This window comes from Pristis pectinata, chromosome 16 (assembly GCF_009764475.1).
Source record: "Pristis pectinata isolate sPriPec2 chromosome 16, sPriPec2.1.pri, whole genome shotgun sequence".
In the NCBI taxonomy this organism is placed as follows: domain Eukaryota; kingdom Metazoa; phylum Chordata; class Chondrichthyes; order Rhinopristiformes; family Pristidae; genus Pristis; species Pristis pectinata.
In genome coordinates, this window is record NC_067420.1 from 40,725,272 (window position 1) to 40,969,064 (window position 243,793).

The 243,793-nt window shown below is 42.5% G+C and overlaps 3 protein-coding genes across 11 annotated transcripts; all 3 read left to right on the plus strand.

Annotated features, from left to right (window-relative positions):
• Positions 1-13,115: 13,115 nt before the first annotated feature.
• On the plus strand, positions 13,116-53,194 carry rbm39a (RNA binding motif protein 39a). 9 transcript variants are annotated; one of them, XM_052031043.1, is made up of 22 exons: positions 13,116-15,450; positions 18,797-18,863; positions 19,017-19,116; positions 20,166-20,319; positions 22,103-22,172; positions 24,861-24,910; positions 26,709-26,903; positions 28,766-28,783; positions 30,271-30,342; positions 31,892-31,945; positions 32,871-32,988; positions 35,467-35,619; positions 36,950-37,087; positions 37,396-37,461; positions 38,188-38,392; positions 40,121-40,207; positions 41,280-41,354; positions 43,813-43,845; positions 45,038-45,119; positions 47,279-47,384; positions 48,280-48,358; positions 50,994-53,194. In XM_052031043.1, exons 4-22 carry the CDS (start codon positions 20,303-20,305, stop codon positions 51,092-51,094), a joined length of 1,719 nt encoding a protein of 572 aa, XP_051887003.1. In that variant the 5' UTR covers positions 13,116-15,450; positions 18,797-18,863; positions 19,017-19,116; positions 20,166-20,302; the 3' UTR covers positions 51,095-53,194. The 9 variants fall into 9 exon arrangements, with proteins under 9 accessions (XP_051887003.1, XP_051887002.1, XP_051887006.1 ...); XM_052031049.1 differs by lacking the exons at positions 18,797-18,863; positions 19,017-19,116; positions 28,766-28,783 and adding exons at positions 22,441-22,514; positions 24,449-24,613 and having other exon boundaries at positions 13,120-15,450; XM_052031042.1 differs by lacking the exons at positions 18,797-18,863; positions 19,017-19,116.
• A 7,039-nt stretch (positions 53,195-60,233) lies between these two features.
• Positions 60,234-80,873, plus strand: nfs1 (NFS1 cysteine desulfurase). The gene is made up of 13 exons (XM_052031566.1): positions 60,234-60,409; positions 63,358-63,431; positions 65,979-66,095; positions 68,206-68,289; positions 68,620-68,772; positions 69,659-69,752; positions 70,097-70,231; positions 72,125-72,282; positions 73,097-73,202; positions 74,158-74,239; positions 76,093-76,176; positions 76,790-76,879; positions 77,866-80,873. Exons 1-13 carry the CDS (start codon positions 60,310-60,312, stop codon positions 77,927-77,929), a joined length of 1,341 nt encoding a protein of 446 aa, XP_051887526.1. The 5' UTR covers positions 60,234-60,309; the 3' UTR covers positions 77,930-80,873.
• Positions 80,874-87,769: 6,896 nt separating this feature from the next.
• LOC127578773 (serine/threonine-protein kinase 3/4) lies at positions 87,770-238,118 on the plus strand. Its single transcript, XM_052031215.1, has 11 exons — positions 87,770-87,845; positions 107,870-107,950; positions 114,769-114,897; positions 117,599-117,713; positions 120,776-120,940; positions 127,066-127,233; positions 129,759-129,896; positions 137,036-137,164; positions 142,121-142,310; positions 182,953-183,113; positions 231,647-238,118. The coding sequence occupies exons 1-11, from the start codon at positions 87,814-87,816 to the stop codon at positions 231,803-231,805; spliced, it is 1,467 nt and encodes a 488-aa protein (XP_051887175.1). The 5' UTR covers positions 87,770-87,813; the 3' UTR covers positions 231,806-238,118.
• Positions 238,119-243,793: the final 5,675 nt, after the last annotated feature.

Sequence of the window (243,793 nt, forward strand, 5' to 3'; positions counted from 1 at the left end):
CTGCTGGTTATTTGATTGACAGCCACCTGAGCAAATCGTCAGCCACTCTTGGTACCATTACACTGCAAAATAGCATAGAGTTGCACCTTCTTGCCAATCAGTTGCTGAAGGGTGGGTTCTCTCCATTTTACCCAACCTATTGAATCTGTCAGAGTGGGGAATAGCCAGCAATATAGTGTAACGTTGTGACAATACTGTACGTAGCTCTTCCACAGGTCAACCTCATTCCTGATGGAAGATTATCAACCTGAATCTATAGCTCTGTTTCTTTCTCCACAGATGCTGCTTGACCTGCTGAATATTTCCAACATTTTGTTTTTATTTCAGATTTCCACCATCTGTCGTGTTTTTGCTTTTCACTTTGTGTCATAGTTTATATTATAAAAGACTTCTATTGCATTTTGTTATATAATTAATGTAGAAGAAGGCCATTCTGCCCATTGAATTCACACTTGTAATCAGTGGAGCAATCCCATTGGTCATACTTCTATACCTTCATTATATTCTCTCCCTCATGCCCATCAGCTCCCTTTTGGTTCTTTTGTCATTTACCTACACTAGGAGTAATTGATAGGAACCTATTAACCTACCAGCACGTCTTTGGAATGTGGGAGGAAACTCATGCAGTCACAGAGAGAACATGCAAACTCCACATCGACAGCACCTGAGATCAGGATTGAACCCATCTCTGGAGCTGCAAGGTAGATGCACCAATTGCCGTGCTACCTTGTATTTGAAGTGTACAATCACTTATTAAACATGATAATTTTAAGGTTCCAATGTGATTATTTCATATTTTAGATCTGGCAACGCTGGACCTTAGGGATCAATTCAACATCTCAAAACTGGGATTGAGAGAGTTTTGTAAGAGTGTTAATAGATTTAGAACCAAAGTAACTGGAATTAAACTACAAGCCAGCCAAGAACTAACTGAATGGCAGAACAGACTAAAGGGGTGAATATCCTCTGCTCTGACCTGTTTTGCTTCTAGTTTTCTTCTTTTACTCTGCCTTGTGGAGTAAAATTGATAGGCATGGATACCCTTTATTGAATGAATATTGCAGAATCCACAAAGCTGCTGCAGATTTGGTTGCATGTATTACATAGAATGTAAACCTGGCCACAACTTTACCTGGTCCAAATGTACCATTTTCTAGGAATTACAGCAGATGATACACAGCAAGCACTTGAGGTTTAAAGGGTTCATTATCAACCCTTGACATTTTGCAGAACTTTTAGGTCAAACTCAGTGTTTCTCTGATGAACCCCTGCACCCCCCCCCCCCCAAACATACTGCCAAGAGCTCAGCACTCTTCCAATTCCGGAATCTTGAACATCCTTGTTTTTCATCACCATCGGCAGCCCTGCCATCAGTTGCCAAGGTTCCAAGCTTTGGAATCTCCTTCCCAAAACTCTCCACCTCTCTGCCTTCCATCTGGTCTGAATATATTCCTTTAAACCAACCTCTTGACCAAGCTCTTGGTCATCCAACAGTATACCTCCTTCTGCAGTTAAGTTTCAACGTTTTTATATGAAAGCACTCCAGTGTAGAATTTTGGGACATTTTTGCTGCATTAAATTAAATTTGCAAAAAAAAGTTGCAGATAACCAATAGGCAGTCAAGCTAATATTGGTGGTGGGCAAGTTACTGGAAAGAATTTAAAGGGACAGCATAAAATATCTTCTAGAAAGTCACGGATTAATCAGGCACAGATAAATCACTGTAGCTGGGTTAAAAACAGAAAATGCTGGAAACACACAGCAGGTCAGGCAGCATCCATGGAGAGAGAAACAGAGTAATGTTTCAGGTCAAAGACTCTCCATGAGAACTGTAGCTGGGGTTTGGATTGGAGTGTGAGGAAGGGAGTAGTTGCAAGGGCAGGTGTTGCACCGTGAGAAGAGAAGGGAATGTTGGGAGTGATGGAACAATGGACTTGAGAGTCACTGAGGGTGACGTCCCTTTAGAATGCTGATGGGGGAAAAATGTGTTCAGTGTTGGCATTGTGCTAGAAATGGGGGATAAAGACGATCTGTTAAATATTGTGGAGGAGAAAGGTGGTATTGGTGAAACAGATGTGACAAAGAGAAAAGATTGGAATCCTTACCGGATGTGAGGTAGCAGGACATGTAATTAAGCCAGTTAAGTGACTCAGTGAGTTTAAATTCAATATTAGCTGAGGGCATCCCAGAAAAGGAGAGAATTCATAAATAAACCAGATGAAGCCAAGGCAAGGATGGAAATCAGGAACAATGTTGATTGAGTAGAAAGCAACACCGATCATAAATAACTACCAAAGAACAGGCAAAGGCATGGTGGCCCAAATGGTCTTCTTCTGTCTTGTATCATGAACAGGGACAACACATTTGACCCTAATTGCTGTGTCTGCTGTTGTACATTTAGGGCTTAAAATATTTGCACTGGTAGGTTCAAGTCAAGTGAAGTCAAGTTGGAATTGGTTTATTATTGTCACATGTACCGAGGTACAGTGAGAAACTTTGTTTTGCATGCCATCCATATAGATCATTTCATTACAAACAGTGCATTGAGGTAGTACAAGGGAAAACAATAACAGAAAGCAGAATAATATGTTACAGTTACAGGGAAAGTGTAGTGCAGTAGACAATAAAGTGCAAAGCCATAGTAAGGTAGTCTGTGAGATTGAGAGTCTATCTTATCGTACTAGAGGACCATTCAATTGTCTTATAACAGCAGGATAGAAGCTGTCCTTGAGCCTGGTGGTACGTGCTTTCAGGCTTTTGTATCTTTTGCTCGATGGGAGGGGGGAGAAGAGAGAATGGCCGGGGTGGGAGGAGTCTTTGATTATGTTGGCTGCTTTCCCGAGGAAGCGGGAAGTGTAGACAGAGTCAATGGAGGGGAGGCTGGCTTTCATTATAGACTGGGTTAAGAAATTAGTTGATTACTTTATCTCAGTGTTCACTTAGGAAAAACATACTGCTGTAATCTCAGCAAAGGATGATGTAACTGAGATCCTGGATGGGCTAGAAATTGATGAAGGGGTGACATTATCAAGCCCAGCTGCACAAAGTGGATAAATCACCTGGTTCAGATGGGATGCACATGTCAGGTTACTGACAGGATGAAATTGGCAACATCTACAGATTCAGAGGTGGTGTCTCAACAATGGAAAATTGCAAATGTTATACCCATGTACAAAATATAATGTAGGGATAAACCTGGTAAGCTGCAGAGAGCAGAGGACTCTGCCCAATAGATCACGGGCACATCCCTCCCCACCATCGGTGGTATCTACAGGAGGTGCTGCCTCAAGAAGGCAACATCCATCATCAAAGATCCCCACCATCCGGGCCATGCCATCTTCTCACAGCTACCAGTGGGCAGGAGGTACAGAAGCCTGAAGTCCCACACCTCCAGGTTCAAGAACAGCTACTTCCCTTCAACTATTCGGTTATTGAACCAACTGGCAAAACCCTAATCACTGCCTCAGTATAGCAACACTATGACCACTTTGATCACTTTTCACTATAATGGACTTCTTTTTGTTCTAATTGTGTTCTTTCTTGTAAAAATTGTTTGTGTGAGTTATGTTTAATTTATGTTTTTCTTGTGAATGTTGTGTATCTGATGCTATGTGCCTGTGATGCTGCTGCAAGTAAGTTTTTCATTTCACCTGTGCTACACGTACTTGTGCATGTGACAACAAACTCAACTTGATTTTGACTTTAACTACAGACAAATAGTCTAACCTCAGTGGTGGGGAAAAGTTCTTCAAATAGTAATCAGGGACAGAATTAGCGGTTACATGGATAACTGTGGGAAAGTCAACATGGATTTGTCAAAGACAAGTTGTGTCTAACCAATTTGATGTTTTTTTGATAAGGTTACAGTTATCACAAAGGGAAAGGCAGTTGTTATGGCAAATATGAATCTGCAAAAGGCACTTAATATGTTCCTCTCAATAGGTCTGTCAGCAAAATTGAAGATTGAAGAGGCTGTACTAGCATGGAGTGAAGATTGGCTAAGTAATGGGAAACAGACTAGTAATGAAAACAGAAAATTTGGGAGTCACTCAGCATGTAAGGAAGCATATCTGTAAGAGAAAAGGAGTTAACGTTTCAGGTTGAAAACCCTTTGTCAGATGTTTTGCTGAGTGCTTTCGGTTTTTATTTCAGACTTACTGCTTCTGCAGGATTTTATTTTTTAAAACTTGTAATGAAATGTTGTTGATTAGACCAGAGGGACATGTAGAGGGTGTACCAGGCACAGCTTCCAAATTTATTGATGAGACAAGACTTGGAGATGTTGTGAACTGTAAGGAGGATAGTAATAGACTTCAAGGAGAAAGAGATAGGCTGGTGCAGTGGGCAAAGAGGTGGCAGATGAGATTTAATTATGTGAAATGTGAAGTGCTACATTTTGATAGGAAGAATGGGAAAAGGCAAAATAGACTACAGGGATAATTCTAAAAGGGGTACAAGTACAGAGAGATCTGGGGTATATGTGCATAATGTATTGAAAGTGGCAGGGCTGGTAGAGATGTTCATTAAAAAAGCACAGGATTCTGTACTTCACAAACAGAGGCACAGCATGCAAGAGCAAGGAAGCCATGGTGAACCCTTATAAGTGGTTAGTGTTGCACTATTACAGCACCAGCGATCCGGGTACAATTCCCGCCGCTCTCTGTAAGGAGTTTGTATGTTCTCCCCGTGTCTGCATGGGTTTCCTCCAGGTGCTCCGGTTTCCTCCCACATTCCAAAGACGTATGGGTTAGGAAGTTGTGGGCATGCTATGTTGGTGCCGGAAGCATGGTAACACTTGCAGGCTTCCCCCAGCACATTCTTAGTAATGGAAAAAGATCCATTTCACTGTGTGTTTCAATGTAAATGTGACTAATAAATAAATAACTATCTTATCTTATCTTATAAAACACTGGTTTGACTACAACTGGAGTTTTGTGTCCAGATCTGAGTGCCAAACTTTTGGAAAGATGTAAGTGCTTTGGAGAAGTGCAGAAGAGATTTACCAAAATTATTCCAGGGATGAAGGACTTTAGTTATGTGGATAAACTGGCAAAGCTGGGGTTATTGTCCTTGCAACAGAAGTAATTGCAAGGAGGTCCGATAGACGTTTCTGAATCATAACTGGCTTAGTCAGAGGAGATGGAGAGAAAGTTCCTGGTCAATTGCACCAAAACTTGGGAACTCTTTGGAAATGACTTTTGTCTTCATTAATTTATGGAAATTACTACAGCAGGGCTTTGGAATGAACCATGTAACCGCACTGCACATCTGAGTTGTTGTCAAGCACCCAGACTCAAAGCAGTGTGCATGCTGAAGTGGAGGTAATAGTCTTAAAGGTCCCAAGGTCAACTGCATGTTAAACTTCCCAGGTGCGGAGAGCTTCTTTAGCCTCACTGTTACTTTGATAGCCAGTTATTTGAAGCAACAGCTTTCATTTCTATAACATTTTGAAACAAAGAATAAATTCCCAAGGGGTGTTAGAGAGAAATATAAAATAAAAATATAATGCTGAGCCACGTAAAGATTTATATAGGGAGGTCCCTGAACATGGAACATAGAACAGTACAGCACAGGAACCAGCCCTTTCGCTCACGATATCTGTGCCGACCATGATGCCAATTTAAACTAATTTTAAATTTTAAACATGGTAGTGTAGAGGCAGGCACAGTAGTGTAGCAGTTAGCATAATGCTATTGCAGCACCAGTGACCCGGGTTCAATTCCCGCAGCTGTCTGTAAGGAGTTTGTACATTCTCCCCGTGTCTGCGTGGGTTTCCTCTGGGTGATCCGGTTTCCTCCCACATTCCAAAGACGTGCGGGTTAGGAAGTTGTGGGCATGCTATATTGGCGCCGGAAGCGTGGCGACACTTGCGGGCTGCCCCCAGAACACTCTAAGCAAAAAGATGCATTTCACTGTGTGTTTCGATGTACATGTGACTAATAAAGAGATCTTATCTCATCTCTCTCATAATTCCATCTGTCTGTACATGGTCCATATCCCTCCATTTCCTGCCCGTTCATGAGCCTGTCTAAATGCCTCGTAAATATTACTATTGTATCTGCCTCCACTACCCCCCCGGCAGCTCGCTGCAGGCACCCACCACTCTGTGAAAAACTTACCCTGCTCATCTCCTTTAGACTTCCCCCCTCTCACCTTAAACTTATGCCATCCAGTCTTTGACATTTCCAGGAAAAAGACTCTGATAATCCGCTCTATCTATGCCTCTCATAAGTTTATAAACTTCTATCAGGTCGCCTCTCAGTTTGGTCAGAGACATAGATTTTAAACTCATAGAGTGATAGAATTATTGGCATAAAAACAGCCCCTTGGACCCACCGTCTGCCAACCATCAAACACCCAATTCTACACTAATTCCGTTTTTGTCCTCCACACATTGCTATTCTTAAAATTTTCAAAATTTTATTTACAGCGTGGTAACAGGCCCTTCTGGCCTAATGAGTCCGCACCACCCATTTTAAACCCAATTAACCTACCCATACGTCTTTGCAATGTGGGAGGAAACCGGAGCACTTGGAGAAAACCCACGCAGACACGGGGAGAACGTACAAACTCCTTACAGACAGCGACGGGAATCGAACCCCAAACGCTGGCGCTGTAATAACGTCGGGCTAACTACTACGCTACCATGCCGTCTTATCTATTGTTTCAGGGCCATCTTTAAAGAATAGCAGGTGAGATTGAATATCAACGTTTAGCACTTGGCAGTTGAAGGGTATGAGCACCGACTGTTATGCAACTAAAATTAGGAACGAGCAAGGGACATGTGTAGGATGTGTAGAGGAGTGTAGGATCTTGCAGACATGGCAAGCTCTTGCCAATGCCACCATCTGTAATAATCTGCACACCATCCCAAGTATCGCTTCCTTCACAACACTGGGTTAAATTACTGAAACTTCTGATGCAATAACACTGAATAAATACCTTTGCGGTATAGACTGTGACGGTTCAAGAAGGCAGCTCGGGGAGATGTAGGAATGTGCAATTGTTTATATTCCTGTTAGCCTTGGCAACTAATGTAAACATGTTGCATATGAATAAAAAAAATCTCAGGTCAGAGGCTGGAATTACTACAGAGATAAGGAAGAATATGACCACAGAGAGATTTGAAAAGAAAAATGACAATTTCAGCACCTTTTACATCCTAAAAATATCCAATTTTATGTTCACTTGAAAGGACAAGGACCGAAATATTCATCTCTTTTCTTGTTTTTTTCAGATACTACCTGACCTAATGAGTGTTTCTCACCATAGTCTGGTTTCATTTCAGATTGTCAGTATCCATATCACTTTGCTGCTAAATGAAGTTGTTAATGAGGTTATCTGAAGGTTTGTGAGTTGTGCTGACAGCAGCTGGGGCTCAGTTAGTCGTACATTTGCCAGTAAGTAAAAGGTTGTGTGTTCACTTCAGATACTTGAGTGCAGAGATATGAGCTGATACCCCAGTGCAATACTTCTGCCTCGTTAGAGGTGCTGCTTCTTGGATGAGGCGTTAAAGCAAACAAGTTAGCAAGTCATTTTAAAGAACATTTTAATTGAATTATAGAGTCATTGAATCATACACCCTTCAATCTGTTTCTGTGCTGTATGATTCCATGCTATTAAGTACCTCTCTGTACTTAATGCTATAAGACCATAAGATATTGGAACTAAATTAGGTCATTCTTCCCATTCAATCATGGCTGATTTTTTTCTCTGTTCTACATTGACCTCACATTCATCAAAATCCCTCTCCCTAGTGAACACTGAAGCAAAGTATTCATTAAGGACCTCCCCACCTCCTCCGCCTCCAGGTACATTTCCCCCTTTTATCCCTGAGCGGTCTTACCGTCGCTCCAATCATCCTCCTGTTCTTTATGTATGTGTAGAACACCTTGAGGTTTTCCTTAATTCTTCTCATGTCCCCTTCTACCTCTCCTAAGTCCCTTCTTAAGCTCCTTCCTGGCTACACTATAAATCTCAAGAGCCCTGCCTGATTTTTGCTTCCTAAACCTTAAGTGTGCGTCCTTCTTCCTCTTGACTAAATGTTTCACCTCTGTTGGCAACCATGCTTCCTGTACCCTGCCATCCTTTCCCTGTCTCAGTGGGACAAACCTATCCAGCACCCCATGCAAGTGTTCCCTAAACAGCCTCCACATTTCTTCTGTGCGTTTCCCTGAGAACATCTGTTCCCAATTTACGCTCCCAAGGTCCTGCCTAATACCATCATAATTAGCCCTCCCCAAATTAAAAACTTTCCCATATTGTCTGCTCCTATCCCTGTCCATGGCTATGCTAAAGGTCAGGGAGTTGTAGTCACTATCTCCGAAATGCTTGCCCACCGACAGGGCTGTCACCTGACCAGGTTCATTGCCTAGTACTAGATCCAGTACGGCCTCTCCTCTAGTTAGCCTGTCTACATACTGTGTCAGGAATCCTTCCTGGACACACCTAACAAACTCTGCCCCATCTAAACCTTTTGCACTAGGGAGTTGCCAATCAATATTTGGGAAGTTGAAGTCTCCCATGACAACACCCCTGTTATTTTTGTACCTTTCCAAAACCTGCCTACATATCTGCTCTTCAGTGTCCCAGCGGCTATTGGGGTGCCTATAGAATACTCCCAATATAGTGATCGCTCCCTTCCTGTTTCTGACTTCCACCCACACTGACTCAGTAGAAGATCCCTCCAGGACATCCTCTCTTTCTGCAGCTGTGATACTATCCCTGATTAGCTAAGCCACTCTCTACCTTTAACCTCCCTCCCTATCCCTTTTGAAACGTCTGAACCCTGGAACATCAAGCAGCCTATGCTACCCTTACGAGAGCCAAACCTCTGTAATGGCCACAACATTGTAATTTCATGCACTGATCCATGCTCTAAGTTCGTCACCCTTATTCCCTTATTCTTAATACTCGTATTAAAGTAAACACATTTCAACCCATCCGACTGATTGCATTTATACCCTATCCACTGCCTAGTCCTCCACACTGTCTCTCTGCACAATGCATCTACCTTTACACCGACCAGTCCATCATCTGACCTAACAATCTGGTTCCCATCCCCCTGCCAAACTAGTTTAAACCCTCCCCAACAGCTTTAGCAAACCTGCCTGCAAGGACATTGGTCCCTCTTGAGTTCAGGTGTAACCTGTCCCTTTTGTATAGGTTGTACCTTCCCCTGAAGAGATCCCAGTGATTCATAACTCTAAAACCCTGCCCCCTGCACCAACTCTTCAGCCATGCATTCATCTGCCATATTTTCCTGTTCTTATCCTCACTGGTGCATGGCACAGGCAGCAATCCAGAGATTACCACCCTTGAGGTCCTACTTTTTAGCTTCCTTCCTAACTCCCTATATTCCCTCTTCAGGACCTCATCCCTTTTCCTATCTATGTCATTGGTACCAATATGTACCACGACTTCTGTCTGCTGTCCCTCCCCCTTAAGAATGCTGTGGACTCGATCTAAGATGTCTCTGACCCTGGTATCTGGGAGGCAATATACCATCCAGGAGTCTCGTTCTCATCCACAGAATCTCCTATCTGTTCCTCTAACCGGTGAACCCCCTATCACTACAGCAGTCCTCTTGTCCCCCTCTTCCCTTCTGTGCCACAGAGTCAGAGACCTCGCCACTGTGGCTTTGCCCTGGTAGGTTGTCCCCCCCCAGCAGTATCCAAAATGATATACGTTATTGAGGGGAATGGCCACAGGGGTACCCTGCACTGACTGCCTGTTCCCTTTCCCTCCCCTGATGGTCGCCCATCTACCTGCATCCTGCAACCTAGGTGTGATTGCCTCCCTGTAACTCCTGTCTATCATCTAGAAACTTAGAAACATAGAAAACCTACAGCACAATTCAGGCCCTTCGGCCCACAAAGCTGTGCCGAACATGTCCCTACCTTAGAAATTACCAGGCTTACCCATAGCCCTCTATTTTTCTCAGCTCCATGTACCTATCCAAAAGTCTCTTAAAACACCCTATCGTATCCGCCTCCACCACCATTGCCGGCAGCCCATTCCAAGCACTCACCACTCTCTGAGTAAAAAACTTACCCCTGACATCTCCTCTGTACCTACTCCCCAGCACCTTAAGCTATATCCTCTTGTGGCAACCACTTCAGCCCTGGGAAAAGCCTCTGACTATCTACCCGATCAATGCCTCTCTTCATCTTATATGCCTCTAGCAGGTACCCCCCTCATCCTCTGTCGCTCCGAGGAGAAAAGGCCAAGTTCCTTCAGCCTGCTTTCATAAGGCATGATCCGCAATCCAGGCAGCATCCTCAGTTTTCTGAATGATCTGGAGTTCATCCAGCTCCAGCTCCAGCTCCAGCTCCAGCTCCAGCTCCAGCTCCGGTTCCAGTCTGTAAGGAGCTGCAGCCAGATGCACTTCTCGCAGGTGTAGTCATCAGGGACACTGGAGGTCTCCCTGACTTCCCGCATCCTGCAAGAGGAGCAAACTACTGCCCTACCTGCCATTCCCACTGCTCTAACTGTGCAGTAACAAAGAAAGAAAGAGAACTTACCAGAACCTCACCTCAGCCTCAGCTCAATTCCTCCGCCTCTGTAGTCAAAACCTCAAGTCCTGCTCTTATACTGAGCCACTCCTACAATGGCTGCTCCACAATGGCCGCTCCACAAAATATTCTAGCCTTACTAATCTTCCCAAACTTCATCATCTCACATTTTTTTCCGGATTCACTGTCACTTCTCTCTCCATCTTACCAACTCATCAATATCATCCTGTAGCCAAAGACTACCCTCACTATCAACAACACCACTAATTTTCATGTCCACCTGTGAACTTACTAGTCATACCTCCTACATTCATACCCTGTTTGTATACAGCAAACATGTGGGTCCCAGGACAGAACTTTGCGGTACACCACTGGTCACAGATCATAAAACGAAACCTTTGATCGTCATCTTCTGCCTCCTAACACCAAGCCAATTTTGGATCCAATTTGCCAAATTGCTTTGGATCTCATGGGCCTTACCTTTTGGATCAGTCTCCCATAAGGGACATTGTTAAAGGCCTTAATGTGGTCCATGTAAATTACATCAACCACACTACCCTCAAACCCTCATTACACTTTTAGTTATCTCTTCAAAAAATTCATTAAAATTGATCAGACAGAATATCCTGTTCACAAACCTTGCATACAATAACCTTCCTCTTTAAAGAAGGTCCTTAAAACCTTTATCTTTGACCAGACATCAGGGCACCTACCTTATGTAGTTTAACTCTCCCAGATGGTTATAAGAGATCATGTCAAAGAACATTGGAGGAGAAATCACTGGAGTCCTGGACTGCATTTATCTCTCATTTAAGATAAGATAAGATATCTTGATTAGTCACATGAACATCAAAACACACAGTAAAATGCGTCATTTGCATAGAGTGTTCTGGGGGCAGCCCGCAAGTGTCACCACGCTTCCGGCGCCAACATAGCATGCCCACAACTTCCTAACCTGTACGTCTTTAGAATGTGGGAGGAAACCGGAGCACCTGGAGGACACCCATGCAGACACGGGGAGAATGTCCTTACAGACAGTGGCCAGAATTGAACCTGAGTCGCTGGAGATGTAATAGTGTTAGGCTAACCGTTACACTACCGTGCCACTGAAAACAGAAAATGCTAGAAATACTCAGCAGTCAGGCAGCATCATGGTGAGAAACACAGCGTTAATGTTTCATGTAAATGTCCTGCTTAATAATATTGGTATTGGTATTGGTATTGGTTTATTATTGTCACTTGTACTGAGGTACAGTGAAAAACTTGTCTTGCATACTGATCGTACAGATCAATTCAGTGCAGATACATTGAGTTAGTACAGAGTGCACTGAGGTAGTACAGGTAAAAAAAACAATAACAGAGTACAGAGTAGAGTGTCACAGCTACGGGGAAGTGCATTGCGGGTAGACAATAAGGTGCAAGGTCACAACAAGGTAGATTATAGGTCAAGTGTCCACCTCAACGTATAAGGGAACCATTCAATAGTCTTACCACAGCGGGATAGAAGCTGTCCTTGAGCCTGGTTTGTACGTGCCCTCAGACTCCTGTATCTTCTGCCTGATAGGAGAGGAGAGAGAATGACCCAGGTGGGTGGGGTCTTTGATTATGCTGGCTGCTTCACCAAGGCAGCGAGAGGTATAATAATTCCAGCATTTGTTTTGATTTCACTTTTGTAGTACCTACAGCATTGTTTTCCTGTTGCTAAAAACAGATGATCATTTCATTACCACTGCAGTGGTAAACATGCAATTAAAATCAGGGATTCCGAATTTTAAAACATTAACTGTTTCTGTCTCCACAGGTGGCACCTGAATGCTTTCAGCATTATTTTTCTATACCACATTGGTTTTGTGGTTTGTGTGCAGATTGACTGACCTGTAATTTACAACAATGACTACACTATATATTGTATATAATTCATGTTCATTTAAGTTTATGTTAACTTATGTTTGCCCTTGTCTTGTGCTGTACTGTGCAGCTGCTGCAAAAAACTAATTTTCATGGCATTTATACCCTGTGTATATATACCTATGACAACAATAAACTTGAACTTGAAAGGTACTTTAACAGCAAAAAGAATGTAGTTGGTAGAAATGTGAAAAAGCAGGAAATGCTCAGCAGGTCAGACAGCATTGTTGGAGAGAGAATCAGTTAATGTGTCAGGGCGATGACCTTTCATCATAATGGATTTCATCACCGCTGGAGCAGTGGATGCTGAGGGAAAACCTGATAGAAGGATATAAAATTATGAGGGTAGTGTAGCAGTTAGCGTAACGCTTTACAGCGCCAGCGACCCGGGTTCAATTCTGGCCACTGTCTGTAAGGAGTTGGTACGTTCTCCCCGTGTCCGCGTGGGTTTCCTCCGGGTGCTCCGGTTTCCACCCACATTCCAAAGATGTACGGGTTAGGAAGTTGTGGGCATGCTATGTTGGCGCCGGAAGCGTGGTGACACTTGCGGGCTGCCCCCAGAGCACTCTACGCAAAAGGATGCATTTCACTGTGTGTTTTGATGTACATGTGACTAATAAAGATATCTTATCTTAGATAGTGTTGTGACTGACTAAACCAAGCCACACGGAAGTTGTAACTGGGAAATATAAAAGTCTTTATTCAGTACAGCAGATCTTCTGGAGAGAATCTAGTTCTCCTCCTCTCACACAATATTTTATACATTTTAAACACAAAGACAACAATAAACGATTAACTACAGTTTCAATGGCTATAATCACCTAATTAACTTTAACATTTACAATATAGACAGGTTACTCTGCGGAATTATATATTTACGATGGTAGCACATCCCAACTAGCAGAATTCTTTGAGTATTCAAATACTGGTGGCTGGTCTGAATGCTTCTGAGCACAAACTCCAGACATCCAAAATATACCTCTTTTGTTACAGTATTGAGGGATGGCTCCCTGAATATACAACTTGCCAGAATATTAAGTGGCAAAACAGGCCTGTCCTGAACTGTGCATTAAGTGGCAGGGATACGCCTTTAATGAGGCGTTAATGCAGGAGATGACCACATGATGCCTTCTCTGGTGTTATCCTGAAGTTTTCAATGAGCACCAATTAACATGAACATTCATCTTTTGTCTTCCCCTGTGTAGCTTCAATGGTAAAGAATCAGAATGTCCACACCCAATGAGTGGTTTCCAATCGTTCCCAATATTGTCCTTAAAAGTATCAGTTGAAGTTAAATTGTGAACAGGTTTTATTTCCTGAGGACTGGTTCTTATTTTAATTAATCCATAATTATGCTATCCATAATTACATGACTCCAGAATAAAAGATAGAGTAGACCGCGGTATTTTTGTCCCAGTGTCGAAATGTCTTATACTAGAGGGCATGCATTTAAGGTGAGATGGGGAACATTCAAAGGAGATGTGTGGGGGCAGGCTGTTTACACAAAGAGTGGTGGGTGCCTGGGATGCATTGCCGGGGGTGGTGGTGGAGGGAGATATGATGGAGGCATTAAAGAGGCTCTTAGATAGGCACATGTGTATGCAGAAAATGGAGGGATATGGACATTGTGTAGGCAGAAGGGTTGGGTGTCATTTGCTTAATTAATTCAGCACAACATTGTGGGCCGAAGGGCCTGTTCCTGTGGGGTACTGTTCTCTGTTCTATAGAGCAAATTCAACAATGATTTCTATTTATAAAGCGGCTTTTAATAGGCAAAATGTCTCAAGGTGTTTCACAAGAGCATTATCACACAAAAATACTCAACAAACCCCATAATGAGATCTTAGATCAGAGAAAGGGGCTGCAGTTAGCAGTCTGAGAAAAGTGCTTCATTGATTCAAAGAGCATTCTGGGAGTTGTTATATAAATGAAAATCATTTTTTTAATGTATGATAGAAGCATTTATCTATAAAATTATGACAGGCTTACATAGGGTAGATATAGTCTGTTTCTGATGGTGGGAATGTCTAAATCAGAAATTATCACTTAGATGATGTGAAATTTGTTTTGTGGCAGCAATCCAGTGCAAAGACATAAAATTACTATAAATTACCCTAAATTAAATAATAAAAAACAGAGGGCATAGGTTTAAGGTGAGGGGGAGGAAGTTTAAAGAGATCTGAGGGGTATTTTTTTTAACACACGCACACAGAACAGTTGGTATCTGGAATGAGCTGCCAGAGGAGGTCGTGGAGGCAGGACCGGTAACAGCATTTAAGAGAAACCTGTGGACAGGTACTTGTCTTTGAACTGTGCTGCTGCCCGAAAACAACAAATTTCACGTCATCCAAGTCAGTGATAATAAACGTGATTCTGAATGAGGGCACAGAGATTAATAGAGGCAGGTGGGGTTAGTATACGACGCCGAAGGGCTTGTTTCTATAATTCTGCGGCTCTATGACCGAGATCGTTTCCAGATGCCAGTGAGGGAGCCAGGGGTAACCCCGGTGTATCCTTTGGGTTCTGCTCGGTGACGTCACCAACGTTGCCAACGCGATGCCGTTGCCATGGAGGCGGCGCCTCTGACGCGCGCCGGCCCTGACGCGGCGCCACGCCCCGCCCCGCCCCTGCATGGTGACGGTGGGAAACCCGTTTAGTGCCGCCGCCGCCGGACGGCACGAAACCGGCGCCATTTTGTCATCGCTCTTTGGTCGTCGAGGCCGCTTCATGTGTCCGTGACAGGGGGAAAAAAATCCACTTACACACGCACGCACAGCGCAGCAGCTATCTAATTTAAACGAGAAATATTTTCTGCGCCCTGTTAAACAGCTTCTTTGCCTCGCAGATCCGTTTTTTAAAACAAAATATACATTTTAAAAGTGGCGAGCGAGGCCTAAGGGCGGAAGACGATCCGGAGCAGCAAGGCCTGAAGTCGAGGGATCGCAGCTCGGCCGAGGAGAGAGAGAGCGAGAGAGGGACACCGCCAGCGTCCAGACCCGGCCGCGATCGTCAGTCCTTTCATTTAAAGGTAAATCTTACACCCTCTCCCCCTCCCCGCTCTTTATAATCGCTGACCTTCGCCTGAGGCCGCGTGTGGTGGTAACGGGCCGAGCCTCGAGGAAATGAGACGTTTGTTGTTCTTATCGGCGTAAAAAAATATATAAAAAGCGGGGTTAAAACCATCCCCCATTCTCCGCCAGATCCAAACCAGCGAGGATTTACTCTCCTTCGGTGAGCTCTTTCTTAGCGACCGTCGAAGTTATGCAACAGGCCCCGGGGTGGGAGTTCGCTACGTTTGGTATTAAACTGCTTATAAACCCGTCAGGCGTCAGTATCTGGGTTTTCCTCCGGCCTTGAAGTCTCATTGCGTGCTCATAGCAGTGCATTAATATATATTTTAAAATCATTGGCTAAATCCATTGTGGACATCACATAAGCACTTCAATTCTTGGGTTGGTAACCTTGTTAGACACGGAGGTGGAAGTGTGGCCACAGTATAATAAGGAAGTCGAAATTATTAAGAAGGGGAAGTAGACTCGATGCAGTGGTAAGTCTAAAGATCTTTTATTTGTGTGATGGGACACGATTTTAGGAGTTGAACACCAAATTTGAGTGGGAAATCTTCTGTGGGAAGGGTCCTGTGATATGAGTTGCAGGGGAGTTATTATTAAAAGACATGAAGGGAAAATGTCTAATTTTGATAAATGGCCGGATTAATTTACATTTAAACTGTTTCAATTCTTAATGCATGATAGTTGGCTGGAGAAGTTTTTGTCAAATTCTCACCAAATTTTAACAGGAAGTGCAGATTTTATAGTAATAGTTTCGGTCTACATAGGTATTTAACCAGTGAATGCTAACTGCTGTTTAGTATAAAGAGTTTCTGATCCTGAGGTTGCACGCACTTTCATCATTCTATGTGGAGGAGCGGGACAATTTCACACACCAATTCTCTGCATGTTCTCAAGTTACATGTTGGTTCCAAGGTGCCTTAAAATAGATACTTTTCTAAGTGTCTATTTTCATGTTGTCACAACGTTTAGATAATTGTAGGCTTACTCTGATTTTTAAGTTCTCAGCTTTACTACTGGTTCCCTTAAATTTTAGTTGGGCTAGTATGAGTGACTTCCTTTGACCATTGAAAGGATGTTATTAAATGCTTGAAGTGTGGTAGATTAGTCTTCAACAGCTGATCATGTTTAAAGGCAAGTTTTGTTTAACATGGACATTGATTAACCATTCAACCTGTTTGCTCAAAGAGTAAAAATACTTATTGAAATCATGTTTGTTAGGGCACAAATAGTTTGAAAACATTTTTTAGGTATCAAATTGGAATGGCTTGTGAAATTTCAAGCCGTCTTTGTGTGTAGGGTTAAAATAAGAGCAGATAGTTCTATTTTGCTGTACATCAGCTCATTTTATCTACTCTATTGGTATTGCTCATCTCCTTCCCTCTGATTCAGAGATCCGTAGATAGGTACATTCCCACTCAGACAAGGTTCCCTGGAAACCAGCTGTAGAAGCAAATGCTGAATGAGCCCAAATCTAACTTCCCTCTCCTTACTCGGGTTATTTCAGGAGGAGACAGATTTTCCTGCAAAAACAAACTGCAGCTTGTTCCAGTAGTTCTAATAAAACTCCTTGCGTGCACCTGATGTGTCAAGGATTCTTCCTGCATCAAGGAACAGTTCCTCAAGCCTGTTGTATCTTACTGTCAGATAATGGCTGAATTTAGCTCAGCTTTTGCCTCCTTTCTCTTGACGTGCTTACCCAATGAATGTTCAGTCTTGAAACTTTTTAATTTACTCACCATCCACATTCTGGGTAGTGGGGAAAAATTTCATTACCCTTAAATTTGCATCTGGACTTAATCCCATGGTGATCATGATATAATTAATTATGCCCCCTTGTTCCACATTCTTCCTTGGTGAAGATTGTTTTATCAGCTGTATCAAATGTTTTTTCTAGGAAAAATCATTACACAATCATTTAACAGTTAACTGCGTGCAATAAATGTTTATGCAACTATTTGTGATTTAACTATTTAGGCCATGTTACCATTCTGATCAACCTGCAGTTTAATTTCCTCCATCTTTACAGAGGTTTGGCGCTGATCAGGCTCCTCTGGGGCAGGGTCTCATCGAGGAGCCACACATTGATGTAATCAGTCCTCCTTTTGTATACCAACCCTTTTAGAGAAAAAAAGGAGCACTCCATTATTTTGAATTATCTTTCTGTGAAAATCTCTGCTTGTTTAAACCTTCATCACGATGACTCTTGCCATTATGAAAATGGATCCTTGTCTACTCCACATGTTACAGTTCGACTCATTCACTTGCAGTGTTTACGTTTCATTGCAATGTTGCTGTCATCTTCCCATTTCATATAAAACTCCATTTCTGAATTGTAATACATTGAAAAGTTAAGATCCCGGCTTCAGGTAACTGGGAATTTTGCACGTTGCATTCCCATTATCTTAGTCTTCTACATCCTACCTCTCAACCTGTTTTTAAAAAGAACTATTACAGGGTCACTCTCAATTCCACTCTTTTGTTTTGTCTGTCCTGAACTTCTATTAAATGCATTCTGAAGCTAATGCGGGCACCATCTCTAGAGGTAATATGCATATTTTGGAAATAATTCCACTTGATACTGAACTGAAGGGTCTAAAATTACTTGGATTCTCTTTAACTCCCTTCTTAAAAATGGATGACATTTCTGATTAGAATTTAGAAAGCTTTGGTATATTATGACTAAACTATTCACAATTTTGTCCCTTTTTTTGGTACTGCAGGGTGAAAGCCATCAGATCTTGACGTTTTACCTACCTTGTGTCCTTTCATTTTCTCTTGTACTGCGTTTGTACTTGCATTAAGTGTTTTTCTGCACATTAGATTGCTAAGTTTCTCCCCTCTTTCCCTCATTTGACTTATTTTTATAGAATGCTCTATTTTGTTGTCTTCATGCACCATGAAAACAGAAATAATGTCTACTATTTCCATACTCCTGATTAAAAACGTTCCTGCATCTGTCCTTAATGGTCCCATGTTCCTCTTTCCATTGTCTATACTCAGCTAACAGCTAAGGTTTTTCTTTGGCATCATTTGCAAGTTTAGTTTAAGATCCCTTTTTTTTTGCAACCCTTTGCCCTCAAAATCTTCCCTGTCTGCTGGATTTTTGCTTAAATTATTGGAAATGACTAACTGAATACAGTTTCTAATCTCACTAGTCAACCCATTACTACACAATTGGGGCCTTTACCTTTATGGAGGTGTGCTGGTTTTGAATCACACCAAGTACAATGAATACTAGCATTACCATTGTTTGCTCCTGCTAAATATGTGCTTATGCTAATAGGCTTTTCTTTTTGATAGATTTTGGGTAAATTAACAAACTTGTCAGATGGAAAACCTAACCAAATAGATCCATTAAATTGGTCAGGTAAAATTTACTTTTATTTCTGTTTGTTTGTAATTTTTGACTGGATTGAGGCTGACTAATTCTGGGCACCTAATATTGAGAAACAGACCCAAAAATCAATGTGTTTGAGGAAAATAATTTGTCAACTATAACTTTCCATTTTTCTGTCTTCAGAAATTAGTTGTCTCATCCGTGATGCGAACAATCTGATGTCTTTGAAGAATATTTAACAAGGCACCAGTGCTATATCAGCATATTTGGACAAATTCTAATAGTAGGATTGTCTCATTTCATATTGAAGTTTGTATGCCTGTAAGGTTTAGTTTATTTGTACAGTACCATGCCAATGTTGATGAAGTTCCCTGGTGTCACTTTTTGCCATGATGTCATAAATGAGTTGATTGTGCTAATTAGAACATTTTTTTGTGGGGGTGGTGAGGAGGGTTGTGTGATTGCTGCAATCAGTATTTTATGTAACTTCTCCAGAACATTTGAGTTGGAGCATCACTATTCTTTGGGTTTAGATATCCAGTCATAATGGCCCGTGAGAGTGAAATGTCAGGTTATTTTTCTCTGAAGGTCAGCACACACATTGAAAGAAACACAGTTGTATTTATTTGTATAATTTAAACTTTAAAAAGACTTACAAAGAAAATTACATCGGGCAGTACAAGCATGTAAAGTACAATTCACATAAGTTGAAAAGTTCAGTAGCTAGCTAGCATGCTGTATGTAGGGAATGCACATAGTAGATGATCGCTCCCAAAGTTGTGGAAGTAAATGGATGGTACCTGCCTTGTTCAAAAGAGCACTGTGCAGTTGTGGATTTTCGTGTTAATGGAGGGTTGTTTTTCAAGATTACTGCACCAGCACTTGCCAAAAAAGCTGCTGTTATTGAGTTCATATATTGGAAGAATAGAATCTATTACCACGAGTTACATTGGTTACTTGACTGGTTTAATTAGTTCATGAAAATTTCACTAAGCATCATTCATTATCCATGTAGGCCCATTGTATATCTCAGGATTTCATAATGAAACAGTTCCTTTTTGAAAAGAGCAATGCTGTAAATGTGCCAGCTCTAGAATTGGTGATTTTTCTGTTTTAGAAGGCAGTTGATAGTATTTTTGGTATTTAAAATTTACACAAGTGGACCATGTTTCCTTCCTATTGTACATTGATCTCCTAGTACATTTTTTTTGAGAAGTATCATATGGCAAAGAAGTAGAATAAAACACTTTAATGATTAAATGAAAGAATTAGTGGTTGAATAACCGTTTAAAGGATTTCATGTTAATAAGATGATGATTATTTTTATTTCAGGTTAAAGTCGGCCTGAGACAAATTACATGAAATGGGCAATTTCTCATTTAATTTAACTAAAAATAGCCACTAAAATATCAGTGCAGATACATCTTTTGCCACAGTCCTTTTAACAGTGCTTGTTACACCAGTGAAACATGAGTACACAACCAGGGTAAGTGGCCAAATTCAACATCACATAACAAATATAGCATCTAACTTCATAAACTGGAGAAATCTTGCCTATTAAATTTTCACTATGCTGAAACTAATTTATAGCTTAAATATTTTTTTTCACTTTGGTGGCTGGAATATAATACTATCGGTCCTGACTTCATAACAAAGGTCAATAGCCTTGCTGGAACCCAAAGGATTTTGTATCTAACTGGTCACATAGTGAAAGTCGAAACTTGCCTAAATGTATCATTATGATTGAGACAGAAGGAAACTTAACTAAAAAATTGTTTAATTTCTGCAGAAATTTTAGCTTCGTTTAGTGGAGTGTTAGAGGTTGCTCTTGGAAACTTTGGTTTAGCTGACTTAGAATGAAATGCTACTGTCCCTTAACTTTGAATTTAAAACAAAGCCAGCAGATGTAGAGCAGACCATGGCTTCAAAAAAAAGGGTATTTTTTCATTCTGGAGTAATCCACTGTTTTTAGTCAAAAGATCATTGTATCTATCTCATTGCATTAATACAGTTATATAAAAGGAGCTGGCATTTATGTAACGCTTTTCACATGCCAGTTGTAATGTAGGCATTGTGGCAGCTAATTTCCACATAGCAAGTTCCCACAAATAGCAAATGATTTTTAGATATAAGCAAGTACTGGAGTTATTAAGCAGCTCACAGCATCTGTTGAGAGGGAAAGATTTAACATTTTGGGTGAATGACACTTTGCTTTTCAATGGCTAAATGTTTTAGTGATCATTATAAATGTTGAGAGGACAGAGGGATAATTTTTGCAGTTCTTAAAATTGTACCATGGAATCTTAAATCCTACTTTGGGGAGATGATAGAAACTTGTTTTATAAAAGCTGGTATATTCAACACAGCAGCACTCCATCTGTGTTGCATTGGAGTGTCAGTTTAGATTTTTCCGTGCAAGTCTCTGAAGTGGCATTTGAGCCCACAACCCTCTGACTCAGGTGAGGATGGTACCCACTGGGCCACAGCTTAGTGTGAATCAAATTATATTAAACTTTTCCAGACACTGTTTAAAAAGTAATTTAACTTAAAATTATTGTTTGGTTTAGGCTGTTCTCATATCGCTGAACATGTCTACATTTTTGTGCCATGTATGATGCTTCTATTTGTGACTTTTACAGTTATTATCTGAAAGCTGCTTCTCCCGAGATCCTTAAGGACATCATTGGAATCATCTGTGTAGACTGGATATTTATTAAACCCTTCATCTAAAGTTTTAATTATAATCTGCATTGAATTTGCATTTTATGACAAATTTTGGTGTTCTTGGTGTTTTTTCCCTCCAAATTTAATTATCACATTTGTACCTTTTTTGGGGGTGGAAGTATGGGGAGGCATGTGGTGGAGATGGTATGCAGTATGTATTTGCATAATCTTCAGATCAGTAAGTCCTGCTGCTAAATTTGAAGTTCAACCAATTGCTCATTTAATTATTGGTCTCATTTTCTTGAGATTGCTTAACTGAAAGTACATTTGGCATATTCTGTGACAGATATGTCCTCATATTAATAGGATTGAATGGAAAAAGGGTTTTTACTTTGTACATCCCCTTTATCTCTTCCCAAATAGATTAATATTTTAGAAAAAAAGTATGTTGTGAGTGATTACAAAAATTGGTTAGAATTAGGAAAACGCACAAGCATTTTTTAGTCATTTTTACTGTAGCCTTCCAGTGACTGCTGTGAATTATTTTGATTCAAAATTGCATCCAAATTCTTAATTGTTTCTGCTCCTCTTTATATGTTTTTCAGGTGGCAGTCGGAAAACATGGCAGATGACTTGGATATTGAAGCAATGCTCGAGGCACCATACAGAAAGGAGGTGAGGAACATTGGCACCCACACAGGTCATAAGTACAGAGCAACATAGCACCATTTATGAAACTACTGCTGTGCTATACTCATTGAATATCACAGTTCCATAACCCTTTCATTTTAATATTTACTGCATATAGAATACAGATATTTCACTACATTTAAGTAAAGTTTTTCTTTACTGTTGAGCTGGTTCTGCAACTAGAAATGAGATCTTTTTTTGCAGTAGTTTCGATTAGAGTGATGAATAAATGCCCATCTATCTCTTTTTGTAGACTTGCCTAGTGATATCACATCTCTACTACCATGAATACAGCTTTGATTCCAGTCTGAACTATCAAACAATAAGGTAGTAATTGCGTGAAGTATCGCTGTTCTGTGGTACCCTGGGTAAAAACCCAAAGCCCAAGAAAAGATGGCCTATTCTTTGGTATAGCAACAAGGTGAAAGTATGGTTTTAAACAGTAAACGTATTGCATTGTAGTATCAAAGAGTAGATGAATTGTAAACAACAACGAAAAAAATCCATTATTTAGAGCTTTTAGAAGAGAAACTAATATTCTGCATGCAAAAAAAGTTTCACAGAACCTAAACGTAAACTATATTGATCTGTTAAATTTTACTTTCACTGTATGTAATGCATTTATACTATTGATAGAATAAAGTTCTACAAAGAAACAAGGCCCTGTTTACACAGAGAAATCAAGATTCATGATTGAAAGCTACAAAGTGACTGGTTTTGCAGTCTCATGCAGGCTGGGTTTAGGGTGCTCAAGTGTTGGGCCTCTGAATAACTGCTATGCAGTTATTTGTTACTTTGAAATAAATGATCCAGTATGCGAATTCAGTTAATTGTCTAGAAGACAGGTGCTGGTGCATTTGTTCCACCAAATTATTTTGGCATTCCCTAACATCTGATCACTCCTTTACTACATCGAAACTGTCTAGAGAGTAGCTGTTGAGTTTTGGGTAACCTGCAGAGACGTGGAGGGTTTATCCCTATTGTAAACAAAGCAGAATGTAGTTAAAATACCATTTTATTTTGTTACTTCTAATAGTTAAATTCTGAGCTAAACCAGTAAATTCATTGTTGAGGTATTGTTATGCAGTCTCTGCTCAGGTTATTAGGACAGGGAACATAATGAGAAAAAATATACATTGTGGTAGCCAGGCTTTTTGTTGCCTGTTCTTCATTTTATAGATTTTAAATTACAGCCTGTGAAAGTCTACAAAAATTAACTCTAACTTGAGGCTTGAAGGTAAATTTTAGGCATTCTGTGTGAGTAGGTAGTGTGCTTGTATCAACCGATTGGTATTTCGTTGAACGAAACAGGATAAGTGTAGATGCACATGAAAAGTGTATCTGGAACAGACTCTACAAACTACAGAACAATTCAAAACGTCTTTCATCTGTTCTAACACAACATTTTGTTTTGACTAGCTCAAGGCTTGACGGTCCTTCCTTCTGCAAATTGCATAACTTTGCTATGTAGTATACTATTTATGTCACACTACGCATACACAGTGGTGAGGGAGGAGCCTTTCTAAATCTAAAATTAAAAAGTTCTGCCCAATTATTTTGTTTTGCTTCAAGTTTCTAAATAAATTTTTTTTCAGTAGTCATAAAATATTTGCTTCAAGTGGAGCATGTACTCTAGTGAACTATTCAATTTTGTGATTGTTTTTCCTGGGGGTTGGCATTGGAAAGTATATTTTCCATATGATTACAGTATGCCAGATTTTAATGTCAGTTTAAAAGTGGCGGACAATTCTGTAAACATTCAATTTAAAATTAATGCAAAATTTAGTCTTTACCTGGAGCAACTGATGCCTGAGGAACATGTATTGGGGCTGGAGATAATTTAAAAAAAACACCTTTCTATTCGTATTTCTTGGGCAAATTTGCTTTGTGTTTACAATAAAATCTTTATTGTGCACATGACTTAAAAACATGGTTATTTATAAACCTCAAAGAATTAAGTATGTTTCTGTTAACAACAAATGCTTAGCTTATCAACTTTGTGCTTATGTAGGAGCTTTTAAGAAAGCACTAGTATTTGGAAAAAATAAATAATGTGATACGTCAAGCTTTGCCGCTGCAAAATAGTTGGATTGTGTTTGAATAGTATTTCTTTCACTTTACATGGTTTAATATGAATAATATTCCCTGTGTAAACAGGACCACATTTAGGGAATGATTAGGCTGAACTGGTGGATTATTGAAGACTTCAGATTTCTTGGGAATCGACATTACTAAGAGGTGTGATTCCCTGTTTGCTTCAGGGCGAGATGTGTGAGAGAGGTGACCTCAAGCTCTTACAGTCGCACCCTTCCAGCACAAATGGGCGAAGACGTGAGGAACAGGATTGGTCGCAGGAAATCAACTGTGGCTCTCAGCTAACACAGCCACACATGTCTTAGGCACACTTATAGCACTGGTACTGATCGGTGTGTCAGTAGCAGCAAGATTTTCTTGTCCTCCTATCTTCCTAAATTCCTAATTTATAAATTATGTAATTAATAAAACCTAATGTCTATAGAAGGGTCCATTTCAAAGAAACTTTAGAGTTTCTTGCAAGTAATAATTTTTTAAATGATTATGTTCTATATTTTCTTATTCCCTCTTCCCTTCCCCTCACGACTTGCAAAATGTTTCCCCTTCGTCATTCTGATGTTCTTCTGTCGACCTGCCTAGGATGAGAACAAATCGAGCAAAGCCAATGGACAAGAGGAACGTAGTAAAAAGTAAGTGAAGGAGTAGTTTCAAAATATTTTAAAATATCAGCTGTAAGAAATAGTGCGTTTTTTTTTAATGCTCCATTAAGATGGGTGCTGACTGATTAGTACCCTTCTGATCTCGTTCTTTAAAGAATTCAAGCTGTTTGCATTAGTTTTATCTGACCCTTATTAAAAACCTGGAACAAGAAGAACTTGGATTTTATTTCTCCTTTTGTAAAGCCTTTAGTGACCTTCTGATGTCCTCAAATGCATGTGAAGAACCTTCTGAAGTGTCCCAATTATAACATTGGAAACACAGCAGTTAATTTATGCTCAGCAAACTTCCACAGATAACAATGACAGCAATGTCCATTTTAGTAGCGTTAATTAAAGGATAAGTTGATGAGAACACAATATAAGAACCTGTGGAGTGAAAATTCTTGTTGCATTGATGGATGCAAAATGATCTTTATGTTCAATAGTGTCTGGTTTTAGGATAAGGGCATCAGCTTCTTTAAGCTTGTGTATTTTGTGAGCCAAGATAAACGTTTGCACTGTAATCCTATTCATTAAAAACAGAAGTAAATGTTAGCAGCATGTGCTGTACTGTTTGAGCTAAGGCAACTATGTAGAATCCAGTGACTCAGTATCAATAAAGATTAGTGGTGGATGATTTATAATGTGGCAAATCAGAAGATGATTTGCTCTTCCATGAGCTTTGTTGGAACAGTGTGGGAGACAAAAGGCAGAGGTCCAGATGGAATGGAAAAGTAAAGCATCAGTCAACAGACAGGTCAAGGTCAACTTTGCAGTTTGAACTTGGGGGTTCTGCAAAATAGTCCTTGCTTTCCCTTGGACATTCTTTTGGATCAAGGATTACCGCTTCCACTCCAGTGTGTAGGTGGCTAATGAGGCCAATGTGGGAACTGCTGACTTATCCACAGTGCATGGAGGTGGCTGGATGGGATGTGTGGGTTGTTTGTAACGTGGAAAACTCCATTGCTTATGCAGGGCTTCTTTGTGTTCCCAAAGCATGGGTTTGAGGTTTGTGGTACTACCCTGAATGCTGCTTCTGCACTTCCCAGGAGTCTGGTATGTTGCAGTTCTTCAAGGAAGCTTTAAGTATATCCTTGAATCTCTTTCTCTGCCTGCCTGATAATCTTCCATGACAGAACTGGCATTAGAATACCTGTTTCTGGACTCTGCTGTCAGGCTTGCAAATGATGTGGCTGGCCCATTGTAGAAAAATGAGAGCAATTAGGGTGTCAATGCTGGGTATTTGGGCCTGTGAGAGGACCCTGACTGTTGTTGGCTTATATTTCCATGAATTTAGAGGATTTTGTGGAGATGGGTCAGATCTCAGAAGCACGTTGGACAGAAATTGCTACTGCCTTGAGTTTTGTGTAGGTTATAGGTGTTGATCTCTAATACTCTTTTCCTCAGTTAACCAAATGCAGAACTAGTGCATTGAAGGCAGTTTCACTGCCTGCCTTCACTTCCTAATATAAAGAAGACATGTGAACACGGTGCAGTATCGTGTGGTGTACTGTAGTGCATTCACAATTTGATTTCTTGGGTGAAAATTGAACTCCACATGGCATCGCATTCTCTGTCTGAATTTGCTGTTATCCACACATCTAGTTGTATGAATATGGTGTGCGGTAGTAGAAATTTTTTTTTGCACATTGTTATGTTTGACTATGGAATCACTTGCTTCAACTGTTGCTGTCTACTTTCTTTTGTGGGGGGAGAAATCTATAAATAAAAATAGAGTATAATGGGTGCCAGTTTTGATGGCAATTTAATCTCTTTGTGATTTCTTCAGGAAAAAGAAGAGCCGAAGTCGCAGTCACAGTCGCGAAAGGAAGAGAAGTAGAAGCAAAGAGCGTAGGCGCAGCAAAGAACGAGAAAGGAGGAGAAGCAGGAGCAGAGAGAGAAAAAGCAGCAAGAGCAGAGAACATCGTCGCAGCCGAAGCAAGGACCGTCGGAGGGTAGAAAGAGGCCGTTACAGGAGTCCTTTGTATGTTTGCTTTTTATAATAGCCTTGTTACTCTATTTTAAGTAAATGATTTGAAATCTTAACATTACATTCCAATAACCCTTTTCAGTTACCAAACATAAAACACTTCAAGATCATTTCTAATTGGTTTAATATCCGTAGAATCATATGAATTTGTATTGATTTAAGCCCAGTACTTTAGAAAGTGGATTCTTAGCCAACAGTAGGATGGGTGGAATTTCATAGATAATAATTTAGCTTTTTGCAAAATACAGATTGGTGCTTTAAAATACGAAATTGAAAGTAAGTGATCACATCCATTCTACCTATACCCATATTCTTACGATAATACATTTAAAGTGTAATCTATCTGTCAGTCTTAATGTCCTAATGGTGACCTGTACATACCCTACTGTTAATTCACTAAATAATGTTTCCTATATTGTGGCATTATGTTTTGAGTAGATCAAATCTTCCTGCCATCTTTTAAGCCCTTCGTGGTCACTAACCAGGAAAGAAGCTATGTCGTTACCTTGGTTAAAGGGGTTGTTACAGTATTATAACTAGAAGGATCCATTACTGCTTTGCTGGGTAACTGACGCAAACTCTGCTTTCTCTGCTGTGCTGCAAAACTGGCTGGGTTGCAGCTGTTTGTAGTGCTACTGCAGCAATGAAATGTTAGTGATCTCGTTGCCACATGATTTGGAAGCAATGTGAATTCTGACTATGAAGACGGGGGTAAACCATGCAGCTCCTCGTTGCCAATGTGTGGGGCTCGGAGCTTAGCAGCAGTTGTTCCATGTGTTAACAGAAGGCTGGATGTAGTCTCTTTTATCATCACCTCCTTTTGGGTGTTGCCTTCTCTTTGTTTGGTTGCACAGTTCTTCCCAACCAGAGATTTCTTGGTAGCAAATTCCACTGCCAGCAACCATTGTTGTAGTTGTTACCATTGCTAGATCTGAGATTGAGAGCCGTGTAGACAAACAAATGAATAGGCCGCTTTCGTCACATCCAACTACCAGTCTATCAACAAATGGAGCAGCTGTTACACTCCATGTGCTGGCCAGGATGCCCCCTTGAACACCATATCTCAGCGCTGAGTGGCCGCACAGCCCACTCAACACCAGCTTTCGCAGGCTGACTTTACACATTGTATCGGTGGTTCACTTCACACTGCCCTGTGCGGCAATGAGACCACTGGGAGTGCTGGCGGAGGGCAGAGTTTCAGGCCAGGTTCCTGATACGGCATTGTATGTACTTGTGTTTGGAATCCAGTACCAAGTGTGCTATAATGCATCAGTGTTCTGAGGGGCTGCCAGATTTCTTGCAACAGCTTTTAATTTGAATGTTTTTGGAACTGATGGGCAATTTCTTTATGTAGTATTTCATCTCAAAAATTTCTAAACTAACCTACACAACGGCACAAAAAGGGATAGCTAATTGGGAACTTTTTTTTCTCTGTCACATTTCTTGTTGAATTTAGGGACCATAGTAGGACGAGTCAGGTGTGGGGTATTTTAATCTATTTCCCTGCCCTTCATGCAGCTATTCCTAATATGGTACCAGTATGGAATACATTTTCAATTTTGTATAATTTTCTTCAAACTTCAAAATTACTTGATTGTTTTTGGAACTGATTTCAGAGCTGCTTTCCTTATTGAATTTACAAACAACACTTCCATTTTGATTGATCTGCCTGCCTAGAGTTCTGCTCAAGAGTTGACAGCATGTTCCTGTGTTAGCCGCAAGATTGGTATTGAGGATAATGCTTGCACAAATAGTAATAGTTTAAAATGACCTCAGTCAAAACGGTGGAATTGCTGATGCTTTAGAAGTTGAGTGTGTACTTATGTAAATTCTTTCTACCATCTTTACCTGCTTAGTTTGGAGAAGCGACTTATGTAAGTATGTGTAGTGTTTTTTCCAAAACCTAAGATTATACTCTGTTTAGACTGTTGGCTCTTTTAATCTTCAGCTTTTGAGAATGGGAAATGTATGGGATAGCAGCAGCATATCAACTTAGTAGGAGTTAACACATCTCCATCTCTAACCATCGTTCATGCAATACTGTTCCATTAAAATCAATATGAAACTCCAAGAAAAATGTAACTATCAAACATTTAAAGTTCAAATATTAATACAGTTTTGTACCACATTGTCACATTTTGATAATAATTAAGGTTCTGTAATCCATATTTTGCTGTTGTCCAAATAAGTTGCAAAGTTTAGACCCTAAACTGTTGAGATACATTTAGATTTTTTCAAATTCTTCCCTTCCTAGGCCAAAAAATGGCATATTTGGAACCATCTTTGTTCTTAGGAATAATTCTCAGTTATTTAATCACAGATCTTGCAATGAAACTTCATTATTCTGACATTTTTGCTTGTATTTACTGCCAACAATTTAAAATAATGAAAGACAGTTTATTTGGACATATACTTTCAACACGGTCCATTGTAGATTTGAAGAATTTTGGTTTCAACAGGTGGAATTGAAATTATTTATATTGTCTGTGATTTAGGATTATATAGATTGGCGACTATTATCCCAAAATGTCTTTCCCTAGAAGGTGTTGCATTTTGATTACTGCAGTTGGCGATCTTCAAACTTTTAATTACTTTGCTGTGAATAATCTCTAGTATGCATAGTGGTGGTTGTGATGGGAACAAATAGTGAATTATCCTCAAGTTTTGCGTATTTTTCAACAAACCTATACTTATTCCATTATCATTTTCTTTTGAGAATGGGTATGTTGTGGGCATCTTTACTGTTGACGAAACATTTATTAGTATTGGCTTAAGTTTTTAAGTCCCACTTTCAGATCTTCTAAAATCTGATTTTTGTATTATATTTTTGACTCAAACTTTTTATATAAATGATTTTCCTTCACTTCATTGATTTTCATGCTTTCTTGCTCAAAACATTTGGATTGCATATCATACTTTGCACTTGCATTTCTGTTGGTGGCCTTTGCATGTGTGTATGTATCTTACCGAAACGTGACTGCTTTTTTTTGAATGATTTTCATTTGCATCTGAGTTTTTTGTGGAGTTAATCCCAAAAATTTATGTTGCTTCATTATTTAAATAAAACAATTAATTGCATTAGCATTGATAACTATGGTTCTTAAAACCTAGGACTGGGATAGAATTGGGTGATCAGTCCTTGGTGCAAACAGTAGAAGGAAATCAAGTCTTTCAACTGATAGCTAAAGTTAGAATTGCTGCATCCATTACAAGAAGGTATTTTCACTGTAATCAAACGAGCATTCAAGCTTGTTTTTGGTAAAACATGCAAGGCTTACTGATGCATCCCAGCCCTATTGAAAGCATTTTGGCTGATATATCTTGTAGCTATAATTGGCTTTGTCTCATTTTTTAATTCTAGTTCTGGTCCAAAATTCAGCAGTGGTAGCAGCAGCAGAGGGAAGATTGGCATGCAACCTGGTATCAAAATAAGGTGTGTTATTGAAGTAACTTGCATTTAACAGGAGCCCTACTTAAAATGACAAAATGGTCCATTATTGTCTGTAACATAACACACAAAGATGCCCACCAATTTTTCATTTTTTTAAAAAAACTCCCATTGATGTCTTTAATCATTAGGCTTTAATTTGTAGTCCAGTCACGTGTATTTTAAAGTCCAAATGAGTGTCAAAAGGTTTTTTTGCGATCTCACCACAATGTCCCAGAATTTGTAGCCAGCATTGAGCCACTCGTACTTAGCACTGATCCACAATAAGAAATCACAGTTTCCTGATAGAGGTCTGTTCAGATAGAAGATTAAAACCTGGATGGAACCTGACCTGACCACAGCCACGCTCCTGGCCTGAGCCCACGTACTTAAACATTTTTCCAGACCTAAACCAACACTTGCTGTAAACATAACTATCTTAAACATGTTATTTGCATGGCTGTAATATTTGGAAATTCAACTTGACCTGGATAAAGTACCGAGCAAGGCCAGTAAAGCATGATGTGACTTGAAACCAAAGGTTTCATCCTTGTATTTGCGCAAGCTAAACCCTGTGTTCTGGTCAGGAAGCCAGGTGGGGTGGGGAGCAAACAAAACAAGTTATGCCCATTTTTTTTTTAAGACAAAAATTAGTTAGGCATTCAAAAACTATTCAACTGTATTTTAAAGTAAAAGTTCAAGAGCATTTACAGTGTTTGAACCACTTTAAATATTAACAGTCTCGAAAAAATGAGAACATGCCTTGGCCCCTTGCAGCTGTTTTCTTTCATTGAAGTAAATGAAGAAGAACTGCTGGGTCCAACATGGTGCAAGTTGTTAAAGAGGGCTCCCAACATAAGTATGGGGAATCTCTGCAACTTTGTGCTCCCCTGGTGCCTCCATAAAGAATCCAGTTTCTGCATATCATCAGTAAAAATACTGCTGACAGCAAATTTGGGAACTCTGTTTTTTGCACAGGAATAGGCCATGCTGTGAGCCTGCTGTCACTTTAACATGTCTACAGTTAAATGGGTAACTACTGATTTTCGGGCTAAATGTGGACCAGTCATTCTGTGGTTTATTTATATTGTTAACATAATGAACAATGGAATGTATAGCAATGGGAAAGACCATTGCAACTCAGCTAGTCCCAATGTCTATAAACGTTGAATTGTCTTCCTTTTTCTTTTATCAATTAAATACTAATTTTATGTGTACAAATATTTAATATACAATTGGAATGCAGAAGCCTCTTGTATAAGTGTAACATCGACAATGAAATTATTTTGCACTGTGTAGCATGTAGCCCCAAGAAAATTTAATTTCAGCAATCTGGTGATTAAATTCTACATACACAAATTCATATATTAGCTGTACTGTCTGATATTGTAAAGTACAAATGTATCTGTGCTGAGCTTTTTTGTGTGTTTAGAATCTAGCAGTCATTACAACAGTTTTGTTTATCAAAGCAATTAAACCACAGTTCTTAATGGAGGAATTTGTTGCTTTCTCCAAAGATGCATACTAATTCCTGTGTTCTTTTCCAATTTCAAAGTCGAAGGCGCTCTCGAAGCAGAAGCCCACATAAGAAGGATAAAAGTCCAATAAGGTAATACTTCGTTAATAGAAATAAACATCCATTTATGATGTAAAAAAAATACTGAACTGACTTGCATACAAAACCACATTTTGTACAAAGCATTGCTTTAACTGCAATGTAAATGGGTGAAAAGGCTAGGTTGGCATTGAGATTTGTCAGTTGTATTATTTTGTTTTGCATTGAATTGGTTGATTGTGTTTAAGGTTGAACCATGGTCTTTTGTAACTTGTACAAACAAGGTAAGACCAGATAAAGCTTTTTTTTTCTTAAATTTCTTCACATATGTGACTGCTATAACATGATATGGTTTTTAAAATGATGTACCACTGACATGTACAGTAACTCCTTATGCAATTTTTTTGGTCCTACACAAGCTCTTTATTATGTACCACTCTACATTTAACCTATGTGCTTTTGATGCAGTTTAGTTTCACTGCCTTACAAAATGTGCTGTGCCAGGATAGCACAATGATTGAGTTATTGGGCTAATGAACAGGAAACCTGGATTTGGATCCAATTGTAGCATAAGAAGATAGAAGCAGGAATGGGCCATGCTCTGCATTCAGTGTTGTTGTGGCTGGTCCTGTGTCTCAAGTCTACTCTCTAGTCAACATATCTCTGATCCATCTAACATCCAATATAGAGACAGTTAATGTGCAGTTCCTCCATTCTGCTGTTTAATAAAAAAAACTATATGCAAGGCATCTAAGCTTTTGACAGACTTGTAGATGTTAGCTTTTTAAAACTTGCTGAATTGCCATTTGAGGTTTGTTAAGCTTATCTAATATGTTATCAACAGAAATGCCAGTGGATAATTATTTCAGTCCCAGTGAAAATTAAGGTGAAAGATATTGTACTGGAATAATTTTGTTTGTGTATCTCTTTTTTAGAATATAATTCTTCAGTTTCTAATATTGTTAACTGTTAATTACAGAGAGCCAATCGATAACATTTCACCTGAAGAAAGAGATGCCCGCACAGTCTTTTGTATGCAGCTAGCAGCACGGATTCGACCAAGAGACTTGGAGGAGTTCTTTTCTTCTGTAGGAAAGGTCAGATCGTGATCTGTATTTGATATTTTCTTCAGAGTTAATTAATAATAGTTACTTCATTGAAGCCACTGTTAGGCCTGTGTCGGATTTCAGTTTTCTTTGCAATTCTGGCTTCTTTTTACTTAAGGTTTACGGAAATTAGTTTGTTATCGGTGTGAAATGCATACACACACTGATTTACTGAAGAATGAGTTTTAAAAATGTGTAAATCAAAACTGGCATAGGGATGCAGAGACATAGAAAATAAGAGCAGGAGTAGGTGATTCAACCATTTCAGAATGCTCCACCATTCAATATGTTCCTTTCGTACCACATTTACACTCTCTGTCTCTACCACTTGTTACCTTTTAAGTCTTTTTAAAAAAAAATCTTCTCAAGTATATTCAGTAACTTGCTTTCCATTGCTTTGCGTTCTGGAGAGTTCCATAGGTGTACCAGTGCTGACTTGTTAATGTCATACCTTGTATCCTGAGACTGATTCCTTCATTCTAGGATCTTCCCCCCCCAAGAAGGTTGGGGAAACATCCAGTCTAGTCCATGTCAGAAAGTTTTATATATTTCAATTTCAATGAGATTCCCTCTAGAAAAGTAGCTAACTGGGATTTTTGTCCCCACGGTCTATAACCTTTTAGGCCTTTACTCAGCGGAAAATGAACAGCTGTTTTGGATGGGAGCATTGTAATTTGCTCTCAAATGTTGCTTTTCTGTCATGCTCGACGTGCTTATCAGTTCAGGCAACGTCAGTGGGGCAGAGAAAGAGAATCAGTGTTTTGTGTCCAGGATCACAAAAAAGTTAGCAGGCACTTTTGCTTTCTAACAAGTAGTTAAGGTGGGAAATAGTGTTTTGTCCTTTATTGTGAAAGGCTTGGAGTCCAGGCCAGGATGAATTGCAGAGACCTGATGGACTGCATCCAGGGGTTTTAAAGGAAGTGGATGCAGAAATGACCCATTGGTTAAAAATTTTCAAAATTTGGTTAAAAACTAGGAGGCTACCTGAGGATTAGGAAACAGCCAATGTGACTCCCTTGTTCGAAAAGGGAGGAAGACAGAAGGCAGGAAACCATGAGCCAGTTAATCTGTGGGCAAGATGGAGGAGTCAGTAATCAAAGAGGAAATAAATAATCATTTAGGAAAACTGAATATAACCAATCTAGTCGACATAGTTTTATGAAAATGACAAAGTTGCTGGAATTCTTTGAGGATGTAATGGGGAGAGTTGATAGAGGGGAACATGCAGATATAGTGTATTTAGATTTCCAAAAGGCATTTGACAAGGTGCCACAAGAAGGTGATTAAGTGCCTAGAATATTGTGTGATGTGTATTAGCATAGATTGAAAACTGGCTGTCACATAGAAAACAGTCGGAATAAATGGGCCCTTTTCAGGCTGGAGGGATGTAACTAGTGAAGTACCTCGGATTGGTTCTTGGCCTTCAGTTATTTACATTGATGATTTGGAGGAGGAAACAAAATGTAAGATTTCTAATTTTGGGAATTATAACATGGAGATTCCCAAACAAGTAGACATAGCTACAAAATAAGGGTCTGATCATTTAAAACTGTGTTGTGCAGAAATTTCTTCTCTCAATGGGTAGCGAATCTCTGGAACTATGAGGGTGGCGGAGGCCAGATCATTAGAAATGTTTAAGGTGGAAATGAATGAATCTTTGAAAGGTCGAGGAATTAAAGACTATGGGGAACTTGTGCAGAAAAGGAGTTGAGGTCAGTATAGATCAGCCATAATCCTATTGAATGGCTGAGCTGGCTTATGGGCCTGGTTGCCGACTCTATTTTCTTCTGTTCTTGTGATTGAGGGTCCTTGATCTGAAAACTGGGCTCTTCTGCCACTGCTACCTGACTTGTTGAGCACTTCCAGCATGTTTTTTAGGTTTTCCATCATTTGTGTTTTTATTGCTTCAATATTCCGCTATCCCTCCCTGGTTATTTTACTGCATCTGCAGCTGACAAGAAAAAAAACCTCTTAAGGAGGGTTTCCGTCAGAGATTGCACTACCTAATAGATTCATAGAGGCACAGCATAGTCCACTGGGTCTGTGCCAACTATCAAACCATCCACTTGCACTAATCCTACATTAGTCCCTTTTTTATTTTCCACACATTTTCATCAACTCCAGGTTTTACTTTTCCTGTATACAAAAATAGGGGCAATTTACACTGGCCAATTAACCTACATCTTTAGGATGTGGAAACAAACGGCAGCTCCTGAAGGAAACCTTTTGTACATTCACGGAGAATGTGCAAATTCTACATGGACAACACCCAAGGTCAGGATTGAAACTGGTTCACTGCGCCACTGTTCCACCCTGTAATCTTTGCATCATAATCGTTGGGTATGAAATAGGGTTGAGCTGAAGACCAACTACCTGTTGTGGATGAAGATGTTTCTAAAAATTGTATTTACTTATTTAACACAGGCCTTATTAGTTTGGCATCGGTAAATTGAATCTCTTTGTATGCAGGTTCGAGATGTAAGAATGATATCAGATAGGAATTCGAGACGCTCGAAAGGAATTGCTTATGTAGAATTCGTCGATGTGAGTTCTGTTCCACTTGCAATAGGTTTGACAGGGCAGAAGCTGCTTGGTGTGCCAATTATTGTGCAGGCTTCACAGGTAAGGGAACATTTTATATAAATGTTATCAAATGTTCTATCATCATAATTTTTCAATATTTTACAGCATATTGCGCGTTCCATTAAATTAATGGAATTGATGATGTCTGTTCACTAATAACCCACTTTTGATCCCCTGTCCATAACCAATATCCTCTCCTCCAAGCATGATGTGTTCATCTCTGTAACCTCCTGAAACTTTCTTAATTTAAAAAAAACTAGCACAACTTAATCAGTGCCATTCCAGTTTGTGATTTTTGAGTTTGAGCTGACAAATTTGAGGAGTTAAAATGTAAGATCAATTTTGTGCAAAAGTTCATCTGAGAGAAGTGGATGCTATAGAGGGGGAAAAGAAAGATGGGCCTGTGTTTTTATGTTGCATTTTGCAACCTCAAGTACATTCATATTTATTGGCCAGTGGTACTTTGAAGCTCCCAGACTTTCACTTTAGAACATGGAAGGACGGAAGGATACCAACCCAGTCTTTGCTCAATTTGTTTCACATCCTTGCCCTCCCCAAAGCCCTGCAATGTTTTTAATTGTCAGTCTTCTTTGTAATCAAGGGACCAAAGAAGTAGACGGCACAAAATGAGTCAATTCAGCCCACTTTGCCGTTGCCAGCCACCTCCCTGAATAGCTGAATTAGTGTGCTTTTCATCAGAACCTCAATTACCTAATAGATTTCATTATCCATTGTGCTCCCTTCTATTGTGGTAGATAACAAGGTTGCAATTCTCTTAGAACATTACACACAGTACAGGCCCTTCGGCCCAAAATGTGCCGACATTTATCCTGCTCTAATACCTATCTAACCCTTCCCTCCCACATAGCTCTCCACTTCTCTCATTCATGTGGCTATCTAAGAGTCTCTTAAATGTCCCTAAATGTAGCTGTCTGCATGACTTCTGCAGGCAGTGCGTTCCACGCACCCATCACTCTCTGTAAACAAAAATATTTTTGGTGTTTTTTTTAAGTAATAAAGATATCATTTTGTAGATTGCTTAAATTGATTTCTTTAAAAATGTTCCCATTTGTCTTGAGGACAATTTTTCATTTTTGACAAAATTTCTACACTTTTTTAATTTCATCATGCAAAATAACTTGGATAAATGCAACAAAAACAATGCAACATGTGGAAAGAGGAAACTGCCTGAACAAAGGCTCACAGACCAGAAATTTTGATTTTCTCTTTCCACAGATGCTGCCTGAAGTTCTGTTTTTGTGTCAGATTTCCAACATCTGTAAAGTTTTTGATTTTCATTTACTGTTGGATAGATACCAGTCCCTCATCTCAAATGAGAGAGTTAACTCAGGTCATTTATGTAAAACAGGCTGAGAAGAACCGAGCTGCTGCCCTTGCAAACAACCTCCAGAAAGGTACTGCAGGACCAATGAGGCTATATGTAGGATCTTTGCACTTCAATATCACTGAAGAAATGCTGAGAGGAATTTTTGAACCCTTTGGTAGAGTAAGTGTGATTTAAAATATTGAAGGACCTTCTTATTAAGATTTCAGTGAAATGTTTAAAAAAAATGAACATTAAATTACATTAGTTTTGGTGTTCTGATTTGTATTTATAATACTTTGATGTTTAGTCATGAATATTTGACCAATTAGGGAGGGGAGAAATTCAGAAAAATTTAATGCAAAGCATTGGATGGGATAAAGATTGGTGAATTTTCCTTAAGATCATCAGGCCTTTAGGAGGGTGTGTAGATATTTTGAGCTAATTTGATGCAGCTTTGGATTGTGATTTCCCACTGTTTGAATCTTTAGATTGAAAACATACAACTGATGATGGATAGTGAAACTGGCCGGTCAAAAGGCTATGGATTCATAACGGTAAGTTTAAATTCTAGGTTCAAGCTTCTATTATTTTACATTTGCTTGTCATTTGAACTTTTCTCTTTAAGATGTTGCCTGGATCGGAGGGCTTTAGTCACGGGGAGAGATTGGTTAGTTTTGTTTTTCCTGGAGTAAAGGAGGCTGAAGGATTATGTAATAGAGGTGTATAAAATTAAGAGGCATAGGTAGGATAGATGGTCTTTAATTGGGGTTAAGCTGTACAATCAAATGTTACCAAATGATTCTGAACCATTCTTTACATAAAACAAAGTACTGTACAACCAGTTACTTCATTATTTTGAGTTAATAGCAGTGGAATGAAACAACCCATTTGGCCTGTTTAATGTCAGAATTTTTTCCTATGATAGGGGTATCAAAAAGGGGGGCACACCTTTAAGGTGAGAGGAAGGAGCTTTAAAAGGGATTTGTGGGTGACATTTTCTTACACAAAGTTGTTAATATCTGCAGCATGCTGCCAGAAGAGGTGGTGGCATCAGATACAGTCACTGCATTTGAGACATTTTAAGTAGGCAAGGTATTGAAGGATATGGACCCAGTGCAGGCAAATGGAATTGGTGTATATGGGGGGAAAAAATGTTGGCATTTTTGCGTTGGGCCAATGGGTCCGTTTCTGTACTGTACAGCTTTATGACTGATGCAAAGTGCAGAAGTTTGGTGTAAGATTACTTGTGATGCTAACTAGTATAATTGTCTTCTGTGCAGTTTTCTGATGCTGAGTGTGCAAAGAAGGCTTTGGAACAATTGAATGGTTTCGAGCTTGCTGGTAGGCCAATGAAGGTTGGCCATGTTACAGAACGATCTGATTCTTCTAATGCCAGTTCATTTCTAGACAGTGATGAACTGGAAAGGACCGGTATTGATCTTGGAACGACGGGGCGTCTGCAGCTGATGGCTCGGTTGGCAGAAGGTATTTCAGTGGGAATGCATGGAAAGACTTGAAGCTTGTGTATATTTTTTTTTATATCTATTCTTTCTTTTCACTTAATCTAAATAGGGATGCAATACCACCACAGGTTCTGGAATTTGAAATCTTTTCTAGTTTCATTGCATGGGTTTTGTTCACTTTTTACTACTGATTGGATAGAAGTTCTTCAACCCAATGAGTCCAAGGAGCATCAGGCTGTGGTTGTAATGCCTTATCTTGTGGTCAAATAATATGCAGTGTTGAATGCATTTTACAATTTTGGCATGGTGTCGGCTTAGATTTTGCAGGCACGGTCCATTAATTATGATGCAATTAAATTTAGATAATCCGCTCAGGAGATGATGTTTCCTGCAATCTCCCGAGTCTCAGTCCCTGTGCTCCCGAGATTTAATGGATTCGCTGGAGATTTTATTCTTGTGTGTAGCAGCTTAAAAAAAAGCTAATAAAATCTGACAGTTTGGCAACACCAATGTCCCACATGTTACGTTATCAGAGTTTTACCGCATAGTTTTCTATGAACCTTGAAAGTTTGTGACTAATCTCTGAGAACATTGAAAATTTTTAATTTCTCACTGGTCATAATTTTCTGGGGCAAAGAATTCCGAAGTTCATAGACAGGAAAAGAAATTCCTCTTTGCTGCCGTCTTAAATAGCTTTATTCCTAGCTCTATAAAACTGTCAAGGGAAATATTTGCAGTACTTACCCTGTCAAGCCCCTCCAGAATTGTGGACTTCAATGCTCTTTCTAAATTATAGAGGATATAGGCTAATTCAGTGTAAAGAACAGCTCCTTCATTGCAGGAATCATTTTCATGAACCTTTGGAGGAACTGTCTCCAAGGCATGTATATCCTCAGATAAGGAGAGTACACTACATTTATTAGTCTAGGTGCAGTCTGGTTAGTAAGGTTGCCACAAGGCTTCCTTTCCCTTGCACTGTGACCCCCTGCAATAAAGACCAACGTTCCTTTGGTCATAGCAAGTACCTTGCTGTATCCTTGTGAGGAAATTTTTGTGTGACTACACACTGATCTCTCCGAATGTTATCATTTAAATAATACTCTGCATTTCTATTCTTCCTAACAAAGGGGATAGTTTTGCATTTCTTTTCATTATACACTCATCTGCCATTTTTTTGTCCATTTATTTAATTTGTTTCTACTCCTTTTGCAGGCTTTGCCATTCTCACAAGTTATAATCTTTATAATCACCTGTAGGCAAGTTCCAGCCAAAAGCTTGCAAATTAATAACTATTTCTGTAGTAATTTTTCGACTCTGGTCACTGGTTAGTGATCATATTCGTGTTCTGTTTTCCCAACTGTATAGAGACTGGGATCAAAGTTGTAGAGTAGCCAACTTTTAAGTAATACTTAATGCAACCATCTATCTTTTTAACCTATAATTTACCACCTTGAAACAGGCTATTTGACTCAACAGATCCATGGTAATGTTTAGACTGCATGCAAATATCCTCTCCCTCTTAGCAGATGTTAAATTTAAATGTTTCTATTAGGTGGCTTGTCAAAGCTGGAGAATGGTCCAGCTTTTATGTTTAATCAGACTGAGTAACTCTGACTCTTGTGTCATCTGTTTGGTAGCTAATATTTTACTCTTGTCGCTGAAGTTTCTAACATTTTATTTACTATTGAATTGTTTATAATATCTCTCATTCTGAGTGTCTAATATTTTATACATACATTGTTTGGTTTAGGAACAGGATTACAAATTCCACCAGCAGCACAGCAGGCTTTGCAGATGAGTGGCAACATTTCACTGGGCACCATGGCAGCAGTAACAGGTAATGCTGAACTTCAGTTTTTGTGTAACAAATGGGATTTGTATGACATTGTTTATTCAAAGTGTGGACATTGTTTGTACAGTTAATTACTTGAAGTCCTTCTTGAGGACTTCGTTTTGAGAGGATTCCTATGCTGCTTTTTGAATAGGGAAGTTCTAACATTGTGACTTTGTGATAATTGTGATATATTCCCAAGCCAAGATATATGCTTGGGGTGAATCCCATGCACCTTCTGTCCTTATTTTGCTAGGGACTAGAGATGACATATTTGGGGTTTATTTTTGAAGAATCCTTTGGAAGTTATTGCAGTGTATTATGCAGATGGTAAACCAGCTTCATTGTAGCAGTGATTGGAAGGAATGTTTATGGCAGATGGGGTGCTAATCAAGCGGGGTGCTAATCAAGCAGGCTGCTTTATCCTCTGATGCCTTCAATGTTCAGTGCTGCTGGAATGGCATTTATCCAGACAAGCGAAGAGTATTCTATCACGCTACTGTCTTGTGCTGCTTAGATGGGGGTGGCATTCGGTTGAGTCGCTCACCACTTCTGGCCTGCATTTTCGGACATGGTATTTCTGTGGCTGGTCCAATTTAGTTTTTCGTCAAAGGCAGGCCTCCACCCATTCTCTTTCCTTTCTCCTACACCCTGGAGGGGGAGGGGTGATTAGAAACTAATGTGCTGGCAGTGATCATTGCCTGGCTTTTGTGTGGCACAGATATTACATGCTGCTTATCAGCCCAACCCTGAATAATGTCCAAGTCTTCCTGCATGTGGAGATAAGTGACTTCATTTTCTGAGAAAGTGCAGATGGAACTGACATTGCAATTATCATCAAACATTTCTACTTCTGGCCTCATGATTGAGGGAAAGTTATTGATAAAGCTATTGGATATGATTGACTGTTGTACTGAGAAACATCTACAATGATATCCTGGGGCTGAGGTGATTGGCCTTCAGCAACTATGATCTTTTACGCGAGGTATGACTCAAACCAGTGGGGTGTTTTGTGCTAGGTTCCTGCTGACTTCAATTTTGCTAAATACCTTGATGCTATTTTGTTGTTTATGTTTAGATCAAGGCTGTAGTGATGTCTGGAGCCGAGTGGTCCTGGGGGAACCCAAACTGAACATCAATGAACAAGTTATTGGTAAGTAAGTGCTGCTCAATAGTACTGTCAGCAACACCTTTCACTTTGCTAAAGATTGAGAGTAGACTAATCACTAATTGGCCAGATTGGTTTTGTTCTGCTTTTAATGGACAGGAGGTACCATGCAGTTTTCCACATTTGAATTCATGTCATTATTAAAGCTACATTGAAACCAGGGTCATGGGTAGTTCAACAGAACAACTAAGTACTGCAGCCAAAATGATGTCAGGGTCAATGGCCTTCCCTTTATCTAGTGCACATGGCTTTTTATTGCTATCACATGGAGTGAATAGAATTGCAAAAGGTTGGTTTCAGTGACGATGGGGCCTCTGGAGAAGTGACACTCTCGGCTTTGTCTTTACTGCTTTTGGCACTGTTTCCATTAAGGATGGAGGTGTTCAGAGACTATTTCTTGCTATGAGTTTAAACATTCACTGCAGTTTTTGAGTGGGTGTGACAGGATTGCAGAGCTTTATTCCAGTCCATTATTTGTGGCTCTCTAAACGTGAGGTTATGGTTTTGGTGGATAGTGTATATACAGTTGTATTGGAGGTTACGTTAGTAGGGTGGGAAAGTGGACAAAAAGTTGAATCGGACATGATATTAAGGAATAGTGGAATAGGCTCGAGACTGAATGGCCTAGTGTTGTTCCTATTTCTTATGGTCTTACGGTAAAAGTGTTGGATGTCCACTTCATATTGGTCAGGCTAATGTCCTTCAGGGTAATCCCACTTTTGTCTATTGTGGTATAGCTGAGCCTGTCTTCGTAATGGATACTGAACTTGCCAACTGAGTACCTTTGTTAGTCTCATTACTGCTTCCAAATAACATTCCAGGTGGATGAGTATTGATTTATGTGCTGATGGTGGAAATCAGCAGGAGGCTTCCTTGCCCAAATTTAACCCAGTGCTGTGAATCCTTGGGAGGTTTAGAGTCATTGTGGGTACCTAGGTTCACTCCCTTGCATCTATGTACCATTATGCCACCATCTCTGGTCAATTTCTCCTACTGCTGGGACAGAACATACACAAGGATGCCATGTAAAAATCTCAGACAATGGATGTATGGTACAATTTTGGCAAGCACTAGTACACCTGGCACTTTACCTGTTCAGGGGATAGCTATTGCAGTTATCCTGCAGGTCTCCAGGTGTTTAGTGCTTTTGACTTTGTGATTATAGTGCTTTGCAGGACTGCCTGGGTTGGTTGTGCCTTTTCTACGTCTGGTGTTAGGAACAATGCCAGTTGTCCTGTTTTGTTTTTATAGCAGTTTAAGGTAATTGAGTGGCTTGTTGCATTATTACAGATGGCAGTTAAGAATTAATCTCTTTACTGCCTCTAGTTAAACAGTCCAAACTAGACTGCATCACTGTTTCTTCTCCAGTAGCTTGAGTGAACTAAATAGGTTCTTGTGGCAATATCAGCTTTACTGAAATTGACATAGCTAACTGAATTCAAATCCCCCAGCTGCACAGTTGGATTTGAGCCCTTGTCAATGGATTATTTGTCCGTGCTTCTGAACTTGTGCAATAAGATAAATGCTGTACCATTACACCTGTACTGAAATGGTGATTGTTTTAAAATTACTGATTCTTCTGAGTTGTAAAGTATAAAAGTATTTTCCTCTGGCAGAGTTCGATGCATTAAAAAGATCATCTGGTTCGTTTTTTTTGCAAATGCTCAATTTTACAGCATGCACTGTAAGCATGCAGCCAAGTTTTGCGAATTCTTTTAGCCTCATTGTCAACTTTCTCCTCACAACCTCAAAAGATTTTCAGTCAATAGACTGTTGACATTTTTATTAAATACCAGTCTCAAAGCTCCCAAGTAATTTCACATTGCTTTTGTGTTTCCTAAATTGCTATTTAATACTTGTACTACTGCTGCCTGGATGTTAGGATGTGGCTGTTTATTTCATTTGGACAGATGTGTTGGTGACATTGTTACTGAGCTGTTGTTCCTTTTGACAGTTGAGGTGGAGGTGTCCTGACACCATAGTTTTCGCTGTGCTGATGTCAAACCTTGGATGAACAGAATGGCCTCTTGCAGGGTTGCTAAAGAATAGAATTGCAAAGAATGCCAGAGAGTAGATGTTACTTGCCATTTTGGCTGTGGATTGTCACTTTCAATAAATGGAGAGGGGAAATATTTTTAATTATTCAGGCCAGATTTATTATCTTGCACATTTTATGCTGGGGAGAGGGGGGTGAGGAGGCGGTGGTAGTTTGGGAGATAATTAAGACTAATGATTTTCTGTTGTGAAGTGTTCAAATTCTATTCCACCTTCGTTGGCCAAATACTAGTGTTGTGCATCAAATCCTAGCAATAGTGAAAATGTCATAAATAATTAAGAATGATAAAGTTCTAAATTGGAAGGCTAATTGATCAAAGATTTGTTTGTAATATACACTAGTTATTTGAGAGAGGATTTAATATTTGTCCTTTCTGCTTTCTCTTAGATTTGCAGACCAGAATTATCCAGCAGACTGAAGGTGAGAGGAAGTTTTATTCTGGTGAATTTGATGTCATCATTTGCATTTATTTGTTAAACAGAAGGATTATAATTTGGGTGTACAGAGTAGTACTCAATTCCTCAGGATATCCCAAAGGACTGTGCAGATATTATGTTTATGGTGTAGACATAGTTATGTATATCTGCTTGAAAATTGATAGATAGGACACCAGAGAAAAGTATTTAAGCAAAAATGAAGATTTATTTTTGATTTTTTTTTCCCCAAGGAGCTGGGATCTCTGTTTAATGTCTCATTTAAAAGCCTGTATGTCAAAATAGTCAGCACTCATTCATATTTGTATGGGTACATAAAGCCCCAGATTTATGTGACACAATTTTTGAGGCCTTTGCGGTAGTGTACAGTCAACATCATAAGTGTCACTACATCTGGAGTGGTATGAGCACTTTCTCTTAAGGTTTTAGAATCTGTTTAGTTTCTGATATCCCTAAAAAAAATATTTGAATGCTGTTTGGGACTTCACAGTATGAAAACAGGTGCTGTACTAACTGCATTACAATAGTGACCACGCTTCAGAAATAGTTGGCTGAAAAGCAGATTGGAGCTTCCTGAGGTAGTAATGAACACTTACAAAGTTGATATTTTACACGTGTAATTTATTCTTCTGGAAGCTTTCCTTCAGTTTTTGGAGCATGAGGAATTTCAAAAGCATGGATCAACTCAAGCTGGTTGGTGCAAGATTTTACTGCATGTGGGAGAAATTGTAAACAGAGTGGTTAGTCTCGCCTACTGTTGTGTAACAATTTGTGATTACACACTAGAATTTAAAATGAAGGTTTTAAGGCACTCAGTGGCAAAACATGACAGGCTGTTTCTTGCACTTGTTACAGGTTTCAATTGTGATAGCTATAGGAACAATGTGAACTCATTGAGTTTTCAAGGAAGCTAAGGATTGAATAATTATATCAATAAGTTCAGTTTTTAGGTATGTCAAATCATGTTAGGAAATACGTAATATTTTTCTCATAAATCTTGTTTAGAAAATTAGGTATCTCGGTACAAAGGTTTGCATTTTTTGACAAGATTTAAAATTGCAATGTGAAGTGACACAAGTTAAGTGTTATGGAATGAATGTTCTTTGATGTATATTTGTGAGTGCAATTAGTCTTTTAGTTTGAGCAGTATTTTAAGATTTTTTATATTTTTATTTCAGCACTGAATCCTCCTGTGGCTGTGAATGCTCCACCAATAGCGACACAGTGTTTCCAACTGTCCAACATGTTTAACCCACAATCGTAAGTTGTTTCATTTTCTTTGCTGATTTGCATTCCTGAAATATTTCTCAAAAATATAAGGCCAGAATATGTACATTACAAGGGAATCTCTTCTGTACTTGCTGTTGGAATGAAGTGCCTTTGTACAACTAGTAGAAAAGATGTGATTCATTGTGTCGGTTTGTATTTGGGTATATGTAATTAGATAATTTGGCATAATTTGACTAAAGATGTGATTAAACACAAATTTACAATGGTTGATTAGGCTGAAATCTAGCTGTGAGGATCTTTGCAGAAACCAGTTTATGCTGTGATAATTATGAACTATTTAAACATCTCAGAACTTTAAAAACGAAAAGCATATCTTTGTTGAAATGACACCTCTCCTAAGCATTCAACATTAGAAATTGTCACCTCAACAGGATGCCGTTGCCTAGCCTTAATGCGAGTCAGTTTGCAATATTCCACAAGACTTGACTGAATATTTGACTTCACAGATAAAGATCTAACAGCCAAGGCAGAGTTTGATATTCAAGTGTTGATGTAATAAGGGATTTGGGGTTAGTGATGCAGAGGTAAAAGATCAGCCATGCTGTTATTGGAAGGTGGAAAAGGCCTGCTTCTATTTCTTGTTCATATTTGGATTTTCAGAAGAAGTGTCCTACAAGGTTATTATGTAAAATTGGATCTCCTGGGATTGGGAGATTAAATGAGAATTGTCTAATGGCCAGAAAATAAAGGAACAAATTGAGTTATTTTTAGCTTGAAGCCATAAGGACCAGCTTTGGTCTTGGCTATTTACACTCTCCATTTCTATCAAACTTAGCACTTTCTTCAGAGCTTACTTTTCCCACCTAGTTTTTGATTACTAGCAAATGAGTGAAGATGGCTTAAATGAGTATGCAAGATTATGGCATTCGGCATATAAAGTGGCAACAAATTGCATTATACATAAGAAATATAGAACATTAAGTACCATAGGTGGGGATGGATACATAGTCTTCAAGGACACTCAGGACAATCACAGGAATGACAAGTAATTCGGAAAGAACGAGCTATCCATAAGAAATAGGAGCAGAAGTAGGCCACTCAGCCTCGTGAGTGCTCCACTGTTTGATAAGGTCATAGCTGATCCAGTATAGTTTACTTTCCTGGTCTCTACTCGCACCTTGTTAAGTTCAAGTATCTCAAATGTCACCTTGAGTATTTTCAATGATTCTGCCTCCATAGCTCTTGGGAATTCTTGACCCCAAAGTGTTGCAACCCTCAGAAGAAATTCATCATCTGTAATCAGTTGGTGGGCTTTGATTTTGTACTAGTGATTTTGGAAACTAACTTCAAATTTTTATGATCTTGTCAGCTTCCAGTGTGATGTTCTTACTGCTCTGGCTAGATTTGCTTATGGAAGTGTATTGGTTATTTTTCATTCTGCTATGCAGGCTTGGTGAGGCTGAATTTGTATTATAGTGGGGATCTATGGACGCAACCAGCGTGATACCTTCCCCAAATGCTACCTTTTATTTCAATTTGGTGATAGATGCCATTGTAGTGATAGACAGCACTCTTCCTTTCATTCACCTGATGTTGGCATGCAAAGTTCTAGCTATTGTTCCTTGAGAATGATCAGCAATAGAACTCCTGTCCTTTTCTAATGCGGGGACAAAGGAGTACAATCCTCTACCAGGATTTATCTCTTCCCTGTTTCTGAATGCATAGTCTTTATTATCAGTACAGTTCTACAAACAGCAATTATTAAATTGTGTGGTGTGCATCAGAAAACTGTCCAATACTATTACACAGGTAGCAATTATGGAATGATGTATAACGATTGCTGTCATATTTTCCTTTCCTCTTCCCTAACTTGTGTGTTGATGTTGAGCTTAATTTTATTGCCAGTTACTTGATTAACCTCACTGTCAGAGACCCAAAGAAGCATTTATTAGTTTTCCTGAGAATTTCTTGAAGTAACTGATTTGTCAGTGGAGGTTAAATAAAAGAAATTGTTGAATTCCTATAGGTGCAATCCATACAGCTTGTATTTCTCCACCAATTGCAGTGTTGTGACATGATTATGGAAATGTGATATCAGAGACAACTGGGAATATATTCTATTAAATACAAAGATATTGCAGTGGTAAATTTGCAGGCTTTTTCTCATTAAGTATGATTTCTTTATAAAGGGAAGACGATCCAGCCTGGGACCAAGAAATCCGAGATGATGTAATTGAAGAATGCAACAAGCATGGAGGAGTAATTCACATATTTGTGGATAAAAATTCACCCCAGGTGAACAGTCTTTTCTCATTGGGTTTTCTGTTGCAAGAACTTTTGCATTTTGTTCTGTTGTAAAATTCCTTATGGCAGTACCAATGAAGTAAGCTGGTTTAAAGCAGCAGTGCTGAGGTGAAAGTTAGAAAAGAAAATTGATACTTTAACTGGCACTAATGTTGCAAGGAACCAAATGGGGAGATTAGAACTCCATTGTTGAAGGAACATACCATAGTAGTTCTGCCAGCATTCTTTTAGTAAGCACTAATTCTAAAGGATTTTTCATTCTTGATATACAAGTCCTCCCCAGGTTCAGACAGTGTTCCTGAGAACCTGAACAGTTTGCAAGTCAGAACCGCGGCCAATAAAAACATAGGCCAACCAGGGCATTCAACTCAACCATTGAGATATTGCAGTGAACCAAGTTCCCACTCGGCAGAAGGTGCCTGCAGCCCAACAGCAGCCAGCAAATCTGGTCTTCCAAACTCTCGTTTGAATGTACAGACTGTAAATAGGTCAGGCATTCATTAACCTTGGGAGGACCTGTACCGTGCCTAATTAATCAAACCTGACCACCAATTCTGTCTGTGTGCAGTCTGCACATTCCCTGTAACTATGGGTTCCCTTTGGGTGTTTCAGTTTCCTCCCACAACTTACCTGCTAGGTAAGTTAGCCATTGAAAATTGCTTTAAGTATGTAGGTGAATGGTAGAATCTGCAGTGAAATGAATAAAATAGGAATAATGTAGGATTAGCTTAATCAAGTGCTTGGTGGTTGGCATGGACTTGGTGGGCCAAAAGGTTTGTTTCTGTGCTGTATTACTGACCTAAAGCATATGCTGGTTAATGTTTTAAATATGAATATGCTTTGTCAAAGCTTTAAAAGAGATGTGCTTTTTTTCCCCTTTCTTTAGGGAAATGTGTACGTGAAATGTCCTACCATTGCTGCTGCAGCAGCAGCTGTTGGCGCCTTACATGGAAGGTGGTTTGCTGGTAGGTATTATGCTGAAATTACACATTTGGGCCTGTTTTGTCACTTTTGATCTTCACTAATCTTCAGGCATGTGTTCAAATTTCAGCAGAGAGGCAGGGAAATTTAAATTAATCTAAATCAAATGAAAAAGCTAGAATTAGTAATGATGGTGAAACTATTGGATTGTTGTCAAAATCCATATAGTTGACTATTGCCCTTTAACCAGTCTGACTTAGAACATTTACAGCACAGCACAGGGCCTTTGGCCCACAATGTTATGCCAACATTTTATCCTGCTCTAAGATCTATTGAATCCTTCCCTCCCACACAGCCCTCCATTTCTCTATCATTCATGTGGCTATCTAAGAGTCTCTTAAATGTTCCTAATGTATCTGTCCCCACAACCTCTGCTGGCAGTGCGTTCCACGCATCCACCACTCTCTGTGTAAAAACTTACCTCTGACATCCCCTTTATACCTTCCTCCAATCACCTTAAAATTATGCCCCCTCATGTTAGCCATTTTCGCCCTGGGGGACAAAGTCTCTGACTGTCCACTCGATCTATGCCTCTTATCATCTTGTACACCTCTATCAAATCACCCCTTTTCTCCTTGGAGAGATGGAGGATAAGTCCTAACTCACTCAACGTATCCTCATAAGACTTGCTCTCCAATCTGGGCAGCATCCTGGTAAATCTCCTCTGCACCCTCTCTAAAGCTTCCACATCCTTCCTATAATGAGGCGACCATAACTGAACACAGTGTGGTCTAACCAGAGTTCTATAGAGCTGCAACATTACCTCGTGGCTCTTGAACTCAAATACCTCGAATAATGAAGGCCAGCACACCATACGTCACCTTAACAGCCCTATTGACCTGCGTGGCAACCTTGTGGGATCTATGGATGTGCACCCCGAGATCCCTCTGTTCCTCCACACTGCTAAGAGTCCTGCCATTAACCTTGTATTCTGCCTTCAAATTCGATCTCCAAAAGTGTATCACTTCACACTTCTCAGGGTTGAACTCCATCTGCCACTTCTCAGTCCAGCAATCCTATCGATGTCCTGTTGTAATCTACAGCAACCTTCACTATTCACACCACCACCAACCCTTGTGTCATTAGCAAACTTACTAACCCACCCTTACACATCCTCGTCCAAGTCATTTATAAAAGTCACTAAGGGCAGGGGTCCCAGAACAGATACCAGCAGAACACCACTGGTCACCGACTTTCAGGCAGAATACGCTCCATCTACCACCACCCTCTGTCTTCTATGGGAGAGCCCATTCTGAATCCACACAGCCAAGTTTCCCTGGATCCCATGTCTCCTGACTTTCTCAATGAGCCTTCCATGAGGAACTTTATCAAACGCCTTACTAAAATCCATGTACACCACATCCATTGCTGTACCATCATTAACATCCTTAAAGAATTCAATCAGGCTCGTGAGGTATGACCTGCCCCTCACAAAGCCATGCTGACTGTCCTTAATCAGCCTATGCTTCTCTAAATGCCCATAAATCCTGTCTCTAAGAATCTTCTCCAGTAATTTGCCCACCACTGAAGTAAGACTCACTGGTCTGTAATTCCCAGGGTTATCCCTACTCCCTTTCTTAAACAAAGAAACAGCATTTGCCACCCTCCAATCATCTGGCACTGCTCCTATGGCCAGTGAGGACGCAAAGATCATCGCCAAAGGTGCAGCAATCTCTTCTCACTTCCTGTAATAACTTTGGATATATCCTGTCGGGCCCCGGTGACTTATCTGTCCTGTTTTTCAAAGGTTCCAGCACATCCTCTTTGCTCACGTCGACATGCCCTAGTGTATCAGCCCATGTATGCCATCCTCAAATGTCAAGGTCTCTCTCACTGGTGAATACTGAAGCAAAGTATTCATTGAGGACCTACGTTACCTCTTCTGACTCCAGGCACATGTCCTTTTTTTAAAATCCCTGATCGATCCTACCCTCGCTCTAGTCATCCTCCTATTCTTCACACGTGTAGAATGCTTTGGGGTTTTCCTTAATCCTACTCGCCAAGGCCTTCTCATGCCCCCTTCTAGCTTGAAACATGACTTCAGACCCACTGAAAGGTCATTGATGTTTGAAATGCCCTCACAGATAACTCTGTTCAAGCAGTAATTGAGAAGGGCAATAAAGGCTGGTCTTGTCAATAGTGCCTGCTGCTTGGGGGGAGGGGGTGGGATCAACCCTTCATTTGGCTAACAGTTACTTGGGGATTGAATTATTTTAAAAAGATGTGAAAATTGATGGTAATATGATGGGGCTGTTTGGCTGTGTTTGAGTATTGGAAATATTTGACTTCCAGTAGGCTGGCTGCTTGTATTTTTTTTCTCTCATATTGTGAGATGCTGACTTTTTCTAGGAATCTCTGGGAGCAATCCTTTTATGTCTTGGTTAAATTGAAATTTTTTTATGAGCTATAACATTGAGTTTTGATGGGTTGATAAGCATCTAGTACTAAAGCTGAGTGTTGAGGCCCTGAGTGGGACTCTAGTTGTTACCTAGCTGAGCTGAGATTAAATTTGTTCCATATTGGATTTAAAACTGCACCTTCCTGATTGGGTGCCTGTTAAGCACTTCTTTTGGTGGATGTATTTGTAAGTTTGTAATGTAACTGTGTTTTCTTTCATAGGAAAAATGATCACTGCTGCCTATGTGCCACTTCCAACCTACCACAATCTCTTCCCAGACTCGATGACAACTGCCCAGCTGCTGACTCCGGCAAGGCGATAGGAGCTGCAGGGGAACTGAAATTCCAAGAACTTGGAGGAATGTGGACAATTACATAGTGGTTGCCTGTACAAACGATGCAAGCGGAAAGTATCGGGGGAAAACTCTTACAACTCCCAATGGACTTCAGACAAATGTTTTTTTTCAATCTTGCCAAGCCCTAGTGGAAGGAAAATAAAATGGCAGAAGTAGATTTACACAAGCGCCCTAAGGCTGTTTTATTTTGATTTTGGTGCAGTGTACCACATTTTGACTACACAGTAATGTTGATAATCCAATCAGGAAAAAAAAACAAAGCCTGCAATATTGAAAGATGGTGTGCACCTTTCTTGGGGGTTTTGAACTTATTTTTGTGGTTCCTGTGATAAGACTAAGACTACTGCAGTCAGGTAGACTATAGAAATATCTCTGCACTCGTTACCCTTCTTAAGTTACATGTTTTGTTGATTTTTGGTGCTCTTCTGATGAAACTTCAGATGAGCTTTTTTTAAAATATCAGTTTATAAATTTTGTGAAAATACTTATTGCATTAAAGTGAGTTATTGGAAAAGGTAATCTTTGAATACGTAGGTTACAGCTCTTGTGAATTAAAGACCACACAGTAAATACTCAGACCACTGATCGTTCACTGCATTTATTCTGCTGACTGTGGAGTTCTAGTTGATTCAGTAATATAAGGGTGAGTGACCCAGAAGGCAAGTTATGTGGTGTGTTGTTGTGAGTTTACATACAGTTGAGGCTGGGGATCTGGAGAAAGAAAGAAGCCCAGTTAAGCTTAAGAATAACTGGAAAAGTGGCCATCTGTGGCTACACCAGATTTTTTTCCTTCAGTTATTGCTGGTGATCATATTACCAACCATCTTTTGACCGAGGAATTGATAGCTGAAGTTAAGGTGCAAAGAAGCTATGCTGATGTCCAGAAAATTGGATTTGTAGCAATTGTGGATTTGACTACTTCCCATTCCATGTTGAGAAAAGTTAAATGGAGTGGTGTTCTATATCAGTATCGGTCTAGGGCTGTCTAAAGATCACCATGCCTAGTTCTGGAAAGTGTTAATACTAGGTTTGGCTAGCATTCTTATGACCAAAGTTTGGGATTTTCATTAAATAAAAGGCAAACTGCAAAAGAAATGGAGTTCTAAATAATCTTTGTGTACAGTTGGTCTCTAGGTGACATTTTCAGATTAAAGCTTATTGTATATACAGTTTGCCTTTTTTGGTCTGTTCTCAATGCTAATTTTCACTTACACCCACCCCAGTCAAAATGAACTTTCCTTATGTAAATACAGTTATAAGTGATGTGCTATCCTTGTGCTTCCATAGGATCTAGGCCAGACAAACTTAATTTTACCAATAAAAAAAAATGTCAACATTTGGCTGAATAACAATGGGTGTAAGAGCAAAATATGAAGTCCACAATAGCGCTGAGTGAGAAATGAAATACTCCTACATCAATCAAGTAGGAAGGAAGCTGCTAACAGCTACAGACCTGAGTAATCCCTCTCTGACTTGATTGAGATATTAGTGCCCAATGTTTTTAATTGATGGAAGGAATTGGGAGGAGGTTGTCACTGCACAGTAGTTGACTCCGTAATCTGGCTTAAATTGGAGGTTTTTTTCAACTAATTGCATGTTCATTTTTTAAAAATTGTCAAATAAGATGAAAGCCAAATAATAATCACTTCAGCGCATCTTCTATTCGATATTAATTACAGGTAAGCAGAGTCTGTAATTTAATTTTATGCGTTTAGAACCCTAGGCCAGTTTAATAGTTGTTTCTCACTGCCTTTTGATGTAGAAAGTGTTATACAGGAAAAAAAACATTGGAAAGGTTCATTAATAACAATTTGTTTATAAATGCACACTAAGAAATTAAGATGAAAAGGGTAACAGTAATTTTGTCTGGCCGTGCGTGGTGTTTCTTGCTGTTTTTTTTAAGCTCTGTGAGCTCCAGAGTGTAAACATTACCTGATTTTTTTTTTCCCTCTGTAGTGTGATTCAAAAGCAGCCTGGTATTTCTATTCAAAAGTAAGGATTTTGTAATTGGTACAAATTTTGTATAAAAAAAAATGCAAAATCATTCAATAAATAAAAGAAAAAACACTTGGGGAAAATCTGGATTTTGTTTCTGATGATATTGGTGGGCATGTACAAGTTCTCTTGGGCACCTTAATCTTTTCATTTGCATGGACATTTCATACCTTTTTAAGGCCTTAGGCAATGTGATCCAGACTCTGGAGGCACAAGAGACTACAGATGCTGGAATCTAGAGCAAAAAACACAAGCTGCTGGACAAATTCAGTGGGTCAGGCAGCATCTGTGGAGGCAGAGGGATAGTTGATGTTTTGGGCTGAGACCCTGCACTCAGGAGTCCGAGTTCCTCCAGCAGTTTGTTTTTTACTTGTGATCCAGGCTCTTGTTCCTTAGGATTTTAAAAAAGCCCTTTTAGATCACCAAACTAAAATTTATACCTTTTAATTTGCTGTGTTAGGATTACATATAGCATTAAATTATTTTCCAGTTGTAATACTTGAGATTATAGGATGTTCTCATTTTATCTCAAAAGGACTAAGGTAACTAGGTTAATGCTTAAGCTAAAACTGCTTGATAAGGTCAGTTTTCAGATGCACAAAAACCAAAGGATGAGAGAGACTGAATGCACACTTGTTAAAATTATAATCGATCCAAAATCTAGGAATACTGGGACTAAAGACTTTATTCGCTGCCATATTGCAATGGTGATCCATGAGTTGAGTAAAAACAGTGTAGAGTTTTAGGATTCATAGGTCTATGATCAACCTTTTTCTTTCAAGTATGCTAATAATCCATATGTGTAATGTTTAACATTTTTACCACAATGTTACCTAACTACGCAAGCCAAAAATATTTTCAGATGATTTTCCCCTGAAGCACCTTTTAGGTTCTGCATTGCTGATTTCCACCTTGTGGTGTGTGCAACAGCATATCATCCTTTAACAGGAGTGTTGACTGGGTCCCACAAGGAAGTATTAAGGTGGATGACCAAAAAGCAAGGTTGTGTAGATAGATTTCTAAGCAGGGAGGGGCTATGGGGGCTCAGGAGAGGCAAACAGTGAACTTCAAAGTTCTGAGCCTAGTTAGGTGATGTCATAGCAGTTGATTCTACAACAATGGAAATCGAGAATGCTCAATGCATCGATTGGTGGAGTGCTATCATCTTGTAAGGTTATAGTTATATGTAAGGTTAAGGTTATATGGGATTATGGATGGGGAAGAGATGGCAAATGTATTTGGAACATAAGGATTTTAAAAGTGGGACATTTTTGGACAGAAAGCAAATTGAGGTTAATGAGCAATAAGGTGATGGATGAACTGGAGGACAAGGACATGGCAGTGGTGTTTTGAGGATACAAAATAAACCAACTTTAGTTAAAGACTAAATACAGGAAATGCTGGAAATATTCAGGTTGTCAGCATCTGGAGAGAAACAGCATTTCAAATCGATGGCCTTTTGTCAGAACCTGTCCCTGTCAGACTGCCCATAAGTATGGCTGCAGAGTGCATCAGGATGGCATCAAGAGAATGTTCTGAGCCATTAGCTTTCCACAACCATACCTGCTCGTCGTCGACTTAGATTTTGATGCATGACAGATACTAACATCGTGGCTGTAAATGGTTGTACAGTATATCAGTGATGTCAGTATACAAATTACAAATGGGTTGCATTCCTGGAAAATTTCACATCAAAATTATATCCAAATCAAAAGCTGCGTGTAAAGTATTATGGGTAGTTTGCTACAGTGTATTCCTATGGGTAGAGAGTTATGCTATTTATAGTGAAAATATTTATAAATTGTGGACATATACTAAAAAGTTGATGTTACATCAAGAATGTGAATAAAGCATTTGTGAATTGAGGAATATCTACCATTAAAGAAGGGTTATGAACATTGAAGGGGGAAGAACACCATTCCTTTTCCTGTACCTTCCCCCACCCCCTTACCAGTTATAGAACCAATAAAAGATTCCCCTTATCCTCTTCTGTCACCTGACATGTATAGTCTGCAATTTCCATCACTTCTACCAATGATTCCCCTGCTGTACCTCTGGGGTGCTCTGGGACCCTCCTGAAGAATCATAGGAGACGCAACACCTATATTCTCCACATTGTCCTAAACAATTCTCAGGAAGCAGGATTTAATTGTACTTGTGATTTATGCACTACTCAATTTATGGGACACCTCTGTACATTCCACAGGCCTGTCCCTGACCTTCCAGTTGCCTGTCTCTATAATTAATCTCACTGCTGTTCTGGCCTGTCCCCTTGCTCCTATATGATCTCAACAGTTGACTAGCATCCCATCTTCCAACTAGGCACAACAGCTGTCTAGATTCAATATTGAGTTCAACAGCATCAGAAAATCAACAATCCAACATTCTTATTCCAAATTCCTTTCACAATCCTTCGGTTATTTTGGACCATTCTGCATTTAGAATAGTGATTAGTGGTGTCCTGATAGTGTTAAGTTTTAAACAGTTAATGACTTTGAATGTGCAGGTGTTATTACCTTTTTATTCATTCAAGGGATGTGGACTTCCCAGGCTGAACCTGCATTAAATTTCCCACCCCTAATTGCCCTTGAATCACCAGTCCTTGAGGTGTGGGTATACCCATGGTGCTGTTAGGGAGGGAGTCCCAGGATTTTGATCAGTGATGGTGAAGTTTTGGCAATATATTTCCAAATCAGAATGGCATGTGTCTTGGAAGGGCAACCTTCAGATGATGCAGTCTCGAGACTTCATAGAGTCAGAATTGAACAGCATGCCTGGCTATACTCATCTCAGTTGCCTGCATTCATTCCATATCCCTCAATGCCTTATTCATTCCAATACCTGTCAAGATGCCTCTTAAATAATGTTACTGTTCCTCTGGCATCTCATTTCCAGATACCGACTACAGTGTGAAAAATTGATTTGCTTGGATTCCCTTTAAATTTCTCCCTCCCACCTTAAACTGATGCCCTCTAGTTTTAGACACCCCTACCATGGGAAAAAGACTCTGGCTATTTACCCTATCTATGCCTCTCATTAGTTCTCACCTCTCACCTATACCTCTCACCTTTCAAAGGGTAATAACACCTGCACATCATTTCATCTCTCAGCCTCTTTTGCTCCAGGGAAAAAAGCCCCAGCCTATCCAATATCTCCTTACAACTTAAGCCCTCCAATTCAGATAGCGTATTTTCTGCACCCTTTCTAGCTTAATCACATCTTTCCTGCAGTGTGGCAAACAGAACTGCACACAATACTCCAAGTGCAGCCTAACCAATGTCACGTAGATTCTAGGACGGCACCCACAATTTGGAAAGTAGTGAATGTCAACCCACTAATTAAGAAAGGAGAGAGAAAATGAGGAACTGATGAAAAGTTAGCCTTGCATCAGTAGTAGCTTCTTGAGAGTTGCAACCACACTGGCAAATCAAGAGTATTCCATCACTCCTTACTGCCCCTTGTAGATAGTGAAAAGCCCTTAGTGTATTAGGTGAGTGGCACATGCAAGATACCCAGTCTCTGGCCTTTTAGCTGCAGTATTGATGTGCCTGGTGCAGTCAAATTTCTGGTCAATTGTGACTGCCAGGTTATAGATGGTGGAAGTCTTAGCAATGGTGATCCCACTGAATGTCGAGGGTAGGTGATGGACTTTCCTCTTTCGGACATGGTCATTCCCTCGCACTTTAGTGGCACAAATGTTACTTACAACTTATCATCTTGCGTCTGGATGTTGTCTCGGTCTTGCTGCACTTGGGTAAGGGTGCTTTCCTTGTTAATGAGTAGAAAAATGGAACTGAACATTGCTGATGATTGCACAGAAGTCCCCACTTCTGACTTTATGATGGAAGGAAAGTCACTGAGGAGCAGCTGAACATCATAGGGCCCAGGACATGGCCCTGAGGAACACCTGCAGTGATCTCCTGGGGTCCATTCCCTGCACAACTCCTTTGTCCATTCTTCTATCCCCACCTACCACTTCTGTTCTTACAGCACTCTGCTATGTAAGCACAGGATTTGCAACACGTGAACTCCCGCTTCTTCCCTTCCTGCCACTTAGCAACCCATAGTCTTTCCAGGTGAAGCAGTGAATTATTTGCACTTCTACCAATCTAGTGTACTGCACTCTGTATTCACAATGTGGTCTTGTCACATAACTAAACGAGGTTCAGTAACTGCGTTTGATCCGCAGGGGTAACCCTGAGCTTCTTGTTGCCTGCCACAAGTTCTAAATCCCACTCTGATCCGTCTGTGGCTTCCTGCACTGTTATAACAAGGCCTAACACAACCTACAGTAACAACACAACAAACAACCTGCTGGAGGAACTCACCTGTGGTCGAGCAGCATCTGTGGGGGGGGAGAAATAGTTGGTATTTTGGGCCAAAACCCTGCATCAGGACCCACCTCCCTCTACAGGAATTCATCTTCCATTTGGACACACTGCAGCCTTCAAGTTCAAGTTTATTGTCATAGGCATACAGACCCAGGGTATAAATGCCATGAAAATCAACTTTTTGCAACAGCAGCACAAGTACATGACAACCACAAGTTAACATAAACTTTAAAATAAAAATTATACATGACAAAATAAACATAACAACATTAGTGCAGGTTGAGGGAGAGTAGGAAGAAATATAGTCCAAGATAGTGTTAGGGTTTTTCAGGTCGGTTCAAGAACCTGATGGTAGTGGGGAAGAAGCAGGAATCTATATCTAATTCTTCAACTCAGTTAACTCACTTTCTTCTCTGCATCAGAGCTGGCCACTTCTGCCAGTCATCCATCTGTTCAGATGAAGGGTCTGGACCCCCAAATGCCGACTGTCCATTTCCCCCAACAGATGATACCTGACCTGCTGAGTCATAGAGACTACAGCACAGAAACAGGCCCTGCGGCTCATCTAGTCCATGCCGGCCTGGTTTTCTGCCAAGTCCCATCTGCACCTGAACCATATCCCTCCACACCTCTCTCATCCATGCACCTATCCAAACTTCTCTTAGATTATTGCACCTATCCAAACTTCTCTTAAATTATTGCACCTTATTGCACTGCACTTTCTCTGTAGCTGTAACAGTTTACTGTTATTGTTTTTACCTGTACATCAATAGACTCTGTACTAACCCAATGTAACTGCACTGTGTAATGAATTGACCTGTACGATCGACATGCAAGACAAGTTTTTCACTGTACCTCGGTACAAGTGACAATAATAAACCAATACATGTTATAATTGAACCCTCATCTACCACTTCCACTGGCAGCTCATTCCACACTTGCACCACCCTCTGAGTGAAGTAGTTCCCCCTCAGATTCCCCTTAAACATTTCACCTTTCACCCTAAACCTACGACCTCTAGTTCTAGTCTCACCCAACCTGAGGGGAAAAAGCCTGCGTGCATTCACCCTATCTATACCCCTCATAATTTTGTATACTTCTATAACATTGGGCAGGCATGGTAGTGTAGCGGTTAGCGTAACGCTTTACAGCGCCAGAGACCCAGGTTCAATTCCGGCCGCTGTCTGTACGGAGTTTGTACGTTCTCCCCGTGTCTGTGTGGGTTTCCTCCAGGTGCTCCGGTTTCCTCCCACATTCCAAGGACTTATGGGTTAGGAAGTTGTGGGCATGCTATGTTGGCGCCGGAAGCGTGGCGACACTTGCGGCCTGCCCCCAGAACGCTCTATGCAAAAGATGCATTTCACTGTGTGTTTCGATGTACATGTGACTAATAAAGATCTTATCTCCCCTCATTCTCCTCTGTTCCAGGGAATAAAGTCCTAACCTATTCAACCTATCCCTGTAACTCAGGTCCTCAAGTCCCGGTAACATCCGAATAAATTTTCTCTGCATTCTTTCAAGCTTATTGATATCTTTCCTGTAGGTCGGTGACCAGAACTGCATATGGTTTGACCTCATCAACATCTTATACGACTTCAACATAACATCCCAACCTCTGTACTCAGTGCCCTGATTTATGAAGGCCAATATGCCAAAACCTCTCTTTATAACCCTATCTACCTGTGATGCCACTTTCAAGGAATTATAGATCTGTATTCCCAGGTCCCTTTGTTCTACCACACACGTCAATGCCCTAGCGGGCTGCCTACAGAACACACTACGCAAAAGATGTATTTCACTGCGTGTTTCCATGTACATGTGACTAATAAAGATCTTATCCTACCATTCACTGTGTAAGTTTTACCCTGGTTTATAGAACATAGGACAGTACAGCACAGAACAGGCCCTTTGGCCCACAATGTTGTGCTGACATAGCTATTTCCTCCTATCTACATAATGCCCATATCCCTCTATTTTCTTCTCATTCACGTGCCCATCCAAGTCCCTCTTAAAAGCCCCCAATGAATTTGCCTCCACCACCCTATCAGGCAACGCATTCCAGGCATCCACCACCCTCTCAGTAAAAAACGTAACCCTCACGTCTGTTCTGTACCTACCCCCTCTCACCTTAAATGCACGCCCTCCGGTACTGGATCGCTCAATAGTGGGAAAAAGATATTGCTTGCCCACCCGATCTATGCCCCTCATAACTCCACACACCTCCAACAGATCACCCCTCAGACTCCACCGCTCCAGAGAAAAGAGCCCAAGCTTGTCCAGCCTCTCCTGATAGCGCATGCTTTCGTCTTCCCAAAGTCTTTGTTTGCTGACGAACGGATCTGTATGAATGGTACACAAGTTTTGCACTGTCCCTCGGTATATGTGGTGATAAACCAATTTACTAAATTGTTGCTCCAGATTACAGCATCTACAGTCCCTTGTGTCTCCACCTGTGATATTGGCACCTTCTGGTGCAGTTTGGGCTGTTTGACAGCTCCCACAGCCCTACTGTTAGCCCCTCTAACCCAGCCACTGCATGACCCACGACTTATCCCCACAGCAACCCTGCCCTCACCCTGCCCCAACTATCCCCTTCATCCTATCCATTCCTTCTGCTGCTTCACTCTACCTCATTGTCCCAATTTTGACCAAGGGTTGAAACGTTAACTCTGCCCCCCCCCCCCCCAGCGCCTTGGAACGATTATTTAAGTGAATTTACATCGAGTTTGAGAGTTTTGCTGCTCTTCAACCCCCACCCCGCGTCTCACGTGATCAGCGCGGCTCCGTGTCGATGTCATTTCCGTTGTCAGGGTGAAGGGTCACGCGTGGGTTCCGGTCAGGGTTCTGCGGCCGGGGATGTTGTGCGGGAGGTCGGTCCGGGCGGCGTCCGCCCTCCGAGCGGCCTGGGCCCGGCGGCTCAGTGGGCCAGGGGGCCGCGGGTCGGCGGCCGAGCGAGGTGCGCGGGGGAGGGGATGCGGGGAGGGAATGCCGGGGGGGGAGGGAATAGGGGGTGTTGGGGGGATGGGGGGGGGTGGGGATACATGGGGGAGGGGATGTGGGGGGGATGTGGGGGGGGAATGGGAGGGTGGGGGATGTGGGGGGGAATGGGAGGGTGGGGGGATGTGGGGGGGGGAATGGGAGGGTGGGGGATGTGGGGGGGGGAATGGGAGGGTGGGGGATGTGGGGGGGGAATGGGAGGGTGGGGGATGTGGGGGGGGGAATGGGAGGGTGGGGGATGTGGGGGGGGGAATGGGAGGGTGGGGGATGTGGGGGGGGGGGAATGGGAGGGTGGGGGATGTGGGGGGGGGAATGGGAGGGTGGGGGATGTGGGGGGGGGAATGGGAGAGTGGGGGATGTGGGGGGGGAATGGGAGGGTGGGGGATGTGGGGGAGGGAATGGGAGGGTGGGGGATGTGGTGGGAGAGTGGGGGATGTGGGGGGGAATGGGAGGCTGGGGGATGTCAGGGGAATGGGGGGGTGGGGGGATGTCAGGGGGGAGGGAATGGGGTGTTGGGGGAATGGGAGGTTGGGGGATGTCGGGGGGTGGGAATGGGGGGTGGGGGATGTCGGGGGGGTGGGAATGGGGGTGGGGGATGTCGGGGGGGTGGGAATGGGGGGTGGGGGATGTCGGGGGGGTGGGAATGGGGGGTGGGGGATGTCGGGGGGGTGGGAATGGGGGGTGGGGGATGTCGGAGGGGAGGGAATGGGGGGTGGGGGATGTCGGAGGGGAGGGAATGGGGGGTGGGGGATGTCGGAGGGGAGGGAATGGGGGTGGGGGATGTCGGGGGGGAGGGAATGTGGGGTGGGGGAGGTCAGGGGGAGGGGAATGTTGGAGGGAGGGAATGGGGGTGATGGAGGGGGAGAGGATGGAGGGAGTAGGAAGGGCTATAGGATGTGTGAGGGCAGTAGGGCTTGGGAGGAAGGAACATGATAAGAGTGTGGGAGAGAAGGGGGGATGGGGAGAGGAGAAGGGGTCATATCAGGAGAAGAGGATGGGTGGGGAAGAGTAAAAGTGAAAGGTGGCTGGGGAACTGGAGGAGGGAGATTCCTAACACTCTGCTAGGAGGTGAGTGGTGGTGAAGGGTGCTGGGGATGGGAAGAGAGAGAAAGAGTCAGTGAAATGGGGTGCAGAAGAGAGAATATTCACAGTAAATTGGGGGAAGAATGGAGATGGAGCCTTGTGAGGAAATGAGCTGGTGGAACAGTGAGTGCTGTTGGGCACCAGTAACAAGTGAAAATAAGGGCAGCTTTAAGGTGATTAAATCCTGTGCAGGAGTGTTGAGGTCCAGAGGGAGAACAAATAAGAATAGGTAGAGGAATGAGCAGTAAACTATCAATACCATATCTGTGGGAGAGAGATGATTTAAAGATGGGTTCTAGTACAAGAGGGCACGACTTCAGGATTGAAGGGCGCCCATTCAGAATAGAGATGCGGAGAAATTTCTTTAGCCAGAGAGTGGTGAATCTGTGGAATTTGTTGCCACGGGTGGCTGTGGAGGCAAAGTCATTGGGTGTATTTAAGGCAGAGATTGATAGGTATCTGAGTAGCCAGGGCGTCAAAGGTTATGGTGAGAAGACGGGGGAGTTGGGCTGAATGGGAGAATGGATCAGCTCATGATAGAATGGCGGAGCAGACTCGACAGGCCGAATGGCTGACTTCTGCTCCTTTGTCTTATGGTCTAATATTTGGGTGGGAGAAGGAGGGAATAATGGCTAGAGGAGGAAGAGAACATGAATTTCTGTTGTTGCTCAAAGATTATATTCAAAAGCAAGATTAATAGTTTCCTTGGCTGGTGGGATGAGGATAAAGTGTCAGCTTTGATTGTTCTGAACAGGAAAATGGGCTTGAGGGCTGTTTTTTCTTCTTGTTTTAAACTGCCATAGTGTCACACAGCATGAAAAAAGGACCTTTGGCCCATGCGTGTCCATGCTGACCAAGGTGTACAGTATATAAGATAAGATTTCTTTATTAGCCACATGTACATCGAAACACAGAGTGAAGTACATCTTTTGCGTAGAGTGTTCTGGGGGCAGCCCGCAAGTGTCGCCACGCTTCCGTCGCCAACATAGCACGTCCACAACTTCCTAACCTGTACGTCTTTGGAATGTGGGAGGAACCCGGAGCACCCGGAGGAAACCCACGCAGACACAGGGAGAACGTTCAAACTCCTTACAGACAGCGGCGGGAATTGAACCCGGGTCGCTGGCGCTGTAATAGCGTTACGCTAACTGCGACACTACTGTGCCATTTCCCATTTCCCAGCACTTGGCCCATATCCTTCTAAACTCTTGTCATCCATATACCTGTCCACATACTACCTCAATGTAATGTATCTACCTCACCCACTTCCTCTGGCAGCTGGTTCCATATATCTACCACCTGCTGTGTAGTAAAAAAAAAGTTGCTCCTCAGGTTCTTATTAAACCTTTCACCTCTAACCTTAAAACTATGTCCTCTAGTTTTCGATTCCCCAACCCTGGAGGGAAAAAAGACTGCTCACTCTATCTCTACCTCTCATGATTTTATACACCTCTATGAGATCACCCCTCAGTCTCTTGTGTTCCAAGGAGGAACAGCCCAGCTTGTTTAACCTCTCCTTATAGTTCAACCTTTAGTGTCTTTGATGGCTCTGAACCAGGGCAACTCAGAAGTGTACAGACAAAGGCAATGCCTGATTTATTTTCCAAACTTTGTACTCTAGACAATAAAAAGGGTTCATCTGCAGGTGGGTGATTTGGTTTGGGATACGCATTTAATCAGCCTTTACTCTTTCTGGAACTGTGTTTGAGGCTATGCTGAATATGAAAATGTTTGGTCTTTGTAGGCCTAATAACCAGCTGAGCTTCAGTAGTGACCTTGCATCTTGAACTGTGTGTAATGTTCAAGTTCTTTCTGCTTCTCTAGATAGCAAGACTTCAAAAGTTCAAGAAAATGCACTCCGCCCTCTGTACTTGGATTTCCAGGCAACAACACCAATGGTACAGATTTTTCTTATTCATTTTCTGGGATCTGGGTGTCATTGACAACATCAGCATTTATTGCCTATCCTTGATGCCCCCTTGGGAAGGTACTGGTGAGCTGCTGCTTTGAACTGTTACATTCCTTCTAATGAAGGCATTCCCACAGTGCTGTTAGCATGGCGCTCCAGGGTTTAGGAAGTGAAATATTTTGAAGTCAGGATAGTGTGCCACTTGGAGGGGCAACCTGTACATGGTGACATTCCCAAGTGCCTGCTGCCTGTTTCCTTGGTAGCAGTGTTTTGGGAGGTACTGTTGGAGTAGCCTAGTTGTGTAACTGCAGTGTATTTTGTAGATAGCCCATGTATGGTGAAGGCAGTCTGCTTTGTTCTGGATGTTGTCAAACTTGACTTGTCAAAGCTGCAGTCATCCAGGCAAGTGGATAGTATTCCATCATATTCCGACTTGTGCCTTGTACACGGTGGAAAGTCTTTGCAGTATCAACAGGTGAATCACTGGCTGTAAGATATCTTGCCTCTTGCCTTGCTCTTGTAGCTATAGCATTTGTGTGGTTCTGCTTAGTGGTGACCCCGGATATGTTGGTGGGGGACTCAGCCAAGGGTTGTGGTTAAAATCTTGTTGGAGATGGTCACTGCCTATCTAGCATTCTTGTAATGCAAATCTTACTTGCCACTTATCAGCCCCAGCATGAAAGTTCTCTAGGTCTTGATCTTGCAAGAAAAGACTACTATATAGGGAAGTCGGAGGGGAGCTGACCAATCAAAGTTCTGACCTTATCATGAAAGGAAAGTCACTGATGAAACAGATGCTTGGACCTAGGATGATGCCCTGTGGAACTCCTGCAGTGCGTCCTGGTGGGGCTGGGATGTTTAACCTTCATAAAGCACAGCCACCTTTCTTTGTGTGAGGTATGACTCCACTCGTTGGGATATTTTTCCTTTGATCCTGAGGGGCGTTAGTTTTACTAGGGCTCCTTGATAGTAAATTTGGTCAAATGCTACCAAGCTGTTAAGGGCTGTCACTCTCGCCTCACTTCTGCAACTCAGCTCTTTGACTCATGTTTGGACAAAGGTTATGATAAGATCTGGAGTGGGTTAGTCCTGGCAGAACCTAAACTTGGCATTAGTGAGCAGGTTATTGGTAAGTGCTGCTTGACAGTATTGTTGATGGCAACTTCTATCACTTTTAATTGAGAGTACACTGAGTGGTAATTAACCAGACTGGATTTGTCCTGCTTTTCATTAACAGGCTATACCTGAGCAATTTTCTGCAATGTTGAGTAGACGCCAATGTTGTTACTGATCCAAGTAAATCCATCAGGATGCAGGTTAATGGAAAGTTTTACTGAGGGGTTTGAGAGACATTTGGCTGACCAATGGGTTCCAATGAAACTAAGCTTTCAACCACACCGTGGCTTCACTTTTATTTGAATCTGATCCTGAAACCCTGTAGAATATTTTAGTCAACTGAGGACCTATAAATTAATTTTCAAGTTTCCATGTAAAACTTAAGTGAGGACTGCATTAAATGTATAGCAAGGCTCTATGAAATTTAGTAAAAAAGTAAAATAATAATAAGATATCTTTATTAGTCACATATACATCGAAACACACAGTGAAATGCATCTTTTGCGTAGAGTGTTCTGGGGGCAGCCCGCAAGTGTCACCACGCTTCCAGCACCAACATAGCATGCCCACAACTTCCTAACCCGTACGTCTTTGGAACGTGGGAGGAAACTGGAGCACCAGGAGGAGAACCCACGCAGACACAGGGAGAACGTACAAGTTCCTTACAGACAGCAGCTGGAATTGAACCTGGGTCGCTGGTGGTGTAATAGCGTTACACTAACAGTTTCTGTTTAGTGCATCTTGGGAACATTTATAGAATTCTTCCCTATTGTTAAAAGGCTTTGGTGACATGTTTTCTGGGTAAATGTAAAAGTCTGTTTACATGTTGCAATGTTGCACAGATGTTAAAATAAATGGCCAGTTAATATGTTTTGGTGATATTGGTTATTTTACTTGCCCTGTGTTGGGAAAAATTGCTAGCAACCCTGTTACTTGACACACAAGCTATAGCTTATTGAGGGGGTGCCACTTTTGATATTGCACTGAAATCTTAGCCTAGTTTTACGGTTGTGTCCTTGAACCCAAAATTTATTCTCTCCCTCAAGTTTTTTAGTCATCTGCTTCTGGATCCTAAAAATTTCCCTGTCTTTTGGCTTACCACTGGCCCTTGCCACTTTGAATACCCTACTTTTTAATTTAACGTTATCCTTTACCTTTGTTAACCACAAATTGTGCCTCTCTCTCTCATGGAATCCTTGCTGAGCATCATAGACCAGCTGTTTTAAAGTCTGCCACAGATCCTCTCCTGTCTCTTAGCTTGTTTACCCAGTCCATCTTAGACAACTCCTCCCTCATACCATTATAATTACCCTTATTTAAGTTGAAGACGCTGGTTATGGACCTATGTTATGAAAGTATCCTTAAGTTATGTAAGTGCAAGGTATGCTCCATGTTATTAATATTTCCAATTAACCACTAGGATCCGCGAGTGTTGGATGCAATGCTCCCTTATCAGGTCAACTATTATGGTAACCCTCATTCAAGAACACATGCATATGGCTGGGAGAGTGAAGCAGCTATGGAGAAAGCGAGAAAGGTAAGCTTTGTTCCTCACAGCTCTACCACCTCCACTAATTACACTTAACAAGTTCTGATCGTGATCTTGTTAAATGTTTGGCTGAAAATCAATTAGAATCAGTGTTTGGGCTTTGTTTTTGGCTCGACGTGCATCTTTTCTCCTCCCTGGGCCTGGAGAAGGCTTTTCTTTTTAAAAAAAATACATAACTTGAAAGAACTGAGTCCACCCAATAGCTATTGCTTCTTGCTTTGCTTAAAGTATTTTTGATTTTCTGAATTCCTTTGACCTTTTATTATCTTTGCTGTTAAAACAAACTTCAAGCTCAGTTTCATTTACCTGGTGAACACCTGCCTTGCCTTTCATCAGACTGACCTATTTTAATCTTGTGTATCTCTGGAGGATTTGCTAGTGCTTCTCTGACACTGGCCTTTTTTTTAAACTGCACCCTCCCCAACACTATTTCCTGTTTTGCTGTGGTCATAGCCTCCTGTCATATTTTGTTAAGCTTCAAATAAACTTCCTTCTCTATATGTTATCACTGTTTAACTTGAGTCTTGTCCTAATAACCGGAATGTTTTTTTTCCTTCTGTTATCATCAGGTTTTAAAGGCACATATATTGATGCTGCCCAATTATTTCTTACCAATTTTCCTGCAAATCTTCCATCTTTGCATTGCTTTGCTTTGAACCTCAGTCCTCTGCCTGCATTCTCAAATTAAATCTAAGGCTAATTTAATAACTTTCAAAAGGAAATCATATATAGACAAAGGGGAAACATTTGCAGGGTGCTGGCTAAATACCAGGAGAGTAACATTACTTGGCAGGCTGCTCCGAGGGTTTCTTGGGTTGGACTTGTGGCATGATGGACTCGGTGACTCTTGTCTCTAAACACCCCTGTCGTCCTTCCCCACCTGACTCCGTCTGCCCATCATCCCCCACCTTACCTGGTTCCACCTATCACTTACCCAGCCCCTGGCTCACCCCTTCCCGCTCACCTCTTTATACTGGCTATCTTCCCTCTACACTCTGTGCTGTTGAGGGACCTCATCCACCCCTTAGTCCCCACAGAGTTCATCCAGCTGGGATTTATTTTGCTCCTTTCTCACTTATTGATTCTGTAGTTTCAAGCCCTGACTGACTCCTTTATTCAGTTGTGGTTGACTAACTTGAAACGGAGCAGAAACCATGTTAATGATTTACCAGTCAGTGTGATGCAGCCACAGTGCTCTTTTACTCGGGTCAGCTGGGGACTGTTGATTTTAACTATTAACCTGTGCTGTTATATAAACACAATATCCTCTTCCAGGCTCCATACTCTTACCCCCCCTCTTACCCCCCCTCTTACCCCCCCTCTTACCCCCCTCTTACCCCCCCCCTCACCCCCCCCCTCACCCCCCCCCTCAACCCCCCCCTCAACCCCCCCCTCACCCCCCCCCCCTCACCCCCCCCCCCCCCCACCCCCCCCCCTCACCCCCCCCCCTCACCCCCCCCCTCACCCCCCCCCTCACCCCCCCCCTCACCCCCCCCCCTCACCCCCCCCCCCTCACCCCCCCCCTCTTACCCCCTCCCTGCCTCCCCCCACCTCCTGGTTCCATCCACCCACTACCCACACATTTCACTCTCTGGCTCCTGCAATTTGCCTGGAGAAGTTGGGTGACATTAAATGTGAATCTTTTAAGCTGGTTTTCCTTTCTTAAAAAAAAATGAGGGAAGAGTGCGTGTTTTTTTTTCTTTTTACAATATTATTATTAATTCCACATAGAAAATACAAAGTACATGAATCAAAAAAAGATAAAATACTACAGGGTACATTGTGTTAAATCATACTTAAAATCACAATACCCTGTATTGATAAATGAAAATACTAGTTAATTAATAACAATTAAATTGAACTAATTTTATTACTTAAAAAAAAATCTAAACCCAACCAAGACCGAAGTTGTTTGGTTTTTTAAAAAAAAGACAAAAAAAACACCCTAAACAGATATTATTAATTAGCCAATATCTGTGCTTTAACCACCAAGTCAAAGGTTTTGAAAATAATTCAAAAAAGGTCCCCGCAATGTTTGAAAGTTTGAAATGCATATTTTAACCTACCTTTTTTTAAAATAAAACAATTGTTACTCCAGCAAACAGCTGCTGTGATAGGAGCAGACGAGAGAGAAATTATCTTCACCAGTGGTGCTACAGAGTCGAACAACATCGCCATCAAGGTAGGGTTCCAGCGACTTGGTATTGGGGCAAGTGCATGAGCCAGTGCATCATTTCTAGACGGTTAATTTGCCTCATTAGTGCTTGTTGTCTGTGAGAGTTAACTGGTGTCCTTGGGATGAATAAAAGACCAATCCTTGCAGTCCACTTTCATAATTTTAAACCTTTTTATCTATAGTATAATTATGTAAAAATGACAAATACATTTGACGTGTATTAAACTTTTCCGAGGGTGACGCTAACAGATTCTGGGGAGCAGAATTCACTTTTGATTTATTTTTGTAGGTTATAATCTTGTGCTCTAGATCTGTTTTGTTTTCTGTTATTTCCAGGGTGTTGCAAGGTTTTACAAAGCCAGAAAGAAGCACATCATCACAACTCAGACAGAGCACAAATGTGTACTCGATTCTTGCCGTATGCTTGAGACTGAGGGTTTTCAAGTTACCTATCTGCCAGTGAAGACAAATGGGCTGATTGATTTGGAGGCAAGTTTTCTCCCAAAGATTTTTCCTGGCTCTTTTTTTTTCTGCAGGCTTTAACTCTTTGTTTAGGGGACTTCTTCTATCAGAGCCAAGGCATGCTTTGCTGCTCGTGGGCGTTATCAGTCTTTCTGTGGGGGTGTGGGTAAGTAGCTCACCAGCGAGGGATGATTGACTGTACCTCGTTAGCACTAAAGCTTTCAAGTAATTGGGAGTAGTAGATTCAATTATCTTTGTTTGCATTCCTAATCCAGGAGTTGTGGCTGTACATGTTAGAGGGGTTAACCAAGGAAAAAGGTGACAGTATAATGCTGGTCTACAATGAGCATGTATTAATTGAGAAACTTTGATTGCATAGGTTGAAACTGGAAGTAAAACCAAAGGCTAAACTAAAACCTTTCCTGGCTTACAGTTCTCCCCAGGCATTTTATTGTGGATTTTGACTTTTTTTTGGAACTGATTGAAGAATTGTCCAGGACCTTGGAGTAACTCTGCATTTCTTCAAAATAAAACTGATATTTTTCTTAATGTACATCTGAGAACAGAAAGATGACGCCTCCTATAGTCCAACATTCCCTTGGTACTGCACTAGAATGTCAGCCTAGTTTCTGCCAGTCCTGATGAAGGGTCTCGACCGGAAACATCAACTGTCTATTCCCTCTCTAGATGCTGCCTGACCCACTGTTCCTCCAGCTCCTTTGTGTGTTGCCCCAGATTTCCAGCATTTGCATTCTCTTGTGTCTCTAGTGTCTGGACTGTGAACATTCTGGCTGAGGTAAAAATGGAGACCTTGGGGGATCACAGCCAACTGGACCACTGCGACAGTTTGTTAGATGGTTGGTTTTGAAACATAGGATGTTTTCTAACTAACTTTTCTATCTGTACTTGCTAGGAATTGGAGAAAGCAATTCGACCAGATACTAGTGTGGTGTCAATAATGACTGTGAACAATGAAATTGGGATAAAGCAACCAATTGAAGATATAGGTATGTTAACACTCACTCTTTCTGCTGGAATCTGTTTTGCTTGGGGCCCTGGTGGTGTCAGCATACTAACTGGTTTAGCTACTCTATAGCCAAGAGTAGTTTATGTAACTGGGCGTTCCTTGTAGAAGAGAGCATTAAATAGCAACGGAGAACAGAAAGCTGGTTTCCTCTTCATAATCTGGGTCACTGGGAAGGCTATTGTATTAACCAAACCTAGGTTGCGTTGGTTTGTGTGGCTCAAGGAGTCAAAGCCTTCAGCAAAGGGTGAGAGGTTATTGCTGAGGAAAGATCCAGTTTTAGGTCATGATATCCATCCACCAATTATATCTTTTTGGTATCTACAGGTCACATTTGCCAAGCCCACAAGGTGTTTTTCCATACGGATGCTGCACAAGCTGTTGGGAAAATTCCCATCGATGTGAACAAAATGAAGATTGATCTGTTGTCTATCAGTGGTCACAAAATCTATGGACCAAAAGGTACACCATTCGATCCCAGTGCCTAAGTTGCCTACAACTCATCAATAGAAACTGTCTACAAAATAACTTGAAATGAGTGTTGTTACTTTTTGAAAGAAAGTGTTTCTATACATTTGTTAATCAATTGTGCAGGCACAGCTTTAATTCTAGATTGTAGTTGCATCTTTATGGAAATGCAGGCAACTGGCTTATCACCTTTGGCAACTTGAATGCAGGCTTCTCGGTTCTTAAAACACGATGCCAAGGAGGGTCACCCAGTTTAAGGGGTCACTAGTGCTGCTTCCTCAGGTGGTTTTAGATTTGATGTATAGACCAAGGTGTATAAAAACTGCAGTAAATATACAGTATATTTATACTTTTGTATTTTCAGCTGCTGTTGCTTGGTCTCAAGCAGTCTCACTTCTAGAAAGGTGTTTTACGTAGTTGAGAGGAACTCAACAATTTCACTTGCTATTCTTGTGGCTATCCACTTTTATACCTTTGGAAGTCTTATTTATGGTAAATTGATTTGTTTAATCCATAATCATATTTCCTTATGACCTAGAAGGGCCTTTGGCCCAGCTCATGGCAATCCCATTCCCCTACTGATTTCCCTTATAACCTATACTCCCCACCAACTCCAGACTCTACAACCTCATTTACAGCAGCCAATCAACCTAGGGACCTGCATGCCTTTGGGATGTGGAAGGAGACCAGCACATGGTTTTGTCCAGGTGCTTTCACAAGGAGAGAGTGCAAACTCCACATGGACAGCACCGGAGGTCAGGATTGAACTCTGGGTGAGACAGCAAATAATACCAGTGTGCTATATAATACTTATGGGTCCTCTTTTGCTAGGGGGTTGTCCTTTGAGGCCAGAAAGTCTAACTACTGGTAAATTGATTCAGAATAGTGTGGCAATACCTAGAATTTGCAGTGGTCCATTATCGATTATCTTCCAGTTGAGTGACAGATTGAATCCCAGGCTTCCGCTATTATCAAATCCCTTGATTTTGCTTTCCTTTAACCATTATGATTGGATCCAGACACCACCGTGGAAAATTAACAGCTAAGAATGCAAATATTATGGTACAAAAATTACTGCAGATGCTTTTAAACAGAAATAGTCAGAATATCTTGGAGCTAAGTCAGAGGACGTCTGTGGAGAACAGCAAGAGTTGATGCTGTCAGTTGTAATTAGAGAAAGTTGAAAGGTAAGTTCTAAGCAGGGGAATGAACGTAAGAGATGTTATCTGCAATAGGGTGAAGGCAGGGATTAAATAACAAGTGACTTGTGGAGCAAATCAAAATAGGGTGGGAGGGCTTTGGTGGGGAGAACAGGTTGGCAACAGCAGAAACATCTGATGCTGTCAAACTCATGGATGTAGTATCTGTAAGTACAGATACTTTGGTTGCTGAAGAAATCCTTTATTTCAAATAGTACAAAAAAATGTAGTGATCCCAGGTGCAATACAAATCTGAAACTGAAGTGGACAGAAGTGTACAAAACTATCGTGATGGTACTTCTCTTTTTGGAGTGAAGTTGTGCATCAGATTCAGATAATGAAGCAAGATAAGTTGCACATACGTAAGGCAGTAAAGATTTGGTAGACTTGCGGTGTTGGAGTTGCTAAATGGAAATCTCAAATTATTAAAACTGGAATTTCCATAAAATAGGAAGCAACAAAACACCATGTGTTGGAGGTGAGCGGTCCTCACTGGAGAACATCACTGAATTGGTAAGGCTGTGGTTTGTTTCAGCTGAGGCCATTTCAAAGATGCTGTGATGTAGAAGGTGCAGTAAGAATGTAGTAATAAATGTATTTTAGCAGTGACTGTTATCAATTTTTAACATTGGTATATGATTCTTTTGTCTATCCCCCACACTCTCACCTTGTCCCAAAAACCCTTTAGGCGTAGGTGCGTTGTACGTCCGACGCCGCCCCCGGGTGCGACTGGAAGCCTTGCAGAGCGGTGGGGGGCAGGAACGGGGCCTGCGTTCGGGTACAGTTCCAACTCCTCTGGTGGTTGGGCTTGGGGCAGCGTGTGAAATAGGACTGCAGGAGATGGAGGTGAGTGAATTGTGGAGCTTCCTGCTTTGATACAAGGTGGGGGGGGGAAAAAATTCTCCCAGATCCCACGTTATCCAATAATAATGGGTGCTTGGATATTGTATAGAGCAACAGGATTTGACCACATCCTTATCCAAAAATATAAGGAAATGTTAGCTTTAAGCATATGCAAAATAAACCCTTAGAACTTGTATGTATTTTGAGATGCACCTTAATCACTCAAAATGGAATTGTATTTTATAGTTTGGCATTTGACCAAGGACAGAATGGAAAATACTTAAAAATCCCCATTGGATTTACCAGTGTTTCACGTTAATGCAAAATAAATTATAAATTACTATTACTTTTCCTTTTCCTTTCCTCTTCGTCTAACTCTCAATCCATTTTAACTTCTTACTCTGATACCAGAGCAGTTTCCTAATGGGCACCCCTTTACCTTGCCAAGAATGCTTAGTCTTTGTGTGAATGTTTAGAATTTTTATCTAACCATGGGTAGCTTCAGCAGGGCTTGCCATGCTTAGATGATCAGAAGTAGGGTAATAGTATAAGTTTGTGCTGTCACTTTGATTGCACGATGTCTGTACCTGAGTGTTGGTAGCCACTGGCTCTGCATTCAGTGCCAAACCTGGGAGGTTTTTCCTGCAGCACATTCACCTTTAAGCATCTGTTGCATTGTTCCTGGCTGCTGGCTGGCATCAGGTAAAGCAGAGGAACTGTTATCTCTACTAGTGTCTATAGCCCCTTTCCATAGTGTGAATGTTACATTTTTAAAGCAGTCTGCACTTTTTTAATGTGGCTGTGGCTGTTTCTGCAGCTCGATCACAAGCATGTGTCCAAGATGGCCAACCGCTTGGTGACGAAGATAATGAATGCGATCCCTGATGTCATTCTCAATGGAGACCCTGAGAAGAGGTACCCAGGTACAGTGACTGATTCCACCACATATTCCTAAAGGATTTACGGGAAGCCGATCTTTGGCCCCAGTCTCTGAGTTAGTTGCATCTCCTTAGCCCTTCAGCTGAAACAATCCATTTCATTCCATAATTAGATACATACATGAAAATGAGAGATGTAAAATTGGGGAGTGTTAGATATATAGCTTCCTCCTCTGTTCTTCAGTTCTATCTCCCTTTCCAAATAGTCATTAAACTATTAGTTATGACCACTTTTGTTCTCCCAAGAAGTTTAGAATAGGTGGGTAAATGTAAAGGATGCCAGACTAAATCAGACAACTCTTCACAGTGCCCCATTGCAATCTATAATATTACAAGATGCTTAAAAGAACCAAATGCTTGGCTAGTATCTGAAAATACAAAAGATGGATAAATATTTTGGACGGTGGACCCTGACTTGGTGGTTGTGGTCTTGCTTCTGATTCAGGAGTTTGAGGGTTCAAGTCCCATGCAGAGATCTAAGCACTATATGAAGCGAAACACTATGGTGCGGCAGTCAGAGTACTGGTTGTTGCAGTGGGGCGCTAAAGCAATGCATCTCTGAGGGTTTCTTTTGTCTTGGCCAATAATTCTCTCATTGTGATTTGTGCAACTTGAATGTTATATTTCCCCTCCCTACATCAGTGGCTAAATTTCAAAAGATTGTATATGCTTAGGGCATTGTATGGTTATGAAAGGTTTAATTATTAATGCAACTTCCAGGGTACTTTACTTCAGGGTTGTGTCTGATCCTACATCTGAAGGGCCAAAGGTGGGGGAAATTAACAATCCCCAATCCCCACCGTCTTGCCTTCAACTTCTGTTTTGCTTTGGACATTAATTATCTACAGCTGAGAGCAAATTGCAGGGCCAGTTGTGTGTTACCATCTGACCGATTTGTGTTGGAAGGGATGACAATGTGTGTTTTATCTGATTCCTGCAGGCTGTATTAACCTCTCTTTTGCATATGTGGAAGGAGAGAGTCTTCTGATGGCTTTGAAAGACATAGCTCTCTCATCTGGAAGGTAGTGTATTACTTATCGTGTTACTGAGTATTATCTATGCATGTCAACATCATGTGAGGGGCTATTGCACAAAACCAGTATCCTAAGCTACACACTATAAATTAGTAATTGGCTTGATAAAACTGCATATTTAAAATGGTCATCTTGTAAAAAAAAACAACTTGTTCCTCGTTTATCTGCCTTACCCTTGGAAGCCTCTACAGCATACAAATCAGGCACAGGAACTGGCCATTGCCCCTCAAGCCTGTTCTTTGTCATATAGCATAGTGGGACAAAGGGCCTGTTTCTATGTCCATGCTGACCTTTTGCCAGCTACAGTATCCCCATTTGCCCACGTTAGGACAGTATCCTTCCACGCCTTGCCTATTTAAGTGTCTGTCTAAATGCCTCTTAAACATGGTAACTGTGTCTGACATTCAGTCATTCTGTGTGTGTGTGTGATGTATGTGTGTATATATATATGTACAGTATGTGTGTGTTTTATGTGTGTGCATATATATATTTTAAAACTCAGATCCCCTTTAAAACTCCTTCCTCTCACTTTAAACCCACACCCTCTTGTTTTTGATTCCCCTACCAATACAGAGGGATATGTGGGAGGAAGGGGTTAGATAGTCTTAGGAGTGGTTTAAAGGTCGGCACAACATGGTGGGCTGAAGGGCCTGTATTGTGCTGTACTGTTCTATGGTACCATGGGAAAATAATTTTGACTACCTATCTTCGCCTCTCATAAACTTGTATAGGTCTTTCAGGTCGCCCCTCAGCCACCTCCACTTCAGGGAAAACGAGCCCAGTTTATCCAATCTCGTCCTATAACCAAAGTCTTCCAAGCCAGGCAACATCCCAGTGAATCTCCTGTGGGCTCTCCAGGGAAATAAGGCTGATCTAATTGCAATCTTAACTCTGTTCTCCTGTCTACCATTAACTACTCTCTAAGATAACAAGTTCCAATTCTGGCATGTCTGAATAAAGAAGCCTCTCCTGAATTTTATTGTATTTAATTATTCTGATTTTGTATTTGTGAGTTTAGATTTTGACTTTCCCGGAATAGAAATGCCTTTCTCACATGTAACTTGTAAAACATTATCTTATAAAATCAGCCCAGGGTTCCTATGTTACCTTCATTCTCAAAGGATTGAAGTTGTTCTCATCAGTGAGGGGAGCTGTAAGGAGTAGTTGAAATGGGACAGATAGAAAGAGACTTTAAGTTTTTTTTGTCAAACCATCAGAGATGGACCTTTTGACTGGCAGCCACAATGAGACAATGATACACAGATAATTAAATAAAAGCTTTAAGATACTGGGCTAGAGTTTTATTTTCAGATAAGGTTGAGTCCGTGGAATGCAATGCCAGAATTAGTGGTTCAAATAGAGAGCAGGCTAATGATTAAAAGTGTGTTAGGAGGCAACTGAATCAACATAAAGGCTGTCATGGAGGACTAACGTACGTGTGCATTGGTCACGTTGAAATGTTGCAGTTTCACTGGTGGGAGCTAACTCATTGTGACCTGGAGATTGAACCTCCTGACCTGCATGTGTCGTTGATGCCTTCCCTCCCGCATGCAGTTCCCTACCTAAACTGAATGTTGTTCAGCATCGGAGCAAGCAGTGGAAGACTTGCACCTCCCGATCTTTCCTCTAAGTTACACACAACCTTCCCACTAAATGTGTGAAAGTCGATGGGGATTGGCAAACCTCTGGGCAGCCCTTTTTCAAAGCTTTCCATGATTATTTTCACTGATAAGATTCTCAGTTGTTATTAACAAAGTATTTTTTAGAAGGGAAAATTACATTTTTGTTTTAACTCGGTTGAGATTCATTTTGATGCTGTGCATTGTGTTTTGTATTTTCAGTGCATGTACGTCGGCCTCTCTGGAGCCTTCCTATGTCCTGCGAGCTATTGGGGCTGATGAAGACTTGGCACACTCTTCAATCAGGTAGGAGGGTGGGCTCCCTCCTTTTGGGCTGTAGACTTGGTGTAGTCAAAGTAACAAAGACCCCAATGTGCAGAAACACCCCTTCCTCTGCCCCATTTTCTCAGCTCAACCTCCAGTCTTTCTCTTGATCACCTTCAGCACTTCTGCTAGATCACTCCATCAAACCTGTGGGGTTTTTTTTCAATCCTTTGCTTAGCCTTTATTTTTAAAACAAAAAAGCCATTTCCTTGTTAGCTTCTACGCTTTTCGCTCATTGCCCGAACGCAGTGACCGACACTGGGGGTATTTGATTACTTCACAAACCTGGCGAGAGTGGAAGCATGTGTGAGCGTTGGGTTAAGCTGTATTATTAAGCACCTTGGGAGGAGGGGAGAGGGTTTCCATTACAGCAAAGTCAGATCTGGTCCTGGTGTTCATTTTGGGATGTTTTAGAAGCATCGTGCGATGTTTTGTTGTGCCGAAGGTCATACAAAAAGACAGCTGTTTTATCCTTTCTCTGCCACCTCACTTCAGTACATTCAGAAGATGTACTTTGTCACTTGTTTTGTTTTTCTTGTTCTGGTGCTACCTGTTTTGGCTGCTGTCTAACACACTGTTCTCTTTGCTCCTGCAGGTTTGGTATTGGGCGTTTCACTACAGAGGAGGAGGTAGACCACACAGCAGAGAGGTGCATCCAGCAGGTGCAGAAGTTGAGGGAAATGAGGTGTGTATGGCATTGAGGGAACATAGCCACTCTTGCTAAATTTAAAATTAAATTTGTCAAAGATTAATCCCAGTTTGGCCACACGTTCTTCATCAGATCTTGGACTTTGGAATTGATGACTGAAGTCTTGGCCGACAGCACCAGCTCTGATTACACCTCTATTGGGAAGAGAGTCAACAATTTCCTACAATATACATTTCTTACACGCAATCCTGAAATACAAGACTAGAAACAGGGAATGGGACATCTGCATTTATTTCTCCAAAAATTAAATCCAATTTAGGATCAGACCAAACCAAAATGAGTTAACTTTCATGGAAAGGTTGGGTGAGAAATTTCAAGTCATACATAGAACCTGAACCTTCAAGTCATACATAGAACCTTCAGCCCACGATGACTGTGCCGAACTTGATGCCAAATTAAACTAATCCCTTCTGTTTAATGCCTGCACGTGATCCATATCCCTCCATTCCCTGCATAATCATGTGCCTGTCTAAAAGCCACTATTGTATCTGCTTCCACCACCACCCCTGGCAATGTGTTCCTGTGTGTGTGTATAAAAGAAAACTTGCCCTACATATCTCCTTTAAACTTTTTTCCCCTCACCTTAAAGCTGTGCCCCCCAGTATTTGATATTTCTACCCTGGGAAGAAGATTCTGTCTACCCTATCTATGCTTCTCATAATTTTATAAACCTCTATCAGGTCTCCCCTCAGCCTCCGATGTTCCAGAGTAAGCAATCCGAGCCTGATTAACCTCTGCCTATAGCTAGTGCCCTCTAATCCAGGCAGCATCCTGGTGAACCTCTCCAAAGCCTCCACAACTTTGTGCTTAATCTGAGACAAGAAGTGGGAGAGAGGGTGTCATCCCCAGTCTGACCCATGAACCTGGACTTGCTATTTTGCCTGGAAAGAAAATTGGCCTGTGGTTTGAATATCTCTCATTTTAGTTTTTCTCTTTCCCCCTTCCCTCTTTTTCTTTTGTAGCCCACTCTGGGAAATGGTGCAGGAGGGCATAGACCTGAAGAATATTCAATGGTCTCAGCATTAGAGCATTCCAGAGGAAAATGGCTGCTGGGAAGGACTTTTATCATGGTCAGCGACTGTAAAGTGACCACCAGTGGGACTCTGCATGCTGTCATCTGCAGAATGGGTAGATCAACCCAAGTGAATTGGTGTGTCTCGTGAGTTGGTGTTTTACAGTAAATGTGAATTCTATCCCCTTGGTGAACTCAAACCTTCAGCTATTGGCAAACTTTGTAAACTCTGGCTATTGAAAGAATATATAATTGGATATGATTGACCTTTTAACCAATCTTCATGGATATTAAATGAAAGGCTGCTGCTGAACACTGGTACCTGGTGGGTATCAACTAGCCTGTAGAGGGGTCTATGCAATTGCTCTATTTAATGCAATACCTAGTGTGATATCAATCAGGGTGATCCCAGATAAAAGAAAACAAAAGTCCTGTCATCTTGTAATCTTGATACCTTGCTGGGGGAGTAGTTTCATGTGGCAGATGGTTTCATCCCATCGGAAGAGCAAAGTTAGATGGCGCTCCTGTGCAGCACACTTATACAGTTTCTTGCCTTTCAATTAAAGATGATTGGTTGGCTACACTTGTAATCTGCTCAGATCTTTGTCTGGCTTTACTCCAGAGCTGGGTACCTGGGTGTGGTCCCAGAGCAATGCTGTCACACCTGAATACCTAAAGTTGGAATTTGAGGGTGAGAGAGAAGAGACAATAAGTGAATGTCCTGTAGTTTTGTGCGGGACGAACTAACCGAGTGCTCTGAATCTCCCTTCTTGGGAGCGATGGTGCACATTGCAACTGCAAATAATTTCAGATCGTGAGTAAAAACTGTTGTACATTATTGACTTGAATATAAAGTACTTGACTGTATTTGCATCACATTAGCCTCAATTTTTTTCCAGTCCCAAACTTGTTCAGAAGCTAGGTTTGTCCTAATCTATCACTGGGGGGGAGTGACATTCACCAAACTCAATCAGGAAACTTACAAGTGAGGAGTCACAATAGGGATTGTCGAGAGAAATAAGTCTGGGAAGGAGAAAGCTAGGTGACGTAGCATGAGAGGAGATGGTGAGCTGTATCAGCATCTGTGGAAAATACTTCGCTTCAGGCACTGTTCATTGTCCAGCAGAAACTTTTTGGGGAATCTGGGGGTTGTGAAGCTGCCATACTTCAGGGGCAGGTGAGGTCCAACCCTCTATCAAATCTGCCTGTTAATAGAGATACCCAGGTAAGGAACATCTGAGCGACGTTTATCTACACCAATAAATAGGAAAAGTCTGATCTGTGGCTTCACAATGGTTGACAAGGGAATGCCTCTCGCCCACTTGAAACTACAAAGGACAGACATATTGATGGCTGCGTTCTTTGTTACACTGGTGAAAACATTCCTTTATTTTCATTTTCAAATTGTTCCATTTTTCAGGTCTTGATTTGTACATCAAAGTTTGGAGATGACTCTGTCTAAATTGGCACACACCAAACTGTGTGTGTGAAAATAAGTGTGCACTTGTAGGCAGAGGAGCATCCCTCAGTGGCAAAATCCCTTTTTGCAGAAGTTCGGAAGCCGAAAGCTCTCGGCTCTGTACGGCGACAGTCGCCTGGGCTCTCTGCACTGAAGCCTGGTCGAAGGACTTGAACTTGGGAACCTTGCTCCTCGAGCTGGATTTGGGTCTGGATCTATTCCTGAAGGCATAGCCTCCCAATCTCCCTTCCCCTTTTTCTACTATTTTATCTTCAATATAAAGTGCCCCTAGAGAGAGACCGAAACCTGACTTTTAATGAATGTTGCTTCCAGCCAACTGAGCTGCAACTTTTGGAGATCTAGGAAGTGATCTTATCAAAGTCAGAGGACTGTAAAGAGCTGTGAGACTTTTCAAAAGGGATGAAGGGTACCATAGAAGTCTAAGTCCCTTCCCAGGATAATTGTGCCGAGAAAGAAACCCTAGCACTGCGTGCGCGATACCAATTGACCCAAACTGCTCGAGTTTCACTTGCCCATTTGTTAGAACTATTTCCATATTCGATATCTCCTTACAAATTGGACTCGGGTCGAAATATTCGTCAGTTGTACTTTCTATGCTAGTTCACACCACAATCCCATCTCACCACTAATTTTCCCTGTAATCTTTTCTTGCATTCCCATTGATTCCCCAGGATTCTGCACACTAGAGCAATGTAGTGACCAATTGTACCAGCCCACATGCTTCTGACTTGATCAGAATTCGATGTCGGAAATGTTTTTGTGAAGAGTGCCTGGTCTTCATGTTTTTGCACAGTAAATTCCTACTTGCTCTGGTTTTATTCACTTGCTACTGAAGTGGAACTGAAGGGTGTCCAAATTAAGTCATTCGCAACAGCAGTGAATGACCATTTGAAAAGAAAACAGCCAGACCCTGTGCTTTGCTCCAGCACAATCCATTGAACTGAGAATGTAGAATCTTCTTGCGTGCTGTCTCTTGATATCTGTTTAACTGCCAAAAGTGATCTTTCTGCAGCCTTCAGCTCTGGAGTTTCATCTGTGACAATCTGTTGAGGTCTGGGCCACACTCCAGACCTGCTGATGATCGGGAGGGAATGAGGATATAATAAATCAGGCCAAGGATTTTCCCATCTTTAGGTGGTGACCATGAGGGTAGTCAGGAAGTTGCACTGGAATGTTTACTTTCTATGTATTGCATCATTTGGACTAAATAATACGCACAATTTATACTTTCTTTTGTGTCTAAACCTATTTTGGGGTTCCCTGGGCCCATGGTAGGTATATATCTGCTGCTTTATGCAATGAGTTGTACTTTAAGCATTGGTAAGGTTTGGTAACATAATGTACAAGGCCTGTCATATTAAAGAGGTTGCATAGCCTTGTGCTATAGCTGTTGTTTAGAGCAGATGTCTCTAAATACTGTTACTCCAATGTGGAGGCTGTAAATGTGTTTAGTAAATAAAAGTCATTCCTTCTCTAAGTTCAATAGTGTGGTTCTGGTGTTACACAGAATAAAATCATTTTTTTGCATAACTCACAAGCCATTCAAAAATTTTCAGTTGTGTCTTCAACTCTTCTACCATTTAACTTTATCCCTCTAGTTACTGACTCCCTGTTTACTGTGTCCAGCCCTCATCATTTTGTGCAGCTTTCAGTCCCTTTTATCAGGAGAACTTCTATACCTTTCATCTTCTCTGGACAAATTTTTTTTAACTACATGATACAGAAAGTGCAAGACAACATTTTTAATGTTTTTTAACACTTTGCTGGTTGTCAGTTATTCATTTTCAATAAATATTTCAAGAGTATTTCACTGAATTCCCCACTATCAATATCCTGGGGGTGAGACCACACTTAGAGTATTGTGTGCAGTTCTGGTCCCTAGCTATAAGAAGGATGCCATTTAGCTGGAAAGGGTTTAGAAAATATTCACAAGGATGTTACCAGGACTGGACAGCTTGAGTTCGGAGAGACTGGATAGGCTGGGACATTTCTCCCTGGAATGAAGGGAGAACTTAGAGGTGTATAAAATCATGAACATAGATAAGGTGAGTGATCAGTCTTTTTCCCAGGGTAGGGGAGTCTAAAACTAGAGGGCGTAGGTTTAAGGTGAGAGGGGAAAGATTTAAAAGGAACCTGAGGGGCAACATTTTCCACAAAGAGGGTGGTGGGTGCATGGAACAAGCTGCCAGAGAAGGTGGTAGAGGTAGGTACAATTACAGTGTTTCAAATACATTTAGACAGATAAATAGGAAAGGTTAAGAGGGATAAGGAGCAAATGCAGGCACATGGGACTAGCTCAAGTTGGCACCTTGATTGGCACAGACAAGTTGGACTGAAGGGTCTTTTTCTGTGCTGTAGAACACTAGAGCCCTCAAGTAGCTGGACACTGTACAGGACATAGTAGCCTGCCTGACAGGCACCCCATCCACAACCACTCACTCACTCCACCACCGACACACAGTGGCAGCAGCTTATACCATCTACAGGACGCACTGCAGCAACTCACCCGGACTCCCTTGGCAGCACCTTCCAAACCCGCCACCTCTGCCAGCTAGAAGGACAGGGCAGCAAAAGCACGGGGAAGACCACCCCCTGGGAGTTGCCCCCCAAGCCACACACCGTCCCGACTTGGAAATATATCTCCGTTCCTTCACCATCGCTGGGTCACAATCCTGGAAAACCCTAACAGCACTGTGGGTCCACTCACGCCTCAAGGACTGCAGCGGTTGAAGAAGGCAGCTCACCGCCACCTTCTCAAGGGGAACTAACTAGGGAAGGGCAATTAAATGCTGGCTCAGCCTGCAAAGGCCACGTCCCTCGAATAAATGAAAACAAAAATGATCTGATCTGCTCTGGCTACTGATCTTCACTGCAGAAGAACACAAGATGTTGGAGGAAGACCAGTTGGATCAACATGTAATTTCCTTAACCTTGCTAATTGGTATGGCCTCATTATCCAGTTCAGCAATCCTGCAACCTTGTCCTCCCTCTTTAATTTTCTAAAATGCCCCTCCACAGAACCTTCCCTCCCACTCTTAGTTTAAAGCCTTTTCTACCCACTGTTATTCGACTCACAAGAACATTGGTCCCAGCCCATTTCAGGTGAAGCTGATCCTGATGGAACAGCTCCCTCTTTCCCAGTACTTGCTGCAAGTGCCCCATTTGTCCCACACTCATCCTTGAGCCGCGCATTCGACTCTCATCGAGACACAAGAGACTGCAGACGCCGGAATCTGGAGCAAAAAACAAACTGCTGGAGGAACTCAGTGGGTCAAGAAGCATCTGTAGAGGCAAAGGGATGGACAATGTTTTGGGTTGAGACCTTGCATCAGGACTGAGATTGTAGAGGGGAGATGGCCAGTATAAAGGGGTGAGAGGGAGGGTGAGACAGGGGCTGGTAGGTGATAGGTGGATCCAGATGAGGTGGGAAATGATGGGCAGGTGGAGGGAGGGGTGGGTGGGGAAAGTCCCCTCTGCCAATTTGTAGATCAAACATCAAAGAGTACAGCACAGGAACAGGCCCTTCGGCCCACCATGTCTGTGCCGACCATGATGCCAATCAAACTAATCCCATCTGCCTGCACGTGGTTCAGGTAGCAATCCAGAGATTGTTATCTTTGTGACTCTGCTGTTCAAATTGGACCCTAACTACTCTCATTCGTCAGTGGAACCTCCGCCTTTGTCCTATTCATGTCGTTGGCTCCCGTTTGGGCCACAGCAGCCAGACCTTTCCTCTCCCACTAAGTTCTCCTTCAGCCCTGAGAGTTCCTTGACCACAGCAACAGCTTCCAGGATTCGCACTCACATCTGCAGAGAACAATAAGCCCTTCGCTGAACCATCCCCTATCACAATGACATTCCCTTTCTCACTTACACTAATCCTGCATTAATCCCATTTTATTCTCCGCACATTCCCATCAGGTCGGTGGTGGAGAGAGTCAGCAGCTTCAAATCCCTGGGCGTTAACATCTCGGATGACCTGTCCTGGGCCCAGCACGTGGATGTAATCACAAGGAAACGTGCCAGACAAGATGGCACCGGAGCGTGGTGACTCGTTGCAAGCTGCTCTTTACAGATCTACTCATTACACTTACTATAACCGTTCTACCTCTACTATATTACCAGAGTGTCTAATTTCTTAAAAGCAAGGAGATTTGGTAAGTCTCCAAATACCCTACCAAATTTCTACAGTTGCACTGTCCTCTTCTGTACCATTTCCACAGTTTCCATGACCTTCCTATAATGGGGCAGCCAGAAATGCACACAGGCACGGTAGTGTAGCGGTTAGTGTAACGCTTTACAGCGCCAGCGACCCTGGTTCAATTCCGGCCGCTGTCTGTAAGCAGTTTGTACGTTCTCCCCGTGTCTGCGTGGGTTTCCTCCGGGTGCTCCGGTTTCCTCCCACATTCCAAAGACGTACGGGTTAGGAAGTTGTGGGCGTGCTACGTTGGTGCCAGAAGCGTGGTGACACTTGTGGGCTGCCCCCAGAACACACTACGCAAGAGATGCATTTCACTGTGTGTTTCAATGTACATGTGACTAAGAAAGAGATCTTATCTAAGTGGAGTTACATTGTTCTTGAAGCCCATGTAACTCCACTTCCTCATTATTGGAAGGATGTGGAAGCTTTAGAGAGGGTGCAGAGGGGATTTACCAGGATGCTGCCTGGATTGGAGAGCATGTCTTATGAGGATAAGTTGAGTGAGCTCGGGCTTTTCTCTTTGGAGAAAAGGAGGATGAGAGGTGATTTGATAGAGGTGTACAAGATGATAAGAAGCATAGATCGAGTGGACAGTCAGAGACTTTTTCCCAGGGCGACAATGGCTAACACGAGGGGGCATAATTTTAAGGTGATTGGAGGAAGATATAAGGGGGATGTCAGGGGTACTTTTTTTACACAGAGAGTGGTGGGTGTGTGGAACGCACTGCCGGCAGAGGTTGTGGGGGCAGATACATTAGGGACATTTAAGAGACTCTTAGATACACACATGAATGATAGAAAAATAGGGGGCTATGTGGGAGGGAAGGGTTAGATAGATCTTAGAGCAGGATAAAATGTCAGGACAACATCGTGGGCTGAAGGGCCCGTACTGTGCTGTAGTGTCCTATGTTCTTTCCTCTAGGTGGTGCTGGAGGCATTGGGAATCACTCTTTCAGTCCAGCAGTCAAGGCACATGAGTTTATACCACCCCCACCTAGTTTTATTCCGGCAAATTATGCCCAAAATAAACAGAAATAGCAGTAAAGATCGAGGAATTTCAAATGCAAATTATGCTGGGTGCAAATCGAGTTTCCGTGAAACAGAAAGTGCCCAGAAATTTGTCAGGTGGGACACTTGGGAAGTGAGTTGAGTTAATGCTTCAGGTGGATGGCATTTTATAAAACATAGAACATAGAACAGTACAGCAGAGGAACAAGCCCTACAGCACACGATGTCTGTGCTGACCAGGATGCCAATTTAAACTGCGCATGACCCATATCCCTGCCCGTTCACGTGCCTGCCTAAATGCCTCTTAAACATTGCTGTTGCATCTACTTTCACCACCTCCCCTGTGTGTTGTCCATCCTATCCTCAGAGATAATTTTTTTTTTGTATTAGGGATAGGATCTACTCACATCTGGAACTTCATCAGAACTTTAGCAGTTAGCGTAACACTATTACAGCGCCAGCGATCCGGGTTCAATTCCGGCCGCTGTCCGTGAGGAGTTCGTACGTTCTCCCCACGTCTGTGAGGGTTTCCTCCGGGTGCTCCGGTTTCCTCCCACATTCCAAAGTCGTACGGGTTAGGAAGTTGTGGGCGTGCTATGTTGGCTCCGGAAGCGTGGCGACACTTGTGGGCTGCCCCCAGAACACTCTTCGCAAAAGATGTATTTCACTGTGTGTTCCGATGTACATGTGACTAATAAAGATATCTTATCTTATTGGATGTTACATAATCTTCTGTTCAATCAGGTGCCCTGACTGCAAAGTGGGCCGCACTTCTTGAAGTAAATGAATTACTCCAGCAGGTCTTTGCTGACTCCGTCTGTTAGCCAAAGCTCGCTATAAAATGCACCAAAGTCCTTGCAGCAGTGTGTGATCTCAGCCTCCTCCAAGCTGGCTGGCACCTGTGCTGTCCTTGCCTGTGTCCAGTGGGAAGGGAAGTACAGGCAGGGCTGTGAGAAAAGAGAAGGGGGTTGGGTGTAAGAGTCAGATCAGGGGATAGCACAATAGACTGAATGGCCTCCTTCAGCGCCCCTGTTGGCATGGTCCTCAAGGCGGACACAGAGGCTGAAATCACTGGAACTGCTTGGGGGTGAGGTATTGGCAGAAGGCAGGGATCCAAACCATGTGCTGTCTGCAAGACTCAGGCAAGAGGACTGTAACAGTGACATGGGTAACCACCACAGAAACAGGCCATTCTGTCCATCCAGTCCAGCTCTGCTGTATATACGGTGCCAAAAGAAATTGAGAAGCAATAATGAATATATGAATTGGGAGCAGGAGTGGACTACTTGGCCCCTTGATCCAGATCACCATTCAAAGTCATTATAACTTAACTCACACACTTATCAACCCCTGACAACCTTTCACTGCCTTGCTTATCAAGAATCTATCCACATCTGTCTTAAAAATATCCAAAGACTCAGCTTTCAGTGCCCTTTGAGGAAGAGAGTTTCAAACATTCATGACTCTGTAAGAGGAAAAGCCTTGCCTTATCCCTGTCGTAAGCGGTGAATCCTTACTTTGAAATAGTGACACTTAGTCTTAGATTCTCCCACAAGGGGGTAAATTGCTTTATTGTTGTCACGTGTACTGAGGTGCAGAGAAAAACTCCCACCTGCATCTCTGCCATTTCCCGCACCTCTGTTCTTACCCCCACTCCTCCCAGACCCAACAGGGACAGGGTCCCCCTTGTCCTCACACTTCATCCCACCAGCCTACATATTCAACACATCATTTTCCACAACTTCTGCCATCTCTAATGGGACCCCACCACCAAGCATATCTTCCCCTCCCCACCTCTTTCTGCCACTCACAGGGACCGCTCTCTCCACGACTCCTGAGTTCACTCCTCCCCGCCACCTCCCCCACCCACCCATCCCGCTCCCACCCCAGGAACTTTCCACTGCCCCCACCATAGGTGCAACACCTGCCCCTACACCACCTCTATCACCTCCATCCAGGGACCCAAACAATCCTTTCAGGTGAGACAGAGATTCACCTGCACCTCCCCTAATATCATCTACTGCAATCGGTGCTCCAGGTGTGGTGTCCTCTACATTGGCGAGACCAAACGCAGACTAGGTGACCGTTTCGCGGCACACCTGCGCTCTGTCCGTAACCGCGACCTGCATCTCCCCGTTGCCAGTCGCTTCAACTCCCCCTCCCACACTATCGCTGATACGTCAGTCCTCGGCCTCCTCCACTGCCAGAAGTCCAAGTGCAAACTGGAGGAACAGCACCTCGTTTTCTGTCTTGGAACCTTGCAGCCTAAAGGCATTAACATCGAATTCTCCCACCTTAAGTAATCCCCTGAACCACCCCCCACCTCTTCTTTTCTTCCCTTTCCTATCCCTCTTTTTCCTCCCCTTTTTTCTCTCCCTACCTTTGCCCCATCCCCCGGTGGATCTGCGCTCACCTCCTCCCCCACACCTGCCCATCACTATCTCTTACCCGCATCTACCTATCACCACCCTGTGCCCACCCCGCCTCCCCTCTTCTGTCCACCGATCACCGCTCTGCTTTTCCCTCCTATACATTGGGCTTCCCCTTTTTCTACCTTCAGTCCTGACCCGAGACGTTGACCGCCTGCTTTTCTCCACGGATGCTGCCTGGCCTGCTGAGTTCCTCCAGCATTGCCGTGCGTTTCATCGGTGAGAAACTTTGTCTTGCATGCCATCCATACAGATCAATTCATCACAGCAGTGCATTGATGTAGTACCAGGTAAAACAACAACAGAATGCAGAATAGAGTGTCACAGTTACAGAGAAAGTGCAGGCAGATCAAATAAACCAATTACCAATTTGTGGGATCTTGCTGTGCACATTGCATGTCACATGTCCTACATTATCACCGTGACTACCTTTTAAAAGTACATCATTTGCCGTGTTTGCAGCCTTTGCCGTGTTGTGACGGACCGACCAGGCGCCACACAAATGCAACTACTTCTCATCCTCCCTCGATGCCCCTCACACAGCTTCACTTCCGCCCCGCTAGCCCGGCAGCTGCACTTCCGTCCACGTGACGACAACTTCCGCGCGGCCTTTGCCGCCGCCTCCACTTCCGCCCCCTTCCAGCTGGCGTCCTCACTTCCGCCCCGCCTATGACGTCACACGGCCACGGTCTCCCTCCCTCCCTCCCTCCCTCCCCCGAAGGGAGTTTCCGGCGGGAGGCGGAAGTGACCGAGAGGAGCCGGAGGTGGGGAGCGGGAGCCATGGAGGAGGTTCAGCGGCGGCACCCGCGCCGGTAGGGAGAGGGAGGGGGGGGAGAGGGGAGGGAGAGGGGGAGGGAGAGGAGGGGGAGGGAGGGAGGGAGAGGGAGGGGGGGGAGAGGGAGGGGGGAGGGAGGGAGAGGGAGGGAGGGGGGGAGAGGGAGGGAGGGGGGGGAGGGAGGGGAGGAGGGAGAGCGAGGGAGGGAGGGAGGGAGAGGGAGGGAGGGAGGGAGGGAGGGAGAGGAGGGAGGGAGGGAGAGGGAGGGAGGGAGGGAGGGAGAGGGAGGGGGGGAGGGAGAGGGAGGGAGGGAGGGAGAGGGAGGGGGGGAGGGAGAGGGAGGGAGGGAGAGGGAGGGAGAGGGAGAGGGAGGGGGAGAGGGAGGGGAGGGAGGGAGGGAGGAGAGGGAGGGGGTGGAGGGAGGGAGGGAGAGGGAGGAGGGAGAGAGAGGGAGGAGGGAGAGGGAGGGAGGGAGAGGAGGGAGGGAGAGGGAGGGAGGAGGGAGGGAGAGGAGAGGGAGGGAGGGAGGGAGGAGGGAGGGGGGAGGGAGAGGGAGGGGGGAGGGAGGGAGGGAGAGGGAGGGGAGGAGGGGAGGGAGAGGGAGGGGGAGAGGAGGGGGGGGAGGGAGGGGGAGAGGAGAGGGGGGAGGGAGGGGGAGAGGAGAGGGGGGAGGGAGGGGGAGAGGAGAGGGGGGGAGGGAGGGAGAGTGGGAGGGAGAGTGGGAGGGGAGGGGGGGAGGAGGAGGAGGAGGAGGGATCTACCCTCCCCCCCCCCCCCCCCCCCCCCCCCCCCCCCCCGGCCCCCCCCCCCCCCCCCAGACCCCCCCCCCCCCCCCCCCCCCCCAGGATCTACTCCCTCCCCCCCCCCCCCCCCCCCCAGGATCTACCCTCCCCCCCCCCCCCCAGGATCTACCCCTCCCCCCCCTCCCCCAGGATCTCCCCCCCCCCCCCAGGATCTCCCTCCCCCAGGATCTTCCCCCCTCCCTCCCTCCCTCCCCGGGAACTACTTCCTTCACCCCCCTGGATCTACACCCCTCCCTCAGGATCTACCCGTCCCCTCCCCTCCCCTCGAAATCACTTCCCTACCCAGATCAACCCCCACCCCGCCCCTCCTGAGGTCAGCCCCCACCTCTTCACCCCCCTTCCAAGATCACCCCTCCCCTTCTCTCCCGAGGCTACACCCCCTCCCCACCCTTCCCTCCAAAGATCACCCCCTCCCCACCCTTCCCTCCAAAGATCACCCCCTCCCCTCCCAAGATCAGCTCCCCTCCTCGAATGATCTCCTCCTGTGGTGTATCGTTCTATGATTTATGTCTATAATCCTTCTCAATATCAACCATGAAAGGTTTTCCCACATGCACCAGATTTTTTCGCTGTTATATGAGCCTCAATCCAACCTCAAAGGTCTACTCTTTTTCTATAGCATTGAAAGTCCCGAGCTTTCCCTGTGGTCATGACAACCACAAGTTTTAAAACTAGATGACAGCTGGGAAGACGAGGTTGGGAACTTCAATGGAACTAAATTTCAGAAGTGAAGTTCAATGTGCATTCATTATTATATTGCACATACAAAAGAAACATTTCTACGCTGTAACTTTTATTGAAACTTCCATGTTTAAATAGTCATGTTGCAAATGTTCTTAACTTCCTATTCTGTAAAAAGAGGAACTATGATAACTTTTGCTTCTGTGCCTTTGTTACTGGTATGACGATAGAAAGAGGCAGTTGTAAGTGCAGTGTCTGTATGAATGCTCATCAAAAGGTGGGGTGCAGTATCACACCAATTTATGGCGCAGCCATTTGACCCAGTGTATTTAATCTGAATCCCACTTTCCAGCTATTTCCAAGCACTTGAAGGTTTCTGCACTCAAAAATGCACTGGATATTCACTTTTAAAGAATTGAGCTGAGGGATTCTTTCCCCTCTCTTTCAGACAATGAATTCTAGAGTTCTGCCATCTTTTACTTAACAATTATTTTAAATATATGGTCCCTGGTTATTCACCTTTTTGCTCAGGGAAATAGGTCTTTGTCTTGATGTCTCTTAGTGTTATACACCTCAGTTAAGTCTGCATATGGCCTCAGTTGTTGCAAAGGAAATTGGTATTGGTTTATTATTGTCACTTGTATTGAGGTACAGTGAAAAACTTGTCTTACAAACTGACCGTACAGGTCAATTCATTACACAGTGCAGTTACATTGAGTTAGTACAGAGTGCATTGATGTAGTACAGGTAAAAACAATAACAGTACAGAGTAAGGTGTCACAGCTACAGAGAAAGTGCAGTGCAATAAGGTGTGAGGTCACAACAAGGTAGATGGTGAGGTCATAGTCCATCTCATTGTATATGGGAACCGTTCAATAGTCTTATCACAGTGGGATAGAAGCTGTCCTTAAGCCTGGTGGTACATGCCTTCAGGCTCCTGTATCTTCTACCCGATGGGAGAAGAGAGAATGTCCCGGGTGGGTGGGATCTTTGATTATGCTGGCTGCTTCACCAAGACAACAAGAGGTAAAGACAGAGTCCAAGGAGGGGAGGCTGGTGTCCATGATGACAACAGCCTGGTCAGACTTGCCTTATGGTCAAATTTTTCAGTCCTTGTAAAATTCAACAAGTCTGCCCTGTACCCCACCTAGTGCAATCACATCCATCCTGCAACCAGAACATATGCAATACTCTCACTGTGGACTAACTTATGGTTTATACAGTTTCAATATAACTTTTTTTGTGTTGTTGTGTTACTTGGCCTGTACTTGGAGCAAGGCTTTCAAGCTGACGAAACAAAGATGCATTATGTTGCCTTTCGTGACTGCACATTCCCAAAGTTGTCCATGACCACAAAGTTTTTGGAATTTTAGTTAACTCTGCGATGGGGAGAAAGGCAGCAGCCAATTTGTCAGCATCAAGGTATCTGGTACAGCACGGAGACACCAGAGACTGCAGATGCTGGAATCTGGAGCAACAAACAATCTGCTGGAGGAACTCAGTGGGTCGAGCAGCGTCTGTGGGGGGTGGTGGGCAAGGAATCGTCAACATTTCAGATCGAAATCCTGCATCAGGGTTGTGACCTGAAACGTCGACAATTCCTCTTCCTCCACAGATGCTGCTCGACCTGCTGAGTTCCTCCAGCAGGTTGTTTGTTGAATGAGATTTATCAGCCAGATATTCAGTTTTAGGCATTGATTGGGGGATATAAGTTGGCTAGGAAAAGGAAGAACTATCGCTGCGTGGATAATGGTGTAGGAACTATTCCATCTGGACAGGATTTATTTACATTTAGAAAGGCAAAGGTTGATTAGGGATAGTCAGCACTGCTTTATTCATGGGAAATCATGTCTCATTCAGTTGAGGGAATTTTTTGAAGAGGTGTCCAAGAGGATTGAGGGCAGGGCGGTAAATGTTGCCTACATGGACCTTAGCAAGGCGTTTCGCAAGGCTCTGCATGGTGGGCTGGACCAGAAGATTCGAACACATAGGATCCAGGGTGAGCTGGTGAATTGGATACAAAATTGGCTTGCTGGTAGGAGGGAGCGATAGTTGGAGTGCTACTGTGGATGTAAGTGGATGTAGAATGTGATGGTGGAGGTTTTTATTTCAGATTGGAGGCTTGTGACCAGTGGCGTACTGCAGGAATTGATGCTGGGTCCTCTGTTGTTTGCCATGTGTATTGGTGATTTGGATGCAAATATAGGTGGCATGATTAGTAAGTTTGCAGATGGCACCACAATTGATGACGTAGTGGACAGTGAAGAAGGGTGTCTAAGGTTACAACAGGATATAGAGCAACTGGGAAAGTGGGCAAATTAATGGCAGATGGAATTTAACTTGGACAAGTGCGAAATAATGCATTTTGGGAAGTTACACCAGGACAGGATGTACACAGTAAATGGCAGGGCCCTGGGGAGTGTTGTGGAGCTGAGACACATTGACATACAAGTACATAGTTCCCTGAAAGTGACAACACAGGTTGGTGAGAAAGGCAGTTGGTATGCTTGTTTTCATCAGCTGAGGCATTGAGTATAGGAGTTGGGACGTCATGTAACATTTGTACAAAATGTTGGTTACGCTGCAGTTGGAGTGTTGGGTGCAGTTCTGGCTGCCACTCTATAGGAAGGGTTAAGCTGGAGAGAATGCAGGAAAGATTAATGAGGATGTTGCCTGGATCGGAGGGCTTGTTATGAGGAGAGATTTGATAGGCTAGGGCTGTTTTCCCCGGAGTGAAAGAGGCCGAGGGGTGGCCTGATGGAGGTATTTAAAATTATGAGAGGCATAGATAGGGTAGAAAGCCAGTGTCTAATTCCCATGGTAGGTTTGAGGGGTAAGTTTTTCACACAGAGTAGTTGGTATCTGGAATGAGCTGTCAGAGGAGGTGGTGGAGGCAGGAACAGTAACAACATTTAAGAGGAATCTGGACAGGTGCTTGAATGTGCAGGACAGAGAAGAGTATGGAATTAGTGCAGGCAAGTGGGATTCATATAGATATGGTGGGCCGAAGGGCCTGTTTCTATGCTGTACAACTCTTTGAGAGGATGGATGAGGCCTCTGTTTAATGTCTTGACCAAAAAATATACCTCTAACAGTGCAACATGGTTTTGGTATTCATTGGGTGTTCCAGCCAAGGTTTTGTGCTCAAATCTCTGCAGTGGGACTTAGACCTACAACTTGTGATTGGGGCAAGACTGTAGGGGCACTGAGACTTTGCTCTGGAGGGCTTGTTGCTGTGTGCCTCCAGAGAGAAGTAAAATGGCCCATGTTACAGCTCCACACAGATTATCATTGCAAGTCTCTGTGGGTCTATGTGGTTGAGTGAGGAAATCCCTCTTGTGCAGTGGCTGGACTTGCAGCTTGTAATTTGTACTAATGCTGAGTAACCGCATCTGTGCAAATTTTCCATGCTATCAATTTTCCTAATTTAAAATCTATACCCTATGTAACGCCGTGGACTGGCGATAGTTATAAAAGGTGCATTGAAAGTTGCCCATGTTGTTGTCAGTTGACAATAATGGAATTTGTACACGTCAGGAGGGAGAAACTTTAGACACTCTCACAACAGAGCAGCTGACATGGGAAATTTGTCATGGCAATTTACAGTAGCGACTACTGATACAAAAAAAGTCCAGAAACTGTATCCAATGGCAGTGCAGGTTGTGAGTAGGAAGTGCACATTTGGTGCAAAGCTTTTCTACAGTGTTTTTAATATTAGATAATTATTGTGGAATGAATATATGCTGTAAATTGCCATAGCACTTACCCAAAGTAATGCAGTGTTTTGATGATGTACATGAGGGGAACCAGTTTCCAATGACAGAGGATCCCTAATCAGAGCACACAGATTTAATGTAATGGACTGAAGAACCCATGAGGAGAAAATCATATCCAGCAATGTATTGCAGTCTGGTGTTCCCTGTGTTAGAGGGCAGTGGAAGCAGATTCTATACTAACTTTAAAAACAAATTAAAGTAGGAGAACTTGCAGATCTATGGAGAAGGATAGTGACCTAGCTTTTTCCAAAGCCGTCACCATAATGGTGGTTTCAAACGCCCACCTGCTGTGATATATAATTTTTTGATTCAGTAACATCTGTATTCTTAAAAAAAACTATTTCGTATTCTGTGCATCTGGTTCTGATGCACCGGAGCGCTGGTTTTGGGGGGGCAGCTGTGCTTGTACAATATAGCATAGAATTCAGAGATAAATTATTCTGAAGTTTTTCATAAAGTTTTCTTAAAGAATTAGACTAATAAATCCCTGTGGTCTTACCCCCCAATTCTTCCCACCCCACTCCTTCCCTCAGTTTGATCGGAAGGCAGGATTTATATTCTTTATTCGTGCAGAAGACAAGGTCATCCCTAGCAAAAGGTGGCCTTGAGAGTAACATGGCAAACTGCCTGGAACTGCAGTGGTCAGTTTGTGCAGTTGCTGCCACAGCCCTGTTAGCTCGCAAGATCAAAAACTTTGATCTGGTGTTGATGAGAGAATTGCAGAGAATGTACAAGCCAGGATGGTATGTGACTTGGAGGGAAGTTTGAAATAGTTTGCATTCCTATACCCTGCTGCATTGTACTTCAAGGTGATCTAGTTAGTGGATATGAGAGATGCCATTGATCGTGGCATGACAAATTGCTGCTGTACACTATGTTTGATCAGCACTGTAGCTACAGTACTAATTGGTAATTTGTTTATTATTGTCACATGTACTGAGATACAGTGAAAAGCTTTTGTTTGCATGCCATCCAGACAGATCATTCCATACATAAGAGGGGGTGCAAAAGGGAAAAAAAAAGCAGAATGCAGAATATAGTGTTACAGTAACAGGGAACATGATGTGCAGGTAGACAAATAAAGTGCAAAGGCCATGACTGGGTTCAAGAACCTTATAACAGCAGGACAGAAGCTGTCCTTGAGCCTGTTGGTATGTGTACTAGCAGGTGAATGTTGAGGTAGTGGACTGGGTATCAGTCCAGTGCGAAGCTCTGCCTGTATGTTGTGTAACTTTGTGAGTCCTGTTGAACCTACATTCATCCAGGCAAGCGGATGTTGACTTGTGCCTTGTAGACACTAGAAAGACTTCAGAGGATCAAGAGGTTAGTCAGTTGTTGCTGGGTGCCCAGCCTCTGGCACACTATTGCAGTTATAGAGTGATAGAAGGGTTACAACAGAAAAGGAGGCCATCTGACCTATTGTGTCCATGCTGGCTGTCTACCAGAACCACTTGCAGGTTTCACCCCTCTGGTCCTTTCTCAGTATTCTTTCAAATTTTTCCTTACCATACATTCATCTAATTCACTTGGCTGCACTTGGAGTATGAGGGCTCACTCGGAGTACCGTGTACGGTTTTGGTCACCCTGTTATAGGAACAATGTGATTAAACTAGAAAGAGTGCAGAAAGGATTTAGCAGGATGTTGCCCAGACTTGGGGGCCTGAGTTACAAGGAGAGGTTGTGTAGACTAGGACTTTATTCTCTGGAACGTGGGAGATTGAGGGGTGACCTGATAGAGGGATATAAGATCATGAGAGGCATAGACAGGGTGAAAGCACATCGTCTTTTTCCCAGGGAGGGGATGCTATAAACAAGAGGGTATAGGTTTAAGATCAGAGGCGAGAAATTTAAAAGGGACATCGGGGCAGCTTCTTGACACACAGGGTGGTGCGTATTTAGAATGAACTGCCAGAAACAGTGGTCAAGGCGGGCACATTGGCAACATTTAAAAGCCATCTAGATAAGTCCATGGATAGGAGAGGTTTAGAGGGCTAAGGGCCAGATGCGGGCAGATGGGACCAGCTCGCTGGGCAACACAATCAGCATGGGCGAGTTGGGCCGAAGGGCCTGTTTCCATGCTGTATGACTGAGATGCTCTTGAGGGCCACAGTTGTACCTGTCCCCACCATGCCTACAGGCAGTGTGTTCCTGATTCCAACCACACATTTCATGAAATAAAAGTTTTTGCTCAAGCCGTTCTTAGTTCTTTTTCCCTTCACTTGATGTGACCTGCTGTCCTTGACCCTTCCACCAACGGGAACAGCCTCCGGCTCTCCACTCTGTCCGGATCCCTCATCATTTTATAATACTTCGATCAGACCTCCTCTCAGCCTTTTCTAAAGAAACAGTCCCAACCTCTCCAATCTACCCACGTAACTGCAATCCTTTATTCCAGAAGTCATGGTCATAAATCTTTCCAAGGCCCTCTCTAATGCCTTCACATCTTTCCTATAATGAGGCAACCAGAAATGAACACAATACTCTACTTGAGGCCAGACCAGTGTTTTACAAAGGTTCAGCATGACATCTCTGCTTTCATACTCACTGTCTCTTTCCAGAAAAAACCAATGACCTTAACACTGATTTCTGAAGAACATCATTATTCACCTTCAGCACCACATTCTGTTGCTTGTATCTCATTCATCTTGGATCCAGCATGAATTAGAGAGTATGAGCTATAAGGAGAGGTTGGACAAACTTGGATTGTTTTCTCTGGAGCGTCAGAGGCTGAAGGGAGAGCTGATCAAAGTTCATAAAATTATGCAAGATACAGATAGAGTCTCTTTCCCAAGGTAGAAATGTCAATTGCTAAAGGGCATAGCTTTAAGGTGAGTGGGCAAAAGTTTAAGGGGGATGTTCAGGGCAAGTTTTTTTACACAGAGAACAGTAGGTACCTGGAACGTGCTGCCAGAGGAGGAGGTAGAAACAGACACGACAGTGGCATTTAGACAGACACATGAACGTGAAGGGAATGGAAGGAAATGGATCATGTGCAGGCAGATGGGATTAGTTTCATTTGGCATCATGGTTGGCGCAGAGATTGTGGACTGAAGAACCTACTCCTGTGCTGTACTGTCCTATGTTCTAACTTTGCATCCATGCTTTCAATGTACCTTTTATACCACATGCTTTAATTTTTGCTGATAAACCTGTTACGTGGCTCCATATCAAAAGCCTTCTGAAATCCGTGTACACCACATTGACTAGAATATGCTCATTAAAAAAAATTCTGTCAAGTTGTTAAACACACAGTTTTCCCTTTATAATTTCACATTTGTTTTAATTAATCCATGTTCCCCTAGGTGACTATTAATCCTGTCCCAATTCAATATTTCTAAAAGTTTTCGCACCACCAGGGTTAAATTGACTGGCCTGCTGTTTTTAGCATTTCCTTATTCCTCTTTGTGGAACGAGGGACTAACATTTGCCAATCTCAGTCCTCTGGGACCACCTCCTTATCCAAAGAGCATCGAAAGATTTCCTCCCATGCTTCCCTCAGAATCCGAGGGTCCATCCCTCATTCGAGGATCCATCCATCCATTAAAGTAGGTAAATCCTCGTGACTTGTCTACTTTAAATTCATTCAACCCTTCTAATAAGTCCATGCTGTCATTTTTTAACACGTCCAGTGGCTGGGCTGTCTCCTCCTTCACTATTACTTTAAAAGCATCCTTTTCTCTGGTAAAGAGCAAGGCAAAGTACTTTTTTAGTCCCCTAACACAGCTGACAGATCCATGTCCAAGTTCCCATTTTTGTCATTAACAGGTCCCATTCCTCCATGTCCTATCCTTCTACTTTTCTTCTGATAGGACACATTTGGATTCCCATTTATGCTGTCAGTTGATCTTTTCTCAAATGCTCTCTTTGCCTCTTATTTTAGTTTTCACTTCCCCTCTGATTATTCTGTAATCAGCCTGCTTCTCACTGGTACTTACAAACCAATACTTGTCATTAGCACCCTTGTTTTGCTTTATCTTCCTCTGTATCTCTTGCATCAGCTTGGGAGCTCTAGGTTTGTTTGTTCTTTCTTTGCTCCTCATGGGGATGTGCCTTAATTGTACCTGAACCATCTCTTCCTTTAAGACAGCCCATTGTTCTTGCAGCCTTGCCTGTCAACTTTGTTCTTAATTTCTGGGTCAGATCCATTCTCATCCCATTGAAATTGGCCTTCCTCCAATTACCTTTGGAATGCTCCTCCTTTTCTATAGCTAACCTATCTGATGTTATAGATCACTTAAATGTTCCCTTACTGGAACTTGGTGCACTTGGCTCACCTCATTCCCCAGAGCCAAACCTAGCGATACCTTCTCTTCGTACGTGTATGACTGGCCCAGATAAGTTTCTGATCAGTTGTGATCTCTCAGATGTTCATTGTTGTGGATTTGCTGCTGGTACTACAGTTGAATATCTAAGAAGGTCATTCGGTCCATTAGGTTTTAGATGACTATTTCCTTGCAAATATATGCCATGAATGAATCTTGCCAGTTATCAAGTCAAACCTGAACGTTGTCCGGATCTTGCTCTGTGCAGGCACGTGGTTCTTCATTATCTGAGAAGGTGCATGTGGTAGAACAAATTGAGCATGACCTGCAGGAAAAGGTGACTTGAATAGGTGATTGCTCGTTCTGTATTTTATGTTTAGTCAAGCACACAATGAACTAAGGCAAAGTCAGACTAGATTGGGTGTTATGCAGCCTATATTTACATGGTATATTTTCTTGTTTTTCCAGTTTGCTGCTTTTTCCCCTTAATATTTTCTTCCTCCACTAAATTCATAAAACAAAGCTGGACCAGTTTACAACAGCAAACCTTGAACCACTAGTGTATTTATAGTGTGTGTTGATTCACTTGTAAGTGTCTTTTCTCCCTTCTGGAAACACACTTGTGCCATGGGTCTGGGGCTATAAAGGCCAATCCTTTCTGATCTTTGCCGAAGTAGTGATTTCACAAGTCTACTTCATAACAACGTGTTGAATTTATATAGCACCTTCAACATGGGAGAGTTTCCAGAGGTGCTTTGCAAAAGTATATGCCGCAAAATTTGATACTGAACTACTTCAGGCGGTATTAGGACAAATGACTCAAAAGATTAGTCTTAAGTTTTCAGAGCATTATACTGGAGGAGTGAGGGGTAAAGACGAGCATGTCAGTGGGCAATTCATTGAAGGGTGAGGGGAAACCATGCCTAACCTCATCCTCTGATATCCATAGCAGTGCCCAAAAAGGAATGGAACCATGGCTGTTTGAGTGTCGTAGTGGTGCTGTAGATGCACAATTCAGGAGTCAGTGCTCAAATGTCATCCTAACAAATTGTCAATTATGGTAGTTAGACCACTGTAAAGGTGAATGTCCCTGAGTCCTGCTGAATTGCGATTTTCAACCAAAACTTACATTGGTTCACAAAGATCACAGACTATCACAAAGTTCACAAACTATCTTTGTGATTGGATCACAGAGATAGTTTTTCAGCCTGGAGCAACTGATACCAGCAACTGTTATCCCTATACTAAGAGTGCTGAGGCTCATTGTAATCCCAATCATCTTCCTCATTGAATAAGTTTCACACTGCATATCCTTAAACCCATGTCTCTCATGATCTGTATTATCAATTTCAAGAAAATGATAATACAGACCTGGGGGATTAGGCAGGATCAGATATTTTACCTTCAAGATGCAGTTTATTGTTTGTGGTGGATGTGACATTAGGGACAGTCATTAAGCTCCCATCCAGCTTCTTGGAGCATTCATGTTGTTCTTATCGAAACTCTATTCTTCAGTTCAATCCTGAACTCCACTGCTGATTGTCTGGAGTTTGCATGCTCTCCATGTCACTCTGTGCGTTTTGTCCGTGTGTTCCTTTTTCCTACCACATCCCAAAGACATGCAGGTTGATAGATTAATTCGCTACTAAATTACATGGTGAATGCTAGAATTTTGGTGGAATATTGGGAGAATAAAATGGCATGTCTAAATGGGTGCTTGATGGTCGGTGTGGACTCATGGGCCAGGAGGCCTGTTTCCATGCTGTATGGCTCTGCCACTCTACAAATTGTGGCAATTTTGGGGCCCGTTTCTGACATTGCAATAATGCACATCGGTATTGGTTTATTATTGTCACTTGTACCGAGGTGCAGTGAAAAACTTGTCTTGCAAACCGATCGTACAGGTCAATTCATTACATAGTGCAGTTACGTTGGGTTAGTACAGAGTGCATTGATGTAGTACAGGTAAAAACAGTAACAGTACAGAGTAAAGTGTCACAGCTACAGAGAAAGGGCAGTGCAATAAGGTGCAAGGTCACAACAAGGTAGATGGTGAGGTCATAGTCCATCTCATTGTATAAGGGAACCGTTCAGTAGTCTTATCACAGTGGGGTAGAAGCTGTCCTTAAGTCTGGTGGTACGTGCCCTCAGGCTCCTGTATCTTCTACCAATGGAAGAGGAGAGAAGAGAGAATGTCCTGGGTGGGTGGGATCTTTGATTATGCTGGCTGCTTCACCAAGACCTTAAAAATCTGCTTTTTGGATTGTGAGTTACTTAGCACCTTGAATATGGTAAAGCATCCCAAATTAACATATGGATGTTGTCAGACAAAACTGACACTGTTAGAAAAAGAGAGTTGCCTAAAACTTTGGTTGACAGGGTAGGTTTTAAAGGGGATTTTGAAGTTGGAGTGAGAGGTGAAGAAGTTTTGTTGAGATGAAGGAATTTCCTGAACTTAGGGCTTCAACAGCTGATGGGGTGGCTAATGTTGTTGGGATGGAGGGAATGGGAAATCCATGAGATGGGAGGAATGTAGAATTCTTCGGCAGATTATGGAGTTGGAGGTGTGAGGCAAGTATGGAATTTGAACACGAATGGGAAAATAAAGTCAAGTGAGTTTTGCTTACTTTTTGGCTAGTGTCCTTTCTGTGTCAAAAAAACAAAAACTGCAGACGCTGGAAATTTGAAATTAAAACAGAAAATGGCAGCATTGCTCAACGGGTCAGGCAGCATCTATGGAGAAAACAGAATTACGTCTTGGATCAATGTCCTTTCATTAAAACTGGGAGAAACTTCCTATCTCTACTGATGCTGCCTATTACCTGCAGCATTTTCTGTTTTTATTTCATCTCGCATCTGTTTAATAAAGCTGTGGAAAAGCAGTGACACACACACAATGCTGGAGGAACTCAGCAGGTCAGGCAGCATCTGTGGAAGGAAATAACCAGTTGACTTTTCAGGTCGAGACCCTTCATCAATTCTCCATCTGAAACGCCGACTGTTTATTTCCCTCCACAGGTGCTGCCTGACCTGCTGAGTTCCTCCAGCATTTTGTGTGTGTTGCTCCAGATTCCAGCATTTCCAGAATCTCTTGTGTCTCCACTTAAAGCAGTGAAATAAGTTTTGTAATTTTTGGGTGCTATTGCTTCCTCCTCCTGCAGCTTAAGTTTAGCTGAAGTCCAAGGCCCAGATATGGTGGGCACTTTCTGTTCCTCTTTTCTTTTGACTGCCATTTCCTAAAAGTGCAGATTAACAAAATGAAAATGGATTTACAATTCTAACAAAAAAAAAGTTAATTTCTTTCTGTCTGTGTTTCGGTGTCCAAATCCTCTGTGGTCTGCCATCCCTTTAGTAAAAAATGTATACATTTCTCCTTTTAAACTTTCATGAGATATAGCAAGATGCAAATTAATTTTTTTACAAGTATGTACATACTTTCTGCTCTGAGAACATTTCCTTCCTTTTGAGTAATACTTCAGTGTCAGTATTATGCGAATTCCCTGCCCAGTCCTGCCACAGACCTCTGTACCCAATTAGTTCACTCCCTTCTCCCATACTGCAGTCTTTACTTTAAATTTTGGGATAAATACTTAAACATTTTGACTGATTTTGTTTTTAAATGAATTGTACCTTCAGTGTGCTCCCTCACCTTTGGTGTTTATCCAGAACTCTAGTCTTTACCTATCCTATTCTTCAAATATCTTGGATGGTGCTACATCCAGTTTGTTGAGGTTGATGTAATTGATCAGTAAGTTACTGGAATTGGTAGAGGTTTCTGCAATATGAAGTAATACACAGAGGGAGTCTCTCACAGATGTGTAGGTGGAGGTTATTTGACCCATCGAGTCTGCAGTGACTCTGAATTAGCTGTAGCAAACTTTGGAGTACTGTGTGCAGTTCCAGTCCTCACATTACAAGAAGGATATGGAGGCTTTGGAGAGGGTGCAAAAGAGGTTCACCAGAATGTTGCTTGGATTAGAGAGTGTTAGGTATATGGAGCGGTGGGACAAACTTGGATTGTTTTCTCTGGAGCGTTGGAGGCTGAGGAGAGACTTGTTAGAAATATATAAAATTATGAGAGACAGAGGTAGATAGTCTTTTTCCCAAGGCGGAAATATCAGATACCAGAGGGCATAGGCTTAAGGTGAGAGGAAAAAAGTTTCAAGGAGATTTGAGGCAATTTTTTTTTACATAGAGAGAGGTAGGTGCCTGGAACGTTCTGCCAGGGGAACAGGTGGAAGCAGATACAATAGCAACATTTAAGAGGCATTTATACAGACACATGAACAGGCAGGAAATGGAGGGATATGGATCATGTGCAGGCAGATGGAATTGGTTTAAATTGGCATCATGGTCAGCACAGGCTTTGTGGGCCAAAGGGCCTGTTCCAAAGCTGTTTGGTTCTGTGTTCTAGTCTTTCTCCAAAGCCATGCAAGTGTTCCTTTCCACATATTTATATAAATATAGATTTATTATGGCATTAGGTGGTGGTCATTCAGCCCACAGAGTCGTTGTGAGCTTGCAATAGGGGAATCTTCTCAGTCTCCTTCCCCCATTCCTTCTCAGTAACCCTGCAAGTTATTCTCTCTCAAGTGCCCTGATTTGATTCTGTTTCCACCACTCTTACCGGCAATGAATCCCAGATCACAGTTGCTTTACCTCACGTCTCCTTGTATCTTTTGCCCAAATTTTAAAATGGTATCCCCTGGTCCTAGGAAAAAAAAGTTTCACTCTATTTACCCTACTTAAAGCAGTCATGATATTGTGTACTTCAGTCAAACATCCTATCAGTCTGTGCTCCATGGTGGACGATTCCAGGTTTTCCAATTTGACATTCACTGGATGCATTTTTGTAAATCTTTTCTGCACCCTCTCTGGGGCCATCACATCTTTCCTAAAGTTAGATTAGAGTTAAATTAGATAAAGTTAAAGTTAGACAGAATTGGGAGCAGATTGAGCACAACTTCTCTGCTTTTGTGCCTTGTTGAAATCGAAGCTGCTGCCGCCATTGGAAATGATCAGAAATTGCTGGGTAAAAAATTCTCTCCATCTCTCTTTCCAGTTCCTTTGCTTGTTATCTTAAATCAGTACTTGAAAGCATTTCTTTCCCCTCTGTTCTCCCTCCCTCCCATTGGAACCCAATCTTCAGTGATTTAACTTTGGACGGCATCATAACTCAGATGCTTATGCACAGCAAGCTCCCAGAAATGGAATAAATAGAAGCAGGAGTAGACCATTTGCCATTCATGCATGCTTCACCTCTCAGCAGCCTCCTCACATCCCACTCTTCCATCCAGCTTGGTATCATCAACAAACTTGGATATTATGCGCTCGGTTCCCCCATTTAACTCCTTGAAATAACTTTGAACAGGGGACCTCACTATTCACAGCCTCCCAACCCCTAAACGACAAGTTGGTTCCTACTGTTTGTTTTCTGTCCATTAATCTATCCGCAGCCTCTACTAGTATGTTACCCCCCAATCCCTCGAGCTCTACTTTAATAGTCCCTTGTATAGCACCTTATTGAATGCCTTCTGAAAGTGCAAATATTCTACATCCCACATCTTCTCCCTTGTCTGTTCAGTTAGTTACAACCCTAAAAAATACATACAGATTTATAAAATATATGTTTCCCCTTGCATAAATCCACGTTGGTTCCACTCAGTCTTGTAATTATTTTCTAGGTATGTTGCTGCCGCTTTCTTAAAAATACCTAGATTCTTTTATCATTTTTCTGATTCATGTACTCTGTATTCTTTATGTGGAATCAATAAAAATATTGTAAAGAGAAAAATGCCTAGATTCTAGCATTTTCCGTATGGCTGATACCAAGCTAACAGGTCCATAGTTCTGTTTTTACTCTCGCCCTCTTTTCTTAATTAGTGGGGGCATGTTGGCTATCTTCCAATTTGTGGGAATCATTCTGGCATCCGTGAAAGTTTGGAAGATGACTGTTAGTACAATCACCCTGTTCATAACCACCTCTTACTGAATGTTTGCTGTGAAGATAGGCAAAAAATATATGATTAATTTATTTTCCATTTCCTTATCTCCCAATAATTTCTATTATCAATCTGTAAAGAATCCACATTAACTTTTGCTAACTGTTTCCTTTTGACATATCTATAGAAATCTTTACAATTTGGTTTTGTGTTTCTCCCGAGATTCTGCTTTCCCTTAACCTAGCAATTTCTTATATGTAGTAATCTGAAATGTTTCTAATTCTTAGGCTTATTGCATTTTTGCCTTTGGATCCACATCTCTGTGGGTAGAAAGGACAGTTTAGGTAAACAGCACCATTGTTTAAAATTTAATTATTAAATTTTCTTTAAAATGAATTTTATTTACACTCTGTTTACAATTGTGTTGTGTTCCAGTGAAGGAACAAGACTGATAAAGCATTCTGCTTAAAATAACCTGTAATTAAGTCTCATTTGATGTTCCTCGGGGATTGAGAGGTTTGAGGCAATGCATTTGTGATCTCATTGTGGCTTTGTCTCTGTGCCATCGCTAAGCAGGACTGAGAAGGCACAGGAAGCACTCAGTGATGTCCACCCACTTATACGCTGTGCAGAATGGCTCATTTGGGAGTGTGTAATGTTGATAGTGTTCTGGAAGTGCCAATTCCAGCTAAATTACAAGCAAGGATCCTAGTTCATTGTTGTTAGAGGCTGGTTAATTCTAGTTAGGTGGACTGATAAGCAGCTGATTACATTTCCTTAACGTCTTTCCTGTGTCTCCAGAGGAGGTTGTGGTCATTGGACTTGCCAGCTGCTTGCATCTTCGGGTGGTTGATAAGATAAGCAGCGTTAATGAGAAATTTACTCTCCCAAAGACCTGCTGTCACTAAACTCTGACATGTCACTGTGCCATTTCTAAGCAAGAATGTAATAGCGGTTTATACATGGTGATGCAAAGTCCTGAAACTAATCATTCACTGATTATTTCCCATGGGCGCTGCATCCCAACTGAGTGGCCCTGTCTTCATCCCATTCTGTTACAAATGCTAACATTGCATGAGGGACAGAGATGTCTGTAGAGCCCACGTAAATACTATATGTAAATACTGCGTTAATCATTTTTTTCTTGACATATTGCAGCTATTGTCACTACTAACTGCAGGATGCAAGAACATGAACTTAATTATACAATGCTTTTTGCATCCTTCTGATGTCCAGCATGTGTCAAAGTCCCAAAGTGATTTTTGAAGTGTGTTGCAGTCTTGATTCTCAGTGCTCCACTGTTTGGCAGCCAGTTATGTTCCGCTGCCAGTTCCTGGAATTCCTTCCCTAAATCTTATCGGCTGTACCTCATTCCTTTAAGATGCACCTTAAATCCTGCCTTTGACCATTACAATAGTGATTACACTTTAGAAGTACATCATTAGTTGTTAACAGCCTTTTCACATAATCATAAGACTGTATAAGTTTGGAGATGGCCATATCCTTTGAAAAGTGATTAATTTGGCCCTCTCCCCTGCTCGTTCTCCTTAACCTTGCTAGTATTTTGTCATTTTAATATCGAGTCTATTCCCCTTGAAAGCTTCTTTTGAATCAGTGTCTACCACCCTATCAGAGAAACAAAGGACTGCAGGTGCTGGAACCTAGAACCCCGCCTCCCCTCTTTTGTCCACCTATCACTGCTCTGCTTTTCTCTCCTATATATTGGGCTTCCCCTTTTCCTATCTTCAGCCCTGAATAAGGGTCCTGACCGGAAACGTTGACCGCCTGCTTTTCTCCACAGATGCTACCTGGCCTGCTGAGTTCCTCCAGCATCATTGTGTTCATCCCCCGGTGGGTCTGCTCTCCCCTCCTCCCCCACACCTGCCTATCACTATCTCTTAACTGCATCTACCTATCACCACCTTGTACCCACCCCACCTGCCCTCTTTTGTCCACCTATCACTGTTCTGCTTTTCCCTCCTATATATTGGGCTTCCCCTTTTCCTATCTTCAGTCCTGAAGAAGGGTCCTGACCCGAAATGTTGACCAGCCTGGCCTGCTGAGTTCCTCCTGCATCATAGTGTTTTTCATCTACCACGCTATCAGACAGAGGCTGTACCTAATTACAATATTACATGCAGTGTGAAAAAGGATTTCCTATTGTCACCTCTGGTGTCTTTGGCAATCATCTTAAATCTGTGCCCTCTGAGTATTGAGACCTCAAGCCATTGAAAATAGTTACCCTTTATTTATTTTATCTAAACCCTTAATAATTCTAAATACCTCTATCAAATCTCATCTTGATCTCTGCTCTGAAGAGAAAAACATCAACTTCAGTTTTTTTACCAAGACTGTACTCCCACCTCTCCCAAATTTCTGAAATCGGTACATCAGGTTTCCCCCAAGATTTCAACCTTTCCAAGATTTTTGGGATATCCTGAGGCCAATGATTAAATAAATGAAAATATTTAAAAACTGAAGAAAGCCTTGGTTGCCTTTATAAAGTACTTATAAGTTTCTGTGTTTCCCCTCCCCCCACCACCTTATTCTGGCTTCTGCCCTCTTCCTTGCCAGTCCTGCCCGAAACATCGACTGTTTATTTCCCTCCATGGATGCCGCCTGACCTGCTGAGTTCCTCCAGCACTTCGTGTGTATTGCTCCAGATTCCAGCATCTATAGAATTTTTTGTGTTTCTGTGTGAGAGGCACTTTCTAAATGAAAGATATTGTTGTTGCAGTCAAAAAAGGCAGCATAAGTATTCACAGCAAGATCCCACAAACACTGGTGAGATCGTTGATTTAATGCTGTTGGTGCGGGAGTGAATATTGTTCAGGATACTGAAGTCCCCTGCTGTTCTTTGAAAGTGCTGGAGGATCTTGTTTATCCAAAAGGGAGATCCCTAAAAAATTACTAGTTCTAGTGGATCACATAACTTCTATAAAGTACTATTAAAGGTAACATTGCTTCCAACTGTGTTGCCTCCTAAGGGGATCAACCCTTTTCTTATTGCCTATACTTTCGTGTAAAAGAAAAACATTAAACCAGTGAAAAGTGTTCAATTGTACTGTTGGAAACAATTTGTGCACAATAGACTCCCACAAACAACAGTCACAACTAATGACCATATCATTTGTGTTTGAGAGAGATTGACAGTGGATGGAGGGGGGGGCAGTGGGTGGGGGAGGAAGGGACAGAACAGTTGGTTAATATTGACCAGGAGTCAGGGCAGAAGGAGGGGGGTGTGGCGATGGAGGAGTGGAGTGAGTGGGGGCTGGTGAGATGAGTGTGAGTGGTGGTGGAGGACGATACATTGGTCAAGTTCAAGAGATTGTTAGATAAGCATATGGAGGAATTTAAGATAGAGGGATATGTGGGAGGAAGGGGTTAGATAGTCTTAGGAGTGGTTTGAAGGTCGGCACAACATGGTGGGCTGAAGGGTCTGTATTGTGCTGTATTGTTCTGTGGTGAGAAAGTGTTTGTGAAGATAAAATGGATAATCAGTTATCCACGAGAGTTGCCCATCATCTGGTGTGTGTATAGGGCCTCTATGCTCTGAGCTGTAAGAACTCCATTTTTGGTTGCAGAAACACGTCAGATGGCATCTCTATTCACAGTCTCAATTTCTCAAGAGATGCCAGATGGTCTAGAGTCTGTTCATTGTAAGTTAATTGGATGATCAAAATAGAAGCCAGCAGAAACCAGCCAGAAGCAGCCCAGGAGGCATATGCTCCATAACTTTGGAATGTCCCTGGTTCTTTTTGAGAAACCAGGGTGAAGGATAGGCCTATAAAAAAAAAATTACTGCAAGATGTGACTGGTATCAGAAGGACGTAAATTATAAAACTGTATAAACTGCTGCATTAAAACAGGGCTTCCAGAACAGGACATCTGCACCAGAATTTTTGCTCCACACAGATATCCTTTTGCTCTATCTGCATTATATCCTCGTTTTCCTTTGTCCCTAGTTTGTCGGAATTCCTCTAGAAAAGTATTCATGTTGTTCACCTTGTTTACTCGTGTGGTAGCTATTTTGATGTTCTAAACAGTCAGTGTTATTTTTCCAGCATTATTTATGGATAATGAAAGAATTGAATTTCTAAAGTATATTTCATTCAAAATGCCGTGAAACACTTTTGGAGTATAGCTATTCTTGTGCTGTCCAAAACCAGGCAGCCAAATTGTTCACAGTAAGCTTGTACCAACAATAAAGTTATAATTATGAGATAATCTGCTTCAGTGATGATGAGTGAGAGATAAGTAGTGGCCAGGACACTGAAGAAAACTTCACTGCTCTTCAAAATAATCCAACATGTCTACTTGAGAGATCAGATAGAACCTTGGTTAACCTCACATCTGACAAATGCACTTCTGACTGTGCAGCACTCTTTCGGTGCTGCATTGGAGTGTGGGTTCAGATTTTTGAGCTAAGCTTTTTTCACATATTGACTCGGAAACCTTAATCATAAATATTTTGATGCGGAGTAGAGTTCAAAGATGAAAGGGGCCTGAATACCAGTGGGAAAATTTACTTTTATATCCTTTTCAGTATTGTAACAGCTTTTTCAATGCAGTTTTTTTTTCCCTTCTCCACTAACAGATCTCTGAAGAAGCTAAGCGAAGACAGTTTGACCAAACAGCCAGAAGAAGTCTTTGATGTGTTGGAGAAACTTGGTGAAGGGTGAGTGCTGAATGTTTGCAGAGAAATCAGTCCAATAATATGTTGAGGGTTTGAGGTTTTACATTTGGAAGGACAAATGATATTATGATACCCACATGCCTTGACCGTTCCAGTCTCACTGATCTCCTTCAGTCCCACAACCCCCAGTTCTGGCGTCTTGGTCATCCCAAAATTAACTTCTTCACTGTTGGTAGCCACGTCTTGTATTACATACCAGCAACAAATGAAACACAACGAGCCATGTTTAAATGTTAGACTATTTATTAGTAACTACTTGTAACAATAAAGAAGAAAAAACATTAGATATCAGACATTAACCAAAATAAACCAAAGTGTGTGTGTGTGTGTGGCAAGTTCCCAAACCCCAAGTCTAGGAACAGTTCTCAAAGTTCAGTTCAGTTCCGAAGCAAGACGATGAGCAAAAGCTTCTGAAACCACATTAGAATGTAGAGAGAATACAGAGAGAAGGAGTTTACGAATTCCACAAGTTCCACGATGGAACCAATATGACGCCCCAATCGCCGAAGATCTCCGTTGCTTTTAGTCAGAAGTATGTGCCACTCCGAGGGCACTCGGTGGCCGCCCACAGATATACCTGATTCCTGGTCCAGGTTAACGACAAAGTGGACTCCACAGATTGCTCCAAAAATCCATGGATGGGTTGTGAAGTGACAGTCACAACGATTGTGCTTCACTCGTAGATACAGAGGCTGGCAGTCAGTGCTACCAACTCTCACGTCTCTCTCTCCCGCTCTCTTCTGTCAGTGTCTGCAGTTGCCAACACTTCAGTGAATCCGCTTTCAGACACTTGTACCATTCCAGTTATAGAAGCTTCTCGCTCCCACTCACAGCAGTCAGACAAAGCCACACACACTACCGTTCAGATGCCTTAAAAGGACACTTACCAAGTGGTAACCTTGCTCGTAACACTTGCAATTTCCCCACTTCCCCACCACCCTCCCCCCACCAAAGAATACTGTCACTGCCTCTCTTCCAACCTTCCCCACTTTAAGGCACTTCATAAAATCTTCATCTATCTTTTGATCACCTGAGTTCTTGTGGCTTAATGTAAATTTTTGTTTGATAGTGTTCTTGTGAGTTATGTTTTGCTTTGTCAAGGGCACTATAATGATGCATTGGGTAGCAAAGAGTTAATTCCATTCTGGCGACTGTGACCTTGCTTGCTGTACTGTTTCCACAGCTGTTTTCAAAATCTTTTAGTCAGTACATTCCTTGCTTTCTTATTTTTAGCATGTCTGAACTTCTGTGGCTTCTTCTCCACCATCCTCAGCACCCCCACCACCTTCCTACCCCATCTCTAATTAAAAACATCTGGTTGTCAAGACAGCAGTAACTGAGGCCAATGAAACTGAAGAAGCTGATGTCGGGATGGTTGGCTGTCAATGACATCATTTGCTTATAATTCACAGAAAGGGATGACATGGGCATCCAATATACTGGATGCTTGGCTAGCGCAAAAAGCAAGAAATCTGAAAGTTAACCAGAAAATGCTGGAAATACTCACAGGTCTGGACAGAGAAATTCTTAATGATTCAGGTCTGTGATTTGGGTCAGAAATTATGAAAGATCAGGAAGCCAAAATCTTAGCTGTTTCTTCCTCGAGAGGTCCCGTCCAATCTTTTGAGTGTTTCCAGCATTTCCTATTAATGTACCCAGCCAACGTGCTTTTGCATTTTCTTTTGGTTATTCGAGCTGGTCTAAAGCTTAGTGGTAGAGATCACAGCAGCCTCGGTCTCTGGATCTCTCTTCTCAATCCATTTCACCTTACTTTCATTCAATTTTGAAAAACATCTTTCAACCAACTGGGACTAGCTTAGGTGGGCACCATGGTCAGCATGGACCAGTTGGGCTGAAGGGTCTTTTTCCATGCTGTATTACTCTATGATTTTAACCTGTTTTTTGAACAATCTTTCAGTTGGTATTAAATTCTACAACTTCAGGTAACTTGATTCCTCTGTCTATATCAGTCATCCATCTGAGATATCAGCTCAGTTGGTTTTTATCTACCTTTTTATTTTTTTTCTGTGGTGGATGTCTGGTGAGTGGTGGGTGCCTGGAATGTGCTGCCAGGGGTGGTGGTGGAGGCAGATACGATAGAGGCCTTTAAGAGGCTCTTAGATAGGCACATGGATGTTCAGAGAGTGGAGGGATGTGGACCATGTGTGGGCAGAAGGGATTAGGTGTCATTAGCTTAATTAGTTCAGCACAACATTGTGGGCTGAAGGGTCTGTTCCTGTGCTGTACTGGTCTATGTTCTCTCAGAGTGGAGGACATGTTCATCCTAACCAGCAATCGTTTACCCCTATAACTGCGAGATATTTGGCCATGACCGTTTAATTGCTTCCCCCATTGTTGGCCTTGTTTTATCTCAGGAATTCTTTCCCCAATTCCCTCTGCCTCACTACTTCCTACTCTTCCTGTAAGTTTCCCCTCGAAACCTACCGCTTTTTATCTGTATATGGGATGTGGGCATCACTGGGAAGGCTGGCATTTGTTGCCTGTCCCTGATTGCTCTGAGATAGTTTTGGCCACCTGTCCTAGTGCATCCTTACACACTTCTGTGAAGCATAATAGCCCAATGTTGTAGTTACAGCATATATGTAAACTTCTGTAGGTTTATTTGTAGACTAATTAGGGGCAGATCTTGGACCATATTGTTTCTATTTTTGATATACTGGAAACCCGCAATAGATACAAACAGGAAACCAGATGAATGATTTTATGTACTGCTGAACCTTTATTGAGCTCACTGACCCAATAGTGTCTGCAGCAATCTGTGTGACTGGCCAGATTTTCCTTTAAACAGGCAGGCCTGCATAGTCACATTGAATTGTCTCACTGCATTGATCGGATAAATACCTTCCTGATATTGCTGTGGGATCTTTTGCAACCCATGAGGTTGTCAGACGGAGCATCAATTTAATGAATCATCTGAAAGGTGGTAGTTCAATGTGGCAGTGCATCGGAATTGTCAGCCTGCATTTTGCCCTCAAGTCTTTAGAGTTGTTTCTGAAGCCACAGCTTTGTGACTTGTGGCTGACCTGCTAAAGTTCTAAATAGAGGAGTCTTTCAGTCTTTGCTGAAGTGAAATGGGTTGGACAGACTTCCTCTTTCATGATTATCTTGCTTGGTCATTACTCCAGCAACTCATTAAGGCGGTCCCTAAAAAGGGTGGGTGCCTTTTTGGTGTTTCTGAGATAAAGAGAGGGTGATGGGTTCAAAAACTGACACCAACACCCACAATAATTCTGTGACTCCACCCCATTCTTGATATTAATATAATTCTCACTGAAATCTTAAAAAAAAGTTGTTCTAAAAGAAAGCAAGCTAATTGAAAACCCCCAGGACTTAATATTGAAGAACACTTATTGAAATAGACAATGTTTGGAGGCCTCTATTGAATTGATAGGCCTGGAGCACTTACCAAACCTTTTACAAAGGTCATTTGTGCAGTGGGGTATTGAGGTTGCATGAGACTTGGTTATGTTCTCGTTTCTCTTTTGATGTGCACTCAGAGGACGTGCAAGTGAACTGCTTCCAACAGCTAGTTTCTGTTTGTGGGTTTCCTGTTGCAGAGGAAAGATTAAAAGGTTGTGCAGAATGGCTGTGCATATGTACCCAGCACTGGACGACCACACTTGTCAGCGAGCATGTTTTCCAGCCATCTTCTGACCTTGGCTTTTACATTTGCATAGTTATTGCCACCCACAATTTCACAGTTTATTGTCAGAAGATGTGTTTCCTTAAGCTGCATTTGAGAGTTGAGTGGTATTGGAACCAAGCGCAAAGCATCAATATGGGACTTTTTAAAATGTATTTTGTAGCTGTTATGGTCCCAAATGCACTGCTTGAAAGGGTGATGGAAGCAAATAAAATTGTAATTTACAAAAGACGAGTGGATACATGTTTCAAAAAAAAGAAAAAAAAATACATGCCTAACGTACTGTATGACTGGAGGAATATAATTGTATGGTTTAGGAATAGGACTGTATTTGGCTGAACTCGCTGGTTAGAAGAAATTACTTCTATTTCTATAATGCTTTTCAGGACCTAGGGTGGTTGTAAATTATCATTTAAAGGTGGAAACACGAAGGCTAATTTGGAGACAGCAAACCTCAAAGTGACAGTGATCAGATAATTTATTTTACATAATATTGAAGAACATTTTGGCCAGGAAACTGGGGAGAACTCCTCTTTATCTCTTTGAATCTTTATGCTAACCTGTGCACTCACATAGGTCCTTGGCTTAATGTCCTATTCAAAAGGCTGCCGGTGCAAATTTCTTCGGCCTGTGGTAGATTGTCAGCGTGGGTTTTTGCACTCTCTGTCAAGGTGGGTTTGAATCCACAACCCTCTGAAATAAGAGCTGCAGCTGATACCTCGTTCTCAATGTATTTTTTATCCCTTAATTCCTTGCTCCTTACCCCAGCAAGGTATTTTGGCACCAAGCTCTCACCTCACAGCTATCACTGGTTCCTGTGTGACATTATTTCTTTCATTTATTGACCTTGCTATACAGTACTAGAACATAGAACAGTACAGCACAGAAACAGACCCTTCAACCACAAATAATTGAACTGTTAGTTAAATACCTAACTAGATTAATCCCTTCTGCCTACACAATGTCCATATCCTCCCCATTCTCTGCACATTCATGTGCCTATCTGAGGGCCTCTTAGACGCTTCTATCGTATTTGCCTCCACTACCACCCCTGGCAGTGCATTCCAGGCACCCACCACTCTGTTTAAAAAAAAACTTGCCTTGCACACCTCATTTGAACTTACCCCCTCTCACCTTAAATGCATGCTCTCTAGTATTAGACATTTCAACCCTCTCTATGCCTCTCATAATCTTATAAACTTCTATCAGGTCTCTCCTCAGCCTCTGCCACTCCAGAGAAAACAACCCTAGTTTGTCCAACCTCTCCTTATAGCACATGCCCTCCAATCCAGACAGCATCCTGGTGAACCTCTGCACCCTCTCCAAAGCCTCCACATCCTTCCTGTAATGGGGTGACCAAAATTGAATGCAATATTCCAGATGTGGTCTAAACAGAGTTTTATAAAACAAACGTAACTTCCTGACTCTTGAACTCAATGCCCCAAATAGGTACTATTTAGTCTATTCAGTACCTTACTGTACTATGCTTTTCGTGGGTTATTTGGGTTCTATAACCACTCGAAATTTGTACTGAAGATGAAATTGTTAACGTTTGGCCTTATTATGATGCAAAACTGATAGTAACTTCTGGTGCATACTTGCATGTACTGAGATAGAGAAGCTACTGTGAGTTATTTCCTGCTCCTTCACTTGTAAGAATTGTAGTTTTCAAAGATGCAATCAACACAGAATCAGTGAATTGCTGTGTAATTTAACATAACACATTCTTTTTTATAAAAGTCTTTGAGAATAGTATGACCTGGTGAATAATTTTGTTATAAGCTGTACACCAAATTCATTATTACTACTGAGGTGGCTGCATGGTTCTTTAGCCATGAAAAGGTAATTTTATTTGTAGGACACCATTCCTCAGAATAACATTTAAAAATTCAATAATTTTTTTTAAAAGTTTTTTGTTTACTTTGGTATTATTTTGAATTAAACCACTTTTTACTTTCTGATACATTTGTGTGAATATTCTTTGATCTGATTGGAAATCTGATCACCCAGATGACTTTGTTGTAATTCCCCCACAGATGTCACCGCATTCAAAGCCCTCACATTCAAGTTCAAGGTTATTGTCATAGGCATGATACAATGGGTATAAATGCCATGAAAATTAACTTCTTGCGGCTGCAGTACAGTATATGACAAACATAAGTTAACCTAAACTTAAATGAACATAAATTATACAAAACTTAACGACAAAATAAACATGATGACATTAGTGCAAGTTGACAGAGAGAAAGGAATCTAGTCCAAGGTAGTGTTAGGGTTTTTCACCTAATGATAGAGGGGGAAAAAACTGTTGTTGAACCTTGAGGTGTCGGTCTTCAGGCTCCTGTACCTCCTGCCTGACTTGAATTGTCTTGTCAGAATTGGGACAATCAATGTTCTGTAGCCTTAGCTTTTCAGTGGTGAGCACTGTCCTTTTTCTGTCATCAGTGTTTATCCCTCTGTTTTCTCAAGTGGTAAATACGTACCAGGCGCATCCCTCCCCATCATCGGGAGTATCTACAGGAGGCGTGGCCTCAAAAAGGCAACATCCATCACCAAAGATCCCCACCATCCAGGCCATGCCATCTTCTCGCAGCTACCATGTGAAGTCCCACACCACCAGGTTCAAGAACAGCGACTTCCCTTCACCCATTCGCTTCTTGAACGGACTGGTAAAACCCCAATCACTACAGCTTAGCAACACAGTGACCACTAAAGTGGAATTTGTAGTAAAATTGTGTATAATTTATGTTTTTCTTGTGAATGCTGCTTACATAAGGCTACGTGCCTGTGATGCTGCTGCAAGTGAGTACCTGTGCAGACATGGACTTGTGTATATGACAGTAAATTTGACTTTGACTGAAGTGATGGTCAGGTCCTATTCTATAAGGGAAAGGAAATGGAATGCAAGTTGGCTACAACATTGATCGAGACCTATTATTAGGTTGTCTGCTTAGCTGACTAGGAAAAAGGAAAAAGAGAGGGAAGAATAAAAATAAGAAGACCAAGTCATGTTGCGTGATTCCCTGTCAAAGGGAAAGCTTCTATAATTATTGTTCTACCTCATCTGCTCTCTGTAACAGACTGCTTTAGTGTGTAATACTGACTGAATTTTAATGATCTGTGCTTCCTCTTATAGGTCCTACGGCAGTGTGTTCAAAGCTATTCACAAAGAATCAGGCCAAGTGGTGGCTATCAAACAGGTCCCGGTGGAATCAGACTTGCAGGAGATTATCAAAGAGATCTCTATTATGCAGCAATGTGATAGGTGAGGCTCTATGAATTTTCGTTAGTGGCTACTAACCTTGACTTCCTTTAAGCAAATGAATAATTATATTGATAATGATGTAGTAGAACTGTAGGAGTCTAGCACCCGGAGTTCCTGTTCAAGTGTTTGTCTGGTGACACAGCAACTCATGGATTAAAAAAAAAGTGCATGAAACTCGGCTGTGACAAGAGATGATGTGATTCATCTCCTCTCATGCTGTGAAGTCTATTGTTAGGCACAGGAACCCAGTGGTCGGCAGGGAACACTTATAACTTTAATGTCTTCTCGGTAACAAGAGTCACCAGCTCCCTTTCTAAGAAATGCATAGCTCTTTGCATTTGAGCAGGGATGGTTGACTGGGCCTCAGATTTGTTTCTTATCTAACAATCCCTCTTTGATCTGTGCCACTAGAGTAGGATTAATTTTGGTGGGGAAAGTGGGAAATTGAGTGAATATTGACACAGACATTCTGTGCTAAAGATCTGGGCTAAATTAGCAGGGAAGGAACTCGAAGCACAAGACAAAACTGTTTATGAAAATAATTTTAATGAACTGAGATGGCCCACATGCAGTGATTCAGTTTGATGTTAAATATCCTGTGGCATTATTCAAAGAAGATCCACCAACATTAGCATTAACTAGTTCTTCTGACACCAGATCTTATGCTCATTCACCTTGATGCCTTTTGTGGGACACTGTTGATCCACACTGGCTGTCAGTTCACCTTGTTTAAGGGGACTTCAAGATCTGGGCTTTGTGAGGAGCATTTGATGTCTCTGAGCCTGTACTCGATGGAGTTCAGAAGGATGAGGGGGGGATCTGATTGAAACCTACCGAATATTGAAAGGCCTGGATAGAGTGGACATGGAGAGGATGTTTCCATAAGTAGGAGAGTCCAGGATCAGAGGGCACAGCCTCAATAAAGGGACGTCCCTTCAAAACAGAGATGAGGAAGAATTTCTTCAGCCAGAGGGTGGTGAATCTGTGGAATTCGTTGCCACAGAGGGCTGTGGAGGCCAAGACATTGGGTGTGTTTAAGGCAGAGGTTGATAGATTCTTGATTGTTTAGGGGTGATGGGGAGAAGGTGGGAGAATAGGATTGAGAAAAAATATTTAGCCATAATTGAACGGTGGAGCAGACTCGATGGGCCGAATGGCCAAATTCTGCTGCTATATCTTATGGTCTAAAAACAATGCAGGTCAGAGGTCTCGTGAGTGTAAGGGGAAGGCGCAGGAGACAGAGCCCGCCCGGTTGAAGAGGAGAGTGGGAGATGAAGGCCACTTGGGTGGAAGAGAAGTGTAGACTGAGGTCTGGAGGAGTGTGGGAGACAGGCCCCCCAAGTTTAGGGTTATTGTCTGTGCTGAGTAATGATGGCAATCGAGTGAGATGCTCCCACTATTGCAGCATGAATTTACCTCGATCGGCAAGGAAATCACAGACTGAGGGAGGGTGTTGCAGACTTCTGGGAGACTGCAACCTGCCAAAATCAGGCAGCAGCAGCTAGGTAGCTAAAGGTTCTACAGAAGCTCCTGAGAGGAGGGTGGCAGTGGGGTTCTGGGCTGGGCCAAGGGCTTTGGTAGGTGGACAGCTGGGGGTGGGGAGGGAGTTAGTGGGCAGGGGTGAGAGCGATTGGCATATGGGGAGCAGTTCTGAAGAGAGCGAGCAGCAGCTGTGAGTGGGTGGCCTCTGTCCTGCAGAAAGTGAGCAGCTGGAGAGTGAGGGGCAGGCAGTGTGGAGTGTGGTGGGGAAGCAGGAAGGGGCTGTGAAGGAAGGAGGAGGAGGGAACTCTGAGGGGGCTGAGGAAAAGGGGTTTGGGCCAGATCTTGCACTTGTGCCTGAGCTAATTTGACCCTGTGTGCGTGCATGTGGGTTACAAGAACACAAGAAAATAGGAGCCGCTGTAGGCCACCCTCAAGCCTGCCCTGCCATTCAGTATGATGTGTTGGCCTTAACTCCTCTTCTGTGCCAGTTCCCCATAGCCCTCATTTCCTCGATATTTCAAATATTTAAGTTCCCCATAACCCTCAATTCCCCAATCTTTAAAATATTTATCCACCTCCACATTAAATATATCTAATGATCTTCCCTACGGCATTTTCTGGGGCAGAAAATTACAGAGGTTCACTACCCTCCGAGAGTCCACCACGCGTGTCTGCTAAGCCTGTACAGTGAAGCCTGGTCACTAATTATCCTGAACCTCCTTGCTGTTGGACCAAGACTTCGCTCTGGCAAGGCTGTATGGTAGCTGATGTACAACATTTAAAATGTTCACACACAGGCATCTTCCACTCTCCAGAAACAAGTCATCCTCAACCCAGAGGGACTTGGTGGTCTACTGCTGCTCCTATTGTATTCTTGTAACCCACACGAGCGCGCGCACACAGGATCAAACTAGCTCAAGCACAAGTGCAAGATCTTGCCCAAACCCATTTTCCTCAGCCTCCTCCCTCCGAGTTCCCTCATCCTTTACTCATCTCCTTCCTTCATAGCCCCTCGCTGCTCCACTCTCCTGCTGAGAAGATGTAAGCATCACTTCAAAACTAATTGATTACACAAAAAACGTCTGTTATGCGACAATGTTGGGTACATTGAGATAATGATTAACATTGTTCTAGTGGATGGGTCGAATGAACTTTGTTTTCAATCATTCTTTTGTTCTTTCTAGAACAATATTTTAATGATCTTTCCCTTTCTCAACAGTCCTCATGTGGTTAAGTACTATGGAAGCTATTTTAAGAATACGGACCTGTGGATAGTCATGGAATACTGTGGAGCCGGTTCAGTATCAGACCTTATTCGAATAAGGAATAAAACGGTAATTCTGTGCATTTGCTTCTATTCCAGGAAAGTTAATGTTATGGGACTGCAGTGTGTGAATGCAACTTATTTTAAACCAAAGCCCTTGGAATCAGTATTTCAAAAATGACTTTGTTTGTATTTGGAGTTCAGCAGCATTATGAAAGGCAAGAAAATAACTGGGTTACATTAGGGATCACGCCAGTGATGAATGAACAGGTCTAACCATACCGACACCATGGTACTGCATGGGTCTTGGGGAAAATTAGCTGTCCAGATTGAAAGGATATTGAGTAATCTTTAGAAATGGAATGACAGTTGACCCCACTGCTAGGCCATAATGATGGAGCGTTAATCATGAAGTGCAAGAGGTTAGCTTCGAACAGGGCAGAGATCTGAATGGTGTTGGCTGTAGGAAGCTGAATTTGTAGGTAGATGGAGGTCATGGATGGTTTGAAAATGGGGGCTACCCATTCAACACCTTGATTATGATCTAAGCCACTCCCTTGTTCCCTGGTCCCATTTGTAATTGTAAATTAGTTCCTGTTAATTCAAAAGGTGGAAAAGAACCATGTATTCCGTAAATATTGTAGGAGACAATCCCGACTCCAGCAGCAGTGCTGTAGTGTAAATATGGAGGTACACTTCTGTTCATGCATTAACATCTGGCAAGGCAGCTGGATAGCTGATCCACCCAGAACATAATTTTTTTGGCCATTGAATGAATGCATGAGCAGAAATATCACCTGTTTATTTTCCAGAGCACCAGCAATCTTGGTGCATTATTGAAAAATAAAGAACTGCAGATGCTGGAAATCTGAAATAAAAGCAGAAACTATTTGAAATGCTTGGCAGTCAAGGCAGCATCAGTGGAAAGGAGAACATGGTTAACATTCATGTCAATGACTCTTCATCAGAGCTGTATTTCTTTCTCCATAGATGGTGCCTGATCTGCTGCATATTTCTGGCGTTTCCTGTTTTTATTTTGGTCTATTGTTGTAGCTGCACTATTTCTGTGTGAAAGCCAAAAGAGATGTCGTATGTCCTTTACTGAAGCTGGGGTGCGGATGGCCAACAGCTGGAGACTAAGTACTAATTGGCATGAAGAAAATAATTTGGAGAAAGAGCATAACAATTCTCACCATCTCAAAATGAAAACCTTGAACATAGAACAGCAAGGAACAGGCCCTTTGGCCCATGATGTCTGCACGATGCCGAATTAAACTAATGCCTTCTGCCTGCACACGATCCGTATCTCTCCATTCCCTGCATATTCATGTGCCTGTTTAAAAGCCTCTTAAACGCCACTATCGTATCTCCTTCCACTACTACCCCTTGCAGTGAGTTCCAGGCCCCTACAACTCGCTGTGTAAAAAAAAAAATATTCCTGTACATTCCCTTTAAACTTTCCCTCTCTCACCTTAAAGCTATACCCTCTAGTGTTTGACATTCCTATCCTGGGAAAGAGATTCTGACTGTCCACCCGATCTATGCCTCTCCTAATTTTTTAAATTTCTATCAGGTCTCCCCTCAGCCTCCCCAAAGCCTCTACATCCTTTGTGTAATGGAGTGACCAAAACTGCATTCAATGCTGCAAGTGTGGCCTAACCAAAGTTTAATACAACTGCATCATGACTTCCTGACTCTTATACTCTATGCCCCTACCGATGAAGGCAAGCATGCAATATGCCTTCTTTACCACTCTATCTACTTACGTTGCCACTTTCAGGAAGGTATGGACTTGGAGTTCAAGTAGGAGACAGGATGAACCTGTAAACGAGGAAATTAAGGCAACTTTAGGAAAAAAGTACAAGTGTGAGTTTATAGTGTCAGAGTCACACAGCACGGAAACAGGCCCATCAGCCCAACTTGTCCATGCCGACCAGGATGCCTATCTAAGCTGGTCTCATTTCCCCACATCTGGTCTATATCCCTCTGAACCTTTCCCATCCATGTACCTGTCCAAGTGCCTTTAAACTGTTGTTAATGTACCTGCCTCAACCACATCCTCTGGCAGCTTGTTCCACATACATACCACCCTCTTGTGTAAAATAAAAGTTGTTCCTCAAGTTCCTATTAAATCTCTCCCCTCTCACCTTAAACCTATGCTCTCTAGTTCTCGATTCCCCAACCCTGGGGAAAAGACTGTGTGTATTCACCCTATCTCTGCCCCTCACACCTCTATAAGGTCACTGCTCAGCTTCAACGTTCCAATGAATAAAGTCCTAGCCTGCCCAACCTCCCCCGTAACTCAGGCCCTCGAATTCTGACAAGATTTTCATAAATCTTCTTTGCAGCTTAGTGACATCTTCCCTATAACAGGGTGACCAAAACCATACATAATAGTCCAAGTGCAGGAAGTGCAGTCTTGCAGAACTATAACGTAACATCCCAGCTCCTAAATGCCTTGACTGATGAAGGCTAGCTTGCCAAATTCCTCCTTCACCCTCCTTGCAGTGGGTTTTAGAAGGGATGGTGAAGCTAATATTGTGGGACAAAGCAAATGGAGTTATCTTGGGTTGCTACTGTTAGCTAAAGATGCATGATGAAACCTGTTTGAATAAATTAAACAGACTTGCCTTTGCTTGTCCTACTTAAGGCCTTCAAGGAGATTGCAAGATAATATTTCAGCTGTTTTGCTTAGAAGACTGGTGTTTGTAATCGTTAGCAATGCAAGTTCTGAAAGAAATTTATACCAACTGATTAAAACCAGCACAGAGTAGCAGCTGTGCTTTTCCTTAATTACAGTGATGGCATTCCAAAGAACTTCAGTAAAATGCTCTAGCACGTACAATGGTCAAGCCAGGTGCTATAGAAATGCAAAGCGCCTTGAATGGCAACCAGTTGTGAGTGGGGAACATATCTTGGAGAAAGTACGTGGTCATTTGGGTACCAAATTAGTTGAGGAGTTGGGGCATCTCCTGAACTTCAGATGGTGCAGACAGAGAGGAAATGTGGGTGTCAGTATATCTGGTGGTGAGATACTTTACAGTGGTGGTTACTTAAAAATGCACTATGACAAACCTTATTTTTGTTTCCAAAAGACAGCGTTGTAAATCAAGTTCGTTTCCTTTTCTTTAGCTAACAGAGGACGAGATTGCCACAATCTTACAATCCACGCTAAAAGGACTGGAATATCTGCACTTCATGAGAAAAATCCACAGGGATATCAAAGCCGGGAACATCCTGCTCAACAATGAGGGACATGCTAAACTGGCAGATTTTGGAGTTGCGGGTCAGCTTACTGTAAGTCACCTCTGGAGGATAATGACCCACAGCAGCCAAACAACTGTTGTATTGAAGTTGTCTCTGCAGGACCTTCCCCTGCTTGGATAGGAGAATATATCAACAATAATCTATTGACAAAGTACAGAATATGAACCAACAATGAACAAGAAATATTTTATGCACAAAAGTAATAAATTTGGCTGCTCTTAAATCTTAGATATACTGGTACAAACCATTTCTAGACTCATTGAGCGAGACGTCCGAACATGGGAACAGTCTCCTGAGCCCATTGCACCATTCACTGAGCACAGCTATTCCATTATCTTAATTGAAATTGGTTTGTTATTGTCACATGTACCGAGCCAACAATACAGATCATTTCATTGCACCGGTGCATTGAGGTAGAACGATTATAATAGAAGTAATGAGAAGATCTGCAGTGAGCGGCTTGCAATGAGTCACCGTGCTCCAGCTTTGTCTTAGAATCATTTTCAATAACCAGTAATATTAAGGTATCAGTCTGAGGGTCAAAATTATAATATAATTTAGCATGAACAGCTTTCCAACACTTTATGAACCTCTGCGTGTGGAAATGTTTCCTGACTTCATTCCTGAAAGGCATGGCTCTCTTGATTATACCCCCAATCAGAACAAGTGTAAGGGAACAGGAACAGTCAGGACAAGGAGGGAACAAGTGATCTTTCTCTGTGCGTCCCTCCTGAAACCATAACTTAATCATTCCTTGACCTTCTTGAGTTTGAGGAAATACTACCCTGGTCTGTGTAATCCGTTACCATAACAGGGCAGCAAGGTCGTGCAACACTTGGTGCCACTGCCTCACAGCTCAGTGACCAGGTGTCATTCTGACCTCGGGTGCTGTCTGTGTGGAGTTTGCACCTTCTCCCTGTGATTGCGTGGGTTTCTGACGGGTGCTCTGGTTTCCTCCCACATCCCAAAGATATGCTGGTTGATTAAATGGCTACTGTTTACGTTACTGGCTATGAAGTGCTTTTGAATATTCCAAGATTGTGAAAGGCATGATATGAATGGAGTATACTGGACGCTATGTAATACGCTGGTATTCAAAAGTCTAGAATACTGATCTAGTGTCAAGTTCACATTGCACCATGGCAGCCAGGAATTTATATTCATGTGGTTAATTAAAACAGGAAATCTGAAAACAAATATACTAGATCGTGACCATGAAACTTGTGAACTGTTGTCAAATTTATCTGTTTCGATAATGTCACTCGGGAAATAAAATCTGATGATACCAGATCTGGGCTATACATGACTCCCGATCCACAGTGATATGATTCATTCTTAACTGCCCTTTGAAGTGCAGATCAAGGGCATTACAGGGTTGGGCAGTAAAAAGCAGCACGGTACCTCGCAGTTCCAGGGAACTGGATTCAATTGTGACCTGGGGTGGTGCACATGCGGAGTTTGCACATTCTCATTGTGACCGCATAGGTTTCCCCTGGGTGCTCTGGTTCCTCCCATATCCCAAAGGCATGCTATTGGTAGGTTAATTAGCTGTATATTACCCTTGGTGTAGTTAAGTGGCAAAAGAATCAAGGACAATGGATGGACAGAATAAGTTGTGGGGCTGTGAAGAAATGAGGAAGGGGGGGAAATAGGACTGTTGGGATTGCTCTGTTCTGAGCTGGCATGGACCCAGTGGGCCAAGTGGCCTCCTCCTGTGTCATAACAAGTAAAGATAATTCAGCCTTTAATCTGCCAGTGGTAAATCTACATTGCACTCCTTCCAAGGTCATTATATCTTCCATATAGTGTAGTGCCCAGCATTTCTCTCAGTAATCAGTGCTTTAGTGCTTGGTAAACCTGTAACGTAACTTCTCTGTTCTTGTACTTTAATCCTGTAAAGTTCAACATTCCTTTATTCTTTTTTCTAAATTATATTTTCTGTACTTATCCATGGGATTGAAATGATACATGGTTCTAGACCCTGAAATCTCTTTTCGATTTAACTTCCAATTTTTCACTATATAGAAAGTACGCCACTCTCTGAACGCTTGAAGTTGTTGACTTTGTGATTGTTGGTATAGAAATCCATCTGCCACCGTTTCTCCAGTTTGCATCATCTATTGCCATCTCTGTATAATTTAATGCTTCAGTCTTTATTGCTTACAGTGTCTTCTTTCTTTGTGTTCATGGCAAATTTTGATATCATATTCCATCACATCATCTAACTTGATTACAGATTTGGAGAAAAGTTGTACGCTCCCCACCCCAACATGGATCATTGTGCATCCCACTGATTACATCTTGCTATTTTGAGTAGCTACCCATTGTCCTTGCACCCTGTATCCTGTTGCTCAGCCAGTTTCAGTCAGTAATTTGCCTTCAGTTCTGGGTACATTCAGTGCTCCCATGTTCCAAGAGAGAATGTGTTAGAGATGGGGCCATTGCAGGCCTGACTCGTTCTGGTGCAGTTCCTGATGAACATGGGAAGGGCAATTGATTTAATCTCGTAAGTCCTTCCAGAGCATTGGAATGCAATTGGCCACAGAAACATTGCAATCTGGTTCAGTAAAGTTCTGTAAAAATGAAATTAAAAAATAGACTTTTGTTTTCAACAGTTTAAGTAGTTTAAGGAAGTTGAATAATAAGTTCACAAACTTGGCTTGCATTCCCTTGAAGTTAGAAGGCCAAAATGATCTGATTGCAGTTACCAAAACATTATAACAATTTTGTGAGTTAGGTACTGAGCACTATTTCCTTTGGTGGGAGTAATCAAGAACAAGGGACTACAATCCTAGAATTAGAACAGGGCGATTCAGGTGGATATTGGAAATCTGGAATTTGTTCTCCCAAAACGTTCTTGTGGCTTGATCAGCTGAAACTATATGAAAGCGATCTGTAGACCATCTCACTGGCTCTCCACTCGGCTTTGGAGCACCTAGACAACAGCAAAACATACGTCATGCTGCAGTTTACGGCTTGATGTTCAACACCATCATCCCTTCAATACTAATCAGCAAGCTTGAAAACCTGGGCCTCTGTACCTCCCTCTGCAGCTGGATCCTTTACTTCCTTATCGGGAGACCACAGTCAGTGCGGATCAGTAGTAACGTCTCCTCCTCGCTGACAGTCAACACAGGCACAGCTCAAGGATGTGTGCTTAGCCCACTGCTCTACCCTCTCCCTACACTCATGACTGTGTGGCTAAGCACAGCTCAAATGTCATCTATAATTCACCAATGACACCACTGTTGTTGGTAGAATCTCAGATGATGACGATGAAGAGGCGTACAGGAGTGAGATAGATTGGCTAGTTGAGTGGTGTTTCAACAACAACCTTGCACTCTACGTCAGCAAGACCAAGGAATTGATTGTGGACTTCAGGAAGGGGAAGTTGGGAGAACACATCAGTCTTCATTGAGGGGTCAGCGGTGGAAAGGGTGAGCAGCTTCAAGTTCCTGGGCGTCAACATCTCAGAGGATCTATCCTGGTCCCAACACATTGATGCAGTTACAAAGAAGGCACACCAGTGGCTCTACTTTGTTAGGAGTTTAAGGGGATTGGGTATGTCACCAAATTTCTGCAGATCTATGGTGGAGAGCAGTCTTACTGGTTGCATTACCGCCTGGTATGGAGACTCCAATGCGCAGGATCGAAAGAGCCTGCAGAGGGTTGTAGACTCAGCCAGCTCCATCACGGGCACAACCCTCCCCACCATCGAGGACATCTTCAAGAGGCAGTGCCACAAGAAGGTGGCATCTATCATCAAGGACCCTCGCCTCCTGGGACACGCCCTCTTCACGGTGCTACCATCAGGGAGGAGGTACAGGAGCCTGAAGACCCACACTCAATGTTTCAGGAACAGCTTCTTCCCCTCCACCATCAGATTTCTGAACGGTCATGAACCCATGAACACTACTTCCTTAGTCCTCTTTTGCACTATTTATTTATTTTTTTTAACATATAGAGATTTTTGTGTCTTTGTCTTGCACTGTACTGCTGCCACAAAACATCAAATTTCACGACATATGTCAATGATGATAAACTTGATTCTGATTATGGCTTTTGTATCAATAGCCGAATAAACAGTGTTAAGGTTCAAGTTGGGCTTAATTTAAATGAATGTGGAGCTGGCACATAGAACTGAATGACCTTCTGCTGTATTGGCCATGACAGTTGTGTTAATTTGGCTAGAAGGTAGGGGTTCAAGCACCTTGGGGCTGATACCTCGATGAGGTATGGAGAGGGAGCTCTGTGAGAAAACATAAGGGAGTGTAATGTGCTTGGAAGGAATAGATGACATGGGGTCCCTAAAGCTGTCCACAATGCGATTTCCTGGCCTCATATTAGGGATCAATGTAGAATAATTGATAATTATTAATCACAATTTCTTCGGTCTTAGTCATACAGCACAGCAAATGAACGCAGGGGTCCTGTGTGCTTGCTTCACCATCTTGTCTATTGGCTCATAATGTCATGATAAAGGGGGTAGAAGCTGAACTGTCAGAGCCATGGTCCACGGTGGCACGTTTCACAGTAGAATATTGCAGACTGTGAATATTGTACATCTGTTAGTCTTCTGTTCTCTCTTAAGACATTTATTCTGTCTATCAGTTTGCTTCATTTGGCCACAAGGTGATAAAATAGATTCCTTTTTCAATTAGTTGTATTCAATAAAGAGAGTTTATTGATGGCAGCACCACAGTCAGTGAGCTGGAGGTGGGGCCACCAAAATATTTTGGACAAAGCCAAAATAACACTCCAATGTAAATTGTGATGAATGTTTAAATAGTACACTGTATGTGTAATTGAAGTTCTTATGAAGATTTGCGTCTTGTGAAGTTTTTGTTTAAATGGGATGTGGGTGTCACAGGCAAGGCCAAGATTTAACACTTTCCCTCATTGTCCTTGAGGTAATCCACCATGTTGAACTGCTGCAGTGTCTATGAAGATACTCCCACAGTGTGCTGTTAGGTACAGGATGCCAGGATTTTCACCCAGTGAAAATGTAGCTCGGGCTGGCAGCCCATCCTGTTTAATTCTAGGGATATTCAGATGTAGGTAGCACTTTGGTACAAATGAGTGGCTTGATTGGTTAGAGACGGCTACCTTCCTGTGGATCAAATTTAGCCCAGATTAGGTAAGGAGAGCAAATTTCCTTCCCAAAAGAATATTAGTTAACCCAATGGATTTTTGCAAAATCCAGTAGTTTCATGATTACACTTATTGATGTTAGCTTTTATTTCAGTTCTAGGTTATTTAATTAACTGAATTAAAGTCCCCAGCTGCTGCAGTGGAATTTTAAGTCATGTGTCTGTATCATTAGTCCAAGCTTCTCAGCCTATATCATTAAGTTACACAAGCAAGATACTTCTCTGCCCAGATTCAAACCTTACTGTGCATCAACTGACATCTGTTTCTCTCTCCCCTCTCCTTTGCCCCATCTCCCAATTATAGATTGCAGAATTCATTAGCACAAGGCATATTTGAGTAAATAAAATAATTAGGTAACTTGGAGGAGAAAGGAGTCAAAGTTTGTAATGATGTAATTAGACAGAGTCAAATAAGGGCAAGATTCTGAGGAGCTTAACGCTGACTTGGAGCAGGTGAGCTGAATGGTGTCTGTCACACTTCCTGTGTAGCTCAATGGTTCTGCCTGTCCTCTTTTGCACAAAGTCACTTACTAGCAAGAATTATTGATTAGCAATTGTGTGTAGAGACTGCGGCTTATTTCCATTTGCCTCTTAATCACAGAGCAGTTTGTCCTCCACCATTCTCCCAAATTGGTTCTAATTTTGAATTTGGTGAATGTTGGTTAATATTTCCAATTAATGATCTTGCTTCCAATTGTGTGTAAAACAGAAATGGTGTATACTGGCCTCTGGCACCCCTGCCTAAATTCTGTGTAATCTGAATGCAGTGCCTGCAGGAGCAGAGTAAGTGGATTCAGTGGTATCTTTCAAAAATGAAATGGATGTAGCCTTGAAAAGAACAGGGAAAGTGTCACTAATTGGGTAAAAAGCCAGCACAGCTCAGGGGTGTGATGCATACTGACCTCCAATTTAATTCCGCCTCGTGTTATAGTTTGGGGTGGTGAAACGCTAAGGGCCCAGTCAGAAATTCCTTTGAGTAACTTATGTGTGTGTGTGTGTACTCAGGATACGATGGCCAAGAGGAACACAGTGATTGGAACTCCATTCTGGATGGCGCCCGAAGTGATCCAGGAAATCGGTTACAATTGCGTGGCAGACATCTGGTCCTTGGGGATTTCGGCAATAGAGATGGCTGAAGGGAAGCCACCGTACGCGGACATTCATCCAATGAGGGTAAGGAGAAAGAAAGGTATACCAAGTCCATCGCATTTCAAAGGCATTCGTGTCTCATACTGTGCATTTGAGTTCATGCTACCACCCACAGCATTTGGAGGAAATCTGCTTCTGAAAGGGAAATAATCAGTGACTTTAAAACTGAGAATGTTTAAATGGGAGAGGGACACTCAGCCCATCAAGCCTGTTCTGCTGTTTAATTCTAGCTGAACTCATGACATTGCACCATGGTAGTAACAGTTGGAAAAAGGCAGCAAAGTGTTGTAGCTACTGTAGAAGGTTGCTGTAGGTTACAGCAGGACATTGATAGGATGCAGAACTGGGCTGAGGAGTGGCAGATGGAATTCAACCCGGAAAAATGTGAAGTGATACACTTTGGAAGATCGAATTTGAAGGCAGAATACAAGGTTAATGGCAGGACTCTTAGCAGTGCGGAGGAACACAGGGATATTGGGGTCCATGTCCATAGATCCCTCAAGGTTGCCGTGCAGGTTGATAAGGTTGTTAAGAAGGTGTATGGTGTTTTGGCTTTCATTAGTTGGGGTATTGAGTTAAAGAGCTGCGAGGTAATGTTGCAGCTCTATAAAACTCTGGTTAGACCACACTTGGAGTATTGTGTTCAGTTCTGGTCACCTCATCATAGGAAGGATGTGGAAGCTTCAGAGAGCATCCAGAGGAGATTTACCAGGATGCTGCCTGGATTGGAGAGCATGTCTTATGAGGATAGGTTGAGCGAGCTAGGGCTTTTCTCTTTGGAGAGAAGGAGGATGAGAGGTGACTTGATAGAGGTGTACAAGATGATAAGAGGCATAGATCGAGTGGACAGTCAGAGACTTTTTCCCAGGGTGAAAATGGCTAACACGAGGGGGCATAATTTTAAGGTGATTGGAGGAAGGTATGGGGGGGGGATGTCCGAGGCAAGTTTTTTTTTACACAGAGTGGTGGGTGTGTGGAACGCACTGCCGGCCGAGGTTGTGGAGGCAGATACATTAGGGACATTTAAGAGATTCTTGGCTAGGCACATGAACAATAGAAAAAAGGTAGGCTATGTGGGAGGGAAGGGTTAGATAGATCTTAAAGCACGATATCGTGGGCTGAAGGGCCTGTACTGTGCTGTAATGTTCTATGTTCTAAAGCTACTACACCCATTGTGTGCCAGCAAACATTTGGCTTTTCAAGAGAACGTCCACTTTCATGTCACATTGAATATTCTAAAATAGTAACTAATAAAGTGGGAAGTGTGTCGGTTGGAGAATTCTTTCAAAGTGAAAAGGGAAACCATAGAAGTAAGAATGCTGAGGTAGTCACAGCATCAGTTAGTGTTTGTCATGATCCAGTTAATAACATCTTCACCTCTGAGTCAGAAGGTTGTAGGTTCAACTCCTTGCCCCTTGTTCTGTGCAGCATTAAGAGGGTGTTGAATTATCTGAGCTGCCCTCTTTTGGACGAAACTTTACAGAGAAAACCTATCTGCACTCTCAGGTGGATATAAAGGGACCAGCGGGGTTATTCAAAGAAGAGCAGGGCAGTTCTCCCTGGTGTTCTCCCATGAACTGGCTGTTTGCAAATTGACTACCAAGTTTCCTATATTACAACAGTTCCAAATTACTTAATTACTGTAAAGTAAATTTGGATGTTCTAAGATCGTATAGAAATAACAATTATTTGAGTTTTTCCTTTTGAGGGGGATGAACAGTTCCCCCTTAACATTCTGAATGTGTACTTCTACTTTTCAACTTTATTTGTTTGGGTCAGATCTGTTGTCTATTTTTGGCATTTCTTTCATTTCAATTTTGAAAACCTTGCCTAAGCCTATTTTTAAAGTTATACCGCATGTGGTGCCAAGCCTCAGAATGCAGTTTCTTGTTAATCGGCTTTGGATTTTTCTGCAGTTATGGTGCTATCAAGTAAACAGGAGTTTTTTTTTCTAGAGTTAAGGTGCTATCTAGCAAACAGGAGTCTTGTCCTGCAGAAAATTGCAAGATAAATTTCCGTAGTACTGGGAGCTTCAATTGACTTCATTAAATTGCTTTTTCAAAGTGATGGTTATTATAAATATAGCAGTAAAATTGGTTGCCACAATGAAGATCTTTTTCAAGGCCTGGATAGAGTGGACGTGGAGAGGATGTTTCCATCAGTGGGAGAGTCTAGGATCCAAGGGCACAGCCTCAGAATAAAGGGACGTCCCTTTAGAACTGAAAAAGTTTTAGTTTTCAGCCAGAGGGTGGTGAATCTGTGGAATTCGTTGCCACAGAGGCTGTGGAGGCCAAGTCATTGGGTGTATTTGAGGCAGAGATTGATAGATTCTTGATTGGTAAGGGTTATGGGGAGAAAGTGGGAGAATGGGGTTGAGAAAAAAGAGCCATGATTGAATGCTGGAGCAGACTCGATGGGCCGAATGGCCTAATTCTGCTCCTATATCTTATGGTCTTACAATCAGTTTTTTAATTCAATCAAGATCGGCATTTTATATTTAACCATTTGTCTGAACGTGACCTGAAAAGACTTTTTTCCTTATTCTACAGGCTATTTTTATGATTCCCACAAACCCACCGCCAACATTCCGGAAACCAGAGCTCTGGTCAGATGAATTTACTGATTTTGTAAAGCAATGTTTAGTTAAAAACCCAGAGCAAAGAGCTGCTGCTACCCAACTCCTGCAGGTATGTGCAAACCAAATTTGACGACAACAAACAAAAAGGAATGTTCTTGGCAGTTAAATGCACATGTTCCACATGCCACTCGGTATTCAAGAGGGTTAGTTTAATCAATGTCGGAAGCATTACACCCAGAAACATGATATGTCACATACCAGCAACAATAGAAACACAATGAGACATGTATAGGTGTTAGAAACTATTTTATTAATAACTACTTGTAATAATAAGAAAAGTAAAAATGTTAGATACTAAGCGTTAACCCCAAAACTAAACCGGGAGTGTGTGTGTGTGTGTGTGTGTGTGTGTGTGGCAAATTCTCAAACCCCAAGTCTAGGAATAGTTCTCAAAGTTCAGTTCAGCAAGTCATAAGGTGAAACGTGAGCAAAGGCTTTTGCAAAACCACAGTTGACTGAAGAGAAAATGTAGAGAGAAATTAAGAAATCCACATGTTCCACGATGGAACCCATACGACACCTCAATCTCCGAAGATCTCCACTGCTTTGTTCCGGAGTATCTGCCACCCCGAAGGCATTTGACACATGGCCACCCACAAAAATACCTGTTTTCCAGTACAGGTTAACGACAAAGTGGACTCCACTTGATTGCTCCAAAAATACATACATGGATTGTAGTGACAGACACAGCTATTGTTCTTCATCCATTAATACAGAGACCAGCAGTCAGTCAGTCAGTCTCTCTCTCTCTTCAGCTCTCTTCAGCTCTCTTCAGCTCTCTTCAGCTCTCTTCAGCTCTCTTCAGCTCTCTTCAGCTCTCTTCAGCTCTCTTCAGCTCTCTTCATCTCTCTTCATCTCTCTTCATCTCTCTTCATCTCTCTTCATCTCTCTTCATCTCTCTTCATCTCTCTTCATCTCTCTTCATCTCTCTTCATCTCTCTTCATCTCTCTCTCTCTTTTCAACTCTCTGTGCGAAACAGCCAGCACATTGTTATAGTCTTGCTGTCTTGATAACACCACACACACACTACTACTCTACTGTCCAGGTGCCTTAAAGGGACATTCACCAAATTGCAACCTGGCTCGTAACAGATATTCAACCAAGTCCTGGTGACAGAGCAATGAACTAATGGTAACGCTAACAGGAAATACAATATTTAGCCAAGTACTGGTGATGTTGTAACAGGAAACATGACACAGTAAAACTCAGATAATCCAGCACACTGGGGACTTTGGTGGACTGGCAGATTTTCCAGACTATCGGATGTTGTTCTATCAGTACTCCATCACACTTCTAATTCATCTTTTTTTAAGTGTCACGTATTTTTTTCCCCCAGTGAACCCAGTAACAAGGACATGGGAAATAAAATCTTGTGAGCCTCAAGGGAGCGCGGGAACAGGGGCCCCAGTAAGTGGGAAGGGAGCGCGGGAACAGGGGCCCCAGTGAGTGGGAAGGGAGCGCGGGAACAGGGGCCCTGGGTGAGCTGGATGCCGAACCATTGGTATTTCCAAATAGTCATTGAGCAGACTATTTGACCTGTAGTTAATGAAATACTAATAATATTGTTATAAAGCAACACAATGACAACACCATAATACTGTACCAGAAACACCTATAAAGATCATACTTAAACAAATTTGATCTGATTGGGTATGACAAGTTAATCCTGATTATGGGCCTGTGAACTTGACATTCTTTTCCTATCCAACCAGACCCTCACCATAAATATAACGATCTCCGCCAGGTTATGTCCAGGATCCTGTTACAGGCATCTCGTTCAACATCACGGCCTCCTTTACCTGTCCAAGTTTTAAAATTTCTCCCCCATGCAAAGCACTTCAGTGTGTGCCTCTCTTCGCTCTCGTCTTCCCATCAAACTCACTGACTTTCCATTCCAGAGACCACCTCAACATGAGCTGTATCTCCTCCCAAACTCTCTGCCCCTTCCAGCAGCAACCTTGCTGAGTGCCTGGTTTAATATCTCGACCCTGAGAGCAATCCTTTGCCCTGAGAGAAACCTCATTGCACCTGTACAGCGACAGAGTATGCAGCACTAAGCTGCGGTGAGCTTGTCCTGTCCTGCCCAGCCCAACCCAACCCAAGCCCGGGGATTTGTAGCCTTTCCATATCTTCCCAACCTGAAGCTGACGTAAATAGTCGGGTCCCATTGAGCTGGAGTCAGGGAGCCAGGTTCTGCCGATGATATGTAGCTGAACATTGATGATAATACTACAGAAAGTGTAATATTTTGTCAAGACAGATGGTGCAGAAAAATGAATGAGAACTATTTAGCATTTTTACAGTGATTTTAGATTAAAATTCAAGAGGGTAGAGACATGATATTTGAATGATCATTTGGTAATAGTGGAGTGAAGAGAAGGAAATGAGAGGTCCAGACCATCCTCTGATAATGAACGGGTTCTGTTTTTATAGACATCCATGAGTCAATTTTGTCCGTAAACTGGAAAATACACAAAATCACTCGATCTAGTACTGCACCTCTGCTGTATTGTAATGAATGGCATCAAAAGCACATAAGACTAATAAGAAATAACAATAACTAAAAGTGGAGAGAGGGGAGACTAGTTCTGCTGCTTGTAGGAACGAACGTATGTCGGACTTTTGAATTTAATCATGTTGCGGGAGCACATTCGCGTGTAGGGGTGTCGGTAAGTTGGGCACTTGTAACCCAGGGACGGCCTGTAGATTTTTGCTGAAGGGGTGATGAATGCAAGTAGGAGCTGTAGGAGGACATTAAAGTGAAGTTGTAGAGGACCATGACTGAAATAGACCCATAGGAGCTCCTGGTACAGTGAGGGTAAAAGAGAACTGGGGTAATCTTAGACCAGGCCTGGAACCGATAAGGACATGTACTCCGATTGTTTGTGAGACATTATGGTGCCAGCTAGAAATTCCATTGGTTATGGTTTGTCATTTAAATTGGGACATGTTGGAGAGAGATTTGCACCAGCTATTCCCACAAGACTGGATTTGAATTATATACGAGTCCCACAGGCAAAATAGCCAGGAATCTGTTACACTGGCTCAAGGATTTTTTAGGAAAGGAATTCTTTGTTGTGTCTGCTGGATCGAGGAAGAAGAAAACATAGTGTGCCGGGCGTAGATTAGGTGTGTAAACAGTGTGGATTATAGTAACCGTGCTTATTGTCCTAAGTAACTTGACCCACCACAACTGATTATTCACCCCACGTCGCGGTGACTGAAGTATTACTTTGGAGTGAATGAGAGGACCCAAGATGAGGAAGACCGTGGGGGAGTCAAAGTCCCCGGGTTGAAAAGGCTCAGTGGTAACACAGCATTGGAAGAGAAGAGAGACAGCAGTCCCTGTGAATTGGTAGAGGAGACAGACAACAGTCTCTCCTCCCAAACCACCCCCCCCCCCCCCACCACCCGAGAAGGAAGAGGAGACAGACACCAGACCTCCCCCCCTCCCCTTCCCCCGAGTTGGAGGCGGAGAGAGATGGCGGTTCACACTGAAGTGGAAGAAGAGTGCAGGAGAGGTGGAGACTGAGTTTAGGGTCACTTTATGCACCCAGTGGTGATGGCAGCTGAGTGTGAGACTCACAATCCCACAGGACCGATCTGCCTCTGTCAGTTGGGAAATCACCGACCCATCTCAGAGCTCCAGGGACGATCAGCAGAGGATTCTCCTGAGGTTCTCTGGAAGAGGCCTGGGGATTCTGGTACAGGCTTTGAGTTTAGGGGTGGCGTGGGTGCAGCTGCTGGGATCTGAGGTAGGGGGAAACAGAGCAAGGGACTGACAGGGAGAGGTCCTGAAGAGGAAGAGCAGAGTGGTGGGTGGGCGGGCAGCCTCGCTTGGGGAGAGAGCAAGCTGTTGCGGACGTGGAGAGTGGAATTGGTGGGAGATGGGAGTGGCTGGAGAAGAGGGCAGATGAATGGAAAGGGAAAGTGAGAAGGAGAGGGAGGAGGACCGAGGAAGAGGAGTGAGAGGTAGTTAAGGAAGGGAGACTGAGAAAGGGCTGAATGAGGGTGGTGGCAATGCAAATGTGGGTGCCAAGGGAAAAAAATAGGGGCATATTCATGTGCCTGTGTCCACTGTCAGAGTACTCGTGTACGTGTGCCTGTGTCCACTGTCAGAGTACTCGTGTACGTGTGCCTGTGTCCACTGTCAGAGTACTCGTGTACGTGTGCATGCGGGCGAGGGCTGTGCCCCATTCTCCTGGATCTCCTTGCCTTTGGTCCAAGTCCTTGCTCTGTCAAGACTGAGAGGTCAGGTGATGACCACCCCCTCCCTCCCCCACACCCCCCGTTCGAGGCATTGCCGAGAAGTGGAGTGAAAGTAATTCCCCCCAGGGGACGACCTGAGAAGGAGGAAGGAATGAAAATCACACTCCAAATCTCTTGCTCTTGCTGGAAACAGCTGCCGGTAGTTAACTGCATGACCCTTTTGAGATATTACAAACCAGCACACGTGCCTTGCCAGACATCATGTTGTCTCTTGTCTTGCTGTTGAATGTTTGCCCCGGTTACATTATGTAACCAATGGCTGGAATTCTAATCGAGTACTTGAGGAATTTGATCTGCCGTGCAACATGTTGACCTCCAGAGATGAATCAGATGGGATGAAACGGATAGCAGTGGATTAGACGAGCTTAACTGCGTCGTTATTGAGCAACCCGCGGAAGTGGCCAATCCGGTATTGATCCAAAATAGAATGAATACAAATCAGCCTTTGATAATCTGATCTGACACCTTGTGCACTGTCAGAAGTAATCGATCTGAACTGAAGAGAAGATGTAGGTCTTCTGATGGTATAAGTGAGTTTTCTTAGTTCTTCAGATGCAGTTTCTTCACATGGGTCCCTCTGTGTACTTAGTGCTGTGGGCGGAACTGCAAAATAGAATAAAAATCATGGAGTCATAGAGAGATACAGCACAGAAACAGGCATACTGAATTCACACTGAATATCAACCACCCACTTACACATATCCTACATTAATTAGAACCATAGAACCTTGCAGCACAGAAAACAGGCCATTGGGCCCTTCTAGTCTGTGCCGAAACTTTATTCCATTAGTCCCATTGACCTGGACCCAGTCCATAACCCTCCAGACCTCTCCCATCCATGTATCTATCCAATTTATTCTTAAAACTTAAGAGTGAGCCTGCATTTACCACATCAGATGACAACTCGTTCCACACTCCCACCACTCTCTGAGTGAAGAAGTTCCCCCTAATGTTCCCCTTAAACCTTTCCCCTTTCACCCTAAAGCCATATCCTCTCGTACTTATCTCTCCTAATCTAGGTGGAAAGAGCCTGCTTGCATTTACTCTGTCTATACCCCTCGCAATTTTGTAAACCTCTATCAAATCTCCCCTCATTCTTCTACAATCCAAGGAATAAAGTCCTAACCTGTTCAATCTTTCCCTGTAACTCAACTCCTGAAGACCCAGCAACATTCTAGTAAGTCTTCTCTGCACTCTTTCAATTTTACTGATATCCTTCCTATAGTTAGGTGACCAGAACTGTACACTTCCTTTTTGTTTTACATTCTCCCCCACATTCTCATCAACTCCCCCAAGACTCTACCACTCACCTACACACTGGGAGCAATTTATAGTGGCCAGTTAACCTACCAACCCACGTCTTCAAGTTGAGCACCCGGGGGAAACCCACACGGTCACAGGGAGGATGTGGAAACGCCACACAGACAGCAGCCGAGGTTAGGATTGAATCAGGGTCTCTAGCGCCATGAGGCAGCGACTGAGTTGCCCGGTCACTCTCTGCTGCCCAGTGCGCCTGAACTGGATTCAGAAAGTGAGAAGTAAATCTTCAAGCGTTACCGCATTGTGTTATCTGGTCACTGACACACTACTAACAGCAAAATCTTTGAGTTCAACCCGGCTGATGTGTCCTTGTATTAGAATTGTGTCAGAACTTCAGATGTACTTCCCTGTAAAACACTTTAGGATGCCCCAAGGTCATGAAGGCCTTCCTGTAAAGACAAATATCCTCCCTATCTCTGGTAGTCTTGCATGGGACCCCAACAGGGCAATGAGGCAGAGAAATTCTACTCAAAGGATGTTTTCAAGTAAATTTTACATGGCCGAAATATTCATTTGTTTGCTCTGTTTCTTTCACACCGATGAGAAGACCTGAAAACCTTTGGTTCACAAAAATCTGTCAATTTCAGATCTAAAATAAATAATAAATTTAGCATCTGTTAACATTTGATAAAGGGCTCTAAACCTTTACCACCTTTTTCATCAGTAGTATTTTCAAAGTTAATGGTTTTCATCCAAGATTCCTCGTCACAGAGTCTATCCATCCTTCACTTCCCCTTATTAATCTGGGAAGATTTTGATCAAATTACTCCCTAACCTTTTAAGTTCCAAAGCGTAGAACTATTGTCATAATCTCTGTCCTATCAAGACTATCAATCATTCATTCTTCTGATCTGTTAGGATAGCATGCAGACAAAAGCTTTTCAATGTACATGGTACATGTGACAATAATAAACCAATTACTTAATATGCCTTCAATGGAATAAGGAATAGCAGAAATGCTGAAATGGAATAAACAGCATTGCCCCACCCGCTGCCAATAAAAATAATGAAACTGGGGATGCCCCCTGAAAAAATCAAGCTTCAAAATTATTACTTTTCCAATCAAGGCCTGAACCAGAGGTCAAGTATGGAGGGGCATGATTTTCAGGGCTGGGAGAGATTATTGAAAGGGAGGAGTAAGGCTAAGGAAACAATGATAAGAGCTTTAAAATGTAGACTTTGTGTAGCTGGGAACCATAGTGAGTCAGTAACACTTCAATAGCTTGTTTACTGAACAACAACAAAATAAATTTACATGGAATTTGTTCCTTAAAAAAAAGTCAAGCCATTTCTTGGGATTGTCATCAAACAAAAGTTGACACCAAGACACACGAGTGGTATTGAAGCTGAGCTATGTGCTAGTTATGTAACAGTTAAAGTTTGCATGTTCATGGGTAGATAGAGCGAAGAGTGCTTGCTTCCCAGTTTTGTGGATCTGTGTTGCTAATCCAGTTGTAACGTGAAGCAAAAGGTGAATTTGGGCTCTCCGCTGCGTGAGCCTTGTCAACCAATCACACAGCTGATCGATGGATGGCCATTTTTTTTTAAGAAGTATTTCTTTCAAACACTTTTCAAGCATTTTCCTTTTCACTTTTCAGCATCCGTTCATTAAAAGTGCCAAACCTGTGTCGATCTTGCGGGACCTGATCAATGACATGATGGAAATTAAACTGAAGCGTCAAGAAGAGCAGCAACGAGACTTGGATCAGGACGATGAAGAGAACTCGGTGGGTCTCCGGTTCCAGGTTTCTGTTGATCTTCCTTGCTCAAGAGCAGCACTGGGAGGTCATCTTGACTCTCAGCACACTTGCCTCTGGGTTAGAAGAATTTGGGTTGTGTGTCAGAACTTCAAACTGTCACTCCTGAAGCCTTAGGTTAGTTGGTTTTGCAACAACAATTAGCATTCATTAGCAGTAGAGCACAAACCCTTGAGGACACAATTTAAGCAGATTTGATCCTTTTAATTGCTATTGATTTACTTCGAATTTGGATGGGTTGGAGCTTTGTCATCAAGAAAGTTCAGTCCAGATAAATGTGAGGTATTGCATTTTGGGAGATCAAACCAGGGTAGGACTTGTACAGTGAACAGTAGTGCCCCTGGGGAGTGTTATGGAACAGAGGGACCTAGGAGTGCAAATTCATAGTTCACTGAAAGCAGCATCACAGGTAGACGGGGTGGTGAGAAGGCATTTGGCACACTGGCCTTCATCAGTCAGGGCACTGAATATGGGAGTTGGGAAGTTGTGTTGCAGTTATATGAGACATTGGTGAGGCCGCACTTGGAATATTGTGCACAGTTTTGGTCACCCTGTTATTGGAAAGATGTTATTAAACTAGAGAGAGCGCAGAAAAGATTTACCAGGATGTTGCCTGAACCTAGGGGCCTGAGTTACAAGGAGAGGTTGCATAGACTAGGACTTTATTCTCTGGAAAGTGGGAGATTGAGGGATAACCTAATAGAAGTATATAAGATCATGAGGAGCATAGACAGGGTGAAAGCACACAGGTTTTTCCCCAGGGAGGAGGTGCTAAAAATAAGAGGGCATAAGTTTAAGATCAGAGGTGAGAGATTTAAAAGGGACATCAGGGGCAGCTTCTTCACGCAAAGGGTGGTGTGTATTTGGAATGAGCTGCCAGAAATAGTGGTTGAGGCGGGCACGTTAGCAACGTTTAAAAGCCATCTAGATAAGCCCATGGATAGGAGAGGTTTAGAGGGCTACGGGCCAAATGCGGGCAGATGGGACTAGCTTGCTGGGCAACACAGTCGGCATGGATGAGTTGGGCTGAATGGCCTGTTTCTGTGCTGTATGACTCTAAGTTCACCAATTTAGTATTCTTTGCCAACCTTTCAAAAGAATACAATGGCTGTAGCCTGGTTACACAACCTAGGTGGGGAGAGGGAGTCACCACAATTTAATTGAATTGCTGAACAGTCTGGGAGCTGAACAACCTTTCCTGTTCCAACATCATTATCATTGATGTGCAGTGGAACTTTAATTATCTATCACTGGCTCTGCTTCAGTTGGATATGAGTAACTGAATCTTCCTATATTCAATCTGGTGATGAATACTTAGTTTTGCCGCAGACTTTTTATTATGAATCTCAGTATCTTAAGATAATAACCACATATTTTAACTCGAACAGATATTCTTGTGGAGGCAAAGAGGGTGGGGAAGAGAATTTCATTTTTACAGTGCCTTTCATGGCACATTCTGGTCTCAAAATGCTTTACAACCTGTGACGTCTCTGTTATCATGTAATGAGCACGGCAGCCAATTTGCTCTTAATAAGCTCCCAGAGCAGCAGAGTCATAACAATCAGACAACCTGCTTTAGTGATGTTGATTTGAGGGAAAAATTCAGGGCAGGGATTCCAGGGACAACTCGTTGACTTTCTTCAAAGTCATGTTAAGATAAAATCTTTCTGGTTTACAATAATTATGGAGGGTTCTTCTAAACTGAGTCCGGTGAATTTTTAGTTTCACTTACATCTGCAGAGTTATCTGCCAAGCAACAGAGGCTTTTCTAAATGTCATTACAAGAGCAAGTTTATATGCACATTTGATCTGCACTGCTTTGTTTTGGCTTGGTGATTGGAAGTGATGAGAATAATGTTCTGGATTAGTAAGAATGATCTCCTGCAGTAGTTTTGATTATCATGGAGGCTCAGAGATTTTTTTTTCCTTCCATTTCCTCCTCCACTTTTTTTTAAGGCATTGGCATCAAATTTACTTCAGACTGAGCCTGTGGCAGTTCCAGCCTCCCAATACAGGAAGATCTATGCTTGGCAACATTGCCGGTATGTTCTGTTGGTTGCTCCTGGGGTCAGGGAGGGCTAGATTGACCCTGGGTCCAGAATGAAGTGCAGTCTTCTATCAAAAAGCAAAGTGACTGTTCTGGGAAATATCCACCCTTACATTATACCTACTATCACCAGCATAACTTTGGAGCTGGTAAATTAGGCGGGCTGTGGAGGGAGGAGGGTATGGGATGATGGTGCTTCATGGAGGTTGGTGAGTTGGAGGGTGGAGAAGCAGAATTAAGAAATGTTAACCTTCAGAAATGAAAAGATAACATTAAATACCAGGTTTGGAAGTGGTTACACAAGATATGGAGGAAGATTATAGCATTGAGAGCATCTTTGTTTAGGAACAGGAATAGGACATTTAGACCCTTGGGGCCTGTTCTATTACTCAGTGGCTGATTTATATCTTAACTACATCTACCTACATTGATTCTGTAAGTTTGAGACTCTTCCCCAACAAAATTATATCACTCCGTGTAGAATTTTTGGGTGTAGGATTGCATGTTTGCACTTCCCTTCTGTGTGAAGCAGTTTTTCCTCTGGTTCCTTATAACTCCATTAGAGGAAATTATTTATATCTATGCAGTCAAATCCTTAAGCTATTGAATTGGATTACCTCTAACTCTTAGATAGACACATGAATGATAGAAAAATAGGGGGCTATGTGGAGGGAAGGGTTAGATAGCTCTTAGAGCAGGATGATTGTCGGCACAACATTGTGGACCGAAGGGCCTGTACTGTGCTGCAATGTTCTATGTTCTTCTACGTTCCAGGAAGTGCAAGCCCTCTGTCCAAACTGTCCTTAATTTAATTCTTCTGTCTCTGGTGTTCTAGTGATGGTGTGCTGTATCTCCTCCAAAGTCAATGTAGACTTAGGTGGTGCTGTACTCAGAACTGAAGCCATTCCGCCAGATATGGTCCAACCAGACCTTGATTGTTTACCCAGACTGCTGTTCTGTAATCCTTTTTATCATCCGTCACTTTTAACTCTTCTAGTTACAGTTTCTTATTGGGCTTGTAATCCTTTCTTTTTGTCTAGAAACCAATTTATAGAAAGTTTGTGTTACTGAATAGAAATAGACATAAGATGGAGGTGAGGTGTGTGTATTTGAGGAGTGTGATTTTTATGAGGTTTTGCATGGAACTTTCCTTTGTTTTCAATACAAAAATTGCATGCTTGTTTTTTTTTGAAGACAGGAAGTTGCCTGAGAAATCTTTGCATTTTTATAGTAATTTCTAATCAAAACATCGAACATTTCCATAGTTAATTTCTTTTTGCAGTGACTGGTACTGAGGTGAATGCAGCAGTTCAGCTATCCGTTAAGGTTGTAGTTGTTTGGTTTGCTTTGGATATGTGCGTGATGCGTGTGCATGCATTCTCAGATGTGTATGTGGTGTGTTTTCACATATGTTCACACAAGTGTGTGAAGATTTTACTATGCATATATTTGTGTAATGATCACACGCATATGGTGTATTTTCACGTGTGCACTCGCGTGTGTGTGTGTGTATTGCGTGTTGGCACAAACACCTTGTGTGTTTTCATACACTTGTATGCATGCGTAAGTGAAGTTGTATTACTGAAGAGGAAGTGTCGTCGTTGAGAAAATAGATCACGTTTTATTTTGCACATCCAAGCTTGGCATTCGGTTCTCCTTCACTAGTTATAGAATCATTAGACGATGAACAAAATCCCCGACCAGGTTCATTACACTTTCTCCATCATCCTGATGCAGGGTCTCGACGGGAAATGTCGACCATCCCTTTGCCTCCACAGATGCTGCCTGACCCACTGGGTTGCTCCACAGTCTGTTTTTCCTCTCCATCATCCAAAATGATATTTATCCATTTTTCACACCAGCCATTCAGTGCTTGCTGGTTAAGTTTGCCACTTAATGTTTTGTCAATCATCTTGATACTTGTGCTCATTTCACAGGTTGCTGAGTCTTTCCATGTTATTGAGAATGTCAGTGCATGAGGCTTGCACCCCACTGACGTAAACTTCTCTCTTTAATGTTCCTTCATAAGTGCCTCTTTTAAACATCAAGCTGTGACATGTTATTCAATATATTCTGTGTTTTTCTATACAAAAAATGATATTAATGCCTGATCAAGGGAAAATCATCTGGAGGCATTGTCTGAGCTGAGATTATCATAAGTGGATTCAGTGTATTTACTGTAATCTTTGTCATAGATGTTAATTTGCTTCCCTGGCACTCTGAATAATCTCTTCACCCCTGTTCCCTAATGCTATTATTGGTATTCACTGCTGCATCATAAAAGCCACATTGTTGTTGAATGCTCAGCACGAAGCCCTTCAGCCCATTGAAACCATGTTGACTCTGAAAGATGAGTATACTTCGAATGGATCACCACTTCTTTGCCTTTTTCAACTGCTTGTTCAATTCCCTTCTGAAATTTCATTTAAAATGCTTCCAGTGCCCTTTCACGATCACAGCAACTCATTATTAAAATAAAGTTCTCATCTTCCTCTTAGTTATTTACCATAACTCCGCAGCCTCTAGCTCCTGCCGGTGTAACCTCCTGCCAGTGTAAACAGTTTATCTACCTTCAAGATTTTGAGTGCCTATTAAATTTCCCTTTAACATTCTCTGCTGTAAAGAACTACTCCAACTTGCTCCATCTCCTTGCATTGCTCTGCCTATACTTTGAGATTATTATTATATAATGATTTGGATAAGAATGAGGCTTCATTTGTATTCCCCCACCTCCATGGCCCAGTGGGAAGCTTCAAATTTGGAGTAGTTTTTCAATGCCAGTCGCCTGCCTGTCCGACGATTTATAGTTTGCATTACTCGGGAAGGTCAGAAGGTTGCCATCCTTTCACTGTTTAATTGCTCTTGAATAATTGGTGCAGGAAGAAGAGGACAGTGACTCGGGCACCATGGTGAGAGCGAGTGCAGACGACACGGGGACGATGAGGGCTGCCAGCACCATGAGTGACGGCGCACGGACAATGATCGAGCATGACAGCGCTACACTGGAATCTCAAATGGGGACCATGGTGATCAACAGCGAAGACGATGAAGCGGATGGAACAATGAAAAGTAAGACCGCAAACTCCTTCTAACTGTGTTTATAATCTCATCGCCTCCCTTGAACGCCACTGATTGAAAACGTTATGAATTTTCTGCATCACTTAACCACTTGCTTGTTCTTTTAGAGCCAGGCCCTTCAGCCCAACTGGTCCATGCCGACCAAGATTCCCATCTAAGCTAGTCCCATTTGCCTGCGTTTGGCCCATATCCCTCTAAGCTGTTCCTGTCCACGTACTCTTTAAATGTCGTTAATATACCTCCCTCAACTATTTCCTCTGGCCGCTCATTCCATATACGGACTACCCTCTGGGTGGAAAAAGTTGCTCCTCAGGTTCCTATTGAATCTCTCCCCTCTCACCTTAAACCTATGCCCTCTAGTTCTTGATTCTCCAACAGTGGAAGAAGGACTGTGCACATTCACCCTATCTATGCTCCTCATGATTTTATACTCCTCTATCAGATCACCCCTCACTCTCTTACGCTCCAGTGAATAAAGTTCCAACCTGCTCCACCTCTCTCTATAACTCAGTCCCTTGAGTCCCTGTTAATCTTCCTGTCCCTGTCAACATCCTCGTAAATCTCCTCTGCACTCTTTCTAGCTCAATGACATCTTTGCTATAGCAGGGTGACCAAAACTGAACACAGTATTCCAAATGTGGCCTCACCAACATCTTGTACGACTACTTTTGGACCATTAATTTTTTGAAAAAAAGATTGTAATCCACTATCATGAAATGGTATCAGCTGTGGCACAGTGAGGAACACTCAGTGACTGAAGTTGAATCCTGGTTCCTCTTCGGGAACCTGATCACGAAATCTCGGTCGATATTCATAGAACTTTAGGACAACAAGCCTTGCTCCATTTGTTGAGTGCAGATCTCCCTCAAGACTATTGTCACTGCAGCCTTTTTCTATCAAGTGAAGTTAATTGTTCTTTAATGCATTGATGCAGTTAACTTCATTGCTCACATAAACCATAGAAGGTTTATGTTTTAGGGTAGGTGAACATAAGTAATGGGTTTATTATTGTCACATGTACCGAGGTACAGTGAAAAGCTTTGTTTGTGTGCCATCCAGACAGATCAAAATCAGGTTTATTATCACTGACATATGTTGTGAAATTTGGTGTTTTGTCGCAGCAGTACAGTGCAAGACATAAAGGTATAAAAATAAATGGTGCAAAAGAGGAATAACGAGGTGGTGTTCATGAACTGTTCAGAAATCTGGTAGCGGAGGGGAAGAAACATTCCTGAAACATTGAGTGTTGGTCTTCAGGTTCCTGTACCACCTCCCCGATGGTGGTAACCTAAAGGGGGCATATCCCGGGTGGTGAGGGTCCTTGATGATGGATGCTACCTTCTTGAGGCACCACCTCTTGAAGATGTCCTTGATAGTGGGGAGGGTGTGCCCGTGATGGAGCTGGCTGAGCCTACAACCCTCTGCAGCCTCTTGTGATCCTGTGCATTGGAGCCTCCATACCAGGCGGTGATGCAACCAGTCAGAATGCCTTCCACTGTACATCTGTAGAATTTTGCAAGAGTCTTGCTGACATAACAAATCTGCTCAAACTCCTAATGAAGTAGAGCTGCTGGCGTGCCTTCCTCATGATTGCATCAATGTGTTGGGCCCAAGGTAGATCCTCTGAGATGTTGGCACCCAGGAACTTGAAGCTGCTCACCCTTTCCACCGCGGACCCCTCATTGAGGACTGGTGTGTGTTCTCCCGACTTCCCCTTTCTGAAGTCCACAATCGATTTCTTGGTCTTGTTGTTGAGTGCGAGGTTGTTGTTGCGACACCACTCAACCAGCTGATCTGTCTCACTCCTGTACGCCTCCTCATCGCCATCTGAGATTCTGCCAACAACGGTGGTGTCAACAGTGAATTTACAGATGGTGTTTGAGCTGTGTCTATTGTCATTCCATGCATAAGTACATCAAGGTAGTACAAAAGGAATAACAGAATGCTGATTATAGTGTTACAGTTACAGAGAAAGTGCAGTGCAGGTAGACAGTAAGGTGCGAGGGCCACGACGAGGTAGACTGAGAGATCAAGAGTTCATCTTTATCGTACAAGAGGTCTGTTCAAGAATCTATAACAGTGGGATAGAAGCTGTCCTTGAGCCTGGTGGTACGTGCTCTCAAGCTTTTGTATTCTGTGCCTGATGGAAGGGAGGAGGAGAGAATGTCTGGGGTGGGAGGGGTCTTTTATTATGTTGGCTTCTTTCCCGAGGTAGCGGGAAGTGTAGACCGAGTCATTGGTGGGGAGGTTGGTTTTCATGATGGACTGGGCTCTGCGATTTCTTGCGGTCTTAGGCAGAGCAGTTGCCATACCAAGCTGTGACACATCCGGATAGGATGCTTTCTATGGTGCATCTGTAAAAATTGCTGAGGGTCATTGGAGACATGCTGAATTTCCTTAGCCTTCCGAGGAAGTAGAGGCACTGGTGTGCTCTCTTTACCATAGCATCTACATGGCTGCACCCCGTCAATTTTTTGGTGTTATTTGCACTTGGGAACTTGAAGCTGCCAACCATCTCCAGCTCAGCACCACTGATACAGACAGGGGCATGTGCTCTGTCCTGGTTCCTGAAGTCAATGATCAGCTCTTTTATTTTGCTGACATGGAGGGAAAGGTTGTTGTCTTGACACCATGCCACCAAGCTCTCTATCTTCTTCCTGTAGTCTGTCACGTCATTATTTGAGATTCGGCCAACTTCAGTGGTGTCATCTGCAGACTTGTAGATTCTAAATGGAAACAATATAAGTGTTTATCGACATCTAAAAAGGATTGCATTTATTAAAGCCGCTCGTGCCCTCAATGTCCTGAGACATGTCTTATTCATAGCAATAATGTTACAGGATTTACTCACAGCAAGATCTCACAAAGAGCCAAAAGATGAATCTGTTCAGCAGTATTGATTTGAGGTTATTTACAGCTTGGAGACTGGAGCTGCCTTCTGTTGAATAGTACAATTTGAAAAATTGCAACTCTGACGATGCAGCATTCCTTTAGTGCTGACATGTCTGAGTGCTTGGAGGACCCAAAACCTCTGGCTCAGAGATGAGAGTGTTAGCAACTGAATCAGCCAAATCTTGAGGGACGAAGGTCCATAGTTTCAGAATGTCGAGTGTTGAAATGGCTAGGAAGTTAAGTCATGGTACTTGAGCAATGTCAAACTTTGGACCTTTAAGAATATAGGAAGCAAACAAATAAAAAGGAAGTTTGGAGTGCTCTACTTTCAGGTTTGGAAAAAAAAATCATTTCTAACATCTTTCACAGCCTCAAAGTATCCCAAAGCACTTTGCAGTCAAATCTCTGAAGTATAGTTGTTTTTTAGGAAATACAATAGCAAAGTTCCTACAATGAACATTGTGATAGTGACCATCTACCTTGTTTTGGTGACATTATCTAAATGATATTCCCCAAAGTACTGGGGCTAATGGTCCTGTTTCTTTTTGGAATTGTACCATGGGATTGTATATATCCAATCTGAAAAAGCAGATGAGGAATTGTTTAATATTTAACAGCACTCTGACAATGCAGCACTCCACCAGTGCTGTAGTAATGATGGAGTGTTGCCTCACGTTCCAAGACATGCCCTCTTCTCGTTACTACCACCGGGGAAGAGGTACAGGAGTCTGAAGACCCACACTCAATGGTTCAAGAACAGCTTCTTCTCCTCCGCCATCAGATTTCTGAACGGTCCATGAACACTACTTTGTTATTTCTTTTTTTTTTGCACTATTTATTTATTTTTGTAATTTATGGTAATTTTGTCTTTGCACTGTACTGCTGCCACAAAACAACAAATTTCACAACATTTAAGTCAGTGATAATAATTCTCATTCTGACTTTTTTTGTGCGTGTGATGGGATCTCAACCCCATCTCTTTTGGCTCAGAATTGAGAGTGCTGCCTTCGGACTCACGGCTAATGAAAATGAGTTAATGTAGGAAATTATGTTGTGTCATTTGATGTGACCAATCGTTTTCTCTTTCTAATGTAAGACTAATGAAAAGCCCTGGTTGATATTAGTATAGATTCATCTATTTAGAGGATTGTTTGTGTTCCTCTGACATCAGATAAATATTTAATGAGTCTTCAGTGTAGTATTTGTCTCTGACTTCTAATAGGCTATATTTCGCCTTGTTAAATGTATGTTTTATATTAGAAGGTAGAAGCTTTGTAAGTGAAGATTGGCGTTTTCACTTTCATATTATTTTACTAAGAAGGTGAACTGGGGAAACAGAACTTATAAACCATCCTTTTAATAAAGTAATACATCCCGAGGCATTTTACAAGAGTAATTATCAATCGAATTTTAACTTAACATTGTGTGAGTGACATTTAATTTTTTCCCATGCCCATAGAATATAGAAGCAGTGACTCGTGTTGAATATTAATGATTGATCACTGCTGCTTATCACAACTCAGCAGCAAGGTTGGTGGTAGAAAGTGGGGGGGTGTTGTTGGAATTGAATGAGAGGAGGATATAAGGATGAGATAAACTCTACCTACTGTCCATATGCAGCAGGATTCAGAGCTGAGAAACAAAATAGATCTATTTTCTCTCCCATATTGTCCAACGTAAGCACTAACAAAAGATAATTAGAGTCACAGAGCAATACAGCACAGATACAGGCCTTTCAGCCCAACCAGACCATGGTGCCCACCCAGCTAGTCCCAATTTCCAGTGTTCGGCCCCTATCCCTCTGAGCCCCACCCCTCCATGTACCTATCCAAGTGCTTCTTAAATGATACTATTGTACCTGCCTCACCCACTTCCTCTGGCAGCTCGTTCCATATACTCCCCACCCCGTTATAATGTTCATAGAAGATTCATGACACAGAAGGATGCCATTGGGTCCCCGCGAGTCCATGCTGGTCAAAAAAAAAGGAGCTACCTGACTTAATGGTAGCTTCCAGTCGATAGGTCTCCAGGTCACTGCTCTTCCTGTACACATTATTTAATTGTGATGAGGATTTCTGCAGCTTGAATTCCTGACCCCTATCACCTTCTGGGTGAAAATGGCTGTTTTGAAAAATGGGAAGGGAGAAAGGAAGAAGGCAGGGAACTTCAGGCCAGTTGGTTTAACATCTAATATTGGCAAGATGCTAGAGTCAAAAATCAAAGAGGAAATCAATTAGGAAAGATGAATATAATTAAACCTGATCAATACGGTTTTCTGAAAGATAAGTTGTATTTGACAGATTTGCTCAAATTCTTTGAGGATTTAACAGGCTGAGTTGATAGAGGGGAGCCTGTAGATGTAGTGCATTTAGATTTCCAAAAGGCATTTGACAAGGTGCCGTATAGGAGGCTGGTTGCTAAATAAAAGGCCCATGGTATTGGAGGAAGTGCATTGAAAACTGTCTGTCTCAGAAAACAGAGTTGGAATAAATGGGTCCTTTTCCAACCGAAGGAGGTAGTTAGTGGAGTACTGCAGGGATTAGTTGCAATTGTTCACTATTTACATTAATAGGAACAGAATGTAAGGTTTCTGCATTTGTTGATGGTACAAAAACAGGTTGAAGGGCTTATTGTGATAAGGATACTGTGATTCTGCAGCAGGATATAGATAGATCAGGTGAGTGGGCAAAGTGTGAGGTCATGCACTTTGGTAAGAGGAATCAAAAGGCAGGTTATGATCTAAATGGAGAGAGACTGAAAGTGAGTGAAGTAGAGGGTGATCTTGGTGTTCTTGTGCATGAACCACAAAGCTAGCAGGCAGGTTCAGCAAATGGGTAAGAAGACAACTGGCATTTAGGGCTTCATTGCAAAGGGGTTGTAGTTTTAAATGGGGAAGTTTTGTTGCAATTGTACAGGGCGTTGGTGAGGCTTCCCCTGGAATATTGCTTACAGTTTTGGTCCCTTAGCCTAAGCAAAAGATATTGTAACATTGGATCTAGTGACAAAATATAACAATGGTACAAAGGAGATTCGCCAGGCTAATTCTTGGGATGAGAGGGTTGACCTACCAAGAGAGACCAAGTAGTTAGGGTCTGTATTCCTTGGAGTTTAGAAGAATGAGGGGTGACCTTATTCAAACATGTAAGATCCTAAGGGGGCTTCACAGGGCAGATGTCAGGACATTTTCATTAGTGGGAGAGTCACAAACAAGGGGACATAACTACAAGGTAAGGGGGCAGTCATTTAAAACTGAGATGTGCAGAAACTTCCTCTCGCAGATGTGATGAAACTCTGGAATTTTCTGCCCCAACAAGCAGTAGCAGCTGGATCACTAGAAGTGTTTAAAGTGGAGGTGGATACATATTTGAAAGATTGAGAAATAGAGGCAAACGGCACAGAAGTGGAGCTGACGCCAGTGTAGATCAGCCACCATCATATTCAGTAGTGGGGCAGGTGTGAAGTGCCTGATCCTATTCATCCTACCATGCTGAGCCGAGATTGTTGTGTTTACCCACCTTGAGTTGGTGTAGTCTTTGGTGTTTCACTGTGGAAGGACATCTGAGTGATCTTCCATTTCATTATGGCTGGTAACACGCTTGCAACTTGGGTGTACATCACCCAAACTTTAACTGAATAAATGGATCCTCTTCCTAAAGCTGCACTTGAACCCAGTTAAACCATCGACAACCACCTTCCGGTGCTGCTGTAACCTTGAGGAACTTTGGGCTGATAGTGCAGTGATGACTTCATGCAAAAAAAAAGGTTTATTTTGTGCTTTTGATGTCGTAAAAAATCCTTGAAGAGCAACACACAAAATCTTATTACTAAAATAAATTCCATAAAATGGGAGAAAGGATGTCCCTGCTGAAGCCTAGTCTGGTATTGTCAGGCAGTCTCAGAAGCACTTCTCAACGAGGACTTATTGGGTTAATAATCAGAACTGGGAGTCCTGACTATGTGTTAATATCCTCCCTGCCTTCTATCTGAGGTCCTGACAAACATAGCCTATCCATTGCCACTCTGAGTTACTGATATAACTGTTAGGGGAAGCTGTGAGCACAGAGGATAACTTTAAGGATCTTGCACCTAATCAGCGTATAATTCCTTAAAGCCAGGCAGTTTTTTTCCTTGAAGTTGTATCTCTGGTGAAGGTGCAGAGTGGGCAGAATGGAAGGCAGCATGAATTTTAGCCTCTGTATTTTATTACAGTTTCCAAGTCAAGTCGAGGTTATTGTCAGATGCACAGGTGCAATGAAAAATTTCCTTGCAGCAGCAGCACAGGCACATAGCATCATATAAGCAGCATTCACAAGAAAAACATAAATTAAACATAAATTATACACAATTTTTATAAGAAAGAACACAATTAGAACAAAAAAAAGTCCATCTTAGAGCAAAGTGTTCAATTATGTTAACTGAAGTAAAACCAGACAATGCTGAGAGCACACAGCAGGCAAGGCAATGTAGAGAGGAAAAAGAGTTCTGACCTTTCATTGGAATTAGGAGAAGTTAAAGGTTTAACTGTTTGCAAGCAAATACACAGCCAGTTGAAGATGGGTGCAAACAAAGGGAAACAGGACAGGAGGAATTCAATGTGGTGATGATCCTGGGATGCTGGTGGGACAGATCAGGAAACAAGATGGATCCAGAGGATCTTTTTCAGTAGTACTGGTATAAGGAAACTAAACAAACAATTTGGAATAACTTCCTTCTTTGATTTTCTTATTTTAATTTTAACTGGTTATGTAAATTACTTTTAAGATCTCTGTTCATGTGAAATGTGTAGTGCTAGTTGAGATTCCTTTAGACCACAAGGTGGCACCCGATCTCAGTGCTGGAGTGTGAGCTATGTTTAAAAGATGGGGTATCTGAAGGTATTATTAACTAACTTTATTTTTGCAGTAAGACGTTGATTCTTTTTACAAATTTATTTTCCTTTTGACGCTGCCTTTCAGACCTATTATATATCAATGCTGTTCTGTTCCCCTCTCTTCATTATCACCTGTTTCAGTTATTACTTCCTTCGCCAATGTGATGACCTTCACCTAGCTTGGATCCAGTTTCTCCAGTACATTTCATTGCCAGCTTTCCCAGCTCCATGTTGTACAGTTTATCCAGATACTGCCTGAATCCTGCCCTGTAATAGAGCCATAGAGCAATACAGCACGGATACAGGCCCTTCGGCCCAACCAGTCCATGCCGACCACAGTGCGCACCCAGCTAGTGTCAATTTCCTGCGTTTCGCCTGTATCCCTCTAAGCCCCGCCCCTCCATATGGTTCCATAAGAACCATAAGAACCAAGTGGTTCTTAAATGATACTGTTGTACCTGCCTCACCCACTCCCTCTGGCAGCTCGTTCCATACACTCACCACCCTCTATGTGGAAAAGTTGCCCCTCAGGTCCCTTTTAAATCTCTCCCCTCTCACCCTAAATCTATGCCCCCCCAGTTTTGGATTGCCCCCACCCTGGGGAAAAGACTGTCAACGTCCACCTCATCAATGCCTCTCATAATTTTAAACACTTCTGTAAGGTTGCCCCTCATTCTCCTACGTTCCAAGGAATAAAGACCGAGACTGGTCTTTACGTAATGGTGTAATGTCCCATTAATCATCTGCCCTTTACTACCTCCCGATCTCATTTGAGCAAGAGTAGACAGGAAAGGATCCTTGGGCCCATCCAGCCTTATTGACGGTTATGATGTCCAGAGATTGTGAAAAGTACAATGTAAATTTCTAGTAATAATCCATGTGGACCAAGGGTTTGTCTTTAAGTTTGTTCATTTTTCAGTATTTACCTGAAATTATGTTACATCATTTCTAATTTAATCCTTTGCGATCCTGCCCATTTAATCTGTTTAAGCAATTAGTTTTTCTCCCATTTTTGCTATTGCTGTCAGTGATCTTTATGTTGGCCATCTAATGTTCTTATCAGCATTCTAGCCTTTTTTATACGCCTGTAGAATATTTTACTATATTGTTGCATATTCTTTGATAATTAGTTTCATTATTCCTCTTTGGATTCTGAATATTTTTTTATTCTCCTCCTAATTTCTTTTCTATATCATGCCTTCACAACTATCCATTTGCCTGTGAAACCCTCTGTTTTCCCTTGTGTCTGTACTCATCCATGATATCTCACTAATTATCTGTTTCATTACCCTCAATGAACCCTATTCTTATTCCCTCAAAAGTGGCTTTTCAGCTAGTAACCAGTTTTTATCACCGATATTTTCCTCAGAAATTATTCTCCCTTGTCCCATGTCTCACAAAAGTCCTTTAATCATGTGTTAACGTTCTGTATACATACGAAGTGTATTATGATTACTATTGACTAGATGTTCCCCCGCTTTTACTTCCTTTATATACTTTGGTTCATTTCCTCACTGCTAGATTGAGTAGCAAATTTCTTGCTTGCTGAGTTTCTTAAGACTGGCTTGGAAAGAAACCCTGTATACAATTTCTTTTCCCCCTTCATATTTCCTTATGATCTAGAAAGAAGCTGTTCGGCCCATTGAATTCATGCCAGCTTTAGGAACAAAAGCATTAATCCCATTCCCCAACTTATTTCCTTGCATGTTTTCTCACTATGACCTTTTATAACCCGTCTCCCACCTTCCCCTACCCCCACCTGAACCTACATTCACCTACAATAGGGGCAATATAGCAGTCACTTAGCCTCATATATATTGTCTTTGGAATGTGGGAGGAAACCACAGCATCTGGGAGGAACTCACCTGGGCACAGGGAGAATATGCAAACTCCACACAGACAGCCCTGGAGGTCAGAATGCAACCCTGGTCACTGGAGCTGTGAGACAGCTGCATTATCTGCAGCCTCTCGGCTGCCCAATTTAGGAATTGATTCCCTTATCCCCCTTTCTTGTCTCTTAAACCTGATTATCTTCAGAGTAGTTGAAGTTCAGCATGATTTTCTATTTAATTAAATTTCTGAATTTATTTTTGTATTTCTTCCTCTGCCTCCCTTTCATTTTTGAATGGGCTGTAGATTTGGTACGATTTATCTTTTATTATGTGTTACCTCCCTCCATATATCATTGTTATCTTAGTCGATCTCCACTTTCCTGTATCCTTGTGATGATAGGCAATGTTTAATTTACACTCACCTATTTTTGTGCCACCATGTCCTAATAATTCCAGCTCCATCTGGTTCCTTGCAGAATTTTATAACCTCCACTTCTTACGTACACTGTGCGCATTGTTCTCTGAACAGTTTAATTCATTATTTAGGACTTCCACCCTTTGTTTTTAACCATCTTTTTGTATTTCTGTTCCAAAACTACATTTATTTCCAGCCCTGCTTTCTCCTCTTGCCAATCCTATTCGTTGTTTAAATCTAGAACACAGAACAGCACAGGACAGAGCCTTGGCCCATGATGTTTGCGCCACACATGATGCCGAATTAAACTAAATCTATCTGCACATGACCCCTATCCCTCCATTTCCTGCATATTCATGTGTCTAACAGCCTCTTAAACACCACTATCGTATCTGCTTCCACCATTACCCCCTGGCAGCCTGTTCCAGGCACCCACCACTCTCTGTATACAAAATAAAACCTTGCCCTGTACATCTTTAAACCTACCCCCTGTCACCTTAAATGCGTGTCCTCCAGTGCTTGACAGGTTTCATTCCTTGCCAGTCTCCTTGCACTCTGGTCTTATTACCTTACAGCCATTGCCACCTCTACATTCAAACTTTCTGACAGGACACTGGTCCCTTTTTAGTTCAGGTGAAATAAAAACACGAAATGCTGGAATTATTCAGCAGATCAAACAGCAACTATAGAGAATGAAACAGAATTCCCGTCAATGACCTGATGAATGGTCATTGACCTGAAGCATTAAGTCTGTTTCTTTATCCGTAGATGTTGCTTGACCTGCTGAGTGTTTCCAGCACTGCGTGTTTTTATTTCAGGTTTCCAGTGTCTTTTCAATTAGTAGCTCATTTGAAGCCTGTGCCATTGGTAGAACTCCTTCCCATCCCAATATTGCTGCTACTGTTCCATGTTAAGGAGTACGTCTTCCCACACCAGCAGGACAGTCATATATTAACACCTTCTTATCTGTCTCTGTGCCAGTTTGCACACATATCAGTAGTAATCCAGTACATCTATGCTCTGTGTGCTGAGTTTTAGTTTAACCCCTCCATCAGCAGGACCTTCTCTCTGTTGACCAACGTCATTTGTTGCCATGCGGTCTGGCTTCTCCCTGTTCCTTTTGTTTCTCACCAGCCTCTGCGATGCACCCAAAGGCAGCGTTCCCTTTTGATATTCTGGAATGTGGCTGTGGAGGATGTTCACTGCACCCGTGATCACAGAGTTCCTTATTTCTGCTACATTTCCACAGTCCTTGCACGTGGCTTGAGTTAATGCTTCAGGTCAATGACCATTCATCAGGTCATTGACGTGAATTCTGTTTCATTCTCCGTCATTGCTGTTTGATCTGCTGAATAATTCCAGCATTTTATGTTTTTATTTCACCTGAACTAGAAAGGGACCAGTCACCTGGCAGAAAGATTAAATGTGGAGGTGGCAAGGCTTTAAGGTAGTAAGATTGGAGTGTAAGGAAACTGCAAGGAATGAAATGGGTCAAATACTAGAGGACGTGCATTTAAGGTGAGAGGAGGAAAATTTTTTTTCAGTCATGGTTTCTCAGTGTCCATTTGAATTGGCACCTTTTCCTCCTCCTAAGTGGCATCTGGATGGAATCCTCTCTTTTGTCTTCGCTCTTAACTCCCAGTTGTATCCAGCCCTTTCCAAATGGGCAGGCACAGTGGTATGGCAGTTAGCGTAATGCTTTACGGCACCAGTGACCCGGGTTCAATTCTGGCCGCTGTCTGTAAGGAGTTTGTACGTTCTTCCTGTGTCTGCATGGGTTTCCTCAGGGTGCTCCGGTTTCCTCCCACATTCCAAAGACGTACGGGTTAGGAAGTTGTGGGCATGCTATGTTGGCGTCTGAAGCGTGGCAACACTCGCGGGCTGCCCCCAGAACACTCTGCGCAAAAGATGCATTTCACTGAGTGTTTTGATGTACATCTGACTAATAAAGATATCTTATCTTCTCTCCTTTGGGAAGTGACCATGTTTTGGGGGAAGAAGTATTCTGGCACTCCACCCCCATCTTCCCTCCCTCCACCCCTCAAGCCTTCAGATTTTGTACTGTTGCTTACACACACTCCAGCTCTGACGAAAGGTCGCCATCCTGACACATTAACTCTGTCCCTCTCTCTGCAGCTACAGTCTGGTCTGAGCTTTTCCAGTATTCCCAGTGACTGAATACAAAGACTTTGGGGCGGAGACCTATCTCTGCTCGCTGGCACTAAACCAGCCCAGTGGGATTAGCAGCATACTCCCCTCCTGAATTCTGTCCCATTAAAGTTAACGGAACTGGCTGTCAGCAGATATCAAGGGAGAGGAGAATGGGCAACCAATTTTATAGTGCTTGTTTAGGACTAGTGACCATAGACAAATTTATTCCCCTGTGTATTTCCATGACTGGGTGTTTAGTTTCTTGAACTGATGCAGAGAACCAGAGTTCATTGTTTCCCACATTTTGCTTAAGGGAGCTACAATTTTTTTGCAGACTGGTATTCAAGTGCGACATATCCTGGTATATTTTGTTAATGGAGCAAAACCTCCCAGAGCAAATACTTTCAGATATTATTGATTCACTTGGAGAGCTTTAGTTGCCTTCTAACTGTAGACTGTGGCTGATGGAAACTCAAACAGTCTAAATGTCAGAAGTGAGCTGAATAAAAGTCACAGTATTTGATTGAAAAAAAGCAATTTAAAAAAGCTAAACGTGTAAAGCACATATGTGTAAAGCACCTTGGGGTGCTTTCAAACATGTAATGAGACAAAATGTGACTGGGGCAGGAGAGGTGACCTAAAGGCTTGGTCAAAGGTGTAGGTTTTTACAGAGGTTTGAAAGGAATGTGAGATATGGAGAGGTTTAAGGAGATGATTCCTTAACTGGGTATGTGATAAAATGAGGAAGACTAGATATGCAGAAGGAGTCGGAATTGGAGAACAGAGGATAGTAGGCCCGGAGGAGATTACAGAGGTGGCCAAGAACACAAAGATTTGAAAACAAGTTGGAATTTTAAAGTTGAGGGCTTGCCAGACTGCTAGCCAGATTCGCTCATCAAGTGTGGGGTAATTGGTGAGTGGGAATTGGTGCTAGTTAGGAAATGGCTAGCAGAATTTTGGATGGACTCAAATACTCAGAGGTTTCAGGCTGGGAGGTGAATCAGGAGGGCTTTGGGAGGGCCCATTGAGATTCCATTTATAATCTTTTCATCTTGTTCCCATTTTGGGAAGAAAAAATAATTCTGGTGCAGTGTGTGCAATGTTTTCATTTTATCCTTTTCCCTCTCTCCCAGTGTGGCAACCCTGGCTGGGGTTTGGCTTGAGTGCCAACGGCTTTTCCAATTGGCTGTCATAGAGTCATAGAGCACAGACCCTTCGGCCCAACCAGTCCATGCCGACCACTTTGTCCACCTTGCTAGTCCCAAATTCCTGCGTTCAGCCCATATTCCTCCAAGCCCCGCCCCTCCATGTGCAGATCCAAGTGCTTCTGAAATGATACTATTGTACCTGCCTCAACCACTTCCTCTGGCAGCTCGTTCCATACACCCGCCAACCTCTGTAGTGGAAAAAGTTGCTCCTCAGGTCCCTTTTAAATCTTTCCCCTCTCACCCTAAATCTATACCCCCTAGTTTTGGACTCCCCTACCCTGGGGAAAAGACTGTTACTGTCCACCTTATCTATAATTTTAAACACATCTATAAGGTCGCCCCTCATTTCCTACATTTCAAGGAATAAAGACCTAGCCTGGCCAACCTTTCCCTATAACTCACACCCTCTAGTTCTGGCAACATCCTCGTAAATGTTTTCTGCACTCTTTCCAGTTTAACCACATCTTTCCTATAACAGGGTGACCAAAATTGTACACGGTACTCCAAGTGTGACCTCACCAATGACTTATACAACTGCAACATACTGTCCCAACTCCTTTACTCAATGCCCTGACTGATGAAGGCCAGTGTGCCAAATGGCTTTTTCACCACCCTACCTGTGATGCCACTTCCAACGAACTGTGCACTTGTACTTCTAGGTCGCTCTGCTCCATTCCACTCCCCAGTTCATTGTATAACCATGGACCATTTCCTTCTAGGTACTTCTAGGTCGCTCTGCTCCATTCCACTCCCCAGTTCATTGTATAACCATGGACCATTTCCTAGTCAAGTCTGGGTCTGTTCTTGCTCTGATGGTGGTGGGGGTAGTTGGTATGGTGGATAGCTGATCTCTCTCCATCCCTCATTTCCCCTCTCCCCTGCCATCCAGTTGCTGCCTCAGCCAAACCACAGTACTCATTGATTTGACATGTACTGGGGGCTTCATTACTCAAGTCTGTCTACACAAGGGCATTCACATTGCTGGGCATTCACATTGCTGAGCATTCAAATGCAGTCTTGCTCCACTGAGAGTTCTCATCGGTTTTGCCATCAATAATGCAGCAGATTGAGACTGTAGTATCCATTACAGAAGCATTGGATTTCCTTTCACACAGACGAAAACAGTCATGGTCATTTTGCCAAAGAATACAGTAGGAATCTGCAGCTTGTATCTAACCTGCACTTAGATTCTTTTCTAACCATTGTGAACAGGTTGCCTTATACTCCTGATACCAATTTCTGTAGGAAAAAGCTTGTAATTTGTCAAGAGAATTGTCACCCCCTCATGGCCTCTAATTTCCAGCATCTTGCTCTGACTTTGATATAACCTATCATGACTATTTTAGCTTTATTCCTCATCATCTTTTGTTCTTTCCATACAGCTCATCCTCCATGCTCATCTCCCTACCCCTGCTGTTCAGTTTGTTCTTAAGGCTTGAAAGCTTCAAATGTGTTTGGCCTTCACTCTTCCTTTCATCTTAAATTGTAGAATGTTTAAAGTTTAGAACATAGAACAGTACAGCACAGGAATAAGCCCTTTGGCCTATGATGTCTGTGCTGACCATGATGCCATTTCAAACTGGAGGGATATAGACCATGTACAAATCAGCCCGTACATGATCTATATCCCTCCATTTCCTACCTGTTCATGTGTCTGTCTAAAAGCCTCTACCAGTTCCCCTGGCAGTGCATTCTAGGTACCTACCACCCTGCGGTTTTAAAAAAAAACTTTCCTCATAAATCTCCTTTAAACTTTTTCCCCCTCTCACCTTAAACCTTTTCCCTCTAGTATTTGACATAACCAACTTTGGACAAAGACTCTGATCACCTACTCTACGCTTCTCATAATTTTTTATACTTCTGTCAGGTTGAGCATCACCATCTGATTTTTATCAAGCCATCCACCTATTTCATCAATTGTGCTACTGTTAGTTTCTAGCCTTTAGTTCAGTTATTTAATGAAGCTAAAATCAGCATCAGTATTGGTCCATAGATAGAACTTACAAGAGTATCTCTGCTAGGCAGGATTAATTACAAGGAAGGCTAGCATTCTGTCTATCACCCGTTGTCTTTGAGAAGGTGGTTGTGAGCTGCCCTCTTGAAGTTCTGTGGTCCTTTGAGTGAAAGCATTCCTAGTTTGCTGTTAGGGAGAGGGTTTCAGAATTTTAACCTAACATCAGTGAAGAAATGGCAGTCAGGAAAGCATATGGCTTGCTCTGGAACTTGCAGGTGATTCTCTTCCCACTGACCACTGCTCTTCTCCTTCCAAGCCATAGAAACTTCAGGCTTGAGCGGTGCTTTTGAAGGAACCATGAAGACATTTTGCAATGGATCTTGTGGATGGTACAAACTGTAGGGCGTAAATCAATAGGGTGGTTGATGGTTGGCCAATCAGGCAGGCTGCTTTGTCTTAGATGGTGTCAAGCTTTTTGAGTATTAATGAAGCTGCACTCATCCAGAAAATGGAGAGTATTCCACGAAACTCCTCCAATCTCTTCATATAGTCTAATAAATCTTTTTTAAACAGAAAATTTCAATTGCTACTTTTTTATTTCTATTGTAAATTACAATTTTCCACCCCTACATTTTTCCAAAGCAAGGGCCACAACCATATAAGAGTTTGACCTGTCCAAACCACAAGAGTACATATTGACAAGTTAATTGATATAAAGGCAATTTTTTTTGCAAATTACTTAGTTTATTTTAACAAGGAGATATAACAGTGTGTTTGAAATGCATGTCTTCTTAAGAATCCAGACTTAAGAGCAACTGATTAAGCAATCTTCGACCAGAAACACTAGTAGTAACTGAAACTTCATTTCAGAACACACTCTGTAAAGATTTCCCCTGTTAAATATTTAAGTTTCTTCAATTCAGCAGCTCTAGTTATTTAAAATCAAAAAACTACAGATGCTGGAAATATAAAATCAAAACAGAAAATACTGGAAACACTCAGCAGTTCAGGCAGCATCTGTAGAAAGAGAAACAGAGTTATCGCTCCAGGTCAAAGACCATTCCTCAGAATTGATTCTCTTTCTACAGCCTGACCCACTGAATGTTTCCAGCATGTTCTGTTTTTATTTTGTATTAACCCTGACTCAGCAATAGCTTCTGCATCAGAAAGATGTATGTACACCCAACACAAACAACTGATCTATGCTGACTTAAGTGCAGTATTAGGGAGGACTGCATTATCAAATGTGATACTGAACAGCATCCAGACCACACCTTCAAGAATTTCATAGAATTGTAGACACAAGAGATTCTGTAGATGCTGGAATCTGAATGCTAGAGGAACTCAGCAGGTCAGGCAGCATCTATGGAGGGAAATAAACAGTCAATGTTTCAGGTTGAGACCCTTCATCGGGACTGGAAAGGAAAGAAGGCAGAATAAAAAGGTAGGGCGAGGGGGAGGAGCACAAGCTGGCAGGTGATAGGTGAGTTCAGGTGAGGGGGGAAGGTAGGTAGGTGTTGGGGGTGATGGGTGGAAGAGGCAGAGGGCTGAAGGAGGAGGAATCCGTTAGGAGAAGGCAGTAGACCATGGAATACCTCATGGCCTCCCTCCTATCCCCTACCTACCCTTTATTCCATGGTCTACTGTCCATTCCTACTGGGTTCCATCTTCTTCGGCCCTTTTACCTCTTCCTCCTATCACCTCCCAGCTTCTTTCACTTCCTTTCATCCCCTGTCCCTCACTCACCTACCTTCCCCCCCCCTCACCTGGACTCACCTGCCAGCTCGTGCTCCTCCCCCTCCCCCTACCTTTTTATTCTACCTTCTGCCCTCTTCCTTCCGTGATGAAGGGTCTTGACCCTTAACGTCGACTGTTCATTTCCCTCCATAGATGCTGCCTGACCTGAATTCTGCCTGCATGTTGTGTGTGTTACTTCATAGAATCGTACAGTCTGGAAATGGACCTTCTCTGCCCACCACATCCATGCCAACTGTGATGCCTATCTATGCTGATTGCATTTGCCTGCATTAGACCCATACCCCTCTATGCCTTTCCTGTCTAAGTACCTTTCATTCCTCAGCCTCCTGCGTAGGATGATACTAAACCAGGGCACAAGAGGAATGAAGGCTGTGAGCTCTCCTGGCCAATATTCCTCCTTCATTTTATCACCATCTTACTGCTGATTCTCAGGATCTGATTGTGTTGATATGATTTACAGCCTGGAATATAGAGGCTTCAATTGATGTGATTCAGGGTTTTGAAATGAATTAATAGAATAGATAATTAGAAACTTTTCTTCCAATGGTCGGCAAGTCTTGGGTGAGGAAACATATCCTTACAATAAGGAGGGAAGTTAGGAAACATTTCTTCATACAAAGGCAGGTGTCAGACACACTCCCACAAAATGCAGGAGATCATCTTAAGAATTTACAGCTGAGATTTATAGGTTTTTGCTAAGGATAGTGGGGTGAAATGGGGTGGGTGGGTGGAGTTGGGATGCAGATCAGCCCATGGCATTGAATGGCAGAACAGACTCGAGGGGCTGAATGGCCCACTCCCATGCTCATCTTTATTTGTACTTATTTTTAATTAATTCAGTTGAGCAAAACATTTGTGAGACACTTAAATGTGGTTAGGGTAAGGAATCGTATCAGTTCATGCCTTGCGCCCACATTTTTCTTGCATCTTGCATGCATTGCTGAAGCTGTAATGAAGATTCATTTTTTTTCAATAATTAGCCAGTTCAGTGATTTGCTAATTTGTAAAAGTACAGAAATGCTACTTTTATCTGCACAAACTGTGAATCTTAATGAGCCTGTAATTAGTATTTCCAGATGTAGCAAGCACAAGCGCTTCACTTAATGAAGGTCATTAATGAACAAGATTATCTCTCTGTCACAGTTTTGTAGCAATATAGATATTTGTGTTATTCTAAAGGCATCCAGCTGGGACCAATTTTCAGCTTCACAAACTCCATGGAAATTATTCATTGTCTAGCTTCTTAGAAATAGCTGTTTATAGACCAATTATATTGTGCTTAGTCTATACATCACCATATAACCATGATCTGAACCCATTAATCTGAAAGCAATCCCAGACTGGTAAATGGTGTGCCACCTTCTCGAGGAAACCCTTAATGTTTGTTATGAAGTTTCCTCATTGCGTAAAGCAGCAGCTTTGGTCTTTTGAGTACAAGTTATCCACCATTGGAGAAGTGTAAGCCTTTTCTACTTCTTTAAGCCAAATTATGCCAATACAACTAATTGGGGGCAGGCATGGTAGTATAGCGGTTAGCATAACGCTATTACAGCGCCAGCGGCCCAGGTTCAATTCCCGCCGCTGTCTGTAAGGAGTTTGTACGTTCTCCCCGTGTGTCTGCATGGGTTTCCTCTGGGTGCTCCAGTTTACTCCCACATTCCAAAGATGTACAGGTTAGGAGCTGTGGGCATGCTATGTTGGTGCCGGAAGTGTGGCGACACTCGCGGGCTGCCCTCAGCACGTTCTTAGTAACACAAAAAGACACATTTCGATGTACGTGACTAATAAATAAATATCTAATTAAGCTTGAAGCAATATATAATTGTTTTCTTAGCCAGTGAGATTGTTATTCATATACGCAGAGTTACAGAGTTATACAACATAGAAACGGGACCTTTGGCCATCCAAGTCCATACCAACCTTTTTGCCCACCCACACTAATCCCATTTGCCCGAATTAGGAACTCATCCTTCTATGCCTTGCCTATTTAGCTGTATGTTAAATTTTTGGAATACACGTTTTCCAGGAAGGCCTAGAAAGACTCGTCCTGAACAGCATCCTCAACAACAGATTTCTGTTGTCCATAGGCCGTTCCTCGGAGTCATTCACCGAAGCTCACCAACTGCTCCTCACCAAAAGCTAATCAAACTGTGACTTCTTAGTATCCTGGATAAAAGGATTTGTTAATATGATTCCCTAATCTCAGCCTCTCAGCTTCTGCCATTCAGAAATATAAGGTCATCTGAAACTCAGCTGAATCGAGTTGAATTTGAACTGACTTATTCCCCTCTGTATTCACCAATCTAGTTTGGTAAAATTATGCTATTGGAACATTTTACACCCATCTAAGAGAGCTCAATTTAACTTCTCAGCCAGAAAACGTTACGTTGGACAGTCTTGCATTACAGCCCAGTTCATTAATAGGATGTAGACATCGCCAGTATTTATTGATTATCTTTTTTTTACTATTGTAAAATCATTGCATTATTCATAAAATTTGCAAATCTATGATACTGCACATTCTTGAGTTACCATTCTCAGTACAAGGCATATTGTTTCATTTGCATTGCATCAGCATGAGAACAGTTTTTGCGATACATATGTTCCTTGAGCAAGCAGTCCAAAGGATTAAAAGAATTTTTTTTTTGTACAGGTTCCATATTCTCAATGTGCAATGTCAAAGGGGTCTTAAACCTTGCCTTTCTCCTCACCTCTTCGTGGTGTACTGAAACTGCACTAAGTTTTAGTACATCTCTCTGCCAGTCACAGTACTTAGTCACTGATAGCTTCCCGCATTGGAAGACCAACCGGTTTTGGCTGGATCAGAGCGCATTTTTCATGGTTGAAAATCTCCCAGCAGCAGTTGGTGAGACTCGAGTGCCCCCAAGAATGGCCTTTAGAGCATAGAGATCTATTGTTGAGGATGCCATTCGGGATGAATCTTTTTAGACCTTTGTGGAAAATCCATATTCCAGAAATATGACATGTACTTAAATAGGCAAGGTATAGAAGGATGTGTTCCTAATTCGAACAAATGGGCAAAAAGGTCAGCATAAACGTGGCGGGCCGAAGGGACCATTTTGGTATTGTATGACTCTCTGATTTTGTGTATATGGATAACAATCTCAAGCCACCATAGTCGTCTAAGAGGCAGCATGCAAAGACATTGAGACCCTGGCTATGCATGAAGGATCTGACAGGGAGACCTTTTCTCACCATCTCGCCAACCAAGGGTTGAAAGCTTTGGTGATAAGGGAATCTGCTAAATGGCCTTGACAATCTGCTCAGGGAGCCATCCAGTAAGATCCACCGTCTCCACATTCCTGCAGGGCTTGAAGGACATCCTTTGCATGATTGACTTATGGTGGAAGTTTTCTTCTACAGAGACTTTTCAGTGAGAGACGGGTGGTATAGCCAGATCTAACCATTGCAAAATGGAGAGAGAGGGGGAACCTCAGCACCTGGAGAAACTTTGCTTGCCCAGAGTCTGCGCAAAGCCTGATGTAGACACATTGAGGTAGCCAACAGAATGAAGGCCACATTAAGTACATTTTCCTTTTTTTCCCTGGAGAACATCACATCTCTGCAGATGGTTTACTTTTTGATCTCCAGGTAAACTGGGAAATAGCTCAGCTGCACAGGAACAGGATTATGGGTATCATCCTTGTAGATCTTCTCTACATTCTTGATGCTGTAAAAAAAAACTTCACTGTCTCCACCTTGCCCTTCTCCTTTAAGACTTCATAAAATCTATCTCCATAACCAAGCCCCTAATATCCTTCTGTGGCTTTCTATCTAATTTTGTTTTCTGTCGCTCCTCTGAAGCACCTTGGGTTGTTTTATTGCCTTTAGGGCATTATTGGCAGAGAAGCAGATATTATTTATGCAGGATTTGAGTTCTTGTTTTATTTCCTCCGACACTCAAGTGCAATGCTGCAGCCCTTGTACAAAAAAAAATCTTAATTAGCTGTTAATGCTTCATGAAGGAGAAATAGTCAAAGGAGAATTCTATTCCAAGCTGAATGACTCTAGTACATGAGGGCTGCAGTTAGGATTCTCACTCAGTGACTGAATAAAGGGACAATTTTGTCCTGGCCATCACAGTCACGTCAACTTAAATGGCATTTCCACTGGAGTCCTGCATCTCTGAAAACCTATCATATTTAAAACATTTATCTACATGGCTTTGTTGCCATTATATTTTTAAAGAGAAGTGTGTTGTGATTTTTTTTCCCCAACTTGTTTTCTCTGCAGAGATTTAATAGCTGATGCCCGTGCTACTTTATTCAAAATACTTTTTAGGAGGACATTAGTCCTCAATGTTATTGTGTTCAGGTGTTATCTGTGAGATGCATTATTTTTAGTTTCCTAGTGTTTCTCTGTACTGATACAAATGAGTCCTACAGGATCACTTCCACTAATACATCACAAGAAGCAGTAATAAATCCCTTTCTAAATACCAACAGTTCCCTCTGGAAAGCATAATCAGACTTTCAAAATGCTATCAAAAGTTTTTTTTAGAAGATACTAGAACCATACTCTCCAAGACTTAATTCTTAATAAAGATTTAAATCTTATAATTTTACGATAACATGGTGTATCAAACAAAGTAATTTAGTTCATGTAAATTTCCTTTTTGATTTGTTTTTCCTGAACAATATGCTATATCAGGTCTAGCGTATGATTATATCTATACTGTGATCATATTGAAAGTCAGGGCAGGCTTGAGGGGGTAAATGGTTTGTCCTTCTTTTTCCTTGTGCACTTAAGATGTGCTCCCATAAAGTCTGCGACTACAGAAAAAAAGAACTGAGCTTCAGTCTTTTTATTTCCCCCACATCTGCGTGTTTCATTTTTACATTGGCTGCTGTACTTCTAAGGAGGCCCTGAGTGACCCACAGTTACCCTCTCAGTGATCCATAGAACTGCAGGTGAGGCAGGACATGGGAGTTGATAGGATGACACTTCATCTCTGCATGGAGTGACTTAACCTCAGTGTTCAGCTCACACTAGTTGATAAGCTTGACCACTTAGTATGAGTAAGCAAAGGGCACACGGCCTGCTTACAGTGGTCACACTTGACCAGTTTCCATTGCTGTGTGATAAATTGTAAAACTATATATACTGATCAAAACTGACTGAGCAGTCTGGCACTTTTTTCTCTAGGAAGAAGGCAGCTGATGCATATTATGAAAGAGTTTAAGAAGTCAGATGTCCATAAAATGTTGCCACATCTGGCGCTGCAAAACTAAAGATCACAGATCTAAGAGTCACTTGTAAATGCAAGGATTTAATAAGAAGCTTCTTTAGTCAGAGAATAAGCAATAGAGAGGATACCATCAGCACCAGATAACTGATTACTCATTTCAGTTCTTCTGTGACCTTGCTGTGCAAGGGATGGAAAGGGTAAGGGAGAGAATTCCTGAGTGCAGGAGCTCAGAAATTGAAGAAAGTAGGCCCAAATAAGGGACGGGAATCAGAGGAGTGCAGGTTTTGTTTTTGGAGAGTTGTAGTCTGGGAGGATGTTACAAAAATAGAAGGGGGTGAGGTTATTGGAGCTATTTAAAAACCAGGAGAGAGTTTTGAGATTGTAATATGGCTCTGCTAGGAACCAATATAGAGTTATACAGCACAGAAACAGGCCCTTCGGCCCAACTGGTCCATGCTGACCAAGATGCCCCATCCAAGCTAGTCCCATTTGCCAGCGTTATAGGTCAATGACTGCAGGGATGTTCAGTGAGTAGGATGGTGCAGATCAGGATATGGAGAGCTGTGCTTTGGATAAGGTTATGCAAGGAAGGAGATAGGAAGCCCATCAGAAATCCATATATCTAGGAAACAGTATGTATGGATGAAGGCTTCAGCACATCAGGTGAGGCAGGGTCTAGTGGAAGTACGTCATCCCAGACGCATAGTCGGAAGGTCATCCTGAGATCAAATATGACGCCAAGACTGTGAGCTATCTCGTTCATCCTCAGACCATTGCTGTGTTTCTGACTCGGAGACGAGATTGCTACGGACAGAGCCACAGCTGATGAAAGATCGTGTGACAAAATAGTTTAAAGTGAAGTAAAAGGGCAAAATGCTGCAGGTCAAGTAGAGTCTGCGAAGGGAGTAACTAAGTAGACAATCATTGTTCATATCAAAGGCATCAGATATTAAAGAAATAGACTTTATCTGAGTGCAGGAGTACTAAGATGAACAGATTGTATTTGCTCTCTCCAGTTGGATGTACTGTAGGAAAGAACAATTATTTTAAAATGCTAATGCCAAGGTCGCAAAATGAAAACATACAGGAGGATCCCATTGGGCTTGAAGCACAAATTTCTAAATGGCAGTGTATTTTGTTTTCTAAAGGATAAGAAACATGGAGCTTTATATCCAATGGTTATTAAATTAAAACTTGCTCCTGTTCAAGAAGGAAGAGGGACAGAAAGCAAGAAAGTACAGGCCAGTTAGCTTAACATCTGTTGTTGGCAAGATGCTGGAGTCTATAATCAATGAAGAAAAATAACAAGCCATTTTGAAAAGCTTAATGCAACCAAGCCAAGACGATGTGGTTTTACAGGAGGGAAATTATGTCTGATAAATTAGCAAGAGTTTTTTTTGAAGATTTAACCAGCGGAGTCAATAGAGGGGATGTGTCTATACAGCACAAAAAACAGGCCCTTCGGCCTAACTTGTCCATGCTGACCAAGTTGTTTAACTGAGCTGGTCCCATTTGGCTATGTTTGGCCCATATCCCTCTAAACCTTTCCTATCCATGTACCTGTCCAAAAGTCTTTTAAATGTTGTAATTGTACCCGCCTTTACCGCTTCCTCGAGTAGCTTATTCCATATCCAACACTTAGGGTGTTATAGTTTTAAAATAGTGAAGTAATTTTATAATTGTGCAGGGTGTTGCTGGGGTAATTTAAGAAAGGATATAATAGCAAGGAGGTGGTCCAGAAGAAATTCACCTGGAAAGAGAGCTGTTGGCCAATCACAAATGGCTAAAACATTTACATCTGTATTCTTTGGAATTTAAAAGAATGAGCAGTGATCTTATTGAAACATATAAGATCCTAAGGGGGCAGAACAAGGTAAATTTTGAGGTGTTTCTACTAGTGCAAGAGTCTCAAACAAGGGGATATAGTTGCACAATAAAGGGTGGTTACTTAAAACTGAGGTACAAGGGAATTTTTTCTCACAGAGGATGGTGACTTTTTCAAGGCTATATCACAGGAGGTATTTAAAGAAGTAGGTAATTTTTTGAATGATTAGGGAATTGAAGGGTATGTGGAACTGGTATAGAGGAAGAGTTGAGAGCTGGGAGAGATCAGCTGTGTTCATATTGAACGGCAGAGCAAGCTTGAGGGACCAGATCATAGAATCGGACAGCACAGAAACAGACCCTCTTGGCAAACCTCGTCCACATCAACAATGATGCCTATCTACTCTAATCCCATTTACCTGTATCCCTCTATGCCTTTCCAATCCAATGTACCAGCTTTTCAAATGCTATAATTGTATCTGCTTCCAACACTACCTCTGGCAGCTCGTTCCAGACAAAACTTACTCCTCAGACCTCCTTTAAATTTCCCCTCCCTCACCTTAAACCTGTGTCCTCTATTTTTAGACTCCCCTATCCTGGGGAAAAAGTTTGCTGCCTCTCGACCCTATCTATGACCCTCATAATTTTATAAACCTCTACAAGCTCATCCCTTGGCCTCCGACGTTCCAGTGAGAATAAACCCAGCCTCTCCTTGTAACTACAGCCCTTCATTCCAGGCAACACGCTGATGAATCTTTTCTGCATTCTTTCTATTGATACCACATCCTTCCTGTAGTGAGATGACCAGAACTGTACACAGCCTAACTAATGTTTTGTACAGCTGCAACATGATGTCCCAACTCTTGTACTCATTGAAGGCAAGCATTCCAAATGCCTTCCTCACTACCCTATCCCCCGTCTTGCCACTTTCAGTGAGCTCTGGACTTGCTCCCAAGGTCTCTCTGTATATCAATGGTCCTTGGGGGACACGAGAAGCTGCTGGAAGATCTTGGTGGGTCAAGCAACATTTGTGGAGGCAGAGGGAATGGTCGACATTTCAGGTTGAGTCCCCGCAGCAGGAGTGAGAGTGTAGAGGGAAGAAGGCCAGTATACAGGAGTGAGAGGGACGGATGAGGCAAGGGCTGGTAAGTGATTGGTGGAACCAAATAAGGGAAGGATGGTGAGTAGATGGAACCAGAGGGAGGGGAGGTAGAGATAGGAAAGGTGAACCACGGGAGAAGAAACCCAGGCAGATAGGTGTGTGGGTGGTGGGGAGAGGAACCAGGTCGGGAAGGGTAATGAGGGAGGGAGGGAAAAGGTGAACAAAGGGAGAGAGAACCTGGCTGGACCAGTGGGAGTGGGAAAGGATAACCGGCTCTGTGTGTGCAAAATTGCTGAGGATGTAGAAAGTGAGAAGAATCGAAAGAGAAGTTGTTGACCTTCAACAATTTCTCTTGCGATTCCTCCTACTTCCTACAAATCAAAGGTGTAGCCAGGGCCTCTGCGTGGGTCACAACAATGCCTGTCTTTTTGTTGGCTACATGGTCTGTCTCTACCCTCCCTTCCCCTATCTAGTTCTACCTGCCCGTTTTTTTTCCTTGTCTGTTTCCACCTCTTCCCTACCACCATCTGTCTCAACACTTCTGTCTCCCCCATCTGACTCCAGCTGCCCATCATCCCCCTTCTACTGGTTCCAGCTATCACCTACCAGCCTGTTCACTCCTCCCTCTTGCTTCTATATACTTGCTCTGTTACATCTACACTCTCAATTCTGATGTAGGACCTCAACCCAAAACATCGACCTCCACATATGCTGCTTGACCTGCTGAATCCTACCAGCGTTTTTTTTGCTCCTGAAGTCCTTGTCATTTACTCTATATGTCCGACCAGAATTTGACTTCCCAAAGTGCGTTACCTCACTCCTCTTCCTGTTTTCTTGTGGTTGTGTTCGTTCCTCCTCAGGTGTGAATGATGTATCATTAATAGTAAAAAGGCTTGGTAGGCATTTCTTGTTATGTAATGTGTGGCTGGATTATACCATACTCTACACACGGTAGCGTAGCGGTTAGCGTGACGCTATTACAGCGCCAGCGATCAGGGTTCGATTCCCATCGCTGTCTGTAAGGAGTTTGTATGTTCTCCCGTGTCTGCGTGGGTTTCCTCCGGGTGCTCCGGTTTCCTCCCACATTGCACAGACGTACGGGTAGGTTAATTGGGTTTAAAATGGGCGGCGCGGACTCGTTGGGCCGGAAGGGCCTGTTACCGCGCTGTAAGTAAAATTTAGAAAAAAACACAGGCTTGACAGAAATCAAGTTTTCATGAGTTAGATTTGCATAAGTTAAGGTATTTTGAGATTTCATCGTGGCTTTATGAAGATTTATTTTGTGACTCTCATTTAGAATCTCAAACGTTATTGGTGATGTTTAAAAGACCCTGCAGTCCTGGAATATATTTAAAATTACACAAGGAAGCACTTATATCTTAACAGGTCTGAATACTCTTAAACATTTCCTTGCTGGGAAAACTATGAAGGGTTAGATCACATTTTTGATGTATTATTCATTCTGAACTTGGCTGTCACATTTATTGTCCATTGTTAGTTGCCTGAGATTTTGGTGTGGACGAGGTTCTTGGACAATTGGATACAACTGGGTTTGCTGAGGCGTTTCACAGGACAGTTAAAGATTAGCAAAGAGAGTGAAGAGAACTAGAGAAACCCGTACGTTAATAGCAGCTTTCACTGCCTCCTTCGATCAAAAGCTGCTTTAAAGCCAGTTGTGTTCTCTTGAGGTACACTTATAATTGTAATATAGGAAACTTGGCCAAATCATGCAGCTTGCCTGCCAAGCTGGGTAAAGACACGAGGTTTCCTTCTCTTAACAGATAACTCCCTGGTTACTTTTGTAGATTGTAGCATTTTATTTCTTTTTTTTTAAACTGATTTCAAATTCTCAGCTGGAGAGATTTGATTTTGGGATTATTAGTGCGTACGTTTTGGATTGATGCCCAAAGTCGCCTCCCGCTTTAATTTCCCATCCCATTCCCACTGTGGCCTATCTGTCATCTCCTGCACTGTTACAACAAGCGCCAACACAAGCTTGGGAAATAGCACTTCGTGTTGTGTCTGGACATGTTTGCACCCATCCGGACTCAATATAAGACTTCACGCAAATCGTTCTTTCTTTCTATCTGTCAGGACTAGCCATTTCTTGCTGTCATCATTTTGTATGTCAATATTTGTTCCTCAACCAACATCACCAAGATAAATCATCTGGTTACTTCTTTCTGTGGGATATAACCATGTGGAAATTGACTACTGTGGTTCCTACCTTACAATAGTGACCTGAGTTCAAACAAACTCAATTGATCGGAATGCGCTAGTGATATCATGAAATAATAAATAAAGCTGTATAAATTTAAGTTCAGTAATACCTTTTATATACTGTTTTTGGTTAGGCTATTATTTTATGCATTATATGCCAATCGTTAAGACTTCCCAGCTCAATATCTTGTATGATTGTAAAATATTTTTTCCATATTGCAAGCTTGTAGAACAGTAAATTATTAAAGATGTGTGCAAACAATCGATGCTGATGCCATGGAAGTGTCTTGAAGAATAGATATAGCTTACCACTGTTCAGCTTATAACAGCATTAGTGATTTCCTTAAAGCATTAACTTCAAGCAAATCACTAATGAAGTAACACTGTAATTTAAAGTTGCAGAATTTGGTTGCTGGAATTGTAAAGCAGCTTACGGATGCTTTACTGTGGGAGAATAGACCAAAGATGTTAATAGAAAGATGGCCTTTATACAGTGTCTTTCACATGCAGTACTTTATATCGTAAGATGGCTATATAAACAGTATACAGTACACCAGTAAGATGGCTATGTATACAGTATACAGTACATGTATACAATACAGTATACCTTTATATAAAGTAAGATTTATATACAGAAAGACTGTCTTTATACAGTACCTTTCACATCCTTTCCAGTATGTCTCAAAACAGTTCATAGCCATTGAAATGCTTTTGAAGAGTAGACAATGTTGTTAAAATGGAGACACAAGAGACTGCAGATGCTGGAATCTGGAGCAAAAAAACAATCTGCTGGAGGAACTCAGCGAGCTGAGCAGCATCTGCAGGAGGGAAGGGAATTGCCAATGTTTCAGGTCAGGGCTCCGCATCAGGACTGAGTGGAGAGCGAAGATAGTCGGTCTGAAGAGGAGTGGGGCAGCAGGGATGGCAGGGGCCTGGTAGGTGATAGGTGGACCAACGAGAGTTGAGGGACGGTGGGCACAAAGGAGCCAGGTGGGGAAGGGAGAGGGGTGGAGTTGGGCTGGTGGGTGATGGGTGGAAGCAGACAAGGGGGGAAGAAGGGAGTAGGCGAGGGGAGGGTGAAGGTGGAGACAGAGGCTGGAGGGTGATAAGTGGGGACACAGAGGCTACAAGTGCTGGAATCTGAAATGGGAGGTGATAAAGGGAACCATTTGGGGATGAACTGAAGGGCAGATAGAACCAGATTGGGGGGGGGGGGGGGCATCTGGTGGATGGAACCAGGAGGGGAGGGGGAAGAAATGGGTGAGGGGGAGGGTATGGGCAAGGGAACAAGAATAGGAGGATGGAGAGAGAGAGAGAGAGGTAAGGGTTACTTAAAATTGGCAAATTCAATGTTCATACCATTGGGTTGTAGACTATCCATGTGAAACTTGAGGTTTTGTTCTCCTAGTTTGCATTGAGTGTCACCCCGGCAGTGGAGAAGGTGAAGACAGGTCAGGCATGCGAATAGGAAGGGGAGTTGAAATGCATGCAACCAGGAGCCTATGGCAGAGTGCATGTGCTTTGCAAACCAGTCTCCTAGTCTCCTCTTGGTCTCGCCGGTATAGAGAAGGCCACAATGGGAAGCACTGAGTACAGTAGATGAGGTTGGAGGAAGTGTATGTGAATCTCGGCCGCACCTGGGAGGGCTTGTTTAAGTCCCTGGATGGTGGTGAGGGAGGAAGTGTAGGGCTGGAGGGGAAACTGCCAGGGGTCAGGGAGGGTTGGATGTAGTGGGATGAGCAGACTGGAGGGTCATAGAGAAAAGAGGTCCCTGTGGAAGCTGGGGAGGGGAAGGTGTGGCTGGATGCTGAGGCTAGAAGGGTGAAAGTTGAGGACTATGGGATCTCTGCTCTATCTGGAGGGAGGAGGGGTGAGAGCGTGAGAAATCCAGCAAATGGATGAAATGTTGAGAGAGGGCTCCATCAACTACAGAAGGGAAGCCAGGCTTCCTGATAAAGGAGGACAGTTCAGATGTCCTGGAATGGAAGACCTCATCTTGAGAGCAGCTGCAGCAGAAACAGAGAAACTGGGAAACAGTGGTGGCATCCTTACAAGAGACAGGGTAGGAAGAAGTGTAATCAAGGTAGCTGTGGGAGTCAGTGTGCTTATGATAAATATGAGTGGATAGTTTGTCTCCAGAGATAGACACAGAGAAATCCAGAAAAGGGGGAGAGGTGTCAGAAATGGCCCAATTCCAAAGACATACAGGTAGGTTAATTTGGGTTTAAAAAGGGCGGCGCGGACTCGTTGGGCCGGAAGGGCCTGTTACCACACTGTAAGTAAAAATTAATTAATTAATGATTAAAAAAGTGAATTTGAGAGCAGGATGGAAGTTAGTAGCAAATGTAATACAATTGACGACTTCTGCACAAGTGCAGGAAGCAGCTTCAATACAGCTGCCAATGTAATGGAGAAAGAGTTGGGGAGTGGTACCAGAGAAGGTTTGGAACAGGGACTGTTCTAAGTGGCCAACAAAAAGACGGGACCCATGGGGTGCCCATGGCTACACCTTTGATTTGTAACAAGTGAGAGGAATCAAAAGAGAAGATGTTCAGGGGGAAAAACAAGTTCTGCCAGGCAGATGAGAGTGTTGGTGGAGAGGAACTGGGTTTTTGTTGCAGAAAAAAATGGAGGGCTTTAAGACCTTCCTGATGGGAGATGGAACTGTATAAAGACTGGACATCCATAGTGAAGATGAGGTAGTGGGGGCCAGGGCATTGGAAGTTGTCAAACTGGTGGCTATGCTGTATGTCCTGGATGTAGGTGGGAAGAGATGGATGAGAGGAGACGGGATAGAGTCAAGGTACGAGGAGATGAGTTCAGAGGGCAAAAACAGTGGGACTACTGGGACAGTCCTGTTTGTGGATCTTGGGTCAGAGATAGAAGCGGGAAGTGCTGGGTTGGAGAGTGTGGAGGGGAGATTTCCTGATGTGATGAGATCTCTGACAGTGCAGGAGACAGTGGCCTGGTGTTCACTGACGGGGTCATGGTCCAGGGGTAGGCACAAGGAGGTGACTGAGAGCTGCTGTCTAGCCCCTGCAAGACACTGTTGTAAATTGGGAAGCCTGGCAGCAAATCTTCATTGAGCAAGCTTTCATAGTAATGTCATAAACACCAAATCTATTTATATAGTGTTCAGTGAAAAATGGGAGACATTATCAAATAAAATTTGACATTGAGTCACCTGAGCAGATAATAATAGTGTCCAAAGGCCTGTGCAAAGAGTTAGGTCTGAGGAGCATATTCAGGGAGGAATAGAAAAGGTGGAGGGGTTTAGAAAGAAATTGCATTTTCACCAGTGAGGAAATGATGAAAATCAAGATGCTGCATCGAGTCAGAATTCAGTACAATTATGGAACAGAAGCAGGATGAGACGATGGGGAGAATTTGAAAATTGGGATTGGATTCCTTAACAAAGTATCGTTCATCTGAGAGCAAGTATAGGACAGCAAGCATAGGGCCCATCATAACTCTTGTAAGTAAGGATGTGTAGAGGTTAGGATGAGCTTACTTTTAAATGATCAAACCACATACTCATTCCTCATGAACCATAGGCTGGCTAGGAGTGCAATGAAATGATCCAATCTAGAGCTAAAAGCATTGGTCAATGAGATGACAGAGGAATGGACAAGGTGGGTGATGCCACTGTTAAAAGCTGATGACAGAATGGATCACAGAAGTCAAATATGATACCAAGGCTTCTAGCAGTTTAGTTTTACTTTGGATGGTTGAAAGGGAAAGGAGTATTTGGGTAGATCTGAAACCCGCAAATCTTACTCGGAGTTTAAAGAAGGATAAACTGGCAAATCACTAAAGGTGGCCACTGTTTACGAAGGCTGTAGACATGAGAAATGGTCTTTAGTTCAACGTAGGAGGACTGAGGCAAGCAGGTTATATTTTGCTGTCTTCAGTTAGGTTCAATGTGGAGAGGAATAATGTTTCTAACCAAAAAATATGCATTGTCCAGAATCAGATAATTGAATGAAATGGAATTATTGGGACCTCATTCCCTTTGGGGTTTTGTGTTTGAACTGGAAATTTAAGTTTTTAAATGTCAGTGAATTTTAATTTCTGAAGGCAACTATGAACATGGCTAATCATGGAGATTTATTATCCACATTTAAATCATTGATATCAAGATTCTTGAGATTAAATATCTTCATTTATCATATTGGGTATGACAACCAATAGTTGCTGTTGACAAGGGATTGTTAGATAGTTCTTGTTCTGTGAAGTATGGCTGGATTGTTCAGAATATGCCTGTCATAGAAACCATCAAGTTTTCATGAATTGGGTTTGCATAATTTCAGATTTCGTAGTCGGTTTATGAGGAATGAGTATGTGGTTTGATCATTTATAATCTCCTGAACACTGTTGACATGTAAACTCTGGTTATAAATTTGGTTGGTCTTATTGTGGTTAAACTTTCTTGCTGTAAACTTTGTGAACATAGTGAAACTTCAGGCAATAGTTTTACATATTATGGCATTGGTTTTAGGTTTGTCCATCCTCTGTTACTGTGGGAAAGAGATATTGACCATTCTTTTTACACAGCTGCTACAGAGTTTTGATAGAACTGTGCTTCTTGCTGGGTCACTTCACAGAGTCAACCATATGAATGCAGGGCTGAAAAGGAGGAATTATTGCATTTGCTCAGCAGCTTTCATACCGTGGGAAGATCTGGAGAGTTTTGACTGTCAGTTAATTACTTTCAATCTGTACTTACAGTGGTAATGTAGGAAGGAAGACAGGCAATTTATGCCATTGACTAGAGTTGATGTTGCCAGACAGGGTATAGTGCCAGGTTTCCTTCCCTAAACAACTGGTTCCTGGTTATTTTGACCATAATAGATTTTTATTTCCATATTCTTAAAAACTCAATTTTCAAGCCAATAAAACCAAGACAGATAATGGCATCAGTACTGTCTCTGGGGGCTTGCAGTTCAGTAATTGTCTGCTGTATTTCTTACTCTACACTCCAAACATATTTAAATACTCTTTGGGACATCACACCATGAACAGAACTATTGTATATAAGTCGTTGCCTTTTAAACCTGGGAGGATATTTAATACACTGGAGATATATTTAATCAGGATGCAATGTATTCTATACTAATGAATAACACATCAAAGCTCCATATCACTTTCAGATTATAACTCAGTAAATTGCTTAAACATTGTTGTGTACATTCGAGAGCTGATGGAACATAGACCTCTGTATTTGCAGATTGTGTTAATTGTAGATCTACCTATCAGGAGCTTCAGTTTCCAGTCAATCACTGACCAACCTATATTGAAACTTACTTCTCCAGAATAGCAGAAGTATGGCTATGTGGGAGGGAAGGGTTTGATAGATCTTAGAGCAAGATAAAATGTCAGCACAACATCGTGGGCCGAAGGGCCTGTACTGTGCTGTAGTGTTCTATGTTAATAGCAGATGGTTGTTGAAGTGTAAGACATCCACAACTAGCATTTAAGTAGCGCTTTATAAGAAGTAAAACGCGTTAGAATGCTTCACAGGGGCTTCATGAGACACTGGTACAGATAAACAAAAGCTTCATCTAAAAGAGATAAAAGAGGGGATGGTTTAAATTGGGATTAGAACATAGAACATAGAACAGTACAACACAGCAACAGGCCCTTCGGCCCATGATGTTGTGCCGAACTAATTAAACTAATGATGCCTAATTAAACTAATCCCTTCTACCTGCCCAATTCCTTTCCAAATCCCTCCACCTTTTCTATTCCTCCTTGAAGATGCTTTGTAAACCTAATTCTCTGAACAGGCCTTTGGCCACCTTTATTCTTGAACATGGGGTCAAGGAAATTAATGCTTGGCTTCCAGTAGCATAACAGTGAAAATGATGAATACATATAAGGTCAGACTTGGAGAACTCAGATCTTGGGAGGATGTAGTGTTGAAGTAGGGTCTAATGATGTGGACCACAAGAGCAAGCTAATTAATCTGTATCAAATTCTATGAATTTATCAATCTTTCTTGTACTTTCTCAAGTGCCTCAGTATCCTCTTTATAATATGTAGTGGTGGATTGATGGAAAAATTATAGGCAATGGTGTTTCCAAGATGTTGCTCTGGGCTTTCTTCATGTAAGAGATTGTTGGGCCTGCAGGTGCTGTTCAAATAAGATGGGCTAACCTAAGATGTGAAGAGGCTGGTTTAATCTATTTTGAAAAAATAATATTGCAGCAAGTAATGACAGTGACTTGACGCTCACCATGTTAATCACTTTATAAAAGCATTTGGTTGATACTTTAAAATTCCCTTTGAGAAGGTAGATAGTTGGGTTTTGCCTCCAATGGTTTATCTCCAGAGGTTTACCAGGATGCCATCCAGATTAAAGGGTATGGGCTATAACGAAAGGATGGACAAACTTGGGTCATTCTCCCTAGAGCATTAGAGGCTGAAGGGAGACCTGATAGAGGTTTTTAAAATTATGAGGAACATAGATAGGTTAGACAGTCAGAATCTTTTCCCCAGGGTAGAAATGTCAGACACCAGAGGACGTGCTTTTAAGGTTAGAGGGGGGAAGTTTAAAGGCGATGTGAGGGGCAAGTTTTTTACGTAGAGAGTGGTAGGTGCCTGGAATGGGTTACCAGGGTAGTAGTGGAAGCAGGCAGTTTGGTGGAGTTTAAGAGGCTTTTCGATAGACACATGAATATGAAGGGAATGGAGGGATATGGATGATACACAGGAAGAGCACATTTTGTATAAATTGGCATGGCATTAAGATCGGGACAACATTGTGCGCTGAATGGCCTGTCCGGTGCTGTACTGTTCTCTGTTCTAATGCTAAGCGCATCTGCTGTCAAAAGGTGCGGATCTAATGCAGAACTTTGGTTTAATTGCCCGAGTAAAACATTTCAAATATGTTGATCAATCTACTTCTGTTTAATGGCAAATAAATGTTCCCAAGTTGCAAATTTGATGCAAACCACAAGCATAGTAGATTTAGCAACACGAACAGCAGTAATTGCTGAGAGAATGGAGAAATCTGGCCAAGACTTTTTCAAATTAGGTGTTAATTTCCCTTTTATTGCGATGATTTTATTATAAGTCCTATTGTATGGACTATTTATTCCCTGGGCTTGTATTGTTCATGACAATTCAAGATCTCTCTCCCATGATTTGCATTTATTTCTAGGATAATCTTGTATATGCCATGGCTGCAATGTTTTCAGACTGTATCTGTTCTCCATGCCTCTTTGCATTTTCAGAGTTCCATAAATATTAACTGAAGTCTTTCAAAGTTATCAGAGTATGGAGGATCACATATAATGTACAAAGCATTTCCACTTATAGTGCTATGTCCTTTGTTGTATAAGGCTAGTTTCCTTCTGAAAGTGTCTGTTTGCCCTAACCACTCACTGTGGTAGTACATTCCATGTTCTAACCACTCACTGCACCAATAAAGACAGACAAACAATGACAGGTTGCATGTTTGGATAGCACCTTCATAATAACCAGAAGTCAAGAAAAAGACTGTGGTTTTAGAAGGGGTGCCATCAGACAAACCAAGAAGGAAGGGATGTGGTGAAATGGAAGAGAAAATGGAGGAAATTCCAGAGAACGAGATCTCAGGAGCTTTGTCTGCTTAGGATCATTTGGATGTGCGCAGGTACAATGTACAGGGGACTGGGCTAAGAGCAGCGGAGACAGCAAATTATGGAGATGGAGAACAGGTGATACTAAGACAAAGCCAAGAATTTTAAGCAATGAACAATCTGCTGGAGCAACCCAGTGAGTCGATCAGCATCTGTGGGGGGAGAGGAATTGTCGACATTTCAGTTTGAAACCCTGCATCAAGTTGACAATTCCTTTCCCCCCACAGATGCTGCTTGACTTAGTCCTCCAGCAGATTGTTGCTCCAGATTCCAACATCTGCAGTCTCTTGTGTCACCAAGAATTTAAAATTTGGAGCTTTGGGAGCCAATGTAGCTGAGCAAAGTTTAGGCGTGACGTTTGGCTGGAAATTGGTTTTAATTGGACTTGAGTAGTAGAGTTTTAACCAGCTGGGATTTGTGAAGAATGGAGTGTGGGAGCCTGGTATTGAGAACAATGAAGCAATCATGTGATTATGTCTTTCGCAGACCTATGAACTTCCATTGTAGAGTATAATGTAGCCCTAGTACGTCTGGAATTGCAGAACTCTTCTTAGTGTTACGGACTCGGTGAAAGTCCCTTTAAGATAGAGTGTGTGTGTGTGGTGTGCTTATGTCAATAGAAGATAAAGGAAGTAATGACGTTGTTGAAGAGGTCAGTCGAAGGGAGAGAGAGAAAAGGGAGAGAGACACTAGCCTGCTAGTTTCTCTATCGATGGATGAGAAGCAATAACTGAGTCTGCCATTGAAATCCATGTATGGAAATTGGAAGTAATCCGGTGGAGTTCACTTTGTTGCTGACCTGTAGAAGGAAACAGGTACTTGTGTGTGGACCACCACGATTCGGATGCTTTTCGGGGTGAGGAAGTCACTACCGAGTAAACACTGAGGTGTCGTTTGGGTTCCATCGTGGAACATTTGGATTTCGTAATTACTCTCCCTATGTTCTCTACGTCTACGTCTTATCTTCAGACAACGGTGGTTGTTGAAGAAGCCTTTGCTCATGTTTCACCTTATGGCTTGCGGAACTGAACTTTAAGAACCATTCCTGGACTTGGAGTTTGGGACTTTGCCACACACACACACGAAAAGTTTAGTTTATGGGGTTAATGTTCAAGGTTTAACATTTTTGAATTCTAACATACTAACATTTTTACTTTTATTTTTCATATTATCATAAGTAGTGATTAATAAAATAGTTTTTAACACTGAATCATGACTCAGTGTGTTTCTTTTGTTGCTGGTTCGTAACATTAGTGATGCTTGGTTTTATGCATATGGGTTCAGGAGGGGCTCATTCAGCAATGAATTTGTGGCTGATGTGTATCTCAACCCCATCTCCCTGACTTGGTTTAATTTTCTTTTATAAGCTTGCCTAACAAAATAGAACTCAAATTTAAAAACAGTAAATACAGAACACATTGTTCTATGTCAGAAAAGGAAGAGACAATTAAGTTTCAGATATGAATTTGTCAGAAGATTTTCAGTTCAAACTTTACTCTTGTTTATCCTTCAGATACTGGGAGTTTTGGATGCTTTTCAGCAAGTTGTTTTTGCTCTGGATTTGCTACATTATGTTTATGTCTCACCATAAGTTCTGATCCACTGCACCCTAGTTGTACAGTTCAGACACAACTCAAGATGATAAGGACAGAATCCGTAATAGTTCTGCAAGGCACTTTCCCGTACTTCAAGTGGCATTGTAGGAAACGTCACACTATATTTGACTAAATTGTCAGTGGAAGATGCCTGCTGTGTCTAGCCACATGATAATTCCATAACAGACATTGGCTTTGACTCAAACCACAGTGTAAGTACTGCTGGGTACAGGAGGACGTGGATTTGTTATTTATTTCAGGAAATGAAGCTTATTGTAGTTATCTGTGATGTGACGTGATAATGTTGGATTTAGACAGTCTCAAAATTGCTTTAACACTTGCTGCAGAGAAGCTGCACTGTCAGATTTATTAGAGGTGTTTTCTTTTACATTGGCCAGCGCATGTCAGTTCCAAAACTGTTAAGCTGGTAATGCGGGAAACCTTCACATCTATCTCCCCAAGCAGGATCTTGACAACTTTTCAAGCAGTGTTCTTTTTTCTCTGAGAAAATTTAATTCATCTGTTAAATTGATTTCTGTAATTCCTTCATCTGTCGCTAATCCTGTATTTTCCCTCCTGCAGTTGAGAAGATCATGAAAGGAAAGGCATAGATTTTTTTTTTATGCACCTACGCTGAGCATTCTTGCTTAGAATCTTTGTGGCAGCAAAGGAAGCCATTTGACTCAGTGAGTGCAGGTAGACTCCTAGTGGAGCAAATCCCACCATTCCCAATCCCCTACTTTATCCCTTGAACCCTGCAACTTATTCAACCTCTGCTAGCTATCCAGTTCGCTTTTTGAAGGTCCTGATTGATTCTGTTTCCACTTCTGCGGGGATGTAGTTTCCAGTCATCTTGATGTGGGGTCCTTATACTGTGATGCTAATGTTTGGTACTGCCGCCTAATCAATCCACTCGTTGAATATTCCTAACATGACCTATTAAGATTGCTGTTTACCATAATGCACAGCCTAAATAAGCACAATGGCTTGAATGGCCTGCTTCTGTAATGTGTGTGCCACAACTTGTCAAAGCAACGTTTCCATTACTGGAGGACATCTTGAATGATTGACTTGATTCTACAATGGAAGCATGCCAGAAATACGTTGGCTAATTCATACTCGCGCTGAGACCCATGCTGAACTTTCCACTTCGCACTTCCCACTTTCAGAATGCTTTTTAATGTTATAGCTATATTGAACTGCATGAAGATTCATACAGAAACAGTAAGGAAATTTTTGTGCATAAAGCATTTTGATGGCCAAGATCTCTGATAATTGGAAATAAATAATTCTCATCCTTATTTTGGAGATGAAATTGTGTCTCCAAATGCTTCTACGTTTTTGATTATGTAAAATAAAGAGGATTGAAATTTAAATACCTACAGTGAGACGCAGAAAATAAAGACTAGAAACTGTGGGTTACATCTCCCCTCATCTGATTATCTCTAAATGTTGCAGTGTATATTCATTTGAATCAAATTATAGGCTATATCTTGGCAATTATCTTTTTCCTCTACGTGAGCTTAGCGAGGAATATATGATATCCATAATAGAGATGATGGGTGAGGAATATTAATTCAAACTATATTCCACTCCCTTAATTCAAATTAATGGGTAATTCAAGTCTTTTTTTTACTTATATCAGTGGTAGTTATCAAATCATAGTGAATGGAACTCAGAAATGGTTAACTTATCACCACTAATTTCTTCAGTTGAAGATAATGGAATTGGCTTCTTAGCCAAACATTAGAGACAAAGAGTTTGCTGCAATATCAGAAACATTTCTGGAGAAGACTTTCCTTCTTTCTGGATAGATGTTTTTCTGTACGTCTTCTCCTTACATCTGCCACCCTTTGTAAACTTGAATTTGTCCAAAATTCTCCTCAGACATGTGTTCCCTACCAGCACTTCAGTTTTAAGATCCTCGCCCATGTTTCAAAGCCCTTCATTCCCTCTTTCCTCCTGTCTGTAAACTCCTCCTGCTGGCAATCCTCAGAGATCTTTCAGCTCCTTCTGTCCTCAATTTTCATTGCTCCTCCGCTGCTGACTGTGCTTTTAGCTGTCCCAATTCAAAGCTTTTGTATAAGCCTCCATTTCTCCCTCTGCTTTTAAACATTCCTTTAAACCTGCCTCACTGACCACAGCTCTGTATCAACATTTTCTGATAATCCTTCTGTAAAGCATTTGGGATGTTTTATTGTGTGAAAAGCACTATAGGAATTTATTGTTGTGATCATCTAGTGTGTGTAATTAAATGGACAGCTGGATAAGTTCCATCAATGAATCCATCACTCTGGAGCAGGTCGGATTTATCTGAAGTCAGCACAGACATAATGGGCATTTTTCTCTGATGGAGATTTCTGACTTTTCTCTCTCTATGACATTTTCCATCACCCTTACAGCCATTGAGTTCCAGACCTCATCCATTTTCTGTTTTAAAAGAAAAAAAAAGTATTCTTCATGCCCCTTGTATCTTTTGCCCATCTGTTTGAATCTCGCTCAACTCTGTGCTCTCGAGAGTATGCAGCCTGACCCGGTGTATCTAATCAACCCACACGTTTCATTTCATCTGCCTCTGGAGGGGGAGCACTTTGTTGCAGTGTGAGTAGAGCAACATTTGGGAAAAACCCAGGAACCCAGTTGTCCAATGCCAACAACATTAAGGGTGATGTTACAAGATGGGTAGTGATGAAGATGTCTGTCCTGCACTTTGTAACGCAAGACCAATGAAATGCTGGTCGTTGTATGTAAAGAGCTGGTGTACACGTGGATATATGGAGTAATGGTTGAGCTAGACGATGCTCTGATTAGGATTCACTTGGAGTTAGGTGAGCAGTTCTGTTCACCACGTGCCAGGAAGAGTATTGTGATCCTGGAGGATGTCATGAGTTGATTTACTAGGATCATATCTGGGCTGCGACCGTTGAATTACAAGGAATAGTCACACAAATTAGATTTGTATTCACTGGAAGTTAGAAGGTTAAGGAGTGATTAGGTTGATGCTTTTGGGATATTAAGGAAGAGTATTAGTGTAGAAAAGGAAACAAACTCCAATCGGGGGGGAAAGGCTAGCAGTGGAGGCGTAGTCTAAAACCAGGCCTTTCAGAAGTTCTTAAACTGGAAAGGGTGCAGAGAAGGTTTACAAGGATGTTGCCAGGACTAGAGGGTGCGAGTTATAGGGAGAGGTTGGCCAGGCTAGGGCTTTATTCCTTGGAATGTAGGAGAACGAGGGGGTCCTTATAGAAGTGTTTAAAATTATGAGAGGCATAGAAAAGGTGGGTGGTAACGGTCTTTTCCCCAGGGTAGGGGAGTCCAAAACTAGGGGGCATAGGTTTAGCATGAGAGGGGAAAGATTTAAAATGGACCTGAGGGACAACGTTTTCACGCAGAGGGTGGTGAGTATATGGAACGAGCTGCCAGAGGAAGTGGTTGAGGCAGGTACAATAGTATCATTTAAGAAACACTTGGACAGGTGCTTGGAGGGATATGAGCCCAACACAGGAAATTTGGACCAGCTTGGTGGGCACCGTGGTTGGCATGGACTGGTTGGGCCGAATTGTTCTATTTCTGCATTGCTCTATAATTCTATGTGAAGTCAGCAAACACCCCTACATGTAAAGCATAGGAGAAATAAGGATATTTTTCTGCAAATGACAATCGATACCAGATAAATTTTGTTAGTTTTTAATCAAATTGATCAATTTTTATTCTCCAGAAGGATGTAGGAAAGAGTAGATACGGAGTAATGTTACAGATCAATTGTTCTTATTGAATTACAGCATAGACTGGAGTTGCTGAATGGCCTCTTCTCTGTTTCTATGTCACTGGCTGATGTTAACTTTCTATTTTCTTGCCACCTAGGATGCCGATTCATACTCTGGAAGATTATCAGAGACCGCTTGATATTCACTGGTCGGCAACTTCGAGCTGCTTTTCCAGAATGTAATTTAGCTCACTGCAAATTTTTCTTTAACTACACAGAGAAAGAGGAGACGTTACAGCAAAGTAAACCATCCTTCCTGGAGTACTTTGAGCAGAAGGAAAAAGAGAATCAAGCAAATAGCCACAGTAACCGTAACGCACAAGCACTTCAGAGCTCTTCTGATAAATGGAAGGTGCCACAGGATGGTGACTTTGAATTTGTAAGTAATGTTATTACTGTTGTAATTAATTTTTGACAAGTAATAACAAAGTGGAAAAGTTACTGGTAATTGGTTTATTATTGTTGCATGTATTGAGATACAGTGAAAAGATTTTGGTTGCATGCCATCCAGACAGATTATTCCAAACACAAGTACGTGGAGGTAGTACAAAGTTGATAGGGCGGTAAAGAAGGCGTATGACATGCCTGCCTTTATTAGTTGAGGCATTGAGTTCAAGAGTCAGGAAGTTATGTTGCAGCTTTATAAAACTCTAGTTAGGTCACATCTGTATTCAATTGTGGTCGCTCCATTATGGGAAGGATGTGGGGGCTTTGGAGAGGGTGCAACAAAGGTTTACCAAGATGGTGCCTGGATTAGATGGCGTGTGCTATAAGGAAAGGTTGGACAAACCTTTTCTCTGGAGCAGTGGAGGCTGAGCGGAGACCTGATAGAAGTTTATAAAATTATGAGAGGTTTAGATAGAGTAGACAACCGATATCTAAATGTCTATTTTCTTGCCACCTGGGATGCCAATTCATACTCTGAAAGATGATCGTCGACTGCTCAAGGTCGAAGTGTTTAATTCTAGAGAGCATGCATTTATTTAAGGTGAGGGGGGAAAGTTCAAAGGAGAAGTGCGAGTCAGGTTTTTTACCCAGCAAGTGGTGGGTGCCTGGAATGTGCTGCCAGGGGTGGTGGTGGAGGCAGATGAATTGAGGTGTTTAAAAGTCTCTTGGATAGACAAATGACTGTGCAGAGAATGGAGGGATGTGGGTCATGTGCAGGCAGAAGGGATAGTTGTCATGAGCTTAATTAGTTTGGTATAACATCATGGGCCGAAGGGCCTGTTCCTGTGCTGTACTGTTCTATGTTCTATAAAAGAAAAAAAACAGACTGCAGAATATAGTGTTACAGTTCATAGAAAGTGCATTGCAGGTAAACAATAAGGTGCAGGGGCCATGACAAGGTAGATCGAGAGATCAAAAATTTATTGTATAAGAGGCCCGTTCAAGAGTCTTCAATAGTGGGGTAGAAGCTGTCCTTAAGGCTGGTGGTATGTGTTGTCTAGCTTTTGTATCTTTTGCCTGATGGGGAGGAAGAAGAGAGAACATCCAGGGTGGATGGGGTCTGTGATTGCATTGGCTGCTTTCCCGAGGCAGCGGGAAGTATAGGCAGAGTCCATGGAGGGGAGGCTGGTTTGTGCGATGGACTGGGCTGTGTCCACAACTCTGCCATTTCTTGTGTTCTTGGGCAGAGCAGTTGCCATACTAAGCTGTGACACTTCCGGATAGGATGCTTTCTATGGTGCATCTGTAAAAATTCTGCAAAATCTGTGAAAGTTCAACCAGTATTTTCTATTTTCCTACCACGCTTGGCTCAGTTGGTGGTAACAGGGCTGCTCAGAAGAGGTGGTTCTTGAGCCCTAGGGAGCTTAACAGCAGAAGCAGATTAACGTTTTGTCTCCACTTCCTAGCCACAGTTAGCCAGGTTCTGGGTTGGGATAGGGGAAGACGATTGGAAGAGTTGGGAGCAGATAGGATTGAGATGCACCCAAGGAATGCAACAGAGGACAAGGCATTGGAAAGACTAGAGGTGGGGCAGGAGCTGATGTCAGAAAGTGGCCATGGGTGATTGGAAGTCAATGGGAGGGACTTGGTGACTGAGATGAGAGGGGTGGGGGGGGTGGGGGCAACAGGTGGGTGAGGGTTGGGAGACTGGAAGGATCAGGAAGATGGTACACTGAAAGGGTGAGCCGCTGTCACGAGGCTAGGCTTCTGGCACCAAGGGATCAGAAAGACCAGGGGGAGGTGAAGGTCCTTTTTTTGGGGTTGAGCCCACAGCAAGTGAATTGTATTATGCTGCAGAAGAGCAAAACATTTTATTTTCTCGAACCCTGAAGGTGGACCAAACATCAGGAACAGTACAGCAAAATAAACTACTGAAGGCAGCCCCAAATATTACATCCTTTTTGAAAATGCTTACAGCGCACGCAGAGAAAAAAAATGCCCCTTTGTCTTAAATGCGTGACCCCTTATTGATAAACAGTGACCACTAATTCTAGGTTCAGGAAACTACTTAATAAGATAAGACCTTAATAAGACATCTTTATTAGTCACATGTACATCAAAACACACAGTGAAATGCATCTTTGCGTAGAATATTCTGGGAGCAGCCCACAAGTGTCGACACGCTGCCAGTGCCAACATAGCACGCCCACAACTTCCTAACCCGTACATCTTTGGAATGTGGGAGGAAACCCACACAGACACAGGGAGAACGTGCAAACTCCCTACAGACTGTGGCCGGAATTGAACCCGGGTTGCTGGCGCTGTAGTAGTGTTTCGCTAACCGCTGTACTACTGTGCCTTAATCATTATAGCAAAATTAAACATGCTTTCACACTTAAAAATAAAGTTAAAATTAGTTAAACAAAAGCTAAATAATTACAAGATACTTTACCCAAAGGGTATTGAGAAAGTGGAATGTAACAAGGGAAAATAATACCAAATCACTTTATGGGAAGCTAAATAAAGCAATGAGACTGGGATATGTGTATCGGGCTCGATGAAGAGGGGTGATTAATTGCTAGCTTGCAAACAGAAGTCACATTCAGACTTTACAAACAACTTACAGGATCTGGGTGTCCTAAAGCATGATGTCCAAAAAGCTGAGGTACAGGAATAGCAAGTAATAAGGAAAACTTAACAAAATGTTATTTTTTTTATTGCTGGGGGAATTGAATATAAAAGTGGGGAGTTTCCAACAGAGCTGGGAAATCCAAGAGCCCCCTCCCACCATTCTTCTCAAACTAACAGCATAGCCTTCTGCCCCTTTCTCTCTTATTTGATTTCCCCCCTCAAGCCCTCTGTACCATTGGCCTCAGCCCTCGGTAACAAGTTCCACATTCTATTCTGTTTGCACCACTGACAAGCACCTTCAGATTTTTGCAAGGTTTTTTTTATCAGATCACTCCATAGTTTTCTCTTATGAAGAGAAAATAACTCCAATCTGTTCAACCTTTCCAAATAGTTCTGATCTTTCAGCTGTGCTATAATCCTTGTAAATCTTTTTGCACTACTTCCAATGTCGATATTGTAAATTTTAACAACATTTCCAATCTTTGGTTCATTGGGTGTTTTGTGACATCAAAGACCAGTTGGAAAGTCTTCTGTCTCGGATTCCTGCAGCACTTCTAAAGACTATAGATGGTCTGGATGGCAGACAATGAGCTGTATCCTTGTTCCAAATTTGCAACCAAAACTGCTTTTTGCACAGTGCATCTGATCATTAGGATGACTGGGTTCAGTTGACTCAGAACACCAGAAAATTGCAATAGTAATGAAACCTCTTTAAAACATTAACAAGAGCACTAAATCACCACCTTGTGATTTAGTTCTTTCCATCAGAAGCTGCGCAAGTCATTGATGGAAAATGTCTCAAATTTAGCTGCGGTAATATTGTAGAATAGCATTTAGCTTTCTCTATTGCCTGTGTCATGAAAGTCTGGTGATCAAGAATTTCCAAGTAGTTGAACAGTGCCTGCAGGTATGGTTAATGGAATCACACATTCCAAAGATAAATCCAGAATTTAAGAGCAGTCAGTTTAGACGTGGCTCAATAACCACCTCCTGAGGGGTATCTTGGGTTGCCTTGACTCTGACTGGATCTGCTGTGTTTCTAATGGTTTAATTTAGAAGCAGTACAGTCTTTCTTAATTGGAATAATTGATCATGTATACATTTTACTAATGGAATGGGAATTTAGCTTTTCTGTCCTTGATCCCAACCTAACTGTCCATAAACTATCATTTGGCGAGGGCCGAGATTATCTCCTGTCTGTTCTTGATGGGGCATAGAGGAACATTACAGGTTCCCGCCCCTACCTGTTGCCTGTACACCCAGGAGTGACGGTGATCAGAAGATTGAGTGCCCTTCCTTCCTCAAAGGAGCAGTTGCTGGTTGACAATAGTGAACACAGCGGCACAAGTTCTCTTGAAAAACATGATGGCGCTGGAGGAACTCAGCAGGCCAGGCAGCATCCGTGGAGAAAAGCAGGTGGTCAATGTTTCGGGTCAGAACCTTTCTTCAGGACGAGTTTCTCCAGCGTGAGTCGGTATTGGTTTATTATTGTCACTTGTACCGAGGTACAGTGAAAAGCTTGTCTTACAAACCGATCGTACAGGTCAATTCATTACACAGTGCAGTTACATTGAGTTAGTACAGAGTGCATTGAAGTAGTACAGGCAAAAACACTAACAGTACAGAGTAAAGTGTCACAGCTACAGAGAAAGTGCAGTGCAATAAGGTGCAAGGTCACAACAAGATAGATCGTGAGGTCAGAGTCCATCTCAGTTTATAAGGGAACTGTTCTATAGTTCTCTTGTTCTGTACGTTTCAATACCATAAGGGGGTGGGGTGTGAATATTGACCTAATAAGCCACCAAAGTGTTCAGCAAATCCTCTCTTTCCCTCTTGAAGTTCTGATGGGATGCAGTTTCACCTTGTCTGAAGGACCCCCAGCACCTTAGCTATGTGGCCACTATGAGGCTTAGTTTAGGCAAAAAATGTGTTTGGGGTAGGATTCACAGGTGAGTTTTCGTCCTTCATCTGTGGCACGAGGACCAATAGCCTTTCAATTGCTGCCCCAGCCCAAGACTGGACATCAAACCTTAAGTTTACCTGCTCGAGACAGATCAGGCCCATGTTACTGGATTCACATTTATACCGTCTGGGCAAGTCATTGGTGAGACCACACTTGGTGCACAGTTCTGGTCACCCAGCTATAGGAAGGATGTCACTAAGCTGGAAAGCGTGCAGAAATGGTTCACGATGATGACACCAGGACTGGAGGGCTTGTGTTATAAGGATAGGCTGGGACTTTTTTCCCCAGAGCACAGGAAGCTGAGGGATGACCTTACAGAGGTTTATAAAATTATGAGAGATGTGGATAAAGTGGATGGCCACAGAGTATCGAATGATCCCTAGTACGATAAGATGGACTCTTGACCTCACAATCCACTTCATTATGACCTTGCACCTTATTGTCTGCCTGCACTGTATTTTCTCTGCAGCTGTTACACTTTATTCTGCATTCTGTTATTGTTTTACCTTGTAGTACCTCAATGTACCGTTGTAGTGAATTAATCTATACAAATGGTATGTAAGACAAGTTTTTCCACTGTACCTCGGTACATGTGACAATAATAAACCAATTCCAATTCTTTTACACAAGGTAGGGGAGTCTAAAAGTAAAGGGTATAGGTTTAAGGTGAGAAGGGAAAGATTTAAAAGGGACCTGATTGGCAACTTTTTCTACACAGAGGGTGGTGGGTGTGTGGAACAAGCTGCCAGAGGAAGCTGTAGAGGTGGGTACAATCACAAGGTTTAAAAGACATTTAGACCGGTACATGGATCGGACAGGTTTAGAGGGATATGGACCAAACGCAGGCAAATGGTAGATAGTTCGGTCGGTGTGAATGAGTTGGGCCTCAGGACCTGTTTCTGTGCTGTATAACTCTATAACTCTACGACTCCAAGTTGAGATTTTGGATTTCCAATTGATGCTGATGAATCCAAGAACCTGGGAACCTGAATGCTGGGAATGATTTACCCTCAAAGCGACAGGTTCAGATTTACTTTGAACAGCTAGCGTAAACATCGTGCAAAACAGGGATTGAAACCTTGCAAAACAAAATCGAACATACTGGAAATACTTAGCAGGTCAGAGAGCAACAGAAACTATTTGTTTGTTTCAGGTCGTCAATCTGAAACATTAATTCATGTTTTCCTTCTACAGATGCTGCCTGACCTGCTGAGTATTTTCTGTTTCTAGTTCTGATAAGCAGCATTTGCAGTACTTTGCTTTTGTATTTTTGAAGCCTTGTGGTTTTTTTCTTAACCAAATAGCTTCAACAATGAAATATAGAACCCACAGGCAAAACAGAGACTGTTTTATCGGCATTTGAGGTTTAGTTTGTACAGAAAATGGAATAGAGATTGTATAAAATTTTCTCTCCCACTTACACCCTCGAGAGACTCTGTCTCTATTATTGCTGTGGCAGTCAGTATGCATGATTTAGCTGCACATTGCTGCAAGCTGTGAAGAATTTCATTTGCTTGTTGTTGCAGTCATCAGCAGTGCTGGAGGGCAGAATTATGATGCAGCAAGTCAGGGAGAGAAAAGGATGGTGTGTATGATGAATGGGCAACTCAGTCATTGTATTGAAAGTTCATATCTCAGACTATCTGCCCACCCTGCCTCATTAACCCCAATGTTACATCCTCTGTTCCTTTCTCTCTTGGGCTTATCTGGGCTTCCCTCAAAGGGGCAACACAGTGATGAAACAGTTCGTGCTGCTGCTTCACTGCTCCAGGGACCAAGGTTCAATCCTGACCTTGGGTACGTTCTGTGCAGAGTTTGCACATTCTCTCCCACAGATTTCCTCCCACATCTCAAAGGTGTGCTGATGTCAATTGGCTACATTAAATTATCCCTTAAGTGTAGGTTAATAGCAAACAGAATCAAAGAGGAGATGGTGAACATGTGGGAGAGAATAATTCGCAGGGATACCAGAAAATAAAGAGAGGGGGAATGGGACATATCAGATTGCTCTACTGAGAGCCCGGATGGATGTGATGGGCTGAATGGCCTTCCATTATAAGTTAAGAAACAATCCATGCTATTTGCCTCAGTTCCACTTTCTCAGCACAGGAAGGTTCCCCATTATTTTCTGACTGATTATCTTATATTTCTGCCTCTTTATTTTGGATTCCCTCATGTGGAAACATACCTATATTGAACATTTCAATGGTGTTTCCAATCAGGTGCCTCCCGCACCACCTCCTTCATGAGTTTTGGATTATTTGTGGATATAACGTTTCTGTGATCATGATTCTCCATGTGTATTTGTCTGCCATGTCCCAAAGGCCTGGAGGGTTAAGTTATGTGTAGAATAGATTTGAAATCTCCTAAGTGAGGGAAATTAGTGGGTTAACATATTTAAAGGATCGATAATATAGATTGAGAGAAATTGTTTCTCCTGGTGAGGAGTCTAGGACAGGGAAGCAAAGCCAAATGTTCCAAGATGATAACAAGACACGATTCTATACACAGGCACAAGATCATTTTGAACTCTGGCTGCCTGCTCTTACCCCTACCCTTGTCAACATCATTTTAAAAGAAAAGCTTTCGAGGCTGGTGCAAGGGGCATTTAAAATTTCAAAATTGGGGTTGTCTTGTTATATTTTGGCTACATTTTCTGAGTTTTCTTCCTTCAATCATGATCAATATAGTGGCCTTTTCCTCTGCATCAGTGTGACAGTCCTTACAGAAGGGATGATTGCGACCCAGTATCTTCAAGTCGAAAAATTAATAAGGAAGCAATTATTGTCGGTGCACAAAGCAATGAGGAACATCCTCTTTATTTAACACAATGACTAATATTAAAATTGGACTATATTTACAATGGCTTTTGTTAGTCACAATAGGGAGACCATTCCTTGGTGAAAGTGATTGCTGAGCTGGAGGCAGTATCCAGCTGTATTGGCTGACACAAGCCAGCACTTCCAAATGATTAAAAGGCCCAGAAAAAAAATTGCTTAATCCATCTTCATGCTCTCCCTCATCCGTCTGAAACAATTGCATCAGGGAGATTCACTGTGAGGGAATTGTCTGTTTTGGGTAGTGTGTTTTGCAAACCCAGACTGAGAAAATATAGAAATGTCATGAGATAAATGTGGTGGCAATGATTAATGCTTTTATGAATTCCCTCTGGAAGTCTAAGCTTCTGTTAGTCTTTAGGTATTATAATTCTTAAACTATTGTTGCAAGGTTGTTTATAAATTCCCACCAGCTTAATAAGTAAAACACCAATGAAGAGGAAAGAACAGGCACAGTTTTATTTAATCCCTGTTCTTGCTTCTTTCTGCCACTTCACCTTCATCTCTGATGTTAACTCTTCCAGGGTCTTGCCTTTTTTATTGATGTCAGAAGCTTCTCCATTTTGCTCACAACAGGGCAAGCAAGCTGGTGCCTGCTAGCATAGTATTTTTGACTTATGGGATACATCAAACCAATCTTCAATTCCCCCACATTCCTCTAAAGGTCACCAAGTGCACTTGGAGTAAGAGCTTTGGCCAATTTCCTCATTCTGTCAGGTTAGCGCTGAGTTTAAGCCTGTGGCAATACTACACTAAGTCAAGAAGTGATTATGGCCAAGAGTTCCCAATGTTAATGGACAGAATGTGAGGACAACAGAATGCCTTGTGACTCTGTTTTATGCAGAACAAGGATTACATTGGAAAGAGTAGTGAAACAGGAAAGGGTTTAAAAAAATACTTAATTGTGCGGAGAGACAGTTAGTCCTATCATTGAGCCCATTCCTCCCCATCATTGAGAGCTTCCCTGCATGCACTTTTGATCATGGGCCAGTGATTCCCAGGAGTTAGTGGGGATGTTACATTTCTTCAAGGAGGATTTGAACACCTCAAATCTCTCCTTATAATAAAGCCTACCCACTATAGAGCTTGGAATAGATTATCTGTTTTGGAACTCTGTTGTCAGGCATGTAAGTGACGAGACCTAGCTAACGTAACTGACTGTCTGTAACTAGGGCCTCAATCATGGGATCTTGGCCAGGGAAGGGAATTAATAATGGTTCACTTATCCTTCCAGTGAATTTGGAGGGTTTTGCAGAGACAAAGATTGTGGTATTCTTTCAGTGCCTTGAGATGCCTGCTGTAGGTAGTCCAGGTCTCAGGAGCACAGAGGAGGGTAGAGGTCACTGCTGTCTGGTAGACCATGAGTTTTGTGCTAGGATTGAGGTCTCTATCTTCAGATGCCATTTACCTCAATCCCAAAGACGCATTAAAAGGCAGTGGTGAATTTTTTCATCAATGTCTGCCTTTGCTAAGAGGTGGGTTCCAAGATATGAGAAGTGATCAATGTTTTCCAGGATCTCGCTGTGAATCCTCTGTATAGTATGGAGTAGTGGAGGCAAGTTGTTAGGGTATTTTTGTCTTGTGAATATTCAGTGTATGGCCCATCCTCTCGGTGAAAAAGTCAACAGTGGCTTAGAGCTCAACTGCAGAGGTTCAGATGACCTCGTTGAACAATTTATCATTAGTTCTAAAGATTAGCGCCAGTCGTGTGGGAAGTTTGTTGGAGGTGAGGTGCAGCTTTGGGGGGAGAAAGGTGTTGGAACAATGGTGCAGCCCTATTTAACACTAGCCTTCACTGAGACTGGCTGTGCTGTAGACCTGTTGGTTGATGTCATGGTTTGCATGCCATCCTGGAGAAAAATATAGCTGGAAACAAATTTCTGTGTATAACAATCCATTGCATAAGACCATAAGAGTAGAATTAGGCCACTCAGCCCATCAGTCTGCTTCACCATTTGATCATAGCTGATTTATTTTTCCTTCTCAATCCCATTCTCCTGCCTTTTCCTCATAACTTTTGACTTAGCCTCCACAGCTGTCTGTGGCAATGAATTCCACAGATTCATCACCCTCTGGCTTAATAAATTCCTCCTCATCTCTGTTCTAAAGGGACGTCCTTCTATTCTGAGGCTATGACCTCTGGTCCTAGACTCTCCCACTGATGAAAACATCCTCTCCACATCCACTCTATCCAGGCCTTTCAATATTCAGTAAGTTTCAATGAGATCCTCCCTCATCCTTCTAAACTCCAGCGAGGACAGGCCCAGAGACATCAAACGCTTCTGAAACACTAACTCTTCCATCCCTGGGATCATTCTCATAAACCTCCTCTTTACAATAACTCTTTTCATCTTTACCAACTCTTTCACCCGTGCTTTAAATCGCTTTCTTCTGGTTTCTGATTCTTATTGTTTACCCTATTAAGGTTCCTCATAATGTTGAACACCTTTTAAATCTGACCTTCATAAGTTGCATATAGAGAATATGAAATGATTAATGTTAGAAATGACAAGCAAAAGGAGAAATGTGTTGAACAGTAGGTGTTAGGACGAAGATAGAAGATGAATAAATGCAATGCAGGTAATAAGTGAGACTTTCATCAACAGAATGCAGTGTGCATTGGCTCCAAAATAAATTTGTCTAGTCTCGGGTTAAGCTCCTGCCTCTTAACCCATTTTCACATCCAAACTTCTAGTCATCCATTCTAATATTCTTTGATCAATGTTGGTCTTTGATTAATTATACCCTTGTGAAACATTGTAGACATTCTAATATGTTAAAGGTACAATAAAAAGTGCAAGTTATTGCGGTTTGTAAGTCAATATTAATTTATTGACCTTTTGTGTTCCCTTATCTGCTTAATATTCCTTCTGTGAATTCCTTGGATGCCTCTAACCAAGTCCACAGGGAAATGCGATGCTGTGTTCAAAATACTGAATGTTTCTTGGAATATTTTATTAAACTGTCACAGTAGATAATCACAAGTTATCTTCATAAAGCATTCTTGCTGGTTAGTTGGATGTAAGTCCACTCTGACACTCAAGTGGCATTGTAGGTTGATACTTGATTCACTTTGAGACAGTACTGCACTGTTGGAGGTGTTGTCTTTTGGGTCAGATACTAAACTAAGGCCTGTCCGGCAGTTCAGATTGAATATAAAAGATCAAATTGAACTCTTCAAAAAGGAGCAGCGTAGTTCAGGTGGAGCATGCATGAAATGGCTGTTTCCTGCTTTCTTTGCATAGTTTTGAAACTCTGAAGTGGCTTGATAGGCATTAGTTATATATTTCTCTGTGTAATATTATCAGTAATATTGCAGGATATACCCAACAAGCAGAACAGCATCTGCAGAGAGAGAAACAACCTTTTACGATGCTGGGTGAGATTTCATTAAAACTGGAATTGTCAGACATAGATCAAGTTTTATGGCGCAGAGAAGGTAGGAAAGGGAAATGAGATGGAAGGTGAGGAAGGCCAGAATTAAATGACAAAAGAGATGACTGTTTAAACCAAAGTGGGGATCAAAAGGTGGTTTGAGACGAGATGTAAATGAGAATAGCAGAACCATTATATGAAATTGTTGAATTTGATATTGGGAAGGAATATTGTAATGTGCCTTGTGGAAAGTCGTGGTGCTGTTACTTAAGCTTGCATTAGGTTTCTTTGGAACAATGTGAGAGAATGAGAACGGTGGGAATGAGGTGGAGAATTAAAGTGACTTTTGTACTTTGGGATGGTGGCAGTATTAAAATAGTGAAAGAAAACCAGTTGTTCTGCACTAATTTTCTTATCAACCGGAATTGGAAATCTACCTGTACTTCCCTCACTGGCAACAGTTATAGGATAAGATATCTTTATTAGTCACATGTACATTGAAACACACAGTGAAATGCATCTTTGCATAGAGTGTTCTGGGGCAGCCCGCAAGTGTCGCCACGCTTCCGGCACCAACGTAGCACGCCCACAACTTCCTAACCCGTACGTCTTTGGAATGTGGGAGGAAACCGGAGCACCCGGAGGAAACCCACGCAGACACAGGGAGAACGTACAAACTCCTTACAGACAGCGGCTGGAATTGAACCCGGGTCGCTGGCGCTGTAATAGCGTTACGCTAACTGCTTAAGTTATTATCTGGAGTGAAATTCTGTGGCCTTAAAGAGCAACCTATCTAACATACTACTAAATTACATTCTGGTGTAATGCTTAATGTGGTAAAACAGCATTTACAGTACACAGTACCCCAGCTTAGCACCAGATCGTCGTGCACCCATGCTATTAAGGGACTCTCAGAGGCTGAGAACTCAAGTATCCTGGAACAATACCAGCAGGCATAATAACCTCGGGCTGCGTTCAGATCAAGAGCTGCCTATTCCAGAAAAAATTATTCCTGGCACAAAGCTTCATGCATTAGGAGGACATCTCAGGAATTCTGGCGTCAGGTCAAGTTTGCCTTCCATTCATTTTATCCATTGAAATGCAGTTCTCAATAAATGCTCCTGGTGCTTAAAGTTTTGCTTCGTAAGTGCAGAAGGTAAAACATTCTCACCAAGGTACCTGCATTTATATAGAGCCTTTCACATCCCTTTTGGGGTGTCTCTAAGAACCTTCTAACCACTGACGGGCTTTCTGTAGTCACTGTTGAAGTGTAAGAAATGGGGCAGTTAATTTGCACACAGGAAGTTACCAAAAAGGACAATGTGTTATTAACCAAATACTTTTATTTAGTAATGTTGAATAAGGATTAAATAATTGGTATAAGTCCCCTGCACTTCTTGGAAAGAATGTCAATTTATTTTTAACTTACACTCGAGTGGACAAACAGGTCCTTTTGGTTTAACATCTTAACTAAAAGCCGGCAGTTCCAGCAAAGCAGCACTCCCTCATTACATCACTGGACAGTCAGCATGTTTGTGTTCATTTCTTGAGTGGGCCAAATCTTCCAACACAAGGATACTGATCACCCTTTCTTACACCACCTTGTGTTCCCTTCTGTTATGGTGTAGAAGGATTGATGCTAGAATCAGTACCAGCCAACATTTAAATATATGGTTTAAACCCTGGAATCAGAGGTAGAGTTCCAGAATGTTACAACATCAAATTTTAAATGGTTGTCAGTACAGGAGAGAACTGCAGAAAAATATAGGAATAAATGAGAGGGGAGAGATTTAATAGGAAGCTGAGGGGCAACTTCTTCACCCAGAGGGGACTCGAGGGACTGAGTTATGGAGAGAGGTTAAGCAGCTTGGGACCTTTTTCATTGGAGTGTAGGAGAAAGAGGGGGTGATCTTATGGAGGTGTATAAAATTATGAGGGGTATAGATAAGGTGAATGCGCACAGTCTTTTTCCCAGGGTTGGGGAATTGAGAACTAGAGGGCACAAGTTTAGGGTGAGAGGGGAGAGATTTAATAGGAACTTGAGGGACAACTTTTTCACCCAGAGGGTGGTCCGTATATGGAATGAGCTGCCAGAGGAAGTGGTTGAGGCAGGTGCATTAACAGCATTTAAAAGGTACTTGGACAGGTACATGGATTGGAAAGGTTTAGAGGGATACGGGCCAAACACGGGCAAATGGGACTAGCTTAGATGGGAATTTGGTCGGCATGGACCAGTTGGGCCAAAGGGCCCATTTCCGTGCTGTATGACTCTATAAATTAGCAAATTTGCAGAAAGAACACAATAATCAATAAATGAGCTTCACTGTCAGTAATGTGAGTTAGTTCACTTTAGCAGAAAGAAAATGGCCATGTTGAAAATAAATGAGTGAATGGGAGAAGAGATCTCGAGGCAGAAAGACACAAGCAGGCTGATAAGACCACTGAAGAAAGAAAATAACAAACTGTGGTAAGTTTTTGTAGGGATATAATTCAAAAGCTGAAAAGTTGTGTAGAACATTAATTATGCCACATTTGGAGTATTGTGGGCATGCTAATCTCCAGGAAAAATGTGAGATCATCAACTTAGGTATCAGACCCAAACACAGTCTCAAAATATAGGCCAAACCTATTTTCCTTCCTAATTACTAGTTGAACTTGCATATTCAGTGATTTGTGTGTAAGGGCACATGGATCCTTCTGAACACCAACATTATCCAATCTCTCACCACTTCGAAAATACCTTCATCTTTTTTAACTAAAGATACATATCTCATATTTTTCTGTGTTCCATCTGCCATGTCCTTGTCCACTCACCTAGCCTCTCTTCATCCTGCTCACAGCTCACACTGTCACCCAGTATTGTATCATCTGCAAATTTAGAGATATTACACTTGATCCCCTCATCTAAATCATTGATGGCCTGCATCCAACACCTCAGGTACAAGTCATCAATCATCTCCTGGGGATTTGTCATCTTTCAGTGCAGAAGCTGAGGAGAAATATACCAACCAGAGCGTGGATAGAATGTGGAGCTTGATGCCAATTTAATGCCAGAAGGATTAATTATAATGAACAGTGTGTGTGTGCTTAATGGGGAAACTAGAAGAAGGACACGTTGCTAAAGTGAAATGGTGGAGTTGTGGGAGAAGGTTGTAATAGAATGGGCTTGTTACTTCTGTACTGTATCATGCATCTACTCAGTAATATTAGTGTGTAATAAAATCATCCTGAATCTTTGTTAAATCAATTTCCATGTTGCATTCTTCCAGTTGACTACTTATAAACTGCAGGTGGCAGCAGTGTAATAAAAATTGGTCCAATATTTGAGGGAAGATCACAGTAAAGGTTGCATGCACTGTTGCTTCTGCGGTTAGCCTGTTCTTGTTGGTTGTGTTGCAAGCATTGTTTGGGATAACTTGCCCTCTGTTCTTCCTGGCTCCCTACAGACAGTGGCTGCTAAACTTGGGATTTGGTCCTCAGGATTTTTAGAGATGTCATATGTTTTGGGAGGACCAATCAAATTTGTTGACAATTTCTAAAACGGAGCATAATATGTTAAAGCATAGCGAATGGAAGGACAGGGAACTCTCTCCTGCAATTGATGCAGGGAGGTATGGTGGTGCTCAGTAAAATCAAGGGGAGGAGAGTGTTGGGTTTGGAAGCAGAGGACTGTTTGTACTCCTGCTATAGATGCTGGTTTGTTTGCTGCCGGTCTGTTGCATTACTTCTTTTCTCTTGCAAAATGAGTTACCACGTGCATCTGCTTGGTGGTGCTAAGCTAGGAGCTTTTATTAACCTAGGTTGGATTCTTTATAAACACCTTTCACATCCTTTGTTGGTCACTGGAGCAGGATAAGAAGCATAAAGCTTCCTTCGCAGATTTCAAGCTGCCCGACCAAGTTCTGAAGGCAAGGCCTTCCCCACGCTAAAAATAATAACTGCAGGCACACTGTGGGTCCAATGTCACTGCTGTTTCACAAACCCACCTGCGGGCCAGAAGTGAGCCATATCACACTGCCATTGCCTTCCACTGGAACTGATTTTACAATGTGTATATAATTGAGCTTCCACCAGTTGGCTGATCCACTGAAGCACCCGGCTGTGATCTATGCACTATTAAGGAGCTTAATTAGATGTATCAATTAGAAATTAAGTTTAATGGGTTTGTAGTAACTGCATAATGGGGGAGCAAACAGTTCACAGGAATCTGAAAATGTTGCCTGATTTTTCTGCAGCTCAGCTTTGACTTGGCAAAATTGGATCACAAGTTTGTTGATTCAAGTTCCACCTTAAGGACTTGAAAGAAAAGAATACTGTACTGCGAGAAAAATGATTAGAGCAAGGTCTGCCCCCTCAGGTGAACTTCAAAGCAGTGCCCTAAAATCATTTTTTAAGAGCAGTGGAATTCTCCTGATGTTCTGGTTTGTTTTTATTTAATCTGACTGCGCAAAAAAAAACAAACCTATCTGTTCCTTATTTTTCAAAGCTCTTTGTGAGTGCAATTTGTTTGCTGTCTTTCCTACATTACAAGTTCAAAAATAATAACATTCCCTGGAAGGAAAGGCATGGAGTGGAATGAAGGAGGTTGTATGCAGTGATTAGCACAGGAGTAATTGGGGCCATTCAGTGCCTTTGTTCCTACATTCAGTTAGTTTGTGGTTCTGTTGTTCATTTGGTTCATGGCTAACTGATCCACTCTGATCCTGTAACTTTTAGAACTGTTGCTAACAAAAACAGCTTTTTGGGCAGAGTTCCAGATTTCCACTGTCCTTTGTGTGAAGAAGGTCTTTTTCCCATTGGCTCTGAACAGTCTGGATCAGATTTAATATATCAACTTCTTCAATCATCTTCAACATTGAAGAATGCATTGCAAGTTTAAACGAGATTTTAAATACTAGAGCAGGTCACATCGCAGTAAGCCTCTGAAAATCCCAGTAATTCAAATTCATTCATGTGCGGTGCTGACTTAACCCATGTTCTCCCCGTGTGTCTGAGTGGGTTTCCTCCGGGTGCTCCGGTTTCCTCCCACATTCCAAAGACGTACGGGTTAGGAAGTTGTAGGCATGTTATGTTGGCGCTGGAGGCGTGCTTCCACCACTTGGCACTTGCGGGCTGCCACCAGAACACTCTACACAAAAGATGCATTTCACTGTGTGTTTCGATGTACACGTGACTAATAAAGATATCTTAACAGCGTTACCATATGCCGCAGTCAGATTTTGTTTAAGATTTACCTCTCTCATTACGTGTACCTGACAGATTCCAGTAACTAGTGAATCCCAACACACTTATTCTTAATTAAGAACAGAGAATGATGGAAGTACTCAGCGGGTCAGGCAGCATCTGTGGAGAGAGAAACAGAGCTACATTTCAAGTCAATAATCTTCTTCATCCCTGTAGCTAGTAAACTTGAGTCAATTTAAAGGTTAGTGTAAAAATAAGAATGCTCTTGTACAGTGATAAAATGATGCTTATAAAAAGAGACAATTCAGCTCAACGTGCCATGCAGGCTCTTTGGTAGAACTGTACTATCAGTCCCCCTCTTGAGCCCGGAAATGTTTCCTTTCAAGTGTTCATTCATTTTGCTTTTGCAACTATTATTGAATTGGCTTCCACAAAGCTTTGAGGCAGAGCTTCTCAAGTCCCGACGACTTCACACATAAAATGAATCATTCTGATCTCACCTCCGATTCTTTTTGCCAATCTGTGAATATACTGCCCCTCCCTCTGGAAAAATGTAAGGGACATATGTACACACACACACACACACACACACACACACACACACACACACACACACACACACAATTACTGGATTGTTAGGGTTGTGGTGGGAAAGTACATTAAATAGTATTTTTCCTTCCTTAATTTATGTACTTGCAAAGGAAAAGATTGATTAGCTCTACCAAGCCTAATAATTCAGCAGAGAATGATGGGTTAGTTGTCCTGATGACGCTTCATTTATTGCTTGCTTTTTATGTAGTTGTCTTTCTTTTGAAAACATCTAGAATGGCATGACATCAATTCTATGAAGTTTTGTACATGATGAGTAGATCTTAGAGCAGTTCCAGACACTGCTGAGTTATACTGTCTGGTAGAAGTAAAAGATTGAGTTACTGTTGAATTGACCCCAGCAGTACTAAATAAATCACAATCCAGTCTCTCAGCATCTACCACGAAGTAGTTATCATATCCTCTGTTTTTTTGTCTTTGACCTGAACACAGAGTAGCTCTGCTTTCTTCTCACCCCAAGACTGGCACTAACCTATCAATTGGCTGCATGTCAAGCACCATTTTGTTACGGTAGGGAAAGTCCGGGGGGTATAATTATAAGTCATTCAACTTTGTTCAGAAGAACTAATTTGACTTTTTCCACAGTGCTGTGACCCATCAAGTATAGCCATCGTCCCCAGGGATTAAAGCACTTTGGAGTTGTGAGTTAATAGGAATATCTTGACATGAGGACAAATGATCCAATTGCTGCAATCTGTTGGCGTTCGCTCATCTAGCAAGTTACACTGGCATTGCGGCTCGAACTGAAATGCATTGAAACATATCAACAATCTCCTTAAAAAAATATAAGTTGTATGGTGGAATTTTCCAATTAAGCAAGACTGAAATCTAAAATATATTGTTTGTCCACACAGATCTATGCATGAGAATAAGTGGCACATAACATTTGCACCATGCAAGTAACAGGCATTGACCATCTCCCGTAAGAGAGATGCTAACCACTAAGCCTTTGTATTCCATGGCATTCTCTTCGCTGTGTCCCCCACTCATCAAGGTTCCAGGGTTTTGTAATGAGCAGGAACTTAATTGGACCAGCCGCATACATACTGTGGTTATGGACGGTTCAGACCCTGGATATTCTGCAGCATGTTAATTATTAACCTAGCCGCGAAGCTATTGCACCTTCACGAGGCAAATCAGGATTATGATGGAATTTCTGCCCATGACTGGAGGGGTGATTAGTAATTTTGTGGATGACACTAAAATCACTGGTGGGGTGAACAGTGAAGAAGGTTGCAGCAGGATCTGGATCAACTGGGGAAGTGGGCAGAGGAACGGCAGATGGAATTTAACTCAAGACAAGTGCAAAGTGATGCTTTTTGGGAAGTTAAACCAGGGCAGGGCTTGTACAGAAAATGACAGGGCTCTAGGGAGCATTGCAGAACAGAGAGACCTAGGGGTACAAGTATATAATTCCCTGAAAGTGGCGACACAGGTTAACAAGATGGGGAAGAAGAGGTGTGGCGTGCTTGGATGGGACAATGAGTTCAAAAGTTGGCACGTTATGTTACAGCTATATAGGATGTTAATGAGACCACATCTGGAATATTGTGTGCAGTTCTGCTCACCATACTATAAGATGGATGTGAGGAAGCTAAGGAGACAAGACTCAAGGATGTCGCCGGGACTGGAAGGCATGTGTTATAAAGAGAGACTGGGTAGGCTGGGACTGTTTGCCCTGGAGCGAAGGAAGCTTGAGGGGTGACCTTACAGTGGTGTATAATATCATAAGAAGCATAGATAAGGTGGGTGGTCACAGTTTTTTTTCCCTAGAGTAGGGAGATCTAAAACTAGAGGGCATAGGTTTAAGGTGAGAGGGGAAAGAGTTAAAAGGGAACCGAGGGGCAAGTTTTTCCACACAGATGCTTCTGAGTATATAAACAAACTGCCAGAGGAGGTAGTAGAGGTGGATACAATTACAAGGTTTAAAAGACATTTGGACAGGTACATGGATAGGAAGGGTTGAAAGGGATGTGAGTCAAATGCAGGCAAATGGGACTAGCTCAGGAAGGTACCTGGATCAGCATGGACTAGTTGGGTAGAAGGGCCTGTTCCCATGCTGTATAACTCTATGACTCTATAAGTTTGATGTAAGCCAAGGAACAGCAACCTTATTGACTGGCATTCCATCCATCATTAAGGCAAACAGACAGTATGGCTGTCAGTCACAAATATGGTTTTGATGTATACAATTAGCATTGATCATATTGAATGGCAGAGTAGGCTTGAGGATCATTCCCTACTCATTGTTCCTCCTTTCTTTGGGCTGTGAAGTGCTGTGTTCCTTGCACAAGACCTCCTTATCTGGAAGCAGAAGGGCACCCCTCTAGCCTGGTCCGGCATTCATTTAAACCATGGCTGATTCGTTTAACTCCACCGAATGCTTTGGTTTTGAATCCTTTCATACTCTTTTTTAGCATGACACCTGTTCTGGAATTAGCTCCAACAGAGGAAATGTTTTCTCTCAGTCTACCAGATAAACTCCCTTAAACATCATAAACATTTCAATTAAGTCACCTTAATTTGCTGCAGCTAAAGTAGGCATTGCTCTCTTCAGTTCCCTGTTCTGGGTGAAGCAGGTCCATTGTGGCTCTGCATTTTATCTCCTTTATGCCTTTCTTCCTTTGTCCCTTTCCCAAGTGCCAGGGCTCAAGGCCAGTTCAGAAAGTGAATGTGTAATCCAAGCTGAGGTTGCACTGCTGTCGGCTATCAAGCACTGCATTGACAGCGATATACTGCCTCGAATGTCAAACCAAGCCCCCAACCCATCGGTTGGGGTAAGTGTAGAAGATGCCACTGCACTGTTTAAAGAGGAGCAGGGAGTTCTCGCCTGCTAACCAGTGCTTATCACAAGACCTGCAATTGAAAATGCATTCATCCTTTTGCTGTTTTTTTAGGTCCTTTGATGTGCACTGTCTCTGTTGTGTCAATCGGCAGAACAATTCCAGCACTTTAATTGAAATGTCTCAAATGCCAGGAGGTGACCTGAAGATACAAATTGAACAATATAACGTTGCAATTGCCATTTTTTTTCAATTAAAAATCCAGCTGTAGTTACAATAGTGGTACTCTTCTGAAGAGGCAAAAAAAATGTTCTCTTTGAATCTTAATGGAAAGTTTATTACTGGTTACATTTGCTTCAATTCTCTTTGCACAGCCTCAAGTCACGAGTATTTGAGATTTTTCAAATTCAGATCTAATTGTTTAGATTCTTTATCCTCATTGGTTTCCTTTGCTGCTTCATCAGATATTGATCTAAGTTGGGAATTTTTGGGGTGTGTGGAAGTGCTTGTTCATTTTGCTGATGTTTCAAGATTGATTAATTTTTGAGACCCAGGATTATTAAGCATCAAGATGGATAGATGGTATTTGGAAACCCAGTCAGTCATGACCTTATTGAATAATTGAACATGAACAATCTAATCTTGTTTCCATATTCCTAATACAAACCTGCTATTGCAACCTACCTTAATAGTTTAATGATTTTAAGATCAGGTGTCATCCTCACGCGCAGGTAGTTAAAAATAGTGCATTTCTAGCAGACAATCCTATATCAAGGGATGCAGAGGGTGCACCGTTGAAAGTATTGTATCCGGATGTATCACGGCTTGGTATGGCAACTGCTCTGCCCAAGGCCGCAAGAAACTGCAGTGAGTTGTGGACACAGCTCAGTTCATCACAAAAACCAGCTTCTTCTCCATGGACTCAGTCTACACTTCCCACTGCCTAGGGAAAGCAGCCAAAATAATCAATGACCCCTCACACCCTGGACATTCTCTCTTCACCCCCCTTCCATCAGGCAGAAGATGTAAAAGCTTGAAAACATGCACCACCAAGCTCAAGAACAGCTTCTGTCCCTGAGTTATCAGACTCTTGAACAGACTTCAAGATGAACTCTTGACCTCACAATCCACCTCATCGTGGCGCCTGTACATTGTCTACTTGCACTGCACTTTCTCTGTCACTGTAACATTATGTTCTGCAAAATGTTATTGCTTTTCCCTTTGTACTACCTCAATGTACATGTGGTGAAATGATCTGTATGGATGACATGCAAATCAAAGTTTTTCACTGTACCTCGGTACCTGTGACGATGATAAACAATTACCTGAAGTGCAACAGAATTGGGGTGCTGACTGCATTCATTTGATTAGGCCCACTTTGAGCTTTTCCCCTAGAGTCAGGGCAGAAAGCAATGAACCTGAGAATTACCAGTTGCACCGGTAAATTTACTTATTGGTGGATAACTGATAACTATTTTCTTGCCTTTGCACTCTCCTCATTTCTATAAGTCCAGCCATTGTCAAGTAATCACCTGAAGTGTGTCGCCCCCTCTGCTGTGAAGTTAACAAACCCAGCGTCAGTTTCCATGTAAACTCTGCTCACTACCAGACAACTCTGCTGTTTCGTAATTGCCTAACCTCATACCCAATATCCAGAGCAAGATGGGCAACAATTCTCTCCAAATCCGTACTGGGAAGACAAGCCATCATCTGCTGTCCTTTTCAGAAACTAAGCTTCCCAGCCACTGACTCCATCTCTTTTCTTCACAGCTTCCTAAAACTAAGCAAAGCTACTCACAGCCCAGTTGTCATCTTTGACCTTGATTTGTGCTTTGGGCTGCAAGCAACATTCTTAAAAATTAATTTTCAGCATCTGAAAGCATTTGTTGCCCTTGAGAAGATGGTGGTGAACTGTCTTCCTGAACCAACACACAAGAAGCTGGAGGAACTCAGTGGGAAACGAGACCTGAAACGTCGACAGTTTCTTTCCCCCCTGTAGCTGCCTCCTAACTCGCGGAGTTCCTCCAGCATGTGTGTTGCTCCAGATTCCAGCATCAGGTCTTTTGCGTCTCTATCTTCTTGAACGAGTGCAACCCTTCTGATGAAGATACTTCCACAGTGCTATTGGTTAGGGAGTTCCAGGATTCAGATTCAGTATTGATGAAGGACTTTTGATATATTTCCAAGTCAGGGTGGTGTGCAACTTGGAGGAGATGCTGCTGGTGATGGTGTTCCCATTGCACCTGCGACTCTTGTCTTACTTAGTGGTAGAGGTCGCAGGGCTGGGAGGTGCTGTTGGAGTCACCTGGGTGAGTAACTGCAGTGCATTTTGTAGGTGTTACCTACCATAGCCTCTGTGCACCGGTGATGGGAGGAGTGGCCATTTAAGGTGGTTGATGTGGGCTACTTTGTTCTAAATCGTGTCTAAGTTCTTGAGAGTTGTCACTGCACTCATCCAGGCAAGTGGAGAGTGTTACATTAAACCCCTGACATGGTGCCATATAGATGGTGCAGGCCTTGTGGGGTGAGGGGGAAGCCAGGCAAAGGGGGGGGAGGGAGGGTGTCAAAGGTGAGTCCTTCGCTGCAGGACACCTAGCCCCTGACTTGCAGTTATCTCTGTTGCTCCCTGAGCTTGGCTCATCTACTGCTGAAATCCTCATCCATGCCTTTGTTACCTCTAGATACTTGGGTGACCTGCCTTAAGACTTTTTAAGATATCTTTATTAGTCACATGTACATCGAAACACACAGTGAAATGCATCTTTTTGCGTAGAGTGCTCTGGGGGCAGCCTGCAAGTGTCACCACGCTTCCGGCATCAACATAGCATGCCCACAACTTCCTAACCCGCATATCTTTGGAATGTGGGAGGAAACCGGAGCACCCGGAGGAAACCCACGCAGACACGGGGAGAACGTACAAACTCCTTACAGACAGTGGCTGGATTTGAACCCGGGTCGCTGGCACTGTAAAGCATTACGCTAACCGCTACACTACAGTGCCTGCCCTTTTGTAGGCTTGAGGTCATCCAAAATTCTGCTGCTCCTGCCCTAGCTTACACCAAGTACCTTCTGTCTTTCATGCATTGTGCTTGCTGACATACATACAGACTTACCCTCATGCCATGAGTCCTGTCCTGCTCCATCATATCACTGCCTGGAACTTTGGTGTCAGTGAACTCCATTAGGAGCCACTTAATTGGGAACTAAGAAAAATGTCATGCTTGAGAAGAATGATTGGTTATCTACTTCGGAGGCAGAGTGAATTGTGCATTTTAATTTTGTCCTAAATGGATGAACATTTTTCACCCCGAGTCTGTTTTTGCATTAACATTTCTACAGTGTTGCCCAAAGGAAACAAATTTTTGATGCTGCTTCCCAAGTTGGTTATTCTATCACAGTTTAGCTGGCATCCTTCAGATTGTGAGGGGGAGGGACAGGAGCACAGAGATACAACATAAAACGTGCAAATCTCCACTAGCAGTGAGAGCCTGGAGCTCTGCGACAAGGCAGTGTCATTATCATTTCAATCAAGACTTGTTTGAGAATAATTTGAGTGGCATTGTTTCACTCGAGTAGGGGGAGTTGTATGGGGAAGAGGTCGACGCAACGTACAAGTTAACAAAACACTGCCTGAGGCCAGCTCCGCAAGGTTTAACCCTGGTGACTCAATGTTTGAAGGTTATTTTGTCATTTAACTAGAAGGCTGGATTGATTGATTTTTTTTGATGTGCTGCAGAACAATTTCTTACTATTGTATTGCAGAAAGGCAAATTTTCAAACAGAAAATATATCTTATTTATGAGGCAGCTGCACAGAGAAGGTCACAGTGATCTCTGAGTTCAGAGGTACTACAAAACAAAAAGACTTCCTTTTGGTCTTCAAGGAAATAGTTGAATTAATTCCACTCAATGCACCTCTGTTAGAAAAATCCAATATTTTGTCTTTGTTCTGCCTCCATGAATACACTTTGAAGGACATGTTGCTTATTTAAAACGGTGCGGGAGAGATTATAATGGATAACAAAGAGATGGCAGAGGAACTAAATGAGTATTTTGCATCGGTCTTCACTGTGGAGGACATCAGTAATATACCTGATAGTCAGGGGTCTCGGGATAGAACTGAGTTCAGTCAAGATTACAAGAGAGAAGGTGCTCGGGAAGCTAAATGGACTAAAGACAGATAAGTCTCCCCGACCGGATGAAGTACACCCTCAGGTTCAGAAGGAGGTGGCTTTAGAGATTGTGGAGGCATTGGTGATAATTTTCCAGGCATCAAGAGACTTTGGTATGGTTCTGGAGGATGGGAAGGTCGCAAATGTAGTTCCTCTGTATAAGAAAGGTGGGAGGCAGCATAAAGGAAATTATAGACCTATTAGTCTGACATTGGTGGTTGGAAAGTTATTGGAATTGATCCTCAAGGATTAGGTTATGGAATACCTAGAGGTGCATGACAAGATAGGTCCAAGCCAGCATGGTTTCATGAAGAGAAGATCCTGCCTGACTAACCTTCTGGAGTTTTTTGAGGGAATCTCAAGTAGGATGGATAAGGGAGAGGCTGTGGATGTCGTGTATTTAGATTTTCAAAAGGTCTTCGACAAGGTGCCGCTTAAGAGGCTGCTTAATAAGATAAGAGCTCATGGAATTACAGGAAGGTTATTAGAATGGGTTGAGCATTGGCTGCTAGGCAGAAAGCAAAGGGTGGGAATAAAGGGATCCTTTTCTGGTTGGCTGCCGGTTACCAGTGGTGTTCAGCAAGGGTCAGTGTTGGGGCCGCTTCTTTTTACATTGTACATCGATGATTTAGATTACGGTAGCATAGTGGTTAGCACGACGCTATTACAGCGCCAGCAATCGGGGTTCGATTCCCGTCGCTGTCTGTAAGGAGTTTGTACATTCTCCCGTGTCTGCGTGGGTTTCCTCCGGGTGCCCCAGTTTCGTCCCACATTGCAAAGACGTACGGGTAGGTTAATTTGGGTTTAAAATGGGCGGCGCAGACTTGTTGGGCCGGAAGGGCCTGTTACCACGCTGTAAATAAAATTTAAAAATTTAAATGGTTTTGTGGCTAAGTTTGCAGACGGCACCAAGATAGGTGGAGGAGTAGAGAGTATTGAGGAAACAGGAAGGTTGCAGAGAGACTTAGATAGTTTAGGAGCATGGGCAGAGAAATGGCAGATGAGATTCAATGTTGAGAAATGTGCGGTTGTACATTTTGGAAGAAGAAATAAAAGGGCAGGTTGCTATCTAGATGGGGAGAAAATTCAAAGTACAAAAGTACAAAGGGACTTGGGGGTCCTCGTACAGGATACCCTAAAGGTTAACCACCAGGTTGGATCAGCGGTAAGAAAAGCGAATGCTATGTTGGCATTCATTTCGAGAGGTATAACATATAAAAGTAGGGAAGTGTTGATGAGGCTCTGTGGGGCACTAGTGAGACCTCATTTGGAATACTGTGTGCAGTTTTGGGCCCCTTATCTTAGGAAGGATGTATTGATGTTGGAGAGGGTTCAGAGAAGATTTACGAGGATGATTCCCGGAATGAAGGGGCTTACATACGATGAATGTTTGTCGGCTCTTGGACTGTACTCACTGGAGTACAGAAGATTGAGAGGGGACCTCATAGAAACATTTTGAATGTTGAAAGGACTGGACAGAGTAGATGTGGCTAAGCTGTTTCCCTTAGTGGGCGAGTCCAGGACTAGAGGGCACAGTCTTAGAATTAGAGGGTACCCATTTAGAACAGAAATGAGGAGAAATTTCTTTAGCCAGTGGGTTGTGAATTTATGGAATTCATTGCTACATACAGCTGTAGAGGCCCGATCATTGGGGTTGTTTAAGGAGGAGATTGATAGGTATCTAATTAGGCAAGGTGTCAAGGGATATGGGGAAAAGGCAGGAAATTGGGGCTAGATGGGAATAGTTTAGTTTAGCTCATGATGAGGTAGCAGAGCAGACCCGATGGGCCAAATGGCCTACTTCTGCTCCTTTGTCTTGTGAGGTTTGAAGGAATGTGATCTGGCAATGAACAAGACTGACCCCAAAGTAGGAGATATTAGGAAAGGTGAAGGAAAGCTTTATCTGAAAGGTAGATTTTAAGTTGTGTTAAAGAAAGAAAGAGAGGCTGAGAGTTGAAGAGTGGGTGTCCAGAGTCTGGGCAACTGAAATGAAGCAATAAAAATCAAGGATGCAGAGGAGATCAGAACTGGAAAGGCAAAGAATTCTAGGAGGTTTACTGACTTGGAGGTGGTCACAGAGATAGGGGTGAGGCTATGGGGATGGAAGGATGAACAGAACTTAAGACGGTGTTTTGAATAAACTCAGGTTTTTAAGAAGGTAGAAAATAATGGCAGGCAGGAAACATGGTTAAGTAAATAAAATTACAACTTCTCTAATAAAAGTATTCTTTTTTTATTCACTAATGAGAGATGGGTGTCATTGGAAATGCCAACACCTATTACCCTTCCTAAATTGCCCTCAAGAAGGTATTGGTGAGTGACATTCTTGAATTACTGTGCTTCTGGTAAAGGTACTTCCACAATGTTATGGGTATGAAGTTCCAGGAGTTGGATCCAGCAACGATGAAGGAATGGCTGGTATGTAAGTTGGTGGGAGAACCTGAAGGGGGTGATGTTCTCATTCACCCTTGTCCTTTTTTGCAGCAAGTTTGTGATGTGCCGTTGAAGTAGGCTAGAGGAAGAAATGCAGTGGGTTTTGTGGTCGTTACACACTGCAGCCTCACGGGGCTGGTAGTGGAGGAAATTAATGTTTATGATGGTGGATAGGGTGCCAGTCATACTGCTTTAAGACTGCTTTTCCCTAGGTGTAGTTAGACTTTTTGGTTGTTTTTGGAACTACACTTATCTAGGCAGTGTTGTATCTACGCTGGAGAATCTCTGGGTATCAGGAGATAAGTCACCCACTGCAAGCCTCTTACCCCGTAACGACAGTTTTTATGTTGCCATTCTGGTTACGTTTCTGGTAAATTGGTGGTGGAGTTGGTTTTGGTAAAGCCGCCGAGTGTCTCATCAGAGATGATCATTGCTTGGTGCCAATGTAGCTTATATGTGAGATGAGAAATCCTTACAGCAATGCCTGGGACTGAGACAGGCATTGATCTCTGACAAGCACAATCATAGACTTCTGTGCGACATATTACTCTGCCCAGTTCAGATAATTACCTTTCATTCTCTTTGACCAGTTTTACCAGGGCTTCTTGATGCCATGTTTGATGAAAAGCTGCTTGATCTGTGCTATAGCACTCTCTTACCCTGGAATTCAATTATTTTATAAGTGTTTGGACGGAGGTTTCAATGAAATCTATGACCAATGGCCTTTGTGAATTTCAAGCCGAGCTTTGGGAAGCAGGTTGTTGGAGAATAAGTGCTGCTTGATATTGTCGTCAACTTCACCTCCCCAAAGTTTGCTGATAATATTGAATAGTCAATAAAATGAATGTCCTGCTTTTTGGGAACAGGACGTAGCTGGGCAAGTTTCCACAATGTCAGTTAAATGCCAGTATTATAACTGTACTGGGTGGAGATGTGGCTAGTACAGGAGACCAAGTCTTCAGCACTACTGTTGGGATGTTTTCTGGTCTTGAATCTTTATCCAGTGCTCTCAGCTGTTTCTTGATATCACTTGAAATGGATCAGATTGGCTGAAATCACATTTTCTGTGATGGGAGAGACCTCAGGAGGATAAAACACTTGGTATTTCTGAATGTAGCTGATTGCAAATGCTTGAGCCTCGTTTTTGATTGTCTTCTGCCACCCTCCAGAATTGAGTATAAGGGTGGTTTTGGAGATACCTTCTTCCTTTAGCTGCCTTGGAAGCTAGCATATTCACTTAGCGCAATTAATACAGTGATATTTATTTGTTGGGTAGAAATTTATTAACATTTTTAACTTTGCTAAGACTGGTGTTTTTTTCCAGTGCATCCACAAAACTGGCAGACAGTAACTGGGTTTTGAAACACCGATAAAGCTATGTCGAAAAAGAAATTAAAGTACGACATGTTATAAATACTCCGGACTGGCAGTGATACAGCAGCCTAATGGTTAAATTACTGGATGAACATTCAGAGTTCTGGACCATTAGTCCAGAGACAAGACAACTTCGGAATCTAAATTCAAGTAATTAAAATTTGAAAATGCATACAAAAATCTAGCCGCGAAACTACAAAATTGTTGTAAGAACCCACTTGATTCACCAGTTACCTTGAGGGAAGGAAACCTGTTGTCTTTACCCGATCTCACCTAGTGCCTCCACACCCACCACTATAGTTGACTCTGAACTGCCTCCTCAATTTGGGACAATTAGGGATGGATAATAATTGTCCACGTCCCTTAAGAGCAAAAAATGAAAAATAAAAATCTGTGGCAGGAGAAATAATTAATGTTTCAATTACCAGAAGTGGAAAAACTTGAGATGTAACAAATTTTAAAACAGAAAAAATAAGAGCTGGGGAGAGGCTGCAGGAGATCAGATTGCAAAAAGAGTGAATGTGCAAGGCAAAGGGAAGGTTGAAGAAGGGAGTAAGTCAGTGGTCTCAAAAAAACAAGCTGCTGGAGGAGCTCAGCGGGTCAGGCAGCATCTGTGTGAGGGAAATGGACAGTTGATGCTTCTTGTTGGGACCTGAAACGTCGACTGTCCATTTCCCTCCACAGATGCTGCCTGACCTGCTGAGCTCCTCCAGCAGTTCATTTTTTTGCTCCAAATTCCAGCAGTCTCTTGTGTCTCTCAGGACAGTTGCTCGGTGATCAATAGTGGAATATTTCTCTACCAAAATATTCTATTTAATTGAAGTTCACATCCTTGGCTAAAGTGATTTGAGATAATATATGGTAATCCTGTAGTGTACCATGCAATGTTGTAAGTGCATAACAAGGCCACATTTCAAATGACTGAGACATATAAAATGCATCCAGGCAAGTGCACTTATCCCATAAATACCTCTTGACACTTGGCTTTGGTTACTTAACAAGATCTGAATTAAAAATCCCTGTAGAAGTCATGAATAAGGTTGGAGAGTATAGTGAATCCCCTTAGGTGACTGGTTTCTGGGAAACTTGGAATGTGAGGAGTTTTGAAAGATTGATCAGAAATGTATACAAGAATGGGTATGAGGGCAATTAGCATTGTGATTTGGATGTGCTTCAAAAAGAAATGACATTTACATCGATTCACTGGCAGCAATTAGACTTTAAATTCTGCAGTCTGTTTTCATAAGGAAAACCTTGGTGGTGATAATCTGCTCTTTGGGTATCGAGTGATCAAACTTAAAATATACTGGTATATTTTAGTAAAACTACCATATGTATAAAGAAGTTTTTTAACCCCTTGCAGATGGTTTGGCATTGAACTTTTAGAAACATTTGTAAATTTGCAGAGAAAACTGCAGAGAGTTTTGGACACACCTCAGCACATCACAGAAACCAGCCTCCACTCCATGGACTCTGTCTATACTTTTCACTGTCTTGATAAAGCAGCCAACATAATTAAAGACCCCACCCACCCCGGACATTCTCTCTTCTCCCCTCTCCCATTGGGCAGAAGATACAAAAGCCTGAAAGCACATACCACTAGGCTCAAGTACAGCTTCTATCCCGCTGTTTTAAGACTTTTGAACAGCCCCTTAGTATGATAAGATGGACTCTTGACCTCACAATCTACCTCGTTATGGTCTTGCACCTTATTGTCTGCCTGCACTGCACTTTCCCTGTAACTGTAACACTTTATTCTCCATTCTGTTATTGTTTTCCCTTGTACTACCTCAGTGCACTGTTGTAATGAAATGACACCAAGATAGGAGGAGGAGATAGGAAGGTTGCAGAGGGACCTAGACAGTTTAGGAGAATGGGCAAGGAAATGGCAGATGAGATTCAATGTAGGGAAATGTGCAGTTGTACACTTTGGAAGCAGAAATAAGCGGGCAGATTATTATCTAGGAGGAGAGAAAATCCAAAGCACGGAAGTACAAAGGGACTTTGGGGTACTCGTGCAGGATACCTTAAAGGTTAACCACCAGGTCGGATCGGTGGTAAAGAAAGCGAATGCTATGTTGGCATTCATTTCGAGAGGTATAGTGTATAAAAGTAAGGAAGTGTTGATGAGGCTCTACGGGGCACTAGTGAGGCCTCATTTGGAATATTGTGCGCAGTTTTGGGCCCCACATCTTAGGAAGGATGTGTCGACGTTGGAGAGGGTTCAGAGGAGATTTACGAGGATGATTCCAGGAATGAAAGGGCTTACGTATGAGGAGCGTTTGTCGGCTGTTGGACTGTACTCACTGGAGTACAGAAGAATGAGAGGGGACCTCATAGCGACATTTAAAATATTGATAGGAAAGGACAGAGTAAATGTGGCTAGGCTGTTTCCCTTGGTGGGTGAGTCCAGGACCAGAGGGCACAATCTTAGAATTAGAGGGTACATTTTCAAAACAGAGATGAGGAAAAATTTCTTTAGCCAGAGGGTGGTGAATTTGTGGAACTCCTTGCTACATACAGCAGTGGAGGCCAGATCAGTGGGGGCGTTCAAGGAAGAGATAGATAGATATCTAAATAGGGTATCAAGGGATATGGGGATAAGGCCGGAAATTGGGATTAGAATAGTTTTTTTTCTTCTTCTTCCCCCATTCCCCATTTCTCATTTCTATTTCCCTTTCCTTGGAGCAGACTCGATGGGCCGAATGGCCTGCTTCTGCTCCCTTGTCTTGTGATCTTGTGATCTGTATGGATGGCATGCAGAACAAAGTTTTTCACTGTACCTCAGTACATGTGACAATAATAAACTAATTTACCAAATTTGAGGTCATACAAATTCTCCTGTTGTTATACTAAATCATATCATATCCTCTTCATCCATTATAAGAACTAGAAGCATATGGCTCCCTGAACCGGCTGCATCTTTCAGTAAAAACATTGTCTGACCCTCTACCTCAAGCCTACTCTCATTGTGGCTCTCATTGCCCTTAGTTTCACCCCTGTGCTTGCTGATCTACACTGGCTGCCGGTCAGTACCCTACAGGGAGTCACCATTGGCCAGAACTTCAACTGCACCAGCCACATAAATACTGTGGCAGGTCAGGAATATCCTGCGGAGAGTGACTTGCGCCCTGACGCCCCCAGAGCCTTTCCACCATTTAAAAGGCATGTGTTACAAATGTTAGGGAACACTTTCCACTTGTCTGGCTGAGTAGAGCTCTAACAGCTCTGAAGAGGCCAATGCCATCTAGGGAAACAACTACCTGCTTGATTGCGCCCCATGCACCACCTTAAGTATTCATTTCCTCCGCCAGCATGCAGCGACTGCAGTGTGTACCATCTACAAAATGCACCACAGTTATTCACCCAGACTGCTCCAGCAGCACTTACCAAACCTCCACCACCAAGGGTAGCAGACGCATAGGAGTGCCACCACCCTCCAGGTCGCACACCATCGTGATTTTGAAATATATCACCAGTCCTTTATTGTCACCAGGTCCATATCCTGGAACTCCTTACCTAATGACACTGGGAGCACCTTCACCAGGAGGACTGCAACAATTCAAGGAGGCAACTCACCACCACCACCACCTCAAAGACAATTAGGGATTGGTTTAAGAATGCTCGCCTTGCCAGTGATACCCCGATCCCCAAAATGATTTTTTTTTAATATATAAAAGGTCTAACGGCACAACTACTTTTAAAATTCTCATCTCTGCTTTCAGATCTCTTCCTCACCCCTTTGCTTTTTCTGTAAGCTCTTCCATTTCCACAACTCTGCAAGCTCCCTGTGCTAATAATAGTTGGATCTTCTATTTTTCCTTCCAAAGTGGATGACCTCTCATTTACCAACATTGTACTTTATCTGCCAGACCCTCGCCCACTCACTTAACCTATCCTTACCTCCCTGCAGATTCTCCGCATCCTCTGCTACATCTATTTCTTGGTTTATTGCCCCCCCTGTAATGTTGTTATTTGATGGGCTATAGACAACTCCCACCGGTTATTTTTTCCCTTTACTATTCCTAAGGGCAGGCACGGTAGTGTAGCGGTTAGCGTAACGCTGATACAGCGCCAGAGACCCGGGTTCAATTCCGGCCACTGTCCGTGGGGAGTTTGTACATTCTCTCTGTGTCTGCGTGGGTTTCCTCCGGGTGCTCCGGTTTCCTCCCACATTCCAAAGACGTACGGGTTAGGAAGTTGTGGGCATGCTATGTTGGCGCCGGAAGCGTGGCGACACTTGCGGGCTGCCCCCAGAACACTCTACACAAAAGATGCATTTCACTGTGTGTTTCGATGTACATGTGACTAATAAAGATACCTTGTCTTGTCTTGTCCCCCAGTTCTGGCTTTGTATATCCCTGATTTTCATTGGTCCAGTGCGGCATGGTAAAGAGAATCTGTCAGCACAGGAGTTAAAATTCTGGATGTATTCAGAGGCCTTACTATTAGTTTGGACACATGAATTCAGATCTCACCACTGCAGCTGGAGAATTTAATCTAAAGTAATTATATAAATCTACAATAAAAAGTCAGTTAAGGATGACCATGAAACCAGACCTCGACGCTTTTAAGATGCCCTGTAAAACCAAAAGCTCTTCACCACTTTTCCTAATGTCTCCTAATTTCAAATTTTTGTTTGCTAGCACTCAGCTCAAACAGCTTTGGTTATTCTAATACATTTAAAAATACCATGCAAATGACGTTTGTTATTCAGGCACAAGTTATCCCAGCTATTGGACAGGTACACAGAGAGAAAAGGTTTAGAAGGATATGGGCCAAATGCAGACACACAGGACTAGCTTAGATGGGTATTTTGGTCGGCACAGATGAGTTGGGCCAAAGGACCTATTTCTCTGCTCAATGACTCCATATGCACATTTTACAGCAAGATAATGACGTACAATTTGGGTTGAAGGGTTAAGGTGCGAATTAGGAACAGGAAGCAGAGCTTAGGAGCACTGGTTTATAGAGGGTGCAAAGGTAGAAGAGTGTCCACAAGAATGGGCAGGTCTCTTTGTAAAAATGGCATCGTTGATGGTTTCAGCAGCAGATGAGTTCAGGCAGGGTTAGACTTGGTCAATGCTGCATACATAATTATAAATACATTTAGACTTCACGAAGAATGGCCTTGTGACTGCTTGTGGAAACTGTATTCCAGCAATAGTTTGACTTCAAAGTCTCTCAGCAATGAAGTTCTAAATATTCAACATCTTAGTCAAGTCCTGTTCTTTTATTTACACATATGCACAATACAGATAAGTAGGTGGCTTTATTCATCCTAAGATCAGCCTGTTCACCCTGCATTGACAAAAGTCTCAACCTGCTCAACCTCTCTCCATATCTTCAGTCCCTCAAGTCCTGGCAACATCCTCGTAAATCTCCTCTGCACTCTCTCCAGCTCAATGGCACCTTTCCTACAGCAGGGCGACCAGAACTGAACACAATATTCCAAATGCGGCCTCATCCTTTGCAGCACACAGAATTGGCCTTAATACTCCAGCTGAAACCAGCCCATGTTATTTACAGGCATAATTATTTTGAGTGTCACATGAGGGGTGAATGTTGGTGGATAATTACAACAATGCATTCTTTTGGGACTGGATATAACATTAGCAGTGTGTTGGAGACAACCTGATTGTTCCCTGACAACAATCCAGATGGATCATTCCATAGACAAGTACATCAAGGTAGTACAAAGTCAATAGGTTGGTAAAAAAAAAAGGCATATGGCAAGCTTGCCTTTATTACTCGAGGCATTAAGTTCAAGAGTCAGGAAGTTATGTTGTAGTTTTATAAAACTCTGGTTAGGCCGCATCTAGATGTGGAGATTTTGGAGACGGTGCAGAAGAGGTTTACCAGGATGCTGCCTGGATTAGAGGGCATGCGCTATAAGGAGAGACTGGACAAACTAGGGTTGTTTTCTCTGGTGCGGCAGAGGCTGAGAGGGAGAGAGGCTGATAGAAGTTTATAAGATTGTGAGAGGCCCAAGAGATTCTGCAGCTGCTGGAATCTGGAGCAACACACAAAAAGTGCTGGAGGAACTCAGCAGGTCAGGCAGCATCTATGGAGGGAAATAAACAGGCGACATTTCAAGTTGCGACCCTTCATCAGGTAGACAGCCAGTATCTTCTTCCCAGGATCGAAATGTCTAATACTAGAAGGCATGCATTTAAGGTGAGAGGGGAAAGTTCAAATGAGATATGCGGGGCAGGTTTTCTACACAGAGTGTGGTGGGTGCCTGGAACACACTGCCAGAGGTGGTGGTGGAGGCGCTTAAGAGGCTCTCAGATAGGCACATGAATATGCAGAGAATGGAAGGATATGGACCATGTGCAGGCAGAAGGATTAGGTGTCATTATAGAGGCTTAATTAGTTTGGCACAATATCGTGGGCCAAAGGGGCTGTTCCTGTGCTATGTTCTATGTAGCAGTGTATTTTTTAAGGGAGGAAGGAATGATAATCCAGATATTGCTAAGTGTCTTTGAAAGGCTTAGGGAGTTTGTGGGATGACACTGCTGTGCAGGAGACAGAGCACAGGGAATGACTGAATATTTACAGCAGACATTCCAAAGTTTTCTCACCCATTCATTTGCCTTCACCCGGAAAATTGGGCCCACCATGTTAAAGTTGGAGTGCTGTGTACAGTCCTGTCCTGCAAGGCATTGGAGACACTGTAAAAAAAAAGAATGGCCATTATTCTGTGCTCTAGAATTCTAATTAGCTAATGCTGGCTGGATGTAGGCTGCTGAATAAAACTAGCTGAGAAAAATGAAATTGTAGCCAAAAAAAAGTCAGATTTACCACCGTTGCAAACAAAGAAATAATTTTAGTGTCTGTCTAAATGCTGTAGACTCCATGTAATTGACTTTACAGTTTAATAATCACCTGAATGAACACACTTGGTTCTGGTTTATACAAAGGCAGTCACCAACATCAATTACACCTTTTATACAGCAGCTTTAATATGTTGTATTCTGCCAGATTTACCTGAGGCCTAATGGTTGGCATTATTGCAGGAATCCATAAGCACCGTAGTTTATTTCTTTGAGAAGTGCAGGTTATTTGCAGAGAAGCATTTGTGATTCAGAGCACTAGGGATTAGGAAAGACTTACTGAGGTTTAAATTCACAATTCAAAATCAGATAACTTAGGCCAGGTTCACATTCAGAATGAATCGTTCTTGATTGAATGGTCTGAACTGTGAGAACTTATAAATAAGAACTTGAAAATGTCAGTTGGGTTAAATGTTAAATGTTTTTTTTCATTGGAATATGCCATGTGGTAAAAGGGTCAGGCCGTAATGGGCAGAATCCTGTTGGATGGGGTGTATTGCAATACAAAACGCTGGAGGAACTCAGCAGGTCAGGCAGTGTAATGGAGGGAAATGGACCGCCTACATTTCGGGTTGGGACCCTTCATCTGGACTGAAAGGTAGAGGGGAGATAGTCAGTATAGAGAGGTGAGGGGAAGGGGCGGAGCAAGAGCTGGCAGGTGATGGGTGGATCCAGGTGAGGGGGGGGCGTCATAGGCAGATGAGGGAAGGGGGAGAGTGGGAATGGCTTCAGAATCACTGCCTGCAGTTCCTACACACCCAGTGGGCCAGATGTGGAGGGTCCGTGGTGAGGTCTGGGTGATGATTTGCCACAGTTCCCCATGGTGCAGTGCTCTGTACCCAAAGGGGCTCTGCCAGCGGTGAAATTCTAAAGGACTTCCATGATTTTTAAATTGCTTCTGAAATCTGGAGACAATTTAAAAACTATTAAAATTGGAGGAAATAAATTAAATGTAAAATTATTAAAAGTAATGATTAAAACATTAACATAAAATAATTTCAAGAAAAAACTTGCCTTTCCCTTGCCTCTAAAATCTGTGTCCTTCAAACCCAACTGACATCACTGAGGTCTCCAATTCTGTGGGAACTCCACCAACAGTGCATAGTAACACAATCCCTTGACCTGGAGTCGTAGGGATCACTTCAGTTTCTTAGTTTCAAAGTAAATACTTAAGAGGCTGATTGACTAGCTGAGCCTGTGGAGATTCATATGGAAACCTCCAGGAATGAGTTTCAACCCCTAAAGACCCAAAAGAGAAAGCAACTTACCCATTGAAGGAGTGCACATTCACACAAAACCGTTTGCATGTTAAAGTAACATTGTTAAAGCTATTGTTAATGTCAAAGATAAGCTATCTTTATTAGTCACATGTACATCGAAACACACAGTGAAATGCATCTTTTGTGTAGAGTATTCTGGGGGTAGCCCGCAAGTGTCGCCACACTTCCGGCACCAACGTAGCGTGCCCACAACTTCCTAACCTGTACGTCTTTGGAATGTGGGAGGAAACCGGAGCACCCAGAGGAAACCCACGCAGACACGGAGAACGTACAAACTCCTTACAGACAGCGGCTGGAATTGAACCCAGGTCGCTGGTGCTGTAGTAGCGTTATGCTAACCACTACATCTCTGAAGAGCTAAAGAAGTGTAATGGTTAAGTTGCTGGACTAGCATTCCCAAGTTCTGGAGCATTCAGACACAAGTTGCACGGCAGTTGAGGAATTTAAATTCAAGCAGTTAAATAAACTTTAACCCAATTTTCTTTCTGCACAATGGGAAACTGTTGTATTCTCATGTAAAGAAAACCATTAGGTTCAGTAATGCATTTCAAGGAAGGAGATCTGCCATTCTTGCGTGATTTGGGATCAAAATAGGGATGAACAATAAATGCTTGTATTGCCCATGTTCAGAACGGAGACACAAAAAACTCTGCAGATGCTGGAATCTGGAGCAACGCACAAAAAGTGCTGGAGGAACACAGCAGGTCAGGCAGCATCCATGGAGGGAAATAAACAGTCGACGTTTCGGGCTGAGACCCTTCATCAGGACTGGAAAGGAAGAGGGCAGAAGACAGAATAAGAAGGTGGGGGGAGGGGGAGGAGCACATGCGGGCGCGGGATAGGTGAGTCCAGGTGAGAGGGGGAAGGTAGGTGGGTGAGGGAGGGGAGAAGATGTAATAAGCTGAGAGGTGATAGGTAGAAGAGGCACAGGGTTGAAGAAGGACCAACAGCCAGGACCACCCAGTGACCACCCACTTCAATTCCACATCCCACTCCTGTACCGACATGTCTGTCCACGGCCTCCTCTACTGCCACGTTGAGGCCAGATGCAGGCTGGAGGAACAACATCTCATACTCTGCCTTGGGAGTCTCCAACCTGATGGCCTCAACATCGTTTTCTCTAACTTCCGGTAACCCCACTCCCCCAACATCTTCCCTTATTCCTGTGGCTTCCTTCCCCAGCCTTGATGACCTGCCCATCTCCTCTCCTTTATCCTTTATTCCATGGTCCACTGCCCTCTCCAACAGGACTCTTCCTTCTTCAGCCCTTTTCCTGTTCTACCTATCAACTCTCAGCTTATTACATCTTCTCCCCCTCCCCCACCCACCTACCTTCCCCCTTCACCTGAACTCGCCTATCACCTGCCCGTGTGTGCTCCTCCCCCTCCCCCCACCTTCTTATTCTGGCTTCTGCCCTCTTCCTTTCCAGTCCTGATGAAGGGTCTCGGCCCGAAACGTCAACTGTTTATTTCCCTCCATGGATGCTGCCTGACCTGCTGAGTTCCTCCAGTACTTTTTGTGTATTGCCCGTGTTCTGAAGTAGTTTAATTCGACTGTATGAATAGCAATATTTAAAATCAGGAGATTTGCATCATCACTTTGCAGGCATGGACTCAGGTCCTGAATCAGTGACTGAGCATCACCTGCAGTTAATACAAAATGAGAATGAAAACTCTCCCTCTTTAACTTATTTCCCTTTTGGAAAAGCAGCTCCCTTCTCATGTTTTTTTTTGAATGCGAATGGCATATCAGCACGAACAACTTAAGTGAGCACGTGACAGGTTTAGATGATGGCTGTAGATGAAGAATCCCACAGTATGTTTCTTTGGTGAATAGCAGTACAGGTCAGTAACCGGAAAATATTTTGATCAAAAGCAGGTGGCGGACTTCATTGCTGCACTCTTTTTGTGAATTGCGAGGAGCTTTCAGCAGCTCACTGCACAATTAGTTCGACCTCCCAGTGCTCTTACAGCAAGCGGATGCCAAAGATTGGCACAGCATCTCTTAGGTTTTGTAAGAAAGTTAGTCTTTAGATGGAAAATAATACAGCGGCATTCAATATCACCACGACGGAGGTCATTGGAACTTAACCCATGTGAACAGACTTCTCTCTATTTTGATCTACAGCAGATTCTCTGAAATAAATTTGTTGTTGCTGCTTTGAGAGGTTTAAATTGAGTTGTCATAGTTTAGTGGAGATCTGAATCAGCTGCTGTGGTTGGGTGGGGCGTATTGGGGAGTGATTTGGGTGAAAACATTTTAAGCTGTGTAAGAAACCTTAGAATAGGCTGAGTGTTTCCCTTTTAGCACAGGCTTATTTGGAAAGACGAGTACATGATTTCTTCCCCTTGCCTCAGCTAGACAACAGCTATGGCCCACATTCCAGGGTACAAGCCTCACTACATATGGGACTGGCTGCTGCTCGCCTGTTGTGGGAGAAGAGGGACTTGTATTTCTCTTGTGCACAATTAGGGGCATCCCAAAAATGCACTTTTAAAAGCGTAGATGCTGTTGCAATGCAGGGAAATGTGGCAGTCAATTTTCACACAGCAAGCTCCCAGAAAGAGCAATGTGACAAGCTGTAGTTCAGTGATTTGTCTGCACATCATAATTTAAATGCCCTGCTCCTCAGGATTGTGTCGTGTGATGTTTAATACCCCCGAGAGAGCCAATAGCGTCTCTGACAGTTCAACACTCCGTCAGTGTGGGAGTTTCAGTCTAGAATTCTGTGCCTCTTGCTGGAGTGAGGCTTGGAATGATTTGAAGGCAAAATTGCTACCCACAAAACAATGGGTGACACTTGGCACAAGGCAGGGGAAGTAGGGAGACCAGAATTAATGGTAAATTGGTAAATTGATTTATTGTTGCATGTACCGAGGTACAGTGAAAAACTTGTTTTGTATGCTGTCCATACAGATCATTTCATTACAACAGTGCATTGAGGTAGTACAAGGGAAATCAATAACAGAATGCAGAATGAAGTGTTACAGTTACAGAGAAAGTGCACTGCAGGCAGACAATAAGGGGCAAGGCCATAACGAGGTAGATTGTGAGGTCAAGAGTCCATTTTATTGTACTAGGGGACTGTTCAATAGTCTTATAACAGTGGGATAGAAGCTGTCCTTGAGCCTGGTGGTACGTGCTTTCAAGCTTTTGTATCTTCTGCCCAATGGGAGGGGGGAGAAGAGAGAGTGTCCAGGGTGGGTGGGGTCTTTGATTATGTTGGCTGCTTTACCGAGGCAGTGTGAAGTGTAGACAGAGTCCACGGAGGGGAGGCTGGTTTCTGTGAAGTGCTGAGCTGTGTCCACAACTCTCTGCAGTTTCTTGCAGTCAAGGGCAGAGCAGTTGCCGTACCAAGCCGTGATGCATCAGGATAGGATGCTTCCTGTGATGCATCAATAAGAATTGGTGAGGGTCAGAGGGGACATGCCGAATGAAGGCAAACACCCCACTTCCACCCAAATATTTTTATTATATCAAATAAGCATTTGCATTTCTATAGCACCTTTAATATAGTGAAAGAACCCAAGATCTTCACATGAATAGTTATCAAACAATAACTTTGATACCATGCCACATAGAGAACAAGCAGGAGCAGACCATTCAGCCCTTGCTACCACTCCACCATTCAGTAAGGTCATGGCTGATCATTTATCTCAGCGTCAACATTCTGCAGTAACACTGCATCTCTTGATTCCTCTGGAATATATGGAATCTCCATAGTCGTCTTGAGCAGAGAATGCCAGAGGTTCACTTCCCTCTGGGGGGGAAGTCCTATCTCAGTTTGTGTCGTTGACCCTTATTTTGAGACTCTGACCCTTGGTTCTATGTACCCCGACCAGGGGAAACATCATCCCTGCAGTCACTCTGTCAAACCCTGTGAGAATTTTGTAGACATAAGTTTGGGGGAATGCCTTAAAGGAGGAGATAGAAATAGAGAGGTTTGGGAAGGAAGTTCTGGCTACTTTGGGCTTAGTTTAGACCCAGTGAGAGATAGTGGTTGACACAAGGCTTGGATGTGTTACATCAGTAGTTGTTTAAAGTCAGTAAGGAGGCTTTGTTTGTCAGAGTGTTTCATCCACTGACTCTCTATATTCCTTCAGGATTAGCACTTGGAGAGCAATTCAGCTGGGGCACTTTTCAGACATAAATCCCAACCAGTATGGGAGCTGACAGTGTTCTGCCTTGGATATTCTATACCAGTAATTGATATATACCTGTCAAATCTGTCATATGGAAAATGTTAGAAGCTATTAAGCTATTATTAAAGGCTTGGTAGCAGGACAAATCAAGGTCGTCAGGCAAAGTCAGTATGGCTTTGTGAAAGGAAACTGATGAATTTATTGGAGTTCTTTGTAGAAGTAACATGCGCTGTGCAAAACGCATGATGTACTAAGATTTAGAGACACGACAGACTATAGGTGCTTGAAACCTGGAGCAACACACCAATTGCGGGTCAAGCAGCATCTATGAAGGGAAATGAACAGTTGACGGTTCGAGCCAAGACCCTTCATCAGTGTTGATGCCATCAAGTCGGAGACTACCTAGACGGAATATGAGAGGTTGTTCCTTTAATCTGCGTCTAGCATCAACTTGGCAGTAGAGGAGGCCGTGGACAGACATGTGGGAATGGGAGTGGAATTAAAATGGCTGGCCACCGGGAGATCCTGGCTGTTACAGCAGACGGGGCAAAGGTGCTTAACGAAGCGATCCCCCAATCTGCATCGGGTCTCACCAATGTAGAGGAAGCTGCATCGTGTACTAAGATTTCAACTGTTGTCTGGTAAAGTGCTGCAACAAGGGTTACTGTGGAAAATAAAAGGAGTAGCATTGTCGTGAGTACAAGACTGGCTGACAGGAAAAAAATACAAAACAGGCATGAATGTTTTCTTTTCTGTTTGGCAATGAGTGCAGGAGCCTCACCTTTTTACACTTTATATAAGTGACTTGGATGAAGGCACTATATTTGTCCTCTCAGCTAAATTTAAGTAGGAAAGTAGTTGTGAAGAGGGCATAATGGGACTACCAAAGGATACGTGCTTAACCCACTGCTCTACTCTCTACACTCACGACTGTGTGGTTAAGCACAGCTCAAGTGCCATCTATAAATTCGCCAATGGCACCACTGTCGTTGGCAGAATCTCAGATGGCGATGAGGAGGCTTACAGGAGTGAGGTAGATCGGCCGGTTGAGTGGTGTCGCAACAACAACCTCGCACTCAGCGTCAGCAAGACCGAGGAACTGGTTGTGGACTTCAGGAAGGGGAAGTTGGGAGAAGACGCACCACTCCTCATTGAGGGGTCAATGATTAGGAGAAGCACTTCAGGTTGGAGACCTTGTGTCAGCACTCACAAAAGTCAGGAGGTAACAGTTCATATAAGGTAATGACAAGACTGCAAGTGGAGTTCTTTGCACAATACTGGACTCCTTATTTAAGGCAGAATGTTAATGCATTGAAAGCTGTTCTGAGAAGGTTTGCTGGACTGATACCTGGAATAGGCTGGGGTTTAGAGGGATGAGAGGGAACTTGATTGAAATGTATAAAATCCTGAGAGATGTTAACAGGGTGGGTGTGAAGAGGATATTTCTAGAGGAGATTCTGGAACCAAGGGTTATTGCTTAAAAGTAAGGGGTCAGCCATTTAGGCAGAGATAAGGTGAATCTTTTCCTCTGCAAGTGTCATGAGTCTTTGGACCTCTCTTTCTCAGTGGAAGCAGTGTCTTTGAATATTAAGATAGATGAAGCAAAGTGTTTGATAAGCAAGGGAATAGAAGGTTCCCATGGGTAGACCAGAATGTAGGGTCGAGGTTACAGTCAGATCTGCCATAATCTTGTAAATTACAGAGTAAACTTGAGAGGCCAAATGGCCTAATCTCGTTCGTAGTCCATTATATAGGTAATATTTCTTCCACTACATTTCTACAGAGGCGAACAAGACAAAGAACAACAAGGGAACCCTTAAATGCAGGCTTCCCTGTCAAAGAATTTTAAATGAAGTCTTCCCGGGTTAGCAAACATTCAGTTAATGAATCTTTGCTACAACAAAGTTTTATTTAATTTTATGTATCACTTAATGAAGTTTTTGTTTACTGCATTGAAGGGTGGGGAACATATTTGGAGATTGACTCCTTCCCAGTAAGACAGTCTTTTCAATTGGCTTACTGGGTAGGAGTCTGTGAAATAAACAAGTTATTTAAGCTGGAAAAACACCTCTCTTAAGCACCTGCGTTCTTCCATCTGATAACAAAGCCCATTGTATGAATGACTTTCAGTATGGATTGTTCAGCATGTCAAAACAAGCAATTTGCTTTTGATTGGTTGCGTCCTTCCTGGGAGGAGATTGACCAGCTTCTGACTTCTTGTCTTACCGTCCATGCTAATGGTATCCCCTGCAGAAGCTAAGGGTTTGCTGTACTTCCTGCTGTATGAATTTTCACGTAAAGAAGGATTATGTAGGAACCTGACCCCTTCCTTAACTGGGGGAAACCAGTACAGGTAGAAAGCTCTCGCAGTGCATTCTCAGTAGGCATCAAGGGGTATGGGGAGAGCGCGGGGGATGTGGAATTGAGATGGAGGATCAGTGAATGGTGGCACAGGTTTAAAGGGCTGAATTCTGCTCCCATCTTCTATGTATCTATGAATTTCATTTTGTTTTACTTTATACTTCGATAACGATGAAATAATGCAATTCAGAAAATGTTTTAGAACATAGAAACATAGTTTTATATTATTTCAATAAATCAATACATACAAAAGCATTAGAATCTTAACTAAAGTTTATCATTGTAAACTATTAAGTATAATAATGCAGTGCTATGTTAATTTTTAGTAAGGGATTCACACAGGTTCCTAAACAATGGGTGGCCTGATTTGTGTTATCCCAGCCACAAGTGAAAAAATAAGCTCACACAACATGATATTTACACCAGACCTTGTAATATAGTTCCCCCCACTTGCATCCCAACCCACACAACCTTCCCTCTTTCCTGCTGTGATCCATGAAAGTGGGTATAGTGGTTTTCAATGTTGAGACAGCTAAGAATTACTCATCTTTTTGTAATATTTGGAGAAGCAGCATCAATGCTTTTGTGTTAAACATCAATCATCTGAAATATTTTTCTTAAATGTGATTTCACTAACTCATGAAAAGAAATTCTTTTGAAATATTTTCCTTGCAAAAATCATTCCAAAACACTCCAATATATGGCAGCTCTACAAAACTCTGGTTAGAGTACTGTGTCCAGTTCTGGTCGCCTCATTATAGGAAGGATGTGGAAGCGTTGGAAAGGGTGCAGAGGAGATTTACTAGGATGCTTCCTGGTTTACAGAGTGTGCATTGAGGAGAGACTAAGGGAGTTAGGGCTTTACTCTTTGGAGAGAAGGAGGATGAGAGGAGACATGATAGAGGTGTACAAAATATTAAGAGGAATAGATAGAGTGGACAGCTAGCGCCTCTTTCCCAGGGCACCAATGCTCAATACAAGAGGGCATGGCTTTAAAGTAATGGGTGGGAGGTTCAAGGGAGATATCAGAGGAAGGTTTTTTACCCAGAGAGTGGTTGGGGCATGGAATGCGCTGCCTGGGGCAGCGGTAGAGGCAAGTACATTGGTCAAATTCAAGAGATTGCTAGATAAGCATATGGAGGAATTTAAAATAGAGGGATATATGGGAGGAAGGGATTAGATAGTCTTAGGTGAGGTTTAAAGGTCAGCACAACATTGTGGGCCGAAGGGCCAGTATTGTGCTGCACTGTTCTATGGTTCTATGATATAGTGTCCGGCCCATCAGAGGCCAGCAGGACCTGACGGTATGTGTCAGCTTTGTGTTTGGGTTGGGTGTATATTCTGCTGCAATATTTGGGTGAGGTGTGCAGTGCTCAGTACTCTCTCCAGATCAGAGTCGGGGCATGGTGGGTGTTGCAGACAGATGCTCCAGCAGGGAGTGATCAAGGGACCTGTGTTGCAAAGGCAAATTTTGGGTGTCGATTTTTTGTTTGGCTTGGTGTCAGAGGCAGGGGAGCGGACAGCAAAAATTATGCAGTGTTGGGGCACGTTGCTCTGGGACTGCTTGCCTTAGTGTTGTAGTCAACAGCAACCTTCGCTCATGGGAAGGGGTTTTACCCAGGCTGGGTAAAAAGGCATCTTTTTGGATGTGGATGTCAAGACTGACTCGGTGTAGGTATTCAAGCACAGTGTTCTGCAAGTTCCTCCAGTTTGGGCTGGGTATAGAGTGATAGAGAATTACAACATGGAAACAGACCCTTCAGCCCACTCAGTCCATGCTAACCAGCAGCCACCCATTTCAAAGTCAAAGTCGAGTTTATTGTCATATGCACACGTATGCACAGGTGCAATGAAAAACTTACTTGCAGTAGCACCACAGGCACATAGCATCATATAAGCAGCATTCACAAGAAAAACATAAATTAAACACATTTTTTACAAGGAAGAACACAATTAGAACAAAAAAAACAAAGTCCATTTTAGTGCAAAGTGATCAAAGTGGTCATAGTGTTGCTAAACTGTAGTGATTAGGGCTGTACCAGTCGGTTCAATGGCTGAGGGAAGTAGCTGTTCCTGAACCTGGTAGTGTGGGACTTCAGGCTTCTGTACCTCCTTCCTGACGCTAATCCTATTCTCATCAACTTTCCTCCAAATTCCACCACTCGCCTACACACCATTGGGGGGCAATTTACAGCGGCCAATTAACCCAGCAACCCGCATCTCTTTGGGATGTGGGAGGAAACCCACAGGGTCACAGGGAGAACGTGCAAACTCCACACAGACAGCACCCGAGGTCAAGATTGAACGCGGGTCTCTTGCACTGTGAGGCAGCAGTTCTACTTGCTGCACCACTGTGCTGCCGAATCTAAAAAGTTTTGTGCTCATGTTGGGTTTGGAGTAGCTGTGGTCAGGTCTTGTTTTAGCCGTATACCTGAGCAGACCTCTGGAACAACCAGTACCAGCCAGAGACCCTGTTCCTTTCGAGGATCTTGCACAATCTAAGACCTCTTCCCATTCAGCGTTTGAGGTGACCAAAATATCTGGGTGGAGCTTGGACCATTGGTTGAGCAGACCTTCCATCGATGTCAGTGTTGAGAGACCAAGTGCCTTGATGAGGGGCTAGTGAGGGAGACACTTCCCTGGCAAGCAGGCAGTTGAGAGGGCGGCAGTTTAGCAGTCACAGAGGAAGTCCACTGGTACACTCACCTTCCGACCAGAATGGAAGTACAGGTCCTCCCGAGGTTACGACAGCATTCCGTTCCTGAGAACTGTTCGTGATGGCAACTGCTCTGCCCGGGACCGCAAGAAACTGCAGAGAGTTGAGGACACAGCCCAGCACATCACGAAAACCAGCCTCCCCTCCATGGACTCTGTCTACACTTCTCACTGCCTTGGTAAAGCAACCAGCATAATCAAGACCCCACCCACCCCGGACATTCTCTCTTCTTCCCTCTCCCATTGGGAAGATACAAAAGCCTGAAAGCACGTACCACCAGGCTCAAGGACAGTTTCTATCCCATTGTTTTAAGACTATTGAATGGTTCCCTAGTACGATAAGGTGGACTCTTGACCTCACGATCTACCTTGTTATGACCTTGCACCTTATTGTCTTGCCTGTAGTGCACTTTCTCTGTAACTGTAACACTTTATTCTGCATTCTGTTATTGTTTTACCCTGTACTACCTCAATACACTGTGCAATGAATTAGAACATAGAACACTACAGCACAGTACAGGCCCTTCGGCCCACAATGTTGTGCCAACATTTTATCCTACTCTAAGATCTATCTAACCCTTCCTCCCACATGGCCCCCTATTTTTCTATCATTCATGTGTCTATCTAAGAGTCTCTTAGATGTCTTAAATTGATCTGTACGATCAGTTTGCAAGACAAGTGTTTCATTGTAGCTCAGTACAAGTGACAATAATAAACCGATTCCAATTCCAAGTCAGAAGTGAACAACAGCAGTGTGCTGGAAAGTATCGCAGAAGCAGCGGTGACAGGAGAGCGAGCAGGTGTGGGAAGAGTGGCCGCCATCCGGCCTCACTGACTTAGTGAGCGGGCGAGTGAGAGAAAGCACGCAGAATTGCCACGCTCTCACCGGGCAGAGGATGCCTGCAGCCGGTAAATCCATCCCCATCCATCCCGCCGGTCTCCTAAATGCTGTCCATAGGTCGGGCAGTCGTGTTCTGGGGAGGACCTGTATGTACAGTGCATGGGTCAGGCAATCCCTCCCAGTAGCTAACTACAAAGGGATGGAGACACGACTAATTCATTGAAGTCTAGTCCTAGATGAAATTTTGAGTGTCTTTTTCCTGACCGGAGCAAATGTCTGTTGAGCTTTGGCCAAGTCTGGAAGTGCCAAAAGCAGTGAACTGAATTTCTAAACATTGGGAGGTTGGCTCCATGACAAAAAGTATTGAGGAAAAAATAATGAATTCAATGTTTCTGCATTCGAGGGGCATTTGTATTTATTGAGATTTTAGCATGTCTTTAATAACAAAGAATATGCTTACCTTAATGAGGCAGTATTGTCAATCACCAAACTTCTCTCAGGTCTAGCTTGCTGTTATTTTTTTTGAGATTTGAGCCACCATGCAAGATTGAAAGAGAAGGCGTACAAGTGTCTGAATTATTTTTGGGGTGGGTTACTTGTTATAATGATCCAAAATTAATTAAATGCTGTAAACTGCAGTCCTCCATGGACTCTGTCTGCACTTCTCAATGCCTCACTAAAGCAGCCAACATAATCAAAGATTCCTCCCAACCCAAACATTCTCTCTCCGCCTCTCTCCCGTCAGGCAGAAGATACAAAAGCCTGAAAGCACGTACCACCAGGCTCAGGGACAGCTTCTATCCCACTGTTATAAGACTGTTGAATGGTCCCCTAGTACGATAAGATGGACTCTTGACCTCACAATCTCCCTTATTATGGCCTTGCACCTTATTGTCTGTCTACACTGCACTTTGTCTATAACTGTAACACTTTATTCTGCATTGTTATTGTTTTCCCTTGTACTGCCTCGATGCAATGTTATAATGTAATGATCTGTATGGATGGCATGCAAAACAAAGTTTTTCACTGTACCTTGGTACATGTGACAATAATAAACAAATTTAGAAAGTAGGGAGAAACTGAGAATGATTAATTCTTTAGTATATCTTTTAAGGTGGTATCTGGATTTATTCTTTGGAATCTAGAGAGTACTTATATTTTATGCATTTTTTCCCATGAATCACTCCAACCCGCGTGGAACACCAATTAGTCATGTTGATAAAGCAGTTTGTGATAGCAACTGATAGGTCCCAGCTGGCCATTGAGGATCTGCACAGATTAGTCCTTCAGTACAGTTCACAGGACACCAAGCCATCATATTTCCAGCGAGTCCAAACCAAATCTAAAAAAAAACAGGTGGCTGACTCCACTACCCATTGAGAGCTGCTCTGACACCAACCTATCACCTGCAACCATTCAGTGCTCTCCCACTGAAGAATATATAGCTGTATTTCAACAAGGAAGCATGTGCTTTACACGCTCTTGCCCTTCAAGACCTCAGTTCTACTCCACAAATTGAATGAAGTTCCAATTAAAAGTAAGTTCTATACAAGTGCAGGTTTACAGTTCTTTGCTCCAATGAGATTTCAGGCTGAGTTAGCACCGGTATTTCTCCTTCCTCGGAGGATAGCAAATTTAAGTATGATTCAGGGCCGTGCTGAGAGCCAGTGAACAGAGGGGTCTGACAGCTGATGGGGACCTGTCAAAGATTGGTGCCATCTGAAGAGAAGGCTCATGGTCCTAGGGTGTTAAATCTGGGAAGTTGAACTAAACTGCTGAGTACATTACTTAAAACAGAAGATGCTGCTGTAATTGGCCAGGTAGCATCTGCAGAGAGAAAGCAGGGCTAATGTTTCAGCTTAACGTTCTTGGAGCAGAACTGGGAAAATTTGGAAAACCGGCATGCCTTCAATTACAGAGAAGGGGAGAGGTGGGGACAACAGAGGGGGTGTCTGTGATAGGGTGGAGTCCAAGGAAAAATAGATGACACAGTTTGGTGTCCACTGAGAGGTGGTGGTGAAGGTGGTTAGAGGCAGTAATCTGTCTGGAGGAGGAGAATAGAGCAGGACAAAATCAAACAAGCTGGAACTGGTAATTGGTTTATTATTGTCACGAGTACCAAGGTGCAGTGAAAAGTTTTGTTCGACATGCCATCCATACAGGTCATTTCATCACATCAGTATATCAAGATAGTACAAGGGAAAAGCAATAACAGAATGCAGGATAAAATGTTACACTAACAGAGAAAGTGCAGTGCAGGCAGACAATAAGGTGCAAGGTCATGACAAGGTAGATGGTGAGGTCAAGAGTCCATTTTATCATACAAGACATCCATTCAATAGCCTTATAACAGCAGGATAGAAGCTGTCCTTGAGCCTGGTGGTACGTGCTTTCAGGCTTTTGTATCTTCTGCCCGATGGGAAGGGAGAGAAGAGAGATTGTCTGGGGTGGGTGGGGTCTTTGATTATGTTGGCTGCTTTACCGAGGCAGTGAGAAGTGTAGACAGAGTCCATGGAGGGGAGGCTGGTTTCCGTGATGTGCTGGGCTGTGTCCACAACTCTCTGCAGTTTCTTGCAGTCACAGGCAGAGCGGTTGCCATACCAAGCCACGATGCATCCGGATTGGAGAGGGTGCAGTGAGGTGAGGTAACTCAGCACACAGCAATTGCAAGAAATCTGAAATTAAGGAAAATATTGGGAGCGGTTCCACCTGACCTGACCGGAGATTGGGAAAACTCCAGAGAAATGTGGGGTAAAACACTTGGGGAGATGCAACCTGACAAGGGAAACTGGAGAATATCGAGCAATACTGAGGGGCACTCTTATCCCTGTATGTTCTAGGCACCCAACCAGAAAAAATAATTTACATCTACCCTACTAAATCTTTTAATTGTCTTAAAGATCTCAGTCAGCTCCTATTTTGTTTATATTGGACTTTTTTTGTGGTGGCAAGAAAATAAAATCTAACACTTCTTAAAATATAATTTACAGTTGAAGAGTTGGAGCGTTGAAGAATTGCAGAGGAGACTCGCCTCGCTGGACCCCACAATGGAGCAGGAGATCGAAGAGATTCGCCAGCGCTATCAGGCCAAGAGGCAACCCATCCTGGACGCCATCGACGCCAAGAAACGACGGCAGCAGAACTTCTGAGACTCTCCCAGGAGTTCCCACCAGTGGGGCGATGTGTTATTCCCGCTCAAGGCTCTGTGAAGAAACATTGTTTCCAAAGCACACATGTACACACACATGTACACACACGCACATTTGTACTCACAGGCACACATACCAGTGACTCTGGCATACACAAACAGACACGCACATACCACAGATTCTCACACACAACTTTTACTTTGCACACACTAGTGCACACACACATGTGGAGTCGCAGCAAGTTCCCCTGCATACAGCCACACATGACACAGATTTGCACTCATTATCACACACAGCTACACGCACACGCACTCACATACAAAAAAAGGCAGGAACACACGAACACACAAAGACGCGCGCACACTCACACACACTCACACTCAAACAAACATAGACTCTCACATGGACAAACAGCTCTCATGCCATGGACTAATAGGCACGTTGCCCCTCTAACCTCAGGAGTCTCGCTTTTGGTTAAGTGGCTTGTTAAAAGCCACCACCAGGATGAACATTGTTTTTATTTTATTTTTTAAAAACTATTTTTCTAAAATTTTTTTGTCCAGAAGCCATCGTCACTCTGAGAAACCTTAAGCTATATATTTTAAACAGATAAGAGGAGCTCCCCAGATTAACACTTTGCAATAAAACTACTGTATATCAAGGCTTTAGGCCAAATCCCAGTCTCCACTCCTTCCTACCCAACCACTAAAGCCTGGCTTTGAACAATGATGGGACATCTCCATCCAAGACATGAAATGGAATAAAACGTAAGGAATCTCTGAAGGAGAGGTGGGCTTGCATTCAGAGAAACATTCTGTTTCTCCCTAGTCTCCTGTCTTGCAGTACTTTGTTTCTTCTTGTCCTCCACAGCCCAATGATGTCTGCCATTGTTATTGTTTGAACTGAGGTAAAGGCACAACTAACTTTCATTAATGTCTGCATCCCTTAAATTTGGTTCCTCCAGCTTTTATTGTCTTGTAATTTGCTTTATCCAAGCATATTGAGACACGTTTGACAAGTGGAACTTGTTTCATGACCTCAGGGTGAGCCAGTGGACTTGACAGCCAGTGAAGTGTTTTAGAGATTGCAGCTTCGGAAGTAATGTAGTAAACACAGCAGCCAACTTGTTCCCCGCAACAAGCAACCTGCTGAAGGTGAAGGAACTCAGCGGGTCGAGCAGCATCTCTGGGGGGGGTAAAGGAATTGTCAACATTTCGGGTCAAAACCGTGCATCAGTTCCCAGCCAGCTCCCACAAGCAACTAATGTCCAGATAATCTCTTTTTAGAGAGGTAGATTGAGAAATAAGCGTTGACCATGACACCAGGGGAGATCTCCTCTGCCCTTCTCTGAAACAATATTGACAGGATCTTTTACCTTCAGCTGACAGAGCAGGTAGGCCCTCAGTTTAATGTCTCAATGAAAGGCAGCTCATCTGATAATGTGACACTCTCTTAGCATTGCACAGGAAGCTTTACCCTAGGTATTATACTTGCATTCTGCATTGAGACTCGAACTCATGACCATCTCACTTAGAATGAGAGCACTGAGGCCTTTACAAAGCAGCATCACCAGACTGGCATCCTTGTTATGCCAAACCTTTCAGGGCCAAATATTAATTGCAGCTTGTAAAAAGCCCGCATTCCTCTGGGTGTTTAAAGCAATTGTTGTTGCTTTTACTAATAGTGTTATCCACAGCTCTGTCATTCCTCACAAAACATTGCTGTGGTACCAGGATCATCTGCTTGATATCCATAGTAGCTTTTCCTGTCATGCAATCTTTTATTTAGTCGGTTCACTGGCTCCCTTTGTGCTGGTGCCTTCCGCAGTCTCAACCAGTCACTCTTTGGTTGTATAATTCCTCACACTCAGACTGTCTTATAAATATAGAATGGTGAAAATTCATAGTATATTGAAAGAAATGGCTAGCGTTTTAGATGGAACCCACCATCAGAATGCATCCCTTCATGAGCTGATCTTTTTGTTGCTGACTAACTTTTATAAGCAAACTTTGTTCTTAGCTCATTTCAGCATCCACGATTTCCTTAAACAACCTTCATTATCAGAGTGAAACTTTTCCAGGCAATAAGCTTTGAATGTTGATAGTAGAAATTGTTAAATGAATAACACACTCAGTATTTTTTTGTTTGCAGTGTTTGACCAGCATATGTGGGACTTGCTGGACTAATACATTTTGTCAAGCCCCATTTACTTTACAATCTGACCAAGTTCTTATTGGGTTGGGATCTTCTGAAGTCAAGGAGATGTGCATGGTTTTAAGAGTTCAGGAAGTATCACTGAGTTGGTTATCCTGGTCTAGGCAGTTCTGTCTTTGCTTGACCCTAGTGTGCTGTGTACCATCTGACTCGCCCATGATGGATGGACAATGCATGACTTGCCTTTACTAGTGTTTAGATAAAACATCACAACCAAAGTGCTTGCTGCTCCTCCATTTACAAGATGCCTCAGCAGGACCCACCTGCACCTGTCAGGAGGCAGGTCCCAGGCGGATTAGAATAGTTCTGGCTTCTGTCGTCAGTCTGCACTGTGTCTACAGATGACAGCAGGCTTGCCTTGATAGTCCCTGTGCCCAGATCCGGCATCTTTTCCCCATCCAGCGATAACTGTTAGGAAATCCACCTGTGGACATAAAACAGGAGTGCCTCCCACCGGTGTTTTATGATGGTCAAGTAGTCTGCTGGCATTGGCTCTTGGCTGACCACAAGTTTGATCAGCACAATGTTATTAGTAACATTTATTGATAGAAATGTTTTAGCAACTAACTGGAAAATGGAGGTCTGTAAACGTGCCTTACCAAATGCACACAGATTGGCTAATTGGGATTCACCCCGGCACACATCCACACGTGTTAAATGTACAGTGTAAAGAATTTACACATTTTGTGAAGGTCTACAGCATTGTTATATTTCTGTACTTAGGGTGTTAAGAAGTAGATTTTCACTGGTGTTTTTCAATAAACTGGATTGAAAGTGTTATTTTTAAAATGTCTGAGAAATGTTAAAGCGAAACAGACCTGTGTTTCTCTGTACCTGAGCCTCGTCTGTGGCAGCCCCCTGCTTGTTTTCTGTACCCTGTCATATTCCCTTGTTGTTACAATGAGAACTTATGACTTTACTGAAGGTCCCTGTACCAGTTTTCATTGCAGCACAGTTCTTGCTCTCGGTGAATGCACTTGGCTGTGATGTACTCTCCTGGATGGAAAAGCCATTTTAGCCTTTCAGGATGTCACTGAGAAGCAAGTCATTGTTGGATAGTCTCCCAACACTTGCTGACTTATGTTGTCACCTAAAGAATGACATGTCAGATTGTAATAAAGGCCCAAAATGAAGGATAGAAGCAGGAGGAGGGTATTTCACATTCAGTTCGATCAGGGCTGGTCTGTTCTCACTCCCATATACCCACCTTCCGTCGCATAGTAACACCCTCGGATCAAATTTAACATTGCGAATTGATTGCCAGCTGAACAACTTCTTTGGGAGAGTGCTCTGCATTTCTGCGTCCTTGCTCGGGAAGAAGTGTTTCCTGACTTCAACATTAATTGGAAAGGCTCTAATTTTCGTGCTGTTGTTCCTTGTTCTGAACTCCCCACAAATGATTGTGGCTGAGCTCAAGTTGACCCTGACGTCCCACTATGTAATAACACTGTCATTTCTCAAGGTACCACCTGGAAATGTTTCCTCTCAACCAAGTCCCTTGTTAGAACATAGAACAGTACAGCACAGGAACAGGGCCTTCAGCCCTCAATGTTGCACCGAACTGATTAAATTAGTAATCAAATGCCCAACTAACCTAATCACTTCTGCCTTCATAACCAAAGACCTCATTAACTAACTCTACACGGTAGACTTCAAAGGATACACAAAGAATGTAGCAAGTTCAGGAACTCTAGCAAATGAAGGAAATTATTTTAACTCCCCAAGTGTCTTGACGTTCTGTAGCTGGTCCTTTTGGATCTCCTTTCATTACACCCTGGACTAGCTTGCATGCTCCCAGCTGTAACACTGCACCTGATGGAACTCCCAGCTACGATAGGCAACAGCACTCACATACTGAAGCCTCTTGGCTCGTATAAGTGATGTTGCAGGGATGGCGAGATTAAGGATTCCAATCATGCAGCATTCTATTCATAAAATGTGCCCCCACCCCGAGGTTTGAAATTAATTTCCAGTGTACTGTTGACAATGAGCCCCAACTTTTATCCTTGTATAATCGTGTTTAATATATTTCCTTTTTTAAAACCCAGACACGCAGTATATTGATCAGAGGTGCAGGAAAATTAAATTAGCTATTTTTTTTAAGTGAATAGTGCCTCTTTTATTCTGGGCAAACTAAAAATCTAGGCAAGCAATATTTGTTTTAAAGAATGCACTTGAAACTCTGAAATAATTGGGTTATTGAACAGGGTTATATGAGTGCAAATTTTATTCCTTGCCTTCCCCTCTGAAGCCTTATAGCCATAAGGTGGCATTTAAAGTGCTGCTGGAGTTGGAAGTGGACCTTCCTGTTGCCAGTTATGGGTTTCCTATCTCATGCACGTTGGCTCATGTCACGTAAGAGGGAAGTAACAAGAGTGTGGAGACCTGATTTTAGGTTAAGTTAGTTTATTATATGTCGGCTTTTCGTGGTTGGGAACATGAACTGAAGGCAAATGCTCTGATAACTGTGCAATTTACCTGATAATTTGAATTCATCCTGCTTAACAGATTGTTTGTAAATGTTTGAATAACCAGCCAGTTCGAAAGAGGCGACTTTCAACCAAGGGGAGGAAAGTTTGTGGCTCCCATCACAAGCCCGTTCTCTGATGAATGATCCTTCTCTCAACTTGCCACTCTTAATCTGTGACCTCAAACGAACACATATCGCCTCTTCTTTTTCTGGTTGCACTGTACTAGCTTGTGGTCATTTCTTAGGTATTGATCAAAGACTGAGTGATTGGAACCTCTCAACCTTTCCCACTAACACCAAGCTTTGCCTCAACCAATGTCTGTTAGTAGAAGTACCCCTTCTCCCCACCAACACAAACACATGCACCCCCCAAGTGTCTGTAGAGAGCGTTGATGTACATTGGTCAGCAATGAGATTTAAGCTGATTAAATAATTTCATAAATTAATAAAGGGAGTTTATTTCTTATAATGGAGTTTATCCAGAAAGGGAAAGAATAATTTTTAAAAATTAAAGCTACTCTATTGATGGATGAATTCAGGAAACGTACAAGTTCTGGCCCTTCCCCCCAATTAGCCAAACGTAATGAAATGTTTCAAGATTAGATCAGTGTTTTGGGAGCTCAAGGCACCACTCTCACCCAGGAAGCTGGTCTACTGTATGTCCTGCGACTCAGAAAGAGTTGTCCCAATCTCCCTGGCTCTTTCTCTCCCCAACCTAAAAATCTATGGGTGTCATATTTACTATTGAATCTGCTTCCAATGGCAGTGGGCACTGAAAACAATTATTGTTCTTCTTGTCTCAGATTCTTTATCCAGTTATCTTAAATCGCTGAGCTCTGATTACTAGCCCTCCTGAATCTCCCTTGTAATTATGAACACTTCTATTAAACCTCCCCTTAGCTTACATACTCTGTTAGAAAGATGATCATGTGTTCTTCACCTCATTCTGGGTGCATCACTTGTAAATCTCCTCTCCGTTGTCTTAAGAGTCCTTGCTAGTATGGTGCCCAATGTTGTCTGAGCACCAATCCCTGACGTACAAAGGCTTGCTTGGGAACTCCGTGTCTCTGTAGAGCTATCATGTTGGCATGCTTAAAATATCACTCGTGATTCATTTTTGTTATACGGGGACAGAAACCTGGAAGAATTGTACTGTCACTCAGAGGTTATTGTGAAATGCAAGTCCAGACTCTCAGCTTGTAGATAAATTTGGGAGGGAAGAAAAGAATATTAAAATGGGGGACAGTTCGAAGGTCCATTTCTAAAATTCAGTGAGACTTCATTATGCTGTGGTCAGTTGCTGAGGCTTAGCCTATGTATTGGGTCCTTTTCATTAAAGCACTGAGGTGGAAAGACATTAATATTTTGACTTTCCAGTTTAAAAACTCAAAACTTTCGAAGAGATGAATTGTCACAGCAGGTTCTGATCATTTGGACTGGAGATCCAAGCAGTTCTTTTTCCCGTGTGCATATTATATAAAATGTTCAATTTAGATGTGTATGTTTGTGGATGAAGAAAAGTTTGTAAATTTTACTGTTTTTACTCAGATTTAATGTTGCAGCCACTTTGTTCTGTAAACTTTGTTTTACTATGTTTGACAGTGATGTTGTCAATTAAAGAAAGCTGTTGGGAAAAGTTTGAAGGAGTGTTTCTTAATTTGATAAAGTACAGCAAGACTGCACAAAATGGATCTGAATTCCAGGAAGCCAATTGTGTCCTGATCTGCATTGTACGAGACAGATTTCTAGATGCTTGTCTTCTGACCCCAAAAAAACAAAGTCAGTAGAGACACAAGAGACTGCAGATATTTGAATCTGGAGCAACAAACAAGCTGCTGGAGGAATTCGCAGGTAAACGTCAAAGGTGAGTTTATTGTCAGATGCACAAGTACGTGTATACACAGGTGCAATGAAAAACTTACTTGCAGCAGCATCACAGGCACATAGCATCAGAGAAGCAGCATTCACAAGAAAAACATAAATTATACACAATTTTTACAAGAAAGAAAATCAATTTTAGTGCAAAGTGATCAAAGTAGTCATAGTGTTGCTGACTTCAGGCTTCTGTATCTCCTGCCCAATGGCAGCTGTGAGAAGATGGCATGGCCTGGATGGTAAGATGAAGATTTCTTTATTAGCCACACGTACAATGAAACACACAGTGAAATGAATCTTTTGCGTAGAGTGTTCTGGGGGCAGCCCGCAAGTGTCGCCACACTTCTGGTGCCAACGTAGCACGCCCACAGCTTCCTAACCTTTACGTCTTTGGAATGTGGGAGGAAACCCACACAGATACAGGGAGAATGTACAAACTCCTTACAGACAGCAGCGGGAATTGAACCCAGGTCGCTGACGCTGTAATAGCATCATGCTAACTGCTACACTACCGTGCCTGCCCGGCTGGGTGAAAGGCGAGGACCAAGGGAGCTCTGTTGGTTCTGTCTGCGAGGAGGGAGGTAATGTGATGGGTTCCTCAGAAGACAGCCTGCCTGCGTAGTTTGTCTTTGGCCTCACCCTGGCAGTGGAGAAGGCGGAGAACAGACAGGTCAGTGTGGGAATGGGAAAGGGAGTCGAAGTCACACGCAACTGGAAGCTCAAGGTGACCATTGTGGACAGAGAGCATGTGCTCCGCAAGATGGTTGCCTAGTCTGCGCTTGGCCTTGCCAATGTAGGGGAGGCCACATCGAGAGCACAGAGTGCAGTAGATGAGGCTGGAGGAGATGCCACTGACTGCCTTGCCTGGAAGGCTTGTTTGGGTCCCTGGACAGTGGTGAGGGAGGAGGTACAGGTGTAAAAGGCAACTGGAAATGTAAGGGTTAATGGTGTACAGTTATTGCTTCAACCATGATGTGACTATAGTCATGACCGCAAGATGTGCAGGTGCTTGGGTGAAACAAAGAGGTGCTTAAGGCATATCTTGTTTTGCTAAAAGTTTGCTGTAAGCAACTGCCCAAGTATGTGCAGCTCCACACGGAGGCATCTTTAGATTAAGTATAAAAGGAGGGACACAAACATGTAAATTTTTGAGTGGGGGGTCAGTACAGAGCTTGGGTTACACTGTTTACTCTTTCTCTGTATCCCTCCCACCAGCGTTAAATAATAAAGCACTAATTGTACGCTCCTTGGTTCTGCTGTTGTCTGCTTTATTACAGCGCGGGTCAACTTTCACACAGGGACAAGTGTTTCAGCTCCTCTGCTTGCAGGGGAAAGTGCCAGGGGAAGGAGAAGGGTGGCTGGGGAGGTGATGAGTGAACCAGGGAGTCATGGAGAGATCAGTCCTTGCAGAAGGGGATGGGGAGGGGGAAGATCGATTGGTGGTGAGGTCCTGCTGAAGCTGGCGGAAATGGTCAAGAAGGATGAGCTGGATGTGAAGGCCAGTTGGGTGAAAGGCGATGACCAAGGGAACCCTGTCTGCGAGGAGGGAGGTAACGTAATGGGTTCCTCGGCACAGCTTCAACGTGAAGCAGTGGAGTTTCAACCTGCGACATCACAGATTATCAGGTGATCAGCACATTGCCGTTTGTGGGCGGTTGCCTTTCAGAAATCACAACAGTGACTTAACGTCAAAAACGTAGATCATTGGTTGTAAAGAGCATTGAGACATCCTTAAAGGGGAACGAAAGATATCATTGTTTACAACTGACAGCATCTGTTGTACTTTTCTGGCTGACTTGGTCTCTATAAAGAAACAATGAAACCCAAGTCATCAGCAATGGTCTATATTTAGCATCCTCCTGCCTCCTAGCTACTGCCATTGCTGCTGCTTCACTGACTGCAGTATATCTGAACAGTCAGGTCTTGAAATAATATCAGCTATATATGGAATATCCTTGTTTCTTGACATTAACACTCAATGTAAATAAGTTATCCATGTGACATCTGTAACAGATGTGTCTCAGTAGGATGACATCGTATCTTCTGTCTGGTGACCAATAACCATGCGTAATCATTTGGAGGTCAGTATCATTTCAATATAAAAAAAATCTTCAATAATAGTGTTTCCGTTAACTGAAAGCCATAAAATGAATGCAAACACATTGAAATTTATTTTATTCCTCTCATAGATTCAACAGTGGTCAACATTTTTTCAAAGTGCAGATACTGTAAATCTGAAAAACAGAAAACTGGAAATACTCAGCAGGTCAGGTAGTGCATGCGGAGGAAGAAACAGAGAGAATGTGTCAGGTAGCCTTCGTCATCTGATGAAAATTCAGTAGGCAGTGCTCTTGCCTCAAAGTAGGAAGAAGCTGCAGAGTAGTGGACACAGCCCAGTCCATCACAGGCACAACCCTCCCCACCACTGACAGCATCTACAGGAGGTGCTGCCTCAAGAAGGTGGCATCTATCATCAAGGTCATGCCCTCTTCCCGCTGCTACTGTCAGGCAGGAGGTACAGAAGCCTGAAGTCCCACACCACCAGGTTCAGGAACAGCTGCTTTCCAACGACCATCAGGTTCTTGGACCAATCTGCACAACCCTAACCCTACCTCAGCAACGGAACACTACAGACCACCTCTTGCTCTATCACGGACTTGTCTCTGATTGTGTTTTGTTTTGCACTGAAGTCTTTCTTTTTGGATGCTTTTTTTTCTTCACTGTCTTGTATAATTTATGTATAATTTGTGTGTTGTCTGTCTGTACTTACGTGTCTGTGATGCTGCTGCAAGCAAGATTTTCATTGTACCTGTATCTCACCGTACTGTGCATCTGACAATAAACTCGCCCTGACTTGAAGGTTGAGAGTTCAAGCCCCAGTTCAGAAGCTTGCACAGAGAAATCTCACTGGTCATGCTAAGGGAGGTGCTGCACTAGACGATATCACCTTCTGTGTTAACCCACGATCCTGACTGCTCCCTCCAGTAGGAGCTAAAGATCCCATGACATCAGTTTGAAGAGCCAGTGAGTTGTCTTTCTGTCTAATTATTCCTCAGCCACTATCATTAACAACTTCCAACACTGGTACCGGCAGCTGGAGGAGAGCAGAAGGGAGGAGTTGACTGACAACCAGGTAATGTGGGAAAAGCTTGTGACAGGCACTTTCTCTCAAAGCTGACAAATCACTTCACCATTATGAAGCTGGTGACAGATTTTGCCCACTTAACAAAATTTCATGTTAATTTGAATGCTAATGAACAATTTAAACTAATTTCACTGCCTAGTGTTCCTGTGTGAATGGGAATTAAAGAAAAATCTGAAGCTCATTATATCCAAAGCAGACAGATCAATTCATCAGGCGTGGTGCAAAATGATAATCAATTGCATCCTCTCTCTGTAACCCTACACCTGAATCGTAACTTGCCATTAATATCCAAGCTTGTCCTGGATTATAGCGCCAGATCCCCATGGCACTACTCCTCTGCATCATTAGCACTCCCAAATCGAATCAGAGTCATACAACACGAAGACAGGCCCTTCAGCCCAACCGGTCTGTGCCAACCAAAATGCCCATCTAAGGTAATCCCATCTGCCCATGTTTAGCCTATATCCCTCCAAACCCTTCCCAACCATGTACCTGCCCAAATGTCTTTTAAATGTTGTTAAAGTACCTACCTCAACCACTTCCTCTGGCAGCTCATTCCAGGTATGGACCACCTCCTGGGTGAAAAAGTTGCCCCTCTTGCTCCTATTAAGTGTCTCCCCTCTCACCCTAAATCTAGCCCTCTGGTTCTTGATTCCCCTTCCTTGGGAAAAAGACTGTGCGCATTCACCCTATCTATGCCCTCATGATTTTATACACATCTATAAGATCACCCCTCATTCTCCTACATTCCAGTGAAAAAAGTCCCAATTTGCTCAACCTCTCTCCATAACTGAGTGCCCTGAGTCCTGGCAACATCCTAGAAATCTTTTTTGCACTCTTTCCAGCTTAATGGCGTCTTTCCTATAGCAGGGTGACCAAAACTAAACACGGTACTCCAAATGCGGCCTCACCGACGTCTTGCACAACTGTGCAAAATGATAACTGACAGCAGGCTATTCCACTACAAAAGGCATCATGCCGAATCAAATTTGGTGCTCACCTGAGTCCACACATAGATCATGGTGTTTGGTTTCAGGAGCCTAACCTTGGGGAGGAGTTTCGGATCATTGGGGGCATAGAGGCAGGGTTTACTGCGATGATGAGTTATTGATGAAACACTGGTAGAAAGTGGGCACACTTTTGTAGGAACAAAGAACTACACCCTGTTTAAGTAAAAAATGGAAAATGCAGGAAATAATCAGCCCATCAGGCAGCATCTGTAGATAGAGGAACAGAGTTTGTGTTTCCAGTCGCTGACTAGGAATAGTTAGCAAACGATCTTGTTTTCAATTGCAGAGAAGAGGGATGGGGTGGACAGGACAAAGGTGACGTCTGTGTTAGGGTGGGGAAAGATGGTGCAAATGCGCTGGCGTCAGCTGAGAATGGGTGGTAAGGGCTTGTTGACGACAGTTGATGCGGCTGGGGGAGGTGCAAGTAGGGGGGGTGAGTGTGGACGGAGGAGGAGGGGATCCGTGAAACATCCAACACGGCAGCTGCTGGAAATATGAAATAAAAGAGGACTCTGGAAGCACAGGCTATGGGGCAAGGAGGGCCAAGTTAAAGTTACAGCGTTCATCAGAACTGGCCTGTTCTGATGCAGACCCATACAGCTGGTTATCTGATATTGTTGAATTCATTCTTGAGCTGGAAGGGTTGCGCTGTGGCTATTGGAAGATGAGGTACTGTTTGTTGGAATTTGTCAAGAGGCCAAAGTCAGAGAGGTCAAAGTAGGAGAGGGTTAGAGAATTGGAGTGACAAATAATTGGAAGCTTAGGCTTGTCCATCCCCATATACAATACCTCTGCTGCTATTAATCAATTCTGTCCTTCCTCTTTCACTCACCTTATGTTATGTTCTTCTCCAGCAAGCTGCAGCACCATCGCCTTTCCCTACTCTTTCCCAGTTTCTATCCTGCCCATGGAATGTGAGAGGGATGAGGCTCCACTACCCTCCGGAGACTGCTCCACCATTCAGCAAGATCATGGCCGATCTGATCACTGGCCTCGCTCCCCGTCCCTGCCTGTTCCCCATAACCCTTGATTCCTTTGTTGTCCAGCTCTGAATATACTTCGTTTCACTGTTCGTCGCCCTCTGGGATGGAGAGCTCCAGAGATTCACAATCCTCGAAGTCAAGGCACTTCCCATCACCTTGGTCCTGAATTGCCAAGCTCTAAGCCTGAAGATCCTTCGTTCTAGTGATTCCAGGCAGGGGAAGTAAGCAAGAACATAGAACATAGAACCTCTCAGCATTTAGCCTGTTCCATGCTCCAATATTACATCGCTC

Coding starts and splice junctions, on each gene's coding strand:
- rbm39a (XM_052031043.1), top strand. Junction 22,173..24,860: donor AGGCACCATACAGAAAGGAG/GTGAGGAACATT, acceptor CGACCTGCCTAG/GATGAGAACAAATCGAGCAA. Junction 40,208..41,279: donor CACCATGGCAGCAGTAACAG/GTAATGCTGAAC, acceptor GTTTATGTTTAG/ATCAAGGCTGTAGTGATGTC.
- nfs1 (XM_052031566.1), top strand. CDS start 60,310: ATGTTGTGCGGGAGGTCGGTCCGGGCGGCGTCCGCCCTCCGAGCGGCC. Junction 68,290..68,619: donor CGAACAACATCGCCATCAAG/GTAGGGTTCCAG, acceptor TGTTATTTCCAG/GGTGTTGCAAGGTTTTACAA. Junction 74,240..76,092: donor ATAGCTCTCTCATCTGGAAG/GTAGTGTATTAC, acceptor TTGTATTTTCAG/TGCATGTACGTCGGCCTCTC.
- LOC127578773 (XM_052031215.1), top strand. CDS start 87,814: ATGGAGGAGGTTCAGCGGCGGCACCCGCGCCG. Junction 87,846..107,869: donor CAGCGGCGGCACCCGCGCCG/GTAGGGAGAGGG, acceptor CTCCACTAACAG/ATCTCTGAAGAAGCTAAGCG. Junction 129,897..137,035: donor CTGCTACCCAACTCCTGCAG/GTATGTGCAAAC, acceptor TTCACTTTTCAG/CATCCGTTCATTAAAAGTGC.